General features: G+C 42.6%; 1 protein-coding gene across 1 annotated transcript; it reads right to left on the reverse strand.

The window, feature by feature from the left end:
- Positions 1-22,130: 22,130 nt before the first annotated feature.
- Positions 22,131-235,785, reverse strand: grm7 (glutamate metabotropic receptor 7; the record flags this gene model as incomplete). The annotated part of the gene is made up of 9 exons (XM_080423728.1): positions 22,131-22,180; positions 27,857-28,103; positions 83,895-84,830; positions 124,532-124,671; positions 136,202-136,397; positions 150,591-150,733; positions 173,574-173,728; positions 176,452-176,587; positions 235,674-235,785. 9 exons carry the CDS (start codon positions 235,783-235,785, stop codon positions 22,131-22,133), a joined length of 2,115 nt encoding a protein of 704 aa, XP_080279854.1.
- Between the last annotated feature and the right edge of the window lie 52,573 nt (positions 235,786-288,358).

Below are 288,358 nucleotides of genomic sequence, written 5' to 3' on the forward strand. Positions count from 1 at the left end.
ACAATACTGACTTTGTCGAGGACACAGCTGATGGGAAAGGAACCACACATGGGACAATCACAGCAGTATATCAGAAGGCCAATGCTCCAGGGGAAGTCATCGCACCCAGTCTGGAACTTAAAGAGGCAAATAATCTATCAGTTGCCCCATATCATGTACCAATCAAGCCATGTAGCAAACCAAAACCGGGATTGGTCAAGAGAGCACAACAATTTGAGGTCAACACCACAGGGGTTGCTGAGTCAGCTAACCACCCTTGGCTGGATCATAGCGTCTGCCCTGTCAAATGAAAAACATGGAGAACAGAGCAAAATTCCTGGTTGGGCTGGATTCAAATCACTTGTATCATCTGGCCAATCCTTGACCCAAGTTGGTGCACTACCGCTGTTGCACATCAGTGGTCTACAATGCTGACGATGATTTTGCAAGCATCCCAGTTGAGGAGTTTGTCGTTGGTGAAGAACACCCAACAGTGAAAACCTTCGACATGGCCTTATACGAGAAGCAGCAAGTTGCCTCCTACAGTTGGTGCCCTTGAGGAGCACATTGAACGTGTCCGTGTTCAAAGTAGGGTGTGGTGGCAAGCCACTGTGATGTGGCAGCGACCTTTCGACCCACTCAAACATGGCCATTATCAAAATAGCCATGGTGACATACTACCTACCACCACAAAGGTTCCACCTGCACCACAGGCCATTGTAGAGTTGGTCAGATGTCAGTGCAAAACCCACTGCACATCCCAGAAATGTTCATGCAGGAGACAACTTGGCTTGCACAGAACTTTGTTTGTGTGGAAGTGACTGCAAAAACGACACAGACTGTAATGCTGAAAATTACTCTCTGGACAGTGATGAAGAGCTGTGAAAAAATATTCCTGGATGATACAGATCTAGTACATGTATAGTTTCATCTGGTAACTCAATCTGATATACCCATAACTTCAGTTGAATGTATTTTATGTGATACAGTTACTGTATGTCACCAATATAAAGACTATGGTTTTCATTTACCTTTGTTTGTTGATTTTATTTAATCCTGAGAACAATGTTGAGGTCTTTATTGGATTCATTGACCCAAAACACATAGGATTAGCATGTTTAATTAAGTTTCTAGGTTGTCTAGAAGCCAAGATAGCACAAATTGTGTATTTTATGTCGGCCATTTTGAATGTCCGGAATGGCGGCTTTGCAGGGGTCTGTGCAAATGGCAACATAGATTTTTGGATTCCCCATGCTCTGAAGATTCCAAAAATGTATAGTTTTCCAAATCTCCAAAATTTTTGAACGAAATAACATTTTTTAACATAGTGAACCTGACTACCAGGAGGCTTAGCGGTATATCATTAAAATTCCATTTTACCCTTTTTCAAAACTCCAAGTGACAGACTGCATGCTTATCAGTCATTCGCTCATGAAAAGAAAAGTTTTCAATCCACCTTACTTACACCTTACCTTACACCTTGTATGATGCAGTGATAAAATGTGGATAACAATGGGGGTCTATGTGAACATGCTCAGAGTTAAATTAACATTCTGGATTTTGCAATTATTGTGTTCTTTAAAACATGCCATATTAACATGATTCCAACACAATGCTACACATCGACAGTGCTGTCAAACAAGCTATCTATGGAATCTATGAACAATCTGCAACACAATTGTATACGATATGTAGTCCCTGCTTCATCTCTCTCTCAGCTAATCTCTCTCTCACCTACAGGCAAACAATATGGAATATCAAACCCCTGTTTGACACCTCTTGTGATCTTTTTGGATCAATAAAGGTGTTTTTAGGGGCCTTGTGAGCGGACGATGGGTCTGCTGGTGTTACTCTATGTGGGTGTGTGGGGACTGAGGGCTTTCAAGAATGGCGATAGTGTTTGGGCATGGCTTTGTTCTGGTTGCGGTGTTCGTCATTGGGCCCCAACTGCAGGGCATTCTGCTGGAACACTGGGAAATTGAGTTTTGGGATAAGGTTCAGGATGTCTTCAGAGCTGTTGGGAGAATGCACAGGAACATGTGCCTATAGACTATAGAGGGAATATAATGTTTTCTGCAAATAACCACCATCAGATGTAAAATTGCCTAGCCTTAACTCATTCACTGCCAAGGACGAGATTTGACGAGACTTTGTCCAAATGCCCACAATGCCAAGGACGAGATTTGACGATAATTAGCTTTTTTGGTGGGTGTGGGTGGTGCTTGAAAGTCCTGAGTAACCGCTCTTGATCTCAGATTCATCCAACTTAGCAAAGTTTTGGAGGAGCTACACTTACATCAACATCAGCTTGCCAGAAGCATAACCAGTTAAAATAGTCATTGGGGTTTTTGAATAGGAAAATTACTTTATGACCCATGGCAAGGCTTTAATGTCCGGACTTTAGTTATCTATGGAGCTGCACACACAAAGGCAGCCTGCTCACTCAGGACTTTACAAGAGGCTTTGGAGGTGGCTGTTGAAAGGGAGCTGGTGTGGGTGGTAGCCATGGGTCACAGTACACAGCCATGTGCCTGTGGTGAGATCTAAGCGTGAGAGCAGGGGGCACACTGAGAAGCCTGCCTTGTTAAGGCGGCTACAGGCTACTACTCATAGCGTGATGGCCAAGTCATATTTTTAAGGTTTTCAGGAAAGAAGAAACAAAAAAATCACTTTCTGTCTAAGTCATCTTGGTGACTTAGGCAATCATGAGTAACAAACTCGTCAAAAGTCATGTTTATCTACCTAACACTGGTGATTCATTCTGCCTTATTGCCAAGGTTCTCGGCCTATCAGAATGTTTGTTACATTAAAAAAAGTAAGTACATTCAAAAAGTTGCCTTAAAAGCACTTTCCGTCTAAGTAATTTTTTAATGTAATAAGCGTTCTGATTGGCTTAGGACATAGCATAGGCAATAAGGCACAATGATGCAGCAGTGTTAGGAGAGTAGAGCTAGGCAAAAATGTAAATTTGACCAAAAAGTGTCTTAGGCAATTATGCTATATGAGGCTAACGATTTGCAAGAATTAGAGCAAGAGAGAGTTTGATTACAATTTATACCACAGACGAAGACAACACGTGAACACCTGTATATTCATTCTACAGTATAAAAGATATACTGTATGTGGTGGGGGTTTTCTTGCATGCTCATCTCTGTTCAAGCTTTGGGTACAGTCAGCAGAATTTTGTCAAGCAGAGAAAGTTGCAGCTGTAAAATATAAACTTTTTGCCCTTGTTGAATACAGTACGCAAAGTCACATTCAAGCATTGCCTCTTATGACCTCATGCACTATATGCTGGTGAAGTTGAAATTGTGTGGCCCCAGAGTAGACCTTTACTGTAGAAAATGCTTTGTTCTGTAGGCGTAGACAAAGCGATGCATACATATATTTGATATGTCGACTTACAGTCAAAAGTAAAAGGAGTCTGTAGACTGCACCACGCTATACACAGTGTACTCTTGCTCGTGCACACACACACACACGCGCACACACACACACACACACACACACACACACACACACACACACACACACACACACACACACACACACACACACACACACACACACACACACACACACACACACACACACACACACACACACACACACACACACACACACACGCGTGTGTGTGTGTGTGTGTGTGTGTGTGTGTGTGTGTGTGTGTGTGTGTGAGTGTTTTGTCACCACTTTTACTAATATTTACTGATTAAACTGAAGACAACTCTACTCTCTATTGGGCTGTTGAATTCAACAAGGTCATCTTTTATACTGACACTCAAAGGCAGAATTTATCTGTAAGGCGCTTCAGACAGACGAAGAATGAACCAGAACCAATGACAAGTGGTACATGACGAGTGTCTGACAAGAGGAGAATAGGACTGGAATGGACTTATAGTCAGTAAATGGATGGATGAGTGGACAGATGGATGACGGAGACATGGATTAAGAGAAAGAAATAAAGGAATGGTGATTGGAAGATAGGACAGATAAAAATAACAAACTCAACTCATGAAGAGAGGGAAGAAGGATAGAATGGTGGGAGAAATCAATGGCAAAAAGAAGAAAGGAAACCCGTTTAGAAGGAGGATAATATAAAATGGGGAGGAAGGCAGAAAAGGCAGGAAAGTTAAGGAAAGAAAGAAAACTGAAAATAAAGATGAAAGGAATGGTCGTCGTTTAGGCAGGATCATGCAAGATTTCTATCTGAAGAATACAATGACATGGTGTAGAGGCAGTGGGGAATAAGAAAAATACGGAGTGATAGAATAGAATGATAATAAAGAACGTTAATAGACTATAGTGTGAGTCTATATAGAAATATATTATTCAGTAATAGAGTGATAATATATAGTGATACAGAATATTGAGTGATAATATATCATGACGACGAGTCTTAATATAGAGTGATGGTATAGAACGATAATATAGTGTAATCATTTTTGGGATAATAAGAAATTATACTATAGTGATTATAGAGTGATAAAATAATAATAATATGGTGATAATATTGAGTGATAATAAAGAATGATAACAGAATCATAATATAGAACGATAATGGCAGATACAATTTTTTTAATTGAATGACCAAAAAAACAAAACAAAAAGAAATCAAATAACGTATTCCTGAAATGAAACCAGAGGAAATAACAGATCAAACAGCAGGGGAAAGAAACATGAAGCGTAGCCTGCACGTTATTGTTTGATTTATGTTCAGAGCCCCATCCATGATGGTGTTACATCTGTCCTTGACACCTGGGGCCCAACACAACTTCTTCACTTGCAACTCTAATGGAATGGAAGCACGCACAAAACAAACAAATAATAAATTCAGACACGGATACACTGGCACTGGTACACACTTATACATGTACGTATAATAGAAGTGACATGCAAACACGTCGCCACTCACAATATGGACAAACCAAGGACCACTGCCGATGGACAGCGACAGACTTTGCATGCTGTGACCCAGTATCATGAGTTTATACAGAAAGCAGCAGTCTGTATGCCATGCAAAGAGACAGAGACAGAATGCTACGTTGACAAATGATTTTATAGTAGGCTACAATACTCAATTGCAATTGAACACAACTTTTAGTCTAGCCTACTAATTTCTCGCCAAATACAAAGTTCTCTTTAAATGTTAAACATTAAAAGAAGATAAAGTAGACACAGCGGTATAAAGTTGCAACTACTAGAGTGTCGTCCTAGTTTGGATAGTAACAAATTGCTGCTTTTAGAGAGTAAAAAAAGCGTACATTTTCAACAGTGCCTGGCATGAATTTAAATGTGGTTGGTGATATGCAGTGACACTGCATTTTCTTTAACTACAAATAGGAACCAACCAGACGAGGAGGCATGCAATTTACTAATCCACACACAAGCACGCTCGCGGACACACACACACACACACACACAGACAGACACACACAGACACGCGCACGCACGCACGCACGCACGCACGCACGCACGCACGCACGCACGCACGCACGCACGCACGCACGCACGCACGCACGCACACACACACACACACACACACACACACACACACACACACACACACACACACACACACACACACACACAGGCAATAACACAAACTGTACACGTATACACACACACATACAAACACAGAGACATACAGTATACACGCTCATGAACCAAAACTGAGGGATGGGATGGAATGAAGCAGATTGTTTGAATCCCCATTGCACCAGTGACTGAGGGACTGACAGAACCAGTGTCCCAGTACATTACCCTGGCCCACATCACTTTACTGCAAACCCAGTGACCCAATGGCAGGTGCCACTTGGACCATGCATTCCCTGTAAAGGCGAGGATAGGAGTGGGAAGCTCTAAGGACTGTAAATTCTTGCTCACAAGGCATGAAATCCTTGCAATCCCATCTCTTTCTCTCAAGGTGATGGAGTTATGCCCCATTACATTCAGCAGTTCTTCAAAGTTCGCAGGGTTCTGTCTCACCCCCAAAAGTCATATTGTGACTTATTGATCAAACGTCAACATGTGACTTGAAGGGGAGGCAAATAAGGCACATGTTGACTTTTGGGGAATATATGATTTACGATTCTGTCCCTATTGGGAAATAAGTCGGACGGTGCTGAGACGGCTCAAGCGGACTTCGCAACGTTCGGCACGGCGACTCGCTCGCCTAAGATTTTTGACGGACCGTCTTTGTCGGACCGTCGAAAACGCTGAGAACTAGACTCATGTTGACGTTTGGTCAATAAGTCACAATATGACTTTTGGGGTGAGACACTGTTGGTTTAGCAACATAATTTCCAGTTCACTATGAAGAGTTCTATCCCAAAGTGGTATAGAACATACACACTTTGGGGTGTAATATAAATTACAGTTAATCAGGTAATATTTCGAAAATAATGTAGATACAGAGGGGTGTGGTTTTGATTAGTACCAGATGGGTACCTCTCCCATAGGTATCCCAGGTGACGAAACCAGCTGGCTACCACTGTACAATTAAAGTAGCTGTGTCAACTACTGTAATATTCTATCAAAAATGTTTTTTTTGAATTTTGTTCCCTTTTTGATGAATTATTAATGATTATGTTTGTCAAATTTTTTATTGTAATTGTTTTACAATTATATAACCAAAAGGTAATTGGCAATTGTATAGACAATAGCACAAGAACATAATTAGGTCACTGTTCTATAACAAAAAACTGCCCAAAGTGGCTTTGAATTTTAATGCTGTGTGTGTGTGTGTGTGTGTGTGTGTGTGTGTGTGTGTGTGTGTGTGTGTGTGTGTGTGTGTGCGCGTGCGTGCGTGCGTGCGTGCGTGTGAGAATTCGTAAATTGCATGCCTCCTTGTCTGGTTGGTTCCTTTTTTAAGTTACAGAACATGTGGTGTCTCTGAATATCACCAACCGGGCACTGTTGCTGTTTGACTGTCTACAAGCAGCAATTTGACCCATCCGAACTATTAGTAGCAGTGGGCACAGCTCTGGCATTTTGTACCATCAGTTACACCTGCTGTTTTCTGAAATATCTAGACACTTGAGTGGGCTCAGTATGAATAATGTTTAAAGTTACCCAAAGGGTCAGTGTAAAGAGTTGTTCTTTAACAAATATTTCTCAAATGCAACTAATAGGTTCTGCTAAACAAGGTACAGTAGATGCTGCACCCTTTATAAAGTCAAATGCATCGGTATTGGTTGTCACAAGTGTACAGCACTGTGACAACCAATACCGTCATCTCTCAAATGACTGTACCAGAGGGGAACAGGAACACCATCGGACTTTCGTCCTCCGTAAAATCACCTCCATAACAGAATGACTGTCACTTTTCCACGTCGTTGCACCGTGTCATATATTCTGGGCATTATAAGGAACACGGATAAGCTGGATTGACAGGCCCAAGGTGCCTATTGTTTTCCCAAATGTGCAAAGATTCATCATCCGAGTTCTTGCTGAAGTGCACGGTGTCAGTCTATCATTTAGAGGCCATCTCAGACAGACTTATGGCTCCTGGCAGGATTTTAAGGTGTCTATCAAAGTCACTTTTTTTGTGTGTACAAAATGGAGAAATGCTGGTTTCAAGCATTGTACACACATACAGTAGGCCTACATGAGTGTACTCGCAGATAGGTACCCACACAAACACGCAGAGTTAGACATATATTTTATGAAAATGTTTTATATTTCAATGTCATTACCCTGGCACACATACTGAAAACCCAGCGACCCAATGGCAGGTGCCACTTGGACCATGCATTCCCTGTAAAGCAGGCAAGGATAGGAGTGGGAAGCTCTGAGGACTGTACATTCCTGCTCACAAGGCATGAAATCCTTTGCGATCCCATCTTTTTCTCTAAGGTGATGGAGTTATGCCCCATTTCATTCAGCAGTTCTTCAAAGTTCTTCAGGGACTGTGTCAGGGTCTGTCTCACTCCCAAAAGTTATATATTGACCAAATGTCAACATGTGACTTGAAGGGGAGGCAAATAAGGCACATGTTGCCTTTTGGGGAATATATGATTTATGATTCTGTCCTTATCGGACGGCGCTGAGACGGCTCAAGCGGACTTCGCAACGTTCGGCACGGCTTAACCAACATTGCTCCTGGCAGGATTTTAAGGTGTCTATCAAAGTCGCTCTTTTTGTGTGTACAAAATGGAGAAATGCTCATTTCAAGCATTGTACACACATTCTTTGAGACACAGACGGGTATTTCGGGGCTTGACCATTGGAATTGCATTACGGAACGCACACATTGTTACATTTTATGGGTTTATTTCGTCATAGCACAACATATGGTGAAGTATTGTAGTGCAGGTCATTGCAACAACTACCGATCTTGACACAGTATGACACAAGTATGACACAGACTCTGGAATCAGAGTTCCAGAGTCCTGGCCACAAACCTCGGAGTTGGAAACTATTGGTTCCCAAGGCTACTTATATGTTGTTTAAAATGGTGCATTTATATAGCGCTTTTATCCAAAGCGCTTTACATTGATTGTGCCATTAACCCATTCACACACACATTCATACACCGATGGCGGAGGAAACCATGCAAGGAGCACCAACCTGCTCATCGGGAGCAATTAGGGGTGCAGCGTCTTGCTCAAGGACACTTCGACACTAACTCTAGGGGAGCGCCCCACCCCGGGATCGAACCGGGAACATTGCGGTTTTCCAGTTCACTCTACCCGGCCACTCTACCCCTGAGCCACTGCCGCCCCTGTTTAACACATTGGGTGCCAGAATTTTATAATATCAGAATACGTTCGGTGCCGGGAATCTCACCGTTAAGCTCCATTGTGCTGTTTAAAGCTGTAGACTCTATGACGAGCGATCCATGAAAAAAAAAACATGCCTCCATTTTACCCGATGGTCCTGGCTAACGGCTGGAACGATAACATCTCTCACGCGAGTAACAATGGCGGAGCGATCGCGGATGCAAAATGAGTTGTTTTCCCCAGCGTAAAAAGTTTCGGAGTTATAGGGGTTTTAGAGCTGGAAATAGAACGGAAGCGGAGCCATGTTTTTGACACGATGATCCATCTGGCCCTTCCTTCTCAGAATCGCCTAGGGTGATCCCAGTGCTGCTCTAGCCCCTCCCGCATGGAAATAAACGAAAAAAACAAAAAGATTTAAAAAAAGTATATATAAGTTTTTTAGGAAAGTTGTCACTCCACGGGTGTATTTGCAAAACCGTATTAATACGGTTTTGGCACTCAATGTGTTAAAAAAGGTGTTTTTTTTAACAAAGAAAGTGTTATTTTTTTTAAGAAAGAAAGAAAGAAAGAAAAGTCTTACAGCGTGAACTAACAGCGTGGCTCCTATGTAGATAGATATCAGACTTCACATGGCCAGTCTGTGGCATCAGTCGTCTATGACATAAGTATCTATGAAATATTACTCCAAAATAAATACACAAACAAACAAACAAACAAACAAACAAACAAACAAACAAACAAACAAACAAACGCTGACTACTGGCAGTGTTCACAATCACTGATCGGTTTGCAAGAGGTTCACGGCCCTCACATCTATAGAGTACGGGCTGCCCTCTCACCTACGTTATGCCGATCCGACCGATATGTCATAGTGTTTTGTCAGAATACCTGTTGTACCCGTCTGTCTGTGTCCATTTTGGGTCCATATATAGAGATGTCATTAGTATATGCCCATACCCTGTATATTCGCATGGCCATATATGGGCCTATTGGTTGGATCAGCGGTTCTGCAAAACTGGATATCCATGTATGCCCATATTCTGGACCACCGCATATCTGAACAACTCAGCGGCGGGCACCGCACTCCCTTAGATTAGCTCTGGACAGAGACACAGACAGATAGACAGACAGACCCCTCTTCTATACATAACCATGCCGCACAAATATTTTGCCATGCAATTTCAATATGCCATCTGCTGCTGCGTGACAGGTTCACAGAAATCTGTTTGATCTATATCCCAGGATATACAGGATACATACAGGATACATACATACAGTATGGCTTCCCAAACTACCATAGCACTGTCCTTAACTTCATAATGTCTGCTGAATGTAAAGCCTTTCTTCAATCCCATATGTTACAGAACCACATACCATACCGGCTCTACGTTGTCATGGTAACTGCAGCTCCTCAGACGGTGAGCTCTGAAAATAGAAAAAAGGGACTTACATATTTACTGAGCTATAAATGTTTACATGAGTGTGTGCATTGAATCGACACTTGACTCTGAAAGCAGTCTCCTCATAGCAAGGTTCCAACGTTGTTGCATTTCACTCAGGCGGCATCATTCAGTCTTTGAAATTAAGCGAACTAGTCCATACCCGGTGAAGTGCGCAGGCGAAAGTAGTTGCAAACGTGGGGATATTGCGTGTCCCGTCGCGAAGCTCCCCCCCCCCCCCCCGTGCGTCACGTCACGTTCCGTCGTGTCGGTTTGTAGAATTATAGGAGAATTATAAAAACGCTGCAGTTCTCATTGATGGCCTAGAAGGTGTAACTGCCCAACTTGATCATTGACATGTTTCTTCTCTTCATCTTTACTCTTTTCCCTAAACTCGTCAGCTGATGCTTACAATTTTTTTCTTGTGCATTTATGAGCCTACTGTACAAAGCTCCTCCTACCTTGGACTTCCAGTGGGAAGACCTGAGGTGAGGTGGTTATATTGTATTAAAGTTGTACAATGCAGATTCACAAATAACGATTTTTAGCAACCTCTGCTGGTCACTACCGTCACTGCATACAATTTCCGTAGTCCTCGATTACCCAGAATTCCATTTGTTTTCACCGGAAACCGGAAGCGTTTCAAAAAGCGTTCTTTTAATTGTTTTATACTATCTGCGGATCGTTTCTCTTAGCCAGTGGAGCGTTAGTTACCATGAGCTGTGCTTTATTTTTCTGTTCTTTTTCGATCTTCCAATCCTACATTCTCTTAAAATCAGCGTGAGGTTCCTTTTTGTTATTAGCGCGGTAGTTCCTGGCCAAACAGGAAACCGTTGCGGTAGTTCCTGGCCAAACAGGAAACCAGTGCATTTCCGCCTCCGTTTTCCGGCCAGATGACGTCATTTTCCCGGGAAAGTCCCCCCCCGACAACGTTCAATAGAAAATATATAAATAAAAGGCTTCCGGGGGTGAATATCATGGAGTGGGTGTTGTGAAACTTTTGCCACTCACAAAAGATATACAATTTAACTTTAGTTTTTGTTTTAACGTTACCTGGTATTACTTTAACATACTCTACCAAACAAATTGGTTAAACTCAGTTTAACCAATCTGTTTGGCATGAGTATGTACTCATGTTGTTAAAGTGACATTTTATTCACAAAAAATGTTATAGATTGTGGATTTAACCCCGATTTAGTAAATTCTGGTACGTTTAGTAAATTCTCATGAAAATACATTCGGATTATGTGAATGGGAAAGCCTTGAAGCTACAGTAACACTTCTTTCTACTGTTAACCACAGTGGAGCACACTATGTCACCTACTTTTGTGTTATACATAATTTCCTGTACAACTTCAAACATCGGCACTTTTGGTCACACAGCACTCATCCTTCAAAAAAGTTGGACTGCCCTATTTTCTACATGATAGGTGCGACACAGGGACAAACCCATAAAAAAACTATTATACTACAGTATAAACAAATAAATGGGGACACACTCTCAGATAGCTATACCTCTGTTAATGTGTGTTCAACCTACAACAGAACACATTGTGCTGTATTAGCAAATGGCTTCCCATAGGGACCACAGGCAGGTGGCCTCTCTCCAGCATGGAGTGACCGGCAGGGAACGGTCCATTGGTCTTGTGCCATCATCACCTCTCGCAAGACACTCTCACTCTCTTTCCCTGTGCGGTCCCCATCCATCACCAGCAAGCCAGTGGGTGCCCAGGCGACATTGTGTTTATGCAACTTAAAGAGCTTTTCTCTACGCCGCCACTGTGATGTATCGCCCGCAAGCCCAAAACAGATGATGTGTGCACAAGGGAGGATAGGGAGAATGGATGAGGAGGCCTGAGCCTCCGGCATGTTGGATGCACCGCGCTGAGAGAATCTGTCGATATTCATGTTCATAAACAAAAGAATGGAGTGTTTTTGGGGAATAGAACCACGGCGGCTGATTGTGCCCGCCTGATGTGCTGCGGTTTTCATTCCCTTTCTGCAGAGGCATAATACTGTAAAACATTGGCTTGTTGGAAGCACGTGGTGAGGGTCTGCTTTCATGTTCATAACCCAATAAGATTGTGAAGGTGGGCTGTCTGGCTCCATGCTATGGTGTGTTTTTTTGTAATAGGCTTTAGAGGGGATTGGGATTCTGAAGGAAGCCAAACAAAAATAAGTTGTACTATTATGTACCTGTACACAAGATGTAACAATAAAGCACAACCTTGAACCTTGGGTTGGTAGCCTGTACAACAGTGGGAATGGCATGATCATTTAATATTATATCACGTATTGGAAAATGGTTGTATGGTAATTAAGTATTGCAAAGGTGCTTCAATACACAATTAGTTTGTGCATTCGTTGATAACTTTAGTGCAATGCAAGACTCATCATTTTGGCAGAAATAATATTTGCATAGCTTGCATAGGTTTACATGAAGCACAATGATTCTGTCTGCTCAGCAGACACAAGACAAATGTGCTTTTGGGTTGTAATTACCGACCCAAAAGCGAATCAGATGAGTAACCCGCCTATACAGTTACAGTACCACTTCATTTAATCTAAGGAAACAGCCCCACTGCTTTACGCTTGAGGGTGGCAGATATATGCATCTGCAGCCTGTAGGCAAGTATAGTCAGTGTTGGGCATGTGAGTGCAGAGCACAGCAAAAAAATAAACATATTAATCAAGACTTTGTGACATTTTAGCCCTATATCATTGCACGGAGGCAAGATTATCTGCACACCTAAGTAGTCTTCCCTGCAGGTGCATGTACTGAAAAAGCAAGCTACTGAACAGAACACCTGCTTTGTAATTAAGGTTTCAGATATTTGACAGCTTATTTTTTCACCACCCAATTAACCACTTAAACCCTATTATACTTCATTCACCGGGGTCCCCCAGGGGTCTATTCTTGGCCCCCTCCTTTTCCCCCCAGTACACAAGATCTCTTCGTTGAAAATAGCAGATCTACTGCAACCCAATCATCTCAATCACAACGCTTTGTGAGCTTGTAGATCGGCTGTTTTTGCCAAATGTTCGCCTATGTTTTCACAGAATGTTCGCCTATTATGACACACCCAGAACAGTCTGGTTCCTGTGGTTAATTCCGTCTGACACAATCTGAGTCAGACAAGTCCTGAGGACAGTAATAAAACCTCATTAATCAGGTCTTTTCAGATATGCGGCCATGAGTCAACAGCAGGGTCCTTTTTCTTGCCTACTATGACAAAAGGACAGCAACGGAAAACTAATTAATCAACACTTCTCATCATTCTTGGCCCTGAGCCATTACCCTGTTCCTTTCCCAGGATGCTGCACTGTTGTCGTTGACTAATTGTGTAGTATGGAGAAAATAATGGTAGTGGAGGCACAACTATCCTGCTTGTTGTCTGGCTTTTTCACTCAGCACACCTGTAAATCATTACACTAATAGGCCAATGGAAAAATGAGGCAGCACCTTACTTGATAATGGTCTTTCTATCGTGAATTTGCTTAACATGTGGAAAAGTTTTACAGAATTGAATGAACCATTTTGGTAAGACTGCAGATATTAAGGTTGGGTCTATAATGCATTATAAGCACATTTATAATGCATTATAATGTGTGTACAAGGCAGTTATAGTGTTGCTTTGTTATAAGTTGTTATATATAATTATACACATTTATATTGAGCCTTATGAAGCCTTATAAGTGCATTATAATGCATTATATGACTGTGGTTTAAATCCTTATAACTTATGAGGCATTATAACAATCTTTATAAATGTGCTTATAATGCTTTATAAGGCGGGCAGGAGGGGTAGGGCGAAGGCTACTTCCTCCCGGTGCAGGCTCCTCACTGGCAGGTGAGTCAGTAGGATACAACAGCAGTGACAACAACACACAAATGTGTGTGGGAGGAATTCATTGGCATATTGACTAAATTGGGGAGAAAAAGGGGTAAAAAATGTTTTAAATAAAATAAAATGCATTATAGAGCCTACCTTAATACACAGTCTTACCAAAATGTCTTTAAAACATAATGTGCAAGGCTTTAAATGAGTAATCATGTTAAGTTTCAAAACACTAAACATGCCATTTGTTAATTTATACATAATCGGCTACATATAAATACTACTAAGTTTGTTGAAAATCAATTATATTAAAGAAGATTTCCATGATGTATCACAGCACCTACATTCATTACAGGAATGCATCTGTGTAATTGGTTGGAGCTTATCTCCTATTAGACGTCTCGAATATTGAAATGTTTGGCCTCTCGCTTTTTTTTTTGGTTGTGAGAAATTGGAGATACAGTAGTCTCACTGTGAGGCCGTGAGCAATAACATAAATCAATTATATTAAAGATTTCCATGATGTATCACAGCACCTACATTCATTACAGGAATGCATCTGTGTAATTGGTTGGAGCTTATCTCCTATTAGACGTCTCGAATATTGAAATGTTTGGCCTCTCGCTTTTTTTTTTGGTTGTGAGAAATTGGAGATACAGTAGTCTCACTGTGAGGCCGTGAGCAATAACATAAATCAATTATATTAAAGAAGATTTTCATGATGTATCACAGCACCTACATTCATTACAGGAATGCATCAGTGTAATGTGCGAATATTTGGCTTTGTGGGAAGTGCTCGAGCAGAATAATGTTAAACTTCCTCCTAAATGGTGCTATTGTCAAAGAGAGTGTTGAATATGTGTTTTTACAGTGACAGTGAAGTGAGTGCCTCTCTGTCTGATGTGAAAGTCTTATAGGATATTAAAGAGGACTTACTCTGTCTCCCACTTTCTCTATCTCTCTCTTGTACCCCTCTATTTCCCTCTCCAGGGATGAAACCCTTTGGTTCAATTCTCTGTGACTGTAACACCAAAAAGTCAAATGGCTAATTTACTTAACCTGCAGGTTAAATGAATTAGTCATTAGGCATGCGACCCGAGAATATCCCTATCATTCACCCTCTCTCCTCCACCCTACCCCCACCCACCATGCTTTTATTTCTCCCTACACTTCTCTCTTCCTCTTCCCCAATGGTACAGTAAATACATAGAGAGAGAGAGAGGGGGGGGGAGAGAGAGGGAGAGAGAGATAGACAGATTCCCTGGCAGACGGGTTAATAACTTGGATGGCTCAAATTGGTTTCCATTGACACCTGCTATCTTGCTGCCGATAGCGCAGAGGACCTCATCAAGCGCTGAGGCGCCTGCCACAGGGGAGCCAAACAACTCTCTGTGTGGAATAAAGCCTCATCATCCCCCACGTCTGTATACAGTACGTCTGCTTCCATTGGCGTTGCGTCTAAAACCCCTTCCATGTTTTGTCCTACAACGATGTCTCCTGTCAATTTGATCACCCCCCCCAACACCACCGCTATGCAAGGCTTTTCAACACAGGGGACTCCAATGACTTATCAAGAGAAACCATTCCAATTCACATTCACACATTTTTTAATTGGTTGGAGCTTATCTCCTATTAGACGTCTCGAATATTGAAATGTTTGGCCTCTCGCTTTTTTTTTTTGGTTGTGAGAAATTGGAGATACAGTAGTCTCACTGTGAGGCCTTGAGCAATAACATAGACAGAGACAGAAAGGAGAGGATGAAAGGAGACATTTGTACAGTCTCAGAGTTATGTGTGGGTACTCGATGCACCTTTGCAGAATACAAAAAGGTAGGGAGAGAGTATCTCAGTGAGGAAGAACAAGAGTTGAGTTTTGCCGCATATGCAGTTCTTCCAGGAAGTAGATTGAGGAGTCCTCGACACTTTGCCCCCCTTCTTGCTTCATCCACTTTCTGCAAGACCCACCGCTATCAGTCTCTGACAATACAGAGAGAGTGAGAGTGAGAGTGAGAGAGAGAGAGAGAGAGTCTGCAAGAGAGAGGAGATAGAAGAGAAGGTTCAGAGAGAGAGAGAGAGAGAGAGAGAGAGAGAGAGAGAGAGAGAGAGGTGCTGAGGATGGTGTTCTGTTTGTTAGGGAGGTGTGTTTGCCTGCTGATGCTATTCCAATCAATGACAGCCATAGAGAGTAGTTAGTAATTCATACCAGGCTGCCTCTGTTAGTTTTTGAGACACTGTCCTCTGTTAGTCTTTGAGACACTGTCCTTGTGTGCGATGTCAGAGAGCATCTCATTTTGCACCATACATCACTGCCCTCCTTCACTTGATCCCCCCGCCCCCCACCCTAATTGATTTGCTTCTTTCCTAGATTTCTTTAACCCAGAGTCTCAGAGAATTATTTTAACAGCAAAGTTCTGTAGGTTTGCACATTGCACATTCCAAGGGATTTGGCTTGACAGGTTTGTCTCAAGGACACATTATAAGTTCGGAAAAGAGAGAAACATGGAGTATGGTATTGAGGAAGAAGTTAGAGATGAATATGGGAGTCTCTTACAAAGTTTGGCCGCACGTGTGTGTGTGTAAGAACAACATGGCCGCTGTGTGAATGATGAATATTACACTATTCTGTGCTGACCCACGGTGGTGAAGTGCGTTCTTGTGTGATTATGCTCTGCATCAGTAAACCAAGAAACATTTTTGGACACCTACTGAACAATGTGGCAAATAAAACTCTGCTTTCTTTTTTTCATCCCCTGTTCTCCTCTTGGGATAATGATAACAGCAGATTTCTCCTCCCACACCCTTCTGTCTCTCTCATCTCCCACCACCTTCTCTTTGTCCTCTGTCTCATATCTCTGAGCCTCTTTTCCAGACAACAGATGAGAGAGATTTTAGGTAGGGTTGGGCTGTGTGCTGATTCACGGAGCTATAACCTTCAGTGTTCAATTAGATTAGTTGCCACCAAACCAATTAGTGTATCTGGGAGCAAGGATAGGATGGCGGCAGTTTTACAACAACTCTCTGATGTCCGAGCAGAGGAGACAGAAACAATGCTGAGAAAGCACTTTAGCCACTGCAGTGGAAGATGCAGTCTCTTTTTTTGCAAGAAAAGTAAAAAATAAATAAATAAATACATTCTGAAGTGTGTGTGTGTGTGTGTGGGGGGGATAACTAAGTACATTTACTCAACTAGAGGTTGAGTTGAACACCTATGTTGCACCGCCGATCCGACTGATATGCTCATGTATGGAGATCTCTATATCTGTCAGTCCTTGTCCCTTTTATGTACAGTATGTTTAATTTTCTTGAGTATTTCCTTTTGCTCCAGTAGGGCCTATATAGAGTATAGTACTATATATCCGATTACTTCTTCCACCACTGAGGGTAGGGTAGGGTTGGAAAAGAAAGGCTTTCTCATGGCCCACAAGTGGGTAATATTTTAGCTGGGGTGGCAACTTTGGCCTTAATTAATGCAGGGGATCAGCGAAAACATCTTTCATCAGTTTTCTTATCATCAGTGCATTGATGTTGGCAAGCATTACAGAGATGGATAGAAACATTGACACAGCATATCCCACAAGGTTTAAAATTCAAAAGCATTGAATATTCAGCACTTACCAAGATTCTGAAGGAACAATCTGGAAGTGTTGATGTGTCGTCCATCTTGCGCTCCCAGCAAGTGAAAACAAAATGTTGTTCGTCGGGTCGGTTTCATTTCCCTGGACATTGTGCAGTAGGCGATACCACACCAAAAACCTGACAAGTAATCACCAGATCAGGAAAACAAGCACTTGATATGTACTCTGCTGAGAGACTTGACTAAAGTCCGCACCATCACACTGCAGGGTCCAACACACGCTGCGAGAGTAGAAGTAGAGAGCAGGAGAATAAACAACACAGTGTTGTATAGCACGGTCTCCCCTCACTAGTTGACGCGGATCCGAGTTCGGTTGGTCCGACCGAATTCGAAAAAGCACAAATGTCTGTATCTGTCTGGCCCTGGGTCTGTGGAGGACGCACTGAATCTCTTTGTCTGGGTCTGTATCCCTTTTATGCCCATATACGTCATCAACACAACGTCAGCAACATGTGGTAATGGGTACTGCACTGGGTACTCTAACAACGGGTACAGCATACAAATTGCAGCGTTCCTTACCTGCGTGGTCCCAAATTCGGTCTAGTAAGATGTCAAATTAATGGTGGTTTTCAATGTCTGGCACTGGGTGATCATGCCCCTGATGCCAGCATTGGAAACAGGCTTAATGGTCTTAAGTGACCATTATGCCCGAAAAGGTTGCCCAACCCTGCTATATACTTGTGACAAAATCAGATTCCTAACAGACATATTTTAACAAAGCCCTAGTGTCAAAGAGAAGGGAGCTTGCCCCTGGAAGCAATTTGCTTCTCGTTGCTATGGATGGCTTTGAACCACAGCACCTGGCAGATCGCCAGCCGAAGGGCACAGGGAAGGGCAAAGTAGATACAGTCATTTTATAAAACCTTGTCCCCTGTCACCCTCCCTCCACCACCTTCTCCTACATTCATTCTCCAGAAGAGATGGGTAACTTATCTCAATGTTGGAGATAACGATTTTTTTCCCTGTGGTGCTTTGTACTGACACAGACACATAAGGGGGCCAGGGGAAAGTAGTAAAGCAGTGTCAAACGTTGCTGACCTGTCTGCGTTGCTGTGCATTTAGGGATGTATAGGCTTTGTTTTATCACCCATAGCCAATGGAAACCTAAAATCTCCCTGCTAAATCAAATTAATCAATAAAAGAAAAATCTGGGAATTGAGGTGAAGTAGTAGATTTTCTAAGGGTTGTTTGAGATTGTTTCACAATGTTTTTCTTTGGGCCGAGGGGGTCATAAAAAATTCAAGGTCAACCGCAGGGATGATGCAAAGGACACGTTCACACAGAACCTCTAAAAGCCCTATTTTGCAAGTCTTCATTACCAGGTCTTATGTCTTAGCTTAAGACCTGGAGACGTGGCCAAAATAACAGCATTGGCCACGCCTCCAGGTCTTCAGTTAACACATTGATTGCTAAGATCGCATCGATGCTTTCTTTCAAATCCATCGCTTGAATGCCAGCAATTCAAAAGAACGCATTGATACGTTCTTTTTAATTTTCATTGTTTAATCTGTGATCGCACGGCTCTGTTTATTTCTCATCAGCACTTTCGTTTTCCACTTACGTCACACTCACCCGGAGCCGGATGTAAAAAAAAAAATTCATTTCCGGGTCACATTGTTTTTCTCCGGTCATTTTCGTCCAGAATAGGGAAAAACACGGTTTTTCACACGGTATAAAAAACGAACGGACAGCTCAACTTCTATTTTCTTTGGTCCGGGTGACTAACAGTCATCGTCGTAGTGTATCACATCGTTTTCAGGCCGATCAGCGGATCAGGGATTGTCGAAAACATAACATCCGGTGAATGACAGGATATGACGTGGGCCTGTTTGGGAGGGGGCGAGCGAGGTGATCAATGTGTGGATTTGCTGCTCTCTACTGCTCTACTGGTGGAACTGTCGTATGTGCTTAACACCACAATCAGAAAAATGTATTTGAATGAAAAATTAAAAAATTAAAAAATTAAAAAACACGCAAATTGCTGGCACAGGGGTGAGTACATTATGAATAAACTCTGGCAGTCAATGTGTTAAGACACAAGACCTGGTAATTAAGACGCACACAATGGGGCCCAGGATGTTGTCAGGTAGTGACAACATTCAAAACAAGATTCTCAAATACAATACATCCTAGTCCAGTGGTTCTCAAATACTTTCATGTCAAGGACCCTCAAATGTTATATGTATTTGGCTGTGGACCCCCATCTGTAAAGGTTTTGTGTCGCCAGGGACCAAGGGATTTGCAAATATTTTCAAAATTATTCAAGATTTTTCAAAGTTTTTCGAAAGCTCCAGCTACAGACTCACAACGTGTTGCATCATGATGCATTGTGAGCTTGTAGATCTGCTATTTTTAATAGCCACAGTATAAAATAGGGTTAAAGAGGTGGAACTGTTCCTCAGTTTTGCAGGGGACCCCTGGAAGCCCCTCAAGGACTATCGGGGGTCCCCAGACCCCACTTTGAGAACCAGTGTCCTAGTCCTTCAGAGCAAGACACAAGTATGATAACCAGCTTCTTCAGGGAATATTAAAAAAAATAACCAAATATTTTTATTTTTATTTCATGTTGATACATTCTTGGACAACACCACAGAAGAGTTGCATGAGTGGCCAAACATAAATCTCTCCCACAACATTGGCACATAAGCAGCAAGGGCAACATGAATATACCTAGTACAAACAGTAGAAAACATACATGCTTTTTAATTATAACTTTTTTTAAAGCATTTTTGTTTTTTTTAAATATATATCAATCTTTTTTCTCAGTTTCACATAGGTTTGCCTGGGGCGATAAGAAACTCCAAAAGCCATATTCTGCCAAGTGAGAAAATAGGAATTCAACCATTACATAAAGGTAAAGGAACCAGAATGACAAAAAAAATTAAAGGAACGAAAGATCATACAGTACAATTCAGAGCAGACAAGTGGAACCAACTGTGTTGTGAAGATTATTATCGTTGCTATTTTTTTCAGATTCAGATTCAACATCAAACATATCAGGCATGCATTTGACAACCTCAACATCAACACCTTGATTTGTATCAGAGGACCATGAGAGCCGCCAGAGAATCGACGCACAACCCCCTTGTGAAGCCTGGACCAAGGTTCTTTTAAAATTCAGCAACGACACAGATAAGGGTTATCTTCATACACACACAAAGTACAGTATGTATGTAAAGTATGTGTATGTGGAGAGGGAGAACACACATCTCAGAATGGGAACACCTTCGGCTTTGTGTGCACAGCTGAGTGTGGAATATGATTATTCCTTTATGTTATGAGTTCAATCTCAATGTTATCATATTTTGCTCTCAAACAATGAAACCTGGAACAAATCTACCGTACATCTGTTATGCTAGTTGTTTTTTCTTATTTGTACAGTCGTGAAAGGATGTGTTGTTGCTTTTAAGTTGCCATGAAAGAGGTTATGATCCAGGGCTCCGTTCCCTGTTCAGGTTGCATTATCATGATCATTTTGCAATGACTGTAGAGGCAAGCGGATATTGAATCAGCAGTCCCATTACTATCCAAAGACACTTAATCATATAGTTTCCATATTCTGCCCTTCTGTGACAAAATCTGATTCCTGATGGCAGTGGAAACAAAGCCAAGTGATCTCAAAGAGAAGAATATGGCTTTAATAAAGAATATTATGCATCCAAGAAATTAGGAAAAAATAGATTCATTCATCATCATCTTTGAAAGGAACAAGGAAAATCAACAACCAAAGTAAGCTCAACATAATATGCCAGAAAGGACCACACACAGGTCGACAGCAGGGAAGTGGGGGAAACTTGCAGTGTGGAAGTACAGTAAGAGACGAGAGGTTGGGCCGCGTAGAAAAGTCATGTCTTGTGTTGCGGTGCTCTAGATGCACTGTGTCAAAGAAACACGAGGAGTTGCAGTACAGTGTAGGTGGGGGCCCAGCCTGGAAACAATGTCAAGCCCCAAAGAGCATTGCCTAGAGTGTTCAGGAAACATCCCAGGGCCGCCACTATATCCACTGATGCTTTCCAAATCCATTCAATGCTCACCACCAAATCATTGTCATCATAATCTTCAACATCATCACTTCACAAACAAATTATTCTTATTTTGTTGTTTTTGCAAGAACTTTGTCTCTCTCTTTAAAAGAAACAACAACAATATGACCCAAAGTGTGTGTGTGTGTGTGTGTGTGTGTGTGTGTGTGTGTGTGTGTGTGTGTGTGTGTGTGTGTGTGTGTGTGTGTTTGTTTGCTCTTTACTCATTCTTATTTCAGTTGAGTGTCAATTTCAATGAGTGATATCTGTTGGCCAGAAGTCACTGTTAAAGTCCCAGAAGGCTTTGCTTCAGTAGGCTACTACCATGTGGTGGGCAGTGAAGCACAAGAGGGACAAAAAAGGAAAAAAAAAAAAAAAAATTACATTTTTTCTTTTTTTTTCCAGCCGGGGGGAAGGAGACCAGACATCTCCAACTATCACTCTTCCCTTCTCATTTCTCTTTCTCTGTCTCTCATTGTGATGGAGGGATGCCATCAGATCACATGGTCATTGTAGTTGACATATTTCTTCTTTGCCGCTGGACCTGGAAGGGAGAGATAATGGATCGACAATGAGCTTGTATGAGATAATACATTGGCTATTATCTGGGGTTGAGTGTGTGTGTGTGTGTGTGTGTGTGTGTGTGTGTGTGTGTGTGTGTGTGTGTTTGTGTGTTTGTGTGTGTGTGTGTGTGTGTGTGTGTGTGTGTGTGTGTGTGTGTATGCGTGTGCAGTGCGTGTGTGTCTCTTGTGTGAAAGTACTAGACTGTTAAATTGGCGTTTGAGGTGGAAGGAGTGGTCCACTGATAATTACCCTTTTTTTATATTGCCAAACCAGACTTGTTTCATTATTACGTTCACAATATTATATGGACATCCATGTTCCTATAACTACAGTATACCGTCTGCTCACCCATAACAACCCATGTTCCTGTACCTACAGTATAACGTCTGCTCGTCCATAACAACCCATGGCAAAATGTCTGCTTTCATTCATTTCAGTAATACAATCATATTAGGGGATTGCTTTTACTGGACCTTGAAAGTGAATAACTGCTTATTTTTGACACCTTCCTATTGTAGCGAATTACTGACTGTTATGGGAGAACAGTTTATGATTGACGAACAGTTTCAACCAAACAAACTATTTGTTGTTAAAGGTGGTGTAAGCAATACGTTTTTGTAAAAAAAAAGAAAAAGGTGAGTAGACGTGTACATCTGAAAGTGAATTAATTATAATGGTAGGTGACCCTATTTTAATGTCATGATTGTGCATGGGGTTAGGCTGCGTTGTTTGTAGACAGTAATTGCTTCTGCGTTGTTTGTAGACAGAAATTGCTCCTGAGCAATGTTAAGAATAAAGTTACATCAAAAGGAGCTGAGTGACTGCTCACGTAATGTTACACTCTCTACTTTAGCCAGCTGAAAATTATTGTCTTCTACGTCTCTCCCTTCCCCCCTTACTGGCGGGCGACCACTTAGTGGCCCCCCACACACACCCCACAATGTCCAAAGACTTCAAGCGGAAACCCCATCATCAATCAGGGCCAGAATATAAAACGGGAAATGACATATTATGCATATTAGAGGCTGACAGTGTCATTGAACCTCCCTGACTTCCCCGTAATGGCGTTGTATTCATACAGGAAGCAGTCATTTACTGGTCTGACAGGGCCAGGTATTGGCATAGCTACAATTGGGGTAATGCTATGCAATTGCTACATATTTCTTAGGGTTCCGGAGCCCGCCTTAATGGAGTGAGAGTGATAATTAGGAGATCATGACAGGCCGTGCATATTGTGTGACTGGCTCCGATTCACTGCTGGGTATGCATTAGAAGAGATTTAGTGTTAAAACATGGGGTTTTGTCTTGATTTAGGATCGGCATGTATCTTCATTTTATGCAGTATGTGTAACCCCCCCTCAGCATGGACGAACGCACGCACGAACGCAAGCACGCACACACTCTAACGTCAGCCTCCAGGGAATACTATAAAACCCAATTGCCCGAGACTAATGGCTAACTAATACTAAGTCTTACAACCATGCCGCTCGCTGAAAATGCATCACATTTTCAATGACGGCATTTTCGGGTGAGCGGCGTGGTTAAATGACAAAGTGTAATTCAGTTTCTACAAACATAATGACAGATCATACTGGTGACACGGAGGGGGGAAGAAACAGCCCCAGTCCAGGTTATATTTGGTCTCTGATGTCTCATTGAATTACATTTCCATCTTGTTTCCTCAAAATCAGGCTTCAATAGCAAGTAACAAGAGATCTGGATGTTCTCAAGTCACCCAGGAAGGGAATATTACAGACAGAGTCCACCTCTGGAGGGAGTGGGAGGGGGTGGGGGGATCTGAGGATACTGAGAATGGCAGTTGAGATATTGAAGTGCTGGTTTTAAGTTACTCTTTGAGAGTGCCTATATGAGTTTAAGGAATATATTGAAGCCTTTGTTGTGCAGGGAATCCACTTTTGGAGAAAAAGGCAGCAAAGCAATGGGCCTTATGAGGGCAGAATGAGAGAGATTTAGCTTTGTAAAGAGTCTGAGGCCAGATGGAGCTGTGAGAGATAGGAGGCTTTGTTGAAACAGGTCATATATCTGCTTCTTGGAGCAAAGAAGGGAAAGAAAGAGCAAATAGATACAAAGAAAAGGTGAATGATGGCTCTTAGTGTTAAGAAAAAAGTCAGGCGAGGAAGGGAAAGAGCAAAGAGCAACAAGAGAGAGAGAGAGAGAGAGAGAGAGAGAGAGAGAGAGAGAGAGAGAGAGAGAGAGAGAGAGAGAGAGCATGAGCATGAGCAAAATAAAATTGTGAGATAGAAGGTGAGGAAAAGGGGAGGATATAGAAATGTATATAAAGAGAGAAAGAGAGGCAGTGAGATGCACAAAAGTGAAATTGAGTCCCTGAAAAAAAGTAAAAAGACTCTAGATTGGGTCAGAAGAGAGTGACAGCAAGGATATAAGCGAGAATGAAATCGAGTGAGAAATGGAGATGGGATCTGTGGGCAGGAGGGGATGGATCCGTTGGCCCAGTCCAACAGATGGCCCTAGTGCTCTTCCGGGACTCATGGCAAGTCTGCCAGGCCAGCACGTACTGCTTGCTATGTCTAGCGTGAACTGAACTGAGTGGGTGGGTGGAAGGATGGGGTGCAGAGCAGGGGGGGGCAAGGAAACCCTGTAATGTGGACGATAACACGCTAGCGATTCCCTGCATGCAGCACAAAGACAGAACTGGACTGATTGATGAGCCCTGATCGTCAAAACCCACTGCAGAACGCCTCATGGGGATGTTGGAGAAAAGCTCTTTTTGCCTCTTCCCTTTCTCTCTCCTCTCCTCTATGTCTCACTGTGTCTACTTGCGTTCATTCCCTCTCCACTAACTGTACAGTATGCGTCTCATTCTCTCTCTATTTCCAGCATATTATCAAGTGCAGGGGTAGGAGTTCACCGTCCAAACATGGTTTATGACCTGAGAAGTAGTAAAACTCAATGGTACTGTAATAGTACAACCCAAATGAATCACCACAGAAGGAACTGTATCTGCCAGTCAAGTAGATAGTCACATTATTCTCCCCTCCTCATGTCAAAGTTATGAGACGATTGAAAGGGTGAAGATAAAGAGCTGTGGAAGAGAGATTAGCATTCTATCCATGCAGTCCCCTCCTCTCTCCTGTACTCCAGCACATTCCCCTGATCTCTCTCTCCCTCTTTATCTCTCTCTTTATTTCTCTCCCTCTTTAAGGGTACCTCCCTTAAAGAGGGATATGTTATGTATTATGTTATGTTATGTATTTTGTTGTCTCTCTATTGTCTCTCTTCTCTCTTTCTCTGGCCTTGGTCTCCCTTACACCCCCCCCCTCTCTCTCTCTCTCTCTCTCTCTCTTTCTCAATATCCTCAACCCTCCAGAAGATAGAGCAAGGTCAGGACAGAAAGTAGAAGTAGAAGATTAATTTGTTCTTACCTCTGATAAATTATGAAATTAGCCTGTCAGGGGGGAGAAAAACATTATTTGGTGAGTTATCCCTCACAGCGCCAAGCAGGAGTCCCACTGAGAGCTGGCAATTTGATCACGCAGCCATGCAATTTGAATTTGTGAACTTCTATTTCTGAGAGCATTTACACTGTGTGATTCCCTGAGTATGTGTGACTGTTTTTCTTTTTCTAATAGAATTCACAGTCCAAAGAAAAGTGGTTTGTTTTCTGCCTTTTCCTGGAATGCTGCATTTTTGCTATGAAAAACCAGCAATGGCTTATTTTATGTTGGCATGAATGGGTTGAGTAACTGGGTGCAAAACCCACAGGTTTGCTCTGTGTATGGTAAGATGAATAGACTTTAAATTGGTAGGCTACTGCAATAAGGTGGTATATCTTTTCACTGTAGCAGAGCAGATTGTGCCCAAGAAAATTGTATGAGCTAGGTTTCAAATCACATTACAGGAGCACTACATGTATCCATGTCAAGCAAAACCGTTTACAAGACAGTGTTTGTGTGATACCGAGGCGATGTGAGAGGTCTGTTTGTTCTCTCAGCCACATGCAGTAGCAGTGCAGTAGTACATTCTGCAGCGAGAAGCAAGAGCAGCTGGTGCAGAAATCAATGTCTGTTTTCTGCTGCGAGTTCAAACACACAGTAAGAAGCCACTGATGATCTCTGAAAAATCACTGATCCTGCTGTCATTTTCTGTTACAGCGGGGAGCGAGGCTGAACATGAAACCCCGAAGTGGTTCCAAGCTGAAGTGGTTTTGGTGGAGAAGCACCACAACGAACAATGATTTTTGTTAAAATGTCACCTCGCTTGTAGACTTAGAGAAAGCAGGATTTGATTCCACAAAACAGATTTGTTCAGGTATCTATAGATAGAATACTGTACTGTAGACATCTGAAAGTGTTTATCTAACTTTTCGCAAATAAACGCCACAGAAAGATACTCTTGTGACAAATCCATGTTCTGGGTGAAAAAGGATAACAGCCTTGGTGTCAGGTGTGTAGGAGGACGATGTAAGTTCTACAATAGAAGTCTGCTCCAACATCTTAGCCAACTATCTTTAGCTTGCACTTAGTCATTCACAGGTCTCTTTTCACAGAAGTCGTGCGCAATTATGCATCGATTCAGAAAATCAACATCAAGCGATGCTGTGAGAGATTCCTTTGGCTGCAGATAAACTATAATATTTATTTCTTTTTTCTTTTCAAGACCTTGAATAATGTTTTGAAGTGCAAGCTACATGCGCTATGCTAATTCTCAGAGTATTCCTATGCATTCCTTCCAAGTAAAGCTAATTTGAAATCCCTTCAAATGGCTGAATGGAGCAGCCTTTGATAAGAAATAGCTTCCATGACATTTGGAAGTGTTTGGTGATAGTATGTCATTCCAGCGATTGAGCATGCATGTGAAAATAAATAGAGCATACTCTATGATACGGAACAATATGGGTGTAGGTGGGCGGCATTCATTTGCTGGGCTCGATGAGTGGAAGCTTCGATTGAGAGCTTCCCACAACTGGATAACAACGGATAGGTTTCCCAGACAAAGATTTCAAAACATGTATCAAATCTTACACAATGCTTTGTGTTTTGGATAGAATATATTATTTTACACACACACGTGCACACACGTGCGCGTGTGTGTGTGTGTGTGTGTGTGTGTGTGTGTGTGTGTGTGTGTGTGTGTGTGTGTGTGTGTGTGCATATAGTGCAAAATGTAAATAGCTCATGAAAATTGTTACCCCAATTTCCAAGCAAATTAGTTCTCTTTCAGTGAAAGTCTGAGTTCAGGGAACCAATCACGTGGATATTTTTAGTGCATTGTACCTTATTCATTCTTTGCAAGCAAGCAATATCTTTTCCATGGCCAATCAAATTTTAAAACAATCAATCCAGGAAGTATAGAAATTAATCCATAGTTTGATGATTGAAAGAGTAACTTGCTTCATTAATGCTTCATTAATTTTCCATTCCTTTTTAATTAAAATGATTTTACATTTCATTTAGTAATATCATTCACATTGCCTACTGTAGCATTACATTGGTACACAAAATAAAATTGATTCATTGTATATAAGTATATATTACGCATTTCATTTGGCATTAAGAAAAAATCTAAACTCCAAAGTACACTTCCTGGATTGGACTGAATAATGGCCGAATAATGAATGGAGGATGCCATTCACCTTTTCATTTCTTATCCTTACACACATACATGCTGTACTTACTATTTGGGTCGACGTTTTCGCACAGCTCCGTCTTGGCCTCACCGTTGGGTCTGTCACTGGTCTTGTGGGAAAGGCGCGATGACATGGTGGCCGCCGTGGCCACGGCCTTGAAGGAGCGCTTCCTCTTCTGGACATTGAGCTCTGGGTGGAAGATGATAACGTAGACCTTAGGCATGTAGAGCATGCCCAGGGCCACCGAGGCGCTCAGGTTCATGGAGATGGTCAACGTGGTTGTCTGGATGTACAGCTGTCAAGAGCAGGAGACATGAAGGGGAAGGAAGAAGGTGAGCGTTGATGTGTACACTACAGAGAAGTATGTTAGGTACTGTATTAATGGCTATTAATGGGCAGCCAGTAAGGGACAGACAGACAGATAGACAGACAGACTGAGAAACAATTGTCTCCGCAACGCAGAAAGGCATGGCCAAGACTATGTTTTGCACCCTGTCCGTCCGTCTCCGGCACCGTTGGCCCGGTCGCTTTGTAACTGTGCACACACACTGGATGCCAATGCCAAACCTCTGCCCCAAATTTTTCAGATTGGCCTGTTATAGTGCCACCAAGAGGCCGATTTGTGCAACAAACAAAAAAAGCACATTTTTTTTTATATTACTCCTACAGATTTTGTCCAAACATCACACAAATCGGTACACAGCATCTCTATAGTCATGTGATCAACATGGATTTTCAAATCAGCCTGAACGCAACATGCAATTTCAGTGAAATTTTGCACACACATTCCCACCAGGCCGAGCAAGAAATGCCACTTGAAAATGTTCAAATCAGCCTCATGGTGGCGCTGTAACAGGCCGTTTCGTGTTTTTACCTATAACTGCACCGATCTGCGTGAAACTTTGCACGCACACTCCCTAGAGGCCAAGGAAAAACCTTTGTCCTGCATTTTTCACCTCTGCGTTTTAGAGCGCCACCAGGAGGCAGGTTTTGGTATTACTCCTACAGATTTGGTCCAAAAATCACACAAATCGGTACACACTATCTCTATAGTCATGTGATCAAGACAGGAGTGTCCGATATTTCATATTCCATCCTGATTGGCTAACATTTGCAGGAGAGGACCGTTTTGAACAAAAAGCCTCAAATCATGAACGCAGTGTGCAATTTCTGTGACATTTTGCACACACATTCCCACTAGGCCGTGGAAGAAATGCATTTTTTTTTTGTTGTTCAAAACGGAACACTCCTGCAAACTTTAGATGCCAATCTTAGCCAATCAGGATGGAATATGAAAAATCTGACAGATCCGTCTTATACACACACCAATTTGTGTGAAGTTTGGACAAAATCTGTAGGAGTAAAATTTGTTTTGCAAAAATCGGCCTCCGGGTGGACAATGTGAAAAGGGTCGCATTTCTTCCTGTGTGTTGCCGTATGGTTGTTGACTCTCTTTTCTGTTTTTTCTCGATTTGCCCCTGTGTGTTCCTTACCCTCAGCCCACCGTAAAAAAGAACAATGGCAAACCACAGCATAAATGTTTCATGCGCTGTGTGTTTTGCACTTGCTGTCAAAGCCATGGCCTCATGAACCCAATAGCAGGATAAATATTGCCTGGACTGAATGCATAAAAAGGCTTGGCCGATGCTGTGTAATGGGCTCTCCAGAGCAGGTTTCATGGAGTTCATCCCCCACTGTCTTTATGTGTTATAGCTGCCCCGTGAGTACCTGAGCCTGACGCATGATACTTTACACAGAGAAGGCACAGGTTGACTCACAAGGGGGCGAGAGGGAGAGAAGTCTGGAAGGGATGGAGAATGTAGAAGAGAGAGGAAGGGATACATTAGATAAAAAAGATAAAAAAGAAGACGAGGGGGAAGATAGAAATGCATAGAGGAAGGAAGAGAGAGAAAGTGAGAGTGGATGAATGAGTGAATTGAGGGTGAGGGAAAGGAAAAAAAGTGGGGGTGGGTGTGGGTGATGAGAGAAAGAGTGTAGAAAATTGAAAGAGAGATACTGAGAGAAAAAAGAAGGGAGAGAGACAAAGAGAGAGTGAGAAACCACTGGTAACACACAAGCAAGTGCGTGTGTGTTACGGACGGTAACGGTGCAGTGCCATTCACATCCGATCCTACACTTAGAATAGACAAGGCGTACGCCGTTTATCCGTTCACCTCCTAATGGCACACAGTAGTGCAAACTGGCTCCAAACTTTGCACAAATATAATGCATGACATGGGAAATCCAATAAACTACCTTTCATGCTTACAACTTTCATGTTTTCCATTAAACTTTGCCCCCGATTTTGCCCAGTAGAGGGCGGCCCTACTGCGCATGCGTGGCGGCCCTACTGCGCATGTTTCAAACCCCTATACGGCCACAGCATTCTGCGCAGGCGCCACAGATGTACACACGCAGGGCTTCCGCATTAGCATGTCACTGCTGTGGACAGGACAATTGTGTTATACAAACGAATCCTCATGCACGAAGAAAACGAACACAAACATCGTTTTCTGGGACCCGCGATGCCAAGCGTATGCGCTTGAGCCGAGCTACAGAAACAGGTCATTATTATCTCAACATGTTGCCTGTGTGTGCGTTCGCACGCACATCGAGATCTGTGCACAAATTATGTAGGGATTATGTTTGTGTTTGTGTGTGCTACACCAACAGATACACATCATTATTATTTCGACATGTCGCATTCCATTTGTGTGCGTTTGCACACACGTGGAGGTCCGTGCACAAATTAGTAGGGATTGTCTTTCTGTGTGTACGCACGCACACACACATTGTGACTGTTGCGTTACTTTCTTTGCTTAGCCTATAGGGACGTGTGTACAGTACTGTATGTGTAGCTACAGTAGCTACAGTACATGCGGCAGCCAGGTGCTTCTTATTCAATATTATGTACGGATGGGGATGTGCATGGTTGTTCACTTAAACACTTAAAACGCAGTTTCGCTTTCTAAAGACACTTATGTGTGTGTGTGTGTGTGTGTGTGTGTGTGTGTGTGTGTGTGTGCGTGCGTGCGTGCGTGCGTGCGTGCGTGCGTGCGTGCGTGCGTGCGTGCGTGCGTGCGTGCGTGCCCAAACGTAATCGCACCGCTTGCTCTCCCTCTTTCTCTCTCCCAATCCCTCATGCTATTGCAGCTGGCCGCGGGTGCACACACACACAAGTCCTGCATTTGTTGTAAAACTGTTATTTATTTCAATCGACAGTTGTGTTAAATAATCGTCTATCCTTTAGTAAAACAATAAAACTCATAACACGTAATAATAGCCATGAAGATAAAATAAGGCTAACAATAACTAAAGCTATAACAAACAAACAAACAAACAAACATGGGCACATTCTCCTTCTATAGCACAGCCACCAAGGAATGGAATAGTCTAACCCCATCCCTCAAAAACTGCAGTTCGCTGGGCCCATTCAAAACAGCCCTAAAAACTCATCTTTCTGGAGGCCTAAAGAGGAGCTAGTACCAGTTTCCCTGTAGACAGACGACCCCCCCCCTCCCCTTTTTCTGTACATATTTTCTTTTTTTTCTAATGCTTTTTTTGTATATAATTTTTTATTTTCTCATGCCTTTTTTGTACATAGTGGTATGTTTTTTCCTCTGTATTCTTATGTTGATTTTTGAACTGTTTGGTTGCTACTATATATGTCTATGAAATTAATTCAAGGACCCCAACGGAAACAAGCCCGCAAGGACTTTTTTGGCCGGACCTTTTAGACAAAAGCATTATTAACGTAACTGTGTTGTTTTACATTCTTTTGCCTAATAAAATTTTCAATCAATCAATCAATAACGCAAACTGCGCATGCTCAGTTCTCTATACATGGTCGTACGACGGCAGCGCTGAAAGTAGCCGAACTTGTAGATCGTCTATTTTTGACACACACACACACACACACACGCACACGCACACACGCACACACGCACACACACACACGTTCCATAGATAATAACATACAATAGAGTATATCATTACTTCTAATACATTCTCTTCTCGCGTGAGGTCAGTGACCTGATGAAGATCCTGAAGATGAGTGGCCAAACGTACCACCTCACTCCCTCAGCAGTGTTTCCTGACTTCATCAGGCAAAGGCAGATGCACTTATTAGGGAAGACGCCACTGTTCATGTTCATACTCAATGTCATTTCATGTCACTCACTACTATTACACCTTCTCTTATATAGACACCAGCCGCGCACAGGGCTTTGCGTTTGTTGGTCCCTCCGTGTCCCTGCCTCTGTGTCCGTGTCGCTGCAGCACAGAGTGGGCAGTAGAGATGGGAATTATGGCTCTTTTCAGCAGCACGCGCTGTAGTTTTTTTCCACGCTCGCGCTAATGAAACACTAAACGGAGAAGCGTGTGGTTTTGAGGTAGAGTGGTAATGTAGTAGCATTGTGCTGACCTGAATGGAGCATGGAACTGCAGAAGACACGGTGCAATGAAGGGGAAGAATGTGTGTTTGGAGCGAGCGAAGGGTGATTTCAATGGCCGCCGCTTCGTGTTGTTTCGGCTGTGGCCGTCGGCGTTCGGTTGTGCTGACGGTAAACGGTGCGAAAGTGTTTCCCCGTCCGGTGTGGTCGTAATGTGGTGAGTAGAATTAATTATGTTGCGAGGTGGAAAATGTGTAGTGAGCAATGAGAAGTACCCTACGCCACCCGTAAATTCAGCGTGCACGTTGTGGCTGGTGTTGTGGTGAGATGTCAGATGTAGTTGTTGTGTTTAGTCGAAATCAATGCTGTGGGTATGGCGTCAGCAGGCGAGAGGTCCAAATGAATGGAATTGCAATGGAATTGCTGTGGGCGTCAGCCGCGGAAGTAGCAATTCCCCCTTTATAAGAGTAGATATGAAAATTGGCTAATGGGTCCAACCTCAATGTGTCATCATGGCATCAGGAAACAAATCAGTCAGCCTCATATATGGGCACAAAAGGGGGCAAAAGGACTGACAGATACAGAGTGAGTGTGTATGTGAGTGTGTGCGTGCGCGCGTGTGTGTGCGAGAGAGAGAGAGAGGGAGAGGGAGAGAGAAATCACTTACATAATGTAATAATACATATGGTGGTACTTCTTATTTCTAGACGAAGTGCATACCCCTATCCCTTTGGACAAGGATGTCTGTATGACTTACTTTTTGCTGTACGTAAGACCCAGGTGTATATCCTTAGTCTATAATTGGACTCGCCCACCTCTGATCAAAGTTAGGCACTTAATACAGTATGTGAGACTCTAAATTAAAGAGAGGAAGAGGGGGAAAAAAGGGTGACAGATCAAGAAGAACAATAGAAAGGGAGCGAGACAGAAAGGGAGCGAGAGAGAGAGAGAGAGAGAGAGAGAGAGAGAGAGAGAGTGTTGAGCAAGGTGTGATTTGCAGGGGAACAAAGCAGCTTTGAACTGATCCATGTGCCGCCTTCTCCCTAGGTGGCCATTGGTCTTAATGTTGAATGTATGAAATTAAGAGAAAACTGTGCCTCTCCCACCATTGGCCACTAAACAAATTGGCCACTGGAGACGACTGGAATAGCACGGGTATCTACTGCAGGCAGCCACTGTAAAATCCACATAAATATTTCAGAAGCATGCAACAAATGCCTATAATGCACCGTGCATGAATCAGGTTAAGAAAAATAAACAAGGCTTTCTGGAGGTGTAAAGCATTGTAGCAATACTCCCACATACTGTATACAACTGCACACACACACAATGCCTTTTGTGCACACACACACACACACACACACACACACACACACACACACACACACACACACACACACACACACACACACACACACACACACACACACACACACACACACACACACACACACCATAATTATCTACTTCTTAACCTGGAGGGGGAGACAGGCTTGCATAGAATATCAGCACAACAAGGAAAGTGTATAAAGCACCGTACCAGTTGGTTATCACTGTCAGATAAGAACCGGAGGTCCTTCTCTGTCTGATAAGTGCTTGATAAGATGACATGACACATCACATACTGTAGCTGACACACGGCCACAAGACTGCGCATTAATTGGGCTTAATGTAAGCAGGCCGGGAGATCTTTTAATCTGTGTGTCTGTGTGTGTAGTTAAGCGTAGCTATTCATTTGAGGGCATGCTAGTGTGAGTATTTGTGTGTGTGCATGTGAATGTACGTACCTGCAATATCCATTTGCCGTGAATGTGTACATGTGGTGCATTCTGTTTTGTGTGTGTGTGTGTGTGTGTGTGTGTGTGTGTGTGTGTGTGTGTGTGTGTGTGTGTGTGTGTGTGTGTGTGCACGTGCGTGCGTGCACGTAAAACATAATCTCCGTCCCTGGCCTTCGGCCTGGTGGAGATAATAATCTAATCAAATCTAATCATAATTGTCAATTCTCCCATATGTACTGCTGTCCCTGTTGCTGCCAATCCCGACTGTTGGAGGGAGCAGACAACCACATGCCTCCTCTGACACACGTGAAGTCACCAGCCACTTCTTTTCTCAGAGAGTTGCTCAGGCAGAGTGTAATATACGCATCTTATTCAGGTCGCCTCGCTGCTGAACAGGTGCCCTGACTACCCAGTAGGAGTCACTAGTGCAGCAACAAGAACACGATCCCCTGCTGACTTATCTGGACACTGACAATTGTGTTTGTTGGAGCGCCAGACTTGAGGCAGAGGCACCACTGCCAGCATACCAAGAAGCAATAGCATGTGATATCCCCTCTACACTTAATTAACTACCACCATGACTGGAGTTGACAACCAGTTTAGAAAACTTGCAGAAGTCTGGGTCCCCAGCACAAGATTTGAAAACCATCAAACACTGATCTCCCCCTGCTCTCCTGTACACCTGAGCTGTAGTGCGAAACCACAGAAATCTGTCGACATCACTGCGTTGTACCAGTGGAAGAACTGAAAGATGAGAGAAAATGTGTCAAGTCCAGAGTATACCGCCTCGTGAAACTTCCCACAGAAGTGACTTTGAACCGATTTCAAAGGAACATGACGCAGTCTCATTAGCTACCTGATGATGAAGGTAGTTTGCATGTCAGTGTTTTGTTGCCTTTTCCATGAGTGTTATGGCACGAGCTCAGTGGGGAGTAGGGGTGTGGGCATAAACAAAGTCTATTAATTAGTTCCAAGATTTCCCTAAATAGGGGGAAGGACTCATTACTCTAGTCTCGGCATGGTGACAGACAGTTTTACCACGGTTCTCCGTTTACTACTCACTATGGGATATCAGCGCCCTCAGGCGATGAGACAGAGCAACACACACGCTCCCGACGCCAATACTGATTGGCTAAGGGTATGTCACGAGTCCGGAGGACCCGGGAGTATAAGCTCCCTCGTGACGTAGGCTCTTCCTCTTTTCTCCACTCTGCATGCGAATGCGCAGAAATTCACACACAAGAAAGCAAGGAAATTTCAACTATAACCCAAAGCGGGAATAAGGATTATATCCCCACGGGAAAATCCTTGCAAATAAGTTTTCTCCCGGAACTTATTATTAAGTATTTATTTATTTACCTATCCTCTCAGTTTTCCTTAATTCTTGGTCTGTTCTGGAAAAGCCGGTTAGCTGAAAAAGCCGGTTAGCTGCTAACACCGGTTAGCAGCTACTAGCTCATTCATTCATTCAGTGGCTAGGCTAATACTAGCAGCTACTAGGCTACGCTACTGGCTAGGCCTTAGCCTGTTGTTTTCCCAGACCAAGGACCAAGATGGAACCACCGAGGAGTTGCGGGTTCGCGGAATGCGACCCCCTCATCGCCGCAGACGACCCCCACCGCGTCTTCATCCACTGCTTGGGGGTCGATCACGCGTTCTGCGCCAGGACCCACCCGGGTGAGACAGATGCGTGCCCTAACTGCACGAGGTTAACCGTTTCTCAACTTGACGCTCGGCTCGTCAGGGCTAGGACCCTGGTCGGCTGGACTAGACGAGATAACGGTGAGACCTCCACCGCCACCGGACCGGGGACCCCAGTCGGGCAGCACGAGCGGCCCCCCGGCTCATGGGACCCCCACCGGTGCCGATGCCAAGACTAGAGCGTCAAGCGTCCACGACGCTGACGCCACCTCCCGCCGCTGCTGCTGCGATGGGGGCTTGTCCCCACCGCAGCATGCTAGCAGCGGCCCTCCCTCCCCCCCTGCCAGCGAGGAGTCGATGGCTCTTCACGATGACGACATGGCGGAGGACGGGGAAGATTTCCTGGAGCTCCCGTCGTACCAGGACACCCAGGAGGTGTCCACGACGAGCCCCGGACGGGGAGAACCTCCCGCAGCCACAGAGGAAGAGATCCTCGAACCTGTGGCGGCTGGTTTCAACGAATGGCTAGCCTCACTAAGCAACAGGTTGTTAGCAGCGCTGTTCTAGCTTAGCTTGCTAGGACAACACCAGCTCGTTAGCCTCTTCAGAGCCGGCGTCTGTACCACGAAGAACGAGGCTACAATCGGGTGCTTTGAGACACATAAAGGGTTTTCATAAGAGTATGTTGAACTGTTTATGCTGTTTCCGTGTTTTATTCTGTTCCATTAAAATTTCCCAAAATACACAAGCACACTTCCAGCCCTGGTCAGGAGGTCACAACGCTAGGGGTCCCTGGGGGTCCCCGGGCGTCGATGCCCTCCTCTATAATAGGCCATGTTGTGACCCTCCAAAAAGTGCCTAGAAAATGAATTTCGTTCCCACGTCTTGGATCTACTTTTTCAATGCATTTTTGCATAGACAATACCCTTGTGGACTTCGGGTTAAAATACCTCCGCACAAAATCCTGCAGTATTTTTTCACAAGCCAGAAATGTATATTAAAGTGAATAACCAAAAAACGAAAATCTTGTGCTGCTATTTTTGCTTGTAAAATATTGAAAATTTATTTTGGCAACACAAAATCTTTCTCAAATGTTATAAATACGTGTACCTAACATCTGAAACAAGTATTGGTGCCTTAGTGTACTCATGTTTGAATTTTGATCATGAAATGTAGAAAGAAAACGCTTCTACTGAAGTGATTGGTGCCCAGCACAATGAAACATACACATAGTACATTTAGCTAAAAGCTTATATTTCATACATAGAAAATGTCACAACCTACTGTGTACTGAAAGGTAGGAGAAAAAAAGCAGCACTCCTTGGCCCAAAATAGCTGAAAATCAGCCCCCTAGATTGGAATAATGCCAAAAATGGACTAGAGTAAAATAAATACACTAAAGCTCCAAATTATTACAACATATGGTATGAAATATTTATTAAAATACCAAAGTGTGTCACAGCATGTGTCATTTGTACATCAACCCTCCCACCCACCCCCCAGATCAGGCCTTCTGTGTCACTCACAGGTATGAACAGAGAAATGTTGGTTGACAGTGCAACAATAGTATACAAATATGACAAAATATGAAAGTGCAGACTGCATCTCCTGTGGATGACCACTGATCACACCATTGATGGATTAGGGGCACCAACTTGACTCAATGAGTATGTCTTGCAGCCCTGCATCACCAAATCTTTTTCCTAAAATACCTATAGGACATGTTCAGAGATGTTGCACTTGGTAGGGCAGTGAAAAACCAGCTGGAGGAAATCAGGGGTCAACCTCCACTTCAATTTATCCTGCCTGCAACATAAAATGTTAGGGAAAGATGAGCACAAGTGTATCAATAAAGATGTATTAACAATGATAGCCAATTTAGTTTAAATATACTCTCATAGACGTTTTTGTGAGGGAATACATCTATAATATACTTTTCAGCATAAAGGTTTTTGTTTTGTTTCCCAGAACTGTCAAAGACACACATGGTATTTGAGTTACCTGTAGTTTGAAGCATCAAGATCCTCATGCTTCTTCACTGTGTTTACGAACATCCTTCGTAGCTGGTTTATTTTCAGCACCTCTTGGTCAACTATAAGCCACACACCCCCCCCCCCCCACACACACACACACACACACACACACACACACACACACACACACACACACACACACACACACACACACACACACACACACACACACACACACACACACACACACACACACACACACACACACACACAAACCATTTATTTATGTTCACATAAAGGAGAAACATACAGGGACACAAATATTATAGGTGCAGTAAGGTTACATTCACATAATCCTGGCATATGTCTTCACGATACAATAAACATGTCACTCAGTACTCTATGGGTATAAGTAACACCGTCTCTGCCATATATGGCGGCTGCCAATTACAGCACAATACTTTGCCAACCTTTTTGCCTCCTTTTTGGGCATCCAAAGTTGTTGAAACCCTCTAACAGCCAGTATGTGGGTATGTCCTATAGGCTGCCAAATATAAAAACAAATAGTCTGCACCTAATAGCCCAGCTCTGAGATGGTATGTAGGAGTGGTTGGTATTTAATGACCTTTGTCATAAAGGCTTCCTCTAGGCTAGAGTCAAAGGTGCAGGCTATCTAAGACTAATACAGACACTTCCCTGGACTCTTTATCAATCACAACATCTGGTGTATTTAACGATGTAAAGATGTCTGAGTTATCACAGAGATGGAACATGGATGAAATGACACACGAATGTTTAAAATACAGTAATAGTGACAAATCAATATTTGACAGTCCAATATTGACATGCATGTTTTGTTAGCTTATGGGCTTTATCAGCACTGGTGAGATGCAGTGGTGGACATTCACTTGAGTACTGTACGTATTTTTTATGTACCTGTACTTTCAGTGGTGGAAAGTAACTAAGTACATTTACTCAAGTAGGCTACTGTACTCAAGTAGAATTTTGAGGTAGTTTTACTTTCACAACGCGACGTGTTGTGAGCTTGTAGATATGCTATTTTCAATTGATTTTTTTTCATGTGATAACATAAAAATTGATTTCAGTCTCATGTTAAAATGTGTCTCCCCCCAAATAAATCTATTGAAAATAGCAGATCTACAAGCTCACAACGCGTTGTGATGTGTTGTGAGCTTGTAGATCTGCTGTTTTCAATGCTTTTATCTGATAATACAATACATTATTTCAGTCTCATGTTAAAATGTGAACCCCCCCCCCCCCCCCCCGTGTGTGTATGTGTGTGTGGCTCACCTGCTGACGTTTCTGTTTGAGAGAGTTGATCCTTCTGCCGTTTTCCTCTCACATTAATCACATTAATGTATTTTTGTCAATAACACGCTGGTAGAATGTTGCATGAAACCCAGCGTCCTCAGGAGGCTTGTAAGGACCCATATCCACACAATGTTGATGTTTATATAAGTAACGTTGACGCACGTTCTGTAGTTGCCTTGAAACATTCAACCAGGTGTTTGCACTTTCTCCATTAACGGCCCGTACATCTACATAAACGTTCATATTTCAGATTTAAAATGCTTACCCATGGCCATGGATGTTACAATTATGTACGGGCCCAGAGAAGTACCTGTATCTTCCGTATTGTTCAATAAAAAGCCTGTTAATCCGATCGGTGGCCATTTTTACCATATCCTTTCAACTACGCGACCCTATCGGATGGGAGGTGTATTGCACTCTGATACATTATACATCTGTGAGAAAATGGCCACCGATCGGTTAAAGGAGCACTTCACCCCTGGAAGAAGTTCCAGGGGTGACCACAGGGGGGACCACAGGGGGACCACAGCGTATCACTGCCTATAACTTCAACTCCCAGAATGCTTTGGTGCCTTGTGGCAGGGGAGGTTCCATGTGGGTGTGATCTCCAACAACAACATACAAACAGCATGCCAGTGTCGCCATGTCTGCTTATTATAAGCGGCTTCTTTCTAAAATGTAGTTGATATTTGGGCTTGTTTCCAAATGTTTTGATTGCTGTTTAAACCAGTGGTTCTCAAACATGTTCATGTATTTTTCCACAGACCCCCATCTGAAATTATAATTTGTGGCAGGGAGCCCCTAACAAATATGTGTCAAAAATATTCCACATTTTGAAAAGCAAATAAAAATATTTTGCAAAAAAAAAAAAAATCCACATTTTGGACTTTTTCCCCCTCAAGATTTTTTTGTAAATAGCAGATCTACAAGCTCACAATGGGTTGCGAAGCGTTGTGAGCTTGTAGATCAGCAATTTTCAAATATATAATATCCCATGTCTAGGTAAAGTGCTCTTGGCATAGTTATTTTTCTTTTGGGCTTGTTTTCATAGACCTGGCTGCTTATTTCTCTCACAATATCTGGCAACACTGGCTGTCCTCGCAAACGTTCATTTGGTTACATATATGTCCAAGGATTCGTTAGTGATGTCATATCACTGGGACATCTTAGTATCTTCATGCAGTTTCACTTCCGTGTCGCATAGTATTGACATCACTGTCACATCCTTGGTATTATGATCCTAGCCTTTCGTGACGGTGTTTGTTTACCAGCGCTGCTACTCCACGCTGTATTTTTTTTTCAAGCTTGCGCTTATGAAACACTACACAGGATTATTATTTCATGTCAACATTCAAGTACAACTATCAGAAGATAACTCAGGTAAAGTAATGCCTCACTCTGCAAGGGCCGCTGGCCGCAGCTAATGGGAGTGGCCGAGTGGCGAAAGAAGGTTGAACAAAGTGTTACGGACACCCCATTGGGGCTGTCTTTTGAGATGGTCTGACTGAGACACGCCGAGACATGTAGTGCGGAAAGGAATGAGACCAATCTCTCATGACGCAAATAACGTCACGAATATTGCGAATATTACTAGATATCTAAAAACACAGATTACTCACAAAAAAAACCCAGGATCTTGTTTATTGACTCTTAAACTTCATTAAAAGACCGAAAACTTCTTCCAGGGGTGAAGTGCTCCTTTAAGAATACTCTTTATTGAACAATACGGAATATACGGGTATTTCTGCGGGACCATACAGAATTGTAACATCAATGGCCATGCGGTAAGCACTTTATATTTGAAATCTGAACGTTTATGTAGATGTACGGGCCGTAAATGGAAAAGTGCAAACACCTGGTTGAAGTTCGGTCGGGACAGACGACCGTCGCGTATCCATGGCTTGTTGTACATGTATCCCATCTTGTCCGTGTAAACTCCTGAACCTCTTCTTTCTGGACAGACATACGATTCATATAGCATCGTTTCGAGTCCTTTTGCCGTGCTTTTGAAGGATATTTTCATTGTTTTGACTTATTTTCTTCAGACTATACCGCGTTGCTATGGCTGTTGTTGCAGGAAATGGTGGAAATAGAGGCGACCCCATTGGTTGTAACGGGAATCACGTGCCAAAAACCGCACCACCCCTTTGAAAGTATTACGACGCTGCTAAGAAAATAGTACCGACTTTTAAACACTAATTATATAAATACTGCGACAGGACAGATGTCGGTAATTTTTTTTCTTACTTACTACCAATAGATCTTTTTTAAGAAGCAGAGATTATTTAGGTCCACTTGATGGGAACGAAACTGAACGAAAAGGACCTAGCCAACATGGCCTATAAGCCCATTGTGCCTATCAGGCCTGCTTTCACAGCATGATAGACAATAATGGGATACTTCTCTGCCTGTTTTCAACAACCGTCGGGGTGCATCGATGCATAGGGATCACTAGGTGGTCCCCGTGTTGATAACCACCCCTTATAAGCCCAAAGCGCTTGGAAAGTCCCTTGGTGACTTTCCAAACGCTGCTGGGATGAATACTGTGCATGCTATGAACAAGACAAAGGTAATAAACCCATTGCTAATTCTATACGCCAGTGTACATGGGTCATGCCAGAATTTTCCAATTCTACCATCCATCCGGCAGAGGGCGCCAGAGGCCCACTGTGGGAAGGAAGGTTTGCAAGATGGCGGCGCGGGTCGAAGGTCACCCCAATATTTACAACCTGCCAAGCACCGTGTCACGCCAGCCTCTGGAGGGCGACAGAGTGCTTCCTTCGGTGGAGGTGGCTCCGTCGCTTCCTTTAGCCAGGCCAAGAAGCCTAGACAAGATGGCGACGGACTTTGTAAACACCAAGGGAGCAGCGTGGAATGCTTCCGTACTCAGTCACGTGACCCCCACGCTTGCACGGGCCCTGTGGGTTAGGTGCCGACGTCACCTGTTTCCATGGAAACGGATGTCAACGTCTCTTCACTCCTGGTGAGTTAACCGTGACTATTACTAGCTATGGTATGCTAGGTTAGCATAGCCTCCAGTCAGACTGCTGTTGTTTCACTTAGTGGCTGACTAGCCTCACTAACATCGACGCAGTTAAAGAGCAGTGTTGTTTTGGTGCAGTGCTTAGACAGTCCCCTAAAACAACACGTGGTGACCATAGCTCTCCTTCGTTCTTGGTTAGCCAAACAACTACAGGTAGCAGCTAAAGGCTAAAGGCGACCTGTAGCTAGGCTAGACTAGACCAGGCTAAGCTTACAGGCTAAGCTAGTTAGCCCTTTGTCTACACTACCACGATGGAGGCTCAGGTTCACTGGGTGCCTTGAGACAAACATAAAGGGTTTTCATAAGAGTATGTTAAACTGTTTATGTTGTTTTACACTGTCTTTGTGCTTTATTTTGTTGCATTAAAAATGTACTAAAATACACAAGCACATTATCCAGCCCCGGCCAGGAGGTCACGACGCTAGGGGTCCCAGGGGGTCCCTGGGCGTCGAAGGCCTCCTCTATGAGCCCATAGAGTCAGGCTGATGTTGTTTCACTTAGCGGCTGACTAGCCTCACTAACATCGACACAGTTAAAGAGCAGTGTTGTTTTGGTGCAGCGCTTAGCCAGTCCCCTAAAACAACGCTGCGGTGGGCATAGCTCTCCTTCGTTCTTGGTTAGCCAAACAGCTACAGGTAGCAGCTAAAGGCTAAAAGCGACCTGTAGCTAGGCTAGACTAGACCAGGCTAAGCTTACAAACTAAGCTAGTTAGCCCTTTGTCTACACTACCACGATGGAGGCTCAGGTTCATTGAGTGCTTTGAGACACACATAAAGGGTTTTCATAAGAGTATGTTAAACTTTTTATGTTGTTTTACACTGTCTCTGTGCTTTATTTTGTTCCTTTGAAAATGTCTTAAAATACACAAGCACGTAATCCAGCCCCGGTCAGGAGGTCACGACGCTAGGGGTCCCAGGGGGTCCCTGGGCGTCGATGGCCTCCTCTATGAGCCCTTTGTGCCTGACAGGCCTGTTTCACAGCATGGCAGACACTAACGGTCTCTAATGGACGCCACAGTACGAGTCCGCTGGACCGCGTGGCGACGTCATCGGTCCCCGTGGAAATGTGCACGTTGCCCACGGGACTGATAACAGCAGCGCCTCCTCCCGACTCGCTCGCTCGGTGAGCAGCTTTTGGGAGGGTTGCAATCCGAATCTGTTTTTATCCCAGTACATCAGCGTTGCACTGTGTTTTACTGGTTAAGCTCAGTACGGCAGTGACACACTGTGGTTGTACTGGCCAGGCTCCCCTGAACAACAACAACACATTGTGGTTGAACTGGTGTGTTTTCCACATGCCTTGTGTTACTTCCTATGTCAGACGAGTGTGTCTCTCTCAGGCGGAAGATAAAAGCAGCCATGACTCTAAGAGAGAAGGTTCTCTCTCTCTCTCTCTTGAGCATGAGCGTTACCAGAGAAATATCTACGAATCAGAACCGACTGGGTTTCTGTTCAAAGCTTTTTCTGGTGAGAAAAAGGGGGGGGGGGCGTACGGCCCTTTCTGAATCTGAAGGGCCTCAACAAGTATCCATTTCTTTGTTGACGACCGTAAAAGCTGTTGCAAAACGGTACATCAGGGGCACTGATGGGCGGGCATCAACCTCTAGGTTGCTTGCCTCCACGTTCCAGTCTGGCCTCCACACAGAGAATTCCTGCACTTCGGCTACAAAGGGGAGTGTACGAGTACACGGTTTTTCCCTTTGGTATGTCATTGAGCCTGCGAGTGCTCGTGCAGTGTACCAATGCGGCCATAGCTCCACTGCGGCGACAGGGGATCGGTCTGTCGACTTAACTTCGACGACTGGTTAATTGCTGGCTCAGAGGAGGAGGTGGCACGGCACACGGCCGTGGCCCTCTCCCACCTGACGTCGCTATGTTCACAATCAACGTCCAGAAGAGCGTTCTGGTTCCATCTCAGCGGACCACCTTCTGGGGGATCTCGCTGGACTCGAACACACTCAGAACGCGGCTGTCCAAGGGCAGGTTAGACAGCGTCTTAGCTTGTGTGAGGTCTTTTCGCGTAGGGCGTCAACTCACTTACAAACTAGGCATGCAGGCGGTGAGTCTCATGGCTTCAGTCATTCACTTAATCCGCTTGGGCAGGTTCTACATGAGACCTGTATAGAGGTGGCAGCGGGCTCTTCGGATCCCACTCACCTCAGGCTTTCAGCTAGTGGTGGTGTTTCCAGGGTGTCGTGGAGACACTCGGATCGTGGTCGCAGGTGGCTTTTCTGTCCCAAGGGGTCAGTATAGGCGCTGTGATATCACAGAAGGTCATCACCACGGACGCCAGCCTCACGGGGTTTTTCCTCGCTCTCAAACAGTTCGGTGCTCGGTTTCCGGGTTGTTCTGTCTCGATCAGAACATACAACACCGCGACCATATGCTATGTCAACAAGCAGGAAGGTTTGGCCTCCCTGGTGTTGGACGGATTGGCGTGCGAGATGGCGCTGTGATGCGACTCACGTCTCGCGTCCATTCAGGCGTTCCAGGTGCCGAGCCTCCTGAACGAACTGCTTTATGCTTTCCCACCAATAGAGCTGATCCTCCCCATGTGGGGGAGGGTCAGGCTCCGAGGGTTGTTGATGTTGCTGGTGGCCCCAGCATGGGACACGTAGAGGTCAGGAGATAACTCCTCTCCTTCACGACGTGCCTTGGGCCCTCCTTGTCGGCAGGGACTTGCTGCGGCAGGGAGGGGGGACGCCCTCAGGACCTAGACCTATGGGTCTGGCCCGTGAGAGGGTGAATTTGAGCTCGTGTGGCCTTCCCCCTGACGTGATGGCTACCATCCAGGGCGCAAGGGCCATGTCCACGAGGAATGCTTACGAGGTCAGATGGGGGTTGGAACAGTCACCAGTGGTGGTGGCTTTCCAGGCCTCGATGTGTAGCATTCTTACTTTCTGCAGAGAAGGCTAGATCGGGATTTATCCTTCTCAACAGTGAAGGTGTTTTGGGGCGGCCATTTCGCTTGCCACGAAGTTTCGATGGCAAGACGGTGGGCCAGCACCCTTTGGTGCGCCGGTTTTGTGCGGCGCCAGGAGAGCCAGGCCGGGTAACAGGCCACTGTTCCCAGCCTGGGATCTGACGGTTGTGCTGGAGGCACTATGCTGTCCATCGTTCGAGCCTTTTGAGTCTGTGGATCTGAGGATCTTTAGTCTCAAAACGGTCCTCTTGGTGGCCCTGTCTACGGCTAAACGGGTCAGTGACATGCATGCACTCTTGATGAGTCCGGAGTGCATGAAGTGTTTTAACAATGACAGGAGGGTTTTGCTTAAACCTAACCTGACGTTCGTTACCAGGACCGGGGTGGCCCCGGATCCGGGTGAGTTGGTAGCCTTCCATCCGCCTCCCTTCGTTTCGGCGGAGGATAGGCGGTTGCATTGTTCTGTCCAGTGAGAGTTGAAGCTCTATTGTCAGAAGACAGCGGCCAATCGCTCATCGACGTAGCTCTTTGTCTCTTTTGGGCCTTGGGGTTCAGAGGAAGGCGGTCAATAAGGCAACGTTTTCTAGATGGATCCGAGATGCCATTAGGTTGGCTTATGTGAGTAGTGGTGCCCCTGTCGGAGGGTCTGAGGGCTCACTCTACTAGAGGCATGGCTACATCCTGGGCTCTCTACAGGGGAGCTTCGATCCAGGAGATCTGTGCAGCCGCAAAATGGGTCGTCCCAATCGACTTTTGCGGTTTTCTACAGCCTGGACGTGGCGGCGTCATCCTTGGCGCGCGCGGTCCTAGGCGTAGCGGCTGCCTCCAGGCCAGTGGAGGGAAGGGAGTAGGCTTGGGGCTTTCTCCCTATTTCTCGACTTCCTCTGGGGTTTCCGTGGGACCAGCTGGGCTGGCTCCCAGGAGATGGGGCCCTGTTCCTCATATTGAGTTATGAGGCAGGCTTGTGTCTGCCTGTTAGTAAATAGGCGGACTCTGGAGTCTGTCAGGGCCTAGCTTGATTATCTATCCCGCATCCCAGCCCGGTGGGTTGGGGGCGCCCATGGGGCCATAGGTCACGTCCAGGGGGGACGTGACCTAGGAGCTGAGGGACGTGCGGGGTTGTCAGGGTTGTGTGGCTCATTACCTCAAGGGGGGTTTATGAATCCCATAGTGAGTAGTAAACGGAGAACCGTGGTAAAACTAGAGGTTATGAATGTAACCCCGGTTTTAGTAGGTTCGGAGTTTACTACTCACCAGACACCCCTTTCTGTGCGCATTTGGCATGCAGAGAGGAGAATGTTAAGAGGAAGAGCCTACGTCACGAGGGAGCTTTCTACTCCCGGGTCCTCCGGACTCGTGACATACCCTTAGCCAATCAGTATTGGTGTCGGGAGCGTGTGTGTTGCTCTGTCTCATCGCCTGAGGGCGCTGATATCCCATAGTGAGTAGTAAACTCCGAACCTACTAAAACCGGGGTTACATTCGTAACCTCTAGATTTGGTGTAGGCTGAGAAAAACACCGGCAGTCAGTCAGTGCACCACAGTTACACTTTGTTTGTAGTTTGTTTACTACAACTTGCCAGAAAACAGATCGAGACAGAGTGAGCTCTAGAGTGTGTCCCTGTTATATTTGGATTATGGTGTGCAAAACAAATACAGTGATGAGAAAAAGTCTCCGCTCAGTTCTGCCATGCCCCATTCCTTAGTGTTTGTCATTGTTTGGTATTGTGTATTCTATTCTATTCTGTTCTCCAGTCTATTCTATCACAAAGCAGACCCACTACTGGCTTAAATCAGTTGGTTTAAAGTAATCTTAGGGCTGCAAACCTGGGACAGTACCCACCAAAAAAAAATCAGAATGCCGCCTTCGACAATAATAATAATAATAATAATAATAATAATAATAACTTTATTTGTATAGCAACTTTCATACAAAAATGTAACCCAAAGTGCTTCACATTAAGATAATAAATAGTAGAATGCCAGAAAAAACTGAATTGGCAAACAGAAACATAACTAAACAGTGTAGTTAAACTAAAGATCAAGTCAATGTAGAGCAGAATTATACACATTAATCAAAGTAGAAGCAATACAAAATAAAAACTAGAAAAAGTGATCCTCGGAGCACAGGTCTCCGCCAGGTCAGGTAGGCTATTGTGGCCTCCTGGTGGCGCTATAATAGGCCAATGTGAAAAGGGTGCCATTTCTTCTTAGGCCTTGCACGACAATCGGACACTGACTGCATTCATGATTTGAGGCATTTTGTTAAAAACATTTGTTTCGCTAAATTAGACCTGCTGGTGGCGCTATAACAGGCCAATGTTAAAAGGGTGGCATTTGTTCCTCAACATAGTGTGAATGTGCGTGCAAAGTTTGACCGCAGTCGGACGGTGCGTTCATTATTTGCGGAATTTTGTTCAAAACAAGCCAATAATGCAAACTTTAGATGTCAATCTTAGCCAATCAGTAAGGAATATGAAAAATCAAACACATCCGTCGTGATCACATGACTATAGAGATCATGTGTACCGATTTGCGTGAAATTTGGCTAAAATTGGAAGGAGTAGTATATAATAATGTGTTTTACATAAGTCGGCCTCCTGGTGGCGCTATAAAAGGCAGATGGGAAAAATGCAGGGCAAAAGTTTTTCCTTGACCTCTAGGGAGTGTGCATACAAAGTTTTACACAGATCGGTGCAGTTAGAGGTTAAAACACGAATCGGCCTGTTATAGCGCCACCATGAGGCTGATTTGAAAACATTCAAATGGTAGTTCTTCCTCGGCCTAATGGGAATGTGTGTGCAAAATTTCACGGAAATTGCATGCTGTGTTCATGATTTGAGGCATTTTGTTCAAAACGGAGCACTCCTGCAAACTTTGGAAGATATTTTTAGAGAGAAATCTGAAAGACCCGTTTTGTTTAATGACTATAGAGATACTGTGTACCGATTTGCGTGATTTTTGGCCAAAATCTGTAGGAGTACTGTCAAAAAATATGTTTTGCACAAATCGGCCTCCTGATGGCGCTATAATAGGCCCATGAGAAGAATTTTTGACAAGATGTTTTGACAAGATGTAAAAGGAAAATAAAATCATATGATATATTTTTTCAGGTATTAGCAATGTATAGATTGTCCGCTCTATTCTGTGCCAAGCTATACCCTTACCCGTTACCCATTACCCGTGAAATACGGATAAAGGAGCTGGCGCTGTCCCTAAATGCTATTCTGCACCTGCTATACCCGTTCTCCATTATGCCGACCCTGTTATTTGAAGGTGGAGGCGTGCCCGTGGGCGTGTTGTTGCTATATCCCCAAAATTGCTATTCTCTGTGATTCTAATTTTACTATAATCAGCAAAAGGGAGGGTGTCAATTCCTTGTGTCAATTGTGTTATATAAGATGATAATCTATTTAAAGAAGACAATTTGTGCATCGCGCAATACAATGCTCCAATTTACACACGTCAGTTTTATTCATCGATTACGCAGGAAATAATGAACTGATTACAAAAATATAAAATTCTCTCTAATCAGTAACATTAACATACTTATGTCTATCAAAAGTGGTTTTATTGAAAGGCAATCAAAGTCCAGAGCTTAGAAGCCAAACATCGGGTGTGTGTGCTCCATGTAAAATCCCCACAGTTTAACAGTTTAACACTGCAGAGTTGTTTCCAGAATTTGCGAGAAATAAGCAACCAGATCTATGAAAACAAGCCCAAAAGAAGCGACTATAATAGGCCACATGAGCACTTCAAACCTATATATGTCGTCCATTAAACAGTGTGCATATTTATATATGTTGGCTATTTGAAAATAGACGATCTACAAGCTCACAACCGTTCTACCATTTTTTACAAGCAACTTCAGAAAAACAAGCCCAATGTGGCTTATAATAATCAGACCAGGCAACACTGCAGACAGGGAGATAGGAGAGCGTATATTGGATTGGGGATAATGGCTAATGCAGTCTTCTCTTAAAGGTAATGGCATCAGGCACTGTGATTGGTTTTATCATTGTAACGCCCAAACCACACCTATGCATAATGTAACGGGTAGCGCAGGTGTTTAGCGGGTAAGGGAGGTGTCCCAGAATAGTAACTTTTGCGGGGGAACGCCCCTTGCCTAGTCCTACATCCGATATTAGTGGCTTTAGCAACTTCAACCTGGAATAGGGCCCTGTATGTACATATATATATATTTTTAACAAAATCACACCCTTTCATATCATTTGGAACGTTTAGGGCTTTTCAAATGGTTTGGTTCATTTTCTTTTCCAAAGAGAAACATTTTTAGTATGCAACAATACAGTTTCTGTCCTTGTTCAGGTATCGGTGACAAAAAAAATAAGATAATATTAAGTAAGTTGATCAAGGCTCATTTTGAAATATAACTGTTAATTGCAACATAACTTCTCCAATTTTTTAAATGATGTCCAGTAGATAACCTAGAGGGCTCAGTACTGAATGTATCAAACATGATGCAAATGGCGTTAACATACTGAGCACTACAGTATGTGAGGTATGAGTGAGAGGACCAGAGAAGGCCTACCCATGCAGCAAAATCTCTTCCCGTAAGCGGAAAAGAGAACTTTGTGTGTTGAGGCCAGCTACTGTATGTGGTGAGAGCACTGTTATAAATGACAATGCTCAGCTAACTCCCTAACCCCCTTAGAGCAAATGTGGCTCATCTGTCTCAGCAAAAGCACAGCCAGGTGTCTTGGCAGCCAGGACTAAGCCAAAGTTGAGCAAAATGGGCTTAAATGACTGCCAATTGTCTCAGCGTTGTAATTGACCTTGAGATGCCTGATTTAAAGTGTTTCCCATTTCCAAGCATACTTCATTCTTCAAAAGGTGACAATACAGACTTTTGTTTATTTTTTATGTGGACAATGGCAACGAACAAAATAGCATTTGAGCCATAACACAATTATGCAACAGCAGGAACTACCCAGCAGGATGTGCAACGTTCCTTATGCTCTGCTGGGTGCGCAAAATATGAGGAATAAAATACTGGGATTTTTTTTAAAGACAGACAGTTGAGCACTGCTTTAAAGCTACGTGGGAAACCTAAATAGTTGTGTGCTGGTGTTGCACACCGAAAATAGCAGATCTACAAGCCCACAACACGTCGCATTATCTTTTTTTAAATTAATAATAAAGTAGGGTATGCTTCTAGGGCTTCTACTGCTTCTACCGACTGAAGACCCGCCCCTTGCTGGCCTTCAAAATATGGAGATATGGGGATCCCTGATGTCGTCAGAACCTGCTGACATGTTGATGACATACACGGGTACACATCGATTTAAAACAACCCTGAATTCACACCTCAACAAAGTTAACAAAGGCTCCCGACTGCCGATGTGCGCGTGACATCGTTAAAATAGCGTCCCACCACTAACAAAATCAACACAACACTGAATATGACACATAGCTGATGGGTTGAGTCGGCCAATCTGGGAAACCGTTGCCCACTGCCTAAGAAAATGTCTGTAAAAAAGAAGACTGAAAAAATAAAATACAATTGCCTGGCACGACACTTCAATCATTCCCACCTGATACTATCAGGACCATGGGCCTTTCCTCTCCTTAATATGAGCAAGAGATTTAGACACACATCAATTTTCATCTACCAGGCCCAGCCTGCAGCCCCATTTCTAAAATTAGACAGTTTATCATTAAAATCAAAGATATCAAACCAAGAGTCGAATTTGTTTAAGTCTTTAGCCAATTCAGGCCTCTCAGGAAAGAAATACTCTGCTGTCCTAGTTCTACATAACCATGGACTTGATTCCCTTCAAAGTCAACCATGAGCACCCATTATTCAACATACTTTATTATACCTGATTTTAGCTATCTTAATCTCTCTTTTAACAAGTTTATGTTCCTCCCTCCTTTAATTATTATCCCCCTCATAATAATAATAATAAGAAAGTCTTCTGATTAAGAGCATGTTTAAGCAATGTGCTAATCCATTATTGATATTTATTATCCAATATAAAGATTGATATTTTCACCAAATCCAATATATGGATATAATTGGATTTCTATATATACAATTGGCAACATTCAGCACTTCCTGTTGGGTCCTGTTATCACTGACCCTTTTCATTGTTTTGTTATGTTAAACAACAAGAACTGAAATGTAACATTTCAGTAAAACGTTTGCCACAACGTTCTTTTTTTGTTTAGGCATTGTTTCGTCTACTTTTAATTGTTCACTATACTTTGGAGCATATTTGTTTTCTTTCAACAAAATTTGGGCTCAGTACGAACCAAACCGGAAGGGAACACTGTTAGCAAGAGTTAGCCAAAATGGCTAATTGTACTTAAACATTTGCCACTTTTACTACAGTATGTCTTTGCAGTCACTCGTGCTAATGTCCCTGTTCCCACCCCAGTCACGTTAATACGTCCGTAATTGTGTCATGTACATACCAAAGAAAACATTATTAACCACGTTATTGTCTTTATAAACAATAGTTCTGCATGACCAAAAGAGAAACGTAGACTTCTGTCTCCGCTGTTGCCAGATCATGTGAGTGAAACCAGTGCCTAGACCAGTAATTATACAAGGAGCTAATGACTGCCAGTGTTGGGCGCGTTACTTTAAAAAAGTAATTAGTTATAGTTACTAGTTACTTCTCCAAACAAGTAACTGAGTTAGTAACTGAATTACTCTATTGTAAAAGTAACTAGTTACTAGGAAAAGTAACTATTTGCGTGAAAAAGTTGTAATCAAAGAATTTGGATTGTTTTTGGGAGCAGGTTTCACAAGCCAGGTGCATAGAGTAGAACAGCATAGACAGGTACTTACTACTTACACATAATAACCTTTGCCATGAGGGAGAAATAAACTTCAACTTCAATATATGTATTACACTTCAATATAATATTTATTGCACCTCAACGCACAGCAACTGGTAGATAACAGTAAAACAGGTGTAATTGCCTACACCAGTGATTCTCAAACTTTTTGAAAGTCCAGTTTTTAAGTCTCAATATGTTGAAATAAGTTTTTTTTCAAAGTAACCTATTTTCCATTCAGTGACAGTTGTACTAGTCAAGATTCTTCCTTAATTTGGTTTAAAGCTTTACAGAGCAACATGTTCACATACATTTGTCAACTATAAAGAAAAGCACTGGAGTAAATTCAAGAAAAACTGTCTTAGTTACAACTTCAGACAAGACAACTGGTATGGTACTGGTAGACAATACTGTAGCCTACTTCAAGTATTTTCTTTGAGCAGAAGTAAACAGTTAAACAACAAAGTGCTTTTAACACTATTGTGAATTAAAGACACAAACTGGCTCAGAACTTAAGACAACTGTTCTAGTAGACCAGTTGTCTCACACACACACACACGCACACACGCACACACGCACACACACTAAATTGGAGTTGCTTAGGACAGATGTGGACAAACGCTTCCCCCCGGCACACAACGTGCACTTCACGTGTACATTCTTTCCTTTCCTTTCAATAAAGGTGAAGTAGTGCTTGTATAGCCAATTTGTGAAAGCCATCTTGTCGGATTGCTCGTGACTCGCCATCTCTTCTCTACTGGTCTGGTTGTTAAAGTTAGCTCGTTTGTGTGTGTGCGCCGCACTGGGTTTGTGTGTAAAAAATACCCATGAAGATATAAATACCAAGGATTCGTCAGTGATGTTATGTCACATGTCACTGCTTAAACAGCGTCGAGTCCGTGTTACTTCCTGGTTGCGTAACAGCAAAAAGTAAGAGACATCACTGTCGTATCCTTGGTATTTTGCAGTGTCATGTTTGCAGCAGGAGGAGCAAGCCCCAGCCTGTAGTAGCGCTGCGCGCACACACAGACACACACACACACACACACTGTCAGCCGGCCCGTGGTAACAGAAAGCTTGGGGACGCTTGACATAGTAACGGAGCACATTTCATTGTCAGTAACGGTAACGGCGTTGTGACGATGGAAATTGTAATTAATTAGATTACTCGTTACTGAAAAAAATAACGGCGTTAGGTAACGCCGTTTATTTAAACGCCGTTATGCCCAACTGGTTAAAGTTGAGCAAAATGGGCTTAAATGACTGCCAATTGTCTCAGCGTTGTAATTGACCTTGAGATGCCTGATTTAAAGTGTTTCCCATTTCCAAGCATACTTCATTCTTCAAAAGGTGACAATACAGACTTTTGTTTATTTTTTATGTGGACAATGGCAACGAACAAAATAGCATTTGAGCCATAACACAATTATGCAACAGCAGGAACTACCCAGCAGGATGTGCAACGTTCCTTATGCTCTGCTGGGTGCGCAAAATATGAGGAATAAAATACTGGGATTTTTTTTAAAGACAGACAGTTGAGCACTGCTTTAAAGCTACGTGGGAAACCTAAATAGTTGTGTGCTGGTGTTGCACACCGAAAATAGCAGATCTACAAGCCCACAACACGTCGCATTATCTTTTTTTAAATTAATAATAAAGTAGGGTATGCTTCTAGGGCTTCTACTGCTTCTACCGACTGAAGACCCGCCCCTTGCTGGCCTTCAAAATATGGAGATATGGGGATCCCTGATGTCGTCAGAACCTGCTGACATGTTGATGACATACACGGGTACACATCGATTTAAAACAACCCTGAATTCACACCTCAACAAAGTTAACAAAGGCTCCCGACTGCCGATGTGCGCGTGACATCGTTAAAATAGCGTCCCACCACTAACAAAATCAACACAACACTGAATATGACACATAGCTGATGGGTTGAGTCGGCCAATCTGGGAAACCGTTGCCCACTGCCTAAGAAAATGTCTGTAAAAAAGAAGACTGAAAAAATAAAATACAATTGCCTGGCACGACACTTCAATCATTCCCACCTGATACTATCAGGACCATGGGCCTTTCCTCTCCTTAATATGAGCAAGAGATTTAGACACACATCAATTTTCATCTACCAGGCCCAGCCTGCAGCCCCATTTCTAAAATTAGACAGTTTATCATTAAAATCAAAGATATCAAACCAAGAGTCGAATTTGTTTAAGTCTTTAGCCAATTCAGGCCTCTCAGGAAAGAAATACTCTGCTGTCCTAGTTCTACATAACCATGGACTTGATTCCCTTCAAAGTCAACCATGAGCACCCATTATTCAACATACTTTATTATACCTGATTTTAGCTATCTTAATCTCTCTTTTAACAAGTTTATGTTCCTCCCTCCTTTAATTATTATCCCCCTCATAATAATAATAATAAGAAAGTCTTCTGATTAAGAGCATGTTTAAGCAATGTGCTAATCCATTATTGATATTTATTATCCAATATAAAGATTGATATTTTCACCAAATCCAATATATGGATATAATTGGATTTCTATATATACAATTGGCAACATTCAGCACTTCCTGTTGGGTCCTGTTATCACTGACCCTTTTCATTGTTTTGTTATGTTAAACAACAAGAACTGAAATGTAACATTTCAGTAAAACGTTTGCCACAACGTTCTTTTTTTGTTTAGGCATTGTTTCGTCTACTTTTAATTGTTCACTATACTTTGGAGCATATTTGTTTTCTTTCAACAAAATTTGGGCTCAGTACGAACCAAACCGGAAGGGAACACTGTTAGCAAGAGTTAGCCAAAATGGCTAATTGTACTTAAACATTTGCCACTTTTACTACAGTATGTCTTTGCAGTCACTCGTGCTAATGTCCCTGTTCCCACCCCAGTCACGTTAATACGTCCGTAATTGTGTCATGTACATACCAAAGAAAACATTATTAACCACGTTATTGTCTTTATAAACAATAGTTCTGCATGACCAAAAGAGAAACGTAGACTTCTGTCTCCGCTGTTGCCAGATCATGTGAGTGAAACCAGTGCCTAGACCAGTAATTATACAAGGAGCTAATGACTGCCAGTGTTGGGCGCGTTACTTTAAAAAAGTAATTAGTTATAGTTACTAGTTACTTCTCCAAACAAGTAACTGAGTTAGTAACTGAATTACTCTATTGTAAAAGTAACTAGTTACTAGGAAAAGTAACTATTTGCGTGAAAAAGTTGTAATCAAAGAATTTGGATTGTTTTTGGGAGCAGGTTTCACAAGCCAGGTGCATAGAGTAGAACAGCATAGACAGGTACTTACTACTTACACATAATAACCTTTGCCATGAGGGAGAAATAAACTTCAACTTCAATATATGTATTACACTTCAATATAATATTTATTGCACCTCAACGCACAGCAACTGGTAGATAACAGTAAAACAGGTGTAATTGCCTACACCAGTGATTCTCAAACTTTTTGAAAGTCCAGTTTTTAAGTCTCAATATGTTGAAATAAGTTTTTTTTCAAAGTAACCTATTTTCCATTCAGTGACAGTTGTACTAGTCAAGATTCTTCCTTAATTTGGTTTAAAGCTTTACAGAGCAACATGTTCACATACATTTGTCAACTATAAAGAAAAGCACTGGAGTAAATTCAAGAAAAACTGTCTTAGTTACAACTTCAGACAAGACAACTGGTATGGTACTGGTAGACAATACTGTAGCCTACTTCAAGTATTTTCTTTGAGCAGAAGTAAACAGTTAAACAACAAAGTGCTTTTAACACTATTGTGAATTAAAGACACAAACTGGCTCAGAACTTAAGACAACTGTTCTAGTAGACCAGTTGTCTCACACACACACACACGCACACACGCACACACGCACACACACTAAATTGGAGTTGCTTAGGACAGATGTGGACAAACGCTTCCCCCCGGCACACAACGTGCACTTCACGTGTACATTCTTTCCTTTCCTTTCAATAAAGGTGAAGTAGTGCTTGTATAGCCAATTTGTGAAAGCCATCTTGTCGGATTGCTCGTGACTCGCCATCTCTTCTCTACTGGTCTGGTTGTTAAAGTTAGCTCGTTTGTGTGTGTGCGCCGCACTGGGTTTGTGTGTAAAAAATACCCATGAAGATATAAATACCAAGGATTCGTCAGTGATGTTATGTCACATGTCACTGCTTAAACAGCGTCGAGTCCGTGTTACTTCCTGGTTGCGTAACAGCAAAAAGTAAGAGACATCACTGTCGTATCCTTGGTATTTTGCAGTGTCATGTTTGCAGCAGGAGGAGCAAGCCCCAGCCTGTAGTAGCGCTGCGCGCACACACAGACACACACACACACACACACTGTCAGCCGGCCCGTGGTAACAGAAAGCTTGGGGACGCTTGACATAGTAACGGAGCACATTTCATTGTCAGTAACGGTAACGGCGTTGTGACGATGGAAATTGTAATTAATTAGATTACTCGTTACTGAAAAAAATAACGGCGTTAGGTAACGCCGTTTATTTAAACGCCGTTATGCCCAACACTGATGACTGCTAATGAATGCTAGTGACACCAACTCTAACCCCTGCAGAGCGTCGGGTCCGGGGACCCCCGCAAAGCATTCACTGGGGGTCCGGGGACCCCCGCAAACCATTCGCTGCGAACCTTTCGCTGGGGATCCAACCTGCCTCCATTTTGTGAATCACAACAACAAGCTAATGAAATGAGCTATACTGGCATATTGGCATATACTCATGACATCAGGGATCTCCATACAGTACATGGGAATAAAAATAAAAGGGACAAGTAAAATAAACAGATCTCCATATATGGCCATAAAAGGGACAAGGACTGACAGACACAGATCTCGATATATGGCCATATGTGTCACATCGGCGGTGTCCGCATATATTTCGCATATTGCCGCATATTTCACAACTTTCCGCATATTTCGCAACTTCCCGCAATTTCACCGCATAAAATTGCAAAACCACCCGCAAGAGTTTTAGCCCGCATAATCAAGGATTTTTGCCCGCGTTTTTCTGGAGGGTCTAAGAAAGGAAAACAACATGGGACACAGCCACTAATGCCTATCTGACGAGGAAACTGCCGTTAAGAGTTGAAAGAACTTCTACTGTAAGTGTATCCTCAGAGGGAGAGAGGGTGTTTCAACTAGGAACAAAGCAGACAGCTGGTGCGTGTGTGTGTGCGTGCGTGCGTGTGTGCGTGCCTTTGGAAATAAATTAATTAAATAAACCTTAGACAGAAAACAGAGAGACAGAAAAGAGATGAAAGAGGGAGATGTTTGATCTGGGTGGGGGTGTTCAGCAAAGACTTGGTCCACTTGGTTCCATTTGTACAATCTCAGGGTGAAATTAACACTCATGATTTTACTGTGTACCATGTGAATTTGCCTGTGTTCACAGAACCACACATACAGTAAACACCATGGTTCAAATTACTTCAGAGGCTGGTTTTAATTGACATCATGATGTCCAGTAATGAGAAGCAAAAGACATCCTCAGATTTCATCAAAGTTTGCGTTTGTGAGAAACTCAATTGGCAGACATAGAGGGAATATGTGGGAACGATCTGGCTCAACATTCAACACGCAACATTCTTTGTTCCTCTTATTTCATGTTTGACACTGCTTTCTTTAACTTCCAAAGTGATATTGTTGTGTTAAAATAAGTTTTAAATAGCTCTACATTATGATAGTAGCTACAGAGTGTTTGTTCAGGAGCAGCTCTTTAGTAAACAAACAATACGTTTTCAGATTAGGATTCTTATTTCATCCAACCAGAAGAGAGAACTCATACAGGATAAACATGTGGAATTGGATCTGATTAAACAAAGAAATGTACCCCACTGTTGTGACGAAAAGAGAGCTGAGCCAGAAGGAAAAGCTCTCGGTCTACCGAGCAATCTTCGTTCCAACTCTCACCTATTCTCAAGTGTGGGTCATGACGGAAAAAAATAAGGTCGCGCATACAAGTGGCCAAAATGAGTTTTCTCAGACGGGTGGCTGGCATCTCCCTTAGAGATAGCTGAGAAGTTCAGTCACCCGGGAGAGACTTGGAGTAGAGCCGCTGCTCCTTCACTTGGAGAAGAGCCAGCTTAGGTGGTTCGGGCAGTCCTGATTACTGCAGGTGTCATGATGAATGCAATAATCTGTCTTGTTTGTGTGTGCTGTGGCGGGCCATTGAGCCTGTGCAATACTGTAAATTGGATTTAGTAAACAGTAGAGAATAGAAAGAACTAGACAGCAGGCAGTTGAGGAGAGACCAGTAAATGAAAAGTCACACTGAGTGAGTTCATCTGTGCCTTCTGAAAGTTTCCCTGATCCCACAAGACACTGCTTCCCCTGATTTAATCATACTCAATGGCTAAAGCCTAATTATAATCTGACTGTCCGCTAAATGCCCAAAATATTAAATTAATTTAACACTGGCGTCCCTATTTTGGGCTTGCCAATATAGGTAAACATTTCCCCAAATGTTCCAATTTAAATGGCATTGTACTTATTCTTTGCACAGCCCACAATGTCAGTCTGTCTACTACTCACAGTCAGCTAACAAAAGCCATTGTAACAGATGTCAGTGTCAGCATGCCCCAAGACTTGATGAGACCAGTCCTGATGTGTTAGTGTGACAACATACTGTGTACTGCACCATATTGTTGCCTGCTGTGCATTTTGTAATCTATTACGGTATAAGTGCATAATGACATTATTTTGTTGATGGTCTAATCAAGGCAGTGCTCATCGCACAGATTGCAGCGTTAAATACTACAGACCATAATTTGAGTGGAATTAGGTGATGCATTAGAATATTTGACCTGCTTGCTACAGACGTTAACCACATGAACCCTAGCGTCCCTATTCTGGGCATGTCATAATAATAGGCGAACACTCGAACAGCCTATATTAAAATTGGCTTAAGGGAGGACGGACCGGCCGGCCGGCGGATATCGGCCACGTGACTCTGACATAAACAAACCTGATACGCCCATCCATAGGCTGGATCACGGCCACATTCCTCTGATTCAGACATAACCATAAACAAACCCGATACGCCCATGTATAGGGATGTCACTGTGAATCAGACATAACCATAAACAAACCTGATATGCCCATACAGTATATAGGCATATATGGAGATCCGGCTGTCCAGAGCCACAGATCCGACTGCTATATGCCCAATTGCCCATATACTGTATGGTTATGTGCATTTATGGGGCCGACCGACTTCAAACTTGGCTCTCGCAGCGGCAAGGACTCGAGGGAGTGCAGTGCCCGCCACCGAGGCGTTCGGATATGCGGTTGTCCAGAACCGCCGATCCGACCAATAAGTCCATATATGGGCATATGGATATAGTACACTTACACTGTGAGTCAACATGACGTATGCATAGTGAATGGTATACACATGTTGGGTTGGTTGTTACATGGGAACATGTGTTTATTGACCTAAACATAGTACATAATACACAGTCCTGATTACTGCAGATAAATGCAATAATCTGTCTTGTTTGTGTTGTGGCGGCTGAGCAATACTGTAAATTGGATTTAGTAAACAGTATAGAATAGAAAGACCTAGACAGCAGGCTTTTGAGGAGAGACCAGTAAATGGAAAGTCACACATTTGATCCCCACAACATCCACTGGGTGAGTTCATCAGCAGCCCTGTGCCTTCTGAAAGTTTCCCTGATCCCACAAGACACTGCTTCCCCCAAGTTAGTCATACTAAATGGCTAAAGCCTAATTATAATCTGACTGTCCGCTAAATGCCCAATATGTAAAATTAATTGAACACTGGCGTCCCTATTTTGAGCTTGCCAATATAGGCAAACATTTTCCCAAATGTTCCAAAAATGTAAATAGCGGATATAGCAGCGGAAATAATATCACACCGCGGCACGTTGTAGCTTGTAGATGGGTTATTTATAAATAGGATTTGTGATGAGCAGAAGAAAGTTATAGAACATCAGAACACCATTCCCCCTTTGCTATTTGTGGTAAATACAGAAATGTTAGTGTAATGTAACATCCTAACTCTGTGATACAGACAAAGTCAGTCAAACCTTTCCCACCCAGCAACAGCCCGAGGGGGCATTACAATATCATGGTCCCCTATGCATAAGGTGACTGTCTCCCTTCGGTTGCAACCCCCCCCCCCCCCCCAGGTAATGTAATAAGATTGTCCCAGCCTACCGTCCTTTTGGACATAATGCAGCTGTCTATGTAGTCATCATTATGTGGGACATGGCGGTTGTCCCGGGCGGGCTCTAAGTGCTGTAAAATGGCTGTCACCGGCAGACACTTATTGGTCCTGCCCGGCCCCTGTGTGCTGTGTGGCAGTCATCCCAGAGGTCCTCTCTGCCACTCGTTTGATAAATGATTGTTCTTAGGTCGTTTCTAATGAGGCTCCCTCAGGACACAACCTGGTAGCAGCAGACACCTAGCCAGGGTAAATACCATCCACAGCATTATTTTACCTGTGTGTGTGTGTGTGTGTGTGTGTGTGTGTGTGTGTGTGTGTGTGTGTGTGTGTGTGTGTGTGTGTGTACAGTGGAATATGCTCTTTTAAATAATTTTGTCAAATATGTTTTATACTAAATGCTAGCTGTCATTTGTGCATGTCACCTGTGTACAGGTTATCGATGATATTGATAATATTCAACATGTCAAAGGTTACAAGTCATTGCTGGAACACTTTTCTATTGTAAATGCAACGAATGGTGTGCGTGCGTGTGTGCATGCGTGCGTGCGTGTTAACCGCAGAGCTCACAAAGAAAAGCTTTAGAAGACATTGTTCAAAGATATTCACACTGTTACACTATTAAAAAGATACTCAAGTGGAATATGAAAACATGTACACAAAGCGTTTAGGAATAAATATATGTGAGTGTGTAGTGTGTGTACCTCGGGACTAGGACTATGAATGAAATGGTGCAAATAGCAATTCCAAACTGTATAAGGGTGGCAAAATAGAAGTGCTATTACTTTCCATCACACCTGGAAGCACTGTATTAAGAGCTAGAGGTCTTCACAGGGCAGTCCGTGGGTATGGAGACAAGTCAATTCGGCCAGTCAATTTGGAGGCCTTGAATTATCAAGGCCTCAATGAGAGCATTGAGTTTACTTTCTGCCTTTAATGTGATTTTGTTTTCCCCTTTCCTGGTACAGTATTCTATCTGGGATTATTATTTTCTTGACGTGTTACCTTTTCTGAATTGATTATCTTTTTTCTATACAGTACTGTTTCTCTTTGTTTATTTAAATCTGCAATCCATAACATTTTTAGTGAAGGACATTTTATTTGGATGGTAGAGTATGTTGATACTATATTACTAACACAACTGCAGTGGTTGGAGGTGGTCTCCCTGTTCTTCTAATGAAAAGTGTCAGGTAGGACACTACTAAAGTGTAGTATCTCTCACCAGTCAAACGTTTGGCTCTTGTGACCCAAGTTTGAAATCTTACAGATTGCATCTTTAAATGCCATTGCTGTGACTGCCATCTATAAGTCTTTAGTTACATAATTTAAGGGTGAACCCTTCTTTATGCCCCAGCGAAGACCAGTTGCCTGTGTGGTCCAAACATGTACGGCTACACTCTACAATAAAGGTTTTTTTTTAACCTACGTTTATTGTTTAGATTGCATTCCCTAAGAAGTTAAGACTCCCGCTTGAGAGCTTGGTTTCCTTTCCCTTAAGAGTATTGAGGCAAAAAAAAAAGAAAAGAAAAAGACAAAATCTATTAAATCCCTCAGCCAGTCAAAGAGATCTCTGCACGCCTCTCAAGGATTCACGTTTTTGAACATGTGTGTCTTGAGGCAGTTTACTGTAGTTAGACCCCACTCAATCCTGACATCCCTGCCCCTTCATCTTGGAAATGAACACCTGGCCCATCAGGATCAAATCAAGACACGTGTTTTTCTCCGGTATCTCTCCTGTACCGTCTCACTCTCAGCTTACTTTTTTAGAACAAAAACAAAACAACCCTGCAACTTTTCAGGGTTTTGAATATGAGGATAATGTTGGAAGGGATACGTGATAACTAAAGTCTGATACGCAGGTATACCTATTCTTCATCATTCAAATATATCACCAAAAATATCCAGGGTATTCAAGTGGCTTAAGTGGGCGAGAGAGCGTTGAGAATGAGGGAATTGCTGGAGAGAGAAAAAGGATGAGAGCGCATGTGAGAGGGGAGAGACAGCTGTGGAAGACAAATGAGGAGTACGAGAGACCTGATAAGCGGGTGACAGAGGGATAAAAGTTGTAAAATAGTGAATTTAAGATACGCATATCCCTGTGGGGGACAAATGCTGACGATGCATGGTACATGGATCAAGCTGTGGGGACATAATGACTACTGACTACACTATCTGGCATGAAAAAGAAAAAAAACTCATAACTGTTACTTTCTTTCTACTTTTACCTGACTTTAAAATCTGCAGCGTTCATTTAAATATGTTAACATATGGAGACAGCGACACTGTAAAACCCTCATCATAGTTACTGTAGCTTTTTTTCTCTCTCTTTTTTTTCCTCAGCATTATCAGAAAGTAAATTCAAGGTTGAAAATCTGATTTAATCTCGCTGGGTAGTTCAATATTTAACTGTAAAGAGCTATATGTCTTTACATCTGCGCATGGGGATGACTGGTAGAGCAGTGAGCAAAGGTCAAGAGAGGGATGATGATGATGATGATGATGATGATGGTATAATGGAGAAACTGTCAGAAGGAGCACAACTCCTACCTGGAAGCATGATGATCGGAGAGAAGCTGAAAACCTTTGAGACAGACTGGATAAAAAAGTATTCAACATACATGCAGATACAAAGGGAGAGGTAGTTCAACAGACCTATGCAACACTGGAGCATTCCCTTCGAATAGAGCAGTGGTTCCCAAACTTTTAACACTCCTGTAGCCCCTGAGGCACTCTACATTCTGCTGAGTACCCCCAGCACTATGGGGGAAGAATACAAAAAACGTCAATTTTAAACATATATTAGCATACGTTGTCGCAGAGGGCATAAGCTGATGCAAGGTGACAAATATGGCTTCTGCAGCACCCCTTACTCAAGATGCCTTCCCTTGCACCGGCAAGCAGTTAGTGTTTTCGTTTTTACATAATTCATGGTTGTGTAGGCAGGATTATGTTACAGCAATATCTAATGACCCTGCCCAATTCACACACTTTATTATTATATAGCCTCTTACATATTAGACCACCGTGATAATATAAATTTGAAGTTACACTAGGGTGCTTGTGTTTATTTTCAGAAATACGACTACACTCAGCTATTCAAGTAGCCTGGCTCCACCCCCTGAATCGTTTGCCTCGCATTCAGGGTCTGGTGACGCTGTCGAAGGCGGGTGTTTCTCGGTTGAAAATCTGTACAACGAATCTGGATCGGGATAATCCAGTATGAACCAATCGCCAAAGAGTCTTTGAAAAAAAAACTTTGGCCACGCCCCCATTTCAGAAATCGGCTGCATTGAGAGGGCTTTCAGACTGAATAATGGAGTGAAACGAAATGAGTGTCAGGCTACTATTCAAGAAGTGTTGAGCTGAAATAGTGGAAACCCTATTTTATACCTCGCTGTGTGATGGTGTCGTGTGACGAAAATAGCCACTATAGCTCACAATGCGTGCATCCGTTACGCAATGGGACCTTGTAGATCTGCTATTTGTGATGTTTCTGTGTTTTTTTGTGTTTTTTTTACTCATAAACCTGTTGGGCGTCATTGGAAAAGCCCACACCCTGAGATATTATGACCAAATCCTGACAGCAGAGGGAGTAAAGTGTGCATGTGCATTCTTGTTCAGTGCTGAGAAGTTTTTATTTGTACTTTTTAATTAAGCCATGGCTGTAGCGAGGCAAAGCGTGGGGGAAATACACATTGAGGCAAGTCAGTGAGATTATGTTAGTTTCAAGAGTGGCATGGGGTCACAAAAGTGGTAGTAAACAGGTGGTGAGAGAGAGAGAGAGAGAGAGAGAGAGAGAGAGAGAGAGAGAGAGAGAGAGAGTGTATTGGTGAATATTAGAAAGGGAGAGTGAAGAGCATTCGGGGTTAGCAAAATGAGAGAGAAAGCGAAGGTAAAAAGTTGGTGAGTGGTGATAATTAACTGAGCGAGGGATAAACGACAGAAAGGTGATGGCAGAGGGATGATGAGACAGAGGTGATAGGTTGGAAAAGGTGAGAGAGAAACAGGGAACAAGGGAATAATGAGAGGGGATGAGAGTGTAGATATATGGAAGAAGAGAATGAGAAAATGAAGAATGAGAGACAAGGACATGAGCAGTTAGCAAACACTGAACAGAGGGGATGGAGAATAGATAAGAAACTAGACGCGTCGCAATTCAGGGCAATTGCAGAGTGTGGTTGCACCGACGCGATTCGCGGGTCGGTGCCGCCGGGACCCGAGTAATACGCTGGGAGGAATACCGTCGGAGGCTGCGGCAATTACATTGTCACGTCACTCCTGAGATCACTTGCTTTTCATTTTGAGAGGATTGATCCCCCAAAAATCATGTTTTTGCATAAAACGGTTACGTTTTGGGCATTTGTGGCGCCCTCTATGGGTCAAAGTGGAAATTATTTTGGGGATTCGTTGAGTAAACCACCCTCAACATGTGATTCAAATTTGGGATTGACCGGACGTTTCGTTCGTGATTTGTAGCATTTTTGGTAAAACGGGCCCCTCCCACTAACTTTGGAAGCCATTTACGGACGAACGGTAAGGACTATCAAAATGCCGTTTGCATATGTTTATCGCATGGGCCCAGAGATCATGTGTACCGATTTTTGTTAAATTTGGACAAAATATATGGGAGGAGGAGCTAAAAGTGTGTTTTGAAGAAAATTCAAAATGGCGGAAAATCTATCCTGACGCAAATGGGCGTGGCCTATATGGGGAGATGCGTCATGACCCAAGGAATCTAGGGAAAAAGAAATTTTGATTTTACGGCCTACGGTTCAAGAGTTATAGGCCAAAACGTAAAGGGGGCTGTTATAGCGCCACCATGTGGCCGATTAGTGTAATTATTTTATCAATAATTTCGGACTAAATTAGGAACCTCCCCTCCAAATCTGGTAACTCTAGCTCTTACGGTTTCTGAGAAAAAAATACTTGAATTTGAGTTTTTGCACTTTTCCATTAAAGTGGATGGGGAAATTTAATGCACTAATAAATCAATATCAATAAAACTATGCAACCAATCTCTTAGCCTTATACAAGCACACGATTCCCGGTGAGGCCGGTCATTTTGACATATGGCACTAAATTGGGAAAAATAAACTGTGGGAGGAGAGACGATCTAAACTATTGTTTATCTCCAGTATGAATAATAAAGCTGGAGGACTATAGTCTGGTTGCCCTGTTAGGGCAACCACACTAATTAGAGAAAGAGGGGAGGGGGAGAAACGACAGAGAGGAATGAAAAGAGGAAGAAGAGTGTGAGAAGAGGAAGAAGAGTGAATACATAATGATGGTGAGAAAGAGGTTGGAGTCGAGGCTAGATGAATAGGACATTAGCGATGAGAGAGAGAGAGAACCAGGGAGGAAGATGATAAGAGAGGGGTCTGAGAGCAGTGGAGAAATGATTTACCACTTTCAACCTCACATCCATATTTTGGGCATGTCATTATAGTTCAAGGTTTTCACACATATTCAAAAATATACAAAGAATTCTAAAAAAAAGTCTTAATATAGCTTGTTGCGCTTGACTTAGTTTTGGTCGCAAAGTTTTATAGACTTTTGGATATAAAACAAATCATCATATTCAACTACTGAATCCAATTTCACCATGACAAGACACCTTTTGCATTGCCTTCCTTCTTGTCCAACAAGTTTCAAGCATATCACATAATAAGAAGAATGAAGAATGAACGATTTAACGGCATAACTGAGGCAAAGGAAGGACCGACAAGGAAAGAGGGGGTGGATGGAAAAAGAATGAGAGAGCAGTAAAGAATGTAGTGACAGAGAGATGAGGGCGATAGAAATGGTAGCTACACTGCACAGCGGTGTTAAATTGTCGAGAGAGAAAATGGGACTGGTGAGAAAAATAGATGCAGGGCTGTAAAGACTTGAGAGCCAAAGAGATGCGATGAGAAATGGAAAAAGAGACGAAGATTGAGGAAAACAGGCAGGGAATAGAGTGAGAAAATGAGAGAAACGAGCAAAAGGGCGTTAGGAGTTTGAAAGGTTTGGAGAGAAATGGAGGGAGTAGAGCGGTGGTGGTGGAAGTGCAGATGAGTGAAAGAGGCATTACACCGAAAGATGGGAACGGATGTGAGAGAATGAATGAATTTTAAGAATCGGAAAGCAGTTACAAAGTGAAGGAAAGATAATTGAGAGATCGAGAGACAATAGCAAAACAATATATTCTAAAGATGGAAGTGGAAGAGGGATGAGAGAGAGAGAGAGAGAGAGAGAGAGAGAGAGAGAGAGAGAGAGAGAGGAGAGAAGAGATGAGAGAGAGAGAGAGAGAGAGAGAGAGGAGCGATAATCTAACAAATTTGGTGTTTTTGTTTGCAGCTGAATGGGTACTAATAATAACAATAACTCAGCTGCAAAAAGGGTATACTTTTGCTGTCTTGGGGATATGCATATGCTTTATATGCAAACAATGTATCTGATTGCAAGTAAGAAACTTTCTAGCATGCCTTCGCCTATGCACCTGCCACTAACGAAGAAAAAGTTATTATTCATGTCATGAGATTAACATAATCCCATTGTCTCCTGACCCTTTGTTTGTGTGATATCTTGCTTGTGACTGTCTGACTGAGAATGAATGAATATGAATCCTACACTTTGTTGCACGGCGGTGTCACTTGTCGAAATAACTGATTCTTCTGTCAGTAAAAATTAGTCTTGAGGGTGATTGATGATTCAAAGCACTGGAACAAACAATGACTGCTCAGCAGTTAAAATACATGTTTTCATCAGTCACTGGCACTTCATTATGTTTGAAGGGGTCATTTGAGGATGTACATCCAAACAGACAGTATATATAACAACAGTGAACTCAAAACAAAGTATTAAAGACATATTAATCCTGCTACCTTCCTACATACCTTTAATGACACTAGTGTCTTGAAGGAAAGGATTCCAAATAAGCCATCCGGCTTCTTCCTTTCCTTGCACAGCAACTTGTCTTTCAATATGTATTGTTTCTATATTTGTTATAACAATGTGCTAATAAAGTAAACTAAACTAAAGTCGCACTGGCAAGTACACACATTCTGTTACAATGGGTTTGATCAGCCATAACCTGCTTAAAAAAGTTTTAGTGAATACAAATCCTGAACCAATGCCCAAGATCCCAGCCAGTCGGCCTAGCAGAGATAATAAATAAATACTGTAAAGTTCAGAAAAATTACCTGGAAATGTATAGCAAAGAGAGCAAAACAAACAGAAAAGCGATGGTCATTGCTCATATCTTCATTGGGCATGACAATTTGCACAATGGATTATTATTAAGTCACTGGAAGAAAGATTGACCCATGAAATATGCGTATCAACATTTTCTTTTTCTTCTCACAACTGAATAATATTTAAGCCCTTTCAAGTGCTGCTTGACCCAGTTCTACTATAATACACACTTTGAATCTTCTTGTCTGAGGCAGGCCTTAAACGCATGCCAAACCTCTGATAAGCCTGTCAAGTTCTTTGGATTGATGGGGCTCCTGAGTACTGCAAACTGGATGAACCCTTCACTGCTTTGCATTTCATGTATATATGGAACTGATTTGCATTAGATAAACACACCATACGATATGAGAGGCATGAACTGCAGCCACAACGGGGCCCCTGCAGTGTATGACAGTAGATGAAATTCAGCCCCAGAGGGGGATTTGTTTGTGTGTGTGTGTGTGTGTGTGTGTGTGTGTGTGTGTGTGTTGTGGGGGGGGGGGGGGGGGGGGGGGGGTTGTTTGGGCATGTTTCAGCGATACCAGGTTTATTTATTATTATATGCAATGAAGGACAAAAGGTGAGGGAGAGGGGTATGTAAGGACAAGCAGAGAGCTAAAGAGAGAGAAAGAGAAGGATATTGAGAAAGTGAGAAACTCATTGAGAAAGGTGGAAAGAAAAGAGAGTGGCAGAGAGAGAAAGGGGGAGATTACACTCAACATTCAGAAATGCTGAAAAGAGAAGGCAGAGGATGAGAGACAGAGACAGAGAGAGAGAGGATGGGAAAGAGTAAGATTCCACCTGATCTGCAAAGAAAAGGTGGGAGGTGGATTGAGCGGTAGATGAAGAGAGATGTGAGTATAAGAGAGGAGAGAGAGAGAGAGAGAGAGAGAGAGAGAGAGAGAGAGAGAGAGAGAGAGAGAGAGAGAGAGAGAGAGAGAGAGAGAGAGAGAGAGAAGCTTGGCCCGTCCTATCGACTGAGCGAGTATGCAAAGCGGCCAAACACCAAAGTCAAGTTCTGAGCCTGTCAATCTTCAGCTGCTGTAAACAAGCAGGGATGCTGACCCCAGAGAACAAAGTGCCCTGTTTAACGGCTATAGTGCGGCAGAATTAATCATGCTGTATTTAACATTTTTCATTTATAATATTGGAATATTAAGCAATATTTAAGCATGCAATTTCTTAATATGTTTTCAACAAGAGTCAATATGTATGTTTCTGAAAATGCAATGATGATGCAAAGATTGAATGATCAGGGTTTAAAATAATTATGTCATTCATCCTTATTTTTCAAATAATAATAATTTAATTGCCAAGTATGGTTCATACGCAATGATGTCTTGTTGGTAATAATGGTGAAGAGATATTCCATGGGCATACAAACTTACACAAAATAATAATAATAACAATAACAATAACAATAATAATAATAATAATAATAATGTAATTTATTTTGACAATTAAAGTAAATCATACAGGAGAATGATCTGAATTGTTTGTTCTACAGCAGGGGTTCCGGAAATCCTAACGGTCATGTCCTCCCTGAGGCACTCTACATCCTGCTGAGTACCCCCCCCCCCCCCCCCCCCAGAACCACAGCGACAAAAATATTATAAAAATAATCTTACATTTAGCATATATTAGCATACATTGTAACTGAGGGCATGCAATGATGCAATGAGATATATATATATATATATATATATGTCTGTATATGTATGTCTGTATGTATATGTGTATATGTATGTATGTATGTATGTATGTATGTATGTATGTATGTATGTATGTATGTATGTATGTATGTATGTATGTATGCATGCATGCATGCATGCATGCATGCATGCATGTATGCATGCATGCATGCATGCATGTATGTATGTATGTATGTATGTATGTATGTATGTATGTATGTATGTGGTGTGGTGTGGTGTGGTGTGTGTGTGTGTGTGTGTGTGTGTGTGTGTGTGTCAAAAAATAGTGTGGCACTTTTCAATCCAAGCAGAAATTGTTTATGATTTGATTTTTATTTTAGAAGCGGAATTGTCCCTAAAAAACATACAACCAGGTGTTCCAGAACTCACCTTCTGGCAGACATGTTTGGGTTAAAACGGAGAGCAAATACAGCCTAGCTCCCTCCCCCACACACAGTTTGGTGATGAGGAAGATGATGGCTTCATGTCACCAAACCCACAGTCCAATAAAGGTCTACATTACAAACCAGCTTGCCTGCCAGCCAGCCAGCCAGCCAGCCAGCCAGCCAGCCAGCCAGCCAGCCAGCCAGCCAGCTAGCCAGGCTCAAGGTCCAGTCATCAACAGCTGATAAAAAAAAGGACACAGCCAAACACTATTTTGGTTTGGTTTTGAAGTGCTGAAATGTGATGGGCATTAACCAAGCCCCCAAAACCTAGAGGTTGCATTGAAACGCAATGGACATGCTGGTCATTCATAGGTACTGCAGCTAAAAACGACTGGGGCCACTGCACGGTTTCGACCAATGGGCTCGACTCACAAGCTTGCGCACGGGGCTGCGCACCGAGGTGACGCAAAACGAGCCGCAGAAGCCCCAAATAAGGCCCATCACATTTCCCAACCCGGAAGAAAGGGTGATTTTGGCCCATGCGCTGGATGAGCAATTCAATGCAAGTGGATCGGAGGGGATTTCCGGTGCCCTCTCTATTATTTTTTAACTCTATGGCATTAACCCATTAATGGGTATATTAACCCATTAAGACTTGAGGCCGACTCTACAAATGCCTTCCAAATCAGTACTTCTCACACGTTCAAGATTAAAAAAATAGCAGATGTACAAGCTTGCAACGTGGCACGAAGTGACGCGCTGTGAGCTTGTATATCTGCCATTTTTGAATAAAATGACACAGATGCTTTCCCAGTTTTTTTTCTTTGAGCTTCAAGTTCAGCCCAAGCAAGTCAATGAAGTCCAATTGTACAGTAGAAATGTGTGAGACATACAGTACAACACTAGCAATAGATTACTAATACTAAATCTAATTGCTTAACTTTGTTACATCAGTAAACCAGACATTCCAAGCTCATTCTACTGTCACACAGTCCATCAGTATAAAGTTGCACCTGGAGGTGCAAACCCTGCCTGCAACACCATCTCTCCAACACCTCAGATACTGTATTTTCAAACATGTAATGACTCTCTGACACATACAGTACATGCGGGGTACATTTCATAAATATATACATGTAGGCTAATGCAAACGTAATGCTTGCAAATCTGACCCACTCTGCAATGTGTTGGCAAGCTGTGACACTGATCCTCTACTTCGTTATAAAAGATACATGGGTGAACCAGTAATTAGGCTAATTTTACTCGTGCTCTCATAGCGTCACATGGACAGGGGCATCAGCTAAATGTCTAAATTGTAAACTGGCTATACGTATATCACATTTAATTTAACAAGAGTAGTGATGTAATCACCCTCATTAACCCCCCTCCTGCTGTGATGCATATTATATTAACACCACTCCTCTAATGGTGTGCAATTTACTTAACACACCAACGTGTAGTTTGTGAGAGTGTGTCCACTTGTGTTCAACTCCACCTCTCCTGTCAGAGGAAAACACCACATCTAGTACTTGAGCAGATAATAACCCGCATTTAAGTATAGTCTCTCAAACCTTATTCTTCTGACATCTTCAAATGCTACAGAGCAGGGGCATTGCTAGGATCTTCGGAGCATCGGAGGCTTAGCCCAGCTCAGAAATGTTTCGATTTTCACCTGCCAATTGCTCCATTTCAAGTTATTTCAGAGTAAAATGAATATAAGATGTGAGACACTATAATGCTCTATCAAAAGGTCCTGTTCAGTTGCATAAAGGCTGACTTTAAGAACATGAAATAAACAAATTGAGTGTAATCTTAGTTCTAATAACATTTTCAGGGACAGGAATAAAATCCTACGAAAAAAAAGAAGTGCCTTGATGTTGATAACCATGTTATTAATAGTCCACAGTGTAGACACAGGAAACAGGGAGAGAGAGTAGGGGAGTGACATGCAGCAAAGATCCACTGTCAGGCATCAGAGCCTACGTGGTACGAACTACTAGCTATCAGCGCCCCAAGTTGTTTTTATTCTATCCTGTCCTGTATGTACAGTATGAGCTGTACTTTCATATCATGTAGTCTACATGATATCAAAGCATTGATCTTCCTGACATTCAGTAGTCATAACAAACTACAAGTCAGAGTTATTGAAGACACGGCACAAGTCCAATATTGTCCCATGAAAACGTAATGTTCTGTCAAGCCCACTGTGCATGTTTGTGTGTGTGTGTGTGTGTGTGTGTGTGTGTGTGTGTGTGTGTGTGTGTGTGTGTGTGTGTGTGTGTGTGTGTGTGTGTGTGTGTGTGTGTTTCACATGCATGTGAAAGAACTGTTGGATTCATAACTCCACTCATACATAACATACACACGCATGCACACATTCACACGCAAGCATGCATATATGTGCGTGCGCACTCTCCCTCAAATACACATACATGTGAGGCAGCAATCATGTAGTCTGCAACATTGTAATGTGAGGGCTGCCTTAAAAGAATATAGGGTAAGAATAATCTTACCCGACAAAAACACATGGCTAATGGTGGCTGTCAGCTTACAGCTCATAGAGGTAAACAAAACATAAATGTATGGTCCTATCTATCAATTAACAGTCTGACAAAATTATTATTATGATTATTTCACAATCATACTTTTTTTTTCGGGAGTGGGGGGGCTAAACTAACCCTTTTTAAAATCTCTGTGTATGTATTAGTTTTTTTTTTTCATATTCATAAACATGTTATATTATGTGACCTTTAACTTTAAAGGCCCATAGAAATTTAACCATAATATTACCCTTTTCTCATGAGGAACACACCCTGTCCCCATGCCGTTGTTTTTTTCTAGTTTTGCTATTCTCGGGGGACTTCTGGTCCACATACACGCCTACAAAAATGTATGTACCCACGCATGCATGCAGTATACATACAGGAAAAGTGAGATATGTTCACATATACGCATGATATAATGTACATAAAAACACAGGCAAAAAAGAAGCACAAATGAATCACTATGAAAATACATGCCCATAAATGCACATACACACGCACGCACGCACGCACACACACACACAGACACACACACACACACACACACACACACACACACACACACACAGCTCAACACAGCATCACAGGGAGTACAGGCAGTTTTGATTAATGGCATGGTCAAATATAGCCAGGACCATTAGGAGGAGGTGGGTCTGTGTGTCTGTCTGTGTGTCTGTGTGTGTGTGTGTGTGTGTGTGTGTGTGTGTGTGTGTGTGTGTGTGTGTGTGTGTGTGTGTGTGTGTGTGTGCACGTGTGTGTTATGTTGTGTGTGTCTGCGTGTGTGTACACGTCTGTGTGTGAGTGTGTACTACGTATGCATGGCTCTGTGCAAATGAATATGTGCAGTAGGCATGTGTTTCAGTGTGATGATCAACTAACACAGGGCTCAACCGAGGCAGGTGGAGGTAGGGGGTGGGGGGAGATGAGATGGGGAATTTGAAGACACCCCCATGCACACACCGGAAGCCAAGCAATGGGGCTAACAAACTGGAAATGGAGTGAGAGAGTTCAGATAAACCCACTCCAGTGTGGTGAAACCCCATCCATCCTTTTCCATTTACATGGTTACAGCTGACTGAGCAGAGTGCACTTTGAGCTTCCTCCTCAACAGCACCCTATTTTGTAATTATTCACCCATACCGGTAGTCAAATTCCTTATGGGTCCATTTGGGCCAATTTTTACTGCGTAGGGAAATCCTTTAACATTTAACAGTAATCTCAACAAGAACCAAGTTCTTGTTATCTGTAGCGCAGTGGGTAGAACATAACACCTGGGACAACGCACGCTAAAGGAATGCTAATGCTAAACACGTACCACTTGTGGGTTCTGCGTTAGAATATGCCAATTAAGCTCTATTGCATAACCTTTAGGAAATTAACGGTCAGCACGAATGCAAGCCAGCACTCGCAGGATAGTTAGGATAAACGTTCCTACACAGTATAATAGCTTTCACTGTAGTAATACCAATGACATTTATGCTTTGTCGTATGACCATGTTGTGACAAATTCTTTGGTTCAAAATTGTTTATTTTCAGTGAACGATGGATGCATGTGTAAACAAAGTGGAAAGTGAAGTAGTGTGTGTGTGTGTGTGTGTGTGTGTGTGTGTGTGTGTGTGTGTGTGTGTGTGTGTGTGTGTGTGTGTGTGTGTGTGTGTGTGTGTGTGTGTGTGTGTGTCTCACACGCCTATCACATAGGGCAGTAGAGCGACACCATGGCAGTTGTGAAAACTCAGAACCAAGGTAAAACCTCATAAGAGACTGCTTCACTGCCTGCAATGATAGGCAGAAGGGGGGGAGGTGGGTGGGTGGGGGGGGGGGGAAACACAGGAGCAGACAGGACAGGAGAGGAGTTGGGTAAAGAGCAGAGTAAGGGAGATGAGAGCAGAGAAATGAGGAGACAATTGAGGGGAGGAGAGCAGGGGAGAGACAGACAGAAAACACAAAATGTGTAGAGAATGAAACACAGGAGCAGGCAGAAAACTAGAGGAGAGGAGAGAACGGGGAGACGAGGAGGGGAGAGGTTGAGGTGACGCGTGATAAAAGGAGAGGAGAAAATGAGGTGACAAGTGATAAAAGGAGGAGAAGAGAGAATGAGGTGACAAGTGAGAAAAGGAGAGGAGAGGAGAGAATGAGGTGACGAGTGAGGAGATGAGAAGAGGGGAGATGACAGGAAAGGGAAGGAAAGGAAAGGAAGGGAGTATAGGTTAAGAGTCGAGTAAGGGAGATGAGAGGAGAGGAAAGGAAAGTAGGTGACAAGCGAGGTAAGGGGAGGCGGTGGGAGACAGGCAGAAAACACAACCATTAATGGATGCCATAAAATGCATGCTCCATGAAGAAATGATATTAGACTTGCAAATATTGTCCTCCCCTCTGCCCTCGCTCTCCTCTCCTTCTCGCCACAATCCCCACAAACTCCCTCCTCTTAACTCTCTCTCCCCCCACTCCTCCTCTTTGCACTAACTAGCCCCCCCCCCTCTCCACCTCTCTGTCTGTCTCTCAGGGACACAGAGTGTGCAAGAATGGTCATGAAGACGACGTGTGTGTGTGTGTGTGTGTGTGAGAGTGTGTCAGTACACATATACAGTATACTAGAGGTTCGGGCCGCTACGCAGTCTCTGTCAATCTGTCAGTCCTTGTCCCTTTTATGACCATATATGGTCATAAAATACACATATATATATGTGTGTATATATATATATATATATACACATATATATATATGTGTGTGTATATATGTGTGTGTATATATGTGTGTATATATATACATAATATACATATACATATACATATACATATACATATACATATACATATACATATACATATACATGCACATACATATACATATACATACGCACACTGTATAATGAATAGTTAAATCATGTAGGACAGTGGCAGTTTAATGACAAGAACATGGCTCCCCAGTCTGACCTTGATGTGACCGTTTTGCATAAGAAGACACATGGAACTCCTGAGAATGGAGGATTCTGACAAGAGGGAGGGGGAGAAATTACTTTCCCCCGCCATTATTCATTCATGAACTGCTAACATGTCATGGGAGAAGTCCCTCTCTCCCCGAATGTCTCTATACATAACAGAGGGCCATAATGGGTACACATGCACTGACAAGGCAACAAAGTATTAATGCTACTGCCTGTCTGTGTCTATCTGTCTCTCTCCCGTCTGCATTGTAGTTACCTGTGCAGATAATAAAGCACGCATAGACACACATGCATGTTTGCTTTCTCTACCTTCCACACATGCTCACACACATGCACAATGCATGCGTGTGAACACAAGCACACAAATCCAAATGTATGCCAACTCACACCCCAATAGAACAGTACAAGCTCATTGGTTTCAGTAGTGAATGCTGGGTGAGTCTGCACTGTCACATTCATATCACAGTATTCAGAGAACATACACCTCGATGGCTCTGATATGCTGCCATGTAGCAGCAAATCCCCTTTCAGAGAACGGTAAACAGCTTTTATCTATATGAGAATAGGAATGTAAAGCACACAGGGCTTAATCCCTGAGCTTTATTCAATATCATACTGCCTGCAGGTTGAAGTGGAGACATAGGTGCTTGTGTATGCATGCTTGAGTGCGTGCATGTTGGCGCGCGTGTGTGTGTGTGTGTGTGTGTGTGTGTGTGTGTGTGTGTGTGTGTGTGTGTGTGTGTGTGTGTGTGTGTGTGTGTGTGTGTGTGTGTGTGTGTGTGTGTGTGTGTGTGTGTGTGTGTGTGTGTGTGTGTGCGTGTAGGTGTACATAAGATGTATGCTATAATACCTACTCTGTCTCTGCATTTGTTTATGTCTTTTTGTGGGTGAGCTCAATAGACTTGAGGCTTATCATGGTTAGTGAGTTTTTTTTGTTTTGTTTTTATTTTGTTTTGTTGTTTATTTAAGGCTTAGCGAGCTTACTTGAGTTAATAGAAATGTGTGTTATGAAATATTTATGAGCAAACCTACCTAGATACAATTTAGTTTGAATAACCATCATTGTCAATGTCAGCCGAGCAAAACTGAAAAGTTATACTGCTGCATATGACTAGATATAATCAACTAATAACTAATAATTAATTAATGGTCACATATCATGAAAACTAAACTTTTTGAGTGTTTTACTAATTACTAGTGTAATGTCCGTCCTGAGACTGGGAGGTCGGGTTCAATCCCCGGCCGGGTCATACCAAAGACTCTAAAAACTGGGACCCAATGCCTCCCTGCTTGGCAATCAGCATCAACGGTTAGATTGGGGTTAAATCCCTGAGCCATTGTACTTGTACATCAAGCTGCCTCACACTACAGAAACAGGAGCTAGGCTCCTGCCCTATGCTCCACATGACTCGGCAAGGCTTACTTAGCCCACTTACTTACTAATTACTAATCGTGATAAACAATCCAGCCATCTTTTGTGGGCTGGCTATTTCAGAAAATATATAATCCAATCAGCCGGTTTTCAATCGCCTCCCGGTCTGTCTTAATTAATGTAATTATGTCATAATGAATCATAGTGAATGTCTTAGTTACACCAACATTGTTCTTGTGAAGTACCGGTTTTGAACTTATTGGTGAACATTGTAAATATTGCTATGATTCCCAAGCCAATTGATTACTTTGTTGAGCCAGTTGCCTTGCGTTGTCTCACAGGCAATGGAAGTACAATCTTAAAGGTATAGTAGGCAACATTAAGCCTATATTTGAAAAATACCTCTATATATATATTTTGCATTTTTTCCCCTCTATCAGCCACTATATAATGATGCTGGGGTGTTTTCCTGCATTGAAAAACACTCCTCTTTCTGAAATCCGTATTTTCCCTACTATTTAGGTTACACATCCGGGTATCCGGTGCGTAAATTCACACACGCATGTGCGCATCCGTGCGCGTCCGTGTCCATGTGGACTTTTTACTTTCGGTTTTAAAATGCTCTCAAACTCCGTTTTTGATGCACATAATTTACTTTTCAGACAGCGTTTGGATAGAATTTAGTTGTTTAACTTCATATATGTGGTCAATTTGTCATGAAAGAGCCTATTTAAAAATAAAAATTCAGAGAACCGGCAGGGGCGGGCAGTTCCGCGAATTGTATCCGAATAAAGTAACCTATATTCGGCATGGACGGTTTAGAAGTCTCCTTAACTCTATGGAAGTCCTCCGTGCGACACCCCCTGGTGGTCGGGGAAACGAACTGCTGGATTTTTTTCTTTGTTTATCTCTGAATCGCCTACAATCCCTTTAAGTACTAAACCTCTATGAACAAAACTGTTCACAATAAATAATTTATATTCGCGCAACTAAGAGATTCGCAGATTTTTATTTTGCATTTTATTTTACATGCATCTAGATAGATCATCAATTTCCTATAAGTAAGTTTCACATTCTCTAGATAACATTCCGTTCACTCAGCTCTACATGATCTATAAAAAAAAAAGACCAATGTTGTTATTGTGAAGCAGTTATGTACTTATTGGTGAAGATTATAAAGATCGCTAATGCACTAATAGCCTACAGTAAAATGACATCTACAATTAAACTTTTCCATGGTCTCTCTAGCATGTGCTGGGTGGGCCAGGAGGCGAGCCGGTGACCTTCTGAATACCTGCAGGCCTCTCTACCCACTAAGCTATAGCCACCTCAAGTGGGTGACTATGTGATATGAGAGTGCTTCATCTGAGAGGTGTGTTTTCAACAACTTTTAAGACGTGCTTTTACAAACATTACATTATTGAATAGTATTACAAGTGACCTTAAAAAATTTCTAAGTCCATTTTTATTTAACCATTTTTATTTCCACCACATACAGTTCATACACATTTTGCAGGAGCTGAACAGATTCTTGTTAGATTCAGTTTAGTCCCTGAACAATGTTTATGAACATTGACAAGCACAACACTATGACTCATACCCCTAATGACTTTCACTTCTCATGGCTGCTGGGACCTTCTGTTGCTACACTCCTGTGTGTGTGCGTGCATGCGTGCGTGCGTGCGTGCGTTCTCAACAAAAAGAAGAGGTTATTTAAAGGTAGGGTAAGTGATTTTCTTTGGTTAAAATTAGTGTTAAATAGCTCTTTATTCTGATAGTCATTGCTATAGAGTGTTTGTTCAGTAACAGATTCCATGTCTCTCAAGCTCTATATTAATCAGAAAATGTATTTTCAGGTCGGGATACCAATTGTATCCAATCAGGAGAACTCAGACAGGATAAAGATTGAGTGAAATTGGAAGTGATGACACAAAGAAATTAGCGGACAAAATTGGAACTGGAACACTACTCTCTCCTTATTGGCCAACCCACCTGAACATGTATTTTCTGTTTATTGAAGAGCTAGAGAGAAGGGGAGTATCCTGTTACAAATATCACTGACTTACCCTACCTTTAATGCTCCAATCTTGACGTTTTATGTCCGGTGTCTCACTCTCCTGATGAAGAGATAATGGCAACGATGTCTGAACTAATAAAGATAGTGGCGCATCTAGTGTCCAAATCCAGTGTGCCATGTTTCAAGTCTTTTTAAAGCCAGTAGGTGTTCTAAATCTTTCCATTGACACCATTGGCTCCTGTTCAAACTGCGTTCTGGAAGTGAGTCTGGGTGTGGTCCTGGACAGTCAACTCTCCTTCAAGGCACACATTGCAGTGATCACTTGATCCTGTAGGTTTACACTTTACAACATCTGAAGGATCAGACCCTTCCTCACCAAGGAGACTGCCCATCTCCTTATCCAGGCTCCATGCTTCACTATTGCAACTCCCTCCTTACTGGCCTCCCAGCATCACTGAAGCCCCTACAAATAATTCCGGAGCACACCTGATCTTCAACCTCCCAAAATCACATTCCTTCACTGGCTTCCGTTTGCTGCCCGCACCCAGTACAAAACACTGGTGATATGATAGCCTACAAGGCAATGAAGCGCATGGCTCCCCCTTACCTTCACTTAGATGAACACAGGTGTCTGTTCAATCCTTCTCCAAAACATAGACTATTCTCCTAGACTATTTTCCCTACTGGATCCTGTGGAATAGCAGACTCACTCCCCATTTTCTGCCACAGTCTGAAAACTCACCTCTTCAGACTGCACCTCACCCCCTAGCACTCCTCTCTCCTTTTATCCCTTCTGGTCACCTTTCTTTTGATAAATGCTAGTTATACTGTGCAGATATGGTTATGTTCACGTCTTTTAAATTAGTTTTGCTTGACCACAAATGTTATGAATGTTATTTATATAGCACGTTGTTTCGACAGATGCTAGGTTTCCTGGCATCCTACGGTAGTGTCCTTGAAGCACTCCATTAATCTTTTAACACTCTAATTATGTGAACATTTTACCCTGTCGTTTGTTGACTAGGGTTCATGTCATTTACTCTGATCTCACACTTGTAAGTGGCTCTGGATAAGAGCGTTTGCTAAATGTCACCAGGATCTGCATTTCTCCATGAAAGAGTAGAAAGACCATTAATTAATTGCAATACCATGCACACTGGTTAAAATAATGTTTTACAAGTACAGGATTGTAGCTCTAAGTCTTAGTGAGTTTAATTGACTTCAGAAAAAGCATTGAAGTTCAATATTTGGGAGAAAACCTACCTAGATAAAATGTATCTGGCATTGAATATCGTTATTACTAAAGTTTGAATAACCATCATTGTCATTGTCAACCAAGCAATACTGAGATGTTATTTCTGCTGATCTAGTATGAATAGATCTAGTATAACCAATCATTAGTCCTTTTCGTATTCACGAATCATGTTTGTCCTGTTGTGGACTGATTAACAACTGTTATAGACTAAACAACTGGTGTATGCGTGTGGTGCTGTGTTGGGTTGTGAAGGAGGTTTGTGAATTGTTGAGTATTGTCTTGCTTATTTTTAAGCAAGGATTATTAAAGTGATTAATAAAGTGTATCTCTTCTTGTCTCTCATCTCATCTCATTAAAAGACAAATTAAAGGATTCCAGTCAATTTACAGTCAATGTCCAAATTTAATTTGAACAGTTATTCATGAATCAGACAACACAGACCATCAGACTATCGTATTCAATGTTATTTTTCCACCACATGCAGGTCATAAACATCTTGCAGGGGCTGAACAGAATCTTGTTAGATTCTGTTCAGTCCCAGCACAATGTTTATGAACATTGACAAGCACAACACTATGACTCATACTCCTATAATTACATTCACTTCTCATGGCTGCTGGGACTTTTTGCTGCTGCTGATGCAGTGTGTGCGCGCGTGCGTGAGTGAGTGTGTGTGCCTGTCTGCCTGCCTGTGTGTGCGCATGCACGTGTGTCTTTGTCTGTTCCTATGTGTATGTTCATGTGTGGTCATTCATTAGTTGCAGTTACATCTGTCTAGGTCCCCCCATTTGCACTGCATCGGGGGAATTCATTTTGCTAGTCTTTTTGGCAACACCACTCATAGCTCTGTTGTCATTGTCTATGGGGAAGTACTGCTCTAATGCTGTCAGGTTCTAGCGCCTAAGAATATTTTGGAACAAGTCGTCAGAACTGGTATGTATTAACTGTAAAATACATACATAAATACATTTCCGGTACATGTCCAGTGCCTACGTCATTTAGGGGGTGTCGGGGGTCACTAAAAATAGTGTTTAATAGCGTTTAGACACAAAAAAACACATTTATGCGGTCGGTTATTGTGAACAATATACCAGTGAAAAATTATAACATTAATTTCATGTCTCCTCTTCTTCCTTGCCTGTGTTTCTGAGCATGTGTAAATGTGCGTGAGTGAGTGAGAGAGAGCGAGTGCACGCGCGTTCTCATCTGTATTCTGTCCGTTGCAGGGCAGGTAGGTAATGACAAGCAGCAAAAGGCCATGGTGTCACAGCTCCACTCAACTGCTGAATGCCTGCTGACGTCAGGCTTTAGTGGGTGTGTGTAGACACACACACACACACACACACACACACACACACACACCTGTATATACAACACACAACATAAACGTACTCAAATCAACACACGAACGAACAAACGCACACGCTCGCACACAAACACACACACACACACCCCCACACACACACACACACACACACACACACACACACACACACACTCTCTCCCTCTCCACCCGCACCTTTCCCTCTCTACCCCCCCTCCCTCTTTCTCTCTCCCCAGATAAGCCCCCCCCCCCTTCCTAATTTAGAATTCTCTCTACCCCTTGTCATTCTGTCTCTCTCTGGCACTACAAGGTTTAACAGCTCCAGACCCCTCCCTACAGCTACCTGGACACATCCACCTCTCGCTCTCTCACTCTCACTCTCTCTCTCTCTCTCTCTCTCTCTCTCTCTCTCTCTCGCATCTCTCCGTCTCCTTTATTTCCATCTGCAATGCTGCATGGCTCACCTCGTTCTTTCATTCATTGTATATTTTGTCTTTTTCTTGCGATGCTCTCTCTGTGTCTATCTCTACATTCCCTCTTCATCCGTCAGTCTCTCTTCTATACTCTCTTTTTTCTCTCCTAGCACAGCATGCATCCCTCCTCCTCCTATCCAGCTCCCTGCCCTCTCCCTTTCTTTCGATGACACCACAGTTCACTCCCGACCTCTCTCCCCCACACACAAAAGCACACACGCACACACACAAAAGCACGCACGCACGCACGCACGCACGCACACACACACACACACACACACACACACACACACACACACACACACACACACACACACACACACACACACACACACACACACACACACACACACACACACACACACACACACACACACACACACACACACACACACACACCCTCTCCCTCTCTTCCAAGGTCTCTCACGATGCATTTCACAGCAGATTCAGTGCCCTTTCTATAAACCTCTCCTGTCTTGTATTTATGGGACAAATGAATTAACAGGCTTAAATACCTGACACACACACTTCAAGGGGACCTCATTAATAACATCTGCTTTTCCTGCCATGGTAAAGCTAATATATCCTTCTGAGGTACCGTATATATCTGTCGGATTACAGGATTCAGGCGGTGGACGTTTTAGCTACTCGTTGAGAGCAGCTGGAGGAAAATAATGTTACTGCAATATCTACTCATTGTCACAATGTGTTATTAATATGTCTACTTCTGAGCTTAAAATTTGAAAATATAATGTTTTGATATGCATATTGTGAGGAGGAGAGTGGGTGACCGTGGTTATAGAACAGGAGTCATTCCCTTTCTGAAAGGGGAAGATTCTGAAAAGGAACTTGCTAAGTGCATTCCACTGTACATAAAGGCCACTTTTATCAAGGAATAAAAACAGCTTTTTACTCATAAAAACACATAAAGGTCACACGATTGTGACAAAAAGAACACAACTTTCTTTCTAACTTTCTTTGCAGCACAACAGTTCAGAGCTTCAGCCATCGGGGTTGGTGTTGAAAACAAACTAATCATATTATTTCTGCAGGCTTTAGAGACCTGTTCCCAGCCTGCTACAGCAGTGCAGTGTCTCTGGAGAGCCGAACCACCTATGGTTACAGTTTAAAACCTGGAGATAACAGCTACTGCTTCCTTCTGACTTCTTTTTTGTAAACTGCTTCATCAGTACCAGGGAATGAAATGATGAGAACAACCAACAACCAGGGTCATAAAAGATAACAAGAAAAACACCACACTTCTAATAGAATATTTTAGTTATATAAATTTAGTTTAGTTATATTATTTAGTTTAAAGTAATACTAGGTAACGTTTTCAACAAAACTAAAGTTAAATTGTATATCTTTTGCGAGTGGCAAAAGTTTCACAACACCCACTCCGTGAATTTCACCCCCGGAAGCCTTTTATTTATATATTTTCTATTGAACGTGTACGGGGGGGACTTTCCCGGGAAAATGACGTTCCTGGCCAACGTCATGACGTCGTGGCCGACGTCCTCAGGAACTACCGCAACGGTTTCCTGTTTGGCCAGGAACTACCGCGCTATTAACAAAAAGGAACCTCACGCTGATTTTAAGATAATGTAGGATTGGAAGATCGAAAAAGAACAGAAAAAGAAAGCACAGCTCATGGTAACTAATGCTCCACTGGCTAAGAGAAACGATCCGTAGATAGTATAAAACAATTAAAAGATCGCTTTTTGAAACGCTTCCGGCTTCCGGTGAAAACGAATGGAATTCTGGGTAATCGAGGACTAGGGAAATTGTATGCAGTGACGGTAGTGACCAGCAGAGGTTGCTAAAAATCGTTATTTGTGATTCTGCATTGTACAACTTTAAAGAGAACAGACAAAACAGGCTCATTACATTATTATTGATGTTATCAAAACATTACTGTTCTTTGCAGGGCCAGGAATTATATTATGCTCTAGTGCCAGATGAGGCTTGTCTAGAAGCCTTAAAGACAGATCATGTTTTTTGAATCCTGGTGGTTTTTGGCACTCTGCTCTGAAGCATCATATGGATGTTTACCTCCAAAACCATGGCCTTATGACCGACCTCTCTGTGAAAGCCGGTGTGGGACCTGACACATGACTCGGGTATCATGACGCATCCTCAGGGACAGGCCAATCACGTCCTCTTCAAAGGGTACAATGTGTTGCATGCCCAATTCCAATGTCTGCCCTAAGCCCTCAAGCCCTGCACCCTCACTGACTCAAGTGACGTCAGCTGGTAAGTAGGCTGCACCAACGCTCCTGATTTCGTGTATAGAGGGGCGGGTGTATAGAGGCGCAGAGAGACTGCGCCTGATCCCATTGGTTCACTGATCTGTCCGTCAACCCCCGCCCCGTTAACACAACATTACGAGCGACGCCCACTGCACTCTGGTTGGTTGGGGAAATGAAACACTTCCTATACCGGGTACACCGACGCGTTCCTCCAGGCTTTTATTTTTTAGCAAAACTAAACAATAAAAGTCTGGAGATCGAGGCTAGCTGGTAAGTGCTTGAGGATGAGAGGCTGCAAAGGCTCCAAATGGTATAAAATGAACGGGACAGCACTTAAGATGAGTCCTTCATTCATGACACTTTACATCACGTTTAAAACTCTTACTGTCCTTATTTACAGTATGTTCAGTTCAACATTCATAAAAAAAAACTTGCATTTTATTGCGAGTTTCCCTCTCTAATCCATTCATCCATCCATCCATCCATCCATCCATCCATCCATCCATCATCCAACCTCTTACCTTTTCCGCTGACTGTGCTGTGCCAAAGAAGATTGGTATGAAAGCCAGCCACACGATGCAGGTGGTGTACATGGTAAATCCAATGGGCTTGGCCTCGTTAAAGCTCTCCGGGACCCCGCGAGTCTTTATGGCATACACAGTACATGTGACCATCAACAAGATGCTGTAACCCAGCGAACAGATGATCTGCAGATCTGTGATGTCACATTTTAACACCCCCCGGGCCAGGCTAGGGTTGATGGTTTTCTGCTCATCATAGTCAATGATGGTGTTGGGTGGGTCCACCCCGAACCAGATGAACACCCCCAGCAGCTGTACCGAGATGAGGCTAGAGGTGATGGCCAGCTGGGAGGTGGGGCTTATTAGCCTTGGAGCCGTCACTGACGTCTTGCCCTGCTCGAAGATACGATAGATGCGATTGGTCTTGGTGAGCAGAGCAGCGTAGCTGATACACATCCCCAGACCCAGGAAGATCCTCCGGAAGGAGCACACACCCACGTCCGGCTTGGCGATCATCAGGAACGTAATGATGTAGCACAGGAAGATCCCTGTTAGGAGCACGTAGCTCAGCTCCCTGCCAGACGCCCGCACAATGGGTGTGTCGTTGTACCGTATGAAGGTGGCCATGACAAAAATGGTGGCGATGATCCCAATCATGGCCAGGAAGACCGGGATCACCGCCCAGGGTGAGTGCCACTCCAGTTTGATGATGGGTATGGGCTGGCAGGCAGTGCGGTTGGCGATGGGTCTCATGTTGTAAGAGCACAGCTTGCAGGTGAACTCGTCATACTGGTACTGGTAGCCGTCACATGGCTCGCAGTGCCAGCAACAGGGCATGCCCTTTACCACCTTCTTCCTCTCACCAGTCTTGCAGGGCAGGCTGCACACGGAGCTGGGGATTTCCTGCTCACCTCTGGGCCACTGCATGTCCTCAATCTAGAGAGATCAGAATCAGATTCAGAACCTGCCAAAGCTTTGAACAAGAAATGTACAATAACTTTGACCTGCATACACATAACACTGTGAAAAAGTAAGACTGCACTGAGTGTAAACTGCACTAGGAATATGTACAAGTAAAAGTGTCAAAGTAATGCACTTACTGTATTGAGTTTAACACTTAACATAAACACTGAAGGCAAGCAGTTATGTGTGGAGAATGATAGAGTGATTCACATATTTATAACATAAGATGGGAAGACAGATAAAATGGGTAGATATAAAGAAAACTATTGTAAGTAACACATCAGCTTCTAATATGCAACAAACTGATGTATAAATCCAATATAATGTTAACTGAAGATGTATTCCTTTGTGAAGACCTGATTGTCAAGTATTATCTGTCTGATCTTCCGTACTCTGTAGTGTACTAATGATTTATATGAAATAAAGTGTTCCCCTCTATAATATCCCTACTTTAATTCTGTAAGAGTAGTATGTTATTAATGGCCTCTCTCACAGCAGAGCATAAATAATACATGATCATACACTGAATCATACATACAGTACATTATCATACACCGCTCTACTGAAATTCTGCAATGCATTAGATGTTAACTACATCCCGCAGGTGAGTGTATGCAAAGTTAAGAGTTCATTTTGTTAACAATTTCACCAGTTAAGAACAAAATATGGCAAAACATTCTGAACACCACCTGCTTTCATTTTGGAAAGATAAGTCCTCATACGAGACCCTAATACAGTAGCTACTGTATCTGAGTGGGTCTGGGAATCGGAAGGATGCCAGTTCAACTCTCTGCTTACCCAGTCTATTTGTTGAAGTGTCCCAAGTGCACTTTGCCCCTAACTGCTCCCCAGATGCTGTATTAATAGCGTCCACTGCTCCTAATAGTTAGGATGGGTAAAGTATTATACATGTTCATCATGCTAGAAGGTTTCACATCTGGACACCACTCAAGGCTTTGGGATGATATTATTTTTAAGCTCGCCAGTCAATGTTTAAAAGAAGGAAGTCACACGAAGTATATAGTCTATTTTATTTTTATTATAATATTTTATATTATTTTTATAATGAGCACAAACCAAGGCTTCGACATACAGGCTTCTTCAGGGTTGTCGGCTCATCAGTCAACCAAACAAAACATAGTTTACACTTTTGTCAGCCTGCCTTGATGTTAGCTATGCCATGTTTTAGCCACTAGCAGTGGGGCTCTGAAGGTGGCACATTTGGTCGATCTGTTTGTTGGTCCGTGCAACATTTTGATCCAAAACAAGGCATCTTGAAACCTACTGGCTGGATTGCCATGGAATTTGTTGTGTATCTTCATGATCCCCACTGATTTTGGCCTTTCCTCTAGCACCACCATTAGGCCAAATGTTCACATTGGGAGGGAGGGAGGGAGACATCACCTCATATTAGCTGTCTCACAGTCCGGCATGAACATATATTGGTAAAAATGGGACATAGCACCAGAAGCACCGCAACACCATATAGACAAACTGTCACTCTGGCAGATGTCTGTGCTCTAGTCACATTTTCTAGTCCTTTAGTGTAAAGCGGCAATTTGCTTTGGCTCTGGTGTGGGTGCATGCTCGCCAAAGTGAAAAGGTCTCATTGATTTGACAGCAGCAGTATGACTGCTGCTAATGAGTAATGAACACACTGTTAGGGAGAACATCAATATGGACAAATTCCATGGGTATCATATCACTTGACTGAAAAGACAGAACAATTACAGCTGAATACTGCTTAATATTATATTATAGGGATAAGTGACTGATAGGGCCATCTAACTTACAGTATTTTGAGTTAACCTTTCTCTGAAAAGTGGTGTTGGCCTCACACCTGTATTGTGGCCTGGCCTCCTGTCCTATAATGGAAAGGTCATAGGTTGAATTATTTCTCACTCTCAATGCTTACTCTATGTACTGCAAATCAATTTGGATTAGAATACCAGCTAAATGCCACAAAATGTTGTAAATCTTCTTGGACTTCCAACAAAACAAGCATTGCAGCACAGGGCCAGTTTGTGCAATGAATTACTCATGAAATAATATTTTATTTCATGTGTGTTCTGACAAGATGACATTGGCGCTGTTGGAAAACCTTTATAACTAATAAATAAGTCATGTATGTTTAGGTTATCAATGAGCCAGGTATTTCAGCAGTTACTGGGATTCTTTGGCAGAAGGATTTAAAATGACTTGGAACATCTGGTGTAGTTTTAGGAATGTGAATGAAATAGAATTTGTACAGTCAAATCCTGAGTGGTAACATAACTCCTTAGTTTAGGAGAGAGTTAAACATTGATATTGGATCTTAACCGCATGAACCCTAGAGTCCCTATTCTGAGGCGAACGTTTGACGAAAATAGCAGATCTACAAGCTCACAACACATCGCAATGCAACACGTTGAGATTTGGTGTAGAAGGAAAAAAGGAGTGGGCCAAGTATAGAGCTCTGGGGAACCTTGATCAACTAAGTATACTGTTGACCGGGGTACGTGTAGTTTAAGTTGTTAAAATCTCACCCAATAACAACATTCACATAGGCTCTCCCTATGTACCACCGAAAAAGACACTGGAGATGGGTACTGTAGGAACAAAGCTGTGCATCAAATCAATTGAGTGTAATCTTTCCAAAAGAACAAAAAAAAATACAACTCCAAACAACCGTCTAATCTCATCCTCTCAAAGGCACCCTGCAAGTACATAAAACAAATGTTTTCTGCTCCTCTTCTCCTTCCTCCTCCTACAAAATGTTGCATGCCTCACTCCCTCTAGTTGTTTGTTATCTCTCTGGAATTTTCCAGATTTTCCACTGTTCCACGCATCCTGTAAACCCTTTCTTCAGACCATCCATCCCTCCCTTCCACTCACACCGTGTTCATGTCCAGATTTCAGGGTAAGCCGAGGATTGTGACAGGCACACGGCCCATCAAAATTGATATGACTGTCTGACACTTGCTACTCCTCCCCGGTAATAACTCAGACACAGGTGAACATGCCAACTTGTTTAGCATAGGAAATGTATTCAAATCCATCTCGTTACATAAGGGACAGGCTTTTACAGTAGAAGTCGGCGAGAGTGGTGTTGGACTCGCACCTGGTTATGAAATGACTTTTCACAAATCCAGGGCGCGGGTTTGTGAAATGGATGGGAGGGGGGAAATGGGATTCAAATCGCTAGGAGCGACGACAGGTCAATCATTAAATAGAAACACCATCTGTCTATCTGTCATAGTGGCTGGCAGCGATCGGGCCCTGTCCTGCTGTGCATTCAATAATTCAGGCGGGTATCTGAAGAGGTATCACAGCTGTTGGAGAGAGGTCTGGACAAGAGGTCACATAGGTGTTAAATTCTCAACTATGTGCATGCATAGAAATAGCCAAGATGACCCCCCCCACACTTTTTTCCAGGACCCTCCAACTGACGAGTGGCCTTTTCCTTTTTGTTATTTCCAACGATTCAGCCGCAGGGTCCTGAACCCAGTTCGCCCCTTCACACCTCGACATACTTTGTGGAGAGAGGCATGAAATGGAAAATACTTTCAACCCATTCGCCACACCACGCTATCTTTGAGGTTCAAAGTGAGAGAGTAGGTGAACTCAGGATTCCCATGTGAAGAGGATACAGGGGACCCAGGGGGTGCCTGGCGGCATCCCACAGAAAAAAAAGGACAGGAAAAAAGAAGAATGCGGACTGAATTAACCTGCTTTCATCTGTGAGTACAATGAACAAACAAACAAATGGAACACATGTGCCTTTTCTACTCAAAGGAACTCAATAGCGGCTTTACGGTTATACTAGTAGTTAAGCATTCAGTGCAATTAAAAACGACTTAGTATGGAATGAAGTATACTGTATACCTTTCCTAAGAAATAACTTTTTCATGAAACATTCAATTAGTGAATAGAGAAAGAGCGGGGCGTAGAGACAGAGAGGGGAGATGCGTGTCGTGCTAGATAGCTGTGGGGAATAGTAAACCTCGGCTTAGTATATAGTTGGAAGATTGAATAGAGGAGAGGAAATAAAAGTGTGCAGGGGAGTGAAAGATCAAAAACGCATGAGTAACATGAGTAAGAGGGAGAGAGCCAAAACAGCTTCTTTATCCTTACAGAATATCCTGCCGGCAAAAGAGTTCTCTCTCTTTCTCTCTCTCTGCCTTTCTCCACCTCTACAGTATGTCTTTTTGATTCTCATTCATCACTTAAGCCTGATTTATACTTCATCGTGCGACACTGTTGTGTGCCGAAATAGCTGATCGAGTTGCGATGCGACACGTTATGAGCTTGTAGAGCGGATACTTCCAACATGTGTCATAATGACAGAGAATAAATTAGGCATCATGTTCTCCTCCTCCATATATCCCTCAGAGTTGGCTTTTCCTGGCCTCTCCGTTTATCCGGGTGCCTTTCCCTCCCCGTCCCACTATCTCTCGGCTTGCTATACCGCTCTCTCTCTCTCTCTCTCTCTCTCTCTGTACCTCTCTCTTTCTTATCAGTCCAGGCAGACCTTTGCAACCCTGCTCGCCTCTGCCAGGCTGTCATTACGGTGCTGCCAATAAATTGTCTCTGCCCACCCCTATGATGTGGGCTGCAGGTCAGGTGAACGCTTAAGATTCCCCTGGCATTTGCATCAGCCTGAATAAATATGCAGAACAGCGTCAAGACACACACAAAAACAAACAAACGCACAAAACAAACACGGCGGTGAGGAAATGGAGGGTGGAGAATGGAGAGAAGGACACACTCCATTCTTTCCATCGGCAACACTCTCCTTGTCAAATCTTGCTCTCCATCTGCTTCAATTGCTTCAAATTCCCAACAAAAATACACTGTTCGAACACAAATCACAAGCACTTCAAGGCCCCTTTAACATTTCGCTTTCTCCCTGCTGTCTGTCTCATTTTGTCTGACGGACGGAACATATTAGTTTCCATGTTGCCCTCTGCTGTTTCCAGACAGTTACTCTCAGTTATTTATTATTTCAGCATCTCTCTGTCTCTATTTTTATCTCCTGATGTTATGTACACAGGGGCTCCCCCATTGTTATCCTCTCCTCCCCTTTCTGCCCATCCACTTTTTATATCTATGGAACTGGGAATGTGTCTCACCATTTTTCATCAAGCAGTGGTGGTATTTTGCTGTAATCTTGTTGGAGAGTTGTGTGTGTGCGGAGCGTGTGTGTGTGTGTGTGTGTGTGTGTGTGAGAGAGAGGATTTTACTGTGTAGTGTCAGCAGGTTCCTTTCTGCCTTCCTTGTGTTTGGCATTATTCTCATGTGTGTGTCTGAGTGTCCATATGTGAGCACACAAATGTGTGTCTCTGTGTGTGTGTGTGTGTGTGTGTGTGTGTCTTTCTCTCTGTGTGTGTGTGTGTGTGTGTGTGTGTGTGTGTGTGTGTGTGTGTGTGTGTGTGTGTGTGTGTGTGATTGTTTGTGTGTGTGCGCGCTCCATTGTGCAGTGATTGCTGTGACGGCCTGGCTGGGAGCTGTTAATCCATGTGCTCATTAGCTCCCTCCACCCGACCCTTCCCACAGCAATTTAACCGGAGCCACTGGTGCACACCGCAGTTCATTATGCTGCCTTTAGGGGGCCCCAGTCCCTGAGCTCATAATTAAACACGCAGAGGAAATAGTAATGGGATTAAAGGCCCTTGTTGCTATGGATACATTACCAGATCCATCTCGTTCTTGGCCTAGAGACTTTATACTCGTCAAACCTCTCTCGCGCGCACGCACGCACGCACGCACGCACGCACGCACGCACACACACACACACACACACACACACACACACACACACACACACACACACACACACACACACACACACACACACACACACACACACACACACACACACACACACACACACACACACACACACACACACACACACACACACACACACACACACACACACACACACACACACACACACACGGTTGAGCTCTGGTAGATAATTTCTGTATTCAACCACAAACCACTCAAAATCTGACTTCTCTGGTTTCTTTTCTTCCTCTCTTCCCTGTTTTGGCAAATTTACTTCATTCGTTTATTTTATTGTTTCTTTTCCTTCCCTCCCTAATTTGATTGTTTTTGGAGGAACATTTCCCTTCCTTCTTTCATTCTGGTCTCCCTTCCCTAGTCCCTTCATTCCTTCCTACCCTCCCTCCTTTATTTCTCCTCTTCATTTCATTATAATTTGTCCCTTCCTCATACCTTTCTCGTCCATCTCCCTTCCACATTATGTCCCAGAGTGAAACTCATTTTGCCGTTGCAGGAATGCTGAATCGCTCACAAAGGCAGGTTTTTATGCTTGTGCTAATGCTAATGTGTAAGTCAATGAGACTTCTAGGCTCTACATCACTTCTCAAATAATGTAGTTAAGCTGATGACTGTGTGTAATACTCTCCCGTCGCTTGTGACTAACTGCTTCTGCTAATTATTAAAGTTTGTTGCAGCTCAAGCATCCTTCAACGGTCAGTCGAGATGCATGCAGACATTATGCATGTGGAGAAACACGCGTGGAGACACACTCGTCAAACCTCCCTCGCACACACGCACACGCACACACACACACACACACACACACACACACACACAAACACCCACCTATGCACAAACGCAGACATGCAAAAACATACACACCATTTACTTCCTGTTAATGTGCACAGTAATCATTAACCGAGTGACTGTGGATAATGATTAAATTGATTAATTGGGTGGAAAAGGAAATAAACTTCCCACAATCTCCGTGCAGCTGCATAGCTGAATATGAACCACAATATGTAGCAGCTTTTGCTGTATTGTTACAAGAACAAAATTGGGCAAAAATACAAAGGGAGACTACTACTATAGCCCAATTTACATTGTTATCGTCAACGAAGAATACAGTAGGTGTAACCCATTGGTTTGAATGACACATTTGAACAACATAAAATTGTGTTCTTCTGGAACATGTACTATTGTGCAGAGCTAATGTATGACTGTGTGAGTGTCACATTTTGATCAAATGCAAATATGCTTTGCATTGTCATTAACCCATTAAAACCGGGAAAGCATTTGTGTCATTTTAGATTTTATCTATATCGTCTGTGTCGGGTGGAAACGGAAAACTCATACGTCCAAAACAGTTACTTTTCAGGATTCAAATTCAAAAGCATCAAAGGTAGCAGATCTACAAGCTCAAAAATGTTTGGAGCTTGTGGATCTGCTACTCTCGATGCTTTTGTGTGGGACGCTGTAGTATGATCAAGTACGGCGTTAATTTAGGAAAAAAACACAAAAAGTTAAAACATGGAGATAGGAGGTTTCTGCCCGCCATCAACGACATATAGCAACATAGGTTTCTTGTCTAATTCTCCGTAACATACTCACTATGGGATATCAGCGCCCCCTGGCGTGATGCAGAGCTACATACCATAAACTCCCGGGCCATTCATTGGCTGAGAAGGGTATGTCACGTGTCCGGTAAACCGGAAGAGGTATAAAACCTCTTGCGTGACGTGGCTCATCCTCTTTCGCTTCTCTGCATGGCAGATGCTACAGCTACGAGACATACCTCAAAGACCAAACTTGCTAACTTTGTGAATTAGACCGAAACCAGCTTTAGCCCACTCGGGTGGTACTTGTACTGACCCACGGGTTTTCCTCTACTGCAAAAAAAAAAAAAGGTTTATATTCTTTCCGCTCCCGCGGCTCTCTTATCTTTTCTTTCTATCTGAAATCAAGTTTTCCTCCTTTGCTTTCCTCGTGTTTAGCCGGCCGGCTAAAGGCTAGTAGGTTAGCTCCATGGAGGCTCCACGTTCGTGCGGGCTGGCGCCACGGTGCCGCTTGCTGATCGCCGCGGACGACCCTCACGGGTTTTGCATCTCCTGCCTCGGGCGACGACATGCCTACGAGGCGAAGCACTTCCGTGGTGCTCCAGGAGGTTGCGACGACTGCGCCCGGTTCTCCAGGCGTCGCATCCAGCGCCGTCTGGACAGGGCCGACGAACTGGCCCCAGGCGGCAGCACCGTAGCGGATCCAGCCCGCATGGACACCGGCCCAGGTACCGTGGGTGGTGGCGCCCACCACGTGCGTCCTCATCCCACAATGGGCCCTCCAGCTGCGGGCGGTCCCAGCAGCAACCGCTCGCAGCAACACCTGAGTGCGCCGTCGCAGCAGCTCCAGTCTGCTACACCCTCTGTGCCGCGCAGCACTCCACCGGCCGCCGCAGCTGTGACCGGGGGGTCCACCCGGGTGCAGCTAGCTAGCGGCGCTACATCCCCCTCTTCCCAGCCGCTCTCTCCGAGGCCGCAGCAGGAGTACCGTGACAGCGGGGCTTCGCCTTCGTTCAGCGACGTCTCCGACGACGCCAGCGCCCACAGCATGGACGAGGGGGCGGAGGAGGGTGAGATACTGTCGTTCCAGGGGGCTGCCGGAGCAGCCGCATCCAGCCCTCGTCAGGACGACGACCTCGGGGCTTCTGGCGGTCAGCTGGGGCCCAGCTGGCCGGACGCCCAGGAGCTGGAATCCGATCCTGCGAGGCGCGACGAGCCGGTCTCGGCTATCATCGACAGAGCCTTGCTCAGATGTGGTCTCATTCGCCCGATGGAGGAGCGTGCATCCTCCACCGGGCAAGAGGACGAGTACCAGGGCTTGGCTCCCCAGGATCCGCGCGCGCAGAGGTCCAAGAAAGTCCCGGCCGCGCTGGGCTTCGCCAACGCCCTCATGTCCACCTGGGAGGTCCATTCCGAGCCGCATCGGCTGGGTTTCCCCCTCGAGGTGGTGGACGCGCCGAAGTGGGGGCTCATCGCCTGTCCCCCCATGGATGCCGTCCTGGCCCAGGGCATCATGGACCAGCGTCATCCAGTGGCCCTTACTCCCGAACCGCACTTCACCGATCCCCAGGAAAAGGCGATATCTGTGGCGGTGAAGAAGGCGTACAAGTCAGCAGCGCTGGCGGCGCGCGCGCTGAACATGGTCGCCATTCTCCAGGGCTCGACAGCTAAGCGGCTAGGTGAGCTACAAGAGGCGTGGGGCGACGACGCTGAGGAGCTGGAGGCCCTTCAGCAACTGACCATTAAGGTCACTCGTCACGCCACAGCCTGGGTGGGGAAGGCCATGGCGGACAGCGCGGCGATTGAGAGGGCTCGTTGGCTCGGTCTGGCCGTCTTCCGTCACGAGGTGGTGGACGCAAAGAAAAGCGTCATGGCGCTCCCGCTGAAGCCAGACAACCTCTTCGCTGGAGCGTCGGAGTTCCTCCGAGTCTCCACCGACTCACGAAAGGCCCAGAGGGAAGCCGCGGCGGGGGTTCTGGAGCCAGCCCCTCCTCCGTCTGCGAGACCCCGCAACGAGAGGCCCGCGGGCAGAGGTCGTTCCTCCTCCTCTCGCCGAGGGTCCAACACTTCCCGCTCCTCTTCAGCCCAGGCGAGCTCGCGGGACAGACCGCAGAGCAACGCGGGCAATCGTGGCAGGGCTTCCCCCCGCCAGCCACCCGCCTCTACCAACACAAACACCGTAGGAAGCTCCAGCCGACCTCCACGTCGCAACACAGGAGGGAAGCCTCGTGGCGGGCGGGGTAAGTGACATTGTCTCGCCGGTGCACAGACCGGCTCAGCCCGCTGTTCCGCCGTTCGTGTTGGGGAAGAGGACCGTGGCTTTTCAGGCCTCGTTGGACAGAGTCGAGGACGGCTCCACGAGTGCCAAGAAACTTTGTTGTGTTCAGAGTGTGGACGATTTATGTGTGCAGAATGTGGACGTTTTAGTAGTACAGCGCAATGTTTCAGTGAAAAGTGCCCTGTATGTACCGCCTTTTTCTCTGCAAAAGAAAATAAATGCACCGAATGTTACAAACAGTCTCGTTCTTTCACATGGCATAGGGCCTTGGAGCAGAGGGGTCCCCGTCTCGCGGGCCCCTCTGTTCCAGCGCCCTTACTGTATGGGCCAACAAGGCCTGGGGCCCCCGATTTCCGGGGCTCCAGGCATTGCTGGGGGTCCCCATGTGCATGCATTAAATCTATGTCGTCTTCCCATAAGCCCAAAGTGCCTGGGGCCCCCGTTTGCCGGGGCTCCAGACACTGCTGGGATACACTCTGTAAATGCATTAAGTCGATACCATCATTCCATGAGCCCACAAGGCCGGGAACACCCGAACCCCGGTGTTCCAGGCATTGTTCGGACAACATCTGTGCATGTTTTGGGTCATATGAAGGTAATCGGAAAGGTATTAAACAAACCGGCGCCGCCTTTGTCCACAAGAGGGCGCCAAAGCGCCAGTGGAACAGGGTCACGTCGGTTTTGCCTTTCGCCTCACAGGCTTCCGTCTCACAGGATGCAGCGAAACGCCACTGTGGACCGGAAGTCTTTGAGTCAGACGGAGCGGGCCTCTGTCTCCGCCATTTTGGAGGGACAGATGCCCCCTCTCTCGCATCGCGTCACGATGGGCGGGCCACGTTCGCTTGTAACGGGCGACAACGCATCCCTTACGGGGAGGAGGGTTTTGTCGCCTCACAGGCTTCCGTCTCCCAGGTTGCAGCAGCACGTCACTGTGAACCGGAAGTACTTGGCTCAGAAAAGGCGGACCTCGGTCCCCGCCATCTTGGAGGGACACTTGCCCCCTTTTTCCATGGAAACAGGCAGCCGGCGCGAGCGGACAAACCGGATGTTGACGTCAGTCACCTCAGGGTTAGCACCGCCGGCGGCGGTAGCAACAGCGTCACTGCTCCCCATGGCAACCGTCCCCATAGCGACGCTCCCACTCTCCGAGCGGCCGGTGACGTCACCGGCCGCTCGGAGAGTGGGAGCGTCGCTCGAGAGTGGGAGCGCTCGCTCGATGTGTGGAGGAATGGAAGATTTGCAAGCCAAATCCTTGGGTATTACGCACAATACAGAAGGGTTACAGGTTGCAATTTTCCAGAAAACCCCCAATGACGGACAAAGTGTTGTTTTCCAAGGCCACAGGTCCAGCGGCCAGTACTCTGAGGGAGGAGGTTGCCTCCCTTTTGAGCAAAGGCGCTGTCACGGAATTACTTCCGAACCAGAACCGACTGGGTTTCTATTCGAAATATTTTCTGGTGGCAAAGAAGGGGGGGGGGTGCGACCCATTCTGAACCTGAAGGGTCTCAACAAATACCTCACGGTTTTCCATTTTCGGATGCTGACAACCGCTGCGCTTTTACGCACCGTGCGTCTTGGGGACTGGTGGACGAGTATCGATCTCAAGGATGCTTATTTTCACATTCCAATCTACCCACCGCACAGGAAGTTCCTGCGCTTCGGGTTCGAGGGGAGGGTGTACGAGTACAATGTCCTCCCGTTTGGAATGTCTCTCAGCCCCAGGGTGTTCGTGAAATGCACGGACGCAGCCGTGGCTCCACTGAGGAGGCAGGGGATCCGGTTGTCCACTTACATAGACGACTGGCTCCTGGCGGCGGGCTCGAGAGAGGAGGTGATGCGACACACGCGCGTGGCGGTCGCTCACCTGACGTCCCTAGGTTTCATGATCAACGCCAAAAAGAGCGTACTGGTTCCGTCTCAGCGGACCACCTTCTTAGGGATCCTGCTGGACTCGAACACGCTCATGGCGCGCCTATCCCAGGACAGGGTAGACAGCTTTTTGGCGTGTGTGAGATCTTTCCACGTGGGGCGTCCAGTCAGTTACAGACTGTGTATGCGGGCGGCGGGTCTCATGGCCTCAGCCATACACCTGGTCCGCCTAGGCAGACTCTACATGAGACCTTTCCAGCGGTGGATGTTGGCGCTAGGGATCCCATCCACTATGGGTTCGCGGAAAGTGGTGGTGCCTCCACGGTGCGTGGAGGCTCTCAGACCATGGTCACAGGCGCCCTTTCTGACCGAGGGGGTCAGTGTGGGGGTTGTGACGTCACGGATGGTTATCACCACGGACGCCAGCCTGACGGGATGGGGGGCCGTCCACGAAGGACGCTCGGCCAGAGGGGTGTGGGACTCCAGTCTACGGGAGGCTCACATCAACTATCTGGAACTGATGGCGGTTTTTCTCGCCCTCAAACATTTCGAGGCTCGCATCCGCGGTTGTCACGTCGCTATCAGGACGGACAACACCACGACCATGTGCTATATCAACAGGCAGGGGGGCTTGCGCTCCCAAGTGTTGGACAGCCTGGCGTGCAGACTGACGCGTTGGTGCGATTCGCATCTCGCGTCGATTCGAGCTTCACATGTGCCGGGTCTCCTGAACAGCGGGGCGGACTTACTGTCCAGGGGCGAACCCCGGTACGAGGACTGGTCCCTCAAGCCGTCGGTGGCGGACCTGATCTGGGCCAGGTTTGGCCGGGCGCAGGTCGATTTGTTTGCCTCCGAGGAGAACGCGAAGTGTTCTCGCTTTTTCTCGGTGAGGGTGGGGGACCGTTCACTGGGCATGGACGCACTAGCCCACGACTGGCCGGACGAACTGCTGTATGCGTTCCCGCCACTGGACCTGATCCCCTCAACACTGGAGAGGGTGAGACTTCAGGGTCGGTCAGTGCTGCTAGTGGCTCCAGCATGGGGCGTGTGGAGGTCGGAGATAACACCTCTCCTCTACGCCGAGCCTTGGCCCCTCCCGCTGTACAGGGACCTACTACGGCAGGGAGGGGTCGACATCTTCCACGAGAGACCTCAGGACCTAGGCCTGTGGGTTTGGCCCGTGAGAGGCAGACTTTGACTTCGTATGGCCTGCCCCCTGACGTGGTGGCCACCATCCAGGGGGCAAGGGCCCTTTCCACGAGGTCCGCGTACGACGACAGGTGGAACCTGTTCGTGGCATGGTGTCTGAGTCAGTCACCGCCGGTTGAGGCCTTTCGGGCCCCGGTACGCAGCGTCCTCATGTTCCTACAGGAAAAATTGAGGCAGGGTCTGGCTTTCTTGACGATTAAGGTGTATCAGGCGGCCATTTCCGCGTGTCACGAAGGTTTCGATGGCATGACGGTTGGCCAACACCCGATGGTGCGGGGGTTCATGAACGGCGCCAGGCGGGCCAGGCCGGTCTCTAGGGCTCTGTTCCCGGCTTGGGACCTGACGGTGGTGCTGGGGGCGCTTTGCCTCCCACCGTTCGAGCCTTTGGAGTCAGCGGATCTGAGGATCGTCAGCCTCAAAACGGTTCTTTTGGTTGCCCTGACTACAGCCAAACGGGTCAGCGACATACATGCGCTCTCGGTGAGTTCGGAGTGTATGAGGTTCGTGGGTGACGACAGTAGGGTTTTGCTTAAGCCAAACTTGGCGTTTGTCCCCAAGAACGGGGTGGTCACCCAGACGCCGGTTGAGCTGGTAGCTTTTCATCCGCCACCTTTCGCTTCAGCGGAGGATAGGCGGCTACACTGTCTTTGCCCGGTAAGGGCTTTGAGGCTCTACTACCAGAAGACGGTGGCCGGCCGATCGTCGTCGCAGCTGTTTGTCTCCTTCGGCCCGGGTGGTCAGAGGAAGGCAGTGGCTAAGGCGACGCTTTCTAGATGGATTTTGGATGCCATTAGGCTGGCCTACGTCAGTGGTGGCGTTCCAGTTCCAGAAGGACTGAAGGCTCATTCTACTAGGGGCGTGGCTGCTTCCTGGGCCCTCTCCAGGGGGGTTTCGGTCCAGGAAGTGTGTGCGGCCGCAAACTGGTCGTCACCTTCAACGTTTGCGGCTTTCTATAGCCTGGACGTGGCAGCAGCGTCAGTGGCGCATGCTGTCCTAGGGGTGGCGGCTGTCTCTAGTTAGAATGGGGGGAGCTAGGCTGGTTTTGGTTTTAACCTGCCTTTTTTCTCTTCCCTATCTTCCTTCTCTTGAAGTCCCCTCGGGACCACCTGTGGTAGGTCTCCAGGGGGGAAGGGCCCCTGTTTCCTTGTTTCACTTAAGGAACGGTGTTGTGTCCCCTACCTTCCTTCTCTTAAGTCCCCTCGGGACCACCTGTGGTGGGTTCCCAGGGGAGGAGGGCCCTGTTTCCTTGTTTTCACTTAGGGGACAGACTTGTGTCTGTCCATTAGTTGAATAAGGCAGACTTGGTCTGTCAGGGTCCTTTTATTAACGTCATATACCGCACCCTGGCCCGGAGGGCTGGGGCGCCCGTGAGGCCGAAGGTCACGTCCAGGGGGACGGGGCCTTATGGCTAGGGGGCGTGCGGACCTGAGATTCGGTATGGCTATAAGCCCAGGGGGGTTTATGCATCCCATAGTGAGTATGTTACGGAGAATTAGACAAGAAACTCAGGGTTACGGATGTAACCCCGGTTTCTTTAGAATTCCGAGTAACATACTCACCTAACACCCCTGTTTGTGTGCATCTGCATGCAGGAAGCGTGTTAAAGAGGATGAGCCACGTCACGCAAGAGGTTTTATACCTCTTCCGGTTTACCGGACACGTGACATACCCTTCTCAGCCAATGAATGGCCCGGGAGTTTATGGTATGTAGCTCTGCATCACGCCAGGGGGCGCTGATATCCCATAGTGAGTATGTTACTCCGAATTCTAAAGAAACCGGGGTTACATCCGTAACCCTGAGTTTTTCTGAAAACTGTTAGGATTTAGAAGACATTTGTAGAATCGTCTATGGCCATAAATCATTCTCTGCCATTGATGTGGTTGACGTGTTTTTTTTCTCCAAAGCCCACACCGCCATTGACGGGTTTGATGTGTTTTGGTGTTTTTCCACTAGATGGTTTGGGGCGAAAACCACCCCTCATTCAACTGCCCATATCTATCTGTATGGAATGGATTATCGCACCGGCAAAAATTCTCAGAGTCTTTTAAAGTGGTCGGTGGGTGGATCGTTGTGAAGAAAAATATTCTATGATTTTTCAAAGGTTAGTGAAAACACTCGGAAATCGCTGGCAAGGGCAGCATAGACAATATGTTTTTCTGGCAGCTAATGAGTTAATGGGTTAAAAAAAAGATTGTGTGGCATCCTCCTGCAGCACATGCACAGCTCAGATGTTACATGTCATCTCCTGTCTCTGCCCACACTTTACTGTCTCTCTCCACTGAGCTACGTCGTCAAGTAGAAATGCCAACTATCTTAACCCATTCAATCCGGGAACGGGAATGTGTCATTTTAGATTTTAGCTATAACCATTATTTTATACTTTTGGCTATACAAAAATAGCAGATATACAAGCTTGTAGATCTGTATATTTGTGCAAATCTTTGAATACATATATATCTTTTGAAAGAACATTTTCAAATCAAATCTTTGCTTCTGGGGGGTCCCTGGAACAAAATATTTTAATGGGGGTCGGCGGCCAAAAACATCATTTTCGGACCCCCAAAATGATATGTATAGCCCAAAGAAATCTACAAATACAGATACTTTCCCGGTCTTAATGGATTAAATAATGACTTACTGTGGCTGGTGCGATGCTAATTGGGGACATGCAGCAAACATTGAGAAGTAAAGACATTGATCTGTACATAATCATATGCCATAAGTATAGTAATTGTTGCAATATTTGAATAGACTGTACATCAGTGGATCTTGCCTGTTTTCTTTCTTTTCTTTTTTTTAAACTAGAACCTATAATGCCTTATAAATGCACTTATAATGCATTATAGACCGAACATTTAAGTAAGGTGTTACCGAAAAGGGAAACAGCCATCTCTTAGTAGGCTACTTAGCACCCCGCTTAGTGCTTTTAATATTCAAAAAGCAAATAATGAAAAGTATTTGTATTTTAGTAGACAGGCAAGAGATGCATTTTTTTCCCCCCCGTTGAGATAATAAATGCCATTGTTCCCTCATGGTGTTCAAGATTTGAATAAAAATGACTATAAAAGGAGTTTGTTCTTCTCAAAGAATAGCACTAGTCAGGAAAAGTAAAACAACATTATTTAAATAATTGCATTTGTTTCAACTGTGTTCCCCAGAAGCCGGCATGCAAACCAAACTCTGACAAAATCAGTATGGTAATGTGAAAAAGAGAGTATAAATCTCAGCAACTAGAGATGACTAAAGAGCAGAAGGTATGACTAAACAATTTAGAGACGATAGATCTTTGAAACAGTTATTCATAAAAGGCTTAGCTTAAGTAACTTTACTATTATGTATAATCGTGTTATTTTCAACCGTGTCCAAGAAGCAGGCACACAAACAAAACTGTGGCAAAAGCATCAGGATAATATTACTGAAAGCAATGAGTGTAAGTGTATGTCCCTGTAAACAGAGAACAGCATTTGTCACAGTTTGTACTTTGTAATATTCACAGGTTGAAATACATTCATAGTGCGTTGTTTTACATCTTATCTTGCTCATATCATGACACATGGTAAAGCTAAATTGTTTCACTTTTTTATTAAGAAAAGGACATGAAATACAATGTCAGTATGATTGTATTTCAATGCAATTGTAGTTTCTAGTTTGTTAAAACTAGAAAAGCGCACTCCTCAGATATTCCATCTGCACAGGCCAGGTTGCCTACACAGGGTTGTGTCAGTCATGAGGTGCAGCCGTCAGTACATGATGAAGCTGCGGGGGTAATAGAGTTTGTGCTACAGACGGTGCAACAGGTCATGTTTGTGGTGCTCCCTATGGGCAGAAGTGAAAGCGATTTGTGCACTCTATAGAGGCCTCCCTCAACGTGCAATTCCAATTTGGGTATGATTGGATGCTGTGTTCATGATATATGTTTTGATTTATTTTAAGAAACAGGCCTCGCACACAAATTTGTGGAAGCAATTACAAGCAAACAGTATGAAATATCAAAACCCTGTTTGATATTCATTGTCTCGCGACTCATTTTCATTAAAAACATTATGCCTAATTTGGTGGAAAAAATATCATGTTTCTGTAACAAACAAACAGTGACATTGTTGCTCTGCGTTGTTTAGAGGCCCTTGATGTGTGATAACATTGATGGACAGATCGGTCACTGGGCCCTATTTCAACGGCGGGTGTGTTTTGGGCATTACATGAATTAAACCAATCAGATTGTCAGCTGCCATCACCTTTAAGAATGAGCTGCGCCCGGCGTGAGGCACAGATGCACAGAACGCTTTTCTAGTGACTAAGCCAATGTCCCCATGCGTGAAGTGAAAGCATGCAAGCTTAAACACTATGGGAGCTGCATTCATAATGTAATATATAATGTTTAGAGACACAGGCAGTTTCGGTGCCCCCCAGGACCGTTTTGTCAGCGGGGGGGGGGGGGGGCATTTTAGTTCATCAACTAATGAACTGAAATGCTTAGAAGAATTGGCACAGCGGCAATTCAAGTAAGAACAAATTTAATTTCAAATTCCTACTACTTGCCACTATTTGAAGGGCATGATATAAGCAGGCTAAGCTATAGGGAACTTACTAACAATGTACTAGGCCTGACCTCTGGTAGTCGAATAGTCGACTAATTAGTCGAGGGGTGTCTGAGTCGACTGCCAATCTCTTAGTCGAATAATATAAACTAGACCATACCCATAGGGCGATATGAGCACCCAAAGTGTGCAGTTTGGCTTATGCGCTGTGAACAGACAGTTCATCAGGGATGGAAAGTGAGTTTGTAGTGTGTACACACACGAACATCCCGTCGGCGCGTTGTGGAGGCACAGAACACACACAAACACCCGCGCATATACAGATGTAACAGGAGCCGTCCCCCGTCGGCGCGCGCGCACACACACACACACACACACACACACCACGGTACATCCTCATGCGGCCCCGTCGCGAACACACACACACACACGACCGTCGCACGAACACAAATAATGTATATTCTGACATGTGCCTCCCCAACGTGCATGCGCACGTGCGTGTCCGCGCATACACGGCTGCGGACCCGAGTTGTGGTGCGATCATCTCCCAACGCCCCCCCCACACACACACACACACACACACACACAGACACACACCACGGAGCCGCGACGCAGACAGCAACAGTGCTCGCTGTTGTGGGGACGCGTTGTGAGCTCGTAGATCTGCTGTTTTCCAAGAGGCAATGTATATGTGTGAAGGAGCTTCGTGTGGCCTTCTTCTTGCTGCTTGTTTCTCGCGCGAAACACTGCTGTTTTCCAAGAGGCAAGTATGTATGAAGGAACTTCGTGTGGCCTTCTTCTTGCTGCTTGTTTCTCGCGCGAAATGTGGCAACCCTGTTTGACAATTTTTTTATTTATTTTGTATTATCCGACTGAGATATTGGCCTAGTTTTTTATATTAATTAACGAATAGTTTGCCAAAAATACGATATACATCATGATTTATTGGGAGAAACCAATAGTATATGTTAAATCAGACACTAAGCACCCCTACAGCCCAAATGGAATGTTCCTCTATTGCATAACATATTTTTTGCATGATTTGACTGAGAGATTGGCATCGAATCAGACTGATTCGACAGCCAATCTCAGTCGAATCATGCAAAGTCCTTAGTCGACTGCCAGTCGACTATTGGCAATTAGTCGCCAATCAGATTCGACTATACAAATCCTTAGTCGGGGACAGGCCTACAACATCACATTCTTGCAGGTAGTGACAGTCACAATACTACTAACCTACCTGTTAATCTGGCTCCCTGGCCCACATGAAGGTAACGTTAGTAGTTTGGATGAATCGCTCGGGGCTCATGTGGAGTTATAACAGGTGGAGGACGAGAGCAAAAAAACATTTATGCACCTAATTTGGATCAGACATTGCTTGTTTAAAAAAAAAAAGATATCCACACACTGTTACACACAAATGATTGATGATGACGTAGTAGGAATGGAATTTTTTTGGCAGCTGTTGATGACGATTTTACGCAAAATTCATTTGGACACAATGGAGGCTTTTATTTGTAAATGTGCACAGGCCTTCCTCCTACTGGTGATAGTTGAGGGGGTTTGATGATAATGCTTTAAATGGGCCCGTTGCTCGACATGCCAAGAGGCAGGGCTCGCAAAGTGCGGCCAAGTAAAGGTCTGTGGGATCGTGATGTGACGGCTGGAGGGCCGGGCCCCTGGAGTCCCGGGCTGGGGACTCCAGGCCCCCCCCCTGACGCTCCGCCCCTGCACCTGTTCCATGCGCTCGCCGAGCTCCATCTGGATATAAGAATGGCAGGTGGAGGCTATGATTCATTCATTCTTACATGATGACAGGTAGGCTTTTCCAGAATATTTATTAGCTGAAATAAACTGCTTACTGAAATCAACTGCATGAAGATTTCTCTACCTCTGCCTACTCACCGAGTTGGTCCACAGACTCACATCGGCGACCTCCTGTTCACGGACACAATTTGCAACCTCCTGGCTATCGCTGGCCCCATTCAGGAAGGAATGTTAGGTGCTTGGGAAGCACTCATGGCTCCCAAGGGCCATCTCTGTCCTCTTGAAATCTCTCCATCTGTCTCATAACGCAGCTAGAGGGGCTGTAAAGGGGCTGCTCTCGCAAAGATCAAGGTCAAATTTCATTACTCCTAATGAGGCATATTGCCCATCAGACTGTCTCTGTCCACCTCTCTCTCTCTCTCTCTCTCTCTCCCTCTCTCTCTCTCTCTGCCTCTCAAGCACTCAAACATGAAAGACCACCAGCAGCAGATTTCATAGTGAGGCAGAGAGATTTCAGAGCCATTACTGATAACTTGGCAGGGAGAATACGTTATCTCCACCCCTCACTGTGAAATTGGAGCCATCTTTAACCGTCAAAGTACATCCCATCAGGGATTTCTGTCTTTTGAAATTTGTCTCTCCTTTTTTCTGTTCAGCTTGGAGCTTGAAAAGAATGTAACAATGCTGCAACACCACACACCTGAAAATAGCTCTACATAAAAATAGTAAGTTTTAGCAGTAAAGAGGTAGGTTTTCATTAACAAAACATCAGATGGATATCACTTGGTAAAAAAGGCTCCAAAAAACATTTTAAGGGAATGGTAATTTGAGGCAAATGAGGGTTGTGTAACGTCATGAATAATGTAATGTTTTCCACTCTGGAAGGAGATGAAATGTACACTATTAATGTCAGAAGCCAACGATACAGATTCCAACTCAGTTCATACATGAAAAGCCTTAGCTTCTCTTGGTGTGTGTGCAGGTTCATGCATTAATCTTCCTAAATGTGTTCATGTGCATCCTTTTGCATGTATGCGTACCCACGTGCAGCTGCGTTTTTACTGTTTTTGCATGAGTATGCATGCGTGTGTGCAGCAGTGGATGTGTGCCTACATTTGCATGAGCCTGTGCAGAGAGAGAGTGTGTGTGTGTGTGTGTGTGTGTGTGTGTGTGTGTGTGTGTGTGTGTGTGTGTGTGTGTGTGTGTGTGTGTGTGTGTGTGTGTGTGTGTGTGTGTGTGTGTGTGGGTGTGTGTGTGTGTGTGTGTGGGTGTGTGCGTGTGTGGGTGTGTGTGTGTTATAGATGGGTATTTGAGCATTTGTCTGTAAGTGTGTGCACATGTTAACCATGGTTAACCTTAGGGTGGGTGGATGGACAGTGGACTGTGGGTGGGCATCACAAACATAGCATGCCCATTATCCCTCTGGAATGCACACCCCAAACACATCAGAGATGCCCCCTCCCTCCCTACCTTCAAACCGCCCTGAAAAGCCACCTGTTCACAATTGCCTTTCCGAGCTGACTTTGTATCAACTCTTTTTTTTGTGTTTTGATGCTTTTATTTCTTATCTTAGTTTTTGTTTCCGAATAAAGTTGTTACTTACCCTCCCCCCCCCACCACGCACGCACGCACGCATTTTTTTCTTGTACAAGTGTACAAGAAATATATATATATATATTTGTACACACTGTATGTTGTACTAGAAGGTAGCACGGGTCCACCCGGAACCGAATAACCGAGCCCCGACCCGAGAACCGACCCGGTTCGGGGCCAAAATATTGACATGTCCCTCGGGCACGGGTCGGATCGGTTCCAACTGCCACGGTTCTCGATCGGATCCATTTGAAATGGATGGACCCATGTGGACCTGTGACGACCCAATGACCAGCTTTTTATTATTATTATTATTATATTAATCTCTTTAACCTTTGGTTTCAAAATGAGACCAATGCGATTGCGTTGCAATTAGGCTCCCAAATCCATATCGCCTGTTCTCTCATAGTTTAATGTTAACAGCCGATTGATATACGCAGCCAATCTCATGCGCACTGCACTGCTGTTAAAGAATACCAAAACAGTCGCCCCAAAACACAGTCGCCCCGGACAAATCCGGCGGTATTCACCTGGTATTCTTAAACGTAACCTCAGTAAACTATGCCTAAACCTAACCTTATTCCTAAACGTAACCTCAGTAAAATGGTACCAAAAGATCACGGGGGATCTGGTTGTGATACAAATAAAGTATCACAACCAGTGTTGCCAGATTTAGCAAGAGAAATAAGCAACCTGGTCCATGAAAACAAGCCCAAAAGAAGCGACTATAGGCCACATGAGCACTTTAAACCTATATACAGCAGCTTTTTCAAAATAGCCGATCTACAAGCTTGTAGGGGTCTGTGGACAAATACATAACGATTTCTTTTTACAACCACTGGTTTAAATAAGCCCAAATAAGCAACTACACTTTAGAAATATGCCCACAAAACTGCAACCCGCAAAAAACTGCAACCTCGCATATCTATATTACAATTGTCAGACTGGCTGTACCTGTCTTTGTACCTGTGGTTTGTACCTGGGAAAAAAGATCGTGCACGAGCAACAAGCAACCAGCTTCATGAAAAAACACAAAGCTGCGCACTGCGCATGCGTCGACGCACTTTCTCTAACCAATTTACACCCACTTCACGCTTACAACACCTGGACATGGCAACAAAACCCAACCTCACTCTCCGAGCCTATCAGCGTCGTCGCTCATCGTTCTGTGATTGACAGCAAAAGTTGGCCAATTAGGTGGCAAGTTCGAGTGAGCCCGAATGGCTCCGAGTGCAGCCGACAAAAGACGGCAGCCATTGTTGTTTGTGCGAGTCAGGGTGCGAGTGCCTTCACTTCTTACTTTAGCTTATAAAACGCTCTCAAACTTCTTCTTTGAGGCACGGAATTCACTTATAACATATCGTTTGGATAGAATTTAGTTGTTTCACTTCATATGTGTGGTCAATGAATCATGACAGAGCCTATTTAAAAATAAAAATTCAGAGAACCGGCAGGGGCGGCCAGTCACACGCATGTATCCGAATAACAGGGAGAGAGGGGGAGAGAGAGGGAGGGTGGGAGAGAGAGAATAGTTAGCCAAACACAGTGAGAGAATTTTCGCTGACGGACAGAGAGAGACAGAGAGACATAGAGGGAGAGAGAGAGAGAGGAAGAGAGGGAGGGAGGGAAAGAGAGAGAGAGGGAACGAGGGAGGGAGAGAGAGGAAGACAGGGAGAGAGAGAGGGCCAGAGGGGAGAGAGAGAGAGCCAGAGGGGAGAGAGAGAGAGAGACAAAGAGATGGAGAGAGAGGAAGGACGGCAGGACGCGATGCGCTGTTAAAAATATGAAAACTTTTTTGGGGGAAATTTTTATCCCACGATTTTTGAACCCCAAAATAAGCGAGCCCTCGCTTATTTTTGCGCGGACGTAATTTGTTTGTCATTGTGGTGAATGTTGTGTGTGCTGCTGATGTTTGTTGTGTGAAGCTTAATGTCAGAGTGTTTGTGTTGGAGCGCCTCAGTGCGGCTGCAGAGTTCATGTGCAACATCTTGCATGCGTGGCTGTGGCTTCACAGTTTTCCTTCGCCGTGTCTGTAGGTCACGGCCTGGAGACCCCAGGGTCTCCAGGGACCCCTAAGGGGGGGGGGGACCCTCTGGGTATTTTTTTTTATCCCATGATTTTGTACCCCCAAACGACATTTTCTTTGGGGGGGGTAGGGGGGGGGGGTACTAGAATTCTGCCCGCGTAGCGGGCAGAACTTCTAGTACTGTAATAAGCAGACCAGGCCGCTGGTCACAACTACTGGTGAACATTGGCCCCCTGCTGCTCTGTTAAAAGAGCCAACATGTGTCCCAAATTAGAACTAATGAATGTGTAAAATCCAGTCTGAGAATTAACTCTTTGCTTATGTGTGTGTGTGTGTGTGTGTGCGTGTGTGTGTGTGTGTGCGTGTGCATGTGTGTGTGTGTGTGTGTGTGCGTGCATTTGCATGTGGTTCTGCATTATGCACCTATACTGTCTGTCTGTCTGTCTGTCTGTGTGTGCTGAAACCTTCCTCTACCCTTCTCTTCTTTGGCTGCCGAGTTCCATCGGTCGTTAACGGATGTTGTAATAACCGCAGTCTGAATACTGCATGGCTTCATGTATTTTTGAAGAGCAAGGGAATGTGTGTTTCCATCCACGGCCAGCTACTTTATGGAGATGTACACGGGCTCAGGGTCACGGAACACTGAGAACCCAATATGTCTTCCCCATCCGTTTCTCGCTTTCCTCTCTTCTCATTCCATTTAATGCTTTCCAGTCCACCATATCCAATGTGACTGAGACCTTATCGTTCTTCCTCTTGTGCCTAGATTATGGAGAGACACGGGTCATTGAACAAAGAGATTCCGATATGTTTCTATCTGTCTTGTTGTGTGACTTCTGGCTTTCCTGCAAGCTGTTTAATCTCGTTTACTTGTTTCCCGTTATCCCTTTGCGTGTCTACACCGCAAATCCATGCCATCCGTGCCATCTACTCCCTCTTATCCATTGCATTACAGTACATAGATACACACACACAGTGGAAAAAAGGATATTGAGACGTCACGTTTTTTTCTTTTTCGTAGCGCTTCAATTCTGTTCCCTCTTACTTTGGGGTCATATTTAGCCTCGTTCCCAGCCTTTTCTCATCTCAGAGTAGAAAAGCCTGGTCTTGATTTAACGCAGAGTGTGTCTATATATCTATATATCACAGCACAGGTTTCATGCACAGGAAATGCAAACAGATCTATAAAGCCTCTCAACCTAGCTTCCTTGTTCCAATACTTCCGTTTAGACACTCAACCTGCTAGGTCTTGCCCAGCGTGGGCCATATTGGTCAAGATGAGATCAACACATTGCACGTCTCTGGCCTCTCTTGTTCACTTGGTCGCTCTTCTTGCCTCCCTCTCAGTCTCTTTGACATATTTCTCCATCATCCTCTGATCTCCCTCTCTCTTCGACAGTGTTTGAGATGCCACCTTGATCCCTGGACCTCTTTCCTGGCAACATTATGGCACAGTCTATAGGTCGTAGTTGCTATGATGAGATGCATCTCTGTGTCACATTCGCATGCTCTTATTTATTGCTTGCCGGCACTCTCCCCCTACACAAGCTTTTATTGTGTTGACTCCCATCCTCTGGTCCCTCAAAGCTCTTTTACAACGCATCTGGTGTGCCATGTTCTTCCTCTCATCTGTCACGTACGTGACATGTAAATGCAGGCAGTCAGTGTTCGCTTCCCTCTACTTTACAGAGAAACACATTTACAGAGTTGTGTGAGATCACTCTGCCTTACATTTGGGTCTCTCTCCTCCCTACATTATGGATGATGGAGAGGCACAGCCTCGGGTCAGAGAGCGATGACTTGCAATTAGGTAATTCCTGACATATTTTTTCTCCCCTTCTTGTACCGCTTGTATCGCTTTTAGAGTGTTATGCCATAGTTCTGCAGTTCCCCACTCTTGCACCCCATCTGGCTTAGCTAGCATCTTTCTCATCTGTCTACATCACAGATGTATGTATGCATGCTGTCAAAGGTACCCAAAAAGACGAGTTCCCAATACGTTGTCCTTGTCTGCGTCTGTCTGTTTACCTATTCATTCATGCCCTCTCACTCCGTTATCCTCTGTTTTACGGGGCTTTTTCAACCTGTCCCCTGTCTCCTTTATTTAGATACATCTTATCTCTGACTCTTTTCACCGGAGAGGCAACGCCTTCAGAAGCCATGCTAAAAATGTGCGCGAGGCGGTAGACGCTAAAACGTCCCTGAATTACAAATGGGTGTGGTTTGGGCGTTACTTCTGCCATTCACTTTAAGATCAGTGCAAGACGCAGCGCTATTTTCCGAGTGTTAAGTGGTGAGATCAAAAGAGAAAATAACATCACATTGGAAGGAGAGATATCCAAGTGGATGGCCGTCATAATCACTGTAACAGTTTACATAGTAACTGTCTAATTATGAGACTGTCTCATGTCACATTTTCAGTTGCCTATTATTAAAGCATCTACCCCTTTCTATCTATCTCAGCGCAACAAGTGGACATACATCGGTAGGTTTCACTATTTGCTCAGTGCTACTGCTGCCCAAAAATATCTGATCTCCAAGCTAAGATGGTCGCAGCGCAAAAAGATGGTCGCTGCGCGACACTTTGTATGCTTGTAGATCAGATATTTGTGTGCAGCATAAGTGTAAGTGAAAGTAAACGTGTCAATTGGAGAGAGAGAGGAAGAGAACACACTCCATTTGTTTCACTTCTAGGTTACAGGCAAAACAGCTGTAAAAACCTTGATTTTATTTTATTTCATTGGATTAATGAAGGAATAAGACTTTGAAGTGCCAGCTAAATTGTGAGTAGAACAGGAGTCTTTCAGATTGAATGGATTGATACGGGGTGAGTAGGGCTTTGGCTGCCTATCGTGCATACATGCGTAATGTGCGCCTGCGCTGCGTCATAGCATTTGATAGAGGGGTAAAAACATCATTACCAAATGAACATAGACACTACACAGATTATAGAGAACATTGCATTATAACAATCGCTTGAGAATTGGCAGAGTATGGCTTAGTTAAACGGTGTCCTAGAATCAAAGATTTATTTTTGCACTTAAAACGTGGTTCTGACCACGTCTTAACACTCTGCGGTGAGTCTCTTTAAGGGGCAAAATTGCAGATACCGCATATCACCGTTAATTATGTGGGGTGTGTTTATATTATAAACACACTGTGTTTATATTATAAACACACCCCCAGGCCTTAAATATGCTGGCGAGTCTTAAGTGTTTGCATTCAGCGCAACTTGTAAAATACAACCTGGACATAAGACGCGCAAAATAGGGCCCTCTGTGTCCTACTGCCATTCCACTGCTTTTATATATTCCACTCAGAACCCTCCCTCTTACATGTAGTGAAGGAATAATTTTAACTTTACTGCAAAATCTGTTGTTTGGTGAAAACAAAACAAACTAAACATGACATTGTTTGCTCTCTTTTAATTCTATAGACATTTCTTTAAGTTCACAAAATGCTTCAAAGCAAGCAGGCAAACACATCACATTGACAAGTAAAAGAATTACGCTGTGCAAGTAAAATACATAAAAGGACTGCTTAGATGCTATGAGAGACGCATGAGAGACTTGAATTGGGCCATCGGCATTCATGCATCCAGTCGTTGAAAGAAATAGGACGACACAGCTGAATGGAAAGACTCATTGTAAATAGGAGGTGCACTGGCCGCTCACCACAAACTGTACGTTTTCCCGACAGAGAGGAGTAAACACATTATTTGTGTGCAGCACAACATGAATAAGCCTCACCAGACAACTTAAAACATATAGTGCAGTAGGTGTCAACCATTCATTTCGCTCAGACGAACTGTCCCCTTGTGTAGTGAACAATCCCCACTTTTGTGTCCTTAAGCTGTACAATCTAAATATTTGTATTATTTACACATAGAGAAGTTCTCACTGAACAATTGAAAGTTCTCACTAAATAACTAAATAAAAATTTATATTTTTGTTGTTTCAGTGACAACTCATACCTTCTCAGTTTTACCCCAGTACCTCACCCAGACCTTCAATCTTCTCCTTTAGATTGTACTGATACAACCGAAAAAAGAAAACAAAAATGCCCCCTCCCCCCTCCCACTTTACAAACTCCCACTTTACAAGAAACTGAAGCATTTAGGAGCTGATGCTCCTTCATTAGAGTAAACCGTCTGCAATCAATCAACTGTCTTCTTTCACCAGTCCGTGCTATGCACATCTAACATTTTGGATGCACATTAGTTTAACCACTTAAATCCCATATGTTGTTGTGCGGAGTCCCTCAGGGCTCTATACTAGTGTATTCTCAGTTTTCGGTCTACATTAACTATCTTCGCTGAAAACAGCCGATCTACAATCTTGGATCTGCTATTTTCTGCGGAGGTTTTACCCAGAATACAGATTTAAGTGGTTAAAACACATATCCCAGAGTCTCCATTGTGACGCTTCACTTCACGGATGTGAAGTAGTTTAACTTATTTATTTATTTATGTTCCCCAGTGAAGTTCATAGCCATGGGATGATGCATTTGCTGGGTCACATGTATATACTGACACATTACAAAAACGGTGCTAAATGGCACTAAAAGTGGTTCGTTGGCATGTAATCACAGGGGACCTTTTGGTGTCATATAGCACCTATCTTAAAGGTGCTGTATATACAGTAGCACCTTTGTCAAAGGTGCTATTTGACCATTAGAGGTCCATAAACTAATCTCAAGAACCAGTAGAGAACCTAGGGGTTTAACAGATTTGTGAATGGCAGCGGTGCTATATACAGTAGCACCTCAGTTGGTCGGATCGGCAGTCCTGGACAACCAGATCTCCATAATGCATAGCATATCGGTCAGATCGGCAGTTCTGAACAACCGTTTAACTGACTTCACGCTGGGCAATGCACTCCCTCGGATGGAGAAATAGATGGCTTGTTTACCTTTTTGCTTTTTATGTGCTAGGGTCTTATGTGAGAAACGTTCCCTGAAGAGGGAAACCAAAGAGACAGGGAGTGGAGTAGAGATGAGATGAGAAGAAAAAGGAAAGATGAAGAGAAGGGAGACGCAGATACAGCAATCACTGAAGGCTATTTCTTCGACTGATGACGGTGTCGTTCAACAGCAACAATGTATTTTCAAGTGAAAACATTTTTGCCATTAAGCTAAATCTCAGCACAAAGAACCCTATTTTAGGGACAGACTTCGGGTCTTATTGGGGCCGGAGAAGTACCTGCAGCGCAGTGGCGAGATGGGTTGGATTTGGAATATTATGAAAAGCCCCAATTAGTTTAATAAATAATGGTTTAGTTACGTGTCTCTCTTTCTATGTGGACCCCCTTGGTGTTCTGTCTGTGTGGACCCCCCAGGTTCTGTCTGTCTCAGAGGACCCCATTGGTTCTGTGACTGCCTTCAGGAGGTCCCTGGTTGGGTGCTTCTACAGCTTTCATCCTCATACTCAAGGAAAACTGTTTTAAATAAAAAATGTACATACTGTACAAATTAAAATGTACAAATACATTTATGGCTGTCTATCTACGGTCCTGTATCTTTTAGCTTGTAGAAATGCTCTTTTTGGCAAACACACCGTCGTACTATGGAGTCTAAATTAAGGTTTACCAACAGCGTCTTAAGCCTGCAGACTCCGCCTTCAGTCCAACTTTGACCCTATTTTTTTCTATATTTTCTAACCATAATTACAGTAGTCTCTAAATTCAATCAAATTCTTACTTTTACAGTGCCGACAGTAAGTTCAACCAAACGAAGCTGTGCTGGACGCCTTGCATGCACGATTAACAAGACATCTTCAAATATACATGTCAGACATCAAAAGTCTCGCAGTAGCTCAGACATCAAAAGTCTCCCGGATTTTGGCGTTAGCTCCCCGACACTTGCAAGAGGTTATGAATCTGTAAATCTTCCCTATAACCTTGTGTGGCCAGCCCTCTAATTGGTGTTCAGAGCTCAGATATGGTCTTCTAGAGCCTGTCTACTGTATCCAACAACTTACACACATTAACACATGCACACACTCAAGACTGTTTCAGTATCCATGCACTGACAGTGTTTTTGTGCCAAATAATCCAACATAACTGGATTCAAAGCTCCTTACACCATTGGCGTACAGAGGCATAAGGTGATCAGAAAGGTAGAAGTGCCTTGCAAAATATAAAAAGGACATGTTCTAATGTATGGCTATCCGGCCGGCAGCCGGTCTTTGTGGAACAACACCCTGAAAAGCCAGTTGACATCTTAGTCTTCGTTTCTGTTATAGATACATCCTCAAACCGGTGTGGTGGCAGAGGTGGGATTAAACGGTATTTATGCCCGTTTCTTTCTTTCACTCTTAAGTGGAAGCCACCCGACATCAAGGAACATTGTACAGATACTGAAACAGGTTGAGGTTGCAGCATGTCTGCAAAAACCAAATCTTCACTTGTGCGAGTGGAGCGTCTATGCGCGGCCGGTGAGAATGGCTGCATTCCTTAACATGAAGCGGGAAAAAATCTGTGTCCGTGCACTTATGCTTGCACGGCTGGTGGGTTCTTAGCGTGAGTCACTGGCGCACCTTGCTATTGTATGTTAGTGTGTTGTACATGTGTGAAAATACAACTCAAATACCAGCCTGTGTGTATGCCGAAATAAGTGACCTCTCGAGTCAGAGTATATTATACTGTAGGTACTTATAAAAAGTAAAAGTACTCGTTATCTATAGTCATATTTATAGTCATGTGCTATAGTCATCTCTATAGTCATCTCTATAGTCATGTACTATTTAGTCATCTCTATAGTCATCTCTATAGTCATGTACTATAGTCATCTCTATAGTCATCTCAATAGTCATGTACTATAGTCATCTCTATAGTCATCTCAATAGTCATGTACTATAGTCATCTCTATAGTCATCTCAATAGTCATGTACTATAGTCATCTCTATAGTCATCTCTATAGTCATGTACTATAGTCATCTCTATAGTCATCTCAATAGTCATGTACTATAGTCATCTCAATAGTCATCTCTATAGTCATGTACTATAGTCATCTCTATAGTCATCTCTATAGTCATGTACTATAGTCATCTCTATAGTCATGTACTATAGTCATCTCTATAGTCATCTCAATAGTCATGTACTATAGTCATCTCAATAGTCATCTCTATAGTCATGTACTATAGGCATCTCTATAGTCATCTCTATAGTCATGTACTATAATCATCTCTATAGTCATCTCAATAGTCATCTCTATAGTCATGTACTCATGTAGCACTGCAAACCCGTAGTGTCCTTCCCTCAACAAAACAAGGTGAGGTTATGATTCATTGAGCGGCTCACAGTCACAGGAGGAGACAGACATCCAAACACAGTGGGATAAAACTAAATAGAAACATATTTTTATGCTATAAATGTGCATTAAATCCCAATAAAACTCAAAATCATCTCTTGATTTTTGGATCATTATATCGAACAAGGCTAGTGCATGCCTAACAGTTGATCTGGTCGAAAGCAGAGCATGGTAAAAAGTGTCTGCCTTCTCTCGCACGCACGCACGCACGCACGCACGCACGCACGCACGCACGCACGCACGCACGCACGCACGCACGCACGCACGCACGCACGCACGCACGCACGCACGCACGCACGCACGCACGCACGCACGCGCAGTGTGTGTGTGCACGCGCGCACACACACACACAGAGTTTGGCGGAGAGCCAAACCTTGGAGTCTGGTGGGGAAGTCATCTGTGTGTTATCTGAATCCAGGCTGACAAGAAGACAAACAGCCACGGGGCTGACCCCTCCCCCCACCACCAACTCCATGGTTTAAACCATAACTCTATTTGTAGGTAAACAGTGTGAGGAGGCATCATTTTGCCTCCTCGCATTCATATTGCCTCGTCACATTCAGTGTGTTTACTAAATGTTTACTGAGTGCGGGGACTGAATTAATCATGGAGCCGGGCATTGGATGAAGCATGGTCTACGGCCCAGTGAGGATTAGCCAAAAAGACATCAAGTGAGAAAAGCATGCGAATGAGTGACGTCCAGAAAGAACATTTCCTTGAGGGGATCACTAAACATTATCTTATCTTTTAAATCGTTAGTTAGTCACTCATATTTGATACAGTCTGTTTCTGGCGAAAATTTTATTAATTCGGAGGCGGTAACATTAGTGATTTCTCACCATCAGTTGATGCTTCATATCCATTATGAGTCAAACCGCCGGGCTCATTTGGAACACAGTTCTTATATGCTGTTTTATATTCATGGGAATTGGGAATTCAGAATGGGGGGGGGGGGACCGTGACCCAGGTAGGATGTGTAAATTACGTCAGACTTCAGTGCTCTATGGACATGTCTCAGTAGCTAAACAAATGGTCCTTTTCCAGAAGGTGGCATAGACATGTCCTGTTCCAGGTCAGTTTCTCATTAGCCTGAGGCTACGAGCTCAATCCATGGTCTTGAAGGGCGGACCCAAACACAGCCGCCTGGATTTGTGCGTGGCTTCCTATTGCTTCACCAATCTATGTCCCCGCCTCCCCTCCCCTCCCCCCCTCGGCCTGTGCACGGAGCACGCTGACGTCACCAAATTTAGAGCGACGCCCCTCTGCACTCTGATTGGTTAGGAGATAACAAGGTCCAAGACCATCGTTCTTGCATCGCTCCCCCAGGCTTTTTTTCTTTTGTAACAAAAAAAAAAGCCTGGGTTTCCGAGGCTAGTTTCTCATAGCTTCATTTGACTTTCAGATTTGAAACACCTTCAAATGAAGCTATGAGAAACCAAAGATGCTTAATTTAGGACGAAAGCCCAACCGTCACTTCGCCACTAGAGGCGAAATGGTACACAAATGGTCTCCTATAAGTGGGCGCCATCTGACGGCAGATCTTGCTGCCGTCCTATATTTACTGGTGCTAGATATTGCGAGAGTGTGTTGCTGGGACAGAGGAAGGTCGATAACAAAGCAGATTTTCTCCTGATTTGTCTCTCTGTAAAAGGTATTTTTAGTATCAGTGACTTGTCCAATATGTAGTTCAGTGAACAACGGGCTAAAGAATCGTTCAGAAGCTGTGTTCACGTTCCCTCTCCCATTGGAATGAATTGACTCCAACCTGCTTCTATTCTCTTAAAGAGGCGGCCACCTACATCACACAGAAACGAGAATTATAAGTCAGTTGGGAAGTCTCTTTTTTTTTTTGGTCTTGGGAGAAACGTCCCGGAACAGGAAATCATGTAAATAACGGAACATGTAAATAACATATTTCTGTTCAGCGATGCACTAGTCCTTTCAATTAATTCCTAAAATAGGATGTTAAAACAAAGCAAAGCAGCTAATAGTCTAACACAACGTCAACAATGTAATCACATAATATTGTACATTCTGTTTGGAAATAGAGCAGCTGTCCAATTGCATGCCGTAATAGCGTGACCCTGCATAGCGTGTAGGATCAAAAGCTAAGATCAGCCGGTACTTTATTAAACAATGTATCATAGTGATTTAAATGTGTCTGGTAGTGATTTCATTACTGTAAATCACACTTACAGGGATCCATTTCCTAAATTAATCTGCTAATCCCGTATGTGGATGTGGGCATTTTAATCCACCTGTGCACATTCTGCTGTAAATGAGATTACATTGTTGGTACATTGTTGTATGTCAGGGACAGTCAAAGAGGTTTTTATGAGGGTCAATGATCTCCCTGTTGGAATTTACTCTTATTAGTCAATCTGTCTGCAGTTGGACCCAGTATATTGTTTTTACGGCGTGGCTGCTCTGAGGTGAGCGGTCTAGAAGAGGATCTGTCTGTCTGTCTGTCTGTCTGTCTGTCTGTCTGTCTGTCTGTCTGTCTGTCTGTCAGTCAGTCAGTGTGTCCAGAGCTAATCTTGCAAACTGCTGAATAAGTGCCATATAATGTACACAAATTGTGTTGGCCGCGTAAGTTGGCTCATCCAATGAGGCCACAATATGTAGACACAAAATTTAGCTAAATGTGTCTTGGCCCACCCTAGACCCGAGCAGATGTACAATAAATAACATCCTTTACAAGCCTGTACACCAACATACTGTACATGCTGAACCATACATAATTCTACAACAGTTTGCAAATGCTCACAAACTCACATATTAACAGTCTACATGCATGACTGTAAATGTATACAGTATACATCCTCATACATGTATACTGTACAGTATGTGTATGAGTAACCATAACAACAGTACGCAAAATGTACACATGAAGAAACATTGAACCTTGGATCCACCCCAAAATAAATCAAGATATTTGATTATTTTGTGCAAACATAAATAGTTGCCTGGAGGAGATTTTGCCTGGAGGAGAAGTTAATAGAGCTGTCTGGGGCAAATCTCAACCCGCTAAGTGAAATAGTTGTCCAAGACGGCTGTGCAGGCCTGACAGGGGCCCATTAGACCAAAACCTAAATCTAATTAACCCATTAAGCTTACACAAAGCCCTGTGCCTAGGGCAGCATAAAAATAGAGGAAGAACACGACAAGGATGATAATGACAAAAAAAAAGGGAAATAAAGTACATTTGTACTTTGCTTTCCTTAATGTTTAAGAATTCAAACTAACTAGATGGATGTATCACATTATGAGATCAGGTCGATCACAGTCCCCTTTTTTACTGCTGGCTCAGACTATAAGAGAAATGTGCCGACACAGCAAGTGCTGACATTTTTAACATTGAGCTAAAAGAGCCTGCCTGCTTGCTCAGGGTATGAATGTAATCTCGACCATCAGGTCAACATTCGTGATCAGATCCTGTGTCTAAGGTGAGACATGACCTTTAACACGATCTAAATGTCTCAATAGAAGAGCAGGGAGTCAAAATACAACCACCCCAATTGTATAAGTTATATTGTATTAACATACTCTACCATGCAGATTGGTCAAAATGAATTTGTATTCAGTTACATTTTAAACCATTTAAAAACACATTTAAGCCACTTTAAACCATTCAGCTGAAACAATAAATCAGTCAACTTCTGTATTCTTCTGTTCTTCATGTTTTAAAATTCAGGCAAATTAGACACTAAGCCATGTCATAATTATGATTCTAGACAAGCAGCATGCATAAAGGAAACCATTCTAGAAGAATAGTAGGCTCAATCACAAAATATCTTTCATCTGTCAGCATTTCTGGCTCATTAAAAGTAAAAAAAGAGAAATAAAAGTTCAAACATACATTCTCTCTTTCCTCATCACAGACATGGAGCAGCCTGACAAGGGCATGTGGACCAGATCATGTATGCCAGTGAGGCACATTAGGATAATTGATCCATACATAACGAGCCAGACAACCCCTAGAGGGAAGTGGGGAGTTCTCATCTCCTACAGGAGCACAGCGGAAACCACAAGTTCAAAGAAAGGTTAACAATCTTCAAAAGATGACGATGTTCGTCTTCTAAGCCACGATCTCTAATTGCCACAGACAAATCTGTACTTGGGACAAATTGGATTAGGTTGGACAGTCATGTTTGAACATATATTTGTGGAGTTAGCTCTCCTTGCGCATGCGCGCGCGCACACACACACACACACACACACACACACACACACACACACACACACACACACACACACACACACACACACACACACACACACACACACACACACACACACACACACACACACACACACACACACACACACACACACACACATGCTCATGCACATCCATCCACCCACACAACCGCCCACACACAGAAATATAAGGACAGAGGGGGAGACGCAATAAAAGTGAGGAGTAATAGCAACAACCACATCTGGCTTACCAGGGGCTATTGAGGTGAATAATTTAGCACTGTGAAGCAGCAGAGATATGGCTGTGAATACAGAGGCAGAACACGGCTGACCAAATCATACAGTAGCTATAACACTAACCTACAATACTGTCTATTCTCTTTCTTCTTACACTGACATTGACAAGCACAGTACAAAGAAGCCGAGCTTAATTGTGTGTGTGGGCTCAAAGTCGGATGTAACCTAAAGCGACCTCCTTGAGAAGAATGAGGTTGTTTCTCATTGACTCTTGGGGGGAGATAAAGAGGTTGGACATGTAACCTGAAATTATGTCTACTAAAATGTTCCTTTGTTTCTCCATGTTGTAGTGGCACACTGGCACTGGTGATACAGGATTATACTGCAGCATTGGGGCCTGTAAAACTGCTGTCTGCAGAGGCAAACAAATTAGAAATACAGCACCGTAGACTGTTGCCCCAAACGGCATGCTGTAGATCAGGGGTGGCAAACTCATTTTGATGTCCGGGCAAGATTGGTCAAATGGTGACTTGATGTGGGCAGGAACCAGTTGCGGACGCACATGCGCGCTCACACGCATTCAGTTATACAGCATTGTTTTTCAATCTGTTGTCTTGTCTTATTATTATTATTATTATTATTACCCTTATTATAAACCATTTTAAGTAGAATAATTCAATTTGAAATTAAACAATACCTGGTAATGTGTGTGGGTGGTTAAATAATTACATTTATAGAACAGTGGTGTAAAGTAACTAATTACATTTACTCAAGTACTGTACCTAAAGATTTGAGTTTTACTTTACTTTAGTATTTCCAATTTCCAGAACTTTTACTCCACTACATCTCAGTCACTGCTATAACTACAGTATATCACTTTAAAAAATGTTTTATGAAGATTAGCTACTTTAATTATTTACATTAAAATCAAACAATGCAATTTGTAATGAGCCCATCCATTTGAAATAGAACAATTAAATTCATTCAAGTTCTCTCTTCTCCTCAGCTTTCAGGTGAATGGTAAATAGCTGTTTACCTGTGGCTCTTTTTATGCGGTATTTGACGACGTAGAAGAGGACACCTTATGTTAATTTACATGGCCATGGCTTGCCTATTGTTCTTTACAGAACAAGTGGGGAGGGGGGAGCGTTCTCACACACACACACACACACACACACACATATATATATATATATATATATATATATATATATATATATATATATATATATATATATATATATAATATAGACATATAATATAGACATAAAAAAGTTAGAGAACCACATATTATAGCAACATAAGTGTTTCAGAAAACTGTTAGGATTTAGGAGACATCTGTAAAGATTTCCATGATTTTTCAAAAATAGCAGATCTACAAGCTCATAGTGCGAGCTCCTCCTTTCTCAGGGCAAGCTCCTGTGTGTGTGTGTGTGTGTGTGTGTGTGTGTGTGTGTGTGTGTGTGTGTGTGTGTGTGTGTGTGTGTGTGTGAGACAGACAGACAGACAGACAGACAGACAGACAGACAGACAGACAGACAGACAGACAGACAGAGAGAGAGATCAGAGAGATCAGAGAGATCACTAGCCATTACTACTCGACTTGAATAGACTGTTAACGAGCCAATCAGCTAGAACAGTCCACAGCTGGCTGTGGAATGTTGGCTGACTACCGGGCCATCAGAGGTACTTGCTGCAGCCAGTGGGGGAGGGGGGAGAGCTGCTTGGACACTCAGCAAGGCAACGTGCAAACTCCGACTCTGTCTGTTAGAGGTAGTATCAATTCACTATTTTGAAAAGTATTTCGCGGGCCGCACTGGACCTTTCCGCGGGCCGCAAAATGCCCGCGGGCCGCGAGTTTGACACCCCTGCTAGATGCTGTATTCTGAGGCATGTTGGGGCGCATTATGGAGCAAAAATGCGAAAGACCTCGAGAGATCCATTATACGGCTGTACCACATGCACGTATCTGCACCAATAGCGTAGGCATTTCCCCACAGTGCACTGCACATTACCACATTTACAGTCCACATCAGCATCTTTCCCTGGAGATGATTGGAACTCCTCTGATTCAATACATTGTCCTTGCTTGGATAGCATACATTCACTACATGTTCACAGTTTGTCCACATAATGTTATGAATAATGCTTATAAAAAACAGTAGCTCTCTAGAATGACAGCTTTGGCAGAACTGTAGCTCAACTTATTGGAAAAACAAGGAAGTAGTAGTGGTAGGGGTGTAGTTCAGTACGTTTGGTTAATAATTAAACATAGTTTTGTTATCTGCCAAGTTTCTCAGCAAACATGTCAGTAGCCTACACATGTGTTGCGGTGGAATAATCTAACACCAGTGAGAGCACAGCAGCTTAAGTTGAGGGAGACAACATTAAAATTCTGCCTGTGTATGCCTAATTCATAATTAATAGGTGATAACATAGAATATGTCTGTTTACTTCTTAAGTCTGACCTTTAAAGCAGAAGTGTTCACTGCTTAATTATAAGATGACATTGAGGTCCAAATGTTGACATATTTGACCTTTTTGGTTTATGATAAGAGATGTTAAAGCTGTCAAATTTAATGGAGAAAAATATTGTGACTTGGCTGAAGTAGAAGAGGTCATTAAAATATGTGCATTTCCCTTTATAGTCTGTAGTGCAAAAAACTGAGCCAAGTGGCCTAATAGGTCTTATTTGTACAGTATATAGTAACATTAAACTTACATCATGAATATTCATATTTTCAATGTTTTTACTTATTTGGGATCTCTGAGCTAACCTGACTCCGCCAGATGGGGCGGTATTGAGTTCACAAGTTCACAATACAGCCTCAATCTGGAATCGCTCAGAGATTGGAGTTTAAACCGACCCGTGCCCACCCAGTCGAATCAATCAGCGGCAGCTACGGGCGGGATCTTGGCAAGACCGGGTGTGATGCCATCGAGAAGCACCTGTTGCATTGTAGTTCTTTCACTATTCATCATGGCTGAATAGTATACAAAAGAACTGCAGCTACTATACGTCATGAAGACACGTCACTATGATTGGTTGGAGTTAGCACGCCCAGACGGTGATAGACAGACAGTTCCATCCAATCACCTGCCAAGTAGCTTGAAAAAATGTCCGTCCGTGTGTGTGTCCGTCCGTGTGTGTGTGTGTGTGTGTGTGTGTGTGTGTCATTCTGTCTGTGTACAGCTAATCTCTGGCACCTTTGGCTTGATCCCAGTGAAACTGTGCACACACACTACCTGGATGCCACAGCAGAACCCCCACATTTTTCACATGGCCCTTTTATAGCGCCACCAGGAGGCCGATTTGTGCAAAAAAAAATGTTTACAGTACTTCTACAGATTTTGTCCAAAACTCCCGCAAATCGGTACACAATATCTCTAGAGATTTTTTTACATTTCATCCTGATTGGCTAAAAATGGCTACCAAAGTTTGCAGGACTGCTCCATTCTGAACAAAATGTCTCAAATCATGAACACAGCATGCAATTTCCGTGAAACTTTGCACACACATTCCCACCTTCCGAGAAAGAAATCTTTTCTAATCAGCCTCATGGTGGCGTTATAACAGGCCGATTAGTGTTTTTACCTACTGTATAACTGCACCGATCTGTGTAAAACTGTGTATGCACACTCCCTATAAGTCAAGGAAAAACCTTTGCCCTGTCTTTTTCACATCTGCCTTTTATAGCGCCACCAGGAGGCCGACTTATGTAAAACAATTATTTTTATATTACTCCTTCCCATTTTATCCAAATTTCACGCAAATCGGTACACATGATCTCTATAGTCATGTGGTCATGTTTGATTTTTCATATTCCATCCTGATTGGCTAAGATTCACATCTAAAGTTTGCAGTAGTGGCTTGTTTTGAACAAAATGCCGCAAATCATGAACGCAGCGTCCGATTGCGGTCAAACTTTGCACGCACATTCACACTATGTTGAGGAACAAATGCCACCCTTTTAACATTGGCCTGTTATAGCGCCACCAGCAGGTCTGATTTTGCAAAACACATTTTTGGAGCACAATGTCTCAAATCATGAATGCAGTGTCCGATTGCCGTGCAAGGCCTAAGAAAAAATGGCACCCTTTTCAGATTGGCCTATTATAGTGCCACCAGGAGGCCACAATAACCTACCTGACCTGGCGGAGACCTGTGCTCCGAGGAGCACTTTTTCTAGTTTTGTTTTGTTTTAGTTTTTTTGTCGGTTGATTATTTAAAAAGAATGTGTGATTTAACAAGCTGCAATCTGTTTTGATTTGCCACCCGGCATATGTCACATCATAATTATCATAATACAATAAAATTGCTGTGATTCCCAAGCAGTTGAGCCAGTTGCCTTGAGTTGCCTCACAAATACATTTTTAAATACTAAACCTCAAAGAACAGAACTGCTTCACAATGTCAATGTTGTTAGATGACACAAATCTAGTCCTTTATTGTGCGAATCAGAGCAATGGTCACCGAGTTATGGCCATTTGAAGTGTCAAACACTCTTGTAACACTGCTGTACCGCCCATATGTGTGCAACTTAGGTTTTCTGTTGTTGACTATTCTCATGTCAGACCCTCGAACAGTGTTTGTGCCAAGTTTGGTGCGGAACGGAGCCTTGACAACGTGGCCCCTGGCAGCAGTAAGCTGGGTTGTACGACATGGCCCCTGGTGGAGCAACGGTGCGCATAGCAACCCCCACACACACACACACACACACACACACACACACACACACACACACACACACACACACACACACACACACACACACACACACACACACACACACACACACACACACACACACACACACACACACACACACACACACACACAGTCCACGGTGTGTGTGTGTGTGTGTGTGTGTGTGTGTGTGTGTGTGTGTGTGTGTGTGTGTGTGTGTGTATGGTGAGTCACTTTGCCTCCCACTCTCATACTCTATCCCCTTTCTTTCTCCTTCTGCAGTTATACCCCTCCTCTATTCCGAGTGCTATACTTGAACGACGTACATCAGAATTTAATACCCTTTACTGATAGGAGAGCAGGCTGACAGGAAATGGGGAGAGAGATGGGGAGTGACATGTGGCAAAGGCCACCGGGCTCGGGACTCGAACCCGCAACGTGCTCGTCAGGCTACAATGAGCCTAGGTGCCTGGACCGCTACGCCAGCCATCGAGGCCGGCCACCGACTATTTACCTGCATTAAGGGAACACTTTTCACAGTTTCCTTCTCTTACGGTAGCTCTCCGTCTTTCGAAATCTCGAGAGAAATCTTGACAGAAAATGCCCATCACTGTTTTGTGGGTCGTTACTGTTACTCACGTTAAGCTGCAGCGTGTCCATCCACTGTCCAATGGCTCGGTAACCCTGTCCGGTCAAATTGTTCCGCTGGTACTGGAACAAGTCATAGCGTCCTGGTGCATCACCATTACGGTTGAATGTCACGGAGGTGCCGGCACTTCCTGTGGAATGGAACAGGAACATTCAGATTGTTTATAACTCTGTCTGTTAGTTTGTCTGTCAATGAGTCAATCAATCGATCAGTTTGTGAACACATTCATCCATTAATGCATGAGTAATTGGATAGGGAGACAGATTCAGAAAACGCGTATATTCATAATATCCTTAAATGCATTGCCATCAGCAGTGTAGTGGCTTTAGGTCTTCACGTGTCGGCATGTCACTGGATGCGGGTTCATATATGTAGGTTATGTTATTAGCATCTGTGCATCTTTAGGTTCTGCCCTAAGAGTCGTTCATATGTCTATTATCATGTCAATGTAACTGTGCTAATTTGGCTTTGCTTGAACGATTGATAGAAGCAGGGATGACGTCATCCCCCCAAAAAACGAGACATATTCAACTGCCGATTACAACAGAATGGACGATCGCGGTAAACATGTTTTTGTTCCGGTGGATAGACGAGACCTTCCCCACCCCCCAGACAGCCTTTGTTTACATCCGTGTCCACAACGTGGCTTCCGTGGCTCTCAGTGGATCGTCAAAATAAGGTAAAAAAAACGCTGGCAGAGGTGGATGAATTAATTAATTAATACCTGGCAGAGAATCTGTTAATGTCATATCCTGTCTTTCGGGTGTGGCATGGCAAACCACAGACCCGACAACCCTGTATTTTGACATTCGCTGGGTTCGACTTGCTGTGATAGCCTACTTGTCACAATTCCACAGCATCTCTGCTCTGTGTGTGCCTCCAAAACGATGTGATTCTTCCCCATTATGTCTCTGAGCTCTCTTCCTTTTGTTATTCCTCTGTTCTCTTTCATTCTGTGATACTAGAAAGGCCCCTCGAACACACTTTGTTTATTTGTTTTGGCTGGCCCTCCCTCTTTGTTCAGGGCCGGGAGGCTCTTTCAAGTCCGTATCGAATTTAGAAGGAGAGAGGAGGAAAGAGGGGTGGGAGAGAGACAAAGGAAACAACTGGAGTAATAGAAAGAGAAATTCAGAGAGAGAGAGAAACAGAGAGAGGTGAAAAGCAAAAAGGCGAAAGGTAGAGAGACTTGGTTTGCTTAATGCCAAATGGGGAGGGGAAGAGAGAGAGAGAGAGAGAGAGAGAGAGAGAGAGAGAGAGAGAGAGAGAGAGAGAGAGAGAGAGAGAAAAGCATGCAGAGATATCCTAGGGTTAGTAAAGGCTATTTTCTTAATAGGGAGCCTGTCTACTTGTTATTGCTCCATGTCCCTCCAGTCTGTTTTTCTCCCTTTGGTTAACTCCGTTATCCCACAAACCATGACAACCAGCATCATGACCTGCAGTGATGCACAACGGATTATCAACTTCTTTTCCTTTCTTTTTCTCAATCCTATTTATTTATTTATTTAGTGTGAATCTTTTCTTTTTTTCTATTGCAATCAACACTCAAAGAAATCAAATTTTCATGGCTGTTTGTTTGAATGTATTAATATATGTATTGCTGTGTGTATGTGTGTGTGTGTGTGTGTGTGTGTGTGTGTGTGTGTGTGTGTGTGTGTGTGTGTGTGTGTGTGTGTGTGTGTGTGTGTGTGTGTGTGTGTGTGTGTGTGTGTGTGTGTGTGTGTGTGTGACACACATGAATGTATTAGCCTGAGGGTTCATGCCTACATTCATGCATATATGGCTTGCTTATTCGCTTGGGTATACTAAGTGCATTAACTCAACACTTTCATCCCACTAGCCATGCAAGGATCGTGTCAAATGACCAGCACGCATTTCACTTGAGTGAATTCTGCTTCCCCATGGGCAACAAGACACAAAGAGGTTACCCCGCCTGCCCTTTTTACAGAGCGATTAGGCTACATGGCAATGCATTACGATGAGCTTGTTATTGAGAACTACATTCACATGAATCTTACAAGAGCTGGGATGATCTGAAGTGGTAATTAGACCACAAGGCTGGAGTCCATCACCAGCACACATTTTCCAATTGTTTTCCAACATGCCTGCCAAGCTTCGGGAGTGAATGTGCCATTTTAATTGTAAGTGCGTGAACCCTGCTGAACTTCAACACATGGGGCTTAGCTGGATAATCTAATGGCAAGCATGCAACAATTGCCAGCTAGCATGTGCACTTGACTATTCAAAAGCCTCTGGCATGCATTCTTTATTCTATACTGAGGATTTAGCTGGGTGAGCTACTAGTAGTGTATCGTACACATCTTGCTTCCTACTGTAGGTGTTTGTTAGCAAGCATTATGGAGCAGTGCAACTTGATTATAAATGCCTCTGCCTTTGAATGTGTTAAGTAATGGTAGTGTAGTGTAAACACACAAGACTGCCAAGTATCATGATTATTAGTAGCACACTTCACACAATGAAATTCTGCCGTTTGACACTACAATCTGACAGGTAGTAGTTACACTTTAATATCAGGACGGCATATGTATACACATTATCACCCATCTACAGAAATCTAACAGTGAAATCAGAATCAGAATAAACTTGATTGTTACAGATGTAAAGAAGTGAGTGAAATTTGTTTTAGTGCAAGCTCTATCGTTTTTGTTGTTTTCAGGAAGAGAAAAGAAGAGGGGGGGACAGGGAGAGCCAGGAGAAACATAAATCAAAAGAGAAAAAAAATCCAAGTTATGTATACTATATAAACATAGCATAATCCAGCTGGTACAGTATGCACATGAGGTTAGACATAAGGTGCATAAGGTTAGACACAACGGTGGTAGCACTTCGGTAGGTTCACATACTGTAGCTGCAGCAGGTATGTACAAGAACTTAGACATTAACCCTCGTAGGGTCTTCGTGTTTTAGTCACACCCAGGGCCTTCGGGTCACTTTGACCCGAAGGCCCTGTGTGAAAATTTTCATTTTCATGAAAATGAAAATTTTCATTTTCATATCACATGTTTAGTACAGTAAATAAGGCAAATAGAAGAAGTTTCATAGAGAACAAAAAATGTTTACATACTTTTAATTCATGTTGAAAATGTTAAACCGGGTCAAAAGGACCTGAGGACCCTACGAGGGTTAAGGTACAAACATTACCATAGCTCTGCCCTCTCTTTCTCTTACTCTAGAGAATACAGATTTGTGAAGACATCTTTTTTATTTGCAGTTTTATGAGAAAGGTTTTATGAGATTTTTTTCCAACCAACTTGGCCCACAAAAATTCTTACATTTTAGATTATTCAGACTATAAACTGTGCAGTAGCCAATGAGGATGATGAATCAGGCTACCAGACCATCAGTCCAGCATATGTACTCACCACATCTCACTAATGATCTCTGACATAATTAAATGCAGCCCATCATCCTATTGTGCGTACCTCCATGCATATGTGCGTGCGTGCGTTTGTATAAAGTTTCTAGATCAAATCATTCAGAAGAATGAATATCAAGTGCATGCAATGTCAAGGTATATTTAACTAAAATGAAAGGGGGAAAAACAATGATGGTGTATGGTTATGGTAATACATGCTGTGCTCTCTCATAGAACATAAAAGCCATAATCCACGGTCTACTGAACTGTGAAAAAATGAAGCATTAAAACATACTGACAAAAAGAAAGAAGGAAAATCATTTTATTTTATTTTCAGATCAAAAGGCTCATGAGATTGCATCATCAAGCTCACCTGCTTTATGGTCAATAAAATAAATCCCCCCGAGAATCTATTTAGAAAGGAAACTGAAATTTCATTTCTTGAGTAGTATCCCATCATACTGTAGCAAACAAGGACTAAAAAGACATAATTTTCAAATAATATTTCAAGTAATATTTTTGGGAAGAGGTGTTACTTTTTCTAAAATGGTAGATCTTAAGTAGGTCTTAATTTGATCCATGTCAGACAGCGTGGAAATTACTATGCGCGGAGATACTATGCGTGGAGATTTTAGGCGTTTTATGTCCCCTCTGAGGGGGTACAGATAGAGTCCAAGAACCTTTTGAAAAAGTGCCCTTGATGTTGTAAGAAACTTCAAGCGTTTTTGCTTCTTTCCTTCTTCTTGGCCTTCAAAGCAATCAAGGGCATAGCACCCCCTTATCTCCAGGACAGGATCCACTACACCCCTTCCCACACACTTCTTAGTAAAACTGACCTGAGTGTACTTGGGTGGCTTTTTTCCGTCTACACCAAACCTCTTCACCAAAAATATACGATCTACAACGCGTTGTGAGCTTGTAGATCTGCTATTTTTGACAAACGCTCGGCAACACCCCCTGCTGACAGGTTCCGTCCAAGCCCATAGGATTACATGCAGTGACAAAGATCGCCCTTCCACCCATGCAGTTTTCCTACACCGAACACGGGCCAATTGTGTTCATATAGACACTCATCCAAACCGGATGCACCGTGGTGGAAATTTTTTGTCAAATCATATATCATAGATCTGACAATTGACTGTTGTCTTGTAATTCAGGGCATATCATTGTCTCCGCCAGGCCGAAAGGCATGGCGAGAGAGTATGATTTGCACCCTGTCCGTCCGTCCGTCTGTGGACAGCTATTCTCCGCCACTGTTGGCTTGATCGCAGCGAAACTGTGCACACACACTCCCTGGATCACAATTCAGAACCTCTGCCCCAAATCTTTCACATAGGCCTGTTACAGAGCCACCAGGAGGCCGCTTTTTGCAAAACCCATTTTTTGACAGTACTCGCAACAGATTCTGTCCAAACATCACACAAATCGGTACACATTGTCTCTATAGTCATTACACAAGCCGGGTCTTTCAGATTTTTCACATTCCATCCTGATTGGTTAAGAATGGCTTCCAAAGTTTGCAGGACTGCTCCGTTTTGAACAAAACGCCTAAAATCATGAACATAACGTGCAATTTCCGTGAAATTTTGCACGTACATTCCCACTAGACAGAGGAAGAAATGCCACTTGAAATTTTTCAAATCAGCGTCATGGTGGCGCTGTAACAGGCCAATTCTTGTTTTTACCTATAACTGCACCGATCTGTGTAAAACTGTGCACACCCTAGAGGCCAAGGAAAAACCATTGCCCTGCATTTTTCACATCTGCCTTTTATAGCGCCACCAGGAGGCCGACTTTCACATTACAGCCTGATTGGCGAATTCCAAACATTGCTGGCCCACACTAACCTACCTGACCTGGCGGAGACCTGTGCTCCGAGGAGCACTTTTTCGAGTTAGTATTAAAATGATCCCAACCCAATAATCCATGCATGCCGTAATACATTATAATTGCCCTCTATGACTAAGGTTTTAAATTAAAAACAATAAATACTGTATTTATTTTAGAAATAGTTCATCCTTTACTCAAGGGACTGGGGTACAACGGCCGTCGCAAGTTGAAGATGTAATTTGTCCATGAGTTGTACTCCAGCCCTAATAAAAACGTATTTAAAATATTATTTTGATACTCATATCAACAATGGGAAGTATTAAGTAGTTTTTTAGTTAGCACATACATTCTATAGAGCTGGACCACACATGGACAAGCACATGCATTCGATACAGAACTCAGAACTCATAGGTCTGCGGACAAACAAGAATACAAGAATTAAATAGACACAGGGATTAACAGGACACAGGTGGAGATAACTAATAATCACAGGGAGGTGAGACAAGGCAGGTAAACAGTGTCTAGGCAGACAGGAAACAATAGGAACGATACTACAGAATAAGACACAGAACACCAACAGAACTAGAAGACCAAAACCAAACAGAACAGGAATACAAGAGTAAAAGTCAAAAAACTCAAAAACTAAACAACACAGTCAAAGTCCAAGGGCTGAGGAGCGGACCGTGACAAGAGACAAATTACACCATGAACTTGTGACGGCCGTTGCCCCCCTTGAGTAAAATATGAACTATTTCTAAAATAAATTAGGCATATAAGGCATATGAATGAATTAGCCAGGGATCCTTTAAAAAAATGAAAGAAAAAAAAACATTTGCATAAAGATTAACAAATTGCTATCACTTTTGCAAGACATGGTGATCCTAATTGTTCGTTACAGTCATGCCAGCCTGGCCATTCTGTCCATAATTGTCATCCTGCCTGGCCCTGGATTCTATTATACACACTGGTCTCACTAATAATTATCTCATAATAGGCACCTCTCATATTTCCATCATCATTGTATGACCATGTAGCTTTCAAGTGGCTTTCATAGCAACTGTAACACAGCGATTGAGCCAGGAGTAACAAATGAGAAACGAGAAATGGACTCGCAATTGGAAATCCAACTTCAGTAGCATACTTTAAAAAGCCATACAAGTCTCGCATGGTGACACGCTGTCTGGTGTCTAACTGGTGTTGCTCTGTAGAGCTTCTCTCTAGGCTCAATTAGTCATTCCTCCCATGACCAGACAACTGCTTTTAGATCAATATAAGGGTTAATAGCTACCCCAGGCAACACAGAGCAACGTCTTGAAATGAAATGGCTTTCGTTTCTGAATCGATATTTGGCTTGTGTTTGTTAAAATGGGGATGCTGGATGGGAAGAAGTCTTCAGACTGCTGCAGAATGCAGAGTTCTAAGAATTGCTTGCTATAAGTATGTCCAAAAGTTTTTACATTTGTATTGTCATGAATAAAAAGTGTATTTAAGTATGATTTCCTTCTTCAATAATAACCATGTGAACTACACAGTGCTGTATGAAGCGTACAGTATTATTGCCTCATGAAATAACCCTCAATCATTTAACCTGTAAACGTCCTATGGTAAGAGCTAAGTGAAATGTACTAGTTTCCTCAGTTTTATCAGGTGAAATTAATCAAAATCTCCACATTTGTCTTTAAAATTCTTTATTTTTTATTCCCTTACTTTTGTCCTGTAATAGAGGCAGTGGCCACCGGGTTCATACAGTACAGCTGTGTGTCTTTCTTACTAATTAACAATGTACAGCATATTCATTCAAGTGGGTAACAATTTCACTGACACTTCCATTATGAATAAAGACATTGCAGGGTTTGCTAATTACTTGATAAGATTCACTCTCCAGGGCGGAACAGATTGCTCAGGCTTTGCTTCAAATGTTAAAATTATAACATTTTACAAAGCACAATATATAAATTGCAAAGGTGAAAGCCACTGTGAATAAATTATAATGTCTATTGCTCTCTGTTTCAGAAGCACTTCAGCAGTTGTGAATATTTGGTGTGAATGATTGGGATTGCGGTGCTGAACTAATTCCATTATGCTCAACTATAAGCATCCCCCTCCACTGAACATCCGTAGGAGAACAAAGTCTGTCTCTCGCACGGGACTGCAGGTGTACAATACCTGTCTGCCTCTGTAACTGATAGAACATGCAACATGCTGTAGTTTAATCATGTATACATTGCTCAATCCAGGACTGCACAATGTATACAAATGTATATGTATACATGATTATGCCTTATTACACATTCTATAAATCCAGACGCTAAGCCTTTTTGCATGATAGTAGATCGAAGAAGAAGAAAACGTGCGTGAAAGAAAGCTATTAACCCGCGTCCATCAAGGCAACCAAACTTTCCTCTGGGAGATACTGCTGGTCCATTCAGACCACACATCAGCTCAGCTGTTGCAACCTCTGAAAAACAACCCTGTGGACTCCAGATGTATAAATGTAAGACTTCCACCTAAGGAATCTTAAAGGTGACTCTCCACCAAACAGACTAGTTCAGACTACTTCAGACTACTTCAGACTGCAACAGACTGGTATTCGGTTGGCAAAAGTTGGCATAGTCTGTCAGCCGACGTGCCCATTGATGTGCTAATGCATTATAACTTTCAGCCTAGCCTGCCAGCGTTGCCAGGTCTGCTTATTATAAGCGACTTTGGGCTTGTTTCCCTGCAAAGTCGCTTGTAAATAGGGATGTTCCCAGCGTTTTTTCTTCACTGACGTGCAGTGGTGTAAAGTAACTAGTACATTTACTCAAGTACTGTACTTAAGTACAATTTTGAGGTACTTTTACTTTACTGGAGTATTTCCAATTGTCTACACTTTTACTCCACAACAATTATTTGAAATGTTTAGTTACTAGTTACTTTGCAGATATAAATCATTATAAAACATACATTAACCACTTTAGCCCTATTTTATACTTATAGGCTATTTGAAAATAGCAGATCTACAAGCTCACAACGTGTTGCAATACGACACGTTCTGAGCTTGTAGATCTGCTATTTTCGAACATTTTAGAACTTTTACTTTTGGTACTTTAAGTACATTTTGATACCAATACTGTAGTATTTTTACTCAAGTAAATGTTGAATTCCGGACTTTTACTTGTAACTGTATTCGAATAATCAAAAATAAATACATTAATTAATTTATTGAAATTAACACCCAGAAAATAGCCAAAACTGAGCACATTTCGATCTATAAGGCCAAATCTCTTTTGAAAAAGAGAAAAAAATATATATATTAAGAGTATATGAAAGCCAATTAAAATGTTTATACTATTGGAATCTTACACACCTGCTCCCAATAAATTACATCACCACAGCGCAAAAGTAGGTCAAATCAATCAATCTCTCTCTCTGGGAGCGACAACGAGTAACAGTGAATGTAGGTTTTCATAGACATGGCCGCTTGTTTCTCTCACAGAATCTGTCAACACCGAGCGCTGTTGTTGTCACACTTCTTCTCTGCTACATGGCTACTCCTAGTCGGGCCAAGACTGAACATGTTCGGTCGGCCCGGAGTCGGCCGATTAGGTTACGGCAGAGTCGGCGGACCCCTTGGCGTCGGTCACGCGTCGGTCACGGCCCCCCCTAACCGACTGAACGACGCTTCCCGATGCCGCGTCAGGCCAAAATCGGTGCGGTGGAAAGCTGCCTGTAGATACATTAATGCTCTTAATCCCTTACATTCTATATGGTTCTCTAGTCTGGGCCGATACAGCTGCTGGTTCTCCTGCTGTCATTGTACCATGTGTATCAGAATGCACTGAACTTATAGTACTTACCTATGCATTTCAGCATAGCTAAATTAATGTAATTTATCTTACATTAACATAGCTTGTAATTGAAGGTAAATTACAGGTTCTGAGTAGGTTCTCTATCATTGGGGTTGCAATGGCAGATGGCTGTAGGTATTGGATGTTGGTGGTTTGGCAGGTGTGCTGTCCAGGATAGTGTATTCCTGGTATGAATGGCTTCCTGGAGGGTGCAAATAAATCACATCTACAGCGCTCACCAATACTACTTACATCCTATATACTTTGTTGACAAGTGTACCCGAGGGCTCTGTACTTGGTCCGCTCCTTTTTTTCCCTTCTTTTTTCTTTCCCGAAAATGTAAGCTTTTAAATCAGCTATTGTCACCAAATATTCGCTCCAAAATAGGGTCGCTAGGTTTCAAGTGGTTTAAGTGTTGTGGAGTAGTTTTGTAATACTGAACCTGAAATCTGTTCTAGGGGCGTAATGCTGTGCTCTTGTGCTCTACCTCTCTGACGAAACACTGCTTTGCAAGGAAGCTTTGTCTGTGCGCACGTGACATACTGTACAAGACCAATTTTCCATCTCTAAACTCACAACAATGGTAAACGTGTCCTTCTATGATTGATTAGGTCCTTTATGTTTGTTTGTTTGTTTGTTTTCATTCAACAATGTATAAAGTGATATAAATAACCGTTTCTGCAGTTTCACACAAGAATCATCCATCAGCCATCTGATGCAGTAATTTCAGACAATCCATTCTTTCCTCAATCTTCAAATACCTGTGTAATGCCGACATTGACAACACGTACCGTGTAAATAACACTCCCTGAGTACACACTGTGTGACATTCTAAAGGGTGTGTAGCGCGAGAGGAGACAAACAGATGCTGTTATCAAAGCTTACACAATGGCCATTTACTGCACAAACAGCCAAGCGGAACAAAGGCAAAGCCTAAGATTAAAGATTCCCCAGGTGCCTCATTCCCCGTCCATTGCCAAAAAAAAAAACATCAAGTGGTGACAATGGTAATGTCCATGGAGATGTTTACTACAAATGTGCTTGATTGAAAGTTTAATTTAGCAGATTTAACAACCATCTGTAGCACAAATGAAGAAGCTGATGAGCACATTTCTCCAGCAGTGATGCACTCTTTTCTCGAGGGGATGGCCTTAGCCAAGAGGTTGGAGAAACTGCCTTGTTGCCAGGAAGTAGATAGTGAGTCCAGGACTGGCTCATAAATGAAGGCAGGGGGAGTGAATCAATGGCCATCATTACGCCCTAGAACAGCCGCACACCAGCCTTTAATAAGCGAGCAAGTCCCAGTTGCTCCAAGATGGCTTCTCAGAGGCCAAAAGTACAGTGAGTGTGAATCATTTAAGTAAAAATATAATAAAAGAAAGATGTATCTTACACAGTGAAAATATTTCCTGAAGAGATGATAGTTAAACATGTGAATGATCCAAGCTCCACGGAAGAAGAGTACACCCAGAAATCACGTGATCACAACAAGAAAAATCTAAGCACCTTTCATGTTAAAGGATTTATAAAAGTATTTTTTTCTCGGCTTTCTGTTGTTTTTCTACTGTTTAAAAAAAAAACAAGCCACATTCAAATGGCCATAGCTCTTGAATGGAGGATTGCGACCAGACAATTACGACACCCCCGAGCGTGTAATGAGCCGATCTCCGTGAGGACTGGAGGTCACAGAGAATATTCCATGATTTTTCAAAGGTACAGTAAAATCGCTGTTTTCGCTGGCAAGGGGGGTAGACGGATGAATTAATGAATTAATTCCGTGGCAGTGAATGAGTTAATATATACAATACGAAATTGGAACTAAAGCTGTATTGGTAACATGACGGTTGTCCACATTATCAACCACAGTTCCAGGAAGGGTGAGAGTAAAGAGAACCACCTTGTCTGTGACACCTAAACTATGAAAGCAATGTTTGATTTGTCTAACGCACATACAGTAGGCTACACATACAGTACACATACAGTACACATACAGTACACACAACATACAGGCAGAGAAACACACCCACCCCCCCACCCCCACACACACACACAGAGTATGCATGTGCATGCACCCGGGAGAGAGACACAGTTTAGTTAAAGCCCATGCTTGATTAACATCAGCATACTACTACTACTACTACTAATAATAATAATATTGACCTACTTGGTGCCGCAAGGGAAATTCTGTTTCAGTTCTACCCAGCTGATTGCTGCCCACAGAACAGTTAGGGGTTACGTGTCCTGCTCAAGGACAGTTAGACCGGTCATATTCCACACATTGCTGACCAGCCCTGGAATCTAAACTGGGACAACATGGGGACTCTGGCTCCCCAGACGGGCTCTCTAACTATTCAGCTATGTCCGCCCCACTAAACGTGACAACACACCGAGCGGACCTATGTGTGTGTGCGACACTGGACACAGGGAAAGAGACACATTTTGACGTTACTGCGTCAGAGAGTGTAAGGATTATTATTGGGGCGTGCCTCCTGGTGGACATTTGCACACCACTGAGCGCACCTTTCTAGTTATACTTTTGTACATTATCCCAACAAACTGTGGGTAGGAGGATAGGACCCCTAGTGTAGGGTAGGTGTGCATTGCTTAGAGACACTGAAGCCACTCACCGTTGAAGCTGACATTGCGGATATATTTAAGAAGTTTCTTCCCTCCAGCCAGGTCCATGTCAGGACAGATGCCAGAGTACTCCGGACACAGGTCTCTCTGCATGTTGTGGAGGGCGTGGGCCATGGCATACACTGCATCGATCACAAACTGCACCTTACCCTCCTGCTCATACTTGGAATCAATTCCAATCCTCTCCTGGCCTGAGAGAGAGAGAGAAACACACACACACACACAAACACAGAGAGACAGACGTGCGCACACGCACACACACACACACACACACACACACACACACACACACACACACACACACACACACACACACACACACAGAGGGAGGGAGGAAAAGAGAACAATTGAGTCAATTGACCTTGGCTACTGGCGACATATTCAATAGTCACAATGGTAGTTTTTGTTCATGGAACTATTGCTCTTTAACCACTTGAGCCCTATTGTATACTTCATCAAACGAAGAGGTCGCATAACGAAAATACGAAATAGATTATCTACAAATTCACGTGTCACAGCATTGGGAGCTTAGAGCAGCAGCATGAGATAAATGTAAATCCCGATAAACAAAGAGGAAACTGGTGTCCAGTCGCTTTTTGGTATGATTTCCACTTCATGTGTATCAACTCATAATCGTCACCATACATATTAGATTACTTTCTAATTGCTGTGCAATAGGAAATGACAGCGCCATCATTTAAAAGAGCTACCCAATTATTGCAATACCGCCCTGCTTTCTTTCCTTGGAGAGCTGATGATGATTTACGGCTCTCCCAGAGCCAGAGGGAAGCACACACAGTGAGATGAATTAACATGTCTTTGTCAGTGTCCTGTGGTCTAGCTGTGCTTCTCAACAAATGGGTCGGGTCGGGACCCAAGCATGGACCGCAATATGTCTTGACAGGGCTGAACACTAAAGCAATAAGTCCCAAGAGGTTTACAATAATATTAGAATAGCCAGGCTTTGATTTGTAAAAAATGGAGAGGCAGCCAATCATAATCAAGGCCCGGAACTTGCCTTTTCATAAAAATAAATAACACACACACACATATATATATATATATATATATATATATATATATATATATATATATATATATATATATATATATATATATCCTGACTTACATTAGACCAAAGCATAGAGGAGGTGGAGGGGATTCAATCTTAGGCCAGCAGGGTTATGTGTGTCCAGATAAAAGGAATATGATGACACTACCACTGTACACCACGGAACAACTGAAACATCACTGTGCTTTTCACAGTGGTGACAATACTATCTAATGGTGTAATGACATTGACTCATAATCAGATTTGTGGCTCAGCAAAAGCGTGATGGAATGGAGTGCATATCACACTGCCAGGCTTATCGAGACACTTTAATAACCATGTTATCGCTCCCTTCTCATCTAATACACTGCATGTATCATTGCTTGTTCACCTTGGGAATTCACTCAGAATTCAAAGAGAGGTCAGCTTAGTTTCAGACTCACTACAGAGCATAGGCTACAGGAGCTCAGATTCCAAATGAGAAAGAAGATAAAGCATTATGTGATAATGTAGTAAGTAACCCACTCTTAAGGACATTTGATTTGTGATCTGTGTATCGAATAAAATGGAGTAGGACAAAATCATGGTTCACAAAACAGACACAAGTTAAGACACTGATGTGAGCCATGGTTTACTATGGGAGCATCCTCTATGCAGTCTTTATGTTCATCAATCACTGTATCGGCATAACATCCGCCACATCCGCATAAATGAGATCAAATGCAACATTTACCACAGAAGGCTTATTTTGATGTTGGGAAACAAAGTTTGCAAGACAAACATGCAAATTATAAACAATAAACAAACAAAAAAATCTATTTCCCGCCAAAAGCTATGAATAAAATAAATGAGGTCATTACAAAGAATAAACATAAATAATGACACCAGCATCCAGATAACAGTGCAAATACTATACGTATGCGGTACAAAACTGTCAAATCAAACAACTTATTGGACCTAATGAATCTGCCAGAAAAGTTAATGATCCATGAAGAATCTTCCTGACTGTCCTATCAGAACATTCATAGAGTTCATTGAGAAAACTGTTTACAGTATAATCTGGCAATCTGTGATGGCCTGAAGGAAATCAGCACAATGCCACCAACATTGCATTTTAGTCCACACACGCTGATGCTGGCGCTCTGAAAATTAGGTACTATCGGTTGACAATACTGTGCGTACTTTCAGCAGCATCTTCTGCTATGGAGTAAAGCACACAAACCAATGTAGACATTACATGAGAGATATTGACATGAACTACCAAGCTGACTGAATATCACACTGGTCGTATGGGCTTACAAATGTTTAATTAACCACTTAAGCCCTATATACTTAGTTGACCAGAGTCCCCCAGGGGTAAATACGTCTGAGCTTGCAATGATCTGTGCGATGACGTCAGCATGAGATGCAATGTAAAACCAAATGGATCAGTAAGGGTCTATTTGGTTACATTTGCACACTCTCAGAGTTACAAATAGATAAATGAACACTGAGCATTTATTGTGCACTAATGAATAATGCCAACATGAAATGAACGTGCAGTGCTGCGAAGAAATGAACGAAATAAAATACATTATTCAAGACTTGGAGTAGCTGAAGTGAGTGCCTGAGGCTCAGCTCAGCTTTGTTTTGACATGAACCGATGCAGCCATGTGTGCACACAAGGAATGCACAAAAAAGCTCAACCATGTCTCTATGGCAATGTCTCTCTGCTCCAGATTTCCTTTTGATCCTCGCCAATACCCAAAAGGCCTTTCAAAGTTAATTAGTAACCATTGCTTCATATAAAATGAGAGACAAAAAGAGAGAAAGGGAGAATGGTAAGAGTGCAGATAAATAAAAGGTGAGGAGGTGTGTTGTTGTGTTCGACTAAATGGTTGTCGCCATTCCATGACGCATAGACAAGCGCAAGTCGCTTCGGGTCACTAATCACTTTGAGTGTGTTCATTATGATCCCACCATCCGCCTCATCAAACCTGCCGATCTCAAGACCAGAATTAAAGGAAGACAACGGGGGAAAAAGCGTGAGATCAGAGTAAGAGTTTTGATTCACTTCATTAGGGCTCTCTCTCTCTCTCTCTCTCTCTCTCTCTCTCTCTCTCTCTCTCTCTCTCTCTCTCTCTCTCTCTCTCTCTCTCTCTCTCTCTCTCTCTCTCTCTCTCTCTCTCTCTCTCTCTCTCTCTCTCTCTCTCTCTCTCTCTCTCTAATTTTACTGTATCTGCACGCTGTCTCTTGTGCGCATCGTTCCTTCTCCACAATGTTCACATGAACACCCCCCGCCCACCATCTCCCTGTAGATTTCTCTCCATCTTTATCTTTCTTCCGTTTAGTCTCAAATGATCTTTATAACCGCTCTCCTTCCCATCCCTCCCTCTCTCTCGTCGTCTTCTCTAAAAACAATTTAAAACTTTCATGGCCCTGATGTTCCATTTCCGATGAACAAAATAAAGCAATTTCTGGTTCCCACGGAGAGATCCATCTGTAACAATAGACTTATCCACACAACAGGAACTCCTGCTACCAACACAACAGGTTAAGTAAGTGTACTTGCAATGTCACCAGTTTCAAGTCTGGCTCTTGACCTGTGTCGCATGTTGTCCCTCCACTTGCATCTTTCTGCCTTTCACTGTGCATCCTGTTGCAGTTGCACATACCCTGTGTATGTGACAATGGCAGCACAGTGTGTGCATGAGTGGGAGCAGCATGCCTGGGTTGCAGAGATATGCATGCAGGCATGGAAACTAGATAGGCGTGCAGCGATTGACAGAAACTAAATGAGGTCAAAAACACTTTGAATACAGAGCTAGCTCCCACGTTCCCTCACTCTGTATCCATATGTGTGTGTGTGTGTGTGTGTGTGTGTGTGTGTGTGTGTGTGTGTGTGTGTGTGTGTGTGTGTGTGTGTGTGTGTGTGTGTGTGTGTTTGTGTACAGTATACTGTCAACATGCAGGCTGAGTGTTCATCTTTGTGCTTGTGTGCCCACACGAGCACCAACTGTCTTTCTCTATGCTGATAATGGACGTCAATATGCTCCTTACATGTAAATCATGTACCGTACATGTAGGGCTATACCATATGTGCACTGGAAGGTGGGTGGTGACGGCTCCTGTAGAGAAGTCATCTTATAGGTTCCTTTTCATTTCTTTCAATGCATAGCTGCATAGAGCCGCAGTGTACTTCCTTTGTGGAGCCATAGTTTGGAAGACTACTGTAGCTGTCAGTTTGTGTGTCATTAGTTTGAACCCATTTAGACCTGAGGCCGATTCAAAAAATGCCTTCTAAATCCTAACAGTTTTCTGAAAAACGTCACATTTTTATTTAAAAAATAAATACATAAATAATAATAGCCCGCAAGATATCTGGCCATAACTTGCTCTGCTAACGGAGCTAGCTTCTTTGGCGCCTGCAGTGGGTTGCCTGCTGGTCTGCCGAGCTGGAGACCAGGGTTCGATTTCAGAAATCTGTAAAATCTTGTTTCTTCGATGTTCAACCTTTCATTTCAGCAATGTTAGGTCAGGTTATCGCTGGAGTTGATACAGTCCCTTAAATCCCTCACTCCAACTTTCACTTTTCCACCCTCCGCAGGTGTGGGGCTAAGCGGAAAGGTAGATAAGAATCCCTTCAATCAAATCATTTTAAAACCTAGTCAAAATGACTACAAGTGACACCAGCCAGGCTCAATAAAAAAAAAAAAAAAAAAGATAAACTAAATAATTGTGTAGGAGGGTGAAAGAAAGGCCAGCTGCCTGAATCTGTGGATGCAGCATAAATTGCAGTGTAGAACAGCTTGTGTTTAAATTAATTTATCCAATCAAAGGTTTTGCCTCCTGTCAAACGCATCAAGAAGAAATGGGTGGCATTATGACAGTGCTCCAGTATATTCTTCATCTGTCTCCTAAAAAAGCAAAGGCGGCGAATAAAAATGGAATAGACATTGTGGCCACACAGGGATGAGTGAAATTAGGAGTGAACCGGGAGACATACCATCAGTACTGCTTCCAAATAATATCATTATTAAAAAATGAAGCTGGCAAACTAGCCAAGCGGCTAATAGCATGATATCAGGATTCCATTGCACTGCAAATCAGAGCTTGGATGGGGACCCGAACCTGCCAAACAATTGTTTAAATAATGTACATTTCTAGGTGGTGATAGTTGGGATACTGGGATATGTTCAATGTACAGTAGCTCTGCATTACTCATACCACCGCCTGTCTAAAGCCACTGGATGAATACTTGTGCCTAAATATGAATTTCATATTTAGTTTAGAAATGAAGTCTATCTAGATAAGTACATTCTCATCCTATTTAGAAAATGACTGACATATTGTATTTCTGCTGAATTGTGTCAGAGGTGCATGTGATACCTGTTTGTGGCCAGACGAGGCTATTCAGAAAGGAACATTAGTTAAGGGCCACATGTGGTGGGTTTGTAGATCAGGACCGCCGACAGGCGGGGATGAAGGGGACAGTTGTCCCCCCCCCCCCCCTGGGGGGGCCTCAGGCGGGGGGGACCCGCCGGAACAGACACGTCGCAAACTTCTTAACTTAAGAATTAATTTATATTTGTGTAGTGGTGGACTGCATGGAAATGCGCACTGCGGACGTGTCTGTGTGACTGTGTGTGTGTGTGCGCGCATCTGATCAGACAGAGAGAGAGAGAGAGGGGGTGGGGGAGCTGGGGGGGTTGCCAGGTAAAATCTATGAAAAAAGCTAAATTTGCGTTTACAGTATTGATTGATTGATTGAATATTCTATTAGGCAGAAAGTACAGTTAAACACTTTGTCTAAAAGGTCCGTCCAAAAAAGTCCTTGTGGTCTTGTTTCCATTGAGGTCCTTGGTATTCAATTCATAAACATAATATTCATAGACCTTATTGCTTATTGCTCTCCCGCAATACTTGGCAATATTTTACCCTGTTTGGTTGCTTTCCTTTACAAATGCAGGCAGTTTAGTGTTGAACTCGAGGATGAGCCAGAATACACAGAAGAACTGGCTAATTTGCGGTCTGCTCGCGTGAGTCAGGAGCGGGCTGAGATCGCTATGTGGTCTTTTGTTTCTAATGTTGGACAAGTAAAATGAAATAAAGTAGGAGATTACTGAGCAACAAAAACTGATTTTGTTAAATGTTAATGTAATCCTTCCACGTCCTTTGAAATTGCAAAAAATTGCATCACCATTTTTTTTTTCTTCTGCGGAAGGATGCCCCACCACCACCAAGAGGGATTGCATGACGGCCCCTGTGCATAGCACAGTGTCCATAACTACTGTGCTTTGCCGTTGACACAGGAATTGTGAAACTGTGAGAGCAAGCATTTTGTTCTCTGGTTCTCTGTTGAGCTAAACAACAAGCTCCCTTGCACTGACAGTAGTAGTTACCCTGGATATTTCTCACAGGGCTGGAACTTTCAACACTGATTGCTATTTTCCTGTTGTCTCTTTGGTTCCATCTAAACCCCTCCACACATTGCAGGTCATCATAACCACTCCATTTACCTGGCTGCCACAATGGGATCCCGAGAAAGCTCCCAACACATAGCATCGAGCTTGTAGACTGGCAATTTTTTCTGTGGGACACCGTTTGTATGACTAGGTATAAATCCGGAATATCTATTTTTTCCCATTCTCTGTTTCCACTAATCATATTAATATCTGTCTTCCTCCCATCACTCTTCTTCACATATACTCCCCCTCTCTCTCTCTCTCACTCACACACACACACACACACACACACACACACACACACACACACACACACACACACACACACACACACACACACACACACACACACACACACACACACACACACACACACACACACACACACACACCTTTGCAAATCTCCATCATTGTGTGTGCACACATGTACACATAAAGTGGGACCTCATCAGACCCTGTGAGCATAATGTCATCCCAACACCAGTGGCTCTAAAGGGCCCTCAGCATTAATGCTATCCTTACAGCAGAGCTTTCTCCTGTCACTGCCCCTGGCTAGAGATGTGTATAAATTACCCTCATACTAACTGCTGGCTAGAGGCAATAGCAGCCAGCACCACACTGCCAAGGAGGACTATTTACGTACAGTATCTCGATCCTGTCTCTGTTCCCACTAGTAGAGCAGATAGTAGGAACAATCGTTCACTTTGTGATACAAGCGTGAAAATTGGCATGAACATTCCTTTAGGTCAACTCTTTGACTTTTTTAATCGAGCCACTCAAAAATCCAAGATGGCGGCCATTTTTCAAGATGGCCGATACCTTAGTGGGCAGTTAAGTGATATGATGGTTTATTTGGTGATACAAGCATGAAAATTGGCATGAGCAGTCTCTGTGGGTCACTTGACAATAGGCCACCCACAGCTACTTGAAATTTCAAGATGGCGGCCATTTTTCAAGATGGCCAACACTTTAGTGGAGCATTTAAGTTATATAATGGTTCATTTGGTGATACAAGCATGAAAATTGGCATGAGCAGTCTCTGTGGGTCACTTGACAATAAGCCACCCACAGCTACTTGAAATGTCAAGATGGCGGCCATTTTTCAAGATGGCCACCACCTTAGTGGACTAGTTAAGCTTAAGAAATCATTTAGTTGGTGATACAAGCATGAAAATTGCCATGAGCCGTCTCAAAAGGTCATTTGACAAGAAACCGCCCACAGCCACTTGAGATTTCAAGATGTCAATCTTTAAATGATACCTTTTCTCATAGAAATGTATTGGGTTCCTCAAAAAGCTCTGTCAAGAGAGGTTGTTTGACTGTGTTTTGTCTGACTCCTCGCCCACGACCTGTCCAGTTTGGTAAGACCTGTCAGGAGTTGCCTCCCACCGGCATAGCTCTCAGGGTTCACTGAGGTAGGCCTAAACAAGCTCCCTTACCACGACAAGGTAACAGTCACAAGGGAGGATATATATATATATATATATATATATATATATATATATATATATATATATATATATATATATATATATATATATATATATATATATATATATATATATATATATATATATATATATATATATATATTGGTTTTTTTTAAACTAACAGCCATTACATGTGTCAAATAAATACTAAGGGGTGGGGAAACAAAAAATAAGATGAATAAATTAGCACAGTTGTGGTGCTGATAAGCACAGTTGTGGTGCTGAACGGACAGTGCTCCAAAATTATGAGTAATGGCTAATACTGAATGGCAATAGCCACGGAACCATGACAAACGATACTAAGGAACTAAACTGAAAATGTGCTTCACTGTTAGATATGGCAGTGGAAGGCAGTGGAAGCAATGTTACAAAGTAACAACTGAAAATTACACAGTAATAGACTAGATAAAAAGTAAAACATGATGCGTCGATGTGACGAGGGGAAGCCGAGCCATAGGCCTCCACTTGAAAACACAGAGGACAACAGGGAATAACTCTGGCAAAATAAACATGCAAATAGGTTCTAGCAGGGGCAACTACATAGGCATGTGAAACTGAGTCCATATCTGAAGCAGTTACACCTTCCAGTACATGCCTTGGAGCACCCACATTTGGTCAACTCCCAACAACTCTCCGCAATAGGTGGAAGTGGAGTCCAGAAGACTTTCCACTTCTCGTCCTGTTCCACCCATCCCCAGTCAGATGGGCTCGGCATTTGTGGATGTCGCTTCAATGCCTGTCCCCACACGTATCCAGCCTCATAAGAAGCATGTTTGGCATGCTCTTTGAGTGCTGCTTGAGTTGGTGGGATCAAGTCATATTGTCTTTGCTTTCTGGCAAAGAGATCAAGCCTGGCCTCGTTCACAGTTGTGACATCGCTGGACCGGTCATACATTAGATCTTCTTGGCCTCTTGACATAGATATCTTTGGTATCTTCAGTGTCTTCAGCAGATGTAGATGCTCTCTTTTGGGCCCTTTCCAGCTCTGTGTTGTTGAACCTAAGTTTACAGCTTGAATTATATTTTGCTCTGTTTCTTGTCGATGTGCTTTCTATGCCATCACCTTCATCTAGTCGGGTTGGACTAAGTAAGATAGGCAGAGCATTGATCTTATGAAATAATGGAACATTTCTTGCAATGGTATCATAACCAGTACGATCGTGCTCTCTGTTGAATAAACTCGGCTGAATGAGTTTTTCCTTGGTGACCTGCTGACAAATTAAACATCTGTCCCAGTTAGTTTTCACAACTGTTATGATGGCTTCTGCCATGTCTGCAGCATAGGCAGAGGCCGAGGGTTTATCCTTTTACCACCTTTTACCAAGCACTTTGATGTATGGGATACAACTAAGTTCGTGCCTTAACCCAGTGTATATCAACCTTTTTTGTGCCAAGGCACACCTGGCATACCCAAAAGATCCCAGGGCACACCTAGATATACGGTATATATATATATATAATTATATATATATATATACGGTATATATATATATACACACACACTAGGGGTGTGCCGATACACTAATTTCACGAAACGATGCAAACTTGTAGCTTGTCAGACATGCAAACTTGTAGCTTTTCAGCTTCCACTAGCCGTTTTGAATCCAAATAGGGCAATAGTGACACCTGACCCGAAAAAAAACAGCATGTTGTCACCCTTTTCACCTCGGGGCTGTTTGCATACCTGATTATTATTAATGTAATTTTTTTTTGTTTTTTTTTTTTTTCAAAATTATATTTTTTCAAACCTTCTTCAAACGGCGCGGCACACCTCAGCAGTAGCCCCGGCCCAAAATTGGGACGTTTGCCAGGGTTGATATACACTGCCTTAACCCTACACTTAGTTCGATCGTTCATCCAATGCCATTTAAATCCTGAGCGATCTGTACACCATCCGGTTAACTAAAACCCCATTAACCTTGGCTCGGCTCTCCCGTGCTGGCACAACCTGTCAATTCAGGTGCGGCTATCTAACTGTTTTGGGGTAAATTAGACAGCATTTGGGATACCAACTTTCAATTAGCTGACATTGAACCCCACTCTGAGTTTAACAGCAGTGATATATCACCAGTGTGCCCTGGTAGTGCAGATATTCACTCTTATCTAATCTATCTATGATCAACAAATCAACACAACTATATTGTGATGTGTTAAAAGTTGTTCTTTAGCATAATAATAATAATCGTATAATCGTCCTTAATGAAAAAAAAACATAAATTTCTATGAGAAAATGTATCTTTTGAGGATCCAGGGGGCGGCCATCTTGAAAATAGAAATTTAAAGTGGCTGGGAGTGTTTTCTTGTCAAGCAACCCTTAGAGACTGCTCATGCCAAATTTAATGCTTGTATCACCAAATAAACCATTATATAACTTAATTGCTCCACTAAAGTGTTGGCCATCTTGAAAAATGGCCGCCATCTTGAAATTTCAAGTAGCTGTGGGTGGCCTATTGTCAAGTGACCCACAGAGACTGCTCATGCCAATGTTCATGCTTGTATCACCAAATAAACCATTATATAACTTAATTGCTCCACTAAAGTGTTGGCCATCTTGAAAAATGGCCGCCATCTTGAAATTTCAAGTAGCTGTGGGTGGCCTATTGTCAAGTGACCCACAGAGACTGCTCATGCCAATTTTCATGCTTGTATCACCAAATAAACCATCATATCACTTAACTGCCCACTAAGATGTCGGCCATCTTGAAAAATGGCCGCCATCTTTGATTTTCAAGTGGCTCGATTAAAAAAATCGATAAATGACCTCTAAAGATGATCTGTACCAAGTTTCACGCTTGTATCACCAAGTGAACGATTCTCCCAAAATATTGCTTTTAACCGCTGCACTACACTGACCAGCGTAACTCATGGGTTTGCATCTGATTTTATCCAAGTTAGGGATAATGTGTATAGTGTATTTTTTTTATAATTTCTTTCCCCCAGAAGGGCAGAATGGTGATTACCTGTACCTGGCAAATATTGTATATGAATTTTAAAGCAGAGAGCAGGCAGAATTAATCTTACTCCCCATTGGCATTAATTTGGCCTCTATAGTCGATACATTGATGTCCAAGAAACAAATGGACAGACCAATGTGCCAGGTTGTAAATACATTAGTTGTTGGATAGCAGGCTAAAAACAATAAGCTGCAATAGTTGTGAGAGAATTAGCCATGCTATCCCATAGCCCTAGATCTGCATCCAGGCAGAGGCTTATATACCAGAGACAATACATTATATTGTCTATTCATAGCTTTGTACATAATTATATCTTACATTAACAGACCATTTTCATGTTAATGGCTTTATTTCCAGAAGCTGTGGACATTTTAATTTGTTTTGTAAAGCAATATTTTGCAGTTGTTTCTACATTCAAAACACAAAAGGTCTGTTTTATGCAAAGTCCAACCGTGCAGGTCGCTTTTGAAACTGGAAAGTTGTCAACCATATTCCGCACGGAAGAGGAATCTGTGAGAAATGCGCTGAGGATATTATATCATTTAGAGATAATTTCTACTACCACGTTAGTCCCCTGTACTTCCTGGATATTTAAGCTGCTAAGTTCAGTTCACATCACTTTTTTTCAGTAGCAGTGTAAACACAACCATGTGGTATATCTCAGTGCCATATGTCACTGCCTGCAGGGCTCCTTTAGCACTCCTTCCTTTCTCTCCACCAATCACATGTATCAGTTAGTCTCATAGGTGCATTATTGGCTTGCGGATATGTAGAGATTATAGGTGTAATCACCTTCATTCACCTCATATAGTTAGCACCAATAAAGCAACACTTAACCACACAGCTCACATAAATGAATCAAACATATAAAGGAAATGGTTCCTTCCACAAGCAGTCCAAACTGCAGTCATATTGGACTCACAAAATAAACTCAGGACTCATCAATATTTTGTATTTCTCTATATTATACTGTACACGTTCTCATATGTTTGCTGCGCAATGATACAGTACAGTAACTGACAGCTGTTGTCATAAACACATAAATAAACTATAATCAAACAGCCATAAAAAATATTCCCTAGAGCAATAACTGTGATTGGTCTTCTTGGGCCACTTTACTAGTCACTCTCTGGGTGAGATCAATGGGATCAATGTGAACAGACATGCGAGAGCTGAACGGGTGCAAATTATGTTTTATTTTCAAATCTATTCAACCACTGCAAAAGCTCCCTCCTCCCATGTCTCTCACCATGTTCAATGGTCTCACATGCCATTTCTGAAGTCTCTCGCTGTCTCTGCCTCTTCTGATGTAATCTCGTCAATAATGCTAGACTAACGTTAATTCATCTTGAAACGCCTTTTCCATCCCAAACCTCTCTTCACCACCCTAGCACTCTAAAGCCTATGCATATCACTTGCTACACACAGCACCTACAACAAACGATACAGTAGCTACGACACCTCAGCATAAAGCATAAATCAGCCTGAACTCCAAGAACAAGGTTTTGCTCTCTTTCCAGCTGCTGTTAAAACAGAGTTAATGGCCTGGTAACACTTTGTTGAGGGAGGACAAAAATACTATTTCCATCCCAGCAGGCCACAGCTCTTTCCCAAATATAACAAACACGAACTGTGCCTCTCTGTTCGTCATCTGACTAGTAAGACATCCCAACTTTCACCGAACGGTTTTAAGAAGCTTGTGAGAGCTCCATGCACAGACAGCTTGTCTGGATTCCTCCTCTTGTTTGACTCATTAGGGGTTGTCTCAAGGCTTAAACTAGTCAGCCTGACAGCATGTGTCACCACCATGACGCCTGCTGTGTTGAGAGCACAGAGTGAGTCAATCATCCTGGATAGCCACAGAAAGCACTGTGGAAATGGGTTCATTATTGTTGTGAATCAGTGGTGGATTTCAGTCCTGGCTGATGCAGCACAATGTTTACTTTGGTGACTTTGTGAGATCTATGGTCTATTCCATATCTATAGATATGTTGACATATTATTGTCTTTGCTAGGCTTCTGTGCTTCACTGTGTCAACCAGGGCTTCATGGCCAAATGCAACTGAAGGCCTGGCTCTAAGAAGCACAGAAGAGCTGAGGTGAGCAATTTTCTTTGAGGTGAAGAAACAGGCAAGAAGTCAGGTTGGAGAAAGATGGAAAAAGGGAACGCAGTTACAGGAAATAGTGAGACAGTTAGGTGACACAGCGCAACAACTGGTGTACCATTGTTGAGCCGCACACTTTACAGGAGAGCTCAAAAGTGAAAGTAATCTGATTTAAGTCTAAATAAATTAAAGCTCAAATTCTCGCTATTCAACTCCTTGTCTATCATCCACCAAAAAGGCAGAACTGAAATCAACATGTAAATAGGAAGCATCACGTTAATTCATGGAGGACACCAAAGTCTTATGACCCAGCTGTAATCAGCTAACTAACTGAAACAGTGTGTCAAATAAGCCAAACATTTATAACCAGTCACACACCAATCACAGCCCATTCTCAGAATTTGAATCATTAAACATGCTGCCACTCTCACTGCTGCTTCTGGCAAAGCATTGCCTCCACCACCCCAGCTGCCACCTTTCTGGGTAACTGTTACAACACTGTTTGGATGATCACTACTTTTGTAATTCCGTTCCTCTGCTTACATGATGAATGAAACATAAAAAACATTTTCAATTACATAATTTGCTGCATTCATGCTCAAATGCCTAGGCCAGTAATTTGATTTCTAAAGTAAATAATGTTAAGTAGTGTTAACTTCAAGAGAATGAAAAGATGAGAAATAAGAGGAGAGGACAGTACATGAGAAGAGATGAGAGATGACATACAGTATGACAAAATAACAAGAGAAAAGAAGAGAGAGGCATGCAGAAGAGGGGAGGATAGGAGAGGAGAGAAGACAGGATGAAACCAGAGGATGAAGAGAAGGGAAGAGATAGGAGGAGATGAGAGGGCTGCCGAATAAAAAGTAAATAAATAAATAAAACTTAATTAGAGCGAATGAAGGAAAGAATATGTTATGTTGTGCCTTTAATCAATACTCCCAGTAGAGTGTGTTCATTAAGGTTCAACCACTAATTGCACTGCTATATCGATTGTACACAGAAGAGTCATGAGCTTCTGTTTACAACTGCAAATGTGGCTATACTTTACACACAGGCTAAGACTGTAAGTCAATGAACAAGAGTATGCGTAAAGTCGATGTGCAATAATAGCGTGCATTAGGCATTAATGTAATCTCAATCTGTCTGTCTGTCTGTCTGTCTGTCTGTCTGTCTGTCTCTCTCTCTCTCTCTCACACACACACACACACACACACACACACACACACACACACACACACACACACACACACACACACACACACACACACACACACACACACACACACACACACACACACACACACACACACACACACACACACACACACACACCTTACCTGTACACTTTCTACTGCTCTCATCTCTCTTGGAGGAGCTCATGAGTTTGCAGTTGAAGTTCTCCTCCCAGTACTCAGCGAACCAAACATTCCGCCTGTTGTTCTCTAGAGTCCGTGACATGAAGTAGGCATCAAACCCTTGGAGAAAACAAGAAAAGAAAAGAAAAAGACATCAGAGGTCAGCAAAGTAATATTTGTGACTTACTGATTGAATACTTATGAATAGTGGTGGATAGTAAAACAAAGGAGATGATAGTAGGCTTTAGGAGAAGGCCGCAAGCCGCAAGCTCGAGTTGTGGAATGAGTCGGCAGGCGGTGAGTGTCGACCGGCAGAACGCTGCATCTCCAAGCTAGCGTGCACCACCGTACCAAAAGTCTGTCACAGTGATGGAAGTACAGCACAATGCTAACACCTGTTGAATACTGCAAAAAAGCATACATGCATTCATGAGCATATGAGTAATATTTAGTAATCTCTCTACATCGTGCCCTCCATTGTCGCCTCCAGTCATCCCGGTTCTCCATCTGGTAATGATGGTAATGATTAATATTATATGAGTAATATTTAAAGACTGAAGAATGAAAGAATGAAAACTAAGATGTACATTTGAGAACTTATGTCAGCCTTTTACCCCGATAAATTCTGGGAGCACTACTGTAAAAGATCACAATGTACCACATTTGTAACACATTTGTATCACTTGTATCATTTTTGACAGCTTTTTCTCTTCCACTTTGTCATTTTAATCGTTTAACAATGGCCATTTGCAAAAAACTGAGGACTTAAGAGCTGTTTCTAATCAGCTCTCCATTCTCTCTATAAGTATGGTCTCCAAGCTGACAGGCAGCTCGCAGCTTCCCTCACTGTCACCAATACTGCTGAGATGTCCTTGATCTGCAGTGATGATGCCACCAGGGCATAAATAAGAATAATTTCTCACAGGCTAAGGATCTCAACCTCCAAGAGTTTTCACTTATTGTGTGCGTGCGTGCGTGCGTGCGTGCGTGCGTGCGTGAGTGCGTGCGTGCGTGCGTGCGTGCGTGAGAGTGTGCATGCGTGTGTGTGAGATGGTGAATGTGCAGGAGAGCAAGAGTGAAATAGAAAAGCTGTGTGTGTGAGGGAGGGAGAAAGATAAATACATGTGTGTGAGAAGAGCGATATACTGTAGGGTGTGTGTGTGTGTGTGTGTGTGTGTGTGTGTGTGTGTGTGTGTGTAAAAGAGATAATTTGCTTGTGCGAGAGAGTGCAAGTATTTGTGAATGCATATATGCATACTTATGTGTGTAAGTGTGTGTGTGTGTGTGTGTGTGTGTGTGTGTGTGTGTGTGTGTGTGTGTGTGTGTGTGTGTGTGTGTGTGTGTGTGTGTGTGTGTGTGTGTGTCTGTGTCTGTGTCTGTGTCTGTGTGTGTGTGTGTGTGTGTTCGCGCGTGTGTGTGCGTATGCATGTTCATGTGTGTTGCAAGGTGAATCAGTCATAGAATACAATAAAAGGAGAGGATAACACTTGAAATGTCTCGATTACGGAAAGAATAATAATTATTATGTATTATTCACAATTCAATGGTGTGCTCCCCCACCCCGCCCTCCTCTCTCTCTCAGTGACTCTCTCTCCCACACACTGCCTCCCTCTTCTTATCCCTCTCTGATGAAGTGAAGCTTTTCCTCCTCAAGAGTGAGTGTGGAAGCAAAGACAAAGGCAGGAGGAGGTGGAGAACTCTTCCACTCGAGGTTGGATGCGTTGTCTCATGAGGTCTCAGGCAGGATAGTTAGTCAACTCTCAGGTCACTTTTGTGTCAGACACACACTGCAATTCTGTCTAAATCGTTATAGTCAATTGTTTACTGTCCTTTGCTTACTTTACATTTAAACTAATAATCTTTCTTGATTTTGAAGCATATGAAACAATGCACTGGCATACGTCGGCAGACATAGTTCGTAGGCTTGTTAATGTGACAGGTTGACTCAGTTCAACTCACTCTGTTCAACAAGCAGGTGGATAATCATGATTTACGCTTTTCCCATCGCACATCTAGAGTGAATCAACATTAGCTACACAGTTACAGCTGCTACAGTTTGAGTCTTAAGAGCATGCGTTTTTTTCTTCTCAAAGAGAGAACAAAGTTAAACAAATAACTAGTAAAAAGCGTGTGTCACGCAAACAAATAGTGGCCATATTATAATTCCCAGAACATGGCCACTGAAAAAGAGAACAGAATTAGACATTTCCATAATAATATCTCTTGCAACAGTGCAATAGTATGCAACACTTACCACTGAAAAAGTGGGACTTCTATAACGGCTGCATCTATATATAACCCCTGGGGCTGAAGGATGCATTTTATATGAATGCATATACCGTATAAGTCCCTGGTGATGTTCAGCCTACTTTACGAAGCTTATACTGTCAGATCTAACTTTAAGTCCTAGGGACAGGAGTGGTACCATTTGAATAAAATAACCATCACGCCCACTATTGTTTTATGAACTCACAGGATGGAAAGATGTTTTATTAATGTGCCGTATTTGCTCATCTTTCTTTCTGCTTCTGTTTTGTGGCTTATGGTTCCCATGTACATACTGTATGAGAATGCTTTCCCCATATCTCTGTCAGCAGTGCGGGATGCATGGCTTGTACACCAGCAGGGCTCCAGAGTAACTTTTTACAATAGATGCACTAGTGCGCCTAACTCCCATACTCAATCCCTTAACACATTAGGTAAATGCTTGTAAACAGGAACTACTGTAGCTTGCTAGTTGAACACTTTTGTAGGTTAACAACAGTCAGTACAAGTTTCACTAGTTTGGTGACCTCTGTTAACATGGTTCTCACATGCTAGTTAGCTAGGTAGCTAGTCAAGACTGCAATTTTCACCTTACTCTACACGCTTAGTGGTTAATCTGATATTGCTTTCAATTGGACTGTGCAAATCGAATGTCTGCCATTCAAATTAAAGCTATTACTTTTCAGTGGGTGGGTCAACTTGTTTTCAAATTCAACACTTTCAAGATTTTTCAAAAATATAAAAAAATAGTGTACAAGCTTGCAGCACGGCACGAACTGACACGCTGTGAGCTTGTAGATCTGCTATTTTTGAATAGCCAACGCTAAAATCTAAAATGACAGAGATGCTTTGCCGGTTTTAATGTGTTAAGATTACCAACCCTTACAAACTTGAATGTCTGTCATCCAAACGTAAAGTGATTCCCTGAAACTGTGGTTCAGACAAAGTGATTACAATGATTAATCAGAAGGTAATTTTGACCACTACATTTCCAGGCAGGTAATTGTGGCACACGTATGATGCAGAGCCCTGAAGAAGCCAGAATGAGTTCTCCTTTCTTAACTCCTGTCTGTCTGTCTGTCTGTCTGTCTGTCTGTCTGTCTGTCTGTCTCTCTCTCTCTCTCTATGGTGCACTATTATTGATCACTTATCCAAGCCAAACTGTTGCTACCCCCACCTCCCTCCACAAACCATGACATCTCTATCTCATGAAAACAAATCCTCTTAATGATGCCATTAATCGACATCTCTCTTCACCTCTCTCTCTCAGCTTGTTGTTGGCACCTCTCAGTCTTTTATCACGTTTAAGTACCACCTGTGATCAAGTCCCCTTCCTCCTTCCTGCCAAGAAAGCTTTTCGTGCTCTTAATTCGCATAGCCACAGCAAAAGAATATAACTCTGAAGTGCTAAAGTATTGATGTTTTGAATTAGGCTCTTTGTAATCTGAATTGCACGATCAGTGTAACATAGCCTACTGCTTTGAGGGGACAGTTAATCTTAAATACCGTAGATACAAAGTAAAATAGACTGCCTCAGACATAACCATAAAAAAACCCGATACGATATTATCCTACTACTAATTTAAGAAACCTCTGTCATTCTGGGTGATCCGCATTTTTTCCCCTCAATCGGTGAGCAAATTTGAGCTGTTTATTCGTGTTTTTGTCAACTCTGTTGTACTCTAAGCACCGGCGTTTTGGAGTTCCTGTGCATGAGCGGCAACGGGCTATGGGCTCTGTTGCCACGGTTATGTTCCCTGTGGGCTATAGAATCTGTAACAGTTTAGGAGTGCACACGCCCGGTCACGGCCTATGGGCTGTGTTGTCATGGTTACGGTCCCCGCAGGCTATGGGATCAGTAGCCGCTGGGTGGACTTAGCAGGGGGCTACAGTATACACACATACACAACGCCACAGGCAATGCCAGGAGACCTGGGTCACAGCTACAAAGATATGGACTTTGATTTAGGAGCTGTGTCCAAAATCGTTGCTGTCCGGCATAAACCAGCTAACTCAAATTTTCAGCTTTTGCATTTTTTTTTTCATAAATCAGTGTTATTGAAGACCCTTTACGTCTGTGTGTTGGTAAAAAAAAATATTGAACCAATGAAAAGTATTAAAAAGTGCTTCTGACAAAACCAGCTAACTCCATTGGAACCTCAAACTTTCTGCTAAATCAGCTAACTCCAGCAAAGGGTGGAGTTAGGTGGTTTTGCTGACTCCAGGCTCCACCCCCTTTTGACCTCCAACCTCATTGTGAGCTTGGAGGTCAGCTGTTCTTACCAATGATGAACAAAACCTCCTAACTCCATTTTTTGGAAATGTAATTTTTTTTTTAAATGAAATGAACATTTTGGAGTTAGTTGGTTCCTGCCGGACAGCAGAGATATAATAATAATAATAATAAGGGTAATAATAATAATAATAATAATAATAATAATAATAGAATTTAAATTCTAATTTCTGAGCTCAGTTGACAGCCCTAATTTTCTGTCATATAATACCTGCAGACCAGAGGAAGTAGGGCTACTGTATGGGGCATACCTATTTCAAGGAGACATTAGAGTGCGATGCGTCAATCAGTGCATCGATTTTCGAGTCATAGAGAAAATCAGGACATCATGAGCATTTTAAATGTCAAACTATAAATGAATCTTATTGACACCGTGGGGTAGAGATGCGCGGATCGCGGTTTTAGCCGCGGTTGCCGCAGTTAACCGCAGTTTGGGTGGATTTGGGTCAATCAAATATAATTATTAATTCATATTGGATAAACCGCGGGTGAAATAATGCGGGAATTAAATTAATGATATCAATCTATAGGCCTATAATAGCTTTTAAAAAGCACTACATTTCACCGTGTGTGCGTTTGTAGTATTTTAATATTACGTCATTTTACACCAGGCACAAAATAGCCGCTCACGACATGTTGCTTTGAAGGCAGCCAGTGTTGCCAGGTTGCGAGAGAAATAAGTAGCCAGGTCTATGAAAACAAGCCCAAAACAAGTGCCAAACAAGCCCAAAAGTCGCAACACAGAGCATTGTTTTTGCTCTGTGTTTTGTTTTCACTTTTTCTTTCTTTTTCTGTAAAGCACTTTGAGCTGCATTTATGTCATGAAAGGTGCTATATAAATAAAGTTTATTATATTAAAAGTCGCTTATAAAAAGCTTATAAAAAGCCGACATGGCAACAAAGTGGTTGAAAGCGAAAGTAACTTAATGAAGACGTTCGCTTGTTGTTACCATGGTTGTGGATTGTATACAGTCACTGCATCGCGACAGTGGTGAGTAACACTGTTTATAAGAGAACTAACATCAGGAAAATAACAATTATTTGGTGCGGTTGGTGCGGATCTATAAATAGGATGATATAAGTACCGCGGGTGGATGGCGGATGGATAATGAACTTGTTAACGCGGATTTGGGTGACAAAAAAACCCATCCGCGCATCTCTACCGTGGGGCAATGACCTTTAAAAACAATTACCCCTCTTCTCTGTCCTGACTCGTCATCTGTCAGTCATGACAATTTTGAAATCCTCCTATAATTCTACAAAGCTCTGTGCGTCTGTAGCTCTGTGCCTCTGTAGCTCTGTCTGTCTGTGCTGTGTGATAAAAATCGCCCAGTTTTCCTCAGTAGGCTACCTGGAGCAATTGATCTGCATTTGCACACAGCCATTGACCATTACCATGTGCACGGAACACCAAAGCCCGTTTTTCGCTTTCCCCAAATGTCAGCTGTTTATTAGCGTTTTCATGTAAAAGAACGTCGCCATGGTTACGACTCCCCAGCTGTGGGATGAATGATCAAACTGAATGATCAAACTGCGCATGCGTTGAATCCATAGACCCACTGTGTTACACTGTTGCCGTCTGCCACAAGCACACACAGAGAACGTGTTTAAGTGGCGACGGACGTACGAGCGTGCGTGCGGGTCTGCCACAAGCACACACAGAGAACGTTCTTAAGCGGCGACGGGACGCGAGCGAGTGCGGGTCCGTCCGGCCGTGTGTGTTTGTGTGGGGACGCCGCGGAGGGACGCGCGCGTGTCTGTTCGCACTGTTGCAGGTACCAACAGTCACTTTCCATCCCTGATATACTATCTGTGCACAGTGCATAACCCAAACTGCATATACTTTCGGTGCTCATATCCCCCGACGGGTATGGACTAGTATCTCTAAATAAAGAGTTTAATTCCAAAATGCAGGCAGGGTGTCTTACAGGTCACATATTTTACTACCTTTCAACGCTTTAATTTAGTTTAAATTTGTCTTTAAGTTGATAGCTGAAAACACCACTCAGATGAAGCATTCTCACATACAGTGCCCCTCTTTTAGAGTGCAATACGCTCTATGCACAGCAGCCATACCCCACTTTGAGACCCACTGGTATTTACAGTGAGCCAACAAAGCACAATATCAGCACCCTGACTCTGTTTGACCAGAATGGAACAGAGCCTTAATCAGTATAATTGGTAAGACCTGTGAAGGAAGTAAGGAAGAGGCCCAATTGATTTCCAATATGGCTGCTGTGCGTAGAGGCTATTCCAGGCAGGCTGTTTCTGGTCTGTATGTTCCATCGTAGACATGCGGAGCAGCATTGTCTAACTAGCAATTTGACAGGCATGTATCCACTCCAAAATGTATATCGACACACTAATAAATAATATAACATGTTATGAAGGCATACATGGACACGCCTATTTTATTTCCAAGTCACAATGACAAGCAGTTATAGCCTAGGTGCTTAATCATTCACCCATTTAAACGTGGGTGTGCTTTTAAAGTGCTTTATCAGTCATTCTGATTGCAGATCTGGTTCAGACCTAGGCTATATGAACGCTTACATGCAAGAGGATTTTCGTCAGTCGGGACCGGCGCCGCTGTAATCTTTTCACGGACAGTGAGGTCTCCAAACGTATATACAGTAGTCTACGTCCTCTGGAGTTATGTGCAACCTGGGTTAAGGATAGAAACCCGACGCTCCAAACCTGTGCCCAGCGCAGGTGATCTTCACACTGTGGGTTTGGGCCACCGGGACCTCAATGGGAGATCGTAGATGGGTAACCATCCCAGCACACACCAGCCATCATCCATTAATGTTTGTGCATTCATCAATCACTCCATAAACTTTCAGATTATGACTGCCAGGCTATCTCTCATAAACGTGGTGTCACGGCAGCCCGTGACTCACAGAGAATACATGACTGCTTTATTTTAGTGTAACTCGAGCGCGCACTGCACACTGCTCGGTAATGGATTAAAGGAATATACAAAACGTATTCCATTCGTGACGATGTGATTGGTGGCATTCATGTACTATTTGACAAAGATTTACCAACACACCGTCCATTTTCACGCTATGATTGGCAGGATACAACCCTTTGATAAATCACAAAGTGAGCCCTGTCGTAAGATGATTCCTGGGCTCCAATTTAAGCTGGTTTCTACATTCCATTGATAAATGAGGGCTGTTGTGCTTTGAGGTCAATCCTGGGTGGCTGTGTGCTGATGTCAGCGTGTGAGGCAGTGGTCTAGACTCTAGGTCATGTCGTGCTGTGATTACTGACATGCAGAGACCTGCTCTGCCAAGCACTCGCACTCCAGGACCCATGATGTTCATCATGACCTGCGTGCGTGCGTGCGTACGTGTGCGAGTGCGAGTGCGTGCGTGCTTGCGTGGGTGTGTGTGTGTGTGTGCTTGCGTGGGTGTGTGTGTGTGTGTGTGCGTGTGCGTGTGCGTGCGTGCATGTAATGCAGTTTGCTTCTCATAATCTCGGAAGATTGCCTCACAGGGATAGAGAGAGGAAACAGCTGTCTCCATTGTTTTGGACCTATGGTGACTGCATTCACACTACGGACTAGATAACACTCATAACAGCACAAGGCACTTGGGTAAAATATAACAAAATATAACTTCAGAAACAAAAGGGAATGAACAGCAATATCAAATATAAGTGACACTCCCATCAGGATAGAAATGCCTCTTCATAACACGGGCAGGCAGTGTGTTTATTGGAATGTAGTTGTAGCCCTCTGAGAGGAGGCAGAGGATGTAAGCCATCAATCAAGAATCGAAAATCAAGAAGGGTTTATTTGTTGCTCACTCAAAAAGGTAAAAACAGTGACATGTTGGTGTGGCATGTTCCGCAAAACAACAGTTATACAATATACAGTATAACATAGTAAGAGAGATAATATTGGTTTGTAATGAAATATAAAAATACAATTAAGAATAACATGTGATAAAATAAGTTTAAAAGTACAGGTAAAATCCTCTTTAAAACCTCTTAAGGTAGCTCTCCACCAAACAGACTACTACAGATTACAACAGACTGATCGAATGAAATCGGGAGTCGGTTGGAAGGTGTGGAAAATAATTTCAAGCGACCCGACGCGACAGTGTACCCATCGCCCATTCAACAGGAGATTTTCGAATCTGAGGAAATAACAAAGCAGTTAATACGCCTGCCAGTAGTCCTATGAGAAGGGTTTCTCGTTGTGAAGCCCAGTTCATAAGCTCAATTCATACAGTATAAACTAATAAACTACAAGGACATCAAAATGACTGCTGTGCAGACGTCTGCCTAGGAGGGCCTATAGGGATATGTTTGTACACAATATCATTTTCTGTATAGCATTTGCGGCTGCACCAGTTATAATGCAATATAATTGCTTGTAAAATGCTGTTGTTTTGTACTTTATGAAATGTTTGCAAGAACACAAATTAATGAAAATGTTTAACCACTTTAAACTTTGCATCCCTATTTGCTTTATAGTTCTGCTATTTTGGGGACAAAATAAAAAATAAATGTTACTTTGTTTTAATAGGGATTAAGTGTTTAAGGATGTTAGAACATTAAAACTGACACAGAGACATCATTCAATCCTCTGGTGGTTAGCAGTGTGAAAGACAGGAGGGTAAGAAAGATCTCTGCAAAGGTATTAACATCGTAACAAAGTGACATAGTGGCTAGGGAATGCTCAAAGAGTTGCACAGCCTCCGTTTCATTTGGTGCTGCAGGGTATGTGACACATATCTTTGAGTGTGTGGCATGCAGTGCATGTCAGTTTAGACTGTCTTTTCGTGACGAGATTTGGAATCAAGATAGATATGACTTGAGCCTTTGACATTATGAGATAGGCCTATCTGCGTTTCAGTCTGTTTCAGCCTGCTACTCAAGCTTGTTTGTGTTTTACCCTTTTGACAGATTATGTACAAATGTGTTCATGTATATGCATTTTATGTCAATCAATCAAGTTAGCGTTCATCAGTTTACTATGAAACATACCACACTAAGGGGCATTTTGCAGCATGAGTCTGGTTGTTTCACCTTCTTTTGACAAAGAAGTGTAGGCCTTGAGGACACGGTGTGATCCTGCTACACTTGAGAGAGCTATTTTCTCCACGGGGCGCTAATGAGAGATACAGAAGAACCATTTTCCCGCCTGCGGACAATCAAATCAAAAACAATACTTGAATCGCAGGTGTAAACAGTGCTTCTTTCTGCTCCCACGCAAAGCCATTCTCCTCATGCTCAGTAGGGTGAACATACTGCACCAGCTACTCTATATGAGGAGAGTGTGCTTCTGGTAAAAGAAAATCAACTCAACCATGCAACCAGCTACAGTGAGAGCACCTGTGTTGTCATGCATGTGTTATTGCATGATGTCGCTGTCGGGCAGAAACACTGCATCTCCATATCTGAATAAATATATCTATTTTTCTTTTCTCATAATGTGTAATCCATGTTTGTTTGCTTTCTTGGCCAGGGCTCCTTTGTAAAATAGATAACAATCTCAGTGGGTCTCACCTAGTTGAATAAAATGTAGAAATCAATAAAAAAGAGAAATCCATAAATCCTGCTTATACTTGCAGTCCTTGTGTGCATGCATCTATGTCCTGGTGAGACAGTTCTTGAGTAGACCCTGCCCTGCTGAATAGAATCCAACAAAACAAGGAGCCAAAGCCATGGTCACAGCTAAGGCTGGAGCCAAGCTGTGACTTTAACAGCTGTAATTCAAACAGCGGTGATAAGCTGTTGTGCCCAGAGCTAGTAAACAACTGACAAAAAGTCGATTAGAACCCCTTAGTTAGGTGCACATTGAGTAGGAAGACAAATGAAAAAAGTTGTTTAATGTCCTTATTTAAGATAAGAGTAATCCCTAAATTGAAAAGTAAACAGGGGTGTGCCAGCTGAAAGTGGTTCACAGAGAGGAACAGTGGATACAGACATGCTGAAACACAAAGGGATGTACTAGGAAGGGAAAAGAAAGGCTTTACCCAACAAGGTTTTGCATTGCATGGGACACTCATTTTATGGCAGACACAAGGGAGAGAAAAGATAAGCCAATGGTGGGAGTGTAAGAAAAATGTGTTATTGTAATGGGAACCAGGAAATTCTGCAATAACAACATGAATTAAATGAGAAAAGAAGGGGTAACGGACGGACGGACGGACGGACGGACGATCAAGGGAGAATTACAGCAACAAAGAACTTTGACTTTGGTGTGAAGTAAGGACACATTTAGCATGATCAGCGTCAGTATCTGGGGGTGTTTTCCTCTCATCTCTTTGTCGTTTGTCAGTTTAGCATTCTTTCTCACCCCTACACTAGAGTAAGCCATTGTGACAGGTTGCCAGAGAGTGTTTTGACTGAATTAGCAAAGTGCTTCAGGGAGACAGGCCTCACCAGGCACTGCGAGCCATCCAGCTAGAGACACAACCATTATCTCTGGAATTAGACCAATACAGTTGGCGTCATAATGCCTGATTTTACACTTGGTTCCATGCTGAAAATAGAAGATCTACAAGGTCGCAATGCGTCGCAGCGCGACACATTGCGACTAGGGGTGGGACGATATGGGTACCTCACGATTCGATATATATCACGATATCAGGCCCACGATAACAATATATATCACGATATTCGACGATGTTCGATATATTGCGATATCACGATATTCGATATATATTGCAAGAAATTTCACCAACGATATATCACGATATCTGAAAATATCGATATATTGCGATATCACGATATATTGCATGAAAATTCACCAACGATATATCACGATAGTCCTTGTATTCAATTCATAAACACATAAAATAGCACCAAACAGATCAAAATCATCATTACACAAATACAGAGTATCAATATCAATATTTTTCGGCAGTATATCGATTATTTATCGCGGGAGAAAGTATCGCGATATATCGATATATCGATATATCGTCCTACCCCTAATTGCGACCATGAAATGTGAGCATAAAATGACTTGCCTTTTAGTTCTACTGGATCTCTCCACTCCAATATATTTAGTCTTAGTTCTAGTAGCTCTTCATAGCTTAGTTTTTATTTAGTTTCCGTCAGTGAAAAAAGGTATTCAACGAACATTTTTCATCATAGTTTTAGTCGACGAAATGAACACTGCACCATGCACGTGGTGAAAAAGGCTCAGCAATGCCTGTATTGCCTCCGAGTCCCCGCATCCTCAGGTCGTTCTGAAACGACACTATAGAGCATCCTGACGAGCTGCATCATGGCCTCCACCACCACCACTCTCAACCTGAAAGCACTGCAAAGTGTTAAGGATGGCCCAGCACATTGTCGGAAGTACTGCAGGCAACGTACGAGAAGCAGTGTGTAGCCAAGGCTGAGCAGATCATGGAGGACACTCACCACCCCAGCCACAATCTGTTCATGCCGCTAGGCTATGACCACGGCCAGGCAAACAATACCGATGTATCAAGAGCCTTTCCACCAGACTTCTGAACAGTTTCCACCTGGCTACCATCAGACTGTTGAATGTGCTCTGAGTCCTGACAACACAGGCTCCGACACTGGATTATTTTCATGTATAAGACAGGGGTGCTCCACTGCTGCACTGGCACTCACACTGTCAAGTGTGTTAGTCTACTGCTATTTAACTGCCTCATTTTATTGCTATTTTCTTTTAAAGGAAGACTATGTAGCTTTTCAGATCTGTTTGTGTACATACACTCTCCCTCCCCTCCCCTCTCTGACAAGTATCAAAGTGATTGCTGTCTTTGATGCATACATTGATTAGAGAGAGCACTAACGAGTTTGACACTTTTATGGCCCAATCAATCAACTCAGTGCACAACCCCTTTGAAGTTCAAAGGGATCAATTAAGAGCTCCGGCCGAGCCCCCCCTCTCCCCCCAGAGACTTGTCAGTCCCTGCAAGGGATGAATGTCAATATAAACAGTGGAATGTCAACATAAACAGTGGAACAAAACCAAAATACAGCCAGAGGGATGTGTCTTTCTGCAGGAAAACACACCAGCATAGATATATAGTGGCTGATAGAGTGATAGAATGCATATATATATATATGTATATATATATCTATCAAATTTAGGCTCAAAGTTACCTAGTCTGCCTTTAAACCATGCACCTTACAGTATGTAAATATTGTTTACGCTGATATTAACATAACATCTGATGTGTTTCTCTCCCTTTCTCTTTTCTTTCTCCCTTTCATGCAAACGATGGAAGCTTGTACAACAAATCATTTCGACCACATTTTACCCATGTACACCTGTGATGTGACAATACAGTTGATACTATATGATTACTGAAATGGTGGGTACCATACTTTCTTCAAATGCCCTGGTGAAATCTAAAGTACATTTTTTAATGAAACACGTGTTTTGCCAAGGATGAAATTCAACTCTCTAGAGTCTAGGGGCAAACCCATCACCTCAGCAATCTGCTATTAGCTGGTGTTAATGGCATTAAGCCACAGCCTGTATTAACAGATACAATAGACGGGAGGGAATTTGGCTCTTAAATGTGTTGATGTCCAATACTCTGCCATTTTATTTATGCATGTTATGAGGCAGCTTGTAGCATTTGCAGCCACATCACACTTTGGAAATCACTGGGCTGTTCATTAGATGGAAATCTCTGCACAGATTAATTTCAAACTCTCCCTGTCACATTTGAGAAAAATACAAGAAAAACAAAAGCAAAAAAACAATCTCTGTAGCATCTACGGACTCTACAATTTATTTTTGCATGCAATATTTGGCTTTCGCTCATATCCCTAGATGCCCTTCCATCTCTAGATGGAAGGGCAAACTTATGAGTGTGTGTGTGTGTGTGTGTGTGTGCGTGCGCGTGCGTGCGCGTGCGCATGGAATGCACGCGTGTATGTGCGTGCATGTGTTGGGTTTATAGCCAACAAGATCTTTTATATTTAGCACACAATCTATTCAAAATACTCTTCAATGGTTTTCATCTAGTGTAAGGGAAGAGAGTTCTTTTCCCAGAGAGCTCTCCCTCTCGTTTCTTCCAAGGCAAAGACATGGAGGACATCCATCTTGTCGGATACAGGTCATGTTTTAAACATAGAGGCAGATAAAAATCTGCATGTTCCTATCTCAACCTTACATGTGTACACCGAAAAGCTCTAGCTCAATGCTCCAAGCACAAAGGAGAGAGCCTATGCAAAGTTAATTCTGTGTCTCTGATGGGGTTACATGTCGGCTTTCCGACATGTCGCTTTTCCGACGGTTACTAACCCTATACCTAACCCTAACCCTAACCCTAACCGCACGCGGAAGCCACTAGTCGGAGTAGTGAGATGTCGGAATGGAAGGAGCACCCCCTCTGATGGATGTGGAGTGATGTTCATGGCCAGTGATAGCATAATTTCAAGACAAAAATAAAGTGTACAAATTACATTTATATTCTTTTATGGTACAAATTTAATGTAACTGCTATAAGCAAATAATTAAGTAGGCTGATTGCTAAGACACCTTCATTTGTATATTACTATATTGTATGTTACAGCACATTTGCGGAACCAGTATGTTTGAAACAGGTACGCTCGTTTTGGGGGCAAGTCAACGCCGCGGCCCGGCCGGGTGGGGCTTACGACCCCGCTCTGCCCAGCTAAAAACAAGAAAAAAAGAATTATAAAGAAACAGCCGATACGCCAGCCAGCGAGTGACGCAGTGAGCGACGAAGCGGAAATGCAGGGTTTCAAAATGTGAGCCGTGTGCTAGCCGTCGACTAAGCTAACGGCCTGACCGTCATGGGGCCCGTCTGTCCCCGGCCTTTGGTGTCTGCAACACGCCGTGAGCTTGTATTTTGTTGTTTGTACCGCGGCAATATCATCAATCAGGGTCTAATGACGTGTCGGTGTGGCTACCATGTGTATCTCCGATAATGTGGCCAATCTGTGACATCTCTGCCGTACAGTATGTATGATGTATGACTCCAAATTTGGTCAGGGGTTCAGCCTGATCAAAGTTTCATTGACTTACAGTACATTGTGAAATGTTAAAAAAATACATACAACATATTGTAGAAAAGGCCCCCAACTTATAGATTTAAGCATTTAATTCTATGTATCATTTAGTTGGCATTCTGATATTGCATTTCTAGAGGTCTGACTGTGAACACTGATTGCCAAGCTAAAACTATCCAAGTGCCTTTATTCTGAATAGCGGGTCAAATCCCGTGAGAGTTTACCGTGGGATTTCAGTGAGACGCTCTGAAAGCCACGGACATTCTCAGAGACATTCCTGACGTCAATACAGAGTATTCAGTCGTCTTTAACATGTTAATTCAGTTAGTTTGAGTCTGCTCCTAACTAGAGTGTGTTGTGTGCGTCAATGACCATGTAAGTTCATTGTTGATGTTAATAATATTTATGGAACTAAAACATGCTCATTAAGTTTGTAAAGTGCTAACTAAGCTAAGTGCTATCTAAGCTAGTACCTGTTGCTATGCTAATATCTACTGTCTGAATTAGCTCCATGCTTGACATTAATGGCTGACATTCAGGGATGATTTAGTTGGGATAATTTATACACTGTCATTCTCTCACAAGTCCTTAACTCTTTGACTGCGGACGACGCGATAACGCGTCAAGTGCTACTTTGTCCAGTTGGCCGTCGACGCGTTCGACGCGCTGGACGCGCGTTCATTGTTTAATCTCTGATTGCGCTATGCTGCTTAATATTCAATGTTATTCTCGAGTTCCACTTACTTCACGGACATCTGCATCCGGTTTCATGACCTGGATTCCGTTTCCGGTTTTTGATTCTTTTCCCCAGTCATTTTCGTCCAAAATAGGTAAATAAACGGTCTTTCACACGGTATGACGGACAAACGGACAGTTTCTCTTCTATAATCTATGGTCTGGGTGACGATCAGTCATCGCCGTCGTGTATCACAACGTAATTTTGGCGATCAAAACAATCTGGGAGGACGTCACATCCGTTTTCATGTTTTTCCCTGTCTAATCTATCAAGAAGGGTGAGAGAGTCCCAACGACCTGATCAAGCAGTCATGTGCTGCTCTCTAGTGGCGGACTTGTGCTGGGTCTTTATATTATGTGCCCTTAAATTATTTTCATGAGAAAAATTCAAAATATAAAAATAAAAAAACACGAAAATTGCTGGCACTGGGGGAGTACTTTATGAAAATACTCTGGCAGTCAAAGAGTTAATATGTTGGTTATTAAGAATAACTACTGCATATGAGTTTATGACTGTTTATTCTATGTATATTTGTCATGTCATGCTAATGCATTCTGCCTAATTCAAGCTGCAGTACTTTCTACTCACAGCTGCATATGAGAGTTTCTATACATAATAGGAAGGATTGTATTTGGATGTACTTTGAGTACTAAACTATACTACCTAAACTGTGAAGTGTTATATTTGGTATCTCCAGCTAAATGTCTCCATTTAACTGGTTTTATGTGTGTTTACCTGAACCCCTTTGGTACATTGTACTTGATATTAATGCACATATTTCTGTCTTTATATTCTGTTTATTTCCAGAAAACCACAGACACATGTATATTGTTCAACTGCTTCTACATGTCTGTAACTGCAAAAGGGAGAAAGTAAAAGGAGAAATCCAGAATCAAGCCTCTCTCTGTCCTCTTCTTTAATATCTGGAATAAGGGCCCTAAAGTGGTGTTCTGGCCGACACACCGACACGAACCTAGTGAACAATAGCAATCGGCACCCCAAATTCAGCAGCTGTATACAATGCTGTATTCCCTTCACTACACATATAATGTGAAAAATATGTGTGGTGTTACTTATTTGGCTTACTGTAAGTGTAAATAAATGTGGTGCTGATCGGTCCAGTAGTTTGTGAGATTAGCTCTCTCTCAAACACAGTACACACACACACACACACACACACACACACACACACACACACACACACACACACACACACACACACACACACACACACACACACACACACACACACACACACACACACACACACACACACACACACACACACACACACACACACACACACACAACCCTCTTACAGACGACTAGCCTCCAAAAGTGCCACACAGTAAAAGTTATGTACTGTATGTACAAGAAGGATATTGCTGCAGACCACGTCGTCATGCTCATGTCACTGTGACTCAGCCATAAGCATTTCCCAATGCAGCTAAGCCCAAATATTGAGTTGTCTAACCGCAATGTGTCATCATGGCATCATGCACCATAAAATCAGTTAGCTCCCTATATGGGCACAAAAGCGGGCATACCTATATGGGCATGTACTGATGACATCAGGGTACTCCATACATGGGCATAAAAGGGACATACAGAGATCTCCATACATGGGCATTTCGGTCGGATCGGTGGGGAGACGTAGGTGTGAAAATACAAGCTCACGGCGTGTCGCAAACGCTCGAGGCCGGGGACGGACGGGCCCTATGACGGTCAGGCCGTTAGCTTAGTTGCCGGCTAGCGTACGGCTCACGCTTTAAAACCCTGCATTTCCGCTTCGTCGCTCGCTGCGTAGATTTGTTATAACAGCATACTATTTATCTTATTACAACATGAAACAATTCAAGTTATAATGTGATACAGTACTTATATTTTAACGTGGTATCATATTGTTATAAACATAAAATGAATAGTATATTATACCATAAGTTTGTACATAAAGATATCTTGTTATAACAGGAAAATAATTATGTTGTCATAACATTATTGTTATAACAATGTGCAATTCATACTATAACACGATTTTGATCTTTTCTTTCTGCTGTGGCAGCAATACACTTTCATAACGTCAGCATTTGCAAAGTTAGAAGCCCCCTTGAACTTCTGAGGTAGATTGATTGATTGCCAGACAGACATTCATGAAAAACGGTATTGTCATATGAGGTTCTGGTGTTCACAGGTTGAGTAGCTCTGGCAGCTCAGCGTTAAGTGGCAGAGATATATGGATGAGCAGGGGTAATTGACTTTGTGATGTGGCTCCATCACAGCAGGGGGTGCACCACAGACACAGCGGGTGTCCACAGGGAGGACATCCCACAGCCTGGAGCCTTGATGCTCTCTCTCTCTCTCTCTCTCTCTCTCTCGCTCTCTCTCTCTCGCTCTCTCTCTCTCTCTCTCTCTCTCTCTCATATATCTTTCTATGTTAGGAGTATAGACAACACTCTCTTCTTGCATTGTTCCTCTGCAGCTTTCAATCTCTCAGCATGGAACAGGTACCACTCTGGGCATCCCTTTACCCTACACTACCACTCTTTCTCCCTGTGTGCTCTCTCTCTCTCTCTCTCTCAAACTGTCCTAGTATTCCATCCCACAACCTTCGGACATGGAAACATCCATTTCCATAAATCATTAGCAAAAGGAGAGCGATGAAAAGAGCAAGAGATCAGGAGACATATTGAGGCACACATCAAAGGGGAGGATATTTATTAGTGTACCTGTACCACCTGTGGGTTTTCCTGGGCTAATTTAGAGCTCATACAAGGTTACTGACAAAGAGTTCCATCTCCCATTTTGGGAGCCTAGCTCACTGCCAGACCTTGTGTAGTACTGTATATTAGCACAGCCACTATACAGGCGCAAGGAACTGAGTTTCTGAAGAGACGGAAAGGTCTGAATTTGATGTGTTGTTGCACACAAACACGTGCTATGATGAATGCTATTTATTTGTTTTGTTTTGGGCCGTCTGTTTATTTTCGTTTTCTCCACAATGTATAGTCATTGTAAATCCCCCCTGTGCATACTGCGGTCCTCGTCATTGCCAACCTCCACCGTGCGCTCACACCGGCAGTGATAACAAGAGACAAATCGACTGGGAGACATTTATTGCCAATAAGCATGGCTAGACAAAGAGAGACAAAGGACGAAATAACAGCCAGTGGAGAGGTGACTGACGACAAGGTGATGTTCCACTATACAACATGTAGTTGTTCTGTTAATCACAGAATGGAGGAAGAGATCAATGTGGTTTATTTTTCGTCATCTATATAGTGGCAACACAAGGACACTTAATCTAAGGGAAGCTCTATTTTCGAGTCAAATGACCTGTCCTTGTCCATTAAGAAGAAAGAATTAAAAAGGAACGATGCATGAAGGCAGATTTCAAAGGTTGTTGGGATTCCAGATGAGCTTTATTATATTAATCAAGTGAATCACTATTCTGGTTTGAATGGAAACAGATGGACAGCAACGGCCACAAGCGGCAGCTAAAATTGGGTAGGCATGCCCATGATAGACAGCTACACGACAAAAATATCGACAAAGTCACTGCTGGTGAGAAAGCACAGGAGGGTGAAGACAACCACATGCCAGCAATTTCTTTTCACCTGACAGTGAGGAGTTTCACTGGGAGGGCGTGATGCATATGGAGGGTCACGCTATCTTTCCAAGACCTGTGGTTGTGCTGTGGTTATACCTCTACTCCACTTGGATGCCTCATGATGAATGATTGCCATGACAATGGCTTTAATAATATGTACATGGCTCAGGCATGTAGGTTTTACAATACTACAAGTAAGCACAAACCTATTTGTGATGCCAAGAAAAAAAGACTTACCTGAGCACTCCCAAATAGACTACACAACATTTCATTAGGTGACGGTCTGCACGTTTTATTAAACCACAGGGGTGACTAACGTTTCGACATACTGTTACTCAGAGTCAAACAGAACAAAGGGGGCGCTCGGGTGGCCCAGTCGTAAAGTCACTGCCCACCACCACGGACGTTGTGGGTTCGAATCCACCGTGGTGCATCCGGCTTTGTCGAGCGTCTACACAAACACAATTGACCCGTGTTCGGGGAAGGGAAGCCTTTTGTTACCACCGTGCTCTGACTCCTCTGGTGCGATATTCTCTTAGTCTAATAACATATAAATAAGTGATGGGTCGCACTCTGAAAGAGTGAGTTAATTGCTTTTATTTCTTCTCCACGTCAATAAGGGACACACGTTGGCTTCGTCAGTAGCCATCTAATGGCCTCACACACCACATAAAACACCATAACGGGGAGACGATACATCATATTTGTGATGCCATTTGTCATGCCATTAACATCATTCTTTACATTGTACTGTGATGTCTATTAAAGCAGAAATACCTTCATGAGGAATAGCTCCACATAAAAAAGTGTGTGCGTGTGTTTATGTGTGTATGTTCTCAGGTAATGCCTGAAACCACTGGACTGATACAGTGCCAAATACAAATTGACTATAATTGGTTTCAAAACATTGCAGGGGGGGCCCATGTTACGCCCCATTCAGATATACTGTAAACGCATAAAGCTAAGCATGACGCTAAAAGCAATAATTGGGCGTGTCTAATGGTATGAGTGACAGATGTCACTGTCATGTATCAGCGTGTGTGCCTGCTTGTTGTGGTGAACAAACGGACTGTAGCCTACGGACAGGAGTACATTTTGAAATGAACATTTTGAAATAGCAGCTGTAGATGGGAAAGGAATCAATATTATGACCTATTTATCCGCTAATAGATTATTTATGAATAAGCTGCCAAATGACCTGGCTTCACTTCTCCTCCGCTCCCACTGCACTGCTGTCTGGGGAGTCTCTCCACGACCATGTGCTCACTCAACGGTGCTAGCACACAGACAGACAGGTAAGGAGAAATGACACTGGCGATAGTTTATCCTCTTCTTAACTCTTTAACTGCCAGAGTGATGGAGTAATAGTGTGCCACTGCTGCCAGCGAAAACGAGCGATTTTTCTGTACCTTAGATCATGGAATATTCTCTGTGACCCCCGTCCTCACGGAGATTGCTTCATTACACGCCCAGGTTTCTCTTAGTATAGAGGAAAAATAATTCCAATCACGGTAATTCATTGTACAGTTGTGGCAATTTGAATATGGCTTGTTTTTGCCATAAAGCAAGAGGAACGGAGATATAGCGATTTCCCCACTGGAAATAAACAGGAAGTAAACAAGCTTTTATTTTTTAAATGACGTCAATTCCGGCTCTGTCGTCATCAGGCAGTGAAAGCATCATTCATTGGGTAGATAACAGATTTTTCTGTCTCCGGAGTGGAAGGAGAAATGGAGGAAGAGGGGGGCTGCGATTGGCTGGACGCTAGTGCGCTAGCTTCACACTACCCTCGTTCCCGAAGCCTGGTCACGACCTGATGCAGAGTGTCTAATAGGGCGGGTACTTACGTCGTATGTACTTTCCCCGGAAACTATAATTTTCGACCAATCACAACACTCATTTCATGCACGGAGAATGTAAACAGATTTATAAAGCCTCGACGTAATTGGCCGGTATTTCCGCCAAATTCCAGTACTTTCGTTTAGACTTCAACCAGCGGTCTTGCCCAGCGTGGCTTCAAACTAGCTTCAAAGTTCAGCTTTTACCAGTGTAGCTTCATGCAGAGTGTAGAAAAGAGAGTAACGACACGCTTTGATCTCGCCGCAAAGCCGGCTCCTATAATAATAATAATAATAATAAACTTTATTTGTATAGCACCTTTCATGACATGAAATGCAGCTCAAAGTGCTTTACAGAGCAAGAATACAATTACAGTTAGAACCAATTTAACAATAAAGCAAACAAAGATAAAATAAAATAAAATAAAAGCAAAGGCAAAAGCAAAGGCATAAAACAACATTAAAATAGGGAATACAGTGAGGAATTAAAAATCAACCAAAGAATCAGCTAAAAGCAAGAGTGAAGTAATAGGTCTTGAGCTGTGCTTTAAAGCTATCGACAGAGGCTGCCTGTCTTAGGTGTAATGGGAGTTTATTCCACACTGTCGGTCCGTAAAAGCAGAATGCTGCTTTACCGTATTTTTTATATGTCATTGTAGGCACCTCGAGCAGGTCAGCACTTGAAGACCTGAGGGCCCGGTTTGGAACATATCTCTCTAGGCAGTCAGAGAGGTAGGTAGGTGCCAGACCATTTAGAGCTTTATAAACTATTAAAAGAATTTTAAAATCAATCCTAAAAACAACCGGGAGCCAGTGTAGTGAAGCAAGAACTGGAGTGATATGTTCTCTCATCCTGGTTTTAGTTAAAATTCTGGCTGCCGCATTTTGAACAAGTTGTAATCTGTCAGTTGTTTTCTTTGGCAGGCCAGAGTAGAGTGCGTTGCAGTAATCAAGCCGAGAGAAAACAAAAGCGTGGATCAGCGTCTTTGCATCGTCTAACGACAGATAGTCTCTAATTCGCGCAATATTTCTAAGATGAAAGAAAGCAATCTTGGTGACATGATTAATGTGTGTATTGAAATTCAATTCAGAATCGATAATCACCCCCAGGTTCTTTACTGTGGTGTTACTTTCTACAGCCAGGTTACCAAGTCTACTTGTTATTGATTCTCTCTGCTCACTGGAGCCAATTATGAGAACTTCTGCTTTATCCTCATTTAGCTTAAGAAAGTTCTCACTCATCCAGCATTTTATACTGGACAGACAGGTCAACAATGGGTCTAGAGCGCAGGGGTCGTCTGGAGCTACTGAAAGATACAGCTGGGTATCATCAGCATAGAAATGGAAGTTCACTCCGTGATCGGCGATGAGTTCTCCCAGCGGTAGTATATACAGGGAGAACAATAAGGGACCCAGAATTGAGCCCTGTGGAATACCAGAACAGATGTTGTGTTTGTCTGAGTCAAAGTTAGCTAGACTGACAAAATAGCTTCTGCCTGTTAGGTAAGAGTGAAACCAAGACAAGGCTGTGCCTGACAAACCAATCCAGTACTCCAAACGTTGTAGTAGAATTGTGTGATCAATCATATCAAAAGCAGCGGTTAAGTCAAGAAGTAGGAGAACAGATACATTTTTGTCGTCAGCGGACACCCTTAGATCATTAATTACTTTTACAAGTGCTGTTTCTGTACTATGACCTTTCCTGAAGCCAGATTGGAATTTGTTATGAACCTTATTGTTCTGTAGGAACACATCCAGTTGATGAAAGATAGTTTTTTCTAAGACCTTGCCCAAAAATGGCAGATTTGAGATTGGTCTATAATTACCCAGCACCAATGGATCAAGGTTGTGTTTCTTGAGTAGCGGCCTGACTACAGCCGTTTTCAGTGAGTCTGGAAAGACGCCTGAAAGTAGATGGGCTATAGTTCCAAACATTGGAACTATCTCATTGAGATAGACAGAGCACTTCCGCATTCCATTCTTACAATGGGAGTCGACGCTAGTGTCAGAACTCTCTTTATGGCTCTGGCTTCATGGCGCTAAGGAAATGCATGAAATGCTCGTCTACATAGCCATTGCATTGAAACTTGAAGCCAGCCCTTAACGCTGAAGCTGTATGTGTGAATGGGGCATTAATAAGAATGTAGGCCACCGCCCACCTGGCATAAGGAGATATGCGCTCCATGGAGTGCCCCGTCCTAGCTGGATAATAAAAAGAAACAATGAAAACTTACCACTAATGGTGGTTCTCTTTGGCAATATAGTGACAGCTCCCACAGCAGCATCTTCCAGCTGGTTGATAGGGCTGTTCTTGGCCCCCCAACTGTCTGAGCCGATCCACAGGAAATGGCCCACCTGGTCCGCTCGCTTACTGGCATTCAGGATGCCTCTGAAAACAAGTAAATACAACATTTTAGTCTTTAACAGTCAATGACTTGCTTTCCCCACCTAACTCAAACCAAATCTCCCTTTCTACTCCTTAGTCTTAGCTTAATGTTTTTAGCCTCTTAACCTTTTTTTCTTTTTTTTGCTCCTAAATAAAATTGTTTATAGTCTCCGCCAGGCCGAAAGGCATGGCGAGAGAGTATGTTTTGCACCCTTTCTGTCCATCCGTCCGTCCGTCCATGTGTCCGTGTGTCCGTGAACAACTAATCTCCGGCAGAGTTGGCTTGATCGCAGAGAAACTCCTTAGATGCCAATTCAGAACCTCTGCCCCAAATTTTTCACATGGGCCTGTTATAGCGCCACCAGGAGGCCGCTTTTTGCAAAACACATTTTTTGACAGTACTCCTACAGATTTTGTCCAAACGTCAAGCAAATCGGTACACAGTATCTCTATAATCATTAAACGAAACCGATCTTTCAGATTTTGCCTGATTGGCTAAGAATGGCTTCCAAAGTTTGCAGGAGTGCTCAGTTTTGAACAAAATGCCTCAAATCATGAACACAGCGCGTCATTTCCGTGAAATTTTGCATGTACATTCCCACTAGGCAGAGGAATAAATGCCACTTGAAAATCAAATCAAATCAGCCTCATGGTGGCGCTATAACAGGCCGATTTGAGTTTTTACCTGCACTGCACCGATCTGTGTAAAACTTGTATGTACACTCCCTAGAGGCCAAGGAAAAACCTTTGCCCTCCATTTTTCACATCTGCCTTTTATAGTGCCACCAGGAGGCCGACTAATGTAAAACACATTTTTGGATATTACTCCTATAGATTGTATCCAAAATTCCAAATTTCACACAAATCGGTACACATGATCTCTATAGTCATGTGATCAAGACGAATCTGTTAGATTTTTCATATTCCATCTTGATTGGCTATTGACATCTAAAGAGTGGCCCGTTTCGAACAAAATGCTGCAAATCATGAACGCAGCGTCCGATTGCGGTGAAACTTTGCACGCACATTCACACTACGTTGAGGAACAAATGCCACCCTTTCAACACTGCCCTATTATAGCACCACCAGGAGGCTGATTTGTCCAAGCATCATGCAAATCGGTACATATTATCTCTTTAGTCAAGTGATCAAGATGGATCTATCCGATCCGTCCGATTTTTCACATTCCAGCCTGATTGGTGAATTCCAAACTATGCTAGCCCACACTAACCTACCTGACCTGGCGGAGACCTGTGCTCCGAGGAGCACTTTTTCTAGTTTTAAACTATTTTGTAAAGTGATTTTGGGTACTAAGAAAAGCGCTATATATGTCTGATAAATTATTATTATTATTATTATTATTATTAATGAAATTATGTCATTGTGCATTAAAAAATGTACAAACAGCAATTATATAAAGCATACAGTATAAAATAAGACAGAGGAATTCATCTTTGCATGCTCAAGAGTCAGTTTTTATGCTTTGTTGTCTCCACCAGGCCGAAGGCGTGGCCGAGACTATGTTTTCACATCGGCCTGTTCTGTCACACCAATCGGTACACATTATCTAGTCATGTGATCAATACGGATATGTCTGATTTTTCATATTCCATCCTTATTGGCTAAGATTGGCTTCCAAAGGAGTGGCTCGTTTTGAACAAAATACCTGAAATCATGAACGCCATCCGATTGCCGTGAAACATTGCTGGCCCACAACAAACTACCGGCCCTGGCGGAGACCTGAGTTCCGAGGAGCACATTTTTCTAGTTTGTGTGTGTGTGCGTGCGTTTCCCTGACAATGTGGGTGACACAAGCAAGCGCCTCATATCGTATAAACTTTATGGCTATGTAAAACCCTCCCACATCATATTGTACCTGCAAGTACAGTAGGTCTTGTAATATGCAGTCACGTAAAATGACCTATATACCTCAAAACGCTGTAAGCTTTAAAATTTACAGACCCTGAACAATATGGTGAATATCAATCTCCATTTCGTTGGAAGGTCTCAGCATGCCAGCCATATTCATAGCATAACAAGTCTGGGAGGGAGTTGAAACATTGGGCACTTGTAGGAACAATGAATAGCACTAAGGTAACTTCCTACAGTATGTTGTTTGAGGGCCTATAATGATTATATATCTGTAGAAACACTAAAAAACTAAAATGTTAATCATATAATAAGAGCAACAAGGGGTAACCATTAGGTTTAGCTTTGTAACGTGAACCCTACCTAGAGTCCCAATACTGGCCATGTCATATAATAGGCGAACATTTGGCAAAAATAGACAAACTTTCCTCGAAAATGGTCGATCTACAAGCTCTCAACATGTACTGTAGCAACAAGACAAATATTGTTTGTAGATTGGCTTTTTTCGATGAAGAGATTTGGTCTAGTGGGAAAAAAGGAGGGGGACAAGTATAGACTCCCTGGGGGAAACAAATACTTACCGTAATTTTCGCACTATAAGCCGCACCTGACTATAAGCCGCAGCAGCTAAATTGAATGTTTGGAACATATATAAGCCGCACTGGACTATAAGCCGCGGGTGTAAAATCCATAGATTTAGGAGGTCCCCTAGTGGCCGTTAGCTGTAAAAATCCATAGATAAGCCGCACCGTTATATAAGCCGCAGGGTCGAAAAATTGGAAAAAAGTCGCGGCTTATAGTTCGAAATTTACGGTAAGTTAGTAAGTATTTGCTTTGGCTGTAGGAAAATCACATACCTGATATCCTCATCAGAGGCAAAGAGGATGACCGCCCTGGCGTACCGTGTGTCCAGGAGCAGACGGATGATTTTGTCGAAGTCGGAAGTTTTGTGGTCGTGAGGGATCTTCAGTGACTGGGCTATGCAGATCCCACCTGGAGGAACAAGAAAGCATATGGCAACGATAATTACACTTCAGTGACATGGGTACCGTTAAAATGTGAGAACAGTCGTAAAGAGCCCTAAGAGTGCATATGAAAGGTTGTGCAGTAAAACTTGCTACATTTGAGAAAGTACAACTGGAGGCAAGCTGATTTTTTTATGAGGCACACAGGAGAGAGATTGATGCATTCATCTCCAAATTGCCTGAGATTTCTTGAAAACTCCCACGTCTTCTGCATGCAGGTTACTTGGTTTGTGAGAAGAAAGCTGCAGAGAGCTCTTTTGTCACTCAGCGGCCTTCAAAACTCAGCTAAGATAAATTGTGCAGCTTTTTGACATGCCCCATTAGCACTTAGTTCAGTGCATACCATTCTGTTCCACTGATGCACAATTGAAACCTGTACACCTTTCTGTTCCATTGATGCACAATTGAACAGGTCTTATATAAGATGCCAAAAAAAGTGTTTTTGATGAATGAAATAGTGCTTGCACAGTGTACAAGCGCTCTTAATAAGATTTTCCCAGCTTGAGCCCTGTATAATCTCTCTTCATCTCATCTCAGAATGACAGATACTGGCACTTTTAATCACCATAGGGATTTCTAACACATCAGTATGCTAACTCCCATACTGCATGTGACACAGTATAGCATAGAAACTATGTTGCAAGAAAATACCCATTTAAGTGACGGTTGTATATCAAAATGCAAAGCAAATTTGAGCAGATTGTTGAAACCGTCAGGTGACACAGAGACTAAAATAATTTACATTGGATTTTTTTTGTTTAACAGATGCCATTTTAGTCATTCTCACTCATTGCTAATTTTATTCATTTCTTACCATTCAGCTTAGTGCAACTATCGTGGCACGATGTTACCATGTCAACCACATCCCCACTTTGTATGCTCTCTGCCTGACTGCTTGTATTATTACCAGGTGCTCGAAGAGCGCCTGAGTCTACAAACAGTCAGACTAATCATCATCATTCGACACCTATTCGGCACCTATTCATCATTGGCTGTCATGGCTGTCCTTCACTCCTTTAAGCCAATGGGGACACTTCCCCGTCGGCCCGTCCTTTAAGCCAATGGGGAGACGGCCCGTCCTCCGCAGTAACCGCCCTCCGCTCCCCTCATTCACACTGCAACAGTTGCAGACAGTGCAAGTTGCACTGCTGCCTCAGGGAACAGAGTTAGCCTAAATGCTAGCGTGCTTCATTAGACCTTGTTTGGCTATTAAGTTATTATTTGGCCATGTTCACACTGACTTCAATCTTCGCTATTGTTGGGAAGACCCGTGTGGTGTCTAAAAATGTTGCCACCTCTTATATAAAAACATTATTAGCATTTACCGTCGCATATTCAATGTTGCCAGGTTTGGCGAGAAACAAGCAATCCGAAAAACAAGTAATCAGGTCTATGAAAACAAACACACACACACACACACACACACACACACACACACACACACACACACACACACACACACACACACACACACACACACACACACACACACACACACACACACACACACACACACACTTGATGTATGGTACGTCTAAATTGGACATTTACTCATCTCAGAGGGGCTGCACACAGGCAGTGCACACATACTGCACACAGAGACGCAGACACACAAGCCGAGCAGGGTTTCATAGTAAGCTCCACTTGCGGAGGCCTTCGGCGCGCCTCCTTCCGCTGCGTTCGCAACAATGAATAGGTCCAGTCTGTCGACAGACTTCAACAGTGAATATCTGGATGAATATACTGTCTATTTGTATTTAAATGTTAAGCATACCACTGATTCTGTAACGCAGTGATTAGCTATGACTGATCAGGTAGTGTTTCGGTGTAAATAATAGTCTGTAGTTATCCAACATCTTTTAAGAAACAGTACTGGTCACCTCTGTTTCACTGATAAAAAATCACAGTGTTTGGACACCAGTGATAGTCGTTGATGTGCATTCCACAAAACCACCCTTGGGCACTCAATTTCAGAGTAGAAAGGTTAAAGTAATCTGCATACGGAGCTTAAATTTGTTGTCACATTCCATTAATCAAGGCAGCAGTGCTGGAGGTTCTGGAGTAGTTTTTTCTTAGTTTCCTGCAACACAATGACATACTTTCCCCCCTACAGTACAGTACAGTACAGTATGACTGCATTCATTAAGTTAAAGAATTGACTGAATCATTTTCTATAATCCGTCACAGTCTCAGTTACAGCCATTAACAATGTCTTGTGATGCACAGAAGCAGTGGGTCTCAAAACATTTTGTTTGGGAAGGAAATTAAAATATTTTGTCATGGGGCCCAAGCTTCTAGAACTAATACAGTATGGCTATGGGGAGCCAACATAATCATAATCAGATCTACTCGACACAGTAAAATCCTTAGTGTTAATTTATCAACTTATAACTGAGAGTGAACAAATGTACCCACTTGCAAGCCCATTTGTACACTCTATAAGTCAGTGATTCTCAAACTGTATTTGTATTTGTCCGCGGACTCCTATCTCACAATATTCTGTTCCAGGGACCCCCGAAGCAAAGATTTGAGTTACAAATGTTCGTTCTAAAATATATACCGTATATTCAAAGATCTAATTTTTTTCAAAAATAGCAGATCTACTGTAGTAACTGTACAAGCTCATAGCGTGGCACTCGGTGCCGTGCTATGAGCTTGTATATCTGCTATTTTTGAATAGCCAAACTATAAAATATGGTTAAAGTGGTTAAAATTATTGTGACACTATATTAACTAATTTGGCTGGGGACCCCCTGGTATCCCTCCAAGGACCCCTGGGGGTCCCCGGACTCCACTTTGAGAACCAAAGCTCTAAGTTAACACAGAGGATTTATTGGGTAGGGATCACCACATGCCATGTTTTGCAGAAACTCTGCGTTATAGCTGTACTGTGCAGTACCTTACCCAGACAAGCTGCTCTGGAACAGCAAAACCACACGGTTATATTTACTGCCCTGTGTGGACAGAGACGATCTTGTTAACGATCACCACGTGACTGATTTGACAGGATGTCGATACAAGGAGGGCATTTATTATAGCACTATCAGCGGGAGCACAAATACTCCAGCTTTCAATAAATCATGACCCGGATGTACCACTGTGAACACATTCATTCACACACCATGAGTTTGCCTCTTGTCATCTGCCCCGGCAAATCCACATGATCTAAAAGCGTAAAACGATATTTCGCTGTTACTTATTTAAAAGTCTCAAGTGTGCTGTGTTGCTGTGCTGCGGAATATGTCATAATTGCTTTGCCGAGATCAGCGGTAAAGGTTTAACGACAGGTGGGGGTGAGTGAGGGTGAGTGGCAGGCCCCATACTGTAGGTCACAATTCAGATTATGAAAAGGGTGATCCATGGCAGACCTTTTCAGTTGACATATTTTCAGTCAACCGAAGCTACACGTGCAGTATAAGCCAGTGGTGTGCGACAAGTCTGCCTCAACCTACAGTATGGTGCAAAGTTGAAGCGGTGCTATGATGCCACAGCCAGAAACGGCCTCTGCACACTAACAGGTGTACACGTCTTTGTCTGCAGGGAGTGTGACCGTGATTGATTGGACAGGCAGCCGAAACAGAAAGCCACATCTAGCTGTATCATCACCGACTGACACGGACAGGCTCAACAGCCAGGGGGGACATGGGCACTTTGATAGAAGAGTACCACCGTGCAGATCAAATCATGAGCATCTATTGGGCCAGCCAGCCAGCAGACCAAGCAACCAACCAAACACCCCAAAACACAATCAATCATATCAGCACGACAATAATGGAACAATAAGGTATTGTTAAGCCGTTAAAGGCCATTAAGCCACAGGAAATTATTTTTCATCATATCGGTACGCAATATACTGTAGCATTTTATCTTCTGTTTGCAGTGCTTGTGAAATTGTTTAAAATCATTTTCTACCCATCACAAGATGATTGTGATTTCTTCAGCTGAGAAATGGGACCGAAATTGCCAAAGGTCTGATTCTCATTGTCAGCAGTAAAAGCAACAAGGTTACTTTTTTCCATTTGAGCAATCACGGACAAAATGAAATAAGCCTGACAGTTTGGGGATTAACACTGTAAACAAAGAGCTCTATAAACATGCATATTTACAACTAGATAGACAGACAGACAGACAGACAGACAGACAGATAGACAGATAGACAGATAGACAGATAACAAGAACTATAATTATATTGTTCCAACCGTCTGGTTGAACAATCCAATCTGGAATATTCTCTGTAAAGCATAATTCCAAAGGTCTTCAAGTTATATTAATAGTTTGTGCTTCCATATATCCTTTCTGTAGCCTGACAGCTGACACTCTGCCTGAATTTTCATTTAGTTTCACTCCATTATTCAGTCTGAAAGCCCTCTCAGTGCAACCGTTTTCTGAGATGGGGGCGTGGCCAAAGTGGCTCTCTTTAGCGATTGGTTCATACTGGATTATCCCGATCGCGCCGGGCCGCCGGTTAGACTTTCAACCGAGAAAACCCTGCCTTTCTACAGCGTCACCAGACCCTGAATGCAAGGCTATAGCGATTCAGGGGCTGAAGCCAGGCTATCCTTTCTGTACATCTGTAGCCAACTTTTCTTCTTAAATTGTTTTGAGAGCATCTGTGCTGTCGTGCCCTCAAGAACAGCTTATTTTGCTTTGTTTGCATTTGTGTTTGGTTTGCCATCGCTCAGAATTAAGGCGTAACCTCCAGTTTTGGAGACCATAAACAAGAATTCAGGCATGGAGTGCAAGACAGCCAGACAGACGAGACTCACTCAGCCAAAACTAAGTCCAGGTTTTTTCTATCGTACAAAAGGTTAGCATAGATAAAGCATAATGTGAAGATGAAAGAAAGATATGCCTTTTAGATTTCTCACAGAAGGGGATAGAACATTCTTCTCAGTTGGAGAGTGTGCCTGGTGAATGTATCTGCATAGCAAAGAATTAACCGAAACAGAAAGGGGGATAAATAGGATATTTCCGTGCTTAGGTCTGTCTGGCTATGCTGCTCTCAGTGTTATCCAAGTTAGAGTTTGATACAAACTTGTTTTTTTGGATTGGTGCTATCAATGGAAAAGAAAAGAAAAATGAACAAATAAATAAAACCCTTCAGAAGACATCTAGTAACGCCTAACACCAAGGAGCGAAGACATAAACCAGATCTATTCTGACCCTTTGTGTGGACCCAGTGTGATTCAATTGACCCGTCGGATGCAATTAGCTAGCTGATTAAAGAGATCCTGAAGCACATCAATGGGGGTGGGCGGGGTAGGTGAGGGCGGCATTACAGCAAGCAGGAGTAAATTATAAGAGACACAGGGCAGTTGACATGTCTTATAATTGGTTCTCCTCAGCAATGGGTTGGAAAAATAAAGGCTTCGTAGCCCACCAAGACAAGCTTTTGGTATTTTGGTATGAATAAGGGAGCATGTATTTGTTAGCTGGGTCATTGTGATTTTCTACAAATTCTACAATGATACTTTAAGTCTTTGTGGCCCTTTACATTTCAAACAACTGATTGTTTGGGGGAAGATGCTCTTTAGCAATCTACTGATAGTGGCCTTATGGCTGTGGAGCCACTTTTTCATGTGGCATCATCTGAAACAGTCGTTGTTGATGATAATGCAAGCTTTGCTGACACAGCCTTCATCGTATACGTCCTGAATGGAGGGAAGTTCACATCCACTGATCCACTCGGCTGGCCGCAGGGCCCTTTGCATTGCCTTGTGGTTGAGGCCAGTACAAGTTCCCATACCAGGCAGTGATGCAGCCAGTCAGGATTAAGCACAGGCAATGTAGGCAATTTGCCTATGTCTTGTCGGGGGGGGGGGGGGGGGGGTAAATGCACCCATGAAAAAATATTTTTTTAATTAAATAACATAAGCCTAACCTAACCCTAACCCCGAAATAAAGTAACAAAGAAACGCCCAAAAACAGCCACAATCCACGCAATAACCGCGGTTTTGCCTAGGGCGCATTCTGACATTAACACGGCCCTGGGTACCTCTGTAGAAGGCCCGCAGGACCTTGGGACCCATGCTGAACTTCTTCAGTGGCCTGAGAAAGTAGAGGCGTTGTTGTGCCTTCTTTACCCCTTCAGTGTCTTATGTTATGTTTATTTATTGCTTAAAGTGTATATAGCACAAGTGCTATTTTTTAACACCTGTCCAGGGGGATTTTCTGAATAGAATAACACTAGTCTAAAACCCAATCAAGTACAAAAAAAAAGAAGAATATATTTATATGCTGGTTGCAGTGGAATTACAGTCAAACATTAGTTTGATAGACATCCACCTGTAATCGGGATCTTTGGCTGTTGATGTATTGTTTTCTTTTTATTATTGTGCTTCAAGAGCAATCCGAGTTCTCTGTGAAAAATACATTCAGGGCACTTTTCATCATTACCAAGAGCAATTTATGCCATCCTCACACCTGCTGCATGAGTTGCAGCCCTGTTTCTGGGATTAAAGCTGGGGTCTGTAATCCCACAGAACAATGCCATGGCCCGGCACTTCTCTGTACATGAGGCCTGTAGCTAATTTAAGACTACAGTAGAGTTCAAGGTTTAAGCGGTTTATTATCACATCCATTATACAAGCACAAAAAGTTAAGTAGGAATAAAAATATGTCATCCTCTCCGCAACATCTTGGCAGGCCAGAAAAGTAGAAGCAAGGATCTGTGCATTAGCTCTGCAAGAATGAACGTCATGAACATCAATGAACCTCAATGAACTGGGTCACCCAGTGCGTCTTTACCACATAATTACATGGCAGAAAGGCATTGGCTGCTCTGAACATGTTTTCTGTGGACAAAACCACTAATCACTAATAAAATGCATTTTGACGACCTGTATGCAATGTTGCTCCTGAACAGTCAGTTTGATTGAGGTTGGCTAAAGAAATACATTCACTTTTCAGTTGGACAAGTCCTTATAGGCAGGGGAAAATGGGGGAAAAGGCCAGCATGCATAAAGGGCAACAGAAGAAGGGAGAAATAAACAGTTGGCAGGGGTGTGCTTGTATATCGGCTATTTGTGGCCTGCAACACCATTGTATGACAAAGTATAAAATAGGGCATAAGTTATTAATGTTTTCATCTTTCAATCTCTCCCTTGTGTATCCTTCGGCTGACTAGTACATATTTTAGTATAAAGTATAGGAAGGTCAGGTTTGTATATGCCAATGTGCTTCCTTCTGGTAGGTCAACAACGTTCTATTACTTCTTATTGACTGACTGGTAGATGCTTGAGCATGAGCATTGTACCACATGATGGGAGAAACCTTTTTATTTTAGATTATTCACACACAAGCTGTGCAGAGTATAAAGGCAACCAACCATGGGTTCTCACTTATATGACTGCTAAGATGCAAATGTGCCTTCAAATGTATAATTGGGTAATGGCAAAGAACAAAGGTGAGTGATTAAAAAAAATATATATGTAGCCTATGCAAGTATTCAAAACAAATTGCCATGCCACCTCATATGAAATTCAATTTGAAAATTACTTTGTGGTAGATCAAATACTACTTGGCGTGGGTCCCAATTTTTATTCAACAAATGAATAAAACATTTTGGCATTTGCAAATGCAATGGTCAACTCCATGGCAACCCTGCTAGATCGCATTTGTATAGATTTGCATTAATCAGTGTAAGGTTGGAATTTAATTTCTCTCTGTCTCATATTTGAGAATTATATTAGGTTAAATTAAATTATAAAAAAGGGGGGGAAAGGTGCATCAAATTTGCAAGTACAGTGTAGGTAGTTCTATGAATATCAATTTGCCACATAAGTGTATAAATGTGTAAACTATAGACCACAGTGGTATGTAGATGCTAGAAATAGCCCAAATCTTTATCATGGCTGCATTCATGCTGAACAATGCTTGTGGGTGTATTAGATGGTTAGCACATCAAATAGTGGGTCCTCTGCCAGACCTGTTGCAGGTAAGGAGGATACATTGCTATCTTTCTTGACACAGAGCATGGTTTCTCAGATCTACTCTGTTTAACCCATTTTGGGCGGGACCCCCTATTTGTAACTATACCTTTCAGGATGGGAACCCCTTTTGGGGTTCTTGTTGCTATGAACAGTATATAGCAAGTTTTTCAGATTCAGGATTTAGAAGGCGTATTTTTTTAATCGGCCACAGGTCTAAATGGGTTTTTAATTGAATTGGAAAATAGTATATTATGAACTTTCTGCATGCAAAAGGTAGAAATATTATTTGCTTGCATGTGCAGAGGACTGTTAATAAAAACGATCCAGATAGGATACATTTAAACATATAAAAGGCACACGCACGCACGCACGCACACACATTACACTACACTACAGTCATTTAGCAGATGCTTTTATCCAAAGCGACCCCACACACACACACACACACACACACACACACACACACACACACACACACACACACACACACACACACACACACACACACACACACACACACACACACACACACACACACACACACACACACACACACACACACACACGCATGGTGGAAGCTGTAGTACGTTCCGCCGTTATGTAACCTGTAGCCTATGTTCCCAGCATGACCTATCAAACTGAAATCATGGCAAGTTGTTTTTAAATTGTGTTGTGCTGATTGAACTTATTAAGTTAGAGTAGTCTATGAATTGCATTGTAATATTTTCGGCTCTTCAAGAGAATTGCATTTTTTTTACGAAAACTCTTAAGGGGCTGTGTTTGCAGGGGCTGTGTTTTATGAGCGGAGGATGGCTTTGGGTATCATGTCCAGAGCACTCACAGTTGAGTGTTTATTGATGCCTGCAACGTTCAAACCTATCGACCATCGCTGTGTTCGAATGTCGTGTCATCTGTGTTATTAGCACAAATGCATGGACTTATTCTCATGGTTGTGGTAACGATTCCAAGTCAGGTCATAATAAATGACGGGGCTGTCAGACACAGCAAGGAGGATCAAACATGATATTGATGAGTGGCGCTCATCTCCAAAAGTTTAACAATTTTCTGCTTGAAGCGCCCCAGGCTATTCCACCCCCCAAAAAAAACACAATGAACACAATGCTTGGTGCTGGGAAGAGGAGCAGTATAGCACTTCAAATAAATGGCAGGCAGGCGCTTGCAGCTAAAAAAAAAAGCTTTCTGTGGACACGGCCCCTAATGCAATGCCAATATAAAATCAACTCAATTATATGACAATCCTGGAAGGGTTGGAATGCTCCCTGCATTTACCCTATCACTCATGGGGTACCCAAAAACACATACAACCGACACAACGTAAAGCAAAGCATACATTATCCCCCCACACATTGCCATTACATTGTTGAGTAAATGGCAATACAAACAGCACAGCGAAATGGGCATGCTGGGAGGTCTAATAGCCTAGTTTTTCTCTTTCTTTACTGTCTCCGAGAGAGTATGTTTTGCACCCTGTCCGTCCGTCCGTGTGTCCGTCCGTCGCCCCGTCCGTCTGTGGACAGCTATTCTCCGGCACCGTTGGCATGATCGCAGCGAAACTGTGCACACACACTCCCTGGATGCCAGAGCAGAACCTCTGCTCCAAACTCTTCACATGGGCCTGTTATAGCGCCACCAGGAGGCCGCTTTTTGCAAAATTTTTTACAGTACTCCTACAGATTTTGTCCAAACATCACGCAAATCGGTAAACAGTATCTATATAGTCATTAAACGAAAAAAATCTTTCAGATTTCTCATATTCCATCCTGATTGGCTAAGAATGGCTTCCAAAGTTTGCAGGAGTGCTCCGTTTTGAACAAAATGCCTCAAATCATGAAGACAGCGTGCGATTTCCGTGAAATTGTGCACGCACATTCCCATTAGGCCGCTGAAGAAATACCACTTTTTTTTTTTAAATCAGCCTCATGGTGGCGCTATAACAGGCCGATTCGTGTTTTTACCTATAACTGCACGATCTGTGTAAAATGTTGAATGCGCACTCCCTAGAGGCCAAGAAAAAGCCTTTGCCCTGCATTTTTCACATCTGCCTTTTATAGCGCCACCAGGAGGCCGACTTATATAAATCAAATGTTTTTATATTACTCCTCCAGATTTTATGCAAATTTCACACAAATCTGTAGATATGATCTCTATAGATCAAGACGGATCTGTTAGATTTTTCATATTCCATCCTGATTGGCAAAGATTGACAACTGAAGTTTGCAGTAGTGGACAGTTTTGAACAAAATGCTGCAAATCATGAACGCAGCATCCGATTGCGGTGAAACTTTGCACGCACATTCGCACTATGTTAAGGAACAAATGCCACCCTTTCAATATTGCCCTATTATAGCGCCACCAGGAGGCCGATTTTTGCAAAACACATTTGTGGATATTACTCCTTCAGATTGTATCCAAATTTCACACAAAACGGTACACATGATCTCTATAGACCACCGAAGTCTGACGTCATTTACACATCCTTTGTTTGTCTACCTGGTTCGCAGTTTTCCACCCCCGTTCTGAATCCCATAGACGTATTTAATATCGCGTCAAATAAGAACTGTGTTCCAAAAATAAACAAATGACCCCGGCGGTTTGACTCTTATGGATATGAAGCATCAACTGACGGTGAGAAAACGCTAATGTTACTTCCGCCGAATTAGTTACATTTTCGCCAGAAACAGACTGTATCAAATATAAGTGACTGACTATCATAAACGATACAGAACCTCCTCCCTGACAATAACGCCGGGACAGTGTGTTTATTTTTGGACCACAATTCTTATATGAGACGATTCTAAGATGACCCAATGTTATTCTCCATAGAGAAATTACTTCCGCAAACCTGGGGATGAACGAATTACGTCAAGACTTCGGTGGTCTATAGTCATGTGATTAAGACGGATCTGTTTGATTTTTCATATTCCATCCTGATTGGCTAAGATTGACATCTAAAGTTTGCAGGAGTGGCCCGTTTTGACCAGGAGGCGGATTCTTGCTAAATATTTGTTTTATATTACTCCTACAAATGTTGTCCAAACATCACTTTGGTCAAGTGATCAAGACGGATCCGTCTGATTTCTCACATTTTTGAGAAACCTGATTGCCGAATTCCGAACATTGCTGGCCCACACTAACCTACCTGACCTGGCGGAGACCTGTGCTCCGAGGAGCACTTTTTCTAGTTTCCATCTCCTTTTAGTAGATCAACAATATAATTTCACATATAAGTGTGATGTTTATCAGCTTTAATCCTTGATTTTACATCCACTATCTGATCCCAAATTGATTTATCTAAAAGTTGATAAAAAAAATTTAAGAAGAAAACCGTTCCCCCTTACAGTACCATTTGTTCAAATAATGTTGTCTGGCATTTAACTCATTCAGTGCCTGACTTATTTCTGGCAGTTTGGCTCTGAGTGCCAGAGCCAAAAAAACATTGTAAAAAAAAAGTGCTTAGGAAGCGAGATACAGCCTTTTTCAGTAAGATGTTAAACAAGAAGTGAATGGAGCAGCAAATCTTCAAATCATGATATCTTGGGTTGTGAACATTAAAAAAAAAAAAAAATCATGACGTCGGCGACGTCATTGGCACCCTGGTCTTATAAAAATGTGACGTCGGTGACGTCAATGGCACTGAATGAGTTAACTCCAAAGAACATGATTTGTGACATGCTCAGGGCTGACTACTAGCGTTCTTTACAACCAGTCATCCATAGTCTTACTGGGCAGAGACAAGAAACATTTCTACTGCGTAGCAAGAGGACAGAGCAACAACAACCTGCTGTATCATCGACCCGCCGATTCCATGCGATTGACTGGTTTGGATAGATTACTTTCATAATCGTTAAAGCAGTGCTAACATTGGTGGACAGGGAACAGGACAAGGTCATCAGTGTGAGGCTCTCACACAGCTATTGATTGACCTGTAATCCCTGCTCCTAGACATGGAGTGGGGGGGATCCATCACAATGATGTCAGGTATATGAGACATGTATGTGTGAATTCATACCAGGTATGGGGGAATTTGTTTTATATTTTAACACAGTTAGTGGTTCCCAAATGGTGTACCGTGATATAAGCCTTGGGATTTTGTGACAACCAAATAACATTGCACATTATCCTACTATAATGTATGACATCTTTGTAAGTTTGTCTGTGTGTGCAGTTCACATATCTCAAGAACCGTCCGACCGACTTCCTTTGCCTCGGGCAGAAACAGTTTGAAAACTAAATCACCTCAGCATGGTTGACATGGAACCCCAGGCTAGAGCTTAAATTGCATAATGTATGTTATTTTCATGGCATTCAGGATATTAGGCAGCGGTAGACAGAGGAGGACACTGTCCATGGGACTGTTTTCTCAGCTAGACCTTTCAAAACAGTCAACGCATTAACATAAATTAAAATGGAACAATAACATAACTCATAACTCAACATGACAAAAACAATCAACTAAAACATGCAGTGAATTTAGGGTATTGGATGAACCTATCAAGCAAGTTTGAAGTATTTTCAAGTTGACTTCCAAACATATGTATTGAAATCCAATGGCTTCCTCAGAAATCCGACAATATTATATGGTATGCTTTGGAAGATATCGTGAGTCATAGTCAATGGGCTTAACTTGACAGACCATGGTATGGTCCTGTCATATTATAATTAATGATGTAGAAATAGGGCTCTGTGTACTGTATCTTGAATGCACTCTATGTTGATGCCTGTCCAGGTAATATTAAAATGTCCAGTAAAGCTTGGCTACATAATGTGATTATATCTGCATTCTACCAGCGTGCAGAGATGAAACCATTTTAATTGTGCTCCTTGTCATCATGCATAACACCACTCAGGCACTGTCCCGCAAACTGTGCAAAGGCACTATGCCCTGTCTGTTTGACACACATCTCTAATGGCTGTGTGTCTGTATCACTGTTTCACACTGTATTATATCAGACCTTGATCAGCAGAAATGTATCAAATGATAGCATGAATGAGACAACACAGATCAATCAAACCCAACAATTGCACCCTTGAAAACCAAAGCAAGTTGCTGAATACAACAAAAAAGTCACATATTCCACTGTTGAAAAAAAACTATCATTCTGGCAGCCAAAGCTAGGGCACAATAGAATCACAGAACCGATAACATGAGACAGTATCACTGAAATTTCTCAGAGAACTGAGAACCTGACTGTGTCTTATAACCTCCACTCACAATTAGGTGATGTAAGGCTATCTGAAAGCACACACCAACTACCCCAGCCAAAGGGCCTACAGGGTGGATGGTTATACAACCAGTAACCTCTGCTCCGATAGGAAATCTCTATAATAGCTTCCAAAATAGATGGCATCCATATTGTTCAATTCAACTGAGTCCTGTATCAGTGGAGCAAGATTTATAAAATAAACCTCTATAGCTTCCAATATAGATGGCATCCATGCTGTTCAATTCAACTGAGAGTCCTGTATCAGTGGAGAAAGGTTTATAATATATACCTCTATAGCTTCCAATATAGATGACATCCATGCTGTTCAATTCAACTGAGAGTCCTGTATCAGTGGAGCAAGGTTTATACAATGTGAGCTACTAAAACGCTCTTGCAGAGTCAATATCTGTTTTTATAATCCATGAAATGCTGACTTCTTGTTAGATTAAGGTATTTAGTACAACTTTAAGTCCAAATATTTGCCATTGCAGCCAGCCAAACACTCATAAAGAATTGCTATCTCGGCAGCTTGCCCACTCCTGTCACTGCCCCACACCCCCATCACCACCCACACCCCCAGCCCTCAGCCAGCTGACTGACCTCAGAATTTATCTGTATTACCCGTGACTAAATATTGATCCAGGTAATCATTCTTAGGTTAATCTATGTCCATCTAAGAGAGCGGCAGGCGGAATTATGGCTCCATTCCACTCTGACCCACAGAGTCTCTGGAATTATGGTGGCTAGTGTCGAAACTTACAAGGTTGAGCTGTGAAGTGCTGCCAGAGCATAGTCTAGGCTGAATGGTCAGAGCGGCTGCTGGAAGCCAAAACACTGTCCAAGGCAGATTATTATGAGTTCAGGTATAATACATGACAAAGTGCTGCACAACAGTGTTTCTAAAACTATGGATCAGCAGGATACAAAATGGGGTCATAGGGGTGTTTCTACTGGGAGCTGCATGGGATTGTGGGCTATAAAACACTGGTATACAACTATAAACTTACTTACTTACTTACGCCTACTACCCCTTCTGGGGCATAGGCCGTCAACAAGCAATGTCCAGGCATCTCTGTCTTGAGCTGTTCTCTCCAGCTGGCTCCATACAACAATAAAACAGGGTTTTAAAAAAAAACGTTCTAAAGCTTCCTTTTGAAGATACAAGATATTCTTCCAACAGCTGCCATGGTTGGTGGGTCAGGACAACTAGGCTTCAGAAATTCTGAGGGGTAGAAAGTAGTCAGGCCTGTTATACTATACTGTAGGTCAGGAGGAACAATTGAAAATGCCGCCCGAAGCTTCTGCCAACACAGATGGCTTGTCCTGTCCTCAGGGAACCCACATCAAATGTGGATGCACTCTGACTTCACATAATTGTAGGCTTATCCCATTCTTATCGGTGTAAAGAAGAGATCTGTCTTTTTTTCTTGTGGAAATGTGGTGAAGAACAAATATGTCCAAATGGGTGAAACATACACTTGTATCGATGAGGTGCCGGCCAACAAAAACAAGCATGCAAACATACTGTATAGCCGCAACCTCATAGCTCCGCACCGAAGCCCCAAATTGACTAACATTAGATCATGGACCCCCTTTTCAAATGATTCTGTCCTTGGGACCATGATATTAAATTTATTTTAAATTAATCTAAATGTCATAATTGTAACTGATTCATAGTGATTATATTGAAACAGAATAGTAATTCTTATTTATAAAAGCAAAAATGTAATTTAAAGCGAATAGAACTACAGTATTGTGAAATTAACTTTATTTACTCTTTTGACAGGGGTATCCCTGCGTCTTGAACGCCACTTTGAAAACCATTGTCCCATTATATTTGAATCCTATCCTTTGTGAACCTTTTTGCTTTACTCCAGTCCAGAGTGGAGGCCATTTTTAGTCCTCTCTCTTTAAAAAAGAAAAAAGTTAAATATTTTACAGTGTTTGCATAAATCAGTTAATACTTTGTGAAGAGAAGAATCAGAGAGAGAGAGAGAGAGAGAGAGAGAGAGAGAGAGAGAGAGACTTTCATCATCAAAGCTATACACCCCAGCCATCTGCAGGATATCAAAGCTTGCATTTGTGTTCACAGTTTGAGGGAATACATAACAAGCTGACTGCACTAGTTAATGATACATGATTGCAGTGGCCATCATCAGGTCAAAGCTATTTACCTGTTGGATTCACATCAGCTGTATTCACCTGACTACTATAGAAATATTTCAAAACCTTTTTTCTTTTGAGTTTTTTGTGATTGGATATTAATAATTAAATAAACACTCTTCTGGCTTTGTAGACAGTTTTAGTTGATGATACTGACATGGATACACAATTCCTCAGTTAATCCTCAGTTGTTAATGAGTCCATTTGTTACTAAATGTGTAATTACATTTACACTGAGGATTTTACTGTGTAGGCTACATATATTTACATAATTACAAAATGTATAATTTTTCTGCCACAGTACTGAAGACTTCCCTCCCTTCTTTTCTTGGTCCGTTTTTTCCTCATTAACCACTTGAACACTAATCTCTCCAGACAGACATTATGTAAACAGCGAAATCTGTCAGCACCACCGCCCTAAACATGTAGTGTTGTTGTTAGTAGGAATAAACACAGAAGCACCTGGGAGGAAGTGGACTAAGAAAGGGGAGGAGCTGAACTGAGTCCCTGTTTCTACACAAAAAAGGAGGTGGTGGCAAAACCCCAAAACTCCCCCCCCCCCCCCTTTTTTTTTACCAAATGGATTCCCAGATTGCTTGAACACTAGCATCTCTATTCTGGGTGCAAACATTCAGCGAAAATAGCCGATCTACAAGTTCACAACCCGTTGCATTATATTATCTTATGTTATCTTCATATGAGATAAGTGGACCCATGAGTCTTACACCAATAGAGAGGCAAAGTAGTCAATGGTAAAGGAATTCATTACAGGAGCTGTGTTTTCACCCAGGGCAACCATGGCAATGTGGTCATCCGTGACCAGCATGCACGCAGCAAACAACCCTGTCAGGCATGCAATGAGCCTAAATACTGTCCTCAGATGCCTTTTTGCTGGTGTAATACAGGAGGTTTGCTCCTGTTAAGAGCAGCAAGCCGTTCCACTCAAGCGTCTTGTTTTTTAATCGATTGGTTAAGGTCCACAAATCAATACTCAACCCAACCAAAACATCTTTTGGATAATGAGTCCCATATTTTGGTGAAGGTTACTTGGAATTTACAGAAGAATCACAGGCTTTATTCATGATTCTAAAGTTGCTAGTTGTTACTGGAGGACAAGTGGGGCTATTGAGGACACAACGCTTTGGCTGTCAACAACCATCACATTGAAGGCCAGCTGAGGTCCAGGTTAAACTCTTCCAATGCATTGCAAACAAAGTATTTCAAAGCTTACGGCCTGTAAAGCTGAGCACCAAAAGCTCTGTTAGGTGTAATAATACTTCATAACCAGTTGCCGCACACTTCATACAGCAACACACCTATACAGTGTATTAACTGTGATACATGTACATTTTAGGCATGGAAAAAAGTTACATTACTTTGTCCAGGGGTAGACTTGGCTACCCCCCACCTCGTTTTGCCATCAATGGCACCTTGTTTGTTTTTGTTATTTGTAGAAAACCAATGTAACAATATGTTATGCTATTTCATCATATCTATAGAGAAACCTTGGGTGTTGGAGAACAAGATTGTGCGGGTGTTGTCAAACAAGCACCTCCCATCACAGATGTTCCACTGAATTTCATTGAAAGTACATTCTGGCAGCCCATCCAGCCTAGAACTGCTTTCAACTATCATCATCACTGAAAATGAATGAGTTTTATTTTCCCCTGTGCTTTAGTTTGCTGAAACACCTGTCCTCCTATTCATTATCCCATTTCTACATGACCTACAAGTACAGTCAAATAAATTGCACAGCCGAGTGAAATAAATCAAGATGTTCCAGGGCATGTACTGTAGGAGTGTTTTCTATGGTGCTTCTTGGCAGCGTAGTGCACAACATGATTCAGCTAAATGCAAAAATACCTCAAGTGATTGTAAATGGACCCATCGGTTTGTATGAAAGCAACTAAGTACAGAGAGTTTGCAGTTTGAAATGAGGGCCTCGATGTATAAAGCCTTGCTGCCAGAATCATCAAATAGCCTGTGTCAGTGCAGAGGCACATCGGTGATATCCACACACGCATCTGTGAGATTGAACAGTGAAATGTTTATGGCGAGACACTGAACAGCAGAAATGAAACACTTTCCCATGGGTGACATTTTCTTCTTCTTCTACTAAAACAATTACAAATTCTCTTTAGTTTGAAGCTTCTCCCATCCATCCATCCATCCATTCTCTTTCGTTCTTTATTTCTGATCAATTTCTCGTAACTTTTCTTGTACAGCACACACACACGCACGCACACACGCACGCACACACGCACGCAAGCACACGCGCATGCACGCGCACGCACACGTTCCAGCCGGGTGTTCATGAGTCCTGCAAGGGAGGGAGTGATAATAAAATCAGTAATAAGTAATAAAATGAGAGCTGTAAACAAATGAAAGCAGTCTCCTATCAAACTGTCTCACCTCTATCTTGTAATAATATGAAAAGAGATCAAATCACATGTCTGATTGTGTATGTGTGTACAGTATCAGTCTATGTGTGTTTATGATGTTTATGCTCCTCTATTCATGAGTGCATGTCTACTGGTGCGTGCGTGCATGTGTACTTACAGTACGAGTCTGTGTACATGTACTGTAATTATGCTTCTGTGTGTGTGTGTGTGTGTGTGTGTGTGTGTGTGTGTGTGTGTGTGTGTGTGTGTGTGTGTGTGTGTGTGTGTGTGTGTGTGTGTGTGTGTGTGTGTGTGTGCATGTGCATGCATGCGCGTGCGTACATACATGTTCAGTCTCTCGTGGCCAGTTGGAAACCTGTCACACAGCTGGCGCTGAAGATCAAGACATCTCCCACTGAGAAAACGTTGCCAGGGAGAAGGTCAATGTGACTTTCATCACCCGCCACCCCTATCTATCTCTCTCCATCACATATGTTATCTCTCATCCTATATCCATTGATCACAACTATATTTCTCCTATTCCTCAGAGCTATGTTTACAGTAGCTATACTCCACTCTGGCCTTCACTCTCATGTCCACCGTTTCGAGAGAGAGAGAGAGAGAGAGAGAGAGAGAGAGAGAGAGAGACACAGCTTGTTGCTGATGTCTCCCTCACGTCTCCTCTCTCCAAGCTTGATTTTACAGCAGCTGTGGAGCAGACGGAGCCCATTGGCTGTAAAGTACAGCGTTGACATTACTGGATAAGAGGGTTGGTGTCATGGTGTCAACTGCACCCAAGAGGATCGGAGTGCGTCCTCACTTTAACCACATTAAACCCAAGGCGTTTGGGCACGTCATTATAGATTTTTCGAAATAGCCCAAGTATAAAATAGGGCTTATGTGCTCTAAGGTGCTTTGTTGGAGTCAAGTGTTAAAGACATGCAAAGAGATGAAAGGCCTCACCCTGACAAAGGCATTACGTAGATATCACCCATGATCTAATAAAAGGCCCTTTTTTAACTTTTGTTACACCAGAAACTCTGAGTGCCTTGGACTTTTCTTATCTTTACTTTGTACTGCACTTATATTCATTCCAATACTAAACACTAAACAATGTTTGGACACCAAACCAATGTCATACTGTGTAAGCGATGGGTTTTTAGTCATGGAGGAGCACACATTGTAATGTTCAAAGCAAGGGATTGTATGACTGCCAACATGACTCTTTTGGAGCTTATTTGTATCTTGGCCCTCCTTCTCTTCCTCATGCAAAGAAGAAAAACACAATTGTGTAAACAGCGTGGGCAAAGAAGCTGTGTGAGAGAGAGAGATGGATTCCTTGAGAGGAGAGAGGACATTGCTCACTGCTGAGGTCTCCCTCATTTCTCCTCTCTCCTCCTCCTAGCTTGGTTTTACAGCAACTGCAGAGCTGCTGTAAAACCAACATTGAATGTAATGTAAAGCACAGCGTTGACATTAAGAGGTTTGGTGTTATGGGGTCAACTGTAACCAGGAGGATTGAGAGCCTCCTCATTTGAGGCATGTCATTATACACAATGGTGCCAAGAGAACAACCTGGCCCTCAACATCGACAATAATTAAGAGCTGATTGTGGACTACAGGAAGATGAGAGGAGAGCAAACCCCCAACTATGTCCACGTGGAAAGGGACTTCAAATCTTGAAATACACACAACTGAGAAATTGAATCATGAAAATCGCAGAAAGATTGATGCAGAACGTCCCGCCGACGTCATGCCAGCGATACATGTGGCAGCCATGCCATTATTGAACCCCATCTTTTTTCTTTAAGAAAAGAAGCAATCATGTAGCCCAATCACTCCATTTTAGTAAAACAATTTGTTTATCCAAAGCACATTCCGATGTGCATTACATTCGCCCATTCAAACACTGAAGTCAGAGGCAACCATGCAAGGCAGCCTCATCAGGAGCAGTTAGAGGTTCAGTGTCTTGCTCAAGGACACCTCGACACGAATGGGGATCGTACGTGACCTTTCAATTCCCAAATGGCTACTCTACCGCCAGAGCCAAAGCTGCCCCAGTACAGAGTCAGCAAGGAGGGAAAAAGCTTGGTAAGTGAGACTTTGAGGCTTTCAGTAGTTTGTGATCAAAGAGATTCAGACCTGGGTGTACCGCATGAAACAGAAGCAATTTATTCAGTCCTCAGGAGTTCAGTCCTCCAATTCAGACTTTTCACACGGAACAGTGCATTTCTGCTGTACTGTACTGTTTCTCCGGGAAAGGTTTAAAGGGACATTTTGTTGAAGGTTTTTTTGCAAGCAGAAAGAACAATTTATAGTCATGGAAGTTTGTTATTAGACTTAATTTTATTATATGAGATACATGAAACATCATTATTATTTGTAGTTGTATCTCTAAAACAGTCATTATACACTCTCTCAAAGCCAGACTTATTTCTGGTTGCGTTTGCCCACTGCCTTTGATATTCTTACCTTTTCAAGTAGTCACATACTATTTATCTCCAGTATGATCAATCCCCTGATGGTTGCTAATAACGGAGGGTTTCACTGTGCTTACGCAAAAAAAAAAAAAAAATCATTGTGACCTCGCGTTCGCTTTTATACGCCTTTGAAAATAGCATGTCTCAGCCAAAAATACATACACAAAAAAAGTACTGGATAGTAGACCATTGCTATGAAGAACAGACCGCTGCTACGGACGTGGACTGCGCACCTGGATCATATGTATTTGCGCTGCTTGGTTTTTGCAGTATCCAACATGGCAACCATGGGGACGCTCGGGTGGAGCAGTGGTAAAGTTCAGAGGAGGGAAGTTGGGCGGGGAGAGTGATATTTGTCAAAGCAAATCCTCGTATGGGCTGGGAAGGCAACTCTTAAGAGTTTTGCAACCCGTTCGTGTTGGTGTACGGACCTGGCCATAATCTAATGGACTATCTTTACCGTATGCTAATCCTAATGAAATAATTGTTTAAATCAATGAAATAATTTCAATCGTTTTTATATTATATCAATATATTATTATTATTAACAGCCATGTAATGAGCGGGATAATGAACAGTGAGCCAGTCATTATGCAAGGGATAATGAACGGGTAGCTGGTCATAATTGAAAAAGAAATCCCGACAGGGTGATTATCCACAGACGCGGAGCAGAGGTGCATAATCACCCTGAAGGGGTAATAAATAAATACGGTGCATGGGGCACGGTGGCGCAGTCGGTAGCGATGTCGCCTCACAGCTAGAAGGTCCTGGGTTTGATTCCCACCGGGGACGCTGTGGGCGCTGGGGGGCGTGTTCTCTCCTCCGCGTCATCAGTGCCCAGTGCTAGGTGGGGTTGGCAAAAGGGCCTTTCTGTGTCGAGTTTGCATGTTCTCCCTGTGTCCCCTAGGGTAGGTACCCTCACAAAAAACATGTAGTAATCCTGGTCTCTATACTGCCTCCCCCTGGTCAGCCAGTGCGCCTGATGGAGGGGAAAGGAACTGGTTGGAATAACGTGTTCCTTCCACGCGCTACGTCCTACCGGGGAAACTCCCCCCTGTCAGGTGATAAGAAGCGGCTCCTCATGCATTGAAGGAAGCATGAGCTCAGTTCGGGGCTCTCCCCAGGCTGGCAGAGGGAGAGTAGCGCCCAGGATTACTCACTGGGTGAAAAATCTGTTTTTTGAAGAAAAAAAATAATATAAATAATACGTTTTTTTAAAAAAAAAGTCTACCCAAAAGTAACAACAAAACGAAGTATTTCCTTGCTTACGGCAATGAAAGCATTCCATAAGTGTTGTGCTGGGCGGACACGGTCACCTCGGAAAACAAGGAAGTGTAGTGGATCAAATAGAGTACATGTTCGGTTATTGCATTGTCTATTTCTTGCTTCAAATGTTTTCAAAAACATTCTTGAGAGCAACATTTTGTTGTAAATGACATGGTGTGTGTGTTTACATCGTTGTCATGTTGGATACGGCATACAATCAAGCAGCGCAAGTTGATATGTGCAGGTGCTCTGAGTTTTTGATTAGCCAGCGGTCTGTTATTGAGCTCATCGGTCAGTATCAAGAAATAACACAGCGCTGAATTGACCAGTCAGAATCAAGCATTCAACCAAGCCGTGTAATAAAGAGAAATAAACCCCTTCAGGGTGATAAAGACTCCTCTGCTTCACGTCTGGGTCTAATCACCCTGTCAGGGTTTATATCTCAATAATGACTAGGTCATTATCCCTTCATTGCAAAAACAACTTTTGAGTCAAACTCACACTTAGGATGTTGCAGTGTAGTCAAAATATCATACCCCTCCCCCCATGTCTCTCGTCCTCTCACCTACCTTCTCATCTCTCTAGTTCCTGTTCACCCTCTTTCTCCATCACTTTATTTCTCACTATAGTTTCCCTTTGTTCCTTTTTTGTGGTTGTGCTAGATTCTTGACTACTGCATGTGTGTGTGTGCACGTAGGCGTGTGCGCACGCACACACGCACACGCCCTGTAATAAATAAGTTTTGTGTCGCCAAACGATCAGAGATCTCAGTAGACCGACGGGAAATTCTAAATCCAAGGTAGCTAGAACAGCGGCAAGAACAGCTTCTAACCAACCGTATCACCTCCTCAATATGAAGGACCTTTGGGTTGGATTGGTTCTGCAATGCATTTTTTTTACTCAAATTATTTCCACCCAGTTTGAGCAACGAAAGCTGGGGGATTGTCCTCAGTTGCTAGTTGAGTAAAACGTTTAGACACTGACTTGTGAGTTTAATAATAAATTACCAACACATTGTGAATAATGAGCGAGGAAAGCAGTCTTATATCAAAGCGTCTTGTCTCTAATGTGAAACAGTATGGTAGCTTGTGGCAGTCATCACATCAAGCACACCCCCATGACCATTAATGGAACATGAGAAGATGATGAGTTGAAACTGAGGTCAACGTCAAACACGCTTGTATGATTTAATGTATGCGTATATCTGTATGTGTACTCACTGTCTATGAACGTGTCGCTCATCACTGTGTTTCATCGATAAGAGAGGGCAGAGGTGTGTGTAATGGACTCTCTTCAATCCAGACATTGTGATGGGTAATCGCAGCTGAAGGTAATACATTAATTGTGGGTGTGTGTTTCATAACAATGGTGTTCAGGAAAACAACACCCTGTCACAAAAAGGACCTGCAACACACAAACATGGAAACGCACACACGCACGCACACACACACACACACACACACACACACACACACACACACACACACACACACACACACACACACACACACACACACACACACACACACACACACACACACACACACACACACACACACACACACACACACACACACACACACTACAGCCTACTGGTCATGACATGCTGCTTGGTGTTCAGAGACATTACCACCCCATAGATCCATCTTTAACGGAGCTGGCTGACAGGCCAATCAATTCTCCTGGCCCTCGTCTTTTACAGGCACTGTCCATGGGAGATTGTGGTAATGAGCCTGAGACATTTGATGAAGTGAAGGTTTACAGACTCTGAGAGGGTCACTGACTATTATGCGTGCGCACACATACGTGCACAACTGTGCATGTGAGCATGCGCACGCGTGTGTGAGTTGGGTGCATATGCAAATGCATTCACGTGCATGTTTTGTTTGTGTGTGTGGGTGTCTGCGTGTGAATCCATTACCTGCTAATGGGAGAAGAGAGGAGAGAATGAGGCAGAGAACAACAAAGAGATAAACAGAGCAAACTAGCAATGCAACCCGAGAGGACATGGATCCTGCTAAATTACCATTTATTGTTGACAACAAAAGAGCATTGGATATTCTGATCCATCTCTCCTTCCACTTGAATGATGGAAGCCTTTCATTTTAGGCAGCATGTCATTTGCATATTCTACCCGAGCATGTGTCATCAACTGACACTGATTTTCAGGATGAGAAGCATGTTGATTGCCAAGTGGGAAACATTTGCTGTATAGGAATTTGTCTCTGTGAATTTTAGCGCAAAGGATAACTCGCAGAGTTTAGCACTACATACTGACATTGAAAAGTAACAGTTTACAACACAATATTACTACTACTACATTTGTTAGAGAAAAGAAAATAATAGAATAGAGAGTAATGACACAATAATGTTATTGGTATTAAAAGGCTGTTTTAGCAGCTTAAATTTCAATAATAAAACACAAACCCAGAACCCATTATCGCCACAGGGGTATTTAAAAAAATCAAATAAAGTCTAAATAGCGAATTGTAGACAAAATGAAATGTTGTTAATTTGCATGAATTCATTAGAAGCTTAAACAATACAGTTTCTGAGGGTAATGTGCCACTTGACATAGCAAACTGTAATATTATCACCCAATTTGTTAAAGCAATGTGTTATACTTTGTTACTCATGTAACATGTATTTAACAATGAATAACACATTATCCCCAACCTTTGAAAAACATGGGAAAAAGGGCCTCACATACACAACACAAAGGGACAGACATGAAAAAGACATGAAAAAAGGACGATGGATAATAACACTGCATATATTCATCATTAAATTCACATGCAAAGAGGATTCTTTTGTCCTTGTAAATGAAGCAGTCCATTAATGACACACCAACCATTTAATGTCTAAAAAAGAACATACAAGTGTCCGTGACCTTTTTGTGACACTGACAAATGAAGCTGTGGCATAGCACAGGTCTTGTTTAATCCAAAGCCAATTAGACTGCACAGGGGTTTAGCTATTTTGATTGAGCGTGTGCACCAGATAATGAGCAAAATGATGAATCATCTCTTGTGAGTCATACTGCAACTTGACCTTTTGGAAGTGAAAACTGACCCTTGAATATAACTCTCTGATGTTATCCCTGCAATCTTGGACACTTACGTCAATGTTAGTGTTATGTTATGGAGGATAAATTAATTAAAGCTATTTCAGACATTTCAAACAGTATAGAGCAGTGCTCTTCCAACTCTCCAGCTAGCAATAGCTACAGTATAGATATAGTAAATGGAGCACGCCACTTATAAAGCCTTCTGAAAGGAAAGCTTTACTGTTTACAACAGTTCCTTATGCCAGATTCAAAACTGGAGCACTGACGTTTGTGATTTTCTGAGCAAATCTTAGCAGATTTGTCTAGTCTGATGAAAGTAAACGTTTAACTTCCGTTTGGCGGACTTAAAAATAAGCGCTCTCATCAAGTCAAGACACTATTATGTCACACACACCCTAGACACAGCTTGCACACGCCAGGGGGTGCACACACCACAGTTTGGGAATCCCTGATAGGCTATTGTATCGCTTTTTTGTAAAGGTTTCTCCTGGGCCACTGGCCACAAGGTCTGCCATGCCAGAATGAATGAATGAAAGCTACATGAGAGCTAAAGAAGCAAATAACCAAGGGTCTATTCATGATGTGAAGATGAATTCAGTCCTGAAGCTGCTTTCGAAGGAGAGAGTTTTGTGGACAAGTGTGATGTTCTTTTGGAATGAGTAAAACATTTACGAAATCTGTATAATTAATGTGAAAAAGATTCTAAAATTAAAACTCCCCTTTCTCAGCAGGCCTCATAAAAAGGAAATGACCTTGAATGTAACAATCTAAAAGCATGAAGATCACAATTCTCTTCCTTTCAAGTTCTATATCTCACTTATCATCCAACTTGGGCTTATAATAGGATCACTTGACAAGTAATGAAACACTGGATGGATGAGCGGGGGGGGGGGGGGGGAGACCTGCTATTTGTGCCTTGGTGGCAGAAACGCAGGCAGTCTGGCAGCTCTCAGGCGAATAGCCCAGGCCCCAGCAAGGAGTATTAAAGCTGGATTTGCGGTTCCACACAGTGACTGAAATCCACTGCTACTGCTGCTTGCTACCGTCGCCACTACTGAAGTCTACTTGATGAGCCTCAGCTCTGCAGTGGATCTCCCCAGTTCAGAGCGCTCATCCCCCCACCGGCTGCATGCTGCATTGTGGAGGAGGAGATCTTCACAGTACAAAATCCGTCTCTGTTCCCCCTTTCAGAGGCTCTTAAGGGAACTGAGTGGTAGCCAAATACAGCATTTGGGTCAATGGTAAACCAATTGCTGACATCACAAAAAAAAGATTTGGGACGCTCTGAGGGGACAGATGGATGCATAAGCACTTCTGGTGTTATATTTGTTTCCCTTGCTCAGTTCCAAATGTGATTTGGATTGTTGTTGAATTTTGAGGCAGGCACCAAGTGCTTTTGCAGCAAAATAAAATGTGCTAGTCCCGCCGCCCCTTACTCTTTCATTTTGTTTTTAATCACAAATCTGAAATGATTATGAATTGATCTCAAACTATTATAATTGACATGGTGTATAAATAAAAACATAACAATTTTCTTTGCTGGTAAGACATTAGTGATTCTGTAGACCAGTGGTTCCAAACGTTTTAAGCATCAGAGCCCATTTGAAAATCTCAAAAGCGTTCACAGCGCACACATCTGACCACTTAACAAATGGCTGAGGCTAGTTTGAGTCTTAAAGCTGCTGTAAGTGATATTTGTTGTGATTTTGTTAATTGTTAAAAAGGTTGAAGCTCTATATTCTGTAGTAATCATTGCTAAAGAATGTTCAGTAAAAGGGGTCTCCAATCTCTCCAACGATTTAGTGTGGTGCAAATGTCATCCAATCAGGAGAGAAAACCCCATAAAGATCATATGTGACCCTAATTGACTGGAGGACAGTCATTTCGCTGGTGCCCATTCTTCAGGAAAGCAGATTTTTTTTTTTTTTGCAAAAACTTTTTTTTTAATCCAAAATGAGTTTATAGCCCAGTTAGACTCTTCACATACTAGAGTATGTCTGACAGAAATTTCAGAGCTTAAATTGACATGTAAATATGAAATAAATGCATAAACATTTAGTAAAGTATAAGGTTAGAGTTAGCATTTGCTAGCATTGCTAACCAAATCCTCAGTTTCCATCCAAACATCGCAAAATTGCGATGAATCCTCCTGGGCCACTGGTTCCAGCCGGTTCCAGCAGGGGGCAGTGGCAAATGCTTGGTCTCAGAGAGCATACAGAACAAAGAGACCCTTGGAAACAAAAGAATTGCATCCCCCGCTATGCATGATGGGATTGATAGCCCAGTAGTGCTACTCTGAATGAGAGCCATTGAAATGGTGTTTTCTCTACTTAAGAGTTTTAACTTGATTTAACTTGACTTCAGTTCTATAAGCTGTAGTTTCAAAACTATTCACTCAATCTTATTAACCAATACATCATTATTTTGCTATGAATCCCTGCTTTCATATGACATGAAAAAATGCTAGATGACTGTCTCCCAGTCAAATTTGGTCACATATATCATTATCAGCTTACGTTCCAGTTCCAATTTTTGTCTCGTAATGTTTTGATCCATCACTTCCAATTTCACTTGTTTATCCTGTATCCTGTATGAGTTCTTATCCTGATTAAATTAAATCGGTATCCCTATCCGAAAATGTATTTTCTGTTTACTAAGACCCCTGTTACTGAACAAACACTCTATAACAATGACCATGAATTATCAAAATATAGAGCTATTTAACACTTATTTTAACAACGAAATATCACTTGCTAGCTAGCTGCTCACACAGCTAGCATGGACAAACATGGAGTTAATGGTATAACGCTATACAAAGAAGTGAAATAGCACTTTATTTCAACAGTATATGGCTGTCAGAGCAACTACCACTTAAAACCTTAAACTTTAAACTTCATTAGTTACATTAATGTACTGTACAAACATATAACAGCTGTTCAGCCCTTAAGTGTAATGGCTTTGGAAATTCAAATGTTGTTCTCTTTCAACTCTCAGGATGTATGAGGAACCGCCTGGTATCCATTTATTTTGGGTTTAGTGTCTTTGTCTCCCTTGAGTTGTGTTTGTACAACATGTAAGAGAATACAGCACACTGCAGCAGCCACTGTAGTAATAATACAGGATGAATACACCACAGGAGACACGTACAACAGCTGTTGCTGGCTAACTGCCATGCAAGTGTGTCGAATGCAATTCAAAGACTTGAGTTCAACAAGGTATTTTGTTTTTGCTGGGGAAATTCCCATTCATTAGCAAACAGATCACTAGAGAATGCACAGAAGATATAAGCTATTTGAACCATTGATTTGCAATACTGGGAGATGTTCATATCAGCAAAAACACAATGAGATTCATTAGCACAATTGCGAGGAAAAAAAATAACTGCGACACGGAATGTTACTCCATGCAAACAAACAGTGGTGGAAAAAGTTTAAAAAATACTACTTAAGTAAAAGTATCAATACTGCAATGTAAACACTCTGTTACAAGTCCGGTAATCTAAATTTACTTGAGTAAAGGCATCAAAATATACTTAAAGTACCAAAAGTAAAATTACTCATTATGCAGAATGTCCCGTTTCACAAGGTATCATATTATGTATAATTTGAAATTAGATTGGCTATTTTCATATAGACGAAGTTTAAATAGGGCTGAAGTGGTTAATATGTGTGTAATAATAATTCAAATCGACAAAGTAACTGAAGTTTTCAAATAATTGTAGTGAAATAAAAAGTACAATATTTGCCTCTGAGATGTAGTGGAGTAGAAGTAAAAGTATTGAAAATTGGAAGTACTCCAGTAAAGTAAAACAATACCTCAAGATTGTACTTAAGTAGAGTACTTGAGTAAATGTACTTAGCTACTTTCCACCACTGGACGGTAGCCATAATAAACATGTACGTTCAGCAGTGCGTGGAGTGAGTCACAGGGAGGTCAGATTAAATGGGCTGTAATACCAGTGCAAAAAGAACTGTGCACAAAAAGCAAAAAAATGGTTGCTGCTGGTTTTTTTTCTTTCTTTATTTTCTTTTTCTTTTCTGAGTGTGTTTTGCTGGTGGACTGTGAATAAGTATGGAGTGAACTTCTCCCTTTAGGGTAGTGTTTTGTGGAACATGAAAGTAGTCATTAATAGTTCCGTTGACCCCTAGCTGCCAGCATGTTGGATAGAAAACAAAGGGAGAAATGGTGACACTTTAACACCTCTCCCTCCCTCGGAAAACACAGAAATTGCTCATTCAGGCTTTTTTCCCCCTGATAAAACTAAACTCTTGGACGTTTCCAAACAATTTAGTTTGTGGTTGGCACAAAAGTGCAGCTGTGGTTCAGTAACAAAAGCCGTAAAAGTGGGACAACAACTACTTCTGTAGAAAGTAATTGTTACATCCCACAACAATAGGGAGCTGGTGGTGGATAAGCATGGACATAGTGTGATAAGCATATGTGACAACAGCTGGTGAAGGGTGGACCACGCAAACACAGAAGCGAGTGCCGCGCTATGAGCTTGTAGATCTGCTATTATTGAAAAATCTTGAAAATGTGTGCACATTTTTGAATATATATTTTGAAGCGAACATTTGTAACTCAAATCTTTGCTTCTGGGGGGGGGGGGGGGTGGTCCCTGGAACAAAACATTTTGAGATGGGGGTCTGCGGCCAAATACATATCTACATTTTTTTCCTAAATCCTAACAGTATATGTTGCTGTATCAGTGGTGCTCCAACATTTCCATGTCAAGGACCCCCAAAATTATATAGATAGTATTTGGCCGCAGACCCCCCATCTCAAAATATGTTGTTCCAGGGACCCCCAGAAGCACAGATCGGAGTTAAAAATGTTCGCTTTAAAACATATATATATATTAATATTCAAAGATTTGCAAAAACGTTTCCACAATTATTATTATAATTTTTTTTACAATGAGCTTGTATATCTGCTATTTTTGAATAGCCAAATGAATCTTAAAATGACACAGATGCGTTCCTGGTCTTAATGGATTATTTATTTTTGGCTGGTAGAGGGATTCATGATGAGATGTGCCACTGGTACAGTACATCTTTCACAACCGATCGTATTGTGCTGTAAGTACTAATGTAGTGTGCAGAAGGGAGTTAAATGTGGAATATACTGTAGTAAAGGAATAATGGAATATAATATAATAATGTAGTGTTTCTGTGAATTTAATTTGGCTGCAACAAGTGTTGTCTGTTAGATTTCAAACGGTAAAAAGCAGGTATTGTTCTTTGTTTTTGTTTTCTTTCCTTCTGACAAATGTAATTAAAAAAAATCATGCACTACATATTCACAATGACATTTTCATACACCCCAAAATCACCTTCCGGCACCAACCGTTTAATAATGTGTTGCATATTCAAGCTCTTGCTGATGGCATGACAAGCTACTTTTTTTTTGTTTTACTTGCAAATGTGACATATGTACAGAGATTTCTCTCATGCTATTACCTTGAAGCAAAAGCAATAAACTTGCATAAACCCACAACATGTTTAGACAGATGCACGTGTTGATGTTTTAGCCGGTATCCTGTTTACTTTGAAGCACTAAATTGTTTTTCTTTGCACCCTGTTTATGTGACCATTTACCCTGTAATTTGTTGACGAGGGTTCATGCCATTTACTCTGATCTCACACTTGTAAGTCGCTCTGGATAAGAGCGTCTGCTAAATGCCAAACATAAAATGAATCGTAGCATAATGCCCACGGCACTAACACAATGTGCTCTAGTGATGTCCAATCTTCCAGTCATGGGAAGAATGTAATTCACTACAGTGCATGGTGGTGAGAGTGCTCGGCATAATAGACAGTGGGGCTCTATTCTGTGGCACGCTATACCCCTACCCGTTAACCTTTACCCGCGATTTTCTACCCATTACCCGTTAAATACGGATAAGGGAGCTGGCGCTGTCCCTAAACGCTATTCTGCACGTGCTATACCCGTTCTCCATTATGCCGACACCGTTATTTGCGGGTGGAGGTGTGCCCGTGGGCGTGTTGTTGCTATATCCCCAAAATTGCTATTCTGCCCACACACACGGGTGCAGCTTTGGGAAAGCGCACAGCGGATTCTAAAACCACCCGCAAGAGCGCAAAGACTGCAATGGATTCCTGGAGACGGCCAGGACGCACAGCGCGCGGGAAATAAACTGATTACAAAAATATAAAATTCTCTCTAATCAGTAACATGTAGGTGATACTTATGTCTATCAAATGTGGTTTTATTGAAAGGCAATCAAAGTCCAGAATTTAGAAGCCAAACATCGGGTGTGTGTGCTCCATGTAAAATCCCCACAGTGCGCTGTTGCGGTTGCCAGAATTTGCGAGAAATAAGCAAACAGGTCTATGAAAACAAGCCCAAAAGAAGCGACTATAATAGGCCACATGAGCACTTCAAGCCTATATATGTCGTCCATTAAACAATGTACATATTTATATATGTTGGCTATTTGAAAATAGACGATCTACAAGCTCACAACCGTTCTACCATTATTTACAAGCAACTTCAGAAAAACAAGCCCAATGTGGCTTATAATAATGAGACCAGGCAACACTGCTGACAGGGAAATAGGAGAGCGTAAATTGGATTGGGGATAATGGCTAGCGCAGTCTTCTCGTAATGGCATCTGGCACGGTGTTTGGTTTTATCAATGTAATGCCCAAACCACACCTATGTATAATGTAACGGGTAGCGCAGGTGTTTAGCGGGTAAGGGAGGTGTCCCAGAATAGCAACTTTTGCGGGGGAGCGCCCCTTGCCTAGTCCTAAATCCGATATTAGTGGCTTTAGCAACTTGAACCTGGAATAGGGCCCAGTGGTATACATTCCACAGCAGAGTATTGTGGTGACCACAATGCAGGAGTGTTCCACTGAAGGAGGTTAGGGCCATGGAAGCAGTATATAAGATAAAAGAGTGAATTGCAGAGCCATGTCTCCCTTACATTTATGCAAGAGTGGTTGCATTATTGAAGAGCCATGGCCGAAGAAAGCTGCAGTTTTTTTTATGTTCCACAGCAGTGAGGCTGGAAACCCATGCCGTTTCTCAGACGGTCTTTGTAGTGTATATTAGAGTTTCTTAACTTGTACATCAGGCTCAATTTGGGTCATGGAACCTTTTTTAAGCTGGTATGCCCATGGCATGAGTGCTGGCATGCTTTAATGAGCCTCAGTCCCCAGGGTGACACTGAATATATTCCATTTCAGTTTTGGGATGAAAATGTTTTTAAAAGCCATATGTTTAATATCACAACAACAAAGATATAGAGTCAACATAGTTCAAACCTTATTTCTCTTGCATCCCCAAGATTGTTCTGAATACCTACTGTACTGCAATCCCTAGTTTTAAGTCACTAAGTCTTGAGCAGTGTAATAATAATACTGTACTGTACAATATAGTCAGTGCAATCATGCCAGAGGCCCTTGACATTATTGTAATGACCGGGAATGTATTCTCAGATGGAGCAGCCATGACAATATAGGAATCACTCCTTACAATCACCACCAACACAAACTCACACAATGGAGGTGGTGCTCTATGTTATAACCCAAAACAGTCATCACCCCCTCCCCCCAAATCAACTATATACATGAATAAACAAATGCCATGAAACAAAATAACACATTAATCTGCATAATACATCCCCATAATGCAGTCCCAATAGATATAATTACACAATAAATAAACAATAACTTAAAGGTGCTGTGTGTTGTGATGATTGCGTTTGCTTTAAAACTCAGGTTGATAATCTTTTAGAAACTGAGAACAAAGCTAAGGTTCATTTCAGAAACAAGTCCTGTATCTCCTTTATTACCAGTACTTTTAGTTTATGGTGAGCTCACATGCATTCACATTGCTCGCAAATGTTAGATACTGCATATCATTCAAGCAATGTGATTTGTCACAAACAGTAAAGCTCTCACTCATCAGTGTACCAGGGATGGTTGGTCATTTCAGCGGCTCAGTCATTTGTACTTGTTATTTATGGAGCCATTCTAGGTCAACTCCCATCATACATTTGCACTTTGATTGCACAGACATCTGACTATATTTATAGAGATCACAAGATGTGGTCTTGTTGTCCGTCCTAAGTGCACAGACCAAATTGGGGAAAAAAAGCTTTTGTGTCCTCTCCGCCCCTCACTTGGAATATCCTTCAAAAAGAAACAAAGGACATTGGGAATTGGTATCTCTTTAACCACTTTAACCCTATGGGAGGGGGGGGGCAGATCTACATGCTCACAATGTGTTGCAAAAGCAATTTTTGGCGCAGGGGAACCTATACAGAGCCAACTCATGGTTTAATAATATAGAGGGTTGAAGTGGTTAAAGCTCTAACAGGGTATATGTTCAATGGTGAATAAATCCATTGGTACTGTCTGTAGGTATTCTAATTATCTATAGCATTCTCTATGTTTCCTTGTTGTGTTGCTGTCTTGACCAGGTATGTAAAAAGAGATAAGTCAATAAGACATTTTTGTGTCATCCCGATTACCACACACACACACACACACACACACACACACACACACACACACACACACACACACACACACACACACACACACACACACACACACACACACACACACACACACACACACACACACACACACACACACACACACACACACACACATCGTGTCTGACATTTGCTACAGGCAGAGCAGGTGGAGGACAAAGACAGGGAGTTCCTGCCATGCTTAAAGTACATGCCACACTGCATCCCTTAAAAACGTCTTTCAGCTCAAAGTAAGTGGAATCGTGGGACAACTTAATAGTGGTATCTTGATGTGCTATTACTGTACATTCCAGGGGGGTGTCAAACTGTCACCTTAATTGTTCCAAACAAATCCAAACGTGGCTCCAAGTGACGGCGGCCTCATGCATTTTCCTAATCTCTCTTTTTTTTTTAAACTTCAGTAAAAGGACACAAGAGACAAAAAGAGTACACAAATGACAAAAAGATGAAAAATATTACATTTTCCAAAATCACAGATATATAAATGGAATGATACATTCACAACAGGACACACTAAATAAACATCATCCAAATCCTAATTTTGATCTATTATCGGAGAATAGGAACGATTGCAATATTGGATTGACACCTACAGAGCAGGATAAAGATATAATCCAATATTGCCCTAAGAGGACTGACCGTGGGTAGCTACTGGGACGCAAGTCGGGGCTTGATCAACCCCGGCTGGGTCACCTGGGCAAGGGTGTATGTTGCGAGACCCGAAACACTACAACACTGATGATACGTCCCAGGTGCATCCATGTGATGTTTTTTTTTTATAGGAGCAAGACACTTAACTGATAACTGCTCCCTGAGAATAGTTAGGATGGGTAAATGTAGAGGACAAATTGCACATATATGTGCAAATATACAATGACAAAAACCCCAACAACAACGAAAAACGGGGATTTGACCAGGATTAAGCCCCTCCCGCCACCAGTGCTGGGCAATAACGTGTTGCTTAGTAATATATTACTGTAATAGTATTTCTCTCCCCAGTAATGAGTAGTATATTTCATTACTATTTCCAAAACAGTCATAGTATTATATATTACTGATCCAAGAACTGTGTTACTTATGACAATGAATGCAATTCATTTTTTGTTTCTGACTGAGATAAAAGCGCTCTCTTTTTGCTGTATCGGTTGTATTATCTATGAGCCGTAGTGTGTCTGTGTCCAGCTGCAAGAGCCCAGACCCAGTGGAGCAGGCCTTTCAAGCGCCATGGTAGGAGGCTGTCACATGAAACAAAAGAACAGATCTACAAGCTGTGAACACTTTGGGATGCTACAGATTGTTAGCTTGCAGATTCTGTTCTTCACGCAAAGTTATGACCTACGTGCAGGTCTGATGCTATGGTCTGGGCAGGGGCATATCCGTGCGGATATTTATAAACACATTCAGGCATAGTTTCAACTCTTGGAAGTATGACAGATTCAAACATTGTTGTCCATTGTAAACTTTGTGTGGGCAGCAAATCGCTTTCAACAGCGATCCGTGAAGTATTCAACTGACATCTAATTTGTTAAAGCATCGGCAGGTTTGAGATGTTTCAAGTGTTTAGTTCTGCTGTATGGTTGATTTTTTACTCCTCCTGTAAGGATAATTATTGTTCCAATAGGTATATGCAGAAAAACTGTAAAAGTAAAAGTAATAATAAGTAATATAATATGTACTATAACGTATTACTCTTGATACCAAGTAATGTGTAATCAAATATAGTTTTTAAATGAGTAATACGAAACTAGTAACTTACTAAATTACTCTTCCTGAGTAATATGCCCAATACTGCCTGCCACCCACGGAAGTAAACACGTCACAGTGTTTCAGCACCATAGACAGCGGCAGCCTTTAGTCTATTCACCTGTTTCCTAGGCTTTCCACTTCCTGTGTGTTTTCCACTTCCTGTCGATTTGATCCAATGAAATCCAATGAAACTGGTCAGATGACTAATGATATCCAATGAAATCCGACAGGAAGTGGAAAACACACAGCCTAGGAAACAGGTGAATACAGAAAACATATGGATGGAGATCCCTGATGTCATCAGTATATGCCCATTTATGGGCATGCCCCATGTTGTGCCCATTATGGAGCTGACTGATTTGTTTGCGCCTGATGCCATGATGACACATTGAGGTTAGACAACACACCCTATATTTGGGCATAGCTCTGCATTGGTAACTCCTTGGTTATTTGCAGACACGCAACTATTTTCAAGAGACGAATGGAGTGGAGCAGTGGTGGGAAAAGTACTCAGATTTTTGACTTAAGTAATAGTATCAATAGCACAATATAGAAATATACTTTATTGTCAAGTTGGGGAAATTTGTCTTCTAGATGCATTTGACCCTTTTTAGCTCGGACGTCCCATGGAAGTTGAGTTGTTTTGCTGGAAGTGGCGGGGGTTCTTCTGGGCAGAGGAGTTATTTCCAGACTCACATCAGAATACTCTAGCATATACTGTAGAACTATATCGTAAAACGGTGTGGCTCACTCTATATATACCCTGTAACTTATTTTCTTTAAAAAAAAAAGAAAGTGCCTTATTGGCTCGAATGTCAGATTTTTTGAGCGAAACTATCATCACTCTGTCGCACATGTTTGCCACTGCCCTGTTCTATCGCTGTCTCTCTGTCAATATACATGTAGCTCTGCCCAACAGCCTGTGTTATCTGTCCAGTGAAAACAGCTCACTGGTCGGTCTGTCTTTCACTCTGCTCTGGCTGCACTGAATAGTTCATAATGACATTTGAATAGAATAATATCATATAAATATTTATTGTCCAAATTTGAAAAGGTTCACAGGCTAACACCTATTATAAGGAGGAGGGCCATGCGATAATTGAGTCATTCAAAATGTCATGAAACTGATTCTAGTAACACCTGAAAGTCTGTATACACGCATTACACTGCTGGTCAGGAGGCTCTTGGCCATTACTTAAATATCCATCCGACAGATAGTCAGCCTCCTAATGAGTTTTCAGTGAACAAAACGATTTATCTACGAATTTCTTTCAATACGCAGGATCGTATTAGCTCCAGTGATGTTTTGTCAGTAGTATGGGTAGTTTCTTTTCACCATTATGCATGTCTAGTGATGGGTCTTTGGGAAGAAACATGTATGCAATTATTCAAACAATCCCTTCCATTTAAAAAATGCTCTATGGAAGTGATAGGCTATATTGGAGGATATACTTCTAATATGGAATGGGACTCAAGACTAACTTGTTTATTTCAATGAATGTCAATTCCACATCTGATGTACTCTCTTTTACTGCTGAATATGACTTGAACAAAGTTAACTTTCTAGATCAATTTGAATAGAATTTTGGGGTATGGACTACCGTAGTTCTATTCAAGATAGAGTATACGGCTCATATACAGTAGCATGATCCAATATAGGACACCATCTAGCTGGCTATCTATCTACACCACCTTATGGTTATTATTTTTTCCCGTTTATTTTTTCTCAGACGTGTTTGATTGATTGACAGTTTGCATTTACAGTGGTACGATTATACAATGGTGCTGAAAGAATAACACAAAAAGCCCTAGGGGCTTGTTTCCAAGTTCATTGCTCTAATTCCAGTGACACTAAACAATTTAAACTAATACCCCGAAAAAAAGCCTCAAAATCAGAATAGTCTCTCTCTCTCTCTCTCTCTCTCTCTCTCTCTCTCTCTCTCTCTCTCTTGTGGAGTCACTGTTGATTGATATGATCTTAAACTATATCTTTACTACAGGTTAGTGAGGTACATTTAGGGTAAGCAGAGAACAAATCAGGATGTCGGCGGTTAGAAGTCAGTCAAGTCCACTAGCCTCAGCTTTAAATAACCATAGTGTTTTAGCAGTATAATACGCTCTATGCCTGAGGGCTGGTCTCTTAGAGGAGAAGCTGATCCAGAGCCGTTTATTTGGCTCTCCCGGGAGACACCGTGTTCATTCTCTCCCTTTCCCTAGTCCACTATATTATGATCGCTTTTAAATGGAATGCTGCCTCCTCTCTCTGTCACTCTCTTTCCCCTATCTCTGCAGGTCCAGCATTGAGAAAATGGAAAAGGTGGTTGGCTTTTGCTCTCGCTCTCTCTCTCTCCCCCTCCCTCCCTACTAGTCCACCTCATCAAATGTTCATTTCTCTCATCAATAATTGACTCTGGTCCTTTTATTAGCTGTCTGTTATCAGAAAGATTAAAGAGAGGATCTACTGTTAAGCACCTTCTCTTTCATTAGTTGAGGAGCAGCACAACACAGTTGATTACAATGCCTTTGTGTTTTTGTGAGGGTGCATGAGTGTTTCTGTATGCATATCCTCATATGTCAGAATGAGTGTCTAAGTGCGTGTGTGTGTGTGGGGGTTGTTGGTGGGTGGGGTGTGGTGTGGCATAGGCTATCATTTTGTGCTTTTCACCAAATAACTTATGGATTCATTTCTAAGGCCTGTGTGAATGTAATTAGAAGTATTCCACTTTGTAGTCCTTATGTATTTTGTTATGTTATTATATTTGTATGTATGTATGTATTATTATTAATTATTATGATAATTATTCATGATTCATTATTATTCATTATCAGTTATCATCATCATTGTTATTGTTGTTGTTGTGCAAGCTGCAAATATCTTAAATATGTAAAATTATCATTTAGAATTTCTTTTTTTTCTTTTCTTTTTTTTAAATCACTCGATTTTGTAACCTTTTTGTTCACCCGGTGCCAATTTTCTAAGTGATCCTGGGCACTACACTCCCCCTACCAGCCTAGGGAGCCCAAGGCCGAGCTCATGCCTCCTTCAATGCATGAGAGCCAACTGACCTTCTTGTCACCTGACAGGGGGGAGTTTCCCTGGTTGGACGTAGCGTGTGGAAGGAACACGTTATTCCAACCAGTTCCCTTCCCCTCCATCAGGCGCCCCGGCTGTCATGGGGGAGGCAGTGACCAGGATTACTACATGTTTTTGTGAGGGTATTAACTACCCTAGGAGACACGGGGAGAACATGCAAACTCCACACAGAGTAGGCCCTTTCGCCAACACCACCTAGGGTATGGGTGCTGGTGACGCGGAGGAGAAGACACGCCCCAAGCGCCCACAGCGTCCCCGGCGGGAATCGAAGGACCTTCTAGCTGTGAGGCGACAGCGCTACCGACTGCGCCACCGTGCCCCTTAGAATTTCCATTTCTGCTAAGCGGTAGCTTTGAATATTTTGGTTTCCAGTATTAGTTATTCTACGTAACTGCACAGCTGAAACTAAAGATGATCTACTCATTTGTAGAGCAAAGAACATCATGTTAGGTGGGAGCCAACACGTCTGTCTTCAAAGACTTGTAGGCTGACCCAGCAACACTTCAACCAGTTATACTCAGCCACTTTGAAGGGTATATCATTCTTATCTGTTTTACAGTATATCTAAATGATTATAATCTGGTATTAGAGGTAGCACAATATGAAAACACACATTTGTGTTGTGGTGTGTTCCTTATCAAATGGTTATATGGCACTAATGGCAGGCATCTAAATCCTTATTTTACCTCATACAGTACATGCTTCAACAAACGCCTGAAGAATCTAGTCTGACTCGTTACTGAGCATGTTGATTTGTGCCACAATCGGCCACTATACGCATTTCATAATCATGTTCAGATATGTAAATAATTTCTTAATAGGAATTAGTGGTATACATAATTACAGGTTCATTGCATGATCCCAGGAGAGTGCACTCTTTTATTACGGAAATTAAGATTGTAATTCAACCATGAAGGCTTTTTGATTTGTTCGTGCATTTAAATTAACATTATTGCGTTTTTGCTGCTGGCATTGGCAAACAAGCTGGAAGGTGATCCTGTTTTGTATTCCCACACACGATTCACATGTTATGTCTGTCTGCATCAAATGAGGGGAAAGGCACACAGTAAATCACAGGAATCAAAATGTCAAAAATGTCTTTCTTTCTTTTGTTTGTCGTTGCTGTACTTTCATGTCATAATTATCAGACAACAAATGCAGTATGAATGAACCAATGGCTGTTTACAAACTCATACCAGTCTGTATGTTTTATAACATACATACTGTATTTTTGTATGTTTATGATTATGTATATCAAATTAATGTTCATTTATGCTGTATTTGAATCCAATTGATGATGTTTTGTTGTGATTGTCGTGTCAGACCACCTATGAGTTTATGACACATTTAAGGCACATACTGTATGCGTTAATGAGTATATTTTAATTACAGTTATCCAGCTTAGCGTTATGCTGAATAGATACAATGCAAATTCACATAACAAGCTGTGTCTTCATTGCCAAGACTTCACCACAAAGTAGAAAACTGTCTATGATCTCACATTGGTTGTTGTGGTGGTTAATTGTTCTAACCACTATGTCAACAATCAACCTAATACTGTACTTCCTTTGGCAATTGGAGTGGGTAATTATAGAGTTGGCAATATTTATTTGTGCAGGGTCAGAGACTCATGAATGGGAAAAAGCTGTTTGGATACAACGGATAACAATGAGCTAAAAGCAGCTAAAATGTAATACATTCCACCTTAGTGACCATAGTGTAACTTGGTAGTTAAAAATCTATGGACGCACAGGTGCCCTTTCCTAAGACTGAGTCTGGACAGAGCATTCTGGCCTGTGCAACCCCAATAGCTTCTTAATCTTATCATCTTATAATTTTGCCACTGTATGTTGCACTAAAGAAAAATAATACAAACGTTACTTATACAAACATTTAAGGATAATTAACTTCCTGGTTCTCTTTTAAACAAAGTCATAGTCATAGTTGTTTTGGAAATTGTTCACCTCGATTTTGTTTAACTGGAACCCATGACTGTACTTGTGTTTTAGAATCAGTGAGAACTCAAATCAACTTCAGATTTTTGTCTTTCAATGGTTTACACTACAGTATTAGTTGTTTAGTTGTGAAACTGAAGTAGGTAGATGACATGCCATCGGCTTTGCTTTCTACTCATTTGCAGTGCTTCAAAAGTATGTGGGGCGGAAGCTTTTGAAAATTGTTGGAGCCAAAGCGCCTGTCTTCAGAGACTACTGGCTGGCTGACCCAGCAACGCTTCAACCTTTATACTCAGCCAATTTGAAGATAAAGTCATAAAGATACATAATTATTATCTGTTTTACAGTATAAGTCCATAACATATTGTTCGATGTTTTGCCAATAAGGAGTCAATTGAGCTAAGTTTGTACACAAAAGAAGCCATTAAAGGGGAACATTGTAAATATTTATGACCAAATCTGTGGATATTATATGTATTGAGGCCAGTATGGTCTTTAGCATCTATCATAGCTTTCTCTGCTTGAGTGGATTTGTCAGCTGAAACCACTTGGCAATGTTTGTGAAATGTGCCATGAGAATGTGGTTGATTTATTTATGATGCTCGTTCAGATCCCACTGGCTTACACATCCTCCAGGGTAAAGATTTTGGATAAGGCAGGCATTATACAAACAACTAGGGCCAACTGTATTTGTCAGGGTGATGGATAGACTGCTCTGTGGCATTATGAATGCATTGTCAGCCAGGGATATCGACTGATAAATGAGGTTATACCCAGATACAGCTTGGCTATTTGAAACCAATAATCTATGAATGTGTGGAGTTAAAATCCACTTTAAGAGAGTATTGTTAAACCAGAATGTCACATTACCCTAGAGACTGTACATATTGGTACATTCTCCACAGACAATGTCATTGTCTTGGGATTGAATTGAACTCAAAACCTGTGTTGAATATGATCCCCCTTTAGTGTTTCAAAGAAGTTTGACTAGATCTTATTACAGTAAAAGCAATGATATGTTATGGTATGGTAGACTCACATGTTAGAACAGTTTGGTGTACATTGTTAAGTATGCACAGTTGCTAACACATGCTACAAACAAAATGAAATAAATTGGACTCATTGGAATTTTCCAACCTCAATGCATAATTCAAACCTCCATGCATTCCATTCAGTCCGTTTCCAATGTTTATTGTGTATTTTTAGACGGGTGACGAAGTCCCGTCTCTACAAACAGCTTTGAGGCATTTGGCCTTAGCCCCGCCCCCCTATAAAACATTTGGGGAGTGCACGCCCACAATTCAACGTCAGAGACAGAGAGAACTGCATTTCAAGCCCAGACACAGTCTGGTCGGGTCGCTAATCTGCCATGAGCACGAGGCTGCGCTGGCCTGAGCTGTTACCCTATCTCTGCAGTCTACAGCCAGCTAAATTAATACATTTTACATGCACTGCTAGGTTGGATTGGATATGCTACTTGTCTTAGTTGGATTAAACCCAAACAAGTGGCTCAATATTAGCCACATATTCTTGCTAGTCAAAACCTCTCCCTCCGCTGTATAGCTCCGACAGCGGAGGGAGAGGTTCCGTAGGGGCTATGTCGTGCGCAGTAAATAGCAGATCTACAAGCTCACAACGCGTCATGAATAGGACGCGTTGTGAGCTTGTAGATCTGTTATTTACGGCATGCAACACCAAGCATGTTGTGCTCCGTTCCCCCTCTCATTACTTTATGACTTAAAGTAGCACGGATTTACCACTGTGAAGTTATGGAAGTTGGAAGGTTTCCAAAAGACAAAATCCCAGGAATATTGGAAGACACAGGAGTTTTAAATCGAAAGTGGATTACGCCACGTAGGATCGAATTATTTGTTGACATGGAAGGACCAGCAGTAATAGCCCCTTTTGGGACCCTGTTTACCTTTTTTGTATTTGGGAAGGCGTTATCCAGGGTCCCATGACGCTCAAATCACTCTCTCTCTCGTACTCGCGGCTACCACTGTCTGGTCTCGGGCAAATAGCTCGTCGCTTAGAAGTTGCAGAGATTTCTCAAATTACCCAGAAATGCAGTAGTAACGCGCAGAAAGCTGCATTGATCCGCGCGGATCGGCGTTGCCGTTTAACATATTCAGTGTAAACGTTAGTTCATGTAGACACGGAAGGCAGAATGTTTATATACTTCATTCATACTCCCCGTACCCCCCCCATTCACTAACAAGCTTATTCAGTTGTACTCCTTTAAGGCATACGTTCAACCCCTTGTCATTCTCATTTGCTACAAGCTAACTCACTCACGCCCTCATACCCACAGTGCATCTCAGGCGGTTCATTTAAGCAGCCTCTGTTCTCTGTTCATTCTATGTGCGTGGCTGTCAGTGCTGGTTGTACAGCTGTAGGTTTTCAAATTCCCTCCACCTCCCCGGCCTCCTCCCTGTGGCTTTTAGTTCATATCGTTATTGGTTGATTCTGTGTATTGTACTGTGGTTCTATAGGTTGATTCTGTGTTGTACTGTGGTTCTATGATTCTGTGTATTGTACTCTGTGGTTCTATGATTCTGTGTATTGTACTGCGTTTTTGGATTGTACTATGTTGTGGTTGTTTAATTATGCATTGAAGGTTCAATGTTATGCTAAACTGTATTTTATGTTTCATGCTTTCTGTCTCTCCTCTGTCTCTGTCTCTCCCTCTCTCTTTTCCCCCGACACGGTCGAGGCAGAAGGCCGCCACCCTAGAGCCTAGGGTCTGCCTGACGTTTTCTCCCAGTGAAGAGGGAGTTTTTCGTTGCCACTGTCGCAAATTGCTTGCTCAGGGTGGGATTGTCGGGTCTCTTCTCTACATGTAAAGTGTTGAGACAACTTTGTGATTTGACACTTTAATTGAATTGAATTGAATGCTCTGCTCTGGGGGTTGTGATGGAATGATCTATGACATGTAGAATCTGTAATATCACATGAGCAGAGTCACACCGCCAAACTTCGGTGGCAATATCATTGCACATATGGTAACAGCTATGGTAATAAATGGTTAATGGTTCATTACGGTCTGGTTATTTCTGAGCTGAAGTGTCTAAATGAAGTTTAATAAATTAGTAAAACGTAAACTCCTCTCTCACACTCTTCTCCACTGCCCATGTCCCGCCTCCCCGCGTTGTGTAAGCATGTAGGAGCTCGGCTAATCAGAGGCAGTAACGTACTGTAGGACGCGCAGCTTGTCAGTCACAACCCCCCCAGTTCGCCCTGGAATGTCACCAGTAAAGCTTACCCGTTTGCCTCACATGTTAACTAGGTGTCCGGAGTATTTGTGCAATATATTAGTCCATATTTTTCAATTAAGAAGTGTTTAAATCCCGTCTGTGACCGATTATGTCGGAAGTTCCCAATGGGCAGTACTGACGGGGCGCATCCGGTGAAAGCCGGAATTACACTCAATGTAAACAGGAATTAAACGAGGGGGGGAAATGGCATTCGTCCACAGACGGGATTAAAACACTTCTTTATTGAAAAATATGGACTAATACATTGCACAAATACTCCGGACACCTAGTTAACATTTGGGGCAAGCGGGTAAGCACCTTATATTTTGCATTTGTACATGTTTGGAGATAAAAATATCAAATTAAAAAAACGGCCAATTACTCGATAAAAAAAAAAAAAAAATTGAATCTTGTGCCATCGAACGAAGCTTCGAATATTCTAGTTATTTGGGTCAGCCCTAACACACACACACACACACACACACACACACACACACACACACACACACACACACACACACACACACACACACACACACACACACACACACACACACACACACACACACACACACACACACACACACTATATCTAGGTGTGCCCTGGGATCTTTTGGCTATGCCAGGTGTGCCTTGGCACCAAAAAGGTTAATCAATAATCAATATATCAACCAATAACTGTTATTGGTTGATATATTGATTCTTGTACCACACCTCCTCAAGTCCATCTTGGCTTATTACCAAGATGTTTTACTGTACCAATTCTTAATAGTTAAATATTGCAATAGAATCCCAATCAATTGTAATGTAAACATTACAAATGTAATAACAAATTCTAAACAACTTCTTATCAGGTAATATTCTTGTAACTCATGTCTTGCATTACCAATGCTGGCCAAATCAATCAACTACATGGCAGAAAAGACAAGCATCACACATCCCACTACCCACAACATGCCTGACCTCGCAAAAAAAAAAAAAACTCCCACAGACGTACAGGGACTGACCTGCTTCACACTGTCACCTGTCTACACATGACATCTTATGTCATACTTCCTTGTTTCCAATGGTGTAGCTTATTTGCTACACTTATTTGGAAGTCTTCATCTACCCATTCAACAGTTAATGTTACCATTAGCTAATGTTTGCACAACTTTGCATAAGTATTACTATGTAACAGTTAGATCATGGTGTTCTGTAATATGGTAGGCCTGGCTATGCTACATAGGTCAAATAATATTACAGTATATTGTAATATGTTACCGTGACAATCTTTCCCTTTTGAGGTATACTAAGACTATTTTAAGATGTAGGTACAACTGTGGAAGACCTAGATGGAATTTGAAAACGTTTTCATATAGATGCACTTATCTTTCAGTCTACATTAATTGCCAGCAGATAACAACTTACAGAGTGAAATCCTCAGTATTTGTCCATTTGTAACAATCTCAGAGTTAAATTGAAACTGAGGATTTTACTGTGTAAAGACATCATTACAGGCCAGACTGATGATTAATGACTAATGGGAACAAACTTTTGGAAGCCTTGCATTCTCTGTATACCTGTACAGTATAGGCTAATTGAATCTTTATATCTTATGAACTATACAAGGACAGTAACCTTGGCCTTTACACATGCCTCTGGTTGATTTACAACATCGTATTTATTGCCATTTTAATGGGATATTACATACAGTACTTGAGTCCATTGTTTTATAATGGTTTTAAACTCATCACTTAACCATTAATAACCGGTTAATAAGGGTCACCCAGTGAGTATTTGACATTGACAGGCTACACTTTCATTCACTTGTCATTTTCACTGAAAACCAAATGACTCCTGTCATTATTCTCCCCAATCTCAATCTCTTTAAAGAAAGATTAGATCTTTACCTCTTTTTTTTGTGTGGCAATTTCCTTTTTTCCCTGAAGAGGACATTAACACATCGGGTGCCAAAAACGGTCCGGACCGTTTTTGAGAATCCAAACGAGGAGTGCCGAAAACGGTCCGGACCGCTTTTGACCCAATTTTATTTTTATACGTGGGGCCCACGTGGGGCGCTCTAACGAAACTTTGGGATCATCCAAGGAGTTTCTGAGAAGGAGAGGCCGGATGTGGATCGCGTTAGAAATATTATTGTTCCAGGCGTTAGTCGGGACCCTCCGCCGTCTCGCACGCACGCTTTGTTTACATGCACTTCCGCGTCGGGGCTTCTACAGCACGAAACGTAAGTGGATGGAAGAATAGCAGGCACTGAACGTATAATATTTGAATAAACCTCTGGCACCCAAATCTCCACTTTGTGCCACTGTACACATTGACAAGCAGCCAATTGTAGTGAAACACTGTAATTTAACACTTGAGGAATTGAGTTACTAACATAGAATAGAGTCCAGACACATCACTACTATACTGAACCTTTGCCAAAATGGAGTGGTTATATTAATGCTGTAATTTGTCCTTTTAAATCTTAGGCAGTAAATAAGTGGTAGCTTTGTAGGCACACTGCTATGCAACTCTTTATTAAATTGAAGGTTATCTACTTAACGATGGCTAATTGGCATCATTAGCCAACATTAAGTTACATACCTTTAATTATTGGCCCAATAAAACAAAATGGGGTGCTGAAGAGTTCTTTTCAGGCAACTAAACAAATAAGGCTAGTAAATCATCTGACATATGTTATGTGGAAATAGGCCTATCATGATAATTGCATAGTGTTGGAGGAGCTATACTCTACTGTCCTCTTTCCAGCTCTGCATCATGTAACGGGCATGTAATCTATAAGTTGTGACCAGCTCTCAGTTTGCGCTTGCTATAGCTGTGTGGTTGCAGGTAATTTAACTCATCTAAAATTCACCCTCTGAAATGAGAAGTGGCAGGCTTATGTAAAAGTGCCTACAGGAGCCGTCAGCAACAATCAAACAGAGGGGGTGGGCCGTGGTGTGGATATTAAGAGATTAACACGAACAGCCTGTGAACGGGAATAGCAGAAAACCTGTTCAAGTCCGATGAATTGAATCCCCAAAGCACAGCTGTGGAGTGAAACGGTAATAGTCCCAGGGGGAAAGAGTGTGTTATCACCCGGTGAGAGTCGTGCACTCTAACCCGTCAGGGTTGTGGTTCTTCCATCAGGTACATGCATGAAAGTCTCCAATTACTGATAATATCTGTAGTGTGACTGCTACAAGCAGAGATACAGTAGGCAAATTCACATATATATCCTCAAATTCTTTTCATAATATATTTGTTCTTTCTAACAGCGGGTTAGAAAGAACCCGCAGAAGCCACCAACTATCCAGAAATGGAGGGATAGGTTAAAAAGCATATACCTGATGGAAAGCATTACAGCTAGACTACATATGAGGACAGAGTTTTTCAATATCAGATGGACACCGGTAGTACTGCAGCTGCCCAGACTGATTGGGGATTCGGTCCCCCCCTAATGTCAAATTGACTGGACTTGATACTGTATATAGACTTGGATGTCTGTCCTGAAGGCCATGTATGGATGACTGGTACTGTTGGAAATTGCCTGTGATGCCTTTGTAAATATTTCTTTGATTTGTCTGATGATGTTGAATACGTGATGCAATTGTTTTTTGTTTTGTTTTTTGTCTGTTTTATTTTGTGTATGTCCATAATGTGATTACAGAATGTATGAAAATGGAAATAAAATTGAAGTGCTAAAAAAAAAAGAAAGAACCCGCAGAGAACCCGCAGAGAACTCCCCCCCCCCCCCTCCCCGTGCCAACAATGCTCCATCTTGCCTGCCGGGATATTAGATCTCTTCTGGTATGACTATAAGAATATGTCCAAAAGGCCTGCTTGATAGTCAATGTGGAACGAACCGAACCAATGCAATTTAACAATCTAGTAAACCTGTGATGGTCCAATTCTTCAGGGCTAATGAGGCACCGAAGAGTTCACAGAGAGCAAAAAGAGCCTCAGAGTTGTGACTGCGCTGATGAGTCATCCTCTGAGTCATTCGCTGCATGTGTAGTATGCCACATGTCTCTTAAATGACCTGTGGATGGGATGACTGGTCTGTAGGCAGCCTTCACTGTCATCAAATGAGCGGGCAGCGATGTGGTTTGGTGCTTAATGAGACTGTTACATAAGCAAAAGGTCACAGGCGTGTGTCCCGAAAGACCATTACACCATAGCGTGTTCTTACTGTCACATGTGTCTTTCTATGATCCAAACCCTCAGGTGACTTTGGTAATGTGTGTCTAATGTACTGTATGGATGTATAGAACAGGTCAGTGAGGAACACAAAAGTAGTTGAACAGACTAATAGTCAATATACATTTTTCATTTTCCAACAGATAACTTGTCTAAGAGAGAGGTGCTTAATTCCTACATAACTTACTGTATTTGTTTTTTTATTTTGGGGGCAGTGTTTTACATTTTCTCCCAATTTAGTCATTGCCAATGGGACCTTTTAGAGAGGCCATTTTGACACGTAAACAGAGTTCAGATGTTTCTGTGTGCCAGCATGAAGTTAACCGTACAGCAGTTGTCCATGCTGGCACACAGTAGCTAACACGTAAATGAAATACACTCATAATTCACAATTAAGGTTATTACCTTCACCCCATCAAAACGGTCGCTATGCAAAGGGTCAATACCCCTTGTATACCACTCTCTGTCACTGCCAGAGGTGTGTGAATATTGAATGTCAGTTTGCTATATGTATAGATGTTACTAAACAAGTTTACTCTTATAGGCTGTTAAACATTTGCAAGGTAGATTATCAAGCCATGCCTCAGACCCCCGCAACAGGTGTCAGAACTTTTCACTGTTGTCACCCCTTATGAGTTTGCAGGTCTGGAAACAAAGTTTTGTAATTAATATTAAACTTTCTGTGCAATTCATTCTTCACAAACTTGGTTAAATCCCAAAGTACATTGAAATGAAAATGATGGGCGACTATCATTACCATTTCCGGGATCTAATTTAAAAACGCATTTGGCCACCATTTGAAAGAAATTGACACTTGCTTTCACAAAATGATTACTGGCATTTAACTAAAACCTAGCAATATAACAGTGAGTGTGTCCTTTACTTAAAAAAACATTTTGGAGGATGTAACTGTTTGTATTCTATTAAGATTTAGACAATGAACAACCAAATCAAAAGTGACGAATAGCTTCTTCATAGACCAAAATCCTTTATTTGTCTACTGTTATTCTACTCTAGAAAATGTTGTGGTTGAAAGATGTGGTGTCTGAGTTACGATATTGCTGAAAATGGTCAGCTTCTGCCCATAAAGAGATGTATACCACAACAGAGGCGTCCTCACATTTTAATGAGTAATTACGCTTCACATGAAGATACCGCCTTGAAATATTAATGCTGGCCAGCCTCAGCATTGCAGCCCACGGGATGTCATTAACTACTTCTTAAAATGCCTCTTTTCAAATGGCTCAGCACCAAATCTTCAATTAGTTTAGGCAGTAAAACAAAGGGTAAAAGAGAGAAAGAGAGAGTGACTGTGTGAGCTTAGATTGTGAAACACAGATAAAGAACAATAGAGGAAGATATAACATTTACAACTACAAAGAGGAGGGTTCATAAGGGGTCATTCAGACTGCTGCAGTTTTTCTCTTCAGTGTTCTAGGCTTTATTGTCTCCGCCAGGCCGAAAGGCATGGCGAGAGAGTATGTTTTGCACCCCGTCCGTCCGTCCGTCCGTCCGTCCGTGACCAGCTAACCTCTGGCACCGTTGGCTTGATCGCAGCAAAACTGTGCACACACACTCCCTGGATGCCAATTCAGAACCTCTTTTTCACATGGGCCTGTTATAGCACCACCAGGAGGCCGCTTTTTGCTAAACAAATTTTTTGACAGCACTCCTACAGATTTTGTCCAAACGTCACGCAAATCGGTACACAGTATCTCTATAGTCATTAAACGAAACGGGTCTTTCAGATTTTTCATATTCCATCCTGATTGGCTAAGAATAGCTTCCAAAGTTTGCAGGAGTGCTTCGTTTTGAACAAAATGCCTCAAATCATGAACACAGCATGCATACAATTTTGCACACACATTCCCACTAGGCCGAGGAAGAAATTCCACTTGATTTTTTTCAAATCAGCCTCATGGTGGCGCTATAACAGGCCGATTTGTGTTTTTACCTATAATTGCACCGATCTCTGTAAAACTTTGTATGTGCACTCCCTAGAGGCCAAGGAAAAACCTTTGCCGTGCATTTTTCACATCTGCCTTTTATAGCGCCACCAGGAGGCTGACTTATGTAAAACACATTTTTGGATATTACTCATTCAGATTGTATCCAAATCTCACACAAGTTTTCATATTCCATCCTGATTGGCTAAGATTGACATCTAAAGCTTGCAGGAGTGGCCCGTTTTCAACAAAATGACGCAAATCATGAACGCAGGGTCCGATTGCAGTGAAACATGCACAAACATTTGCACTACAATGAGGAAGAAATGCCACCCCATCAAAGGCCTAAGAAGAAATGGCACACTTTTCACATTATAGCGCCACCAGGAGGCCACGATAACCTACCTGACCTGGCGGAGACCTGTGCTCCGAGGAGCACTTTTTCTAGTTTATGCTCAGTCACACGACATCTCGCGCACAGAAAATAGCAGATCTGAGGTTGTAGATTGTTGTCGTTATACCACTTTATTGTACGACATCGTCGTATGACCAATTATAAATTGGCCTTAAAATGGTTTCATTTCATAACCAATCCAGTAGTCTGAACTAAGTTTAGGGGAATAGAAGAGTACTCATGATACGCTGACGAACGCCTGCAGAACACATTACTGCCTTACTGTATTACTTAAAGCATACACCATAAGCAACTTCTCCATGACTGATCTATCCTTGAATTCTTCTAGACACGGCATAGCTTGATAAAGTAAAGTGAAACCACCTTTTACTTTTTATAGCTTTATCTCCCTCCCCTCCCTTGCCTTGCCTTCCCAAGCCCCCATAGTGATAAGTGTGGTGCCTCTAATCTGCATTTATGGGAGCAAAAGAGACTAATAAACGGCTGATGGATGCCATCCGGGATTCTGCGGTAATCAGACAGTCAAATTAGATCCTGCATTAACCGGTGTGTCGACTCTAATATCTCCCAGTGTAATGGATTTATAAATAAATACCCGGGGCTGTGTATACAGTACAGGAGGTGGAGAATGAGGAGGAAAAGGAGGAAGCAAGGAGCAGCAGGCCATCAACACCACCACCATATAACCACATCTGGGAGGCATCTGACCGATGCCTGATGTGTTATTATTACAAACCTGGGTAACACTTGCAATAATATCTCTTTTTCTAAGTACTCAAAGACACTTTAGATGAGAAAACTACAAAGAAAAACTATTTTAATAGAAAAAGAAGGAAAAGAACACAAGAAAAAGGGGGGGGGGGGCCGGGGTGGAGTAAGCTGGAGAAAGCCATATTGAAGAGGTTTTGATGCATTCCTTGTATATGATGCATTATAACCATACGCATAATGCATTATAATCTGCTTATAACACTGTATAATTATAGTTAAGATCTCATAAATACTCATAATGCTATATAACAATAATCACAACACATTATACAGTAAGCATTCCATAATGACATATAAGGTCATGTATACATGCAATGCAATCTGCTTATAACACTGTATAATTACAGGTATAAGCAATCTTAAGTAGTCATAATGCAATCATAACACATTCTAAAGCCTCTTATAAGGACTCATATGGTCAAATATAATACTTAATACTTACTGGTCACTCACTGACTTTTTTCTTCTGGCGAAGATCATAATGTATTATAATTCTCATACCTCTGAACCCCTAACTGCTCTCCAAGGATCATAGTGTATTATAATTCTCATACCTCTGAACCCCTAACTGCTCTCCATGAGCAGGTTGATGTCTTCCCTCCGCTGTATGAGTGAGAATTTCCATGTTTTCAATGTATGGGTGAATGCAACGCACATTGTGAAGCACTTTGGATAATGGCACTATAGCAATGTAGACCATTTACCAATTGTGTGTGTGTGTGTGTGTGTGTGTGTGTGTGTGTGTGTGTGTGTGTGTGTGTGTGTGTGTGTGTGTGTGTGTGTGTGTGTGTGTGTGTGTGTGTGTGTGTGTGTAGGGGGGGGGGTATATATTCACCCAAGGATTAGCATACATTGTAAACAACACAATAGCTTCAAAGTGTAATAAAATAAAGTACCTTATCTAAAAAGCTAGAAATGTACATTTCTGCCTGAGGGTGCAGGCCATGGGTTCACCAAAATGGGTTCACTGTGCCTGTTAGACTAGATAGTCAATCTTGAATGAATGTGCTCAAAAAGGTTAATAGCAATCTGCACATTAGATTTTGAGATATCTTCGGTGGAAGTTGAAATTTTGGCTTACGGGTGGCACTACAGTAAAGGCCATGGTGTCGACAAAATAATTAGGCTCCATCCTCCAAGGATCATGCCAATTTTTGCTTAAAGCCCTTACAGAGTCTGTTTTAGTCCGCACAGAGAGAACAAAAAGGACAACGCACATTTAAAACGAACACACACACTGTCCTTTTGCACACCTACTCCGAGACTGCTACTGGTAGCTGTGACAGTGTGTCGTTTTTTAAATCGAACCCAGTTCCTCTGTTGTTATTTTTTTAAGTATTAAAACCGATTGACTAACTTTAAAAAAATCACATCAGACTCAGTGTGCAAAGACCTTAAAGGTTTCATGACGTTCAGTTTTACCACACATTAAAAGTCTTTGTCATGGTCCTTCAAAAGTGTATAGAAAGTTTTAACAAAAAATTCCACTCCATTGATCCATGGCAGGTGTTTTTCTCTCACATTTCTAAAGCCTTTTCAACTGCAATGAAAAAAGAAATCTTTGCCTGCGGGTGTCGCTGGTGAGGGATTTTGCCTGTCAATCATCGCCTCTGCTCCGCCCCCCCCCCCCCCCAAAGGAAAGGATAGGGGCGAGGAGGAGAGTGTCATATACTAGGTGGTTGTGCCTCACAGGCACCCGTAGCCGATCTACATTTAACGGCAGTGTCGTAAAGCTCACTGTATGCTATGCTATGCTATGGAGACGCACCGGTCTGTTTGTATGTACCACTACCTGCTGAGCATGAATAAAGTCACGTATATATAAAGTCGTTGTCAAGCCTCTTCAAGACATTACAGAGAGTGGGCGGGATTAATCGGCTGTGACCTCACTGCCGAAGGGCCAAGCTCAGATTACTTTTCAGCCTAATTATTCAGAAAACCCCAGACCACAGAAAATCCACTGAATGTTCAAAGTTTAGATTTTTTTGGGTGTAATTGAGGTCATAAAACCCCCCAAAAAAACATTAAAAATAAAAAAAAGTGAAAATGAATGTCATAGAACCTTTAAGAGAGGTGCTAGAGGAAAATAGGGTCACCAAAACTAGTAGCGTTCATGTCAATCCAGCCATAGCTAGGTTTTCAAGATATCTTGTTTGGGACCAAAGTGTCCAAAGATGGACCGACCAACCGGTTTAAAAGTTGAAATCACTTTGAATAAAAGTGTCCTGGTGAAATAATTGGCTAGTTTTGATTACAGCCTTTCCAGCTGATAAATACAGCCGGAGACTGGGGACAATACACTTGTATGCATTGCAATCACATGAACAACCCTGGCAGGGATGTATTAGCTATGATCACAGCCTGGATTTGAACGAGCACATAATCACTGTGTTCCAAATACAGTGAAGTAGTTCTTGAAATCTGTGTGTGCATGCATGCGTGCATGTTTGTGTGCGTGCGTGCGTGCGCGCGTGTGTGAGTGTGTTTACTTTCAATCTTTACCTCACCTCCACTCAACTTCACTTTTCAACTTGAGGCCATTATTCCTCCTGGCCTAAGTGCTTTCCAATACAAAAGGGTTTGAGAAGGCAGTCAGTCACCCCAAGTCTCAGCCTCCAAGGGACTGGAAAGCAAATGTTGTCTCTTGCACCATTTTCTCTTTGCAGTTGTGCTGAATCTGAGCCAATAAGGTCAGGTTTCAGAAAAAGATACAGCACATGCATACTGTGTGTGTGTGTGTGTGTGTGTGTGTGTGTGTGTGTGTGTGTGTGTATGTATGACTGTGTGTATGTATGTGTGTGTGTGTGTGTGTGTGTGTGTGTGTGTGTGTGTGTGTGTGTGTGTGTGTGTGTGTGTGTGTGTGTGTGTGTGTGTGTGTGTGTGTGTGTGTGTGTGTGTGTGTGTGTTCACATTGAACTGGGTTAGAATATCCAGGCTTAATCAAAGACTTTGCTCTCTGTAACTTCCAATGTGGAGAGAATGTGGAAAGAATTTCATATCCACGAGAAAGTCCTGTGAGAGCCAGAGGATGGGGGGCGTGTTGCCTAGCAATAGGCTTCCAAAAGAGTTAGGGTCCTAGGTCCCAGATCTAACACAATGTAAACTAATAATAACAATAATCTCAGGGGCCTGTAATATGTTTCACATTCAAATGATAGATTGGGAGAGATAAATAACAGAGTAAGATAAAAGGGAAAAGATAAATACTATTCAGAAAAACACAATTATATTAAAAGAGCCACACAGGTTTAGGTTTTGGTGCACCAAGGACAACTTCCCATGGATGTCAAGAAGTTAAACGCGAGTGGAATACAAAATGGGCACAGTACAAATGATACGTGCCAGTGTCTGAAGTTGCAGTTGCCACTGAAAGTGGAATGAAACCTCATTACCTACTGCTGCTTTCCTGTACAATGTGCATTCCTTATACACAAAGATACATCAATTTAAATGGCTCTGACACACAGACAAGGCTGAGACAATGATATTGTAGAGAATGAGAACATATTTCTGCCATCTTAGTGGAAGATGCATGCATCATGAACAGAAATGTGCTCTTTACGTTCGAAATGTTTTTCATAGATGGGTGGATGTTTGTGTAGGTAGATAGATGGGTGGGTAGGGGGTTCGTGATGAATGTAGAATAGACAGACAGACAGATAGATAGACGGACAGATAGATAGATAGTAGACAGTCTGGGTAGAGGGTAACACATTCTGTGTGAAGACAATTTTAGCTTTAATCAGACTGCTACCGCCAGACTAATGAGTCTCGGAAACACTGTGTGTGTGTGTGTGTGTGTGTGTGTGTGTGTGTGTGTGTGTGTGTGTGTGTGTGTGTGTGTGTGTGTGTGTGTGTGTGAATTTGTGTTTGTTGTCAGTTGATAAGAAGCACCTCAAAATCAATACAGGGTGGATTACCCACAAATAGGGAGGTAACCCAGAATAAGACACACATGCGTACACCCCCGTGCACACACTCTTACACAGGCACACACCCACAGAGCTAACGCATTCAGGAGGGCACTTATTGGATTCACCATTCAGCTGAATACTCATCTAACAAGGTGTCAGGAAAGGGAGGATTTGGGAGAAAATTACGTCTGCACAATGGCCAGAGGGTCTTATCATAATAAGGTCACCGCTGTGATCATAAAATCATGGCGAGACGTTAATAAGCACAATGCTCAACCGCAAATCATTGTCTGCATCAATTGGAGACAAAGGCAATGTGAAAGCATGCTGAAATCCCTAATTATCTGTTATCACATTGCTGCCGTCATCATCATCATCATCATAATCATCATCATCCTCATGAAGACTTGCACTACACCTCTCCCTCGTCATAAACCGTCTGTCGTTACTACACTTGTTTATTGGTATTTGCATGGTCTTTTATTACTTCTGGGGTCTTTTAATAAATGCAGTGCACAGGGGTGGGTGCACTAAGCCAATTTCCAGCCTCAGGAATCAATTTTGCATTTTACAAACTCATTTGAAGTAGCTCATTACAATGCACTGGCCCAATGGGACAGTCCTGGAATCTTCTCCGGAGCAGCAGCCTTATCATGCTGTATGCCTCTGTGTCTGAATGTGCATAACACAATGAAGGTCACATCACCATTTGTGGAATAATATATTGACGCTGTTGGGCAGAAACCATTTCCAAAATTGTGACTTTTCAGGAGATGGGAAAAAAATAACCTGTTTTCCAATGGATACGATGTAGTTATGATTTAGTCACAAGCTCTTGGTACTTTTCATCAGTTCAATATTTCAAAAGCCCACAGACATGGTCTTACAGTATGTGACGTATGTGACTGTATTAAACATGACAAAGAAACTTTTGCTGATGTCTGGTGATGAGCTAAACAGAACCTGGTAGGAGGGCTTGAGGGGATTCCCACCAAAATGAAACGTAACATACAAATTACATATAAATAATGTATAAATTATGAAACAGGTTTGTGTGATTTTGGAGACGTCCATCTGTTCCAATAGACCTGGTCCAAGTAGGTGGGGGGTGCAAATTGTGATCCTTATTTACCCCAAAATTGTAGTGTGAGAGGTTTGCAGACCAGTGAATAGACAATTTCCCATGTGGAAAAGGTACGTTTTTCCCTGCCTGTATGTGCATGGTATTTTGGGGGCTCTGTGTGCCCCTGTGTGGGGGCCACACAGAGACCAGAGGAATGTAATTGACAGAGGGACAAAAGAGTACTTGTACTTATCATAGCTCCATGCATGGTCCCCATACCTCCTACCTGACGGCAGTAACCTATACTCAGGATATAGTACATGAGAAGTGTCAGACACAATCTTCTTAGCCAGCCCAATGGTGGACTGCTCAAAAATGACCTGGGGGGTAATAGGCCCTAAGTGCAGCTGACGACAGTCAACTCCCTCTCCTGCATGGCTCAACATGACCAACTACTAGTGATGCACGGGCCGACCCATAGCCCGCAGGTCCCGCGGGTTGAACCACGGGGCAGGCGGACGGGTTATAGATTCCGACGCAATTATTGTGGGCGGGCGAGGCGGGTCAACACACGAAACCTCTCTCTCTTGGTTGGGCTCCTGTGTGGGGCGGGCGGGCAGGTTATAAACAAACCTGACGCGCATCACCACCAACTACAGTCCAGGAAAGGGTAGGGGTGGGAAGCCTTTCTGGTTAATGTCCTTTTCTCCTATTTTGTGGTAAGGAGGTAGGGTAGCATTTGTAACCTCTATGTTTTATATTATTAGGTAAGTTATGTTGTATTATTTGAGTTCCTTTTGTTTGTCGTTTTGGCTATACTCACCCTGATGTTTAAACTTAATTCCCACTAAGCATAATATATTGCCTTTGGACTGTTAACCAGTAAGTATGTTGGTCATCCTTGGGGGCCAGGGAAACAAAGAGGGAGAGCTTTTTTTGTTGCGCCTAGGTCTCCCCTAGGCTGGGATGTAACACCCACTCTAACCCTAACGCCTAACCTAACCCATGCCAACCCTAACCCCACCCTGACGTCGATTTGTTGTTGATGAATGAGTCTTCGATGACACTGTAGAAATGATCAGTACGCTGTTGGGCTGAGCACAGTGCATTGCACTCCTCATAAAGATAATGAAAAGTGATCTTTTGATTAGTCATGATGATTGAATCCACCTGCAATACGCCCACTTTTAATATACTCAGCCTAATCCAACCTTCCTCACTCAATTCGCTCTGGATACATTCTCCGGCCCAGAAAATACCAAATGTCTGTCGCCACGCCACTGCACTTACAGTATAATGAAATGGGCAGCTACAGCGACCACCATGAAGTAATACAGAGTGCTTTCAAACACTTTTGGAACACTGCTAGTCAAAATTGTACAAGAGGACATGTATAAGAGATGACAAGCATACCTCCATTTTAACACAATCTAATCTTTCTTTTATCAGACTAGAGATGCCATCCTATCCGTTCCATGACTAATTGCCTAAAACTAGCTCTGTATGGATGTTGTAGGAAAAAGGAAGACATACTCATGACATGCTCTCAACATCAGGCTTAAAATGCAAATGAGACCGTGATTAAACAACAATAATACAATTACAATCACATTTCACGGTGATGCAGGGCTTGAAACCAGTTAATTTATTTTGTTGAAGCCATGGTTCTGGGACATGGAGTTTACACCTGAATGCTAATCGGCCTCCAACCATGGCATGGCACACAATAATGAATGGCATGCCATCTATCAACTTGAATAGTCTTAATTAAGAAATGACATTCACACGTGTGAACCACTCTCTGTAGCCTTATTGTCCTGGTCATTTTAGAGCATTTTTTTATCTTCATTGTAAATGTACCGTCATTTTAAGGAGTCTAAAAATGCAGACCACTAGGCAACAGAACAATGCAAAGTTGCTGCTGTAAAAACCATGGCACACGTGGGGCATTTAAATATAAATGTACCTGTAAAAGGTCTCTTTCCCTTTGCTCTACTTCTCACGGAATACAAAAATAATGTCACCCTATATATACACTGTCACCCTATATATATATATATATACACGCGCACACGCACACACACACACACACACACACACACACACACACACACACACACACACACACACACACACACACACACACACACACGTCAGGGGGGTGGTATAGCAGGCAAAATAAAAGTTATATTGAAATAGCTGTGTGCTTGATAACCCTATCTAGATCACAGAACAGGCCACAGCTGTGGCATGCTATAATCTCTTTAAAGTAAGCCAGAATGTTCAGATTCAGAATCTCTGGGAGTGCCCTCATGCACATGAAAGCCATGAGATAAGAACTGGCTATTGGAGATATTAGACATATCATGAAAATCATTGTGAACTAGCTGCAGCGTGCACTCTGCATGTAATGACAAGGATATACAAATTTGCCTCTTTTTATTTACAAAGTATAGCTTTTACATTAACTCCATTTTGACTTGTATGTAGATTTAAATCCAGAACAGTCCTAAATATTGAAGTGACAGCATGTTGTAAGGGTTTGGGGGCACACAGAGCTGAACTGTGGACGTCTTCAACGGCAGTCAAATATGCAATACTTGTGAAAACTGGTCTGATTACATCTGTACAAATCATATAAAATCATATTACATGTTTATTCAATTTGTTCATCACAGCTGATTATCTGGACCAGTCGGACAAAATACACCCCCGTGAATACACTTATTTTTTAGCGCCATCATCCCCACTGATATCAACATCATCGCCTCACCACTGATTGATTCAACAATCAATGCAACGCTCATGTCCCATTCAACCAACCCCCAACCAGTACCAGTCCACCCCCACTGTCACCACCAGAACCAGCACCAACACCGTTAAAATAATAACTTTCCTCATCATCAGTGGCATTACTACCACCAACAGCAATGTCTTCAACATCATCATTACTATTACTCTAATATAATGAGTGTCTGAAAATATGATTGACCGAGTTAATTGACTGACTGACTGACTGACTACCGATTGAATAAACAATAAACCAGGCTAACATCTTAAAGGCATAGTATGTACGTAAGTTTGCCCTGTGTTTACATAACAAAACAATTAATACATTTTTTACCAACCCTTTCCCTCTATACCAGCAGTTATCAGCCACTGGAATAGTGAGGTGGTGTTTACCTGCAGAAACCCATTGCTCTCTCGCTGTATTTTGACGTTTTCACTGTTAATTTTGGTAGACAGGTAGTTTTAGGGCAACCAAAACAAACAGTGAAACCGCCAAAATACAGCTAGAGGGCATTGTGTTTCTGCAGGTAAACACACACCACTCCAGCTGCTGATAACTGCTGGTCAAGAGGGAAATAATGGGTATTTATTGTTTTGTTATGTAAACACAGGGCAAACTGACATACTATGCCTTTAAACACCAATTCCCACCAGAACCGACTTCTCCGGAGACCGCAGGATCATCATCAACATCATCCTCATCATCACTCCCTTCATCAGCATCACTATTTTCATCCAACGTCTCCATCATCATCAACACTACACCATCATGAGAATTGACTGACCTGAGGGGTCTGGCTGACCACTCTGGCTGAATGAGTGACTGCTCAGTTGACTCTACATTCATACTGCACTTCAACCAGCACCCTACCAGGACCCACCTGCATCTCTGGAGAGCTGCATGAAAGCGTCCACCCCCTTCTCGCCATAGCTGCCCTCAGACGCCAGGGTGGAGACGTAGTTCCATCCCATGGCCTTGACGATGTCCACCATGGCCTGTGCTTGGAAGCTGTCCGGGGGCACCACACGGGAGAAGAAGTCGTACCTCCGGTCGTCGCTCAGCTCCGGGGCAGTGGACGCATAGCTGATCTGGGGGATCTGGACAATGTGAAGAGGGGAGGATAAGAGAGAGAAGAGTGGTGAGGAGCTGTTGAATTCAATAATGTGTTTATTTTGATATCATGTGCCCTGAACTTTATACCTCTACCATCTTGTTTTGGTTTCATTAAAATACATCTAAGAAAACTGCCATACTACACGTCATTAAAGTTGTACAATGCAGGTTCACAAATAATGATTTTTAGCAACCTCTGCTGGTCACTACCGTCACTGCATAAAAATTTCCGTAGTCCTCGATTACCCAGAATTCCATTTGTTTTCACCGGAAGCCGGAAGCGTTTCAAAAAGCGTTCTTTTAATTGTTTTATACTATCTGCGGATCGTTTCTCTTAGCCAGTGGAGCATTGGTTACCATGAGCTGTGTTTTCTTTTTCTGTTTATTATTATTTTTTATTAGCGCGGTAGTTCCTGGCCAAACAGGAAACCGGTGCGGTAGTTCCTGGCCAAACAGGAAACCGGTGCATTTTCCGGCCGGATGACGTCATTTTCACGGGAGAGTCTCCCCCGACACCGTTCAATAGAAAATATATAAATAAAAGGCTTTCGGGGGTGAAATACATGGAGTGGGTGTTGTGAAACATTTGCCACTCACAAAAGATATACAATTTAACTTTAGTTTTTGTTTTAAAGTTACCTAGTATTCCTTTAACAAAAACAAAACACAAACTAGAAAAAGTGCTCCTCGGAGCACAGGTCTCCGCCAGGTCAGGTACGTTATTCTGGCCTCCTGGTGGCGCTATGATAGGCCAATGTGAAAAGGGTGCCAACAGTGCCATTTATTCTTGCATTGACACTGCATTCATGATTTGAGGCATTTTGTTCCAAAAATGTGTTTTGCTAGATTAGACCTGCTGGTGGCGCTATAACAGGCCAATGTGAGAAGGGTGGCATTTCTTCCTCGGCCTAGTGGGAATGTGTGTGTGAAATTTCACGGAAATCGCAAGCTGTTTGTATACTTTGAGGCTTTTTGTTCAAAACGGACCAATCCTGCAAACTTTGGAAGCCAACCTTAGGCAATGAGGAAGGAATATGGGAAATCGGACAGATCCGTGTTGATCACATGACTATAGTGATACTGTGTACTGATTTGCATGACGTTTGGATAAAATTTGTAGGAGTAATATAAAAAAATGGGTTTTGCACAAATCGGCCTCCTGGTGGCGCTATAACAGGCCCATGTGAAAGATTTGGGGCAGAAATTCTGAATTGGCATCCAGGGAGTGTGTGTGTGCACAGTTTCGGAGCGACCGGGCCAACGGTGCCGGAGATTAGCTGGTGACAGACGGACACACACACGGACAAACGGACGGACGGACAAGGGGTAAAACATACTCTCTCGCCATGCCTTCGGCCTGGTGGAGACAATTACATATTTTGTGTTGTGAAACATTTGCCACTCACAAAAGATATACAATTTAACTTTAGTTTTTGTTTTAAAGTTACCTAGTATTACTTTAACAAAAACAAAACACAAATTACATATTTTGCACACAGAGTCCGAAACTGCAACTTGTTACGCTCTCAATAAAAGTAACAGGATTTGGCTGTGCAGACCTTTTCCCATGCTGGCAACGAGTAAGGAGTAAGTGAAATGCGCTCAACCGTTGTGTTTTCTGACATCTTTGTGTTGGTTCTCTTCTGGGAGACTGTATGTCCAGGAATATTAGTACCTCAACCTTTCTGAGCCTTTTCATTTTTTTCTGCTTCACAAGTTTTCAGTAATGGTTGTAAAAAAGAAAGGGAAAAAAAACTTGATGGATGGAGGGCTACTGCAGGCGCATCAGAAAGACTGTGCGTGCGTGCGTGCGTGCGTGCCTGCCTGCCTGCCTGCCTGCCTGCCTGCCTGCCTGCCTGCCTGCCTGCCTGCCTGCCTGCCTGCCTGCCTGCCTGCCTGCAAGCCAGAGAGAGTAGGTGCAAAAGAGAGTGGTTTCCAAAAAATGTAGTGGTGTTGTGGAGTGGTGGAGTCTGGCTGGTCATTCTTTCAAATCCCCAACTGAAAATAGAATTCACTGAAAGTGAATGTGCACACTTCCCCCAGCGGCTATTGCCAGACAGACAGACAGACAGACAGATAGATGAGCTGAAAATATGAGCTGCGAGGAATATATATTAACTTTTTATAATCTGAGCCAATTGCAGCAAAGTACAGTATAAACAATATCAACGTTACATGGTCAGTGCAGAACCTGAAATGATGATAAAACATCAACATTGTGTTGCAGGTGATAACTGCTGTTCAGTTGGCAGCTACCATATTCACAATAGTTGAGGGAGTTGAGATCCATTAAGTAATCTCGGGAGTCAACGATTCCTGAGCCCATAATTCAAGAGTCTAGATCTCAAGTTTGCTTTGTGTGACTGTGAGGTAGCTTGATGCACAAGTACACCCCCTGGACATGATGCTGGTATGTTGCAGGGACTTACCCCAATCCAACCCTTAATGTAGAGCAGCGCTACTCAACCCGCGGCCCGCGGGCCGCATGTGGCCCCAACGCAGCGTCTTGGCGGCCCCTCATGGTTTTTTTTTTAAGCACAGGATAAAAATATACATTTCCGTTCAAATATATGGGTTGCTAAATTTTTTTTCAAAAACAAACATCAATTGTTACAGGTATAATGCATATTTTTCTATGCATTTCAGTTTTTTTGGGGGGTTTGACCCCCATTTTTTTAGGTGTCCCTTATTTCAATCTCTGGGAGTTGGCAACCCTAACCTTGCCATACCTTAGCTTTTGCTGAACTGATGCCACTGGACATACACACAAAATAAACAGGTACAGTGAAAAGAATATGATGTCAAAATGTACATTTTCTTATAACAATAACAATGCGTAGTGTGTGTTACAAAATCGAAAAATCCAAAATAGGACCGTCATTTTTAGCTTGCGGCCCCTTGGACTTTTGGTATTTTGCTGAGTGGCCCCTGAGCCATCTTAAGTTGAGTAGCCCTGATGTAGAGTGCCAAACAGAGAAACATTTGGTGCAATGTTTTAACGGTCTCTGTATTACCCGGCCAGGGATTCAATCCCCGACCTCCCAATCTCAGGTCGGCCACTCGTCGGCCACCGGTGAGATCGTAGCCATAAAAATAAAAAAAAAGAGTGCCATAACCAGGATAGCATATGTTGTGAGAACATATTGACACAGACAGTAGGTGTGGATGAGGCTACAGTAGGGATGTGTGGGAGGGTGCTGCTTGAAACATACTAGGAGGCTGGAGAGAGAGAGAGAGAGAGATTCCTTGAGGAGAGAGGACATATAGCTTACTGCTGATGTCTCCCGCACTTCTCCTCTCTCCTTCTCCAAGCTTGATTTTACAGCAGCTGTGGAGCAGACAGAGCCCATTGGCTGTAAAGTACAGCGTTGACATTACTGGATAAGAGGTTTGGTGTCATGGAGTCAACTGTACCCAGGAGGATCGGAGTGCATCTTCACTTTAACCACATTAAACCCATGGCGTTTGGGCATGTCATTATAGATTTTTCGAAATAGCCCAAGTATAAAATAGGTGCTTTGTTGGAGTCGAGTGTTAAAGAGATGAAAGGCGGGCATTGTGGGTACGGAGAGGTGCGGAGCACGCTGCATTACCTGTTGCTAACTAGCCATCTTGCCAACCTACAGAGCTACGATACATTGCATCTCCAACACTGAGGGTGTCCCCCGGACGGGCTGACTATCCCGTCCCGGTGAGGTTGACCTACTTGGTCGGGACCGCCACCCTCCAAACAGCTGGGTGTCCCCCGGACGGACTGACTAACCCGTCCCGGTGCGGTTGACCTACGTGGTCGGGACCGCCACCTAGCCAAACAGCTACAGCCGCCCACAGGCGCTGTGTGTGGGAGAGACGCTCACCTGGGAGTATGTCTACGCTAAAGGCGCAAAAATCTGAGATCGAGGACTTAAAAAAGTCACTTGATTTTCTAACGGATGAAATGACTACAATCTCCAAACAACAAAAGGCCAGGCTGGACCTGATGGGAGAGATAAAGAAGTTAAAAGAACAGAACATGAGGTTCCGGTTATGGCGGACAGCTGAACAGTCGCAACTCCAAACGCTCCGACCGATTTACTTTAACTACCCGCTTACATCCACAAAAGACTTAACATAAAGAGCACATTTTGTGTAGAAAGTGGGAATGAATACAAGAAAGCAACAAAAAGAAAAAAAAAACAGCCTAAAGGAGACTGGACACGACGGGGACGGTGGCGACACTATGGCTGGTGCTAATGCTAACCAAGAAGCTAGCGCCTCTCACAACGTCAACAAGGACAACGAGGTTCTGGCCGCAATTCATTCATTGAGGGCAGACGTCAATACAAGACATGATGAGGTCCTAAATGCCATACAAGGAATAAAAAAAGACCTAAATGCGTACTCAAGGAGAATGGACGAGGCTGAAACTCGCATTAGCACAGCAGAAGACGCCGCCGCAGCAATGGGAGTCAAATTGGACATGATGCAAGAACTAGTTGTCTCTCTCACCAGCAAATGCTTAGATTTGGACTCACGCGGAAGGCGAAACAACATGATTATAGTGGGCCTGGCAGAAAGTACTGAAGGCACAGATGTGGAGGGGTTCCTGGAGAAGTGGATACCTGATTTGATCGGCGACCCAGGGGTATTTTCCTCCCATTCACCCGTAGAACGCGGACATCGCCTAGGAAAGCCCAGGATGACGGCGACGGCGGCTAAACCTAGACCACTCATCTTGAAGTTCTTAAACTTCAGAGATAAAACAAAGGTGATGAAAACGGCCCGGGCTAAAGGGAAGATGATGCACGGTACCCAGCATATAATGTTCTTTAACGACCACCCACATGCTGTGATGGAAGAGAGGAAAAAATATGATGCCGTGAAAAGAGATCTCAGAGCCCATGGAATTGACGATTTTGGCATAATTCACCCCACCAAATTCCGCCTAAACCACGGAGGAAAACGTCATATGTTTGAAACCCCAGCTGAGGTCGGAACCTTCTTAAAGAATCTGAAGAAGGTGGATGGACAGCAGCAGGGAGCCGAACAGGAGACATGATGGGAGAGGATGTTTACTTTTGAAGAACCGTGACTGTTGTTTTTTTTTGTTAAAGGGACATGAAGATGTACTTTTTCACTTTGACCTGAGATCTGAACTGTTAATCTGAGCGGACTTTTTTCTCTCTTTTTTTTTTCTTTTGGAGGGGAGGATGCACACCAGAGGATTATCTTTCTATTTTTATTGTTGTTATTAATACGATTATATATTTTATTTATTTTTGGCTTTAGACAAGACACTATGGACCTTGTGGACTATCTAAAATTGGAGTTTGCTCCACCATTTGATTTTGACATGCTGACTGAACTCCTCAGTGTGAGATGACGGTCGGGTCTAACAACATTCCAGAAAGGTAACGTTACGTTAGGTTACGTATGTAACCATGGTCCTTTTTATGTGAATCAAATAGAACCACCCCTTTCTCCATTCTCAAAGGTATGGACTGGACATACAAAGTTCTTTGTTGCCTTTTGTTATTGCTTCTAATTATACTTACTGTAATAAGGGTCATTTGATTTACTTTAGAGGTGAAATAGCTGAGGATGGAGTTTTTCAATTGGACTACATATTTGAGTTTATATCATATTATATTGTCTTGGTTTTTAAGATCCTCATATGATACTTAGGTTCTAGATACCTCCACTTTTATTTTACTAAAACAATATTCCAGAAAGGTAACGTTACGTTAGGTTACGTATGTAACCATGGTCCTTTTTATGTGAATCAAATAGAACCACCCCTTTTTCCATTCTCAAAAGTATAGACTGGACATACAAAGTTCTTTGTTGCCTTTTGTTATTGCTTCTAATTATACTTACTGTAATAAGGGACATTTGACTTACTTTAGATGTGAAATAGCTGAGGATGGAGTTTCTCAATTGGACTACATATTTGAGTTTATATCATATTATATTGTCTTTATTTTTTTGTCTTTTTTTTAATGATCCTCATATGATACTCAGGTTCTAGACACCTCCACTTTTATTTAAAAAAAAAAAAAGAAAAAAAAGAAAGATGTTTTATTTTTATTTTTTTACAGGTCTTGAGTATTGTTTGTTTCAGCAGGTCATGGGCTAGTAAACTTTGGGGATGAAACATGTTTCATCTTTTGATATGTCAAATAGTTGATTTTGATGGAGTTAATTCGTTGTTGGTAATTTTGTTTTTATGTCGGGTTAAGAACTAAAAATACACTTTTCTACGGTCGGAGTAGGATTTTGTGTATTGTTGGTAGGTTTTGTTCGTAACCGCTCCTCTTTGAAGGATCGGTTGTCTATAACCTAGGAATCTCAGATAGGTGTTAAGTTGGACTGCAATTTGTTTAGGCAGTCGAGAGGAGTTGATATGTTTATGTATAGTTTTTTATTTTTCATATATGTGTTTGAATATGGGTCTTTTTGTTTTTCTTCCCCTTCTACTTTAATATGTGTATTCAGCAGAAAGGTCTTTCACTTTAAACCGTCAGAGCGGACATTTCGGCTCTACAGGGTTCCTTTATATACGATCTCTCTACAAACTGATTAATGGCATTCAATAATTTTAAAATATCTAGTTGGAATGTGAGGGGGTTAGGCAGATTAGCTAAGATAAAACAGGTAATGACTAGGATAAAACACATGCAATCGAAACTGGTGTTATTGCAGGAAACCCATTTGACAACAAACGAAGAAGTAAAACTAAAGAGGAGATGGCAGGGACAAGTCATAACAGCGAACTATACATCACAGGCGAGAGGGGTAGCAATTCTAATCCATAAATCCATCCCCTTCCAGATCAATAACATTTCTAAGGACACAGGAGGAAGATATATAATACTACAGGGAACACTACTGGGTGAGCACTTAAACGTGGTCAATGTATATGGGCCAAATAATGATGACCCACAGTTCTTCAATAACCTATTTTTAATACTGTCTACATTAAGAGGTAATATCTTATTGGGGGGAGACGTGAATGTGACGCCATGCCCTGATATCGACAGATCGACGGGGCGAGACGTTTCCCATGTGCAGGCAAGAAAAGTGATATCACATTTTATGTCGGAACTGAGCCTGTGTGATATTTGGAGGGATTTAAACCCAGGCAAAAAAGAGTTCTCGTGTTACTCTGCCACGTATCGCACTCACTCTCGCATTGATCTATTTTTGATTTCAAAGGGTCTTGTGTCAAATATTAAAGGTTGTTGGTATAATAGCATTCTGATCTCGGACCATGCACCATTGACCATTGACTACGCACCAACAAAAACTTTCAAAGGGCCACCAAGATGGCGATTTGATACAAAGTGGCTGCATTATCCTGAGTTTGTCAAATATATAGAGGGACATATAGACACATTTTTTGAAATAAATACTACACAGACCTCCCCCTCTGTCCGATGGGAAGCTTTCAAGGCCTATATTCGTGGACAAATTATCAGTTATACAAGCTCTAAATCCAATAAATTTAAGCGACAGATGTTAGAATTGGAAAAAGAAATTGGACAACTTGAAAGGGAATTATTTTCAAATGACACCCCTGAACTACAACAAAAAGTAGCTATAAAAAGAGCTCAATACAATGAATTATCTTCAAATAAAGCCCTTTCTGACCTGACCAGGCTTAGCCAATCCTTTTATGAGCAGGGTGAAAAAGCGGGGAAATTATTAGCATGGCGAATCAAAGCTCTACAAAGTGAGAGAGCCATAAGTGAAATAACTAACGCATCAGGAACACTGACAGTAGATCCTAAAGAAATAAATGATACATTTAAAGCCTATTATGAGAAACTATATACTTCGGAACCTCCCTCAAACCCAGAATTACAAACAACATTCTTGGATGGCCTTGAGATTCCTAGGCTGCCTGAAGAGGCAAGAAATCTACTTGATAGACCAATACAGCTTGCAGAGCTGGTTGAAGCGATGGGTGTAATGAGTGGGGGAAAGGCTCCAGGCCCCGACGGGATTCCTATTGACATATATAAAATATTTAAAGGGAAATTACTACCCCCGTTCCTAGAAATGATAACGGAGGCCTTTGAAAAGGGCCTTCCACCAACATTGCAGAGTGCCCTGATAACAGTTATCTTAAAACCAGGAAAATCTCCCTCCAGATGTGAGAGCTATAGACCAATATCACTACTTAACTCTGACACAAAGCTATTAGCAAAGACATTAGCCTTGAGATTGGATGGTTACTTACCATCTTTGATAGGTCTTGACCAGAATGGTTTTGTCAAGGGGCGACAAGCCTTCCATAACATTAGAAGAGCTATTAATGTTATTAACGAAATGAAGGAAACCTCGGGGGTGGCCATTTTGTCCCTGGATGCGGAGAAGGCTTTCGACAGGGTGGAATGGCCGTATCTCTTTGAGGTACTAGCTCGTTTCGGATTGGGGGAGAAGTTCTGTAAATGGATTAAAGTGCTTTATGATAACCCAATGGCAGAAGTTATGACCAATGGTATAATATCTGTTCCGTTTAAGCTATCTAGGTCCACAAGACAGGGTTGTCCTCTCTCTCCATTACTGTTCACGCTCGCTGTTGAAATGCTCGCCATAGCTGTCAGAGCCCGCCCGACAATCACTGGTATAACAGTAGGTGGTGTTGAGAACCGTCTGGCTCTCTACGCGGACGATATATTAGTATTTGTGAGAAATTTGGCTCAGTCACTGCCGTCCCTCCTAGAACTAATTAAAGGTTTTGGTGCATTTTCAGGCTACAAGGTAAATGACACCAAATCCAACATTCTTTTCCTAAAAGAATCAGAGAGACTTAGCCCACCAGTTAATACGGTTTTTCACAATTCACCACAAGGTTTTACGTATTTGGGAATAAAGATAACCCCCAAGATAGAAGACCTGATTCCATCAAATTATGATCCTATTATGACCTCAGTTACAGCATCTATTAATAGATGGACACTACTTCCCTTGTCATTAATTGGCCGTATTAACATAATTAAAATGAATATTCTACCCAAATTTTTATATTTATTTCAATCATTACCGCTGAGTCCACCCCCCTCATTCTTTACTAAAATGAAAAAACTCATTACTAACTTCATTTGGAACGAAAAGAAACCCAGATTACGATTGTCCCTACTTTTCTTGCCATATGAAAGAGGGGGGTTAAAGCTCCCCAATCTCTACTGGTATTATATGGCCACTCAAATAAGAGCAGCAATGTTCTGGTTTTCTGACGAAGCAGGCACATCTTGGGTACAGATGGAGCGTAACACAACATCCTCCCTGCCTTTGAACCTTTATTTATATTCTGACTCTCTTAAGAATTTAAAAAGTAAGACAAAGAACCCCTTTGTTAAGAACACGATTGAGATTTGGTTTAAGGCACAGAAATACTTTGGTTCAGATTCTAAACTCTCACGTTTTTCCCCCCTGTGGGGCAACCAGAAGTTTAAACCAGGGAGCCATGACAGGGGGTTTAAATCATGGGCAGACAAGGGTGTTGCCAAGATCTCAGATATGTATGAAGTTGATGTGCTTCTGTCTTTTGAAGGACTTCGCAGGAAATATAATATCCCATTAAATCATTTTTTTAAGTACTTACAGATAAGAAGTTTTATCTTAAAAACCCAAAATAACTCAACTCAACTGCCATCTCTATCAGTTTTGGAAAAAATGATAGTAGATTATTCTGATGGTCATGGTCAAGTATCTTTGATTTATAATGCGTTTGTTAAGATGTCTGGGGAATCCTCGGAGGATAGAAGATTGGCCTGGTGCAGTGATTTAAATGCAGAAATAAGCGTTGAAGAATGGCAGAGGGTTTGCTATAAAGCTCAAACGCAGACAATCAATACCAGATACAAGTTATTACAATACAAATGGCTGATGCGAACGTATATTACTCCTTCTCTACTTCATCATTTTGATCCTAATACACCAGACGAATGTGTAAAGTGCAATGTGGAAAAGGGTACATTATTTCACTGTTTATGGCAATGCCCAGAGATCATGAAGTTTTGGAAAGAAGTACTAGGTATACTATCCCAGATAGTCTCAGAAAATATTCCTATCTGCCCACAGCTGTGCATTCTGGGCATATTTCCTGATAATCTCAAAATTAACAGTAAAAAAAAGAGTATGATTATATACTCTCTCCTCCAGGCTAAACATACAATTGCGCTCTTTTGGAAAAACCCAGATAAACCAGACATCAGACAATGGTATAGAGAATTATCAAATTGTCTTGCACTTGAGAAGCTCACCTTTGCCATTAAAAAGAAATCTGCCATGTTTCAAGAAATTTGGGGACAGTTCATACAGTTTATGGAAGGTAATCCTTTGGGACCTGTGTAAATATTTCTGCAAATATATCTGATATTTCATACTGTGGGAAGGAAGACTTTTTTTTGTTTTTTGTGTTAGTTTTTGTTTTTTGATTTTCTGATGTTCTTGTAATGTATTTTTTTTTTTTTGTCATGTTATGTATGTGTATGATTTCTATGTGATGTCTTTTGCTCTGTTTTTATTTGATTATTTATAGACATTTAATACAAAAGTCATATTATGTATGTCATATAATTGAAAATGCCAATAAATATATTGTTTAAAAAAAAAAGAACAGAACATGGAGAAGGACAAGAAGATCGCAACACTTGAACGGAGGGTGGAAGATATGGAACAATATGTCAGAATAAATAATGTGATTGTGAGTGGTCTGGTGACCAAGCCGCGGTCCTATGCCAGGGCCGTGGATAAGAACAACACCGAACCCACAGAGGAAGACACTGAATCACTTGAGCAACAAGTGATCTCCTACATGCATCGAAAAGGAATACAAATAAACAGTGAAGATATCGAGGCATGTCACCCCCTGCCACGAAGGGACAAGAAAGTCGCACCGGGCATAATACTACGCTTCGTAAACAGAAAGCGCAAGACCGCAGTTCTGAAACAGGGACGAAAACTAAAGGGATCGAACGTCTACATAAACGAGCACCTGACGAAGAGAAACGCGGACATCGCCAGACAAGCGCGAATCCTGAGACGGGAGGAGAAGGTACAGGCAGCATGGACTGCGAACTGTAAGGTCTACATCAAGCTCAACGGAACACCAGAGGAGGCTAAAACGCTGCTCATCAGAGACCTCTCTGAGATGGACCAGTACCAATGAGGACATACACAGGACATTATAACGACAAAACAACAAATAAGGTACCACTCTATCTCACCATGAAGAATCATAAGACTCTATTATCCCATATACTTTTCAGTGCAATTAATATATATATTTGGTTGATAAGCTATACACTGTATGAGGCATTATATTATGAACATATGACTAATATATATCTCCAAACATATATGCTTATATTTTGTCTGTCATTACTCATTAGTGTTATCAGTCCTATCATTATTATTATTGCTATTACTAATGACTACACTATATAGTAATGGAATCGAATGAGAATGATGATGAGCTAAGCAACTTGTGCCAAGACAATGACCTCAGATGTCCCCAGAACCCAGATGGCTGGAATTTGGAGACATTTAAATACACTGAATATGACAGATATGACTTTGAACAATACATTGATCCGGACAATAATATATTCAATGACATAGAAAAAAAGTGCAACTATCATACTGAGGAACAACTAAATATAAAACCACCTGGAACTTCAAAAGTAGAAGTATGTATACAAATTATGGGAAAATCAGGGATTATCTAAAGAAACATAAAAATCCCTTCAATATTGTTGCTGTTTCTGAAACATGGTTTGACCATGACAGGGGTATCAACTTTCCTCTTAGAGGTTATGATGAGCTTAAAGGGATATTTCACTTTCAAAAAAACTTTTGGTCATTTTATCATCTACTCAGGCCTTTGTGAACCCCCCAGACAGTTTTTAAGTTGCTTGATTCATTATTTAGATATTTGATATTCATTTTATCAGACACGCCCCCTTCCTATACAAACCCATTGTAACTTCAAACTTCATTTTAACGATGTTAGATTCCTCAAAAACACCCGTCCTTGGTTCTGGTGACTCATGCTGCCCTCCTAATGCGTGAGGGGGCCGTGTTTTTTCAATTACTTTTTTCATTTATTTCTAAAAAAAAATTTGGAAAATGAAAAAAATAAAATACAATAAAAAAATTAGATTGTTATTGATAATGTGCTAGAATGTATTCTATTGAGATATGTAGAGAAAAACATAAAAATATAATTGTCAGCTGCATCTACAGAGCTCCTGGGACTGACATTGACATATTTACAAAAACGATGGAAAATGTGTTCTCCAAATCCCACCAGAAAGTCCTTTTTATCTGTGTTGACTATAATTTGAATTTATTAAATCCACATAAGCATACATGTATAGATACATTTATTGATAATATGTATAGCATTAATCTATATCCATTAATAACAAGACCTACTAGAATAACTACAAACTCAGCAACACTAATTGATAACACAAATGAATTTGGACATAACATAGAGAGGGGGGTATTAGTGACAGATATGACAGATCACCTGCCAATATTTGCTATATATAAGTGTGAATATGAAAATAAAGATATAGCAGCTATACCTAGATATAAACGACTAATAACAGAGGAGACCATTGCAAACCTAAGGCAGGATCTGCTGGCTCAGAACTGGAACAACATATATAATGAAGAAGATACTAATATAGCATATAACATATTCATAAGTAAATTTGGGGAACTATTTGACAAAAACTGCCCTACTCAGAGATGTAAATAAAATAAAGACAAAGAAACCGTGGATTATGCATAAAAAAAAAACGCCTATATATATATATATATATATATATATGCAAGTACGCCATGGGGTGTGCTTTGTGTAAATCTTTTTTTTTTTAAGTAAGAAAAGAGAGATGTAAGACTCCAAGGTAGGGCCCGACAAGCCTAGCGCTTCTCCCTAGCCATTTTTCGGACTCTTGGACACTGCTGGGAAAATAGTGGCAATTTGGGAAATGTACTTCTCTACTTAAGTTATGTGTCCATTATCTAAAAAAAAAAAAAGAAAAAAGAACTGAACTGAACTGAAAGGCTCAAGTTAAAACGCCTGACAAAGGCATTACGTAGATATCACCATCTAATAAAAGGCCCTTTTTTAAACATCTGTTACACCAGAAACTTGGACTTGTCTTATCTCGGTTCCGTACTGAACTTATATTCACTCCAATGCACAACCTCAAAATAGAAAAGAGGAAGAGATTGCATGCAACATTACAGTTTACAGTTTAGGCATTTAGCAGATGCTCTTAATCCAGAGGGACTTAATTGGACCCCAAACCACAATATTGCTTGGATACTGTAATACCCTACACCTGGCCATAGTTGATCACATCTTAATTAAAAAAAAGTGCATCCTGTGAAACAGGTCTATAGTACATTATTTATTTTTGTAGTGATACACATGTCATTTATTTTAACTGCAGCCAGATGGCTAGATAATACTGAATAAATACATGAACAAATAAAGGTAGAGGTAAAGGTAGAGAGAGGACATTCAGGGGAGCTTTTTTCATCGGTATCTAATGAACAGATGTTTGCCTAGTGTGGTAATTTTTGGCAGGCATGCATAAACCTTGCTTCTGCCTCCTAGCTAATGCTAATCAAGCATAATGAAACTCTCTAAACATTATTTTGAGAGAAACAGCAACTAACCTATGAGCTTACTTTCTCTATAATTGAAGATGTTCACACAAGAGCCGTTATCTCTGAATAATCCAGACTTATTCTCTCCACAAGGTTGAAAATGAGTTTGACACAGTAAACAGTAAAGGTGGTCGAGGTAATTATACAAATTCTTAAAAGGGTCAGGGATTATTTGATCTGCTCACCTGAGCTTTTTCTCTTAGCTATCAGAAGCAAAAGTCTGTCTCGTTAGAGAAAGAAAAAAAAAGAGAAAGAAACATCCCAAGTTGTTAAATCCTCTTGCACAAGACATCTCTTCCAATTAGCCCTGCTGATCTTATGGCTGGGTTAAACGTGTTGATAAGAAAGCATGGGCATAAGAGAGGAGATTTTTTTGTGTGAAAAATGCTCGTCTGAGTGTATTGCTATGCTATGAAGATTTAATTTGACTTAATTTCTTCAAGTAGACAATTATATTGTCCATGTATACGGTAATATATGTGGCTGTTCTGCTGAAACGTAATCAGAACGAAAAAGAAATGCAGGAATTTTAGTTTCTTAGTTTCTCGTGTTTCTTGACACACTATATTGTACATATTTGACATTTTCTAATGTTTTTTTAATGATTTCATTCTTCCGAGGGGAGGCAATCCAACATCACAAACAACAGAAAATCAATTTAAAAAATACCAAATGGTGAGGTTTGTTCAAGGCTACAACAATATTCTTGCCGAAAGGTCAATGCAAGGTTAAATACAGTGCTGCATTCCCGGAGCAACTCAGGGTTCACTTGGGGAGAGCAGTTGGTACCTTGGAGGTTGTGCAAGCCTGCTAGATGAAAATGAAGCGGTTGTAGGGCCTGGGGTTTCAACTGCTGCTGTGCATTTATAAAGGCCTTAAACTGTGTTTGATTTAATCTTCATGTCCTTGAAAGCAGAAATGTGGAGCAGAAATGTGTTTAAAGTTTCATGGTTTCTGATGGAAGATGTCACAAAGGCCACCTCATGTGGCCTGAAGCACGGGTACATAGATAACGTCACGCCCACCCCCACACACACACACGCTCAGCAGCCCAACACTCATGTACAATTTCACCCATACAGTACTTTGATTGACTGATTGATTCATTTACATTTGTATTGACAAAAATGCATATACATGAACATACATTTGTATCGATAAAAAGGATAAAACCACATTTCCATTGTGGTCCTTTGAGTGTAAATGTGTGTGTAAAATAAGTGACATGTGTTGGAATACACAGTCCAAACAGTCATGAAAACACAGCAACGCACACACACACACACACACACACACACACACACACACAGAGTACGTGTGGTAGCCTTCTGCTGCATATGAAGTACACGCCCTATGGCACAACTGCAGGAAACCAACATCCTCCTTCCACCTGCTGCCATTCATTCTATTATCTTCACCTGTGGTCTACACACACACACACACACATACAGTCACACACCTCTTTTCAATACAAGCCTTCTCCTTGGCCACGCACGGTGGCACTGACAGTGTAACAGTATCAGGTCATTATATGGCAGCCCTGGAGTCTGGATTTATGTGTCTCAGAATGTCAGACACACACACACACACACACACACACACACACACACACACACACACACACACAAGGACAGTGATGGACACCGTGTGCTGTCTGATCACAGTTACGGGAAGATTCCCCCATTATCTGTGTCCATTATCCTGTCTCTCTCCATGACAAAGGGAGGACATCTACCGCCTCCGCGGTCCTCTGAGACGAGACAGCCCCGACAGCATGGACCCAACTGGAGGGAGGGGGGGGAGAGAGAGAGTGAGAGAGAGAGGGAGGGAGAGAGAGAGAGAGAGAGAGAGAGAGAGAGAGCGAGAGAGAGGGGTATACAGGCAAAATATAGCAGGGTGAAGGAATGCTAATCAAGACTAGGCCGAAGGAAGGAGGGGGACAGAAAGATGGCAAGGAACTGAGGAATTAGGAGATGGAAATAGGAAAGAATGGAGAAAGCAAGGAGGAAGAAGGGACTAAAGAGAGAAACGATCCTCACTGTCTGTCCTTTTACGAAGAGAGTATTTCAGAACACATAGAGAACAGACGAGTAAGACTTTCCTCTTTAACGAGACAAGTTGAAACAAATGAATGCAGGGAAGGAAGGAAGGGAGAAATTAAGAAAATAAGAATGAAAATGAAAGAATATAAGGAAAATTATGTTTCTCTTCTTTCTGTTCTCTCACAGACAGAATGAAAGGAATGAAGGAATAAATGGTTGATTGAACAACTGACTGACTGACTGAAGGTAGGCACTGTAGGTAGGTAGCTGAATGCGGCTCTTCCAACTTAGGAACATTTGGAGCTTTAAAAAAATAAAAAAAAATAAAAGAACATTTGGAGCTCTAAAGAAATCAGCCAGCGGACAAAGCTCAGACTCTAGTGCGGATCAGAGACGTGGAGGAAAACAAAGACCACAACGATGAAGGTACAAACATTCATCAACAGCTGCCTGAGGAGGATCCTGAGCACCCGCTGGTCAGACACCATTAGCAATAACGATCTCTGGCAGAGAGCGGGTCTACCACCAGTGAAAGAGGAGATTAAGAGAAGAAGGTGGGGATGGATCGGCCACACACTCCGGAAACCCGATACCAGCATTACGTGACAAGCCCGATGGAACCCTTAAGGCACAAGAAAGAGAGGGCCAAAAGACCACCTGGAGCAGGGAGACTGACATCAAGCAGTGTGGCCTGACATGGAAACAGCTGGAAAAGAAGGCCCAGGATACAGGACTCTGGCGGACTGTAGTCAACGGCCTATGCTCCATGAAAAGGAGCGATAGGCATAAGTAAGTAAGTAAGGTTGGTGGGAAGCAAAGAAGGAAATGAAGGAAGGAAGGTGAAAAGTGGAATGCTGAAATGAGACGGTAAGAAAGGAAAAAAGTAATCAAGACACAAAGCAGAAAGACTCCTTCTTTCCGTGCCAACAGAGGATAAGAAAAAGAGAAAAACCAGAGGAGCAAAGCAGATCCTCGGACCCTGACGGAGGAGTGAGGATGGATGTCAGACACAACATGATCCCACAGATGCTGTCAGAGCCTTCTGCCTTCCCCTTGAGTGTGTCTGTGTGGACAGGAAATTCTAATGATGCCATTTATAGAATGTTTCGGAGTGACAAAGATTTTTCTCTCTGACGATGAATAAACGTGTACCCCTTTGCCCTCACTTTCTCTTCATTGTCACCGGTCTTTCCAACTCTCTCTCTCTCTCTCTCTCTCTCTCTCTCTCTCTCTCTCTCTCTCTCTCTCTCTCTCTCTCTCTCTCTCTCTCTCTCTCTCTCTCTCTCTCTCTCTCTCTCTCTCTCTCTCTCTCTCTCTCTCTCTCTCTCTGAATACACATAAACAAATGTACCCCTTTGCCCTCACTTTCTCTTCATTGTCACCGGTCTTTCCAATTCTCTCTCTCTCTGATGATGAATACACAAACAAATGTACCCCTTTGCCCCCACTTTCTCTTCATTGTCACCGGTCTTTCCATTTATAATTATACAAGTAGAAAATGTGGTGCTTCGCCTCGCATTATCAACTTGGGATTACTGCGCTGACAAACGACACGTCGATGAGCATGTTCAGGTTTCAGTACCCAGCATTCATTGGGTGTTTGCGTGGGTGAAATAGGTTCTCTCTCCCTTGCTCCCCCACTCCCGTTTCTTACCACCCCCTCTCACTCTTCTCTGTCTCGCTCTTTATGCCTCCCTCTCAATTCAGTTCCCCCTTCTCTTTTTTTTTTTTTTTTGTGGGCCTTTATTTGGATAGTACAGTGGAGAGTGACAGGAAACAGGCAGAGAAACGGGGAGTGACAAGCAGCACAGGTCGTCAGGCTCGGAATCTAACCCCTGACTCACTGTCAGGCTGCAATAGAGCCTATACTGTATGTGGTATGTGCCTTAAGCACAGGGGATCTGGTCCTGACTGGGCCTGATCACATCTCTCAGCATCACACCACCTGGCATCCGCCTCTCTCTTCCCATGTACAGGAAAAGGTCAGTGCTTTGACACCTTCAATAAAACACCACCCGAACAGGACTGTGACACAGACAAAACCCAAGATTGATCCAGGACAGGACAGGTAGCAGAACAGAGAGAGAGGCGGTGTGGGACTGGATGGGCAGGTGTGAGATAGATAGATAGATAGATAGAGAAACAAGATGACAGGAGAAGGGACAATGACAATACAGTCTAGAAGGCCACAGTGACACGGGAAACAGGACTATTGGCATTTCCACCTGACGTTTGCTGACAATTATTGACCACCTGAGGACCTGGCGTCTGTCTACACAGTAAAATCCTCTGTGTTAATCTAACTCTACAAATGGATCCATTTACACTCTCAAGAGTTCACAAGCTACTATCCGTAATGTTTATGTCCTTCCAAGGACTTGAACATGCATAATTGTATAAAATGACATAACAACCCTTAGGGAAAGCAGAGGTGGCGTTGGAAGCAAGAGCAAACAAACACATACAACCTTTAGTGATGCTGACAGCAAGAGACAGTCAATAAGGTGAACTCAAATAGACGCCAAATTGGTCAGCTGCATATGTCACCAACGTAGAGGTGTGTGTGTGTGCATGTAAACCTCCAAGTGTATCTACCTGAACTGAGCTCTCGAGCAGGCTATCATTTTATTCATTCAAATAAGTCCTGGTCTGTGGTTGTATGACTCAGGATTTTGCGAGTATTGGAGAACCACTGCAGGTGGCTTATGGCTTACAGTACATGTAGGCTGAGAATATTGAGGTCAGAAGTCAGGTCTTATCATGGTTATGGTTTTCACTCATGTGTGTCAGATTAAAAGGAGCGAGTTAGACACTGATTGGGATGGGAACACTGTGCAGCAGTGTCTCTACCAGCCCAAACTTTACACATATGACATGTTACAGACAGTAAGAGAGAGACAGAGAGAGAGAGAGAGAGAGAGAGAGAGAGAGAGAGAGAGAGAGAGAGAGAGAGAGAGAGAGAGAAGCTTAAAGGGGCAAAAAAACTACGGGCCAGGCCAAGGGATTATCAATATAAGCTTTTCTAATTACCATGGCGACCAGGGCTCCTCAACAGGACAGAAATGAGCCTTAATTAGACTCACTAAAGTGTGTTTCTGTGTGTGTGTCATGCACATGCACTGAATGGCCAGCGTGTGGTCTTTGTGTGTATGTGAGAACTTTATTTGTATGCGAGCAACACTTAAATATGGAGTGGACCCATGTGTGAGTTTTGTGTGTGTGTGTGTGTGTGTGTGTGTGTGTGTGTGTGTGTGTGTGTGTGTGTGTGTGTGTGTGTGTGTGTGTGTGTGTGTGTGTGTGTGTGTGTGTGTGTGCGCACGCACGCGTGTGCGCACTTGTTATGGAATTTTGTGTTTATGTGCATTGTTTAATTGCTCTATATACAGTATGTAGTATGTGTGTGCATGTGCGTACAGGTCCATTTAAATCTGTGCATGAGTTAGTGTATGTATGAGTACTAGGGTGACCATATTCTGAATTCCCAAAAAGAGGACACCCAACGAATGCACGCACGTGCATGCGTTCCATGCGCGCACGCGCTAGTTAGTATGATATACCGTAACCTCACATGCAGCAACTTATTTTCGGTAGAGCAATGCCAATGTTAGATGCACGTGCACCTTTATTTTATTTCACCCGCTTGAACCAGCGCACATTTTCCCACATACACAATGAGGAAAGTCTCACACAGCACAGGCAGACACCAGAGAACGCACACTGCCTGCCCTGTCAACAGAGCGGCACCCCCAGGGTCCTAGCACCCTTCGCATACAGCACACAAACACATAGGCAGGCAGACGCACAGATTTTTTTTATTATTATATGCATCTTCCCTTTACCGGGACAAGTGAAGTCCAAAACACCGGACATTTGAAGGGTTTTATAAACCCCCCCCGGACAGGCCGGACAGCACCCCAAAAGAGGACATGTCCGGGTAAAAGAGGACGTATGGTCACCCTAATGAGTACGCCTTTGGTGTTTCTATGATATCACTATGCTTTTCATCACTCCACCCCCCGACACCCCTCTAGCTCTATCCATTTCCTCTATCTCTCTCGTTCTAGTTTATCTCCAAAGCTCCTTGCTGTGTATCGCCCCCTGTCTATTCTCTATTAATTAGTCAGCAGTCCACATCTGGCGCTTTGTTAGACACAGTGATCTCTGGACCAAATCAAATTGACAGGCCCCTACACAGCACATATGGCATCCAGCACAGAGGCTAACACTGAAGCGCTAGCATTTATGATGCGCTAGGTCTCGAGGGGCTTCCAGGAGGGAGTAGATTAATTTCAACATAATTCAGTTCCGACAAACTTCTATTCATTTAAACATATTTCCATCTCAGGGCCCCTACTATTGATATGGTCAGGGCATCCACATAAACATTTGAAAATGCCTGCTGTAAGTCACTTTAGATAGTATGTTATACTGTATAATGCAATATGGTGAATTCTACTATTAGTACTCCAACATGGTGTCTTCAACATAAGAAAAGGAACGATCACCTCTAAAAAGGTAGTGTTACACTTGTACACAACAACAGCTCAAAACCTAAAACATGGCTGGATGGTGGTTTATATGGCTGGATGCTGTTTCATTTGAGATGGCAGATAACAGGAAGTGGTGACACTCGGCCGTTGTAACTTTGACGGTGTAACTTCATCAGTGAGTGATGTGCAGGTTTTCGTATTATACCATAGAGGTTTGGTCGTGACAGTTTAATACTCGTAGATCATCCAGTAAAGGTCTTCACGCGTCCTCCCCAACCGAAAATACCCTGTTATCATGTTCACTCGGGTCCGGGTCGGTCCAGATTACATTTCTATGGATCCTGGGTCTGCATCATTATGTGTAATCCTCGAGTGGATCCAAGACGACCTGTACTCAGCTCTGTACCGTACTTGACCATGTAGCATCAACCGCAGCGTCTTAAGCCCAATGCATACTCCACTAGGACAGCCGAAAAGAAGTTTGGTTTGGCTTGGTCCAGACTACAATAAGACGTCATTCATAGGTTCGGGTGGGTGGGACCCGACGTAAATTGGGCTGCTCAGTGCCTCTGAGATGTTGAAATTACTCAAATGTAGTTCCTCATTCATTCAGCCCAGTTTCAACTACATTCTGCCAGCGCTAGCAAGTGAAAAGCAGCGGTAGTTTGGAAGAGACACAGGCCCACTTCCAGGAGGTACAATCACCTCTGAAATCTCTGTCTAGTGACCATTCATAAACACAGCCTATCGCTAGAAAGGGCATAACCGCCATACCTCCGTCACAGCGTCACAAATTCCCACAGCGCGTCGCAATATCCAGGTATTAATTTAACCATCTGTTCCACTTCCAGCAGTGCTGCTGGCTGTAGTGCAGCCTACACACAGCTTGAACGAGTCTCCAGTCGCCACCAACAGCGCAAGCTGTTGGTTTGTTTGTCCAGTTTGTCTGTCCAGTTCGGGGAGCCCACACTTTGATCTTGCCTCCTGTCGTTCCAAACATTGGAACTTCCTCATTGAGTTAGAAAGAGAACTTCCGCATTCCATTTTTACAATGGGAGTCAACGCTAGTGACGTCACTCTCATAGCTATATCACGCTGGGGGAGCCCTGCCGAACCAAACTCGGTTCTTTTAGTTAAGTATACTGTATACAGCTACTTTAATGAGGAAAGGTTATTAGGATAGAGAACCTCCCATCCCATGGTGTAACTTCATCACTCAGTCAGTCAGTGACTACGTTTATTGAGCTGTCCCCGCTGCTGCGGTCTAGCAAAAAAAAAGGTTCTAAACCCTGTAGTTCCATATCTTTGTGCTGTGAAATGAGATGATGTTAACGTGTGACTATCACTGGTAATATGAGTCAGAGTGAATTGCTGCAGACAGAGCCCTGCTCCTTTCAGCTTCATTTAACAACACCTCCCAACTATGTCCTCATGGGTTCATCTATACGCATGTGTGTGTGTGTGTGTGGAGTGTGCGTGCATCTGTGGATCTAATCATCACGGTGGGGGTGTTGCAGCAAATTGCTGATTTCAGCCCATCTCGCCCTTTCTTCTGTGTGCCTCTGCCTCTTACTTTCTTGCGTGTGTCTTTTCTCACGCCGTCTTACAGGCAAACACACACACACACAAGCTTTTTATTCCACACTCCAGACAGAGAGTGATGGTTAAATGAAGCGGAAATCAACAGGCCACTCTCTGCATAGTAATACACCTTCTGGCTCACTGGACTGGTTCCTGCATTTGTCTGTGTGTGTACGTGCCTGTCTGTGCTCGAATGTGTTTGGCTGTGTGCGCTCTTGTCTGTCTGTCTGTTTGTCTGCCTGTGCGTGCGTGCGTGCGTGCATGCGTACAATGGTGTATCATAATCAGTGTACTGTATGTAGTTTATCATCTGTCATCTAGTTGAGTCCACACAAACAAAACACAGCTCTCTCATCTGTCAGACAAACAAGATCTGCTTCCCTTCCTTTCGCTCTCTAATGTTTTCAGATGTGTATTCTCTTTCTCCCCGTGTCCTTCCTCGTCTCTCCCTTCCCTCTCCTCCTCTTGACTTCTCTTTCCTCTCACTTTTCTCTCTCGTCTCTCCCTTCCCTCTCCTCCTCTTGACTTCTCGTCTCTCCCTTCCCTCTCCTCCTCTTGACTTCTCGTCTCTCTCTCTCTCTCTCTCTCTCTCCCCCCCCCCCCCCTCTCTCTCTCTCTCTATCTCTCTCTCTCTCTCTCCCCCCCCCCCCCCTCTCTCTCTCTCTCTATCTCTCTCTCTCTCTCTCCCCCCCCCCCCCCCCCCCCACGGGAGGAACGTGGACAACAGGGTGGTAATTATGATTATTATATAACTAATAGCCTAAAGTAGTGCAATGATGGTATGTGTGTGTGTGTGTGTGTGTGTGTTGTGCGCGCGCATGCGCACGCACACGTATGTTATGTCATTTTGTGTTTATGTCCATCTTGTTTAATTGTTCTTTTATCCATGTACTTACATGTCTGCGTTTGCAAATGTAATAGCACATTGTCATTATTTTCTACATGTCTGTATACCACTGTAGTCCGCTTGCCAGAATGTGAACCCGGAAATGTTGAGTACACCAACGTTTTATGTTAGAAATGTTGAGTATGGGTCCCCAGCATGTGGAAACTGCCGGATGCTAACTTGCATATGTTGAGCAATTTTCAGAATTAGCGTAATTAGCTTTTATTAGCATAATCACCTATATGGACAATATTTCAGCAATAGTCCCGGGCCTTAGGGATATTTTCGCGCTAATCAGTCTTAAATGCACCAAATTTGGCCCAGATGTAGCCCAGGGCATGCTCTAATGATTTAGCTAGGGCGCCCGAGCGGGTGACCTTTGGGGTCGCCATAGCGGCCAAATCCAAAATGGCCGCCATGTAAAACGGTTTTGGCTGTAATTCAGAATCAGAATCAGAATCAGTTTTATAGTCACATCACAGGTTTACAAGGTAAAGAAGTGGGTGAAATTCGTTTTTGTACATCGTTCCCATCGCAACGTTAATTTCCATAGAAAGAAGAGGGGGGGGGGGGGGGGAGAAGAAGAGGGGTGGGGGGCAAGTGGGAAGGAGATCAAAACAAGAGAGCAACAGAAGGCCAGACAAGTTATCTACATATTTACAAAGTACCTGAGATAATAAAAAACTAAGGTGCCTGAGCATAGCAGCAATGTATGTATACTGTGCATGTTATACTTATACTGTGCATGATATACATATGGACGTTAAGGTGCTTAGAGAAAAAAGAGCACAATAAAAAAGAAAAAAAGAAAAAGAAAAAAAAAAGATAATTTTTGAACCAGATGAGCTACAAATACAAACTTGGTGTCTATTTCATGTTTTTTGACCATTGCAAACACATTGGAATGCTTATCATTACGATTGGGTGTGTCTGAAACCCTAATTTGCATATTTCCAAGATGGTGGCTATGTGAAAACTTAACCTTTGACACTTTTGGCAAACTTAGTGTCGATTTTATGTTTTTTTAAGCATTAGAAACACATTAGAATGCTCCGATTCATTATTAAATCTATCTAGAGCACTCTAATTAGCTTATTACCAATATGACCACTATCAACAACCTAAAAAAAGTAACCTATGTATGTTACACATACAATTTTACCGAAACAATAGAAAAATGGAGTGGTGCACATCCCTATTGATACAGATAATAGCCAGTAGGCCACGCACACAACCACACAACAAGGTTTGTTGTGTAGAACCTCAATGTTCCTCACATCCACATAATGAGGTGTAACAAACTCCGGCTTTTCCTCTCTTCCATGCGCTAGCAGGGTGTGATACTACATCAGCCTTCCTTGGCCATGGGAAAAGAGTGCATGGGCGGAGGAAGGCAACACTGGATCTCACAGTAGCACCTGATTATTTGGATGTGAGGATGCCTCACCAACAATGAGGGGTCCAGACTACAACATATAAGCACAATGGGCATGCCCATATATGGGCATAGATAAATTAGATAGATACCTTTATTGATCGCACAGGGGAATTTCAGTCACCCAGAGGCAGCACAGCAGTCAGAGTTACGTAGTTACAGATACAGAGTAAGGAATGTATACAGCAATACAAAGGTAAGACATAACAATAAGATGCACCATCACTAAAGAACAAAAGTATACACCTGTACAAACTATCCTGCACTATGCAGAAAAATAACAATAACACCAGGTTACAGTGTCCTGTCAAATGCAATGCAAAGAAAAGTGACAAAGTGTCCACAGTGCAATCAGTACAATAACTATCTAAGTGTAATTAGAGGTCAGAGTACATCTTTTATTTCAAGTTATATGACCGGGAGCAGTATGGGTTAGCGCCCCTAGCCTGTGTCTTCCGTGAGGAAGAAGCTCAACAAACCCACGGTGAGGCCTTTAGGACGGCCATTCAAGCAAACCGGCCCAAGGAACCATCACGCCAGAAGGAAATGTTTGGATCGGGGTGTTCCAGCGGATCTGGTGCAGCGGATCTGGTACAGCGCTCAGGTCCTGGACCTGGTGAGACGAAGGCGGAGCCCGGCCAGGAGGCCACCCACAGAGCCTAGTCCCTCCACGTGCCAGAGCCTCCCCGAGTTCCGGCAGAGTAGTTCCAGAGAAGCGGACTGAGTGGCCCTGTCTTTCCCTATAGGACTGACCGTGGGTAGCTACCTGGGACGTAACTTGGGGCTTGATCAACCCCGGCTGGGTCACCTGGGCGAGGGTGTATGTTGCGAGACCCCAAACACCCTATGACCTCAGGCTACAACACTGATGATACGTCCCAGGTGCATCCATGTGATGTATTCTTTATAGACAGTTGACCTGGCAGAGCGACCAACGTGTGTCTCGTTGTAAATCCTCATAGCTACCTGCACAAAAGACATGCCAAGTCTCAAACACTTCCATCCGGGGTAAGTGAATCTACCCCGGGATGCCCCACTATATCCTTGTGAAGGGAGAGGGAGGTGTTTGCCATGATGGCGTCCAGCCTCCTCACCGTACGCACCTTATTCACCCCCTCCAGTGAGGTCCCCGCGACGGAGCCCACCTTCCTCACCAGCTATTTGCAGCATCCTGTTGCACACGCCAAAACATCTGAATCTTCTCAGGAAGAACAGCCTGCTCCTACATTAGAGTATGTCAGACCAGTCCAACAACCTGTTCAGGCGGTTTGCCTCGCTCCAGTCCACAAAGTCCTTCGCCATGCTATCGTGCTCAACAGTGTTGTCACCTGAGATGCAGCTGACCACCGCAGTGTCATCTGAGAACTTCTGTAGGGGACATGTCTTGGAGTTGATCGGAAGTCAGATGTGTAGGGTGAACAGGAAAGGTGACAGCACTGTGCCCTGGGGACAGCCGTGTTGTTCACCAGCACCTCCGACTGACAACCCTGCAGTCTCACATACTGCGGTCTGCCCGAGAGGTAGTCTGTGATCCATGCCACCAAGCTGTGGTCCACATCATCAACGCAAGCTTCTCAGCAAGCAGTTGTGGCTGGATAGTGTTGAAGTAAAAACACATGATTCTGACTGTGTTGCCCAGGGTGTCAAGGTGTGTGAATGCCCTGTTTAGCATGTAGATGATGGCATCATCAAACCCAATGTCCGCCTGGTATGCAAACTGAAGGGGGTTGAGGTATTCACTCACCATCGGTCTCAGTTGATTCAGTACCAGACGCTCAAAGGTCTTCATGCCCTTTGATGTCAGAGCCACTGGCCTGTAGTCACGAGGTGCGACTTTTCTTAGGCACCGGGACAATGCAGGAGGATTGCCACAGTTGCGGCACCCTCCCCGTCTTCAGAGAGAGGCATATCGTTTGGATCGGTGGTTCTGGACAACCGCCTATCCAACCAACTTGACGCCGGTCATATAAATGTCCCTGGGATCAGCGGCGACCCACGTGCCAAGTTTGAAGTTGGTCGTTTGGACAATTCTCGAGATACGTTAACTATAGAAGGACGTATGTATGCACGTACAGAGTTTTTGTGCATTCATTGTAAGATTGTTTCATATACTCCTATCTATATCAATAGGAATGTGCTGCACTCCATTGTTCTATCTTTCAAATACATTATGTAACATACAAAGGTTGCTTATTAAGGTTGTTCCTAAAAGTGTTCTGGGTGAAAATGTTGAATACCTTTTTGGGGATAGTGTTGATATTGTTAATAAGTAAATTAGAGTGCTCTAGATGGATGCAATCAGAAAATCGGAGCATTTCATATGTTTCTAATGCTTAAAAAACATAAAATAGACACCAAGTTTGCCAAAAGTGTCAAAAGTTAACGTTTTCACATAGCCGCCATCTTGGAAATATGCAAATTAGGGTTCCAGACACACCCAATCGTAATGATAAGCATTCCAATGTGTTTGCAATAGTCAAAAAACATGAAATAGACACCAAGTTTGTATAGCTCATCTGGTTCGAAAGTTACAGCCAAAACCGTTTTACATGGCGGCCATTTTGGATTTGGCCGCTATGGCGACCCCAAAGGTCGCCCGCTCGGGCGCCCAAGCTAAATCATTAGAGCATGCCCTGGGCTACATCTGGGCCAAATTTGGTGCATTTAAGACTGATTAGCGCGAAAATATCCCTAAGGCCCGGGACTATTGCTGAAATATTGTCCATATAGGTGATTATGCTAATGAAAGCTAATTACGCTAATTCTGAAAATTGCTCAACATATGCAAGTTAGCATCCGGCAGTTTCCACATGCTGGGGACCCATACTCAACATTTCTAACATAAAATGTTGGTGTACTCAACATTTCCGGGTTCACAATGGGGCTCTATGGGCTGGCAAGTAGACTACTGTCTATATGCATGGATTCATGTGCATGTCTCTGCACTTGCATATAACAGGCAACCTTTCCTCACATACAGTATCACTACTCCTGTGTATGCAGCTCTGCTCCGTGCAGAAGTGCAATATCTTCTCTGTCGCTGCTGACATTGTTTCAATGTGGATGAGTGCAACACCGCATAAATGCATAGAACTGTAAGCATACATTCGACCTCGTGTACGCCTACAGTATGCCACAGTGGGTTTACATAATACGGATGCATATCTTGTGTACATCTGCCTGCTCCATGTGTCTCTGTCTTTGTCTTTGTGTGTCTCCGTATGCTTTTTCCATACAGAGATGCATCTTTCCAAACAAAATTATCATGCACAGCTTCATTCCTTGCAGGAGCTACAGTATAGCTGCCCTCTTAACTATTCAGCACTGCCCTTCCTTCCCAAAGCCAATCACAGCAAAATCTCAGTGACATGCTATTACATTCTGTCCAGAGCTCCTCGTCCTTACATTATTCATTAGGGCTCCAGAGAGATCCCACACACACACACACACACACACACACACACACACACACACACACACACACACACACACACACACACACACACACACACACACACACACACACACACACACACACACACACACACACACACACACACACACACACACACACACACACACACACACACACACACCCCTTGTGTAAATATGTAGATAACTTGTTTAGTTTTTTTTGTTCTCTTGTTTGATCTCCTTTCCCACTTGCTCCCACTTGGAAATAACAATACGATGGGAACTATGCACGAAAACTAATTTCACCCACTTGTTTTACTTCTGTAAACCTGTGATGTGACAATAAAGCTGATTGATTCTGATTCTGAAGGAGTAATCCTGTTAATGTTGTTAATTTGTTTGTCCTACAACTCCCTCAACTCTTAACTTGCTATCAGGACAATGAAATATAAGAGTGAAGTGAGGAGAGATGGGGGAGGGTATGAGAGTAGGAAATGTGTGGAGAGGAGAGGAAATAAAGAAGCATGAGGCAGGCAGAGGCTAGACCAGAAAAGAGCAAAAAACAGTATTAAAGTGGCAGGAGAGGAGGGTAGGTCATACCCAGATCAAGTTTTAATTAATGACTTGGCTGTCAATTAAATTATGATTTAAATGACTTCACTTAATTGAATGGCACACTTCCAAAAGCCCCAGACATTTTAATTCATCCCACTTGGAGAGCTCCAAGAACAGTGTTCTGAAATTATTTCCGTTCATAACACCAAGAATAGATCCAGAATCCTGGCACGGAGAGCGGAGAACAAGTAATTGCTGTGTGTGGAACACAGGCCAGTGGGAACGGTGCACACATACTGTATCCGTAACCCTTATGGAAGTGCTACTTTTTTTCTTCTTCTTTTTTTTTTAGAACAGTGATGTTGGTCCGTTCGTTCATCTGTACTCAGAACTGGCTAAAGTCACTGTCAAGTTTTATCTATTAATTTATTTAATTTACTATTCATCTGTAAGATTACAGGTTGGGCAATCCAGTTCTTCCTGGGTTTCTCCATTGAGAAGCCGTCTGCATTTATGAGCAAATAGAAATTGTAAGGACACTGGCCTCGACGTCTGACCATGCTGTGTTTATGTTTTGAAGTCAACAAAGCAGACAGGGAATATGTTGGACACTGGGCCCCATCTTCCCGGCCATGTCCCTCATTCACACCAGCTCTCTGTTGCCATCCGTCTCACTTGAATTAACTCCCTCACTCTCTTACCCCATCTTTCTTACATTCTTACATCATTCTCTTCCAGCTCTCTCTCTCTCTCTCACCATGGCAGAGCTGTGTACCTAAGAATGCCCAATCCTCAACCAAAGATGCTCTTAAAACAAAAGGAAATGTGTCACAAGCTGTGCTAATGGTATGAAATGGCATGCAGCCATGCACTTCCTGTCTTCTAAGTGGGCGCAGTCGCCTCTAGCTCCCATCCCAACATCAAATCAAATGTAATGTTTGTGCCTCATTGTGCTGCTCATTTTATCTGCTAGATCAATATCTGATATAAACCAAATACAAGATCATATCAGTCTGTAATATTATCTTTCCCCTTTTTTTATTTTTTTGATATTATTTTAATGAATAAAATGTAATTTTGTCCAATCTGCAAGTTAATACAATATAACTTATACAATTGGGGTGGTTGTATCTTGTCTCCCTGCTCTTCTATTGAGCTATTTAGATTGGGTCAAAGGTCATGTCTCACCTAGACACAGGATTTAACAAGAATTTTGACCTGATGGTCAAGACTCAATTTATCACCATAGGAAGCAGTCTAATAGCTCAATGCTAAAAAATCTCAGTACTTGCGCAGGAAACCAGGTTCAAATCCGGGGAGGAAGAGGAAAGTTACATAGTGCAGCTTTAAAAATAATTGTATTGTAGCCAAGATACACAAGTTTTATTTCAGTTAAAATATTGTATTCATGCTTTCAATGTCCCTTTTAAATGTCTAAATCCATTATTATGAAACATCATAGAGCATCTTCGGTGAAACCAGTCCAACAGCTAAGCCCCAACAGTAGGCAGTGGCAAAACCCAGGTGACACAGACAGGAAATGACTATCTTGTGCATCATCTCCTTTCTGAACCGTTTCCGCCTCAACTGAATGGTGGCTCATGCATTTGGTTTGTTACCAAGGCCTCCCACAATAAATATGTGAAAAATAACACACTGACAACACATACAAGCATACTGTGCACACGCGTGCACACACACACAAATATACACGCTTAAAGCTGCAACCTTTTGTTAGTGAATAAAACTTTATTCTAACCAGTCTGTACTGTATGTCAATAGAATGTAACACAACTGCAGTGGTTGGAGGTGGTGACCCTGCTCTTCTATTAAGACATTTAGATGTTGTGGTGAGGTAGGATCACTGCCGGTATTGCATAAAGCTCAAAGGGAAATATCTCGGCTTCCCAAATGGGCTCTCCCCGATAGCTCAACAGTAGAAATGTTGGCGCGCGCACACACACACACACACACACACACACACACACACACACACACACACACACACACACACACACACACACACACACACACACACACACACACACACACACACACACACACACACACACACACACACACACACACACTTCCAGCGCTGTCTCTGTATGCGTCCCCTCTGTGGGTTTTGAAAAGGCGCTCAGTGTCGGTGTGTTTCACAGAGATAGTTGCCTCCACAACACAGCAATTCGTTCTGGTGTTGCTGCCCATCCCTGACTCAACAGCCCCTGCGGTCTCCTCTGATTACAGCCAGCCCTCTAGGCAACCATAGGCCAGATTAAGCAAGGTCCCTGTCTGCCATATATCCCAAAAAGGGGGTCAGATTATATACACCGAGAGCATATAGCATGAGAGAGGAGAGTTTGGCATATGACTGCTGTTTGGTATGGTCGTCATCATTTCACATTAGCGCCAAGACTATTAGTGGGAGTGAGCACTATTTTAGAAAAAAAGATTGGGCTGTGCTGAAGTAATGTGGATGGATGAGTTCAACGAATAATCATGGCATACAGTACTCTACTATTCCCCTGATCTTCATTCTAAACTGTTGAGGTTTTCAATAGAAACCATTGGATATATCACCCATTCCTTTTTTTGTGTTTTTTGTTTTGTAAAGAGAGACGCACAGCAACGGAAGTCCAAAATGCGTGATCATGTGATTCACATATACGTAGACCTCAGATAGTTCCGGTAAATTGATTCAGATGTGTTGCGTTGTTACAAGTTGTGAGCTTGTAGAAGAGATTTTGGCAAAGATATTTGACGGAGAGGGAAATATTATCAGACCTAGTATAAAGCCTTGGGGGACTACAGGCGCACACGTTATCTCAACATCTAGCAGGTAGATTTCCATGAAGCTTGCCGAGTACATTCATGCTCCCTGGAAGATGAACCCTAACTATTTAAAGTGACCCTATGATCTATCCTCTAGCACCACCTTCAGGCCAAAATGATAACTTTTCACACAAGGTTTCTGATCATCTAATAGGTAGCTTCCAGGATGAACCCTGTTGATTTTGGTGACCACGCAGCTTTTCCTTTAGGGACACCCATTTTCCTTACTCCCAATTTCCATTTGGGTTTAAGGAGCAGCATAGACTCTAAGGCAGGGCTTTTAGATGTCTTGCTTTTTATGTTGAACTGGAATGAGATTACGGCAAAGTAGATGGTCTTTCACGCTCTATTCTATTCTATTCTTTTCTAAGACCCCAATCTCATAACGGTATTTCATGCCTCATTTTACTTTCACTGAGTCACTACACAACAACAGCATAAAAAAGTCTGATATCATTTTTCCACTAAGTGCATTGAAAGGAGGTTAATAACCTCTGTCGAAGCCTATCTCCACCTGCTGTAATTAAAAAAGAGAGAGATGCAAATCCCCCGTTGGTGGGGTTTAGATGGTGATAGCATCCATGTGCCAAATAGACCTCCCAATTACAACACCATCTCGTTAGCCTCAAATTATCACGGATGGAGTGCTATAGCAGAGCACTAGAAAACACTAAACATTCATGAGGGACGAGCGACAGCACACATACAAATGGTGCTCTAAGCATTTTGTGCCGTGTTGACACTTGAGACTTGGCTGTGAAATATTCATAACACATATATAACGCTATGAGCTGTAATTGCTTATGTATTTCTCGCGGTGTACACGTCACAAGTTGTACGTCCAAGAATAGCTTGCTCACACTTGGAAGTTGGTGTTGTTGCCTAAAGCTGGACTAGACGTAGCTGCATGGTAGTAGGTCCTAAGGTGAGTTAGTTACTGTTGCTCTGGTGTGATGTGCACATGTTCACATTATTCTAATTGCCATGAACATTGGCACCCTCAGGATCTCTCCAGGAAACGTGTCCCTGGTTGGACAGACAAGGCGGAGATGTCCTGCCTAATTACCACAAATATGACTGTGAATATTGTGTTTATTTTCACATTACTTACTCGAGCTCTACGTTTTCACTGCATTACGAGCTTGGTTTGCATCTCGAGCTATACGGTATGCTAATATGCGGTGTCAGTGAACCATTTGCAAGTGTGTCTTTACCGTAAGTAATGTTCCTCACTCGCTCACCATCCCTGATCTTTCTGCCTCTGTTTCTCTTCACCACGCATCTTCTTTACAGTCAAATCACCTTAATAGCACAGGAGTGCTGTCCAATCAATGCAGATGACCAAACAAAGACTGTGATAATCCCTACTAGAATTACCACATCACGCTTGCCAACCACCAACCAGTTTACATCTGCCCAGACTCATATAGTACTCATATAGTACTGTGTATGACATGTAATGAATGAAGTCTTTGAAGGAATCTAATCAATGTGTCACAGTGACCTTGACTGTGGGCGCCTACATCTAATAATTTCCTCATTGAATCCAAGTGGACGTTTATGCCAAATGTCACAAAATTCCCTCAAGGCATTCCTGCAGATATTGCGTTCACAAGGTTTGGAATGCGTGGGTGGACGTAGCTACGGACGGACAACCCGGAAAAAAAAAAAGCCTCCGGCAAGGTTGTCCACCGGGGTCAAAGGTGGGTCTTTAAATTAGATTTTCAAATGTTAACGGTGGAACAGGATTTAATGTGGGTGGGGAGACTATTCCAGTATTGCTCTATTGAAGCATGCTGTCAATGTTTATACAATACTGCCTACGGTTTACAAAGGAGCTAATGACAGCCACATACAGTAGGTCTCAGAAAAAAAATGTTTGGCCTAATAAGAACATATCATCGTACATCATGCCTACAGAAGTTCTACACAAATGGGTCAAACAGCATCTGCCAAAGCCTGGGGTGTTCTATTATTTCATTCTTTTCTTTTTCAATGCAAATTTAATTGGATATAGGTAACAGTTCATTAAGAGGTGACACACGTTTGAGAGCATAATCCTGAGAGCCATTGACAGTACATTCACGTGTTTAATAGTTTTGGTGAAATTATATTTTCCTGTATCCATACAAGTTGCTGTGCGTGTTGTGGACATTTTAACGGTATATCACATTATTATTACCATTAGGCTATTATGACCCTTTTTATTGCACGCACGCACGCACGCACGCACGCACGCACGTCTGTAAGCCTAGCTGCACTCTGCCTAGCCAATCACAAGACGGGGAGGCGGGACATGGAGTTCAAGGGAGTGCAAAACTACATTTGTAATTATGTATTAAACATGTTTAATGGTAACGCCGATCAGCACCGATCAACACGTTTCCACGGGACCCTACTGCAGTTATGAGTATCCTTGAGATCTCTCTGCAACACACTAGAGATGTCATATTTGTTCGAGACCGCAGAGAGTGGTACCTAGCAAGAACAGGAGAATGTGTTGAGATTCAAGGGACCCAGTTTACCTCGTCCAAAATATAAAAAGGTCAACTGCGGTTCCGAAAGGGGAGTCACAACGAGACGCGTTAAGAGCCTGTACATCTGTGACACACCGTCATAAGACGGGGTATATGAGCTTATCAGACGAGATCCAAGGTTAAAGCCTCAAACTCCTGTATCTAAAATCGCCACTAGTTCCATGTCTTATGAGTCATTCTAAAGAATGATTTTACATAGCTGTGCATGGGTGACACGTGTCAAAAATAACAGATCTATTATATACATCTGCTATGTTCTGTGCACATAACCCACGTGCAACTCAGTATAAATCAAGCCTAACTTATTTTGTCTCTCATGATGTTTTAGAGAAAAGGAAGACGAAGGAGGCTGAATGAGAACTCTGGAGGAGCAAAGTCTGAATGCTGCTCTAATTTCTCTCACAACGTTGTCAAATGTCTTATTACATAGTTGAGAGATTTGAAATTTGACATAGCACAGCATTAACACATCAGGGAACACAGACTCCAAAAATCTGAATGCAATTTATCTGAAGTCACTGAAGGATGCCTCCATCTGAAAAGCTTAGAACTGTTGCTTTTTTGCCCAGTTGCAAACTCCGAACTCCAGGCCGAAAGGCATGGAGTTCGGCCAGGACGAAAGGCAGGCCGAAAGGCATGGCCGAGACTATGCACCCTGTCTGTCCGTCCGTCCGTCCGTCTCTCCGCGAGCAGCTAATCTCCCCAGGAGGCCGATTTTTGGAAAACTTTTTTATTTTATTTTATTTATTTCATTTTAGATTACACAGTATCTCTATAGTCATGTGATCAAGACAGATGTGTCCGATAAGTTTGCAGGATAGCTCTGTTTTGAACACAATGCCTCAAATCATGAACGTAGTGTGCAATTTCTGTGAAAATTTGCACACACATTTCCCACTAGGCCGAGGAAGGAATGCCACCCTTTTCACATTGGCCTGTTATAGCACCACCACCAGGTCTAATTTTGCTAAATTCATTTTTGGAACAAAATGCCTCAAATCATGAATGCAGTGTCCGATTGCCGTGAAAGGCCTAAGAAGAAATTGCACCCTTTTCACATTGGCCTATTATAGCGCCACCAGGAGGCCACAATGACCTACCTGACCTGGCGGAGACCTGTGCTCCGAGGAGCACTTGTTCTAGTTGATTACACCCATTGGCACTAGACAGTAAGATGGCAATAAGCTCTAAAACCTTTTGTTTTATTCCTTTGACAGATATGTACAAATACATGTTCATGTATGTACAGTATATGCATTTTTTTTATCACTTAAGTACACCAATAACAGCTCATGCTACTACATGCATGACGTCAAATTAACTTGGAGCTGGACGTAAATAGAAGCTGATATGCTTCTCTCTGTCCTTTAAGATCTTAGTGAATAAAGTCTTCAACAAACTTGTTTTAGCCCAGAAAACACAGGCTTGTTATGCCCCTTAACACATCGACCGCCAGAGGTTAATCTCATAATGTACTCACCAGTGCCAAGGTGTTTTTGTTGTTTTTTTTTTTTTCATGTCGCCATAGATCTTGTTAAAATCCTTAAGATTGAGCTCTACACGGTCTGTTTACATCCGCGAGATCTCCCTGTATCTCCCAGTGAAGATCGCGTGTCAAACGGGGTATCCATGTTGTAGTTAGAGCGGATTACGTTAAACAGTGAAATGCGAGGAGAAAAAACTACAGGAAGAGAATTGAGTTTCAGTTTCGTCTGTAGAATGGGAGCGGGCGTGATCGTCAAAACCGGATCCCAAATAATTCTATTTCCGGTCATCAAACCGGAAACGGAAGTGGATCAAAAAAATTCCGAAAGTGCACCCGGACCGCGCATGCGCGAAAAGACTGCAGCCCGTAGGGCTACGGTCTCGGCACTTAACAGTTGGATTTAACGGACCGTAGGACTACGTTCTTGGCGGTTAATGTGTTAAAAGTGAGAATGATACAGCCTTCTCTCCTGTTATCATCTTCCTCTTGTCACTACAAATAGTGAACAAATAAAGGTAAATTTTGGTCGTATTCTACTATCGTCAAAGAAGAATTGGTGTTTACTTTGTGTTAAGAAACTGCTCTTACAGCTAGCTGAAGAATAAAGTTGTCTCTGTTGTTATGACATTGTCCTCTCTACAATCTCGCTGCTGGCCATGGCATGGCAGAGGGCCCACAGTGCAAATATAGACAATTGGCTCAGCCAAAAGATCCAGTCAGACAGATTAAACATTAAATGTTCAATCATCTACCAAGCACCTTCAATAGAGGCAACACCTGAGGCAGTAAATAGAGAAAGGGAGAAAGAGGGGTAGAGAGAGAGAGAGAGAGAGAGAGAGAGAGAGAGAGAGAGAAACAAGGGTGAGGTAGAGGAGAGAATGGCTTAAACTGAGAGAGACAGTAAGGTATACAAGGGAAGGAGAGATAGCCCGGAGGGAATTCAGAAAAATCGTGCATTTGGTGATACGTTTTTTATTTTTGGCATGGTGTTAGGTATGGGCATAAGATTTTCAAAAACCATCGGATGCAAGTTGGGATCGCCCCCAAAAAATCTAGGAAAATCTAACTTCTGAAAAGGCATCGTTTTCAAGATGGCACATATTCCCTCCCAGCTTATAGGCATTTTAAGCTCCTGGCATTTTAAGCTCCTGCCATCTTGAAAATTATGTCTTTACAGGAGTTTGATTTTCCTAATTGTTTTGTATGTTATGTAGCATACCCAATAGTAACAGAATCCATTGAAAATACCTTCTATAAATTATTGGGGGTTTCAACCATACACTAACCTATATAATATTGGATTCATTGGAAACAGACCACTAGGGGGCGATCCCAACTTGCTTCCGATGGTTTTTGAAAACCTTATGCCCATACCTAACAGCATGCCAAAAATCAAAAACTTGTCAGCAAGTGCACAATAGTTATGATTTTTTTAATATATTCCCTCCCTGCATAAGCATGTTAAGCTCCCGCCAGCCATCGTGGACGCCAACTTGAAAATTATGCGTTTCTAGAAGTTTGATTTTCCTAATTGTTTTGTATGTTATTTAGCATACCCAATAGTAACATAATCCATTGAAAAATCTCTTCCATCAATTATTTGGGGTTTCAACCATACCTATCTAATATTGGATTCATTGGAAACAGACCACTAGGGGGCGATCCCAACTTGCATCCGATGGTTTTAGAACCCTTTTGCCCATACCTAACACCATTCCAAAAATCAAAAACTTGTCACCAAGTGCACAATCTTGATGATTTCGGACGAATTCCCTCCAAGCTAAGAGAAAATATGAGTTGGAAAAGTGATGGAGAGAGAGTTAAGGGATAGATGCAGTACAGGCAGACAGACATTTGATGTTATTCATTTGATATGAATCTCAATGGCATTAGGCCACAAAACAGCACAGAAACCTTGAATGAATGAACTCAGACATACACAACTCGTAGTACTCACTACTCAGAATATGCAGCTGATTTATTATGTTATGTTTTTTATTCTGATTTGGTGGTTTTTGATTCATTATTTGGGCCAGCATCTAGCAACCATACTGTGGCCAGTCCACCATTCTGGAGTGTCCTTGGGTATTGAAGTGAAGCAAAACTATCCAACTCTTTCCACAAATCTGTCCAGCAAATGGTGCTGAAGATGCCAAAAGAAATTCAATTACCATCACCAAGCAAGAACATTCCGACACCAAGCAAGAGAGTTGCTACAGAGTTTTTTGCAAGAGTTTTTTTTACAGTTTTGTTGCGGTGCCAGAAAACAGCCTCTTCTTCAACATCGCTAAAACCAAGGAGAGAGTTGTGGATTTCTGTACACAGCGGCGAGGACCGTCAAGGCCAACCCCTCGTATGATCACCGGGACATCAGTGGAGAGGGTGAGCACTTTCAAGTACCTCACTGTGAACATCACTGAGGACTCGTCATGGTCAATGCACACAGACACTGTGGCCAGGAAGGCTTGACAGTGCCTTTACCACCTCAGCCAGATGAGAAAATTCTAAGTCTCACAGAAGGTCAGTGGTTCCGAGGTTCCACTCGGCTATCACTCAGAGTATTCTGACATTTAGTAGAGGAATAGCACCACTCGGGACCAGCGAACGCAGCAGAGGGTGGTGCGCTCGGCTGAGCCATGGGGACTTCACTCCCCTCCCTGCAGGACTTGTATTCCAGGAGGTGCCTGAGCAGAGCTAAAAGGATTTTGAAGGACCCCCATCACCCCCAGTAATAGACTGCTCGTGCTGCTGTGGTCAGGCAAATGCTTGTGCTGTCACAAAGTGACAAGCAAAAAGTAGACACGGAAAGAACTTTTTCCCTCAGCCTATGAGAGCTCTGAACAACGGCCAACCTGTCTCTGAACAACGGCCAAACTGTCAGGTAAAGTTCCTTTAACATGTACATTTACCTGCTGTGCATACTTTATTTTCATTGTCTCCGCCAGGCCGAAAGGCATGGCGAGAGAGTATGTTTTGCCCCCTGTCCGTCCGTCCGTCCGTCCGTCCGTCCGTCCGTCCGTCCGTGAGCAGCTAATCTACGCCACCGTTGGCCCAGTCGCTGTGAAACTGCACACACACACACTCCCTGGATGCCACAGCAGAACCTCTGCCCAACATTTTTCAGATCAGCCTGTCATAGCGCCACCATGAGGCCGACTTTTGCAAAACATATTTTTGGATATTACTCCTACAGATTTTGTCCAACACACAAATCAGTACACATTATCTCTATAGTCATGTGATCAACACAGATCTGTCCGATTTTCCATATTCCATCCTGATTGGCTAAGATTGGCTTCCAAAATATGCAGGATTGGTTTGTTTGGAACAAAATGCCTCAAATCATGAACGCAGCATGCGATTTCCGTGAAATTATCCACGTAGATTCCCACTTGGCCCAGGAAGAAATGACACTTGAAAACGTTCACATCAGCCTCAGGGTGGCGCTATAACAGGCCGATTCACGTTTTTACCTATAACTGCACCGATCTGTGTGAAATTTTGCACGCACACTCCCTAGAGGCCAAGGAAAAACCTTTGTCCTGCATTTTTCACATCTGCCTGTTAGAGCGCCACCAGGAGGCTGACTTTTGTAAAACCAATGTTTTCCTCTTACTCCTTCAGATTCTGTCCAATCATATGATCAAGATGGATTTCTCCGATATTTCATATTCCATCCTACTTGCCTAACATTGGCTTTCAAAGTTTGCAGAATAGGTCCGTTTTGAACAAAATTCCTCAAATCATGAACACAGTGTGCGATTTCCGTGAAATTTTGTACGCACATTCCCACTAGGCCGAGGAAAAAATGCCCCCTTTTCACATTGGCCTGTTATAGCGCCACCAGCAGGTCTAATTTAGCAAACCACATTTTTGGAACAAAATCATGAATTCAGTGTCCGATATCTGTGAAAGGCCTAAGAAGAAATGGCACCCTTTTCACATTGGCCTATTATAGCGCCACCAGGAGGCCATAATAACCTACCTGACCTGGCTGAGACTTGTGCTCCGAGGAGCACTTTTTCTAGTTTTTATTGTAACTACTAACTAGGGCAGAAAAGTTTAAGTTCACCACATAATAGTAACTGCTATTTGCAATGTGTTTATAACTGGTTCTTAATGTTTTCACCCTTCTGCTGCATGAATGTATTCTGTATATGTCCTTGGTTACTGACATATTCATACTTTTCTCTCCTCTGTATAATCTATTTCATATAGATTTCTATATATCACTTCCTCATTAACCCAGGGTTAATGTGCAATTTGTTTTTACTTTTTTCTTTGACATCGTGTTGTTCCGCATTTCTGCTTTATTTCTGATATTGACAGTGAGAGAGATGGGAAGAAAGAGAGGGCATGACATGAAGTAAAGAGTCTCGGGTTGGATTCGAACCCAGGCCACACATACTGTATGTGTATTATACTATAAGTTGGATATTATTTGTAGCACAGTCTGGCGGAGTCTGCCGCACAAACCTTCCACTGCTCATACACATACAGATAAAGTCTAACATAAGACAACACGATTTCCCATGCAAACAAACCATTTGTTAAAATTTAACAACCTAACCCTGGAGTTCCCCACAGAACGTGCCAGGCGGTGCATGGACAAGCCTGGAGTTTGTAGTTAAATCAACAATGGCGTTAGCAACAAAGCCTCCCTCAATATTGTAGTCAATTACAGACATTTCTGTTTTCTAAGCTAATTACTGTAATGGGAACAGCGGAGGGGGCATGGACAGGAGGAGGAAGACACAAAGGCTGAGCGGGTGTTCGGAGACAATACTGAAGATAAAGGAAAATCCTTCTCACACTGTACGTTCTCTTATCTTCTTTCCCTGTTTCTGTTTCAGTACTATCATTCCCTTTTTCTTTCTTTCTTATTGTCTCACACCCCTTCACTCCCTTTCTATCCTTGACTGTCATCCTTCCTCCATCTATCTGTCATCTTTGTGTATGTGCAGTATGTAATGTATGCTCTCATCCTCTCTCCCTCTGCTGTCCCTCGTGTCCGTCTCATCATCCCTCTCTCTCTCGGCTGGCTGTATTGGCAAAGCTCCTGTCAAATATGGAAGATTCTTGGCAGCATTGTGATGTGGGACTGAACCTAAATTAGCTCTAATATGTTACTTTATGAGCGTTAAATGAGGAATGTCCCAAGTGAAAGCTCAAGCTTTTTGGGGCAGTGCTACTCCATCCCAGATGGTTTCTTTATAAATAGAGGCGGTATAACCAGTTATCAGCAAACCTACACAATAGCATCCTCAGTGTTCATTTACCTCACAGAATCTACAAATGGAACCAAGGGTCCGACTTAAACGATTTATTGATCATTATTATTAATATTGTAATAATATAGTCTGCGCCAGGCCGGATGGCCAAAGGCCAGAGAATATGTTTTAGCTTCTGTATGTGTTGTACGTCCGTCCGAGTGTGTTTGTGAACAGCTAGTTTGCGGCACCGTTGGACTGATCGGTGTGAAACATTTTTCAAATCAGCCTCATGGTGGAGCTAAGAGGCTGTTTCACGTTTTGGCCTATAACCCCTGAACCATAGGTTGTACAATCAAAATGATTTCCCCCCTGGATTCCAACTGGATCTCCATATGCCTATATACGTATGGGCATATTGGTCGGATCGGTGGTACTGGACAACTGCCTCTCCGAAACACTTGACGCCGAGCACCTCATTCTCTCAAGTCCTCTTCGATGCGTGTGCCGAGTTTGAAGTCGGTCGGTCTCATGTATGCGCATAATCATATATGGGCATATACAGTAGGTCGGATCTGTGGCTCTGGACAACCGGATCTATATATGGGCATATCGGACAGATCGGCGGTTCTGGACACAACGAGTGACATGCATCACGTACGTATATAGACTTCGCTTTATTGTTCAACATATTGTCTTTCTTTGTTGTTCTAATGTTACTTGTATGTGTAATCTCGGCATCATTGTAAATGACGGTCTCCCTCAATGATCTCTCAGAGAATTTTAAATAAAGGTTGAATGAATTGTAAGATGATAATTATTTGTATCGTATTTTATTTAAGCAGGAGTGACGGAGTAGAGGACCAAGCCTATCTGCTAAGTAAATATGTGATTAGTATTTTTGATTTAGCTTGAGACGTGATACCACCTTGGTATTAGTTACATTTGCACTTTAGGGAGCGCTATTTTCCAAACAATCTATTTTTGAAAGATGGAGTAGGAATTGAGAGAAGCATGATTCAACATGCCAGTTCATAACTCATCTGCCCAACAGATGATTTCAATATCACACCTTCAGTCAGAGATGGGGACCTAATTAGTGAAAACAGCAGGTGTAGTGTTTGGCTGTAATGAGAACCTGTAAACCCCTGGCACGCTATTTATAATTTGTCGTACAACAGTGTCAAGCGCCTGAAATAGCCATCACAACGAGTTGCCTTGCATATTATCAGTGCACAACACTGTCATAAGACAGAGCATACATTATGCATACAGTATGACATGTCTGGATACGTGTGGTGGGTAAAAAGTAAAGTGATGGCTCACATTTGTTTGAAATGACTGTAAGATGATGAATGTTGCACAGCATCTCATTTATCTCCATTTGTGTACATTGAGCATGCCATATCTATAAAGCAGTTTGTATATCAAACCTTTTTCAAGATCAAGTGCCATCTAATTAGCTCTTTTCCATGCAGAAATAAAAAATGCTTGTCTAAGAAAGCGCAATTACTGTATATGACTTGATCATTTTGACCTATTTCAAAAGGCAGTTTCATACAATGCAGTTGATAGAGTATAAGCACACTGAAATAAATAACTAAGTACAGTATGGTCTTCTACTGTACAGATCAAATTGTATGATTTAACATTTTGTAGACAGTAGAGTGTTGTCCTGGCTGGCCACACAAAATACTACTTATATTCGTTCTAGCAATCTGCTTGTAATCAGGGTCAAATTACACATTGTATTATAGTCGATGCGCAGCAATAGTCCAGCCCTGAAGATTTGAGGAGGAAGTGGAAAAGGAGGAAGGCGAGAAAGATGGGAAATAGCAAGTGGAGGAAGACAAATGAGAAATACAGGAGATTTCCACAGATGGCTTATGTGAAATAGAGCTGAGACTGTAGTGTTCACGGCTTTTACTACCATAGGGCAACGGTTACGTTCAGGTTGCTATAGGAAAATTGCAATGCCGTATATTTGTTTAAAAGGGCTTTGCTTTAGGGTCATGAGCTATGCGTGGCAAACTAAATCAAGAGAAAACAAGCATGGAGGAACCAAGTTTCTGAGGACCTTCTTATTCACAAGCATTCCCTCTACCTCCTGAGCCACTGCCACCCTAATGTGAGTCTAATGTGAATGTGAGTGAGAGAAGTCCTCTTTAATCAAGGAAATCAGCATTAGAAACAGCTTTGTAGAATTGGGTAGAATGATCAGGGATTCTGGGTATTGCAGTTTGACTTTGTTATTTCTTTTTGTATTTCATCTAGACAACAGAGATTTCAGTCATTCTGTCAGATGTGTTAATTGTTTAACTAAGTCCATTTCGGAGATATAATTCACTACATTTACCATGACATCAGAATTTTGAAATCGTTTTTTTCATTAACGTTGGAGCTTCATTGCAATACTGTTTAGAGGGAAACATTTTTAATGTAAAAAAATCTGGCTTTTGTGGAGGACAGTCTGAAGATGCTGTGTAGCGAGTTTACTGTAAATTATAGGTTCGCTGTGAGTGTGCTGTGAGTGGTTTTTATTTATTTTTTATAAGTCTTAAATAGCTACATATTTCCATAGCAATCATTTTTATGGAGTGTTTGTCAATAACTGGGTTCTCCCCATCTCTTCAGTAAACTGGAAATGCATTTTCAGTTCAGCATACCAATTGTATCCAAACAGGAGAGAGAACTCATACAGGATACATAAACAAGTGAAATTGGACGTGATGAAATGTTCAGTTCTAACTGAACTGAACATTTCTGCTCACTTGGGCCTACATTGTGGTGAAAGTTGCAAAGTAGAACATACAACTTATTGTATGTTACAACTGTGTGTGTGTGTGTGTGTGTGTGTGTGTGTGTGTGTGTGTGTGTGTGTGTGTGTGAACAGCTCCGGCACCGTTGGACTGATCGGCACTAAACTACTCCTTGGAGGCCAAGTAAAAACCTCTGCCCCAAGTTTCTCACATCTATATAAAAAAAACACACCCTGTGTGAAGTGGGCGGTGTCTTGCTAGCTAATCACAATACTGAATGGAGTCAACCAATCATGTACAAAAGATAAATACATTTATTGAAACACTCTTTATGATGGACGAAACCATAACTTGAAAAAAACCAATTTATGTTTTTTTTCAAGTTATGGTTTCTTATATAGGGCTATGCACATGTGTCATGTGACACTGGTTAATCACAGTCCTGAATAGATTGTGATTGGCCAATCACGGTGCAGGATAATTGTACAAATTTCCAAACCTCACTTATAGGGGCGGTTTCACAGCGCAGGATATTTGTACATTTTTCCAAACCTTATAGGGGCGGTTTCACCGCCCAAAAAACGTTTTTTTATATAATACTCCGAAAAGATTTTGTCCAAATATCACGCAAATTGGTACACATTACCTCTGTAGTCATGTGATCAAGGCGGATATGTCCGATGTTGGCTTTTTTGCAGGAGTGGCCAGTTTTGAACAAAATGCCTCAAATCATGAATGCAGCGTTGTGATTGATTGATTGATTGAATACTTTATTTAGAAAGACATGGTAAAAGTACATGGAAGTACAATTCACAATACAAGGTCCTCTAAACTGGATCGCTCATAAAAGCACTTGGCTTATTGTCTCCACCAGGCCGAAAGGCATGGCGAGAGAGTATGTTTTACCCTTCGTCCGTCCGTCCGTCCGTCCGTCCGTGTGTCCGTCTGTGAACAGCTAATCTCCGGCATCGTTGGCCCGGTCGCTGCGAAACTGTGCACACACACACTCCCTGGATGCCAATTCAGAACCCCTGCCTCACATTTTTCACATGGGCCTGTTATAGCGCCACCTGGAGGCCGATTTGTGCAAAACCCATTTTTGGGCGGTGAAACCGCCCCTATAAGTGAGGTTTGGAAAAATGTACAAATATCCTGCGCTGTGAAACCGCCCCTATAAGTGAGGTTTGGAAATTTGTACAATTATCCTGCACCGTGATTGTGTCACATGACACATGTGCATAGTCCTATATAAGAAACCATAACTTGAAAAAAAACATAAATTTGTTTTTTTCAAGTTATGGTTTCGTCCATCATAAAGAGTGTTTCAATAAATGTATTTATCTTTTGTACATGATTGGTTGACTCCATTCAGTATTGTGATTAGCTAGCAAGACACCGCCCACTTCACACAGGGTGTGATTTTTTAATATTACTCCTACAGATTTTATCCAAACGTCATGCAAATCGGTACACAGTATCTCTACAGTCATGTGATCAACACGGATCTGTCCGATTTCCAATATTCCATCCTCATTGGCTAAGGTTGGCTTCCAAAATTTGCAGGATTGGTCAGTTTTAAACAAAATGCCTCAAATCATGAACACAGCTTGCGATTTCCGTGAAATTTCACAAACACATTCCCACTAGGCCAGGGAAGAAATGCCACCCTTTTCCACATTGGCCTGTTATAGCGCCACCAGCAGGTCTAATTTAGCAAAACACATTTTTGGACCAAAATGCCTCAAATCATGAATGCAGTGTCCGATTGCTGTGAACGACCTAAGAATAAATGTCACCCTTTTCACATTGGCCTATTATAGCGCCACCAGGAGGCCACAATAACGTACCTGGCGGAGACCTGTGCTCCGAGGAGCACTTTTTGACATTTAAGAAGACATACAAATATGTGAGCTTGTAGATATGCTATTTAAAAAAAATCTTGATAAAATGTGACATTTCTTTTTATTTTTGATACAGTTTAACAACACAAATCTTGTATGGGGATGCTTGGCAGAAAATATTTTCAAATGATGTTCCACGGCCAAATACATAATTTGAGGGTACTTGACATGAATACATTTTAGAACCACTGGCATATAGGAATAGACCAATGTGCAATATATTGTTTATTTTCATTCTTGATTAGATAGACAATAAATAGATAAATAATAATAATATAAACATGACAGACAACTGCATCCCCAGCGTTGGTTGGGACCCACCACTATTACAGTTCACAATACACACAGGTTCTGATGTGGGCTGTTCTGTGCGAGCGTGTTTTTATTAGAGTTGCTGTGACAGCGAGCCCCCTGGCGAGACCGCAGGAACAGAGGGTGACCTGAAGGGTGAGACTACCATCTGTACCTGACTCATCCTATTCATAAAGCCTGCCAAGAGCGCTCACACACACACACACACACACACACACACACACACACACACACACACACACACACACACACACACACACACACACACACACACACACACACACACACACACACACACACACACACACACACACACACACACACACACACACACACACAAGATGCTAGCAAACAAGGACACTTTTATCAGGGCAGATAATGAGGGCTTGTTTCTGCGCTACAATACATCTACACACACGGGCGTTTCAAATATGCAGACCACCTGCTCTCTAGACCACTGCTGAGGAATATACAGTGAGTGTACAAACTATTAGGACCACCTGGTGCCCCTGTGAAAAGAAAAATATATAATACGGGTAAAACTCATTATAAGAACACCTGCCCTGTCAATAAAATTGACTGACCAGGGGAACGTGAAAGATATGATTACTTATTGATTTCACGGCAGCGGCTGTGGTCAGGGGAGTCATTTGGGATCCCAGCCACACCTTAGGGTTCGCTTTTAACCTCAAAATGCATTGCTTTTTGCATATTTGCTCCACCTGAATAGTTTTTGCAGATTAATCTGGTTTTAGATCAGTACTGTGTGCATGTCAATCCATGCCCAAAACTATGCCTATAACATGACACATGTTTTCTTGTCAGCAACCATACATTCATAATCACATTAAAATATGTTGTGCCAGGGATTCCCTTAACTCTCTGTGCCAATGAAAAAAAAAAATTATTGCGAACCATGCCAAATGTTTTCTTTTTTTTTTTCAAAGTAAAAAAAAAGTGCTTAGGGCGCGCTCCCACCAAGAGTTGGCTGGCCGCTGTTTGCAGAATCTGCCAATGCATTGTCAATGCAAATGCGTTGATTCACGCAAGAGCAGATTTTTCCGCTTGTCGCGCAGACCTTGCGTTTATCTGCTCTCCGCGACTAAGCATAAAACTGCTGGAGGCAGGAGCCGATTTCTCCCTCTGTCCAATCGGGTGAGTGGAAGGCGGACTGTCTCAAGACTCAGGAAGCAACATGGTGCTCAAGGCAGCAGGCAGTGCGGGCTACGGGGAGGGTCCTGAAAGTGAGTGACAGGCGCGACACTCCCGTTTTTTAGAATCCGCTGGCTGCAAAAAACTGTGGCCGCGCACAACCTGCGTTTAACAGCGGCCAGCCAACTCTTGATGGGAGCGCGCCCTTAGGAAGCGAGATACAGCCTTTTTCAGTTATAGGTTAAACAAAGAGTGGATGGAGCTGCAAATCTTCAGATAATGATATCTTGGGTTCTGAACACTTTAAAAAAAAAAAAAAAAAAAATCAAAACTTTTTTTTTATTTTTATATATTTTTTTAAAAACTCGGGATTTCTCGTTCTGGCACTGAGGGTATAACCCTAAAACTCGGGATAACTCGGGGTCTGGCACTGAGAGAGTTAAGAGGAGATATGTCATTTTTTTATTTTTTTATTTATACGAGTGAATATTAAATATGTCAAGTGTTTCTCAACCGTTTCTAATTTTTATGGGGACCCCCTGGAACCCCCTCGAGCACCCCACTTAGCGAACCACCAAAATAAATAATAGGAGAAGAGAAGAGACAGGTCAAAGAGGACATTTCTAAGCCGTGGCCAGTAGAGAACATGCACAGTCAATTCCTCAATGCTAATTTAACTCTGACAGTGTAATAATGGACCCCAATGTATTCAAGTTAAACTAACACTGAGGATTTCACTGTGAATGGGGATCCAATGCCTTTTGGCAGGGTGTCTTAGTGGGGAAGCCAAACATACTGTGTAGCCACAACATCTCATTGATTCCCAGCGGGGGGACTTCCCTCATTCTTCACTTTCCTGTTTCTCCACTTCTCAATCCAAATAGCCTAACTAAAAAAGTGTGCTCCTCAGGGAGCAGATCTCTGCCAGGCCGGGTTGCCTACTCAGAGATGTGTCAGTCGTGGGGTGCGTCCGTCAGGACACGAGGACGCTGCACGGGAAATATTATGTATATGGCAGATGGTGCAACTGGTTGCGTTTGTGGTGCCCCCTATAGGGGGCAATTACAGGCAAACAGTATGGAGTATCAAAACAATGTTTGACGTCATTGTCACATGACTCACAAGAACAAACGTGAAGCAGCATGTTGCTAGGCTGTCATTTGCCAGACTGATAACGTGGATTCACTCTCATGTTCCTCCCCGGTATCAAGTCTGGACTTTGGCCCATAGGGAGCGAGTATGAGAAATCAGAAAATGATTTTGATGCTTTTCACTGTTGTACGGACAGCAGTTGAAACGCAGTCACTGATTGGCCCGATCATTTTCTGATTTCTCATACTCGCTCCCTATGGGCCGAAGTCCAGACTGATACCAGGGAGGAAAGTGAGAGTGAATCCACGTTATCAGTCTGGCCAATGCCAGGCTAGCATGTTGCCATCATCAGGCCAATATGAAAAATATGGGGTGTTTTTTTTTTCCTTCCTTGGGCTATATTGGGAGTGTGCGAGCAAAGTTTCACACCGATCGGTTCCAGCGGTAGTAGAGATTAGTTTCTCACAGACAAACAGACTCACAGACAGATTAACAGGACTGAAAACATAATCCCTCCCCCCAATCTTTCCGGCCTGGAGGTGATAATTCATGGTATGATAAAAGTATAAAACAATAAACTTCTATGTAGTACACTTTGTATGCACAAAAACATCATTTACTGTACAAACACATATCATACTGTATAACTTACACAAATTAAAACCTTGCATGCTTAGATCTGCTATTTTCAGTGCGTGACACCAGCACACAACTACGTATAACTCAGGCAGAAGCCCTTATGGGAGGAACATTGAAGGGTGTCATTCAGCCTTGTCCTAGCTGTTGTGTGCATGACAATCTTGCAAGATGCCAAGGGTAGTGATAGTGTGTAGTAGTAGTAGCCTACTTTATGTAGCACTGATAATTGCCAACGTGTATGGTTATAATATAACAATTTAAATTATGTTTCATTATGGGTAAAGATTATGGGTAAATTATGTTCTAGTCACAATATTATTGTGACTAGAACATAATTTACCCTGCTAACAATGTCAGGTTACTGTGCATTTGACAGAGAATTATAAGTAAGGAAGCACTGGTGTGTGTCTGATGTGTGAAAGACCGACTCCTGTTTTCCTTTTCATCCCGATCTCTCCCGAAGTCCTCGGCAACTGTGTTTTGTTCTATTTTCACTCTTTTAACTGCCACTTTGATCCACAGTCGGCTACATTACAAGGTGTGAGCACTGAGCAGGCCAGGGGCTCCATGTCATCTACAGGTACAATGAGGACAGTAGATTTCACTTTGTGGACTTTGTCCTTTCCGTTATGGGATTGTCTAGATCTCCATTAATCCAACTGGTCTTCAAATCAGTTTGACAGATATCCATTCAGACTCCTCAACCACTATAGACTCCTGGGATGGGATGTAATTGGATTTCACAGTGCCTACCTCATATGCTTTGATACCCTGTGTTATATTATGGATCTAGTTCATTCTGGTGATAATGAGGTCTACAAGGAGGAGTGTGGGCAGGCAGAGGTATAGATCCCTAGGGGGACCTGGAATTAACAACAAGAGACTTGTTGTGAGCATACTGTAGCAAGAAATACCCTACATTGTGCGACACTATTGTATTCAGTCTTAATGTCATCCAATTACATACTAATCTAGGATTTGTTAAACACAGAATGAACAATAGATGAAGATGACCTTCATAATAATGAATTCCTAATGAATTACACAATCAAACAACTGTGCCTCCGATCCAATCCAATGTGAGTTTAATACTTCTTAAACGGTCTCAATTCGTCCATCAAGATAAGATCCAGTTGATACAGCAGAACAGCTACAGAATAATTAAGTCAACAGCTTAGACAAACAAAAAGACTCACATATTGTACATCACTCCATTGGGGAGGGGGGGGGGGTTAAGTAACTCAATACAAAAAGTAAGGAACTATAATCAAAGTGCATTAGCTACCCCATACTGTATATCTATCCCATTGTGAATTAAGTGGAATTCATTTCTGAAGTAATACAGGACAAAAGCTTTCACAAGATGAGTCTATCTTGCAGAAGGAGAACATTATTCCTAATATTGTCATTGCTAGGCAGGAAGCTTGCATCTCCATATTTCATTTTCTAACGGGTTTTTTTTTCTTCATAAATGAATGCCCTATTTTATACTTTGTAGAATGACAGTGTTGCGCAAAAGTAAAAAAATAGCCATATCTAAAAATGTTTTCTAAATCCTAACAGTATGTTGCTATATCAGTGGTTCTCAAACCTTTTCAAGTCAAGGACCTCCAAAATGATATATATCTAAAAATATTTTGTTTCAGGGACCCCCAGAAGCAAAGATTTGAGTTAAAAATGCTTGTAAATCTGCTATTATATCTGCTATTTTTGAATAGCCAAAGTATAAAATAATAGTTAAAGTGGTTACACAGATGCGTTCCCGTTTTACTGGCTTAATATGTCACTGTGTGCTAGCAAAACATGATGGGACCACAGTCTGACATGAAGATGGGCTTATTGCTGGAACATGGAGCTTCTGATTGTAGCAATAAAAATACCACCTCTCTCAACATCAGCATTTCCTGAACTGTGGTTTGGGGCCTTAAAAATGGACTGCAAGCTAGTTTCACCGCGGGTCCCCACCTGACAAGACTACCTGCATGCTTTAATGAGCCGAGGTCCCAGGGTGAGAAAGCATTAGCCTAATTAGTTCCTGGGCTTAAAAAGGTGTAAGGCTCCTCTGTGCCTGTACCAAACCAAGCCGTGGCCGTCTTAACCCATTAAGACCTGAGGCTGATTCCGCAAATGCCTTCTAAATCAGTAGTTCTCAAACCTTTTCGTGCCAAGGTTCCCCCAACATGATATGTATTTTCCCGCAGACCCCAATCTGAAAATGTTTTGTGCCAGGGACCCCGCCAGCAGAGAAGATTTTTCAAAAATGTTCAAAATTAGCAGACGTACGAGCTGACAGCGTGGCACAAAGTGACAACGCTGTGAGCTTGTATATCTGCTATTTTTGAGAACCACTGTTCTAAACCACTGAAAACGTATGTTGTTATATAGCTAAAATCTAAAATGACACATGCTTTCCCGGTCTTCATGGGTTAAATATTAACCTTCTTACCTCAGAGCACATTCTCTAAACAAATAACCCAATGTTTAGGACTCTCCCTCAGGGAACAGAAGAAGCCATGTCCTGCAACATAGCAGCCTGTTCCATAATCTACGCAGTAGGTTAGATACCACAAATACAGACTCCAAAATAACAACTCTGTATTTGACAGCAGCCGTAAAAAAAAGGTGATTCTCCTTTAAACTGCCACAGTCCTATAAATCTTGTACCACATTCTGTATAGCTCAGTAAATGTAATACAGCACACACCTTCAGGGTTAAGAGGTCACACTGTTGTTCCATCCATATTACTATTATTGTAGCATAAATGGTGAATATACTGTAACAGAAAGTTGCAAACCATACAGTATGTTGGGAATCAAATCTCCTCGAACCTTGCTTTACAGTGTTATAAACATTTCAAGGATACCTGATTTTTAGTTAGTCTGTTTGTTGACCATAATGGGTGTATAAAACGCCTCATTGCCCCAGTAGAGAGGGGAACTGGGAGCAGATACACATTTGTTTATAGAGACAGATGTGTGCACAGACACATATATGCATACATACAGTACACAAACACATGCACACATAAACTCAATGACACAGTTCCAGTGAACTATGAGGCAAATACACAGCTGAGGCGAAGAGGCATGAAATAGCTTTGATCCTGCCTCTGTAGAAATGCCTGCATGGAAATCAAGTATGCATGTATGTAATGTGTGTGTGTGTGTGTGTGTGTGTGTGTGTGTGTGTGTGTGTGTGTGTGTGTGTGTGTGTGTGTGTGTGTGTGTGTGTGTGTGTGTGTGTGTGTGTGTGTGTGTGTGTGTGTACGCTATGCAATGTCTGCATTTGAGGTGTGCGTGTGTGTCCCACCTACTGTGGAATCAATGCCTCCCTACACCTACAGTAGGCATACAACGTGCCTCTGATCTGAGGAGCTGCCTACAGGTAATACATTTTATATCAGCATGGAAGTGAAAATCCTGGAGCGAATTGATCAGAACGCAAACATCTATAAATCCCAGAGGGAGAGACATATGAGAGAGAGAGGGGGGGACAGACAGACGGCCTGTGCAGGAGACTGGCCAGAGAGACAGAGAGACAGAGAAGACAGCAGCGAGAGGGAAGGAAGAGAAATTGTGGAGGAATGATGAGTTTCAATATGAGATAAAAATGGGAATTAATGCTCCTTGAAACTGTTACTGTGCTCCCTCTGCGTAACTGTCTCATTTTTTTCACTTCCATCTCTCTTTTGATCTCTTTTCCCCTCAAAATTGTTCCTCTTTATCTCTCTCCTTCTCCCCAACCGTCTGTTTCGCTCTCTTCCTCCCACTCGCTCCAAGCCCTTCAGGAATACACCAATAAAAGTGGCGGTGTACAGCAGGCATGCTCTTTGGAGCGACGTGTTGCCCTGAGCTAAAAAAACGCTTTCCTATCCTCACCGTTACAATGTTTCTTTTGGGGGATACTTTCACTTCCTTCCCGCTTTCCTTCCTCCGATTTAATGTCTTCCACTCTCAATCCATGTGGGAACATGCCGACAACGCAGAAATCTCTGCGTTGCCTTATGTCACCAAACACCAGATTTACAAGCTGAAAACAAGTCACGATGCGACCAGTTGTGGGCTTGTAGATCTGATATTTTCGGCGTGGGACAGTGCTTATGAATCAGCCTTTAGAGCTCAATAGCTCACTCTGCCTCTCAACGTTATGCACCTCTCACATTCATACTTTCTGCAACACCATCAACCATTAATAGTTGATGCTGGCATGCCACATGTCTGTCTGTCTCTGTCTCTACTCTATGTTCTGTCTCACTTCAGACTTCCTCTCAGCCCAAGGGAGGTCAGTAACCTTTGACAGGGTGCATTTCTGCTTGCTTCATGCATTGGTATCTCCTGCCATACATGTACCTACATACATCTTCAACTTTTCTCCCCCTGCCCACACTCGTATGACCATCCTTCCAATTTCCATCTCTCCCCCCCCCCTCTCTCTCTCTCTCTCTCTCT

This window comes from Gymnoscopelus braueri (genome assembly GCF_963280865.1).
Source record: "Gymnoscopelus braueri genome assembly, chromosome: 3".
Classification (NCBI taxonomy): domain Eukaryota; kingdom Metazoa; phylum Chordata; class Actinopteri; order Myctophiformes; family Myctophidae; genus Gymnoscopelus; species Gymnoscopelus braueri.